At 36.4% G+C, this 277123-nt stretch overlaps 39 protein-coding genes and 1 long non-coding RNA gene across 67 annotated transcripts in view; 20 read left to right on the top strand and 20 right to left on the bottom strand.

The window, feature by feature from the left end:
• LOC122313245 (homeobox protein HAT3.1) overlaps window positions 1–1197 on the bottom strand; it is a 10949-nt gene extending 9752 nt beyond the window's left edge. Inside the window, exon 1 of the mRNA XM_043128073.1 lies at window positions 1–1197. This exon is cut by the window's left edge and continues 923 nt beyond it. Coding sequence (XP_042984007.1) covers window positions 1–852 — 852 coding nt within the window. The 5' untranslated portion in view covers window positions 853–1197.
• A 13194-nt stretch (window positions 1198–14391) lies between these two features.
• On the top strand, window positions 14392–19421 carry LOC122312399. Its single transcript, XM_043126986.1, has 6 exons — window positions 14392–14721; window positions 15221–15426; window positions 15680–15971; window positions 17118–17225; window positions 18579–18823; window positions 19044–19421. Exons 1-6 carry the CDS (start codon window positions 14497–14499, stop codon window positions 19174–19176), a joined length of 1209 nt encoding a protein of 402 aa, XP_042982920.1. The 5' UTR covers window positions 14392–14496; the 3' UTR covers window positions 19177–19421.
• Window positions 19422–19618: 197 nt separating this feature from the next.
• On the top strand, window positions 19619–22232 carry LOC122312398 (putative pentatricopeptide repeat-containing protein At3g08820). Its single transcript, XM_043126985.1, has one exon. The coding sequence runs from the start codon at window positions 19867–19869 to the stop codon at window positions 21748–21750; it is 1884 nt and encodes a 627-aa protein (XP_042982919.1). The 5' UTR covers window positions 19619–19866; the 3' UTR covers window positions 21751–22232.
• A 1487-nt stretch (window positions 22233–23719) lies between these two features.
• Window positions 23720–28319, top strand: LOC122312397 (putative pumilio homolog 8, chloroplastic). The gene is made up of 5 exons (XM_043126984.1): window positions 23720–25177; window positions 25352–25514; window positions 26292–26455; window positions 26919–27186; window positions 27613–28319. Exons 1-5 carry the CDS (start codon window positions 24078–24080, stop codon window positions 27724–27726), a joined length of 1809 nt encoding a protein of 602 aa, XP_042982918.1. The 5' UTR covers window positions 23720–24077; the 3' UTR covers window positions 27727–28319.
• A 5613-nt stretch (window positions 28320–33932) lies between these two features.
• On the top strand, window positions 33933–37094 carry LOC122312396. The gene is made up of 3 exons (XM_043126983.1): window positions 33933–34662; window positions 35374–35721; window positions 35803–37094. The coding sequence occupies exons 1-3, from the start codon at window positions 34198–34200 to the stop codon at window positions 36424–36426; spliced, it is 1437 nt and encodes a 478-aa protein (XP_042982917.1). The 5' UTR covers window positions 33933–34197; the 3' UTR covers window positions 36427–37094.
• Window positions 37095–41359: 4265 nt separating this feature from the next.
• Window positions 41360–42988, bottom strand: LOC122312395 (classical arabinogalactan protein 9-like). The gene is made up of 2 exons (XM_043126982.1): window positions 42282–42988; window positions 41360–41726 (listed from the first exon to the last, which is right to left on the bottom strand). Exons 1-2 carry the CDS (start codon window positions 42846–42848, stop codon window positions 41643–41645), a joined length of 651 nt encoding a protein of 216 aa, XP_042982916.1. The 5' UTR covers window positions 42849–42988; the 3' UTR covers window positions 41360–41642.
• Window positions 42989–46856: 3868 nt separating this feature from the next.
• Window positions 46857–48979, top strand: LOC122312394 (zinc finger CCCH domain-containing protein 44). The gene is made up of 2 exons (XM_043126981.1): window positions 46857–47258; window positions 48583–48979. Exons 1-2 carry the CDS (start codon window positions 46944–46946, stop codon window positions 48700–48702), a joined length of 435 nt encoding a protein of 144 aa, XP_042982915.1. The 5' UTR covers window positions 46857–46943; the 3' UTR covers window positions 48703–48979.
• A 1082-nt stretch (window positions 48980–50061) lies between these two features.
• Window positions 50062–53016, bottom strand: LOC122312393 (probable protein phosphatase 2C 63). The gene is made up of 4 exons (XM_043126979.1): window positions 52482–53016; window positions 51510–51883; window positions 50546–50782; window positions 50062–50356 (listed from the first exon to the last, which is right to left on the bottom strand). Exons 1-4 carry the CDS (start codon window positions 52762–52764, stop codon window positions 50087–50089), a joined length of 1164 nt encoding a protein of 387 aa, XP_042982913.1. The 5' UTR covers window positions 52765–53016; the 3' UTR covers window positions 50062–50086.
• A 6863-nt stretch (window positions 53017–59879) lies between these two features.
• On the top strand, window positions 59880–62420 carry LOC122312392 (leucine-rich repeat protein 2-like). The gene is made up of 7 exons (XM_043126978.1): window positions 59880–60154; window positions 60502–60637; window positions 60777–60848; window positions 61137–61280; window positions 61383–61454; window positions 61554–61625; window positions 62158–62420. Exons 1-7 carry the CDS (start codon window positions 59968–59970, stop codon window positions 62222–62224), a joined length of 750 nt encoding a protein of 249 aa, XP_042982912.1. The 5' UTR covers window positions 59880–59967; the 3' UTR covers window positions 62225–62420.
• A 612-nt stretch (window positions 62421–63032) lies between these two features.
• LOC122312391 (PXMP2/4 family protein 4) lies at window positions 63033–67134 on the top strand. Of its 2 annotated transcripts, none has more exons than XM_043126976.1 (4): window positions 63033–63704; window positions 65469–65697; window positions 66405–66529; window positions 66674–67134. In XM_043126976.1, exons 1-4 carry the CDS (start codon window positions 63360–63362, stop codon window positions 66773–66775), a joined length of 801 nt encoding a protein of 266 aa, XP_042982910.1. In that variant the 5' UTR covers window positions 63033–63359; the 3' UTR covers window positions 66776–67134. The 2 variants fall into 2 exon arrangements, with proteins under 2 accessions (XP_042982910.1, XP_042982911.1); XM_043126977.1 differs by having other exon boundaries at window positions 63075–63695.
• A 1111-nt stretch (window positions 67135–68245) lies between these two features.
• LOC122312390 lies at window positions 68246–70247 on the bottom strand. Of its 2 annotated transcripts, none has more exons than XM_043126974.1 (2): window positions 70088–70247; window positions 68246–69758 (listed from the first exon to the last, which is right to left on the bottom strand). In XM_043126974.1, the coding sequence occupies exon 2, from the start codon at window positions 69622–69624 to the stop codon at window positions 68641–68643; it is 984 nt and encodes a 327-aa protein (XP_042982908.1). In that variant the 5' UTR covers window positions 69625–69758; window positions 70088–70247; the 3' UTR covers window positions 68246–68640. The 2 variants fall into 2 exon arrangements, with proteins under 2 accessions (XP_042982908.1, XP_042982909.1); XM_043126975.1 differs by lacking the exon at window positions 70088–70247 and adding an exon at window positions 69947–70087.
• Window positions 70248–70594: 347 nt separating this feature from the next.
• LOC122312940 (FAD-linked sulfhydryl oxidase ERV1) lies at window positions 70595–73875 on the top strand. Of its 2 annotated transcripts, none has more exons than XM_043127615.1 (6): window positions 70595–70973; window positions 71661–71738; window positions 72205–72252; window positions 72580–72644; window positions 72946–73023; window positions 73532–73875. In XM_043127615.1, exons 1-6 carry the CDS (start codon window positions 70707–70709, stop codon window positions 73659–73661), a joined length of 666 nt encoding a protein of 221 aa, XP_042983549.1. In that variant the 5' UTR covers window positions 70595–70706; the 3' UTR covers window positions 73662–73875. The 2 variants fall into 2 exon arrangements, with proteins under 2 accessions (XP_042983549.1, XP_042983550.1); XM_043127616.1 differs by having other exon boundaries at window positions 70602–70916.
• A 1963-nt stretch (window positions 73876–75838) lies between these two features.
• On the top strand, window positions 75839–78710 carry LOC122314047 (protein TRIGALACTOSYLDIACYLGLYCEROL 2, chloroplastic-like). Of its 2 annotated transcripts, none has more exons than XM_043129427.1 (7): window positions 75839–75956; window positions 76051–76139; window positions 76420–77045; window positions 77176–77505; window positions 77697–77812; window positions 77953–78043; window positions 78161–78710. In XM_043129427.1, exons 3-7 carry the CDS (start codon window positions 76527–76529, stop codon window positions 78251–78253), a joined length of 1149 nt encoding a protein of 382 aa, XP_042985361.1. In that variant the 5' UTR covers window positions 75839–75956; window positions 76051–76139; window positions 76420–76526; the 3' UTR covers window positions 78254–78710. The 2 variants fall into 2 exon arrangements, with proteins under 2 accessions (XP_042985361.1, XP_042985362.1); XM_043129428.1 differs by having other exon boundaries at window positions 75840–75956; window positions 76056–76139.
• LOC122314048 (histone deacetylase 6) lies at window positions 77962–80479 on the bottom strand. Of its 2 annotated transcripts, XR_006243584.1 has the most exons (5): window positions 80287–80479; window positions 80016–80170; window positions 79714–79839; window positions 79351–79618; window positions 77962–78200 (listed from the first exon to the last, which is right to left on the bottom strand). XR_006243584.1 is itself a non-coding variant. In XM_043129429.1 (4 exons), the coding sequence occupies exons 1-4, from the start codon at window positions 80329–80331 to the stop codon at window positions 79489–79491; spliced, it is 456 nt and encodes a 151-aa protein (XP_042985363.1). In that variant the 5' UTR covers window positions 80332–80479; the 3' UTR covers window positions 79255–79488. The 2 variants fall into 2 exon arrangements, 1 of the variants encoding a protein (XP_042985363.1); XM_043129429.1 differs by lacking the exon at window positions 77962–78200 and having other exon boundaries at window positions 79255–79618.
• Window positions 80480–80571: 92 nt separating this feature from the next.
• On the top strand, window positions 80572–81959 carry LOC122314049 (40S ribosomal protein S29). Its single transcript, XM_043129430.1, has 3 exons — window positions 80572–80758; window positions 81564–81663; window positions 81775–81959. The coding sequence occupies exons 1-3, from the start codon at window positions 80697–80699 to the stop codon at window positions 81781–81783; spliced, it is 171 nt and encodes a 56-aa protein (XP_042985364.1). The 5' UTR covers window positions 80572–80696; the 3' UTR covers window positions 81784–81959.
• Window positions 81960–86684: 4725 nt separating this feature from the next.
• LOC122313815 (QWRF motif-containing protein 2-like) lies at window positions 86685–93269 on the top strand. Its single transcript, XM_043129066.1, has 6 exons — window positions 86685–88497; window positions 89519–89638; window positions 90454–90570; window positions 90712–90801; window positions 92708–92815; window positions 92908–93269. The coding sequence occupies exons 1-6, from the start codon at window positions 87001–87003 to the stop codon at window positions 92986–92988; spliced, it is 2013 nt and encodes a 670-aa protein (XP_042985000.1). The 5' UTR covers window positions 86685–87000; the 3' UTR covers window positions 92989–93269.
• A 2671-nt stretch (window positions 93270–95940) lies between these two features.
• Window positions 95941–103761, bottom strand: LOC122313787 (BTB/POZ domain-containing protein NPY2). Of its 10 annotated transcripts, none has more exons than XM_043129022.1 (5): window positions 103623–103761; window positions 101705–102478; window positions 99420–99489; window positions 97319–98497; window positions 95941–96665 (listed from the first exon to the last, which is right to left on the bottom strand). In XM_043129022.1, the coding sequence occupies exons 2-5, from the start codon at window positions 101764–101766 to the stop codon at window positions 96099–96101; spliced, it is 1878 nt and encodes a 625-aa protein (XP_042984956.1). In that variant the 5' UTR covers window positions 101767–102478; window positions 103623–103761; the 3' UTR covers window positions 95941–96098. The 10 variants fall into 10 exon arrangements, with proteins under 10 accessions (XP_042984956.1, XP_042984948.1, XP_042984949.1 ...); XM_043129014.1 differs by lacking the exon at window positions 103623–103761 and adding an exon at window positions 103138–103614; XM_043129015.1 differs by lacking the exon at window positions 103623–103761 and adding an exon at window positions 103175–103614.
• Window positions 103762–111933: 8172 nt separating this feature from the next.
• LOC122312356 (zinc finger protein ZAT10-like) lies at window positions 111934–113134 on the bottom strand. The gene has a single exon (XM_043126932.1). It carries the CDS (start codon window positions 112919–112921, stop codon window positions 112166–112168), a length of 756 nt encoding a protein of 251 aa, XP_042982866.1. The 5' UTR covers window positions 112922–113134; the 3' UTR covers window positions 111934–112165.
• A 2984-nt stretch (window positions 113135–116118) lies between these two features.
• LOC122313411 (ATP-dependent Clp protease proteolytic subunit-related protein 1, chloroplastic) lies at window positions 116119–120204 on the top strand. Its single transcript, XM_043128390.1, has 9 exons — window positions 116119–116471; window positions 117169–117284; window positions 117457–117660; window positions 117749–117853; window positions 118010–118072; window positions 118261–118372; window positions 119447–119508; window positions 119585–119767; window positions 119859–120204. Exons 1-9 carry the CDS (start codon window positions 116219–116221, stop codon window positions 119940–119942), a joined length of 1182 nt encoding a protein of 393 aa, XP_042984324.1. The 5' UTR covers window positions 116119–116218; the 3' UTR covers window positions 119943–120204.
• A 541-nt stretch (window positions 120205–120745) lies between these two features.
• Window positions 120746–125459, bottom strand: LOC122313412 (mitotic checkpoint protein BUB3.1). Its single transcript, XM_043128391.1, has 9 exons — window positions 125180–125459; window positions 124950–125080; window positions 124508–124590; window positions 123314–123580; window positions 122513–122588; window positions 121950–122030; window positions 121251–121329; window positions 121064–121164; window positions 120746–120959 (listed from the first exon to the last, which is right to left on the bottom strand). Exons 1-9 carry the CDS (start codon window positions 125297–125299, stop codon window positions 120872–120874), a joined length of 1026 nt encoding a protein of 341 aa, XP_042984325.1. The 5' UTR covers window positions 125300–125459; the 3' UTR covers window positions 120746–120871.
• A 1494-nt stretch (window positions 125460–126953) lies between these two features.
• On the top strand, window positions 126954–133543 carry LOC122313932. Of its 2 annotated transcripts, none has more exons than XM_043129262.1 (9): window positions 126954–127228; window positions 127570–127650; window positions 128584–128704; window positions 128824–128918; window positions 129301–129372; window positions 131251–131496; window positions 131970–132078; window positions 132219–132405; window positions 133002–133543. In XM_043129262.1, the coding sequence occupies exons 1-9, from the start codon at window positions 127205–127207 to the stop codon at window positions 133087–133089; spliced, it is 1023 nt and encodes a 340-aa protein (XP_042985196.1). In that variant the 5' UTR covers window positions 126954–127204; the 3' UTR covers window positions 133090–133543. The 2 variants fall into 2 exon arrangements, with proteins under 2 accessions (XP_042985196.1, XP_042985195.1); XM_043129261.1 differs by having other exon boundaries at window positions 126959–127228; window positions 131251–131514.
• A 2259-nt stretch (window positions 133544–135802) lies between these two features.
• Window positions 135803–137014, top strand: LOC122314385. The gene has a single exon (XM_043129924.1). The coding sequence runs from the start codon at window positions 136262–136264 to the stop codon at window positions 136898–136900; it is 639 nt and encodes a 212-aa protein (XP_042985858.1). The 5' UTR covers window positions 135803–136261; the 3' UTR covers window positions 136901–137014.
• A 3-nt stretch (window positions 137015–137017) lies between these two features.
• Window positions 137018–137999, top strand: LOC122312827 (transcription factor bHLH84-like). The gene is made up of 4 exons (XM_043127472.1): window positions 137018–137254; window positions 137569–137634; window positions 137724–137762; window positions 137907–137999. The coding sequence occupies exons 1-4, from the start codon at window positions 137018–137020 to the stop codon at window positions 137997–137999; spliced, it is 435 nt and encodes a 144-aa protein (XP_042983406.1).
• A 1840-nt stretch (window positions 138000–139839) lies between these two features.
• Window positions 139840–141841, top strand: LOC122312826 (glutathione S-transferase T3-like). The gene is made up of 2 exons (XM_043127471.1): window positions 139840–141352; window positions 141440–141841. Exons 1-2 carry the CDS (start codon window positions 141008–141010, stop codon window positions 141839–141841), a joined length of 747 nt encoding a protein of 248 aa, XP_042983405.1. The 5' UTR covers window positions 139840–141007.
• A 2337-nt stretch (window positions 141842–144178) lies between these two features.
• Window positions 144179–166309, bottom strand: LOC122312973 (vacuolar-sorting receptor 3-like). 2 transcript variants are annotated; one of them, XM_043127664.1, is made up of 12 exons: window positions 165637–166308; window positions 162957–163649; window positions 162778–162866; window positions 162550–162619; window positions 162396–162479; window positions 162209–162285; window positions 161934–162015; window positions 146623–146705; window positions 146434–146500; window positions 145334–145462; window positions 145121–145230; window positions 144179–144490 (listed from the first exon to the last, which is right to left on the bottom strand). In XM_043127664.1, the coding sequence occupies exons 1-12, from the start codon at window positions 165941–165943 to the stop codon at window positions 144392–144394; spliced, it is 1890 nt and encodes a 629-aa protein (XP_042983598.1). In that variant the 5' UTR covers window positions 165944–166308; the 3' UTR covers window positions 144179–144391. The 2 variants fall into 2 exon arrangements, with proteins under 2 accessions (XP_042983598.1, XP_042983597.1); XM_043127663.1 differs by having other exon boundaries at window positions 162778–163649; window positions 165637–166309.
• A 2703-nt stretch (window positions 166310–169012) lies between these two features.
• Window positions 169013–171152, bottom strand: LOC122314321. 3 transcript variants are annotated; one of them, XR_006243683.1, is made up of 2 exons: window positions 169948–171152; window positions 169013–169827 (listed from the first exon to the last, which is right to left on the bottom strand). XR_006243683.1 is itself a non-coding variant. In XM_043129820.1 (2 exons), the coding sequence occupies exons 1-2, from the start codon at window positions 170742–170744 to the stop codon at window positions 170090–170092; spliced, it is 564 nt and encodes a 187-aa protein (XP_042985754.1). In that variant the 5' UTR covers window positions 170745–170964; the 3' UTR covers window positions 169013–170089. The 3 variants fall into 3 exon arrangements, 2 of the variants coding, with proteins under 2 accessions (XP_042985754.1, XP_042985753.1); XM_043129820.1 differs by having other exon boundaries at window positions 169013–170116; window positions 170208–170964; XM_043129819.1 differs by having other exon boundaries at window positions 170208–170962.
• A 1542-nt stretch (window positions 171153–172694) lies between these two features.
• Window positions 172695–180388, top strand: LOC122314322 (ADP-ribosylation factor-like protein 8a). Of its 6 annotated transcripts, XM_043129824.1 has the most exons (8): window positions 172848–172964; window positions 173075–173120; window positions 173350–173491; window positions 178787–178868; window positions 178979–179011; window positions 179156–179277; window positions 179444–179605; window positions 179963–180388. In XM_043129824.1, exons 3-8 carry the CDS (start codon window positions 173457–173459, stop codon window positions 180078–180080), a joined length of 552 nt encoding a protein of 183 aa, XP_042985758.1. In that variant the 5' UTR covers window positions 172848–172964; window positions 173075–173120; window positions 173350–173456; the 3' UTR covers window positions 180081–180388. The 6 variants fall into 6 exon arrangements, with proteins under 6 accessions (XP_042985756.1, XP_042985758.1, XP_042985757.1 ...); XM_043129822.1 differs by lacking the exon at window positions 173075–173120 and having other exon boundaries at window positions 172695–172964; XM_043129825.1 differs by lacking the exons at window positions 172848–172964; window positions 173075–173120; window positions 173350–173491 and adding exons at window positions 175772–175935; window positions 177148–177574.
• Window positions 174134–174565, bottom strand: LOC122314323. Its single transcript, XR_006243684.1, has 2 exons — window positions 174467–174565; window positions 174134–174389 (listed from the first exon to the last, which is right to left on the bottom strand). It is a non-coding gene; the product is annotated as an uncharacterized LOC122314323 (long non-coding RNA).
• A 1410-nt stretch (window positions 180389–181798) lies between the features above and the next one.
• Window positions 181799–187286, bottom strand: LOC122314137 (telomere repeat-binding factor 1-like). Of its 4 annotated transcripts, XR_006243611.1 has the most exons (8): window positions 187022–187285; window positions 185530–185718; window positions 185127–185344; window positions 184811–184895; window positions 183889–183972; window positions 183116–183463; window positions 182205–182306; window positions 181799–182130 (listed from the first exon to the last, which is right to left on the bottom strand). XR_006243611.1 is itself a non-coding variant. In XM_043129548.1 (7 exons), the coding sequence occupies exons 2-7, from the start codon at window positions 185677–185679 to the stop codon at window positions 182292–182294; spliced, it is 900 nt and encodes a 299-aa protein (XP_042985482.1). In that variant the 5' UTR covers window positions 185680–185718; window positions 187022–187285; the 3' UTR covers window positions 181799–182291. The 4 variants fall into 4 exon arrangements, 3 of the variants coding, with proteins under 3 accessions (XP_042985482.1, XP_042985481.1, XP_042985480.1); XM_043129548.1 differs by having other exon boundaries at window positions 181799–182306; XM_043129547.1 differs by lacking the exons at window positions 181799–182130; window positions 182205–182306 and having other exon boundaries at window positions 182918–183463; window positions 185530–185713; window positions 187022–187286.
• A 2606-nt stretch (window positions 187287–189892) lies between these two features.
• On the bottom strand, window positions 189893–191228 carry LOC122312547 (cysteine-rich and transmembrane domain-containing protein WIH2-like). Its single transcript, XM_043127191.1, has 3 exons — window positions 191020–191228; window positions 190720–190894; window positions 189893–190141 (listed from the first exon to the last, which is right to left on the bottom strand). The coding sequence occupies exons 1-3, from the start codon at window positions 191069–191071 to the stop codon at window positions 190096–190098; spliced, it is 273 nt and encodes a 90-aa protein (XP_042983125.1). The 5' UTR covers window positions 191072–191228; the 3' UTR covers window positions 189893–190095.
• Window positions 191229–196308: 5080 nt separating this feature from the next.
• On the top strand, window positions 196309–202493 carry LOC122314209 (nucleobase-ascorbate transporter 4-like). Its single transcript, XM_043129633.1, has 14 exons — window positions 196309–196698; window positions 197112–197209; window positions 197345–197521; window positions 197643–197743; window positions 197868–197943; window positions 199110–199169; window positions 199581–199765; window positions 200119–200215; window positions 200518–200604; window positions 200710–200768; window positions 201262–201353; window positions 201485–201562; window positions 201727–201887; window positions 201998–202493. The coding sequence occupies exons 1-14, from the start codon at window positions 196590–196592 to the stop codon at window positions 202214–202216; spliced, it is 1599 nt and encodes a 532-aa protein (XP_042985567.1). The 5' UTR covers window positions 196309–196589; the 3' UTR covers window positions 202217–202493.
• Window positions 202494–203595: 1102 nt separating this feature from the next.
• Window positions 203596–205560, top strand: LOC122314210 (cyclin-D1-1-like). Its single transcript, XM_043129635.1, has 5 exons — window positions 203596–204099; window positions 204238–204324; window positions 204410–204722; window positions 204819–204949; window positions 205120–205560. The coding sequence occupies exons 1-5, from the start codon at window positions 203809–203811 to the stop codon at window positions 205381–205383; spliced, it is 1086 nt and encodes a 361-aa protein (XP_042985569.1). The 5' UTR covers window positions 203596–203808; the 3' UTR covers window positions 205384–205560.
• Window positions 205561–218130: 12570 nt separating this feature from the next.
• Window positions 218131–219762, top strand: LOC122313513 (protein SOB FIVE-LIKE 5-like). The gene is made up of 4 exons (XM_043128594.1): window positions 218131–218956; window positions 219084–219167; window positions 219275–219348; window positions 219497–219762. Exons 1-4 carry the CDS (start codon window positions 218531–218533, stop codon window positions 219528–219530), a joined length of 618 nt encoding a protein of 205 aa, XP_042984528.1. The 5' UTR covers window positions 218131–218530; the 3' UTR covers window positions 219531–219762.
• Window positions 219763–223372: 3610 nt separating this feature from the next.
• Window positions 223373–226966, bottom strand: LOC122313512 (magnesium transporter MRS2-3). Its single transcript, XM_043128592.1, has 6 exons — window positions 226399–226966; window positions 225889–226128; window positions 225652–225780; window positions 225295–225458; window positions 224946–225192; window positions 223373–223882 (listed from the first exon to the last, which is right to left on the bottom strand). The coding sequence occupies exons 1-6, from the start codon at window positions 226837–226839 to the stop codon at window positions 223595–223597; spliced, it is 1509 nt and encodes a 502-aa protein (XP_042984526.1). The 5' UTR covers window positions 226840–226966; the 3' UTR covers window positions 223373–223594.
• Window positions 226967–228598: 1632 nt separating this feature from the next.
• On the bottom strand, window positions 228599–232648 carry LOC122314459 (serine carboxypeptidase-like 18). The gene is made up of 14 exons (XM_043130075.1): window positions 232269–232648; window positions 231924–232069; window positions 231653–231729; window positions 231422–231544; window positions 231187–231289; window positions 231034–231071; window positions 230802–230903; window positions 230325–230411; window positions 229989–230144; window positions 229808–229879; window positions 229486–229604; window positions 229183–229296; window positions 229025–229082; window positions 228599–228937 (listed from the first exon to the last, which is right to left on the bottom strand). The coding sequence occupies exons 1-14, from the start codon at window positions 232466–232468 to the stop codon at window positions 228854–228856; spliced, it is 1479 nt and encodes a 492-aa protein (XP_042986009.1). The 5' UTR covers window positions 232469–232648; the 3' UTR covers window positions 228599–228853.
• Window positions 232649–233420: 772 nt separating this feature from the next.
• Window positions 233421–246112, bottom strand: LOC122314458 (CLP protease regulatory subunit CLPX1, mitochondrial-like). Of its 2 annotated transcripts, XM_043130073.1 has the most exons (15): window positions 245424–246112; window positions 244872–244933; window positions 238718–238818; window positions 238520–238599; window positions 237806–237856; window positions 237025–237099; window positions 236862–236939; window positions 236189–236245; window positions 235798–235868; window positions 235617–235716; window positions 235378–235482; window positions 235076–235138; window positions 234814–234936; window positions 234176–234334; window positions 233421–233668 (listed from the first exon to the last, which is right to left on the bottom strand). In XM_043130073.1, the coding sequence occupies exons 1-15, from the start codon at window positions 245994–245996 to the stop codon at window positions 233594–233596; spliced, it is 1773 nt and encodes a 590-aa protein (XP_042986007.1). In that variant the 5' UTR covers window positions 245997–246112; the 3' UTR covers window positions 233421–233593. The 2 variants fall into 2 exon arrangements, with proteins under 2 accessions (XP_042986007.1, XP_042986008.1); XM_043130074.1 differs by lacking the exon at window positions 244872–244933 and having other exon boundaries at window positions 245424–245656.
• Window positions 246113–254325: 8213 nt separating this feature from the next.
• On the bottom strand, window positions 254326–258453 carry LOC122314461 (serine carboxypeptidase-like 17). Its single transcript, XM_043130078.1, has 14 exons — window positions 258127–258453; window positions 257855–257991; window positions 257160–257236; window positions 256949–257071; window positions 256623–256725; window positions 256493–256530; window positions 256286–256387; window positions 255891–255977; window positions 255653–255808; window positions 255490–255561; window positions 255289–255413; window positions 254851–254964; window positions 254674–254728; window positions 254326–254563 (listed from the first exon to the last, which is right to left on the bottom strand). Exons 1-14 carry the CDS (start codon window positions 258273–258275, stop codon window positions 254480–254482), a joined length of 1422 nt encoding a protein of 473 aa, XP_042986012.1. The 5' UTR covers window positions 258276–258453; the 3' UTR covers window positions 254326–254479.
• Window positions 258454–263287: 4834 nt separating this feature from the next.
• LOC122314460 (serine carboxypeptidase-like 17) lies at window positions 263288–267738 on the bottom strand. The gene is made up of 14 exons (XM_043130077.1): window positions 267522–267738; window positions 267248–267384; window positions 266238–266314; window positions 266024–266146; window positions 265660–265762; window positions 265530–265567; window positions 265323–265424; window positions 264896–264982; window positions 264657–264812; window positions 264492–264563; window positions 264292–264416; window positions 263856–263969; window positions 263680–263734; window positions 263288–263553 (listed from the first exon to the last, which is right to left on the bottom strand). The coding sequence occupies exons 1-14, from the start codon at window positions 267668–267670 to the stop codon at window positions 263470–263472; spliced, it is 1422 nt and encodes a 473-aa protein (XP_042986011.1). The 5' UTR covers window positions 267671–267738; the 3' UTR covers window positions 263288–263469.
• A 2695-nt stretch (window positions 267739–270433) lies between these two features.
• On the bottom strand, window positions 270434–271242 carry LOC122312825 (E3 ubiquitin-protein ligase RDUF1-like; the record flags this gene model as incomplete). Its single annotated transcript, XM_043127470.1, has 1 exon — window positions 270434–271242. A coding segment is annotated over one exon (786 nt), but the record flags the coding sequence as incomplete, so codon positions are not given.
• A 518-nt stretch (window positions 271243–271760) lies between these two features.
• On the bottom strand, window positions 271761–275239 carry LOC122314462 (serine carboxypeptidase-like 17). Its single transcript, XM_043130079.1, has 14 exons — window positions 274941–275239; window positions 274704–274840; window positions 274501–274577; window positions 274057–274179; window positions 273686–273788; window positions 273549–273586; window positions 273330–273431; window positions 273128–273208; window positions 272894–273040; window positions 272699–272770; window positions 272492–272610; window positions 272273–272386; window positions 272108–272162; window positions 271761–272007 (listed from the first exon to the last, which is right to left on the bottom strand). The coding sequence occupies exons 1-14, from the start codon at window positions 275066–275068 to the stop codon at window positions 271924–271926; spliced, it is 1380 nt and encodes a 459-aa protein (XP_042986013.1). The 5' UTR covers window positions 275069–275239; the 3' UTR covers window positions 271761–271923.
• Window positions 275240–277123: the final 1884 nt, after the last annotated feature.

Raw genomic sequence — 277123 nt, 5'->3', positions numbered from 1 at the left:
TTGAACTGTCCTCGTGTGTACAAGTTCAGACTCTGGCTTATCCATTTCTTTCAGCGGTTTGCCACATAGCCCTCCAGAATTAGATTCATTTTCCAAGGTATCGTGTACAGATTCACTAGAATGCAACTGTTCATTAGCAACATAGCTGGATACTGTAGGGCTTGTATTTTCTGTCCTAGTGTGTACAAGTTCAGATTCTGGCATATCTTTTTCTTTTGGTTCAGACTCTGGCATATCTTTTTCTTTTGGTTCAGACTCTGGCATATCTTTTTCTTTCAGTGGTTCACCACATAGCCCTCCAGCATCAGATTCATTTTGTAAGGTAGTCTGATGAGGGCATAAACTTCTTTCAATCTCACTACTCTCAGCCACAACTTCAGAATGCAGTTGCAATGGTACAGTAAGGGAACCACTGGTGGCATTTTCAGAAGATGATGGAAAAATTTTATTATCAGCACCAGTGGGTAATGCAGAGCTGGTTTCTACTGGTTCACTCTGTAGAAGTTCAGATGCAACACGATTTTCTTGATCTGATGGTTCACTACATAGACTTCCAGGTTTGGATTCACATACACTATCCATGTTTTTTTGGAAGTATGAGCTTTTTCCAGCCTGAAAACTATTGCTCACATCTTCAGGAGATGGTCCTAGTTGTTCAGTAAGAGAACTCTTGGCTACGTTTTCAGGAAAGCTGATCTCTGCTTGTTCATTTTGTGAAATCTCAGAGCCAAGCTGAAGTCTTCTTTCTGATGGTCCACTAAATAGATTTCCATCCATCTGCCCTGATTCATTCTGTTCAGGGCAAGTTGATTTTCCGGTCTGACTACTCACTGGCGCTGAAGAAGCATCCATTTGCCCAACTTCAGCTACACTACTGATATTATAATAATAATAAATATCACCAGTCCTGTCTATTTTGTCCTTGCCTCAACAAATTGGAGAAATTCTATTTAAAAAATTCAATTCTTATAGAAAAGGATGGTATTTTTGTTCTGTTCACAAGTGTGGCTAGCAACAGAAAATATTTAACTCCAATATCCTCTGTGTCATATTTACAACCAAAATCTCAAAACTGCTCAAAAATCCAAACAACTTCAACAGTTTTCATTTTTCACCTCAAAATTGACAATGTGAAGAATAAAGTCTCGTCCAATATAAGTAGTTCTCATTATGTAGCTTCATATGCAATGCATGAACCTGTAGTAGCCACAAATGGATTAGGCAAGTGGTAACTTAACCAACAAAACCAACAATGTAAGTTATCCAGACTAATTGACTCAAAACGATATTTCCAATCAATTAAGATATAGATGCTAAAATAAAATTAAAGTTCAACCACTTCTCTTTTATGGCAAGTTATCCAGGATCATTACTTGTTCTGTCGTGCGGCATGTGATTTCAGCGTAGGGCGTGTGAGCGGGAAAGGTCCAAACGCGTGGATCGAAACTTGGGGGAAAGAAAACAAAGGTTTATATGGACAGTGGGGGGATGAACGTAAGGACACGGGATCTGCTCCACCCCACCCTCCGGTAGAGAGAAAAAAGGAGGAAAGAGCATGTTTTTGAGAGAGAGAGAAAAAAATTGTTACCCTAGAGAGAAAAGGAGAGAGAGTTTGTCTTAAGAGTCGCATGGCTCTAAAGTATATGCCACTAAAATCTTGCTAAGGACATTAAGAAATATAATAATTATAATCCACATTACACAAGCTTTAACCTCCTTTTGGTTGCAGAGAAAATGTAGGCAATGAAACAATAGAAACAGCTGCAAACTATAATGGCTGAATTAAGCTGACCTTATTTCTTTGCAACTCGGTTTTTCTACTTCTATCAGGAACCATAAAAACAAAGATCGAAGAGCAAGTCGGTGGTTGATTTTAAAGATTTTGGAAACCTAATAGCATCAAAGTATGAGATTCACCACTCTTTCTCAGCGGTTTCTCAGGAAACACACAAATGCTTTGGAAAAACCAAAACGAAAAACAACTAATAATTATTTAAAGGACTTGCCTCTTCTCCGCGATGAATATAGTATTATCCGCAACTGTTCGAAACAGACGGAGACAGTGAGAGAAGGAGAGGCTTCGATCTTGTTTTAATGGTTGTATGTGTGTTCCTGATAGTTCTCGGGCGAGAGAGAGAGAGGTGTTTTCTCAACATCCTCCAAATCTGGGCCACCTCACTTTGCGTCTTTCGCATATAGGGCTTTCGAGTTCGCGGCCACGCCGTGCTGCGGTTGCCGCGTGTAGATCTATCGTGGCACGCAGAATTATCTGGGCAGTTGCTCGAGCTAGCCCACAGAAGTATGGGCCTCTATTCGGATCATCTGATTCTAACCCAACACAAAAGCGCCCCAAAAATTAAGAGAAGTCATAAGCGAGTCAGCGACTGAAACTATTCATTATTTATTACTTATCATGTCATTATTATATTATAAATATTACATAAAAGAACAGCGATGGAATGATAATTATTAATTAAGAAGGAAAATATTCTAGCTATAAAAAATTATATAATTATAATTTTACAAACTGATATAACTTAATGTGGATATAACGATTATAAAGTTATTTTTATTATAAAATAAATCTAACAGATAAGATGAAATCACACCAGTTTGTGAGATTATTTTGTATAATTTATTTGTGAATATAGTAGTACTCTATTCTAAAACCCAATGCACCTTCTTTGTTTTCTCTCTTCTTTTATTATTTTTATCTTTGTTTTCTCTATTTTCTCAAAGACAGTAGAATCAATGATGTCTCCTCGCCACTGATGACTCTCTCTCTCTCTGTGTTTGGTTTTCAATAAACTATTGGAAAATCCATCTCCATGTATATTTGCTCTGACATGGAAATTGCTTATTTTGAATGAGTCATAGTTCCTCGGTGGCTTCAACATATTAACTCTAACTTTTGCAACTTCGATTGGAGTCGAATTGGAATCCACTTTGATTTGAAGTCGGAATCAGAATTCAACTTAATAGGGCTGAGCAAAAATTCAAAAATCCGACTCCGACTCCGGCTCCGCTCCGGCTCCGACAAGGAGCCGAAGTCGGAGGATTTTTCCGGTGGGAAGTCGGAGTCGGAGTCGGAGTCCAGGCGGACCCGACTCCGACTCCGCTCCGATCCGACTCCGATACTCCGACTCCGCCTCCGATTCCGACTCCGACTTCCCACCGACTCTGACTCCACTAATGTATATATTTTATAAATAATATATGTGTTTTTCTATATATTAATCATATAAATATAAATATAATAACAAGTAATATTAATGTATAAATACTAAAATGCTTAATAACATGTAACATTATAATACTAATGTATAATATAACATATAACACTAATATATAAGTAATAAATTTATAATAACATTTAATACTAATGTATAAAAATTAAAATTGATTATATAGATTTTATATAACTATATCTTATATATTAACATCATTAGTTAAATTCAATAATATACTAGTAATTCACACTAGTTATGTAACAGTCCGTTAGAAATTCAATTGTGAAATTTCTATTAACTTTAGGAATCTCGTGAAAACCCCATAAGTTTTTACGAATCCATTAATCGTATAAGTTTTTGTCTAACTACATAGTTAGTGTTATTATTTACTATGGTATCAGAAGTGTGTTTTTGATTATTGGAGATAGTTAAAAGTGTCAAAATGTATTATGGTTTGTGCCATTAGACTCGAAGGGTTATTTAAAGTCTTATGACGCAATAACATTTTTTCATATTTTTGGACAAAACGTCTGTTCAAAACTGTAGATATTATTGGATAAAAAGAAATATCTTGAGGTAATTTTCATGAATATTATTGGGTAAAAATATTTTGAGTTGATTTTTATAGATATTATTAGATAAAAATATCTTAAGTTGATTTTTTGTAGATACTATTGGATAGAATATTATGAGATAATCTTTTATAGATATTTTGGGTAGGAGAAAACTACACTCAACTCTCAACTCCAGCCTCATCTCTTCCATATCTCATCCATAAGTATCTACAGCCACCTCTCTCCACGAAATTATCTTTATTTACACTTTTCATTAAAAGAATATCAAACACTCTCTCTCAGACAGCTTTTAGGAGGTCTTTTGCACACCCATTTTGAAGCTTTTGTAAGTATTTTATCATAAAATCTCCTTCATATAAGTTGTTCCTTTTTTAGTCTAGTTTACGTGAATATCTTATTTGTCCCATTTGAAGATCATTTGATCAGTCAAATATTGTATAAACTATAAAAAGGTCATTCTGAGAGATAAACTAGAGAATATGTTATAGTTTGGAGTTTTTGACCAAGCTAATGAATAGATATTGGTCCGAAATTTTTATGGAGTATTGTTAACATGTGTATATGATTATTGGTTGAGGATTTTTGCATGATTAAAGGTTTTGATAAAAGATTTTCTTAGATTTAGAAACTTAGAAACTGGAATGAGAAAAACAGTTTTTGTTTTGAGAAAGTTTAACTCTTTGGTGGTCTAAACCTATTCTAATGACTTTAATAATTTTATTAGAGGATCCTAAGTATCTTATATACATGTTATATTATTATTTTGAAAATATTTTATGTTAGTTTCAAAGATATGAAATTTTATGCAAAGAGATATTCAAATAAGCCAAAGTGTAGATATTCTTGACTAAATTTATGTTTTGGTTAATTTCTAACCATGTCATCTTGAATTAGAAGTTTATATATGTTTTAAGACATCTTTTTAAACCATGTGATGGTTAAGTTTGAAGATCATATATTTATAAGTCATAAATCAAGAGATTTATCAAAACTAGTTGAGGAAAAAGTTTCTGTTTTTTGACTGAGTGTAAAACCAAAAACTCCAAATGTTATTTTGTGATTTTGGTGACTTTGGTTTGATGATTTAAAGTATGGTTGATGTTAGGATGATATTATGAATATGTTAGAAGTAAGATTTGATTTTTGAAATTCTTGGAGATGTTTTGATTTAAGGTCAAAACTTGTGATTCAAGTGCTTGGATCTTTTTACAAAAAAGTTTGGTGTTGATTATTAGCTTTTTCTAAATGGATGTTTTAAGTATGGTTTTGAACTTAGGATTGGAAGATGTTTGTTGCAAAATTTTGGTTTAAGCATGAGTTTTGAAGTTGAAAGGAATTGCAACAAAAAATCAAGGGAAATGACCTATGGATATTTCGGCCATAGTGTGTTTTCTATAGTTGTGTTTTGTTTTAAATTTTTCTGAGTTGATATTTAAGTTTAGGACAAAATTTACATGAGAAATGTAAATTTTGGAAACTTTTGGAATTAGTATGTAAAATCCTTAAGTTATGGGTAAAAGGGTCATTTTTCCACATGTAGAGAGTAAAATGAAAATTTTACTTTTTAAGTTAGTATTTTCCATATTTCAAATTATTAATGATTTAGTTCTAACTTTTAGAATCACTAATTACAGTTCCTCGTGATCGCACTTGAAGTTTTATAAGAAATGCGGAAATCGAGGTAAGTTAGCTTTTAACTTACTAGCAGTCTATTGTGTATGTGTGCTAAGTAAAGGAACTATAGTGTATATATGTGTGTTATCATATATGTTATGCCATACCAAGTTATCACGTAATTGTCTATTATACATAATTTATTCTGTTATCAATTTTTATCTGTTACATAATATATTCTATCATGTATTACTGTACCTTACAAGTACGTTATGCTAAGTATGCCATCTATTACATGTGTGTCAATTCATGTAATATTCATTGTTGCAAGTATGTCATGTTAAATATGTTGTCTATTATATGTTATGTCATGTTACGAAATATTTCTATCTCAAGTTGGTTATGTATTTCAAGTTATGTTCAAGTCACGTTATGTTACGTCAGAGCTTCAGTCCTTTCGTATTCCAGTCATATTTCATCTGGATTACTTATGTATGGGGTCACAGCAATTGTGATGCATACACTACGTGAGACACAGCAATTGTGACACGTAGAATACATGGGGCCACAACAACTGTGGAGTGTGTATTTAAGCAGTTAAAGAATAAGTTCCGTAAAATACATGGGGCCACAACAGCTGTGGAGTATGTATTTACACGTAAAATACATGGGGCCACAACAACTGTGGAGTATGTATTTTTCATGTCAAGTCAAGTTTGTGTAGAATACATGGGGCCACAACAACTGTGGAGTATGTATTTACACGTATAATACATAGGGCCACAACAACTGTGGAGTATATATTTTTCATGTTAAGTCAAGTTTCAGAACAAGTTCATGATAAATCAAGTTTCATATCACGTTCATGTTAAGTCAAGTTTCAGAATAAGTTCATGATAAGTTAAGTTTCATATCATGTTCATGTTAATTCAAGTTTCAGAGCAAGTTCATGCTAAGTCAAGTTTCAGATCAAGTTCATGTCAAATCAAGTTCAGTTCATGTTTCAACTTAAGTTATGTCAATTATGTTATGTTATACGCCAAGTTATGCTTTAATTACTTATGAATTTGAATATGCATTTATGTTTTTACTGTCATCCATGCATCATTAGCTTGTGTGGAAGTTTTTTTGTTAACTTACTGAGATTTGTAATCAAATCTCACTTTGATAGTCCCAACTACCATTCTCCCCGAATGGTAGATCTTGTTACAGGACATGAAGGAGAATCAGGAACTGATCAACTAGACACAGTTGACTAAGCGACGGTGCGACATCAATGTTAATATAGTAATTAACGTAAATTACTACTTGTACGATTGAGTTGCATCTCTAATACTTTTTGGATCATAACCATTTTGAACTAGTGTTGTGATCTTAGTTGTTCAATGGGTTTTTATGTATGAAGTATGTTTTAAGTATTTGAGATATTTCCAATTTGGTGCATAGTATTGCTAAAGAAAAAATTTATCCGCTACGAATATTGCATATTGTTAGATGCATGTTAGGAACATTGCATCTTATATGTCATGAACGGGGGCAGGTAACCTTGTGTTGCATATCTCGACGCTTCAAATGTCCGTCCGATCCCAAACGGAATTTGGGGGCGTCACAAATTATTAGTTATAAACTTATAGTAAATAAGTTAATAAATATTAATAATTTACTATATACTAATAGACTAATAGTATTAGACTATTAGTATATAGTAAATTACTAATATATATAATAGTATTCTATTAGTTATATATATTAAATTAATATCTTTAAGTTATTATCTATTAGTAGTAGACTACTAGTGTAACTAGTGTTATCACATATTATTAGTTACTAGTTACTAAACTATAGTAAATAAATTAATAATTATTACTAATTTACTATATATTAATAGACTAATAGTATTAGTATTAGTATTAGTGTATTACTAATATATATTATATATATATAATAGTATAGTATTAGTTAATATAATAAATTATAATAGTATACTATTAGTTAATATATATTAAATTAATATCATTAAATTATTATCTATTAGTACTAGTGTAACTAGTGTTATTACATATTATTAGTTACTAGTTAGTAGTTATTACATATAGGCTATCTAGTTATTAGACTATAGTAAATAAGTTAATAAATATTACTAATTTACTAATTTAATAGTATTAGCATTAGTGTATTACTAATATATAATATATATAAAAATTATAATAGTATAGTATTAGTTAATATATATTAAATTAATATCTTTAAGTTATTATCTATTAGAACTAGTGTAACTAGTGTTATTACATATTATTAGTTACTAGTTATTACATCTAGTTATTTGTTATAGACTATAGTAAATAAGTTAATAAATATTACTATATATTAATAGACTAATAGTATTAGTATTAGTATATTACTAATAATATATATATATAATAGTATACTATTAGTTAATATATATTAAATTAATATCACAATATAATTACATAATTATTAAATATATTCCCTTGGATATAAAAACAATAAAAAAAATTTGTCAAATTTCTAATATATAACTAACTCTCTAAGTTAGTAATAATTAATAAAGTAATAATTAACTAGTGATTTTTTTAGTGAGTTAATTAAATAATACACATTAAATTGTTACTCAATTTTATTTTCTAATGTATTAATTTTGGTTAGATAAATTAGAAATCTCAAATTATATTTAAAAAAAAAATTGATATGGAAGCCCAAATCTGATTAGAGTTGCAAATTGTAAAATTGAAATGTTAATTGGGTAAAAAAAAAAAAGTCTAAAAAAAAGCCCAATAAAAAAGCCCAACAAAAAGCCCAACTCCGACTTCGCTCCGACAAGTCGGAGTCGGAGTCGGAGTCGGAGCGGAGTGGGGTCTAAGCGGAGTCGGAGTCGGAGGTCGGATTCGGCCTCCGACAAAGTCGGAGTCAGAGTCGGAGGAGGCCAAATCCGACTACGACTTTGTCGATGCTCAGCCCTACAACTTAACCTTCAACTTTAGTCAAAATCGGAGGTTAGAGTTGGGCATTTCGACTTCGTTGAAGTCAGAGCCCACCCCTAACCATGACGGTATGATGTCATTTGCTAGGCTTTTAGTCTTGTGATGTAAAGCCCATACCACATCCAAAATCTACGAGCCACACCCAGCCATTCTTGGTCTATAAGTTGCGGGTCAATGAGATAAAGATGCAAAATTTTTTATTATTCATAACAAATAAAATGTTTTGATTACTATAAGATTTATAAAAGTAAATTTCTAAATTGATGAACTTGACGTGATACTGTTTTAGATTATAAAATTATTTTTATTATAAAATATATATAACTTATCATATAAAATCATATCAATTTGTAAATTTATATTTGTGAGATATCTTTAAAATTGTAGCACTTCCCTTCATGAAATGAACCGGAAAACGCAACTTTGTTTGATAGTAACTTTTGATTAATGTATTCATTAAGCAAACTTAATAAATCGAGAATCTATTCCAATTACATGAGTTTACTTATATGTTTCTCCAACACAACATCTATTATTTTCTCGTCATTTCAATTTAAGTCTTAAAATGCATGTTTTTTCTTAAATGCCGTTATTATGATATTGGTCGAACTCTTGTTTCAAAATTTATTAAATTATCTAATTGATGTTAAAAAAATTCACATTTTTATTTAACTAATGCATTTTTTTCCCTTTTTGTAGCAATGAGTTTATAACGATTATTAGGTTTTAGAAGGTTGGAGGTTATAACTTATAATTCTTGATGGGTGAGAGTATTTTGAAAAGTTAAAAAATTTTTGGTTTCTCCTATTTGGGATGTGTTTCGTACATACCGTAATGTCTCATTGGACAACTTGGAGGTGGACTGCTAACCTGCACCAACGCAAATTCAAAGGAAGGCTCGGTGGTGGTCAGAGGACCCTTTAATGCCTAAGACAGTTTTCTTGATTAGAGTCCTTATAGAAAATTATTGCATGAGTTAGTATGTTCCTAGTGGTTGTTTTTATAATGGTCATGGGGGAACATCTCACACCCATCGTCAGTGTGTAGCCTTATCATCCTCATGCTCTGGCTACCTAAGACATTTAATGCGGCGTAGCATATTAGAGAAGGGTAACTAATGCGGCGAGAGTCTCTGACAAACTCATCAGTGACCTTTTAGCCTGTGTCGGCGATGTGTTTCTTTTTCATTCTTTGGGTGCATGTGATGGTTACTTCTCTCACATGTCCTTTAGTTGCAACTCATGAATTAATGAGGTGTGCCTAAGGTACCCACTGTGATGTTGCTTATCAGAGGAAGTTTGCTATTGCGACGAGGCCTCTAATAGTTTTCACGGCGACCTATCACCCTATGTGCCATGTGGTCAACTATTTGTTGGAGCTTCATCATTTTCCTTAGTCTCCATTTTTATTATTTCAATGGTCTCTTGGTCGAGCTGGCCTAATCCTTGGACTGTGGGATTGTGACGCCCCCAAATTCCGTTTGGGATCGGACGGACATTTGAAGCGTCGAGACATGCAACACAAGGTTACCTGCCCCCGTTCATGACATATAAGATGCAATAATCCTAACATGCATCTAACATTATGCAATATTCGCAGCGGATAATTTTTTTTTTCTTTAGCAATACTATGCACCAAACTGAAAATATCTCAATACTTAAAACATACTTCATACATAAAGATCCATTGAATAACTAAAATCACAGCACTATTCCAAAATAGTTATGATCCAAAAGTACTGGAGATGCAACTCCATCGTACAAGTAGTAATTTAACTACTATATTAACATTAACGACGCACCTTCGTTCAGTCGACTGTATCTAGTTGGTCAGCTCCTGATCCTCCTTCAGGTCCTGTAACAAGATCTATCATTCGGGAGGAATGGTAGTTGGGACTACCACAGTGAGATTTGATTACAAATTTTAGCAAGTTAACAAAAAACTTCCATACAGACTAATGATGCATGTATGATAATAAAAGCATAAATGCATAATCAAATTTATAAGTAATTAAAGCATAACTTAGCGTACAACATAACATAATTGACATAGCTTAAATTGAATCATGAACTGAACTTGACTTGATATGAACTTGATCTGAAACTTGACTTAGCATGAACTTGCTCTGAAACTTGAATTAACATGAAAAATACATACTCCACAGTTGTTGTGGCCCCATGTATTCTACGTGTAAATACATACTCCACAGTTGTTGTGGCCCTATGTATTCTACACAAACTTGACTTAACATTAAAAATACATACTCCACAGTTGTTGTGGCCCCATGTATTCTATACATCACTATGCAGTTAAATACATACTCCACAGTTGTTGTGGCCCCATGTATTCTACATAAACTGAATATACTCAAGATGAAACGTGACTGGAATATGAAAGGACTGAAGCCCTGACGTAACATAACGTGACTTGAACATAATTTGAAATACATAACCAACTTGAGATAATAACATTTCGTAACATGGCATAACATATAACAGACAACATATTTAGCATGACATATTTGTAATGTATAGTAATACATGACAGAATATATTGTGTAACAGATAAAAATTGATGACAGAATAAATTCTGTATAATAGACAATTACATGATAACTTGGCATGGCATGACATATATGATAACATACATACATACACTGTAATTCTTTTACTTAGCACACATACACAGTAGACTGCTAGTAAGTTAAAAGCTAACTTACCTCGATCTCCGCGTTTCTTATAAAACTTCAAGTGCGATCACGAGGAACTGTAATTAGTGATTCTAAAAGTTAGAACTAAATCACTAATAATTTGAAATATGAAAAATACTAACTTAGAGAGTAAAATTTTCATTTTACTCTCTACATGTGGGAAAATGACCGTTTTACCCGTAACTTAAGGATTTTGCATACTAACTCCAAAAGTTTCCAAAATTTACATTCCTCATGTAAATCTTGTCCTAAACTTAAATATCAACTCAGAAAAATTTAAAACAAAACACAACTATGAAGAACACACTATGGTCGAAACATCCATAGGCCATTTCCCTTTATTTTTGTTGCAATTCCTTCCAACTTCAAAACTCATGCTTAAACCAAAATTTTGCAACAAACATCTTCCAATCCTAAGTTCAAAACCATACTTAAAACATCCATTTAGAAAAAACTAATAATCAACACCAAACTTTTTTGTAAAAAGATCCAAGCACTTGAATCACAAGTTTTGACCTTAAATCAAAACATCTCCAAGAATTTCAAAAAATCAAATCTTACTTCTAACATATTCATAATATCATCCTAACATCAACCATGCTTTAAATCATCAAACTAAAGTCACCAAAATCACAAAATAACATTTGGAGTTTTTGGTTTTACACTTAGTCCAAAAACATAAACTTTTCCTTCAACTAGTTTTGATAAATCTCTTGATCTATGACTTATAAATATATGATCTTCAAACCAAACCATCACATGGTTTAAAAAGATGTCCTAAAACATATATAAGCTTCTAATTCAAGATCATATGGTTAAAAATTAACCAAAACATAAATTTAGCCAAGAATATCCACACTTTGACTTATTTGAATATCTCTTTGCATAAAATTTCATATCTTTGAAACTAACATCAAATATCTTCAAAATAATAATATAACATGTATATAAGATTTTTAGGATCTTCCAATAAAATTATCAAAGTCATTAGAATAGGTTTAGACCACCAAAGAGTTAAACTTTCTCAAAACAGAAACTGTTTTTCTTCTTCCAGTTTCTAAGTTTCTAAATCTAAGAACATCTTTCATCAAAACCTTTAATCATGCAAAAATCCTCAACCAATAGTCACATATACATGTTAACAATACTCCATAAAAATTTCGGACCAATATCTATCCATTAGCTTGGTCAAAAACTCCAAACTATAACATATTCTCCAGTTTATCTCCCAGAATGACATTTCTATAGTTTACACAATATTTGACTGACCAAATGATCTTCAAATGGGGAAAATAAGATATCCATGTAAACTAGACTAAAAAAGGAACAACTTATATGAATGAGACTTTATGATAAAACACTTACAACAGCTTCGAAATGGGCATGCAAAAGATCTCCTAAAATCTGTCCGAGAGAGAGTGTTTGATAATCTTTTATTAGAAGGAGTAATTGAAGATAAGTTCATGGGTGCTGGCTGGACACATTTATGGACGAGATAAGGGAGGTGATAAGGCTGGAGTTGAGAGTTAAGTGTGGTTTTCTCCTACCTAAAATATCTATAAAAGATTATCTCATAATATTCTATCCAATAATATCTACAAAAATCAACTTAAGATATTTTTATCTAATAATATCTATAAAAATCAACTCAAAATATTTTTACCCAATAATATTCACGAAAATTACCTCAAAATATTTCTTTTTATCCAATAATATCTACAGTTTTGAACAGACGTTTTGTCCGAAAATATGAAAAAATGTTATTGCGCCATAAGACTTTAAATAACCCTCCGAGTCTAATGGCGCAAACCATAATACATTTTGACACTTCTAACTATCTCCAATAATCAAAAATACACTTCTGATACCATAGTAAATAATAACACTAACTATGTAGTTAGACAAAAACCTATACGATTAATGGATTTGTGAAAACTTATGGGTTTTTCACGAGATTCCTAAAGTTAATAGAAATTTCACAATTGAATTTCTAGCGGGCTATTACAGGGATGATCTTCTTGTTTTTCTTGGGGCATTGGGCCTAGGGACAAGCTTCTTATTTCCTGTTGGGTTCAACCCATTGGGGTGAAGGGGTTTCCATCCCCTCCATCTTCATTCTGAGTAAAGTTTGTAATTTTTCTATTAAAACAAACAAATATTAGGAATGATGGTAGCAAGAGAAAATTGAAATTACCTCAAGACTCATTTCTTTTGTATCTTAACGTGCATTATGCAGATTGTCATCCTAGAATGGCTAGAGCCCTGTTGGATACTTATAAGACTATTCATCTAGGTTTTGACTCGAGAACCTGAGTATACCTAGACTGGAATCCGGATTGGTTTAACTCTAGCAGAATCTAGATTTCAATTTATGCCCAATTTTAAAAATCAAATCCTACATGTTATAAATATTTTTTTTATCGATACAATATTGCACATCTCTTATTTGATTAATGCCTAGTAGCACTACTAGTAATTTGAATTGTACGTAATAATTGTGTCTATATACATATACATATAGTTGGAAGAATGAGAGCTTGTAGTTGGGGATTTACCGGATCTCTAAGATAGAGTCTATCCGACGTATCACCCGTAATTGGGAGTTCAAATGAGGCCTTAACGTAAATGTTGGATGGGAACTTTTATTTTATTCTTGTTTACCTGACTTATTTATATTTGTATTTGTATCCCTAACTAATAACCAAAGTAATTCCACAAGAACATGAATTAGTTTTTATGTTGTATGACTGGATGTGCATTTACCTACCCACTCCATCAAGAGTTATTTTCAAATTTTAAGTATGAATTATGCTAGTCATAATCTCTTATATTATATATTATATTTATTTTAATTTTATTATTTTCAAATTAATCGAATTTTTTTATTTATTATTTATATATTACATATTTGATAAGAAAATATATATATATATATAATATGTGATATGAAGATGATGTGAATGTGATTGAATTGATATGGAATATTACATCCAATGAGGTTTGTGGCCGGGCTGATTTATAAATTCTATGTGCAGAAGGGGCGGTGGGTGTGTTTTGTTTAGCCAGCGATTGAATTGATAACTTTACCCCAAAAAAAAATTAAAACCAGAAACAAAAATCGGGTTTTGTGTTTATCCGAATTTTTCTATGCTGATACCGACCTGGATTTAAATATGTAACCGATATTCGGAAAACCGGATTCCGGATCGGGTCAGACAAAATCTGGATAGCCTATACACTTACGACCCATACGTTTCCTGGACGTCTGGCTGCACGTTTCAGTTAAGAGCCTTTGGGGGGGGAGAGAGAGAGAGAGAGAGAGAGAGAGAGAGAGGCGGTGGTTGTGGTTGTTGTCGTCGTCGTCAATGGCAACCTCTTCGTCGTCTTTCCTCTCCAATTCTCTCCATCTTCCTCCGCTCCGCTTGTCCCCACACTCTCAGCCTCTGTCTCTCTCTTTATCTCTCCGTTCCTTCGCAAAGCCTAGGAAGCTACGGGTCCTAATAGTGGCCTCTTCTTCTTCCTCCTCCTCAGCCGCTTTCTTCGACGATCTTAGCTCCAAACTCCCCTCGCGCCCTACCAATTCCACCAAGGTCAGCTTCTTTTTTTTCTGTTTGGTTCGCTTTAGTTCATAGAATTCGATCGATTAGTGTGTTCTTCGAATTAGATCATTTTTGTTACGTATTCCTCATTATATTCGATTGATTTCGTAGGCTAGTTGTGCCGTGTGGGGCGTGCGTGCGCTTAATTGCTCTGAAAACAGGTGTCGTAGTCGGATCGATTTCTCATATGCTGCTGTGACAGCATAGGAAAATTATGAATTGTTAGCTAAGCTTTCTTTCCTTTTCCACATTTTTGTGTGCCGGGAAGCGGTTCTGAACTGATTCTGGAATTAATTCAAAGTAAAATTAATGGAAATTTATGGTACCAGTGAAAACTAATCGTTTTTACAGAAGATGTTGGATGTAGAGTTGGTAGAATGGCATTATGGTATTTGGGATTATTTAATTTATTTTTTGGCAAGTACCTCGGTTTAATAATGATTATGTTTTTAATGCGGCCCATATCTCATGTTAATGTTCAATTTTTCAGAAATCGGTTCTCTCAAACTTGATACAAGAGATAGAGCCATTAGACGTGAGCCTTATTCAGAAAGAAGTTCCACCGACGACAGTAGATGCCATGAAACGGACTATATCTGGCATGTTGGGCTTACTTCCATCTGACCAGTTTCAAGTTCTTATTGAGGCCTTGTGGGAACCCCTCTCTAAGTTATTGGTTTCCTCAATGATGACTGGGTATGTTCATTTTCAACATCATGTGCATTACTTGATCCATATTTTTATTCTCCGATTGATTGACGGGAAAGATTAATTGAACTCTTTTGTTATATTGACCGTTTGGGTGGTTGTTGGAATCCTTGTTTTCTTTCTTCTTCAAATTATGTTATGTTAGACCTTTATATAGTTTCTCCCCCTTTCTCATCCTCTACCAACTGATGTCTACTCAAAATGGTAGAGATTTGTAATGGTATTTCTTCTTCAATTGCAGATATACATTGAGGAATGCTGAATATAGACTTTGCCTCGAAAGAAACCTTGATATGCACGAAGGAAGTATTGACAAACAAACACCAGAAAATTCTAAACTTGATTTACAAGGCTTGTTGCTTGACAGTGCGAGTATAATAAAATTGTCTGGAGACCATGAATTGTCATCCAAGTTTGAAAATTTTACTGATGAATCATCAGAGAATGTTGATATTCAAGGCCTTGGTGAAATCTCCCCTGAAGCTCAGCAATATATTCTTCATTTGCAGTCTTCTATATCTTCAGCCAAAAGGGTATGTTGTAGCACTAAGGAATTTTTGTTTCAGTGGCTTAAAAGAATCAGAGAATGGTATCGTGCATTAAAAAAAAATCAGAGAATGGTATCCCAAGTCTAGAATTGTTGATATTTGGAAATAGTGTGGTTGGCATTAGATGAACCGCAAAGCCAGACAGAATGCAGTAGTTTTGATTAACAGAGAAAATGATCATTGTTAGACTTCATTAGGGGAAATGGATCTTTAGATACTCCACAAGTAGTTGGGATTTGGCGATTTAGAACTTTGTTTTGAATGTGGGATATCATGCATTAGTCTAGTGCAAATTAGATGGGACTGCATTCATTTAATTCGGTACTGAGTTATGCATAGTTCATGGATTATTTTGAGCCACGGGATGTTTGAAATAATTATGTGAACACTAAAGGTGGATGATTCTTTGCAGTATCTTTCTATATCATATCCAATGATTTCAAGTAAATATGCAAGAGTTTTTGGATGATATACTATACAGAGTGTTTTTTGGAAAGTGGATTTAAACTTCCACAATATGAATCCTACTGCTATAGCTGTCATAATACTTGTATCCATTTCGAGATCCTAACTAGGTGCATTCTCTTGTATACTTCTTGTATACTAGGACTATACCTATTTCAGTATTAATAAAAAATATTTTTTTTTTTACTTATCAAAAAATTATTTCAATAGCTAATCCAAAATAGCAGGAGTGCCATTAACATGTATATATAAACTGCTCATAAAAAAAAAACATGTATATATAAACTTGGATTATACTTTTTAATGCCTTGACCACAACTACAAGCACACTTGGGTATATATCATACGTAGGTTCTTTTGTGCAATACCATGTCCTGTCCTTGGAAAATACTATTTTCTAATTAAATATAAATCATTCAAAAATCATTTACTCATATCAAGTAGTGTGTCTTTCAATTTAAGATATATAGTTTGTTGACTGGAGTTTCATCTCAGTTTGATTGATAGCACGGTATATAAGTTTCAAGTCTCAAGTTCTGTGTTTTTTCAACCATCTTCCAAGTCTAAAAGTCCCATGGGTTCTTTGCAATTTTCTCTATTTCTTATTTGCATTACGCCTATCATTGTGGTTGAAATATGCAGCCATAATCCTATATTTTATCATAGGAAATTAATGAAGTCAAGAGGAAAAGTGCTGCACTGCACATGCAACAGTTTGTTGGGGAGGAAAAGAATGATTTGCTGGACTACTTGAGATCTCTACAACCGGAAGAGGTACTACTCTATGAAAAGTTAATTTGGGAATGTAAACTTCCTTTGGATTTTAGGTTTTTCCATACTTGTCCAACTGCTGAAAATTTTATGTTTAATAATATATTAGCATCAGATGCTGTTGTTGCAGGCCTTGGTTTGTGGTAGTACTGGCACGCCAATACCATCTGCAACATCTTTATGTTAGTTTTTGGGAGCTATTTTGAACTTATCATTTGCTAGGGGATGATTTGATAAACATATCTGAGAATGAGATCATAATTTGAGCCTTTTGAGATAACAAACAACCCTGATGCTACCTACCCCGTCTCCATGAGAAAACATTGAAAAGAAAAGAGAATGTCGGTGTTTATGATAATGAGTTTTAAACACGTTCAGTTTCTTTTTGCTACAGAACCAAAGTGAGATTAATGCTTTTTGGTTTGTATCTATGAACACTACTTTTTAGATGAAAATATTGTCTCTGAGGGTTTTGCTTGCAGTAAAACTGGTTTCTTGTATTACATAGAATCCATGTTCTGTTCTTTTTTACCTCAAAAAAGGGAAAAATGCACAAGTATGGAAGCAGCCTATTGGGTTCAACATTTAACTTCACATGTTCACTACTGTAGCTGTTTTCATATTATCTGAGATCATTGCTATCACCTCATCCCTGTAATGGAGGACAAGTCTTAAAATCATGCATTTAGCCCCTCTTGCCGATTCCTTGATAGTTTTTATAATTTTTTTAATTAGTAGTATTCCTTGTTATTTTGAGTCTGAACCTATTGCTCCGGCTCCACCATCCCTTGAGTGTTACTAATTTGCATGTTCATACTACTAATTTTCAGTCTAATTTGTGCCTCATATTTGTATAGGGATGAAGTGTGGCTTTTGGTTTAATTGTTGGCTCCAGCTCCACCATCCTTTAGTGTTACTAATTTGCATGTTCATACTACTAATTTTCAGTCTAATTTATGCCCCATGGATGTATAGGGATGAGGTGTGGCTTTTGGTTTAACTTGGATCGCATAGTGCAAGGTATCATGTTATAGCAATATGCTTCTACACTAATCTTTTAATAGTTTCCTGCTCTTTTAAGATGCTCTTTTATGAAATGCTCTTTTAAGATATAATATATTATGAAATGGTACAATTATTTTTCCTGCATTCAATTTTGGGAACTGGATGCATTATTTCCTCACCAGTTTACCCATTCTGACACTCATCTTGCATGCAACCCTTTTTGAGATATGACCTCCAGGTATTGATATTGAATTTACACCCATCATGCAGCTAACTCTGAGTTGACTTCTTTCATTATCGCTTTTTCATGCAAGTTCGTCTTGTGGCTGATATGGTTAGTTCTATTTACAGGTAGCTGAGTTATCAGAACCCACGTCTTCTGAATTGAAAGAAATAATAAACTCTGTTGTACATGGCCTTCTTGCTACCCTATCTCCCAAGATGCATTCTATGGCTCCTCCTCTATCAGAGAATTCCCCAACTGGAACGGTGAACCTAGGGAATGAAGATTGTGCTGAATTTATCGAAAATACATCGCTTCAATTTCAGCCCCTCATTTCTGTAACACGGGACTACTTGGCACGTCTCCTCTTCTGGTTAGTCCAGCTCTTTCTTTCTCCCTTGAGTTTTTCTGGTTAAAACAGTTGATCCATGCATGTACTGAGCTTGTTTTAAATCACAGCCATCTGTGATTTCCTTGAAATTTTTTCGGTATGAGCCACCTGAAAGTGAAGTAAATGATCGAATTCCATTTGCTTTTCTAATTCTGAAGTGTTTGTTGTTCTTTCTTTTGTATCTTTCTTCCCCACACAAAAGGTGCATGCTGTTGGGACACTACCTCAGAGGACTGGAGTATCGAATGGAGCTGATGGAACTCCTATCCTTAACAAGCAATGCTGAAAACGATGCCTCTAGTGACGAGCAAGTTGGTGGAAAGTTCTTCAATTAAACTGCTCCCATCTGTATAGACACGACTTTCACCAGCTTATTTGAAATGGAGAGAGTTCAGTTATGTATAAAACGGATACGTGTTGGGTTTTTTGTTGAAAGTGTCTTTCAGATTTCGTTGACGTTGTCTTTGTTGGTCACGAATGCAGTGCATGACTTCACCTTTTGGCTTTTTGTTATTGACACTGAATGTATGGAACGCAGATAATAAGTAAAGAAATCATACGAAAAAAGATTGCAAGGGAGTAAGTAGCCTTGCCTCAAGAACCGAAGCAGGATCTGTGGCGTTTAATAAATAAATTCCACACGCCTATGGTTTTTTTTTTTTTTTTTTTTCCAATATCTTAGAATTAATAAATGAAGTCGTCCGGATCATCTGGCATCAGGGCATAATCAACGATATTAACACTTTTTTTCTTTTTTTTGGAAGTTCCAATTTTATGGAAAATTTCGATCGTGCGGGCGATACAAAAGGGTCATGGAGGTCACTGGCATATATAAAGGAGAGTCCATTCACTGTTACTTGGGGTTCCCACTTCACAGTTTCCTTCGATTCTGACGGTCTCCAAAGCCTGATTCTGTTCCCGTTTTAGAAATGGGTTCTGCACCGTAACTTTTATCTTATCTTCCATCCGATTTTCACGAGGATGAGGTACGAGGCCGAGGGGTCGCTTCAACTAAGTCTGCAACGATGCTTCCCACCCTCCGAAAGTTCAAAAGCCGCTCATCAGCTCGCTTTGCCTTTGCTCTTCACCTTCTACGCCCTTTTGCTTCATTCCCAGCCTCCCCTAGCTTCACCAATCTTTCCGCCCTTCTGCAGGGCCACATCTTACACTTTCACCTCCTTCAAATCCATGCCCAAGTCTTTCGAGTCGGTGCCCATCAGGACAATCTGATTGCCACTCGTCTCATTGGTCAATATCCATCACATATCGCACTCCGAATCTTTCATCAACTCCGTGATTCAAATATCTTCCCCTTCAATGCCATTATACGAGTCTTGGCTGAAGAGGGTCTCTTCTCCAGTGCCATCTCCATCTTCAAAACCCTGGTACAGCGTTCCCTTTCGCCTAACGACTTCACCTTTTGTTTCCTACTCAAGGCGTGCTTTTGGTCCCGTAATGCCCTTTATGTCAAACAAATTCATGCTCATGTTGTGAAGTTGGGGTTTCTTGGGGATTCCTTTGTGTGCAATGGCCTTCTTGCAGTTTATGCGAAAGGTATTAAAGATTTGGGGGCAGCTCGTAAGGTGTTTGATGAAATGCCGGATAAGAGTGTAGTTTGTTGCTGGACTTCGTTGTTAGCTGGGTATGCTCAGTCAGGCCAGACTGATGAGGTTCTACGGTTTTACCTTATGATGGTTCAGCTGAACTTGCAGCCAGAAAAAGATACTTTGGTGAGTATTTTATCCGCATGTTCAAACCTTGAGATTGTAGATATTGAGAAATGGGTGTTATCTCTAACAGAAACTGACAAAAGGGCCGATTCCAAGAATTCCGCTCGCGAGGCTGTCAATACTGTTCTCATGTATTTGTTTGGGAAATGGGGGAAGCTTGAAAAGAGTAGGGAAATATTTGATAAAATTGTTGATACTGCTAAGAGAAGTGTGCTTCCCTGGAATGCCATGATTGGTGCATATGTACAGAACGGTTGCCCTATGGAGGCACTGAGTATTTTCCGCAAGATGGTTGAGGATTCCAGTTGTAAACCGAACCATGTTACAATGGTTAGCGTGCTTTCAGCTTGTGCTCAAATTGGTGATTTAGATCTTGGTAAGTGGGTGCATGAGTATATGAAATCCGAAGGAACTAAAGGTATCATTGGGTCAAACAAAATACTAGCTACAGCATTCATAGACATGTATTCTAAATGTGGGAGCTTAGAGAGGGCAAAAGAGGTTTTTGACCAGATGTCCTCCCAAGATGTTGTCTCCTTCAACGCTATGATTATGGGCCTTGCAGTAAATGGTGAGGGGGAGGAGGCATTGAGGCTTTTCTTCAGGATGCAAGAGTTTGGTGTACAACCCAATGCCGTAACTTTCCTTGGTGTTTTATATGCATGCTGTCACTCGGGTTTATTAGAGAAAGGACGCCAAATATTCCTAGACATGACCTCAAACTTTTCTATTTCCCCGCAATTAGAACACTATGCTTGCTATATTGATCTCCTTGCACGAGTCGGCTATGTTGAAGAAGCTCTAAAGGTTGTTTTTTCCATGCCTTTTGAGCCAAATAAGTTTGTCTGGTGTGCTTTGCTTGGGGGTTGCCTGCTCCACTTCAAAGTTGATCTGGCCCGATATGTTTCCAGAAGGCTTGTTGAAGTGGACCCTGGTAATTCAGCAGGTTATGTGATGTTGGCTAACGCGTTTGCAGTTGATCGCCGCTGGGGTGATGTCTCAGCTCTGAGGTTGGTTATGAGGGAAAAGGGGGTGAAAAAGCAGCCAGGGCGAAGTTGGATCAGCATCAATGGCGTCGTGCATGAATTTCTTGTGGGGTCGCCATCACATCCTCATATCAATAGCATATATCATACGCTGAATGGATTGATGAAGCAAATGAAGGTTGCAAGTGCGTAAGAGATCAGTTTCCCGGCCCTCATGCATTAATTGGGATATCTATCGCTTTCAAAGTGGTATGGTTTTCTGTTTGGCGAGAACTGAAAGGCTGGGAGTATCTATAGGAACTGGGGATCCTTCGGCTCCATGCATTGTGAGGGCAGTCTTTGCTTCAAAACTTCCCAATATTTAACCTGTGGCCGTCTGCTACTTACTGTTTGTCTCATTGCCATTCTTTTGTACATTTCGTGGATTGATTTTTTTTTTTTTTTTCAAATTGTAAATTAAATTTTGGCCAAATATGTTAACTGAACGATCTTATTTTTGGAGAGAAATTAAACTCTAAAATTTTCATTTATATGAGTACTACTCCAAGTAGTGGATCTTAACGTGAAACACAATAGGAATGGATCCTAGTTAATCATGTTTTTCTTGGCGTATGATTGGTACCGATATTGTCACGATGATTTTTGGTGGACTGACGGACACATGATCTATTTTTGTGTATTTCTCGGGCTGCCTAGTAAAATAAATTGTTTGCCCAATTTTATTTTTTATAAGAGAAGGGGGGGGGGCGGCGGTTTTGAACTCGGATTTTCCATTGGATGAAGTGGGTTATATGTACCATCAAGTTCTTGACAATTATTTGCCCAATTAAAACAAGAGAAAGTGCGTGTACTAGCATATGCACTCCTTTAAATTCTTTGACCCAAAAGGCAGAGATCGCGAGAAAAAAGCAAGTGTTTGTTTCCTTATCAAGTAATGCCGCTCGAACAGAAAGGCTAGCTGGCAATGCAACTGGATATTAACTGATATCTGAGTGCAATCCCAAAATCATGAGAAGCAAATTAAGATCTCTCTCTCTCTCTATTTTTTTTTTGATGGGATCTCTCTCTCTCTATTGAAACTTATCTAATCCCTCTCTATTGAAACTTATCTTAACCTCACTCTGTACAAAATTCCTGTATGAACCGTTACTTTATGACCTACCTAATATGTCTATATTACAGATAATTAAAAAATTAAAACTTTCATTCTACATTTTCTCGATCTTAAGAATTAAATACGAATATGTGAAAGATAGATCTAGAAAATTGGCCTTACAATATTTATAATTGGTTTCCCCGTATATTTGTGGTATATTATTAATTAATTTTTTAATAAATTTTGAGATCTATTTTCATGCATTTCTAAGTATCTCTCTCATTCTAATGCAAATTACACAGATAACAATAGAAAAGGAGAAAAAAAGAGAGGATAAATACTATATAATATCTTGTTTTCTATAATACTGTCGTTCTTCACCATTCTTCTTATAATTATTAACTAGTGGGACTTCTACTAGTGGGACAAGAAGTTGTTGAAATGAGCTGAATGATTAAGGAATGTTTTCACAAGCGAAAAATCTAGTTGTAAATATAATTGTGTATTAATATGTGCATTAATCTAATATGATTGGTCAAAAAATAAATTTTATTGAAAACAGTACTAATTTAAATTTTAAATATAAATGAATCAGTATTGATACGCAGATTAATACTTAATTTTATTTATATATAACAAAACTCTTTTATAAGAATACACCTAATGAAAATGGATCATAATTTATAACGTATTTAACGCGTCAATTCAACTTAGAGAAGCGGATTAAAAATAAAATAAAAAACGAGAGAGGATTTGAAATTTCAATATTTCCTCAAAAAGTACAGAAAACTCTGAAAAGTATGTTCTATGGATTTATCCACTCATTTTAACTGTATAAATATTTAATTTTTTTATTTAATGATTAAATAAGTGACTTTTAATATATTAATATATATTTTTATTTTTTAAAAATATTTAAAAATATTAAAAAATAAAAAATAAATAAAATAAAATTTATACTGATAATTACGCATAACGGTCAAAATTGAGCACCAAACATAAACACGCTTAAATTTTCATGAACGAAGCCGGAGAAGATATACCTTCAGATAGACCATAAGAGAAGAAAGAGGTAAGACATGAGAAAACTTCGCCGAAATTCCCGCTACTCTTCCCTCCTCCCCTACTCTATCTGACAACAATCTTTTTAGGAGTTCTACTCTGTCATAGCTACCGAACTTACTCTCAAAATCCCAAGTATCTTCATCCACAAGCCATTCAAACATTTGCTTCCAACCTTCCCCTTTTCGTTTTTAATTTAATTACCAACACGTCCCTAAACCCATTATTTATAACTCTACAAACGCATTAATGCTCTACGGCCTTAACATTAACCATTCTCTCTTCCATGATCTCTCTCCCTAATTAAGTTTTTTTATTTTCCTTCTCTTTCTCTCTACTCTCTCTCAAGTCTCAACTCTCCGATGCGTTACACTACAGAGCGGGAGGAGAAAGAAGAGGACCTCCGATGGCGATTGTTCTTTCTTCAGGACTTTGTTTTCCCCTCTTCTACTTCACGGGAAAGCCCCGCCCACTCTGACCCTTCTCTTCCTGGAAATAACTTTTACGAGAACCAAAACCCTAGAGTTCAAACCCGCCCCACCTCCCAAAATCAAAATTATCCCACTCAAAACTTTTCTTGTGGAAGCCCGGCCACCACGGGCGCTGGGAACGTTTATTTCCAAGACTCTATTTCTGATTATCGTTTCGATATGCTTTTCCCTCAACGAGATACTCTTTCTTGTGATATGAGTCCGGCTCATGCAAGTTTTGGATCATCGGAGACTGGGACGGAACTAAACCCTGGTCTTGACCAGACCACTCATGAACAAGGCCTTGAAACTTTACTGAGTCGGCTCAATCTATCAAATCTACCTCCTCCGTCTCAATTTCTGTCTCCACCAGCTTGTCTAGAAGATGCCTGGTCCGGTGTTGATTCTATGCGAGGGAATATTAATTCTTATGACTCTATAAACAGTGGGCTTGCTCCTCCAACGTATGCGCAAGAACGTAACTGGCTGAATATGGGACCAACGGGTTATTGTACAAGGTCCCGTGGAGTACCATTATCGAGCTATAACATTAGCAACGAGTTCGATTGGCAATGCGGAAGGCAATCATCTTTAGGGACAATGAATTATGATTATCCTTTTAGGTCTTCTTCTAGTCCTAATGGGATTCGATTAGATTCCAAATTCCAAACTCGGGAAACGTTCGGTAATGGTCTGAGCTCCGACGATTGGATTTCATTTCAGCCGTCGCAACGGCCTCCAACTTCCCACTTACTGAAAGAATTGAACCGCCAACAACTGATTTTGGAGTCCGAACGTCGACGGGGTCACCCTTTGTCGCAGAGGTTTGAGGAGTGGAAGGATCATTTGCACACGTTAATGGTTCACCCAGATTACCACTATGAAGTTCAGAAGCGTTTCGAACAAAGCAATGAACAACAACTGACTGAAATTCTTATATCTTTGATCAAGGATTCACAAAAGCTAGCGCGCACTTGCAATGACAACAATGGGTATGACTGTATTTCTAGTTAATTTTTGGCGGAATTATTATATAAAAATTATGCGTTTATTTTTTTATTTTTGGGTAAAAGTATGATGGCATATAGGTAGTTTCAATATAATATAATTAGCCAACTACAAGGAATTTCTTCTCGGGATTTATATTTTCTTATTCATTTGTGCAGAAGTCGGTCAGTGCAGAAGTTGCTGAGCCATCTCAAAACTCCGGTGCAAATATTCTTTGCAATATCAGCTCTAAGGGAAATTACACTTACCTTGGCCAAGAGCCCGAGCGGTCAGTTTGTAATTAAGAAGTGCTTGCAACTTTTCTCCGCCAAAGCTAATGAGGTAATTAAATAAATGCGTGCGTATTATATATATATATATATATGCCTTTATAAGGAACATCATCTAATTGCCTTTACCCAATGCTGCGGTTTTGCTAGCTGAAGTTATCTAAGTGACTACTAAAAACATTTAATGAAGTATATTAATTATTGTTTAGGCCCTTGCATGGATTTCTTTCAAGAGCTGAATTAATGGCTATCATGTAATAATTCAGCAGCTAGCTCTTGAGTCTTTTCTCCTTTGAGATAATAATTTACTGGGTATTATGCCACAAGGGGGATGCATGCACGCATGTATCTTATCCTGCAAAAAGAAACTGTTGCTAGTTCATTTACTTAATAATTAATATATATCACTAGTACTCTTCTCTTCCTATTAATGGAAGTATGATTTCAATATCTCGTGCGCGCTAATAAATGCATACGCGCCCACGCACATACTTAAACACACCATTTTAATGGAAACTCTTTAACAATATTAATGTGAAAGAGCCAATACTTTGCACTGAAATTGAGATATAATGGAAGTGGTAGCTAGAACGTATATAGGATTTCTAATATGAGTGAACATTTTAGTGCGTGGCCTTTCTCACACATAAGAAGCAGCTTTTTCATGACTAGTTAATACCAATTTTTAGCTTCGATCAATGCTTTTAGAATAAGCTTTTTTCTGTTTATATATCATCTATGTATGCATGTATTCTCCCTTAAAATATTTTGTTTTCTGGGTACCATGACTTGGGCTTCCAGTGTAAATCCTTTTTCCTTCTGTTTGCAGGATATTCTGAATGAGATCGCAGAGAACTGTATTGAGATTGCGACAGACAAAGTTGGGTGTTGTATAATGCAAGATTGTATCGGTACTGCTGATGAAGAAACTGGGGAACGTCTTGTGAATACAATCGTAGCATATGCACCATTCCTTTCACAGCATTCTTATGGGTTAGTCGATCCCGATCTCCACACATTTCTTTGTGTTCACCTCTTGAATATTAATAAGAACCTGATGGGCCCACTTAGTCCGCCTTGGGGCCATCAGAACCATATTGCATGCTTCCTTTATACTAAACTGCCTGGCAATATTACGTACAATCAGTACCTTAGGTGAAATTTGACCATGTTTTGGGAGTCTTTTTGCGAGAAGAAGTGCGCTAGCTAGCTGGAGAAAATCAATAGAACATGCGAAATTCCGTTAACTCGTTTTTTCATCGAGGTCGTTTTATACAGCTCTAACGCGGCCATCATATTATAACTGCATGCCGGCTTTCAAACTTTCAAGAGGGTTTTATTAGTCTTTAAAGTCAGATGCTCGTTTGTTCTTCAGTACCTCGTACCTATTCGTACGTGCCTACTCGATCAAAAACGTTCTAGTACTAACGTTACTAATCAGTTCTTTTCATTTCAGGAACTTTGTTGTGCAGTACATATTATCTCGGGGGAGGCCGGAAGTTGCAGAAGAATTACTGGCAAAGCTTAAAGGAAGGTTTCTTATGCTCTCGCTGGACAAGCATGGCAGCCATGTGGTGGAAAATTTCTTGCGAACATATGATGAAGAAAAATTTTCTTCTAGGATTATTGAGGAGCTTATTTCTGGTGATCCAGAACGTTCCTTGATTCTTTTTCAGGATCAGTGGGGTAATTATGTTGCTCAGACCGCCAAGAAGGTAGCTAAGGTTAGCCGATCCATCCCATATATTCACTTTTCTGTTTTTTCTCCCCTCAAATTCTAATTAGCTGGCACTCGTTAACAGCACAATTGTGTCGTGATCATGACGCAGTCGTACATCCGATCAGCGTAGTTACGTGAAGGTTTAGCCAGTTCAATGCCAACATTAAATAAAAATTATAAATATGTAAACTGATTCTTAGATGATCTACTTAATAAGTCATGTTTAATAAGGAACCATGAACTGAAATTAACCTTAGTTTTTCGTAGAAACCTACCCAGCCAATGGATGTCATGTACTGCATGCTGTTGACTGCCTATTTTACACCTTCTTGAGTGCCGTAGTCTTTGCCTGGTATTTTTGCATCCCTATGGATCGAGCTCTGACTTTTTATTTTCCTGATCTTCTGTTCTTCGTATTCAATGAGTGCAGGGACACACCCGCGAAGTTCTTATGTCACTCATTAATTCTTACAAGCCATTTTTGGAAAACCATCCTCATGGTAAATGTGTGCTGGGCCCAGCCAGTGGCCGCAAGAAGAAGTAGTACCGTAGGGTACAATCATCATCCACGCTGTGAAGCTGGCATCATTTGTTGTCGAATTTTGCATTTTCCCCTCCATCTTAGGACTTAATTATTTGTTGTTTTTGGCCTGGCCGGGTATATATGGCTCTGGCTGTGTTTTTTTGTTGTCAGTTCTCAATTAGGTTGTCGGTTTGTTTTGATCTTTGGGTCAAATTTTGAGGCCGCAGGAGATCTAATCTGATCATCTGAGGGCGTGCTTTTTTGTTGTCATGTGTTGCATTTCTCTCGATCTAGTGTTATTTGTTGTTGTCGGGTATGTTGGGGTGGCTGAGTTCATCGTGTCTGTTCTAATTAGGATTTCGGTTTGTTTGGAGCTCTGCTTTATGTTGGAAGTTTGAGTCGCCGGAGAAAATGCATGAATATACATGCTCTGATGATGAACTACTGATCATCATGGCGTGTTTGAAGGTATTATTCTTTCTCTGCACAAGCCATAATTGAGTTGGATTGCAAAGAAAATAATGTCCTTTGAGTTATCATGTATTCTCCGGGACCGGGCTTCTAGCTAGCAAGCTACTTGTTGCTTATTGTTATTAATATATTTATTTGTTTAAGAGGCTTCAGTTGTACTTAGAAATCATGGTTTATCGATCTCGATGCATGGTACGACGTCGTGTATATATTTTACTACGTACATTCCTATGCATATATATCACGTACGTAATTCGTTGTCCATGTTTTCCTTCCAAATTAGCTTGCAAGCTTCATTCAAGACGATTTAATAATACTAAATACAGTTATAAATTGTCTAAGCATTACACATTATTTTTTAAAAATAACACTATAAATATTATTTCTCTTTATTATAACACTTAATTTTTTTGAAAAAAAAAATAAAAAGTAAAAATATATAAATTTATATATATATATGTATATGTATATGACAGTTCTATATTAATTTCGTAATCAATGTCTCAATCTTTTTTTCCTTACCGTAATCTACACATTTATCTGGATTTGGGGGAGAGGCATTTATTTTATATTTTATTTTGTTTTTGGGGGTTTAAAACCTTTTCTATCTGCTGGTCTTAAGATAGAATGGACTTCAAGCCCAGAATAGGGGCCCGGACAAGTCCACTGAACTGTTGAGCCATACTGTATCCAAACCTTAAAGCCCATTTTTTATTGAATGCACAGATTTTATAATCTTAATCATAGCTTTAATAAGCTTATCGATCTTTCTAAATATTTTTCTAGTTTCTTGTAGATTTCTTGAACGTCGATCTTATTTTCTTTTGTTACCCTTTAATATCAAAATTGATTTTTAGGTTAAATTTTATAAGAGAATATCTATCTAGAAACCTTATTTTTTACATATCTAACACACTGTTGACGTTAAAAAAACTAATTTTATGTGCAACAAAACTAATTTTATGATATAATTAGTTAAAAAAACTCAAATCATTTCTAATCACCAATTAATGAAAACTAAAACCTTTGGGATGGTGGATTAAACATATGTAATATAGAAACAATGGTCTCGAGTTTGGAGTCTGCTCGATTCATGTTACATACATGAGTTGTAACCTGGCCTGGAGCAGGGAAAAGAGTTAAAAGGTTATACCATTGATCTCTATATATAATTAATGTCTGATTGACGACTTTAGAAACTAATGACATGGCTGGGTAATGCTTCTTTAGTATCTTGTCGTCCCCAGATTTAAAGCTGAGAGACCCCCGCCCAGCCCCAACGTGAAAAAAGCTGATCAGCATATATCTCCCACTACTGATATCTTTCTCTGTCTAAAAACAAACGGACTGATCTTCATCTGTTCTGTTCAACAAAAAAGTAGCAATATTGCTGGGCTCACGACTACTGCTCATGCACCGTCAAAGATGGGTTCATGATGGCCAAGCTTTTCCACCGAGCAGCTCTCTATCTCTCTGAATCGTTCATTACAAAAGTCTTGTATATTTTGCTAGATGATCAGTGGTAGTACTACTGCACGTGCTTTGGAACGTAAAGAGGAAGCTTGTTGGTCATGAGACAAAAGAGGCCATTATGGTCTGGGTAGGACCCAAATGCATGGAAGGGTCCAATGTTAGCTACCCACCTACCTTTATATTGCTTACTTATTATGCTTAATTACCCAAATCTGAAACGCATCAGAACTCGAATGTGTTCCCTCGGCCTGTTCCGGTCAGAAAAAGAAATAAAAGTATGCAACAAACTGAAAGCATGCAACATTATTTTATTTATGTTGACAGTTGAATAACATAGTGTCAAGAAATCACACCAAGTTTGAAAATCGTGGCTGCGGATGTCTTACTTTAGTTAGCAATACCCAATAGGAGATAAAAAAAAAAAAACACGTTGGCATGATACTTTTAGTCTTTACCCACGTCCGTTCGTTCTGATTATTAATTATATATAGGAGTTTTAGGTTATCCGTATTAATTGACAGGCCGTATGGATAGTTGAAGATCATATTATATAAATATAAACCGCATGTTACAATATATTAATTAAAGGGTAGAAATTAAGTCATGTATTTATGCTGAAACATAAATTCTTTTAAGTTCAGTTATCTTCAACCCAAAGTTCTATACCTAAAAGAAAATTAGAAATCTTTTTTTTTTTCAACAGAAAATAATTTATCACTTTATATTATGAAGCCATCCACATCACTTGTAAAAGAATAATACTATATATCATATTTTCATCTCACTATATAAAATATGATATATTTATCACTACTAGATGATCTTTTATTACATCTAACATAATAGAATAAAAATGAGATGATAGTGTAATGTTCATTATTTTTCTTTATAAAATAATAAAATTTGATTTGTAAAATTTATATTTTAAATCAAATTATGTCACGTATAGTTGAAGACTAGTAGATTAATTAATGAATCAGAAGCAATAGACGTTAGTACAAACCAAACATACACGAATCTTTCGCCAAATATTAATACACTAGGTAGGTAGCTAGCTAGTTTAATTACTACATGATGGCTAGATGTGTATGCATGTATGCAGTATTTAATAATCATATTTGGCACCTGTTCTTATTAAATCCTGCAAGTTACAGCTCAGGAAAAAAGAAAGATATTGCATGTCAGGTTACAGCTTGTTCTAATTAATACAGATAAATAACATCCTTAATTCAGCCTTTTTTAAGGTAAACGTGTAAGGTTGGACCAAGATTGGCAAGGAATTGATCATCATGTGTACTATGCCTTTGTCTCTACGGAACAATAATTTTGCCCACTATAATTAAATTATTAAGTCCATTTTGAACGTACGTGAATTTATTTATTTATTTATTTATTTATTTATTTTTATTTTATTGGTTTGATGATCAAATCGAAAAATATGTCATGATAATATTGACCGTGAGATCATGATGATATGCAGATTATCTAGCTATATATATAATTCGGCCTATCAAGTGTGGCCATTGGATCAGTTATGATTTAGTACATGTAATTCCATTAAGGGCCTTCTCTTAGATATTGTCTTTGATTATATATATATATATATATATAATGTGGAATATTAGTGGAAAGCATATGGTGGTTGGATGGAAGATGATCATGCAGGATGTTGACCATTTTGAAGTTTTAAGATATGTTTGCTTGGATGATGGGACTCTTAAGGGACAGAATTATAAATTTGAAAACTAAACGTACCTACATCGTAGCTACTAGCAATCGCAGACTAGCTACTTCATCGATGTCAATCACATGCACATAGACTCCAATAGATACAATATATATATATATATATATATAGCTAAAGTTAACTTGTTATATATCGTGAAGATTTGGTGATATAATTAAGATGCATCATTTTGATTTATTTAAATAATTTTTTTAAAAGAAAAATTGTCACTATTCATTCATAAAAAAAATGTATATATATAATTAGATAAATTCCAAAATATCTTCGTATTCAACATGATATTATAAATTAAAATCATATATTTAAAATTTTACCAATACATTATTTCTTGAATCACATGAGTCTATACGTGGATTAATTGTCCATGACTTTAATTAAAGACTTGAGAATGGTCAGATAGATATTAATTCTTAAAGGGATTTATATCCACCTGAACAAAAAGCCTCCAATGAAAGCATGGATGCATGGTCAAAGCTACAGAATGGGCATGAATTAGCTGGGCATCATGATCTCAATTTGATCTAGGATATATAATATAACAGTAATACTATATATAATTTTAGAATATCTAAATCATGCATATTTGTTTAAATAAAAGTGAGGTTTATAATTAAAAAATAATTTTTTTATATTAATATTAAATTTATCTATTTTTTAAAATAAATATATAATATTTACGCATCTTAAAACTATAAATTTCATTTATCATAATATAAAGCAAGACAAAGACCATATCCTTTATTAACAAACAACCCCAATTTAGCTCATGATTCATATCTTAGGTTGAATCCACCTTCTAAGTTTCTAACTTGATAATTCCTATCTCCTAAACTTAAACCGCAAATACATACTGGATTTATGAAATTTGGTATATTCTTATGACGATCCGACTTAATAATAATTCGTTTTAATTTTTTGTGAAGTTTCAGCGAGGCTTGGCCATGTTCGTGCCAACTTGGGTCGATGGAAATTTTTTTAACCATATTTGTGACTTGAGAAACATCATACAGAAAATTTAAATATATATATATATATATGTGGGAGATAAGAAATTTATTTGAAGAGATAGACGGGGTGAGAAGTGTGGGCCGGAGTTTAAACTAGTTGATTGAAAGTTTATCAAATCCAGGCTAGCTGTAAGCACAATAGAAACAAAAAGTTGTGAAAACGCGTTTGTGTTAGCCCCAAAACGCGTATAATTTTTTAAAGGTCTTTTCTACGATTGTATGTGTACGTAGTTAATTCATTACCTTAAAAAGCCAGCCTATGACGAGAGCGATGACACTTTTGTTAGTCTTATCGCTTTCGAGGAAAATTAAAAATACATACAAACAAACGGAGAATCAATCAAATTAATGCATCCAAGATCGTCACCTTTTTTTCTTATGAGGACCCCTCCCACTTTCTATTCCCATTTAACACCCACAGCTCACGCCATCCAATTTGTCCGTCCTTTTCGTCGCCTTCTTTCGAACTATATAATATATTAATAACAATTCAATGTGCACCAAATCTTATTTGTCAAGATACTTCAACGTATAAACTACTATTTGATAATAAATAAATAAAACCATTTTTTTATTAATTAAATAATAAAAAAATCACTTAAATTTCATTAATTTATTTATTTTTAAATAATTATTAAAAATCTTAATGGGGTGGCAAACCTCCTTAGAGTGGTGGTCCGGCCAAGCCAAGAGGTGGAGATGCTCCTCCTAATGAGCGGTTGGATAATTTCTAATTTTAATAAAAGTTTTCTGGAAATTAGAACTAATAATATCTCATCCTTTTATTATTATTATTATTTTTTTTATAAAGGCAGAAAGCTATTAATGTGATCATAGGTAAAACTTATTGTGCCTGGCAGTTAGGAGTTTGTTTTACTATCTCCGACGTTTAGATTCAGAGATTCCTGAAGGACGAAAAAGCTTTTTTTGAAAATGTCGTTATCATATATACATTACACATTAATATATAATTTATTTATTTTATTTAAATATACATATTTACATTAATATACATCCAATGACTGCAAAACGTCGTTTTCCTCCGATCACAAAAATCTCGAGGGTTTTCGATGAGTCCCTTGCTTTTCTTTTCTTTTTTACTTCAATTTTTTTTTTTTTAACTTTTCCCACGATATCAATAAAATATCTACAGTAATTTATGTATAAAAATAAAATATTTATTTTTGTAATTTGTTTTATTGATTTGATGAATATATATATGTTATAAGTTTTATTACGTATAAATAAAATTATGTATTAATTTACATATTAATATTAATTATTTTATATTTAAAATTTAAATTAATTTTATTTTTAATAAAATTTATTTTTTAATTAATCACGTTAAATTAATATACATATTAATATATAATTATATTTACAATTATATTTTTCATGGGTCATTCCTTCCCTCTGCCTCTCCCACGTAGCGAAGTCACCAGGCGCGCTCTCTCTCTCTCTCTCTCTACAAACCACTTTGTTTATAACTTTATATCCCTAGAATCATATATATCGTAGGCGGACCACGTCCCACACAGTACAACCTTTTTGTAAAACTCACAGTCACTGTCTTCGAGCTTTTCTCTCACTAACCAGCTTCCCAGCACACTCTCCTGCTCACTGAACTCTCTCTCTCTCTCTCTCTCTCTCTCTCTCTCTCTCTATGAAGGTCTCGCCTACGCTGCTTTCGCTCACAAGCCCGCCTTACTCTATCCTCTAGCCAGCCAAACAACTGGCTTTTAGTTTTCACTATTTCTTTTCGTAAGGGGGAGGGTTGGGGGAGTACATTCTAGAATGGAAAGAAAGCAGGGGTTCTTCTCCGCCCTCAAAGAAGAGATTGTGCGGGGCCTCTCGCCTTCTCGTTCTCGGGCGAACAGCCCTGCCCGAACCAGGTCGCCCATTATTTCGGGTCTTCTCCGGAGAAAGAAGGGCAGCCAGCACCAATACCACTTGGCGCATCCGGAGCAGTTGATCGCGAGATCCGGCAGTCTGAGACCTCTCGGAGAGGCATTGGCGCCTCTCATGGAGGGTCCGGACCCTGACGGAGGGGAAATCGGTGATTCGAAAAGGAGCGGGTCGAGTCTCGGCCAGTGGATGAAAGGACAGCTAACGAGGACTCCTTCGGTGACGTCTTCCATGGCCGCTTACAAGAGTTCTGATCTGAGGTTGTTGCTTGGTGTGATGGGTGCTCCTCTCGCCCCCTTGCACGTTAGCACCACTGACCCTCTGCCTCACCTTAGCATCAAGGACACCCCCATTGTAACTCTCTCTCTCTCTCTCTCGCCCGCACAGACATATACACGCTCATTTGATAGATTCTTATGAAAAAAAAAAAAGTCGGTTATTTTTGGCCTTTCAGAAATAGCTCCTTATCAACGCAAAAAGTGAAGCATATAGTGCATTTCAGAGACGGTTTTTTTTTTTTTTTTGTTATTATTTATATTTTGATCGCTCGTGGCGGTAAGTTCGCATCAGAGTTGGGGTGGTTCCGCTCGGGGAAATGGGATATGAGTGATTCTTAGTCAATATTTTTGGATTTTTTTTTCCGAAGTTGAGATTTTGTTTTAGCCTCTTCGGTGGAAAAAGAAAAAACGCATAATTATTTACTTTCGTTTTCGTTTTAAGCTCCCGATTGTTTTATCAGAATTCAGAAGACAGTAAAACACAATGACTTACAAAAAATCTTAATTTAGAATTATTCTAGAATGAAATTGGCACGATTCTTTCTGCTTCTTTATTAAAGTAGAATAAAAATTTAAAACACACTATAGTTTGCATTTTAGACTTTTTGGTGTTTATATTATTTTCCACAGCAGTGGTCTCTGAACATCTCTTCAAGTATGGAGGGTTGATGTGATTAATTTGATCACTTTTGTCTTTCCTCTCTGTTTGTTTACTAAAAATTACTGTAAATTTAGTGAAGAAAAGCACTCTTAAGATTTTCGTGTTCTATGACTGGTGTTATTGTAGGAGACTTCGTCTGCCCAGTACATATTGCAGCAATACACAGCGGCTTCTGGTGGGCAGAAGCTGCAGAACTCTATTAAAAATGCGTATGCAATGGGAAAGGTCCGGATGGTAGCTGCGGAGTTTGAAACTGCCACTAAGGTCATGAAGAACCGGAATGCCTCAAGATGTGCTGAGTCGGGTGGGTTTGTGCTTTGGCAGATGAATCCAGATATGTGGTACGTGGAGCTCGCAGTTGGGGGCAGCAAGGTTCATGCTGGCTGCAATGGCAAGCTTGTTTGGAGGCATACCCCCTGGCTTGGTGCCCACACTGCCAAAGGGCCTGTGAGGCCTCTGCGACGTGCACTTCAGGTAAAAATTATGAGGCTTTTTGTACAAGTTTATTATAGGGTCAGGGCCATTTTTACATGTGGTTTCCTTTTAATATTTCAGGGACTCGATCCCAGAAGTACTGCTAGTATGTTTGCAGATGCAAGATGCATAGGGGAGAAGAAGATTAACGGTGAGGATTGCTTCATCCTCAAGCATTGTGCCAACCCTCAGACACTGAAGGCCAGGAGCGAAGGCCCAGCTGAGATAATTAGGCATGTCTTGTTTGGCTACTTCAGCCAGAAGACTGGGCTTCTTGTTCACTTGGAGGATTCACATCTGACCCGCATCCAATCTATTGGCGGCGATGCAGTTTACTGGGAAACCACAATCAATTCTTTCCTTGACGATTACAGGCCTGTTGAGGGGATCATGATTGCCCACTCTGGGCATTCTGTGGTGACCCTCTTTAGGTTTGGTGAGATAGCAATGAGCCATACCAAAACAAGGATGGAAGAAGCTTGGACAATTGAAGAGGTTGCATTTAATGTTCCAGGCCTGTCAGTGGACTGCTTCATTCCCCCTGCAGACTTGAGGTCGGGATCCATCAGTGAGACGTGTGAACTGCCACAGGATGAAAGGGGAAAAGGAGCAATTGCACTAGCAGTGCATCGAGCCAAAGTTGCAGCATTAGAGAAAGAACATGAGAGCTCAGGTGAGAACATGAGTTGGAAGATGGAAGCCTAACTAATGGTAGGATCAAATTAGGGCAATTGTTTATACTAGCAGCGGGCTTTAATTGACTAACGCTTTTAAAGTTACAAAGTAGGGGTTCAGTTAGGTTTTTTGGAAGTTGGTTCATGCCTCTATGAATCTGTAAATAGAGCATAATCATTCACAGGTTTCACTGGGGCCTGTTTGGATCTTTATACTCAGTGCAGAATCCAACTATGGAGTTGGAGCTCGTTTTTCCATATAGGGATAGAGCAAGTGGAGGTTACTTTTTAATTTGCCTTCAGTGCATGAAGATGGTGAAGCTCTAGCATGTTACAGCCACTAGCCTCTTATAATTCTACTAATTTTTTGAATCTAATGAATTCGGTGGTGGCAGTAGTAAGGAAACTGCTACCAACCAACATGGGTTTGCTGATGCCTAGTTTGTTAATTCTACCATTTATATGTGTGCTAATCTTTATGTGGTTGTTTGATGGATACAAAGTTGTATCTTGGTTTGGGAAGGAGGATTTGGTAAAAGGAATGAAACTCAATTTCCTTTTTTAGCTGCTGTAAACCAACATGTATCGGATATGGATTTCTGGTTGTATCATGCCATTTTGTCTCTTCATAAGGAAAATGTAAACGAAAACATCCTGCCCCGCAGTTATTGAATACTCATGAATATGTATTGATCATCATTGTTCCTTCACCTATTTATCTTGAAGAAGTACATTTAACCTTCTCTAATGCTTGAACATCTTCTGTTGTATCGCACTGTGAAGGCCTACAATATTGGCTTGCCAGAAAAAGAACCTCAAATGTTGAATCTTTCATTTTCACTTTTTATTTTTAACGTTTTTTTTCGCTTTTTTGACTTTTGTTCAACTTTTTCCTAATATCCATCTGTGGAGTCTCCTTGAATTACGATATCGTGAAAGATGAGGTTATTCTGTAGTGCTCCATTTCCTTGAATTACGATATCGTGAAAGATGAGGTTATTCTGTAGTGCTCCATTTCTGAGATGTATACATATATTCTCTATCTCCATGTTTAGAAGTTGGGTAGCTGTCTTTGGACCTTTCCGGCTTTCCCTTCATCTCTCTCCCAGGTGGGGTGAGAACTGAGAAATTGAGAAGGCATCTTGGTGGGGTCTCTACTACTTTTTAGTATAATTACTTTTTGAACTCCTCTGATCACTGGACCCAATGCCATCCGTATAAACTAATGCGGGGGGTTAGGTTGGAAATGGATTTTGAATATTGAGGCCAAGGCCAAGGGTTTGCATGTGATATATGATTACAGCTAGGCACGGGGTTAAAATTTTAAAAAGCCCCTCGACGTCAAGATTCAATCCCCCATGTGATTTCCTCGGCTTCTTTTCCCTCCCGTCTCTTAGCTGCTTTATTTTTCTCTTGAGATCTAGTTGCCTTTACAAGGCATTAACTTTCGATTCTTTATCCCACTTCGGCCTGGTAATTTACTTTTTTATTCGTTGAAGTTTCGCTTTTGGGGGAATGTTACGCACCATGATGATGTTCCCGAGTGGTCAATATCACAGACTGCTGAGGGCCCTTAACTTTATTTTTTGGTGGGTGGAGCTGAGAGGCCTTAAGGGAATTGTTTTATTTATTTATTTATTTATTTTTGTAATATTGTTTGAAAAACTTAAAACTCTATTAAACTCATCTTATATAAAAGAAATTCGCATTGATGAATAGAGGTAAAAGGAGAAAAAATATTATTTTTAAAATGATATTGTCATAATTTTAAAATTTTTTTAAACAAAATTATATGGGATTGAATGAGCCGTCTCTATTTAAGAACTGTAAGTAGATTGATTGTCTTACATAATTAACACACTCTTTTGAAAGGAAGCTCGAATGATCACTGTATGATCCTTTTAATTGTCTTCCATGATCGCATCCGCCAAAATATTAGCATAAAATCTTTCATCTCTCAACTATTACAAGTCATTATTAAGAAGTCCTTAGCTAACTCATTGATGCCACACCTATCCAACAAACTTTTTATTGCAACACACAATAATTCATAAGTCCGTTGCTGTGATTAGCTGGGAGGATCTAAACCTGAAGATTAGGCTTAGAGAATTATTGTTTTCGTGGACAAGATTTGTATTTCAGCCAGTGTCCTAAAACTATGTTCAGATTAGACAATTGAACCATCAAAACTTGAACCTCCTTGACCACCTGGCTGAAGTTGTCGAACCCCAAAATGACTTCAAACCATGTCCTGGCTAACCTCTGTCCAGCTTCCAGTCCTTTTAAAAAATAAAATTGCAGTGAACTCCACTTGTGGGCAACTTAGCAGAGTCAAAAAGAAAACCCACTAACTGAATTTCGAAAATTTGAGTTGTAGAATGGTGTTTGACTGCCTTGGAAGTTGGGCTCTATTGGGTTGGATGGAAATTAGGAGGAAACAAACACCTTTGTGCATCCGTATATTTAAAAACGTATTGTTCAGTTCATGATAAGCTCATCGTCTAAGAAAGCAAGCCATGAAGTTTGTGCGTGCTTGCAGTAAATGATCTCTCTTAAACACTAATGATCTTGTTTTTCCAACAGTTTAGACCCTTCGTGAGCAAATAATTGAAGATGATATCCATTCGAGAGTAACAATTGTTTTTTTTGAGAAATTTCTCAAAGAATCCGAAACTTGACAAAGAAGTGCACGTGGTGAAGGGCCTACTTTCCTTCTCCTTTCCTGGGTTGACAACCTTTCAGAAAACTACGTGCCCACAAATTTATTGGAAAGAGATATCTCATTTTCCTTCTCTCCTTCCATTTAGGGTTTCGATTTCCTCTGCTTTACCTGTTTTCCTCATTTCTGAACATTCACACAAGGGTCCGCGAGCTGCGGATAAGGAAGTCAGGATTTAATTCTCATCCTGCTCGGGACTCGGATGTACTGACCCACTTAAATTAACTTCAGTTCATGGACAAAGATAAGTAGCCTTAATCGTGTAAATATAAAATCACCCATAATTTTACATAAAATGAATTTTTTTCATATATTTTATTCTGCAAATTCAGCAGGGTTTTAGGAGGTGTTGGTCATTTGGTTGACATGTTGAGCATTTCAAAAAGAAGTATATTTAAGGTAAGCAACAAAGTTGGAACTCATAACTAAGAAAATATGCTCATACTAAAAAATAAAAAATAAAAAGAAAAAATATTAGAGCATTGTCGACAAAGGGTGATTTTCAGAAATGTAATTTATTGCAGTGAGTAGCTAGCTAAAGCATGGACATTGGATGCACATTTATGGCAGTTTGCCTCTGCCATAGAACTGAAATAAGAATTTATGATACTTTACTAGGACCATACCCTGCGAGGGAGAGTATCCCAGTCCAATTAACTCTGTTTGTATGGGTGTGCGCATGCGATCTTTTGCATATTTGTTTGTGCGACCCATGACCGACCAATTCTGATAATTAAATCCCATATCTATACATCAAATACATATTTTCATGCTAACTTATGTGCTTCTACGCGATTATCATCGTACTCTTATGTCACACTTGGCAAATAAACAATCGTGATTGATGGATGTTGAAGGATTGGAACAATGGCGGGCGGCTGGGTACAAGAGCTTACGGGACAATGAGATGAAATGAGATAATTTATGAATAGTAGTGAAGTAGTTTGTAAATAGTAAAGAAATTATTTGAATTGAGATTTTTTATAGGATTTTAGAAAATGAGAAAGAGAAGTTGAATAAAATTATCATAAAATTAAAATAGTGTTATACTACAATTTTTGTTTTGGAATTTAAAAAATTTGAATTGATTTTTTTATTTTATATGGAAGTTTAAAAAAATTATAATGATCAGATGAAAAAGCTGAATATTTGAAATTAAAAAGTATGTGTATGTAGTGTTTTGATATTGAGATAGTATGAGATGAGATAAGATGATATTAGAGACTTTTGCTATCCAAACCGGACCTAAATATTAAGAACAATGCTACATACAGTTGTGGAATTACAAACACCGCGCAATCACTTTGAAAAAGAATGGGGTCTACGATTAAAAAGTTAATTTTTTTTTTATGTGGGTCCTATATTAATTTATTTTTTTTAAAGTGACTGCACGCCACTTACACAATCATAACTGTAAATATCATTTCTCAAATATTAATTGGTGCCATTTTGAATTAGATTGAGAATGGATTGCAAGTACCACGTAGCCAATAACAAAGATATAAAAATTCTAGGTTGCCCAATGTGAGTCTTATGGGCCTAGCAAAGGGCCTTCGAGGGGTCCAGTGAACAACTGGCCCCAAATATACTGGGCTGTGCAAAACGAGAATGCATGGGTTTAAAAGGCCCACATTCACAATACTCATAATTCATTTGAATTTATAAAGAAGATGTAATGTTACGGGCCAGAAAATAGATACTTTTGACTTTGGAGAGAGTAGCAAAAGCATGCCCCGGAACATGGTCGATCCATTGATCACAAAGGCAAGCAGGAGCTACCTTTTGCACTCCAACAAACACACGGCGCAATATTTTGCTGATATTTGTTACTAGCAACTGATGGGCGGGTGCTACCAGCTGTTACTGCTACAAAAATCGCTTTGCCGAAGCAACAGACCAAAAATGATTCCCTATTCAAGACTGATTTCCTAAGATTTTAAAGTGGATAGCTCTAACATCCGCCAAGCTTAAGATGTATGTATATATAGCCATTAATGTCGGAACAGTGAGATCGAATGGAGGTTTAACTAATGGGCAATTTTGAGTTGAGGGCCTTGAGGATGCCTATTGTGCCGATACGTGACCCTTAAATCACAATTCGTTCCACTAATTATACCATATTTTGCTTTGCGACGGACTGGCTAGCGTATTTCCCAGCCATTCCATGCATGTGTTTAATTTCTATGGACAACAAAGAGACCGGGGTCTGAAAGAGATGGGCCAGGGAGAAAATGCTTACCAAGAATAAAGAGACAATACTAATGTATTCAAAGTGAACAGGCAAATACAAAAAAATAAAAATAAGTAGTACTCCCTCAATAACCAATACAGAAAACTCCCCTCAATAATCTCCCAAAAGAATTCAATCAAATGTAACGTATATAGTCCCAAATACAAGTACCAAGTTCCATAATCTGGTGAGGCTACAATGATATATGGCCGGTAAATATATAAATATATATATAGAGAGAGGCGAAAGTGATCGATAATGCGGATATGAGGAAGAGAAGCCTGAGAGGTGGGTCGATCTAAAGCACCGACCAGAGGAGAGCCCACCCAAAGATCAAACTTCCTACCACCTTCTGAACGGATGATATCTTCTCAACTCCACTCTGCAATGCACCAAATTAAGCTTTTTAATCGATAGGATATATAGAATATCACTAACAGAAGAATGAAAACATTTCAGCACATGAGAGGCTGGCCAGCCCTGACTCCGTGCTGTTTGAAATTTTTTTTATTTACTGATTTATTTATTGATACACAAAATATTATTTACACTGAAAACTTATCACTTTAATCAGAATTAAAAGATTATATATTTATATTCTGAAAAATTATTTAGAGCAAGAATGAACAATGAAATCATAATTCTTTTTTACTCTGTCCTTTAGGTTAAGGTCTTATAGACAGTGAAATCGATACACTTCATGCTTCTTCCGTAAGTATATAAACATGTTATGTTTTGTTACTCGATACAAGTGTGCAACCCAAAATGGGTGCCCACAAAAAGCTGGTTTTGATTGATTGGATTTTCTGATATATATGTCGTTTACTAGAACACTCATAACTGCTACTTTTGGAGGCCACTGACCAGTATACTATCACCGAGGTGCATTTCATCAGAGTGCAAACTGAGAAAAATAGTGAAAGAAACGGAAACTTACGCCGTTGATCTGGGCTGGTGCGGGAGAGCTAGCTGCCTTGCTGGGCCCTGGAGCTGCCGTCGGCGTAACGGACAGACTCGGCGCCAAGGGAGAAAGAGCAGGAGCTTTCACCTTGTCCTTGCTCGGTGCGAGAGCCGGAGCCGTGGTGGGAACCATAGGGGGAGCTGCGAATGGAGCTGGTGGAGGAGTGGCAGGGGGTGGAGTGGCTGGAGGAGGGATTGCCGGTGGAGGAGATGCTGGAGGTGGACTGGCCGGTGGAGGAGATGCTGGAGGTGGACTGGCCGGGGGAGGAGATGCTGGAGGTGGACTGGCTGGGGGAGGAGTCACCGGAGGAGGAGAGCTTACCAGGGGAGTTGACGCTGGAGGGGGAGTGCTGACCGGAGGTGGACTTGACGGCGGAGGCGTGGTGACGGCCGGAGGTGGTGTGGTTGTGGTGGGTGGTGGAGTAACTGCAGGAGGACTCGTCTGCGTCGGTGGGGCGGGAGTCGTAGCCGGAGATTGACCCCTAACGCCGGCGATCACAATGCAGGCAAAACCAAAGAAGAGAATTGCCTTCCGACTCATCATTTCTCTGATTATGCGTACCACTCCCTGCTTAACTGCGTGCAGATGCAGTACCGGCAGTAGTACTGCAGTGTAACTGTAAGAGCAAGTGAAAAGTTTTACAAAGGTGTGCAGGGAACGTTGTGTGTGAATATGAGATTGAGAGGGAAACTGGTAGGGGATTAAATAGGCGCCATGCAAAGGCAAAGGTTAGGGGCTTAGAGCCACTCGGATCTCTACACGTAAGAAGGGAAGGTCGGGACTCGTCCGTCCACGTAGGCTGATCGTCCCTACCAAACGTATCCGATTGTGGCCCCCATATAATGCATCTGATGGGAGATTGCGGGTCGAGGTGCCACGTTGCATCGTCTTTTTTATGGTATCCATATTTTATGGGACTTTTTAACCTTGTCAGTTACGGGTGAAAAAACACGACAGGTTATTTAACACAAAAAGAGGGGAAGTAAGAGGAGAAAGAATAAACAAACATGACAGGTGATGCCGTGGGACCATTCATGTGTTGTTGGAAGGTTGAAATCAAATCATACTAGGTTCAACTCATTATTTACATCACCATGCTGCCTTTGGCACGAATTGTTCCTCGTTTTATTTTCTGTGTGCTTTTTCTTAAAAATAAAAAATAAAATATATATAATCATTTTTTCATTTCACATACTGAAATTGGAATGCTTTATTTTATTGAGATAATGAGTTTAATTTTTTTAAGTTAAGATGTATTTAGTTTTTTAGGTTAAAATATATTAAGTTGAAATGAGTTTATTTATTTATTTTTTATGAGAAGTTAAAAAAGTAGTTAATTTTATCAATAATTGATTTGAAATGAATTTAATTTAATTCAACAACCAAATATAACACGGTAGGTTGCTGGATGGAAGTAGCCATTTCGGATTTAATGTAGATAAATTATGGTTACGTTTTGTGGTTGAGGTATACTAAATGTCTCCTTGTTTTGGTGACCTTGGCATTAAGTGTGAGTTGAGGAGCATTAGGAACTTTGCAACACTTCGGATTAAGGTTGTCACCGAAGAAGCTGGTCCGTCCGTTTTGATTGTTATGACAATTATAGGGTTGGTGGGCAAAACAATCTTGATAGGGCTCACAAATATGACCTTAATTTTTGGAATAGGGTGAAACTCAATTCTTAGTTTCTGCATGCTTCCATCGTGATTATGCATTTTTATTATTTGCCCTTAGATAATACCACGCTCAATGATATATTATTATAGAGTAATATTACATATAGTTTTAAGATATGTAAGTCCTACGTATTATTATTTTTTTCTAAAAAAAATAGGGTCCACTATTTACAAAATAATTTTTTCAAGTAAGTCTCATATTTATTTATTTTTTTCAAAAAAAGTAACGCGAGATTTACACATTTTAAAATTATAAATATCATTTCTCTTTACTATAACAAAGTCTTCACATTTAAATCAACAGCCTCTTGTTTTATTTTGGTGGGAAGTTGTTGTTAGTTTGTTAGGCTTCACCTTGAGCCTGTGTTTGGTTGGTTGAATTATCTCAATCAATTTCAAATCAATTATTAATAAGGTTTATTAATTTTCCAACTTTACATGAAAAAATATATTTAAACTCATTTAAACCTATTTTATATATTTATACACATATTTTAACATATTTATATTTAAACACATCTTAATAAAATCTATAAAATACTATTATTTACTGATCAATTATATCACCTCTAACATCAAATGCTACCTTAATTTTAAGGTACTTATGCTTAACAGAAGTTTCAAGACAATTTTTAGGATAATACCCATATAAAAATAGCCGTTGTATTTCCGTAGTTATTGTTTAATAATACTCAATTGGGAACAATGATCAAGCATTTCCACATATCATATATCATATTTATTTTAATTTTTTTTATTTATAATAAATATGTAATGTATAAATAATAAATAGAACAATTTAATTAGTTTAATATGAGTAAAATAAAATAAAAATTAATTTTAAAATATATAAAATATAATGTATGAAGATTTGCATGGTATGCAACTAGAGTTTTGCGAAGTATAAATAAAGTCGCATACTAATATGTATATTAATATTAATTTTTTTATATTTAAAATTTAAATTAATATTATTTTTTAATTAATTATAATTATTATATTATATTAATGCCCAATTATATTTCTAATTAGATTTTTCCAAGTAAGCAATAGCAGCTGTGATCTGTACACCAAGCATCGGATTAACGCAGCCGTCAAACTGAGATAGGATGATGCAGCACGGCCAAAAATTAAAAAAATTGAAAAACAAAAACAAAAAGGTGTGGGCCTTATGAGCTGTCACGCACGCCGTAATAAGTGCCTTTAATGGAATTATTGGAACATTAAAGTTATCTATAAATAAATAAATAAAAATAAAATAAAATAAAACTCAACTGAAAAGTCTGAAACGAAAATTCTATCTCTATTTTTACAAGAGATGATATGATTACTTTTGAAACACAAAAATTAATTTTATTAAAAACAATTAACATTTTAAAAAAATTTTAGAGACCAGAAAGCATATAATTTTATATTAATTTAAAAAAAAAAATATTGTGATGGATGATCTCCACGGTGCATGCAGCTCCCCAAGAGTGAACTAAAAAATCTGAAGTAAAGCTGTGTGTCGTACCATAATGTTATTGAGAACAGATAAATTTTAGGTGGGTCCCGGAGCCCAAATCAACGTAGAGAAGAAGCAATGAATAGGGACCCATTTTGGGTTAACGGTCCTGTCGATAATATGCATGATGTTTACTGGTTAGCCTCTTCGTGTTGGCCCATTGATTTCGAATGCTCACAATGACCTCCAGTACGTTACCCCTACCTCTCCCCCCACTAATTGAGCTGACTTTACCTCGTTTCAAATTTTCAATTCACAACGCACAAAAAGCGTTTTACAGAATTTTATCGAATCGAATACAATAGCCGTGTTAAAGCAGATCCTTAACGGGTCAGGGTCAATCACCAGGCCAACTACTCTAACATGATGGCTTATCATTATATCAGTAACGCATTTCTTCTTCTGGTATGTTCCACTCGTTAATTTGAGATAGATGAAAACAAAACAATTTGCATTTGAGACCCTTAAATTTAAATAGATTATATAAAAATAAATTTACAAATTGACGTAATTTTATATAATACGTTAGATCTACTTTATAATAAAATTAATTTTATAATCTAACGTATCACGTCAAACCACATTAATTTATAGATTCTTCAACAAATATATCAAACAGTGAATATTGTGAGATCTATTTCATATATTCATTATGCTCCCCCATTTGAGGCTCTAAGCAAATGTCACACTTTCTATCTATCACTTAAAATCATTTTTATTTTAAAAAATAAGAATTTAAATATTGGCTAGTAATTCATCTTATCATAGTCGGATAAATATATAGGAATTTTTAATATTAAACCGACTCTTTTTCAGTTCATCCAATCTAATTGGGAGTGGCTGAAAAGTTATATAAAAGCTGAAACAAGTAGTTGCACGGATTCGTTAATTAATACAACTCCCAAGGAAACATGGCCAGCCTCCATTATAGGGAAAGGAAGAGTACATATTGATATAGTTCCTACTTCCTTCCACTCACTTTTCCTTGAAGATTGGATTGACCTCTCTAATATGGGCCACCCTAGTTCCTTATTTAAAATTTATTACACCATGCTAGAAAAGTGAAGGGGAATGAAATCTTGGCCCAAAACGTTTGGAAGAATTACGGTCCATTTAACCTGGATCTGGGCCTCACACTGGATCTTTAGAACTGAGTTGCTCTCTTTTACGTTCTTTTCTTCTTTTCACCTATAACAAGGAATTCCCAATAAACAAACATCGGCCCACAATAGAAGGGGCATGACTCCCAGCATAAATTGCAATTGCTAAATTATTGGGCGACAGCCCAAAGAAAAGAATAATCTGACCCAAAAGATTGGTTATTTTCGTAATTATGTTGATCAGGAAAAGCTAAGAGTGAGAAGTGTCGGGCGGGCTCAGAATCGTCTCGTCACGTTTGTCTCACTCTCGCTCGCTCACTTCCAGACTTCCAGTCTATCTCTTCACGGAGCAAACGGCATGGCGACCTCTCTTGGCCTTGGGCTCTTCTCTACATCTCTCTCCAGCAAGACGGCGTCTCTGACTGCCAAATCCTCGTGGTCATCCTCCTCTCCAATCCTCCATCCTCACCAGGTTCCTGCTAACCTGCGCATGGTGCGCACGGTGACCTCCGCCACCGTTTCCAACGAAGCGCCCGGAAAGCGTGCACCCAGAGGCATCATGAAGCCACGACGTGTCTCGCCCGAGATGCAAGACCTCGTTGGGGTCCCCGAGATTTCTCGCACCCAGGCTCTCAAGCGGATTTGGGCCCATATTAAGGAACACAATCTTCAGGTTTAATCAGAAATTTTATATTTTTCCCTTTTAATTCCTCCATCATTGGAAGCAGTTGTTACTTTTGGACCCCTTCTTGCCGGTTTGAAATGGCTTTCGTTTGTTGCGGTTTTAGATGGGGTTTACATTTGGATAAGGCTTTCCTGGTGCGAATGAAATGTGTGTTAAGTTGTTCCCTTTGTGCCTCATGTTGGTTGCTGTTTTCTTAAAAAGCTTTTTGCATTTAAAATGTTCGGACTTAATGCGGTTTTACATGGGATTTTATCTTTGGATAAGGTTCTGCCATGAGAAGAAGTCTGGATAGTGGTCGGTGGTGGTGGTGCTGAAGTAATCTGATCTGTACATATCTAGATTTCTTCTTTTGGGGTTTTAGATGGGTCTATGCATTTGGATAAGGCTTTGCTGACGCGAGTGAAACATGTGTGCCATGTTTGTGGTTGTGCCTCAAGTTGGTTAGCATGCTTTTTCTGAATCCGTTATGTGCGTTTGATTTGTGTTTTGGTTTTCCTTCTATTTTGTTTTCTTTGTTCTTTCGATGGGTCTCCTTTCTTGGATTGCTTCTCTTGGCGTAAATTAAATTAGGCTTTGATGCTGCTCTGACTTGGGTTTTTGTTGGGGCTATTCATGGTTGTATAAGTTATATATTGGAGATGGAAGGTGGGGTAAGTTTTTAATCTGGTGCTTTTTTCCTTCTTTTAAACTAACGCTTGAGTTTTGAAACCATTTTATGTGTTTGGTTTGGGTTCGGGATTTGAGTTTCAGACTGGTTTCAAGTATCTGTGTAAGGCCGTAATAGTACATAAAAGATATGGATGTAAGTGAATCTCTGTTGCTACTATTTTAGTTTGGTTCTCCCAATCTTTTATATGGGTGTAACAGCTTGTTTGAGGCTGGTTTTGGTATTAGATGTGCATTTTTTAGCATCTCACTTATAGCGAGTACTTCTGTAGTTGTGTGGCAAAGGTCTGAACCCTCTCCCTGATAGGCTGTTTGAGGCTGGTTTAAAATGTTTTGTAATCCTTGCCATCAGTCTACAAGGATGTACATTAGCTTATACATACAAATAATTTTCATGGCTTTGAAGGCTTGTTCTTCACATCTGAGCTGTCAGTAATGACTTCGGCAAAATAAATTAGTTGAAGACGTACTGCTGTCAATGTTCCAACAGATTCCTCTCTGGTGATGAGTTCACTAATACCGTGTTTAAAATTTCTCTGTTTTTTTAATCACTGTGGATTGCTAACATGAAATGTCATCTGTGCTATGTCTATGTTACGTCACTGTAATTCGTTGCTGACTTGGTCATTTATTTTTATTCTTTTAGGATCCCGAAAACAAGAGGATCATAATTTGCGATGAGAAGCTGAAGAAGATATTTGGAGGGAAAGAGCGGATTGGGTTTCTCGAGATTGCAGGGTTGATTAGTCCTCACTTTCTCAAGTGAAACCAAGCATTCAAGAGGAACAAAGTTGGTCTTTAGTGAAAGTGTTATGATATGAAGCTTATCGTTTGCGCTTGATGGATGTGTTTAGGTCGATGATACGCCACTCTTTGCAACTTCGGTAGTGTTTTCAGTCTTGAGAGTATTTCAGGAGCTTTTAGTTCCAAGCTCTAGATACGTAGGCTTGTACTGCAATGTGGACTGTGAGGCAAGTTTTCGTTTTGTTCCACATCTTTAATCTTTGGTGGAATTATATATAAATGAAATGGATTTTGGTAAATGTTCCCGTGTTATATGCCTTTGTGTTTGTGTGCGCCTTATGTAAAACTTGTTGCGCCTGCTGATTCTATTCTGGCCCTCCTGGAATTCTTGAGACTTCCCCCAACGCCCAAACACATTTGCTTCTTACTCCTGGAATTTGGAACTGTAACATTGAGCAATATGTAGGATCTCTCTCTCTCCTTTTTTAACAGCGCACCGATTCCCCATTGACGCCCCACCAAGAAATTAGAAATCCTTGCAACACACCACCAGTTTCAGAGCATCTACGATGAGTCGTTAGGGTAAGAACAATGAAATGCAGACAACTTGGAAGTAGTAAATTAGGTCCTTTACCAGCACTGGTCCAAGATTTATCAGTAACCGAACGGAAATCTCGCCAGTCTTGAGAAAAATTCGTCGGATGGAAAGAAAACGAAAATTATGCGGAAGTGAATTTAGGGATGAGGGTAGCCAACCTTAATTTGCTTACTCAACGGTGGAGAAGTTTGTATTTCACTTGAAATCTGTTTAAAAAAAGAAAAATTACAAAAATTGGCGTATAGTAATTCAGTTATGGCAGCTCAACGGTCTCCTTTTTCTTGGATTTACAATCATCAACTCAAACAGTGCAAATCAATAACGAAGTTGAGAATGTGCAGCTCAAGGAATTCAGTTATGGCAGCTTGATCCCATCATTCATCAAACTCTATTACTTGTAACGAAGTTGAGAAGTGTTGAGAAGAGTTGTGAATAGTAATAAAAAGTAAATGAAAAGTAATAATAAAATAATGAATAGTAATGTTGAGAGTACCTGAGGTACATTACTATTCATTACTTAATTATTACTTTTCACTTACTTTTATTACTATTTATTACTTTTCACATATTTTTTATTATAATTCATTACTTTATTATTACTTTTCACATATTTTTTTATTATTATTCACAACTATTCTTAACACTTCTCAATACTCAAATCCGTAAGTAATCCTCTTCAACAGGTGAGGGAAAGAGGAGGGAAAGAGAAACAAAATAACACCTATTCTACTACAATTATGTTATTAAAAAAAGAAAGAAAAAACCCTTTACCAGAAAAATCAGTTGTCAGTCAACCTGTTTTGTTTCTCTAGAAATCTGGGGTAATCAGATCATTTCCTGCCTCATTTGCATTCAGGGAGAAGATGTCAACAGGTGCAGTGGTGCAGCAAACCGTATTGTGCTTAAACCTATCGTTTGAAGAACCTCTTTGGCGGTCAAGATAAATTACGATAACAGTAATATCATCATGAAAATGACGCCTTATTCCCTTTTCAATTTTCTTCAAGTCACCATATCTCATCTCTTTTTTCTTTGCAGCCTCCTGAATGGCAGCTCTGATCAATCTCTTAGCTATGCCCTGCATATAATAAATCAAATGAATGGACCGTGTCTGAATCTGACGTAGTCAAACCCCAAGAGTAGCTGTTGATTACAGTTGGGGAAAAAAGAACTATATGTTGAAAAAAAGTAGGGGGGAGAGAGACAGAGAGACAGAGATGGAGACAGAGCCAGAGCCAGAGCCAGAGAGAGAGATATGGGAACTCACAGCTCTTGGGTTTCTGAAAACAATGTCTACTGCTGCTTCATCACTCAACTGTTCCCAGAGGCCATCTGATGCAAATATCAGGAATAAATCCTGTGACTTGAGCTTTCTATAAAGGATTGAGGGCTCTGCTGTCATTACTGGTCGCTTCAAAGGAACGGGGTTTCCAAATTGCTGGAAAATTGGGTCTCGGTTAAACTCAGGTCTTTTCAGATAAGCATCACCGATAGATCTTGACACCTGAAAGACAAAAAGTAGAAACAAAAATAAATTATAACAGCTTAACAGCTTCCTTCATCAAATTATCATCTAATATTTGAAGGTAAAAACTGCCAGCAAGAATACACACTTCACGAAATATTAAGTTCCACATGACCGACAAAGTTGAACAATAAGAAACCAAGATAAACTCCCTTAGATCTAACCATGCTCCATGAGATCATCATGTACATCTCATGCATGGAAGACAAAAGTACTTTAACTTCAGAATCAGCAGCGAAAAATGCAACAGATATAGCATGATATGGATATAACTGATAAAAATAGTTATGCAAGAACAGGGTTGGGGCAATTGTTCATGCATATAATGCTTTTGGCTAAAGACTACAGACGTGCAGCCAACGATTACCCACCGCATCAGCTTCTAACCACTTCAACATATAGCAGAAATTGAAGCAAAACTAGACTGTTACACCGTAGTCTGCCTCTGCCAACACCTAAACGGAACTCTGTCTCTGTCTCTCTCTCTCTCTCTCTCTCTCTGCATGTATGAAGAAAATTCAAAGAAAGTACTGATAACAGTATCATTTTATCTGGCCTCAGAAAAATTCAAGTTTTACTCTATGCTGCAACACAATTGCTTAAATAAATAAAAAAAAGACTATTACTAATAAGAACTCAAATACAAAAAAACTACTTGATACTATCAGGAAACAGAACAACTGTATCAAAAGTACCCCCACCATACCTGAATTATTCCCTTAATCCTCCAAACTCCACGGCAATGCACAACGATATGTGAATCATCAGGATGAAGTGCTTCCAGCTCCTTCCTCACCTCCTCGACTGCAACGTTATGATCATTCGACAACCGTTCCGCCACAACCGAATTCTTGGCACTCTCCGTACCTCTCCGGCCAAGAACTGCTCTAGAGTCCCCAAGATTTGCAACATACAATTCATCGTTTGTAATTGCACCAACAAGACAGCATGACCCTACCGAAGCAATTTGTGGCCGTGCTGGCAATGCTCGCTTTACCAAATGCAAAAAATCCTCCTCGGTGGCGTGGAATGCCTTCTTTATTACATCCACCGATAATCCACCTTGTTCAGTAGCAAATTCTACAATCACAACAACAAACTGAGAAAGAGACAAATGAAGGTGTCCTAATGCAACCAGGCAAGTTCCAAACGTCCCTTTGGTTGCCATGAAAGCAAAGGAAAAGAACGGGAAAGCAAACCCAATTCGAGTTAACATAAATCCTTCAAATACATGCACAAAAAATCAGTAGAATCCATTTTGTTAACAGTGTTAAAACTCAAAAATTCATTAAATTTTTTTTTTAATATAATACTTGTTGTTGGTCGTAAATTCTCTCACAAGTCACACACAAAACAGAGCCTATGTTCCCAGGGTAAAGACTTCCCATAGTCCTATGAATCAATCATAAAAGTGCCAACTCAACCGATCAAAAATATATTCAATACATTCAAACAAGTATGTCAAGTTCTCTACTTTGCTCGGATCCTCAACAACCAAAAATTTCACACAAGGACAGAAACAAAAAACATCTATCCAAGTCCTTTCATTTCCCTCCTGCACCAACCAAACGAGACCTTATAAAACCAAGCGATCCACAAACACCTTTTTTTAAAAAAAAAAAAAACTTTTTCTGATAAATTCAACAAAGATATATTGGGACTTTGGTGGAGAATATACTGTGCAAATAAGGAAAGAGGCGCTTGTTGACGAATATGGAAGCCTCAGGGCCACCGTGGCCGTCGTAGACGCCGACGTAGGTAGCGGAGGGCGAGCTGAAGACCTGGCTCTGGTCTTCAAGACTTGAATTGGCCTGTATTACCGCGATGGAGTAGTCCCCATAAGCATGGGGCTTGAGGTCCGTGTGCCAGAGGAGCCCATCGCCGCCCCCACCACCTGGGCCACAGCCCCGCAAACCAAGAAAGCAGCGTTCCAGCGGTCTGCAACATGAGCGAAAAATCATACTCGTCCCCTCTGTATGCCTCTGTTTCTTTGCCTTGCCCCAGAAGAAAAGGCTTCCGACTTCTGTGTCTGTGTTGTTTGCGTTTGTGAGATTGGGATGGAAAAACTAAGAGGCAGAGAGAGAGAGAGAGAGAGAGAGAGAAATAGAGAGAAGAGAAAGAGAGCGAGTAGAGAGTGGGATAAGGAGAAAGCAAAGTCGTGGGAGGGGAGGTAATACCGCGTCAAGAGGAAGAAAGGAAGCAGACCGATGAATGAATGGCCGCTTGACGCTTTTATACTCTACGCGTTATTTAGAAGTGCGTTTTTCGCTTTCCCATATCTTGCCGCACGAAGACACGTTAATCATACGAGGTGGAAGAGTATATTAGTGTTTTATTTATTTATTTATTGCGAGAGAAATGATCGACAAACATTCCATAAAACTAAATCAAAAAAATTAACATAATATATTAAATTATCAAATTATTTTTATTATAAAATAAATCAAACATATAATGTAAAATCAAACATATAATAAATTTTATAATTAATAATATATTTTTTAATTTATAAATTGAGAAATTGTTTTTACATTTATAAATTACAAGATTCTTTTACTAAAATTAATTTTTCAGAAAATTCTTTTTAAACAGCTACTATTAAAAATGATTTTTAAAAGAGAAATGGAATAATAGATATTGATGGGATTATTTTCATCTTCATTTAAAATTAATATTATATTTGAGAAGTGTAAAGACTGATAAAGAAATTTTATAAAAGAGAACGCTAGTTCAACCGAGCATTTGCACCGATGGTGCATTTTTTTTTATATATTTTTTATTTAACGGTTGATAAATGTATTAATTTATTTTTTAAAATATTAAAAATTATTTTTTTAATGAGTTTTGTTATATATAAATAAAATTGTGTACTTATTTACAATACACTTATTTTTATCTTTAATCAATAATTATTTATGGAATAAGAAAAAAAAAAAAAATTTACAAGATTGAGAAAAAGAGAGAAGGAAAAGAGTTTGATGGAGCACAAAGCTGAATGACGTATTGAAAGAATGATAGAATCTGAATGGAAAGTATGAAGAGCGGTGACAGGAGCTGGGAATGACAGTATTCAGCGGATGCAATATTCAAAGTCATATTCATAGTCGTAGTCATAGTCCATTTTTCATTTCTCTTTCTTCTTTTAAGTTTTTGAGCCAACCATGTCACCAATTGGCAATTGCTCTCCTCGTCTTCTTTGAGGACCCTTACCAGACAACCTCAAATATATATATATATTTTTTAATTTTGAGATTTCTTTCATCGAGAAGATTATATTTTTCTTATAAGACTATGATTAATCAAACACCTTTCACATTCATGTTTAGCCTACTATATATTTAAGAAGATGACAATATTTTAATTTTATTGATAATTTTGATTTGATGTTGTCTATTAATCAAATAATAATACTATATATAGTCGTGTATTATGCAATTGTCGTATAATTATTTTTAAAAAAATATAGTCTATTATTAAAAAATTAATTTTTTTTTTTATATTTATTTATATTTTTCTTAAAATTATATAAAACTTATATAAATATCATTTCTCTTATCCATATGACACAATATTTAAAGCGATTGTTGCACACACATTTTGACCGTAAGAATAAAGATTATTAACATATTATTAATAAAGACGGTACGTGAGAATCTTTGGTATCAAGTAATATAAAGATATGGGTGAATTGGCTAGGGTATCTTTTCACTTAATTTATTATTATTTTATTATGTAAATATTGTTATGAAATTAATAAAAAAAAGAGAGCGAAAGATAGAGAGAGATCTTGAACGTGAGAGAGATGCATTTCTTATTTTATATAAAAAATTTTGAATGATACCCATATATATAGGAGTATAAAAACGGTTTTGGCCGTCATAATTAACGATTAAGGATGGTCAATTATGACGATTATTATGACAGTTAAATGTAGTTATATAAGTCAGTTGATAACACTCTCCATTTGAATGGCCACATATAAAGAATATACCTCGTTAAAATATAGTCAAGGAAAAATCATGTGGGAAAAAAATCAATGGCAAATGAAAAAAAGTACAGTATTCAAGTGTACTGCCAAGCGCTTTAGGATTGTCTCATTAAAACTTTGCAAAAGAAAACCCAATGGGAAAAAACCTTAGCGAAAGAAAAAGAGTACAATCAGCACAAGTCTTCAATACATTACTCCCCCTGAAAAGTGCATGATAATAGGTCTTCAAGTTTCCGCATTCTAATATTCTGCACAATCTTCTTAAATATTGCAGTTAGTAATGCTTTATTGAATAAATTTGTCAGATTATCACTTGACCGTATCTTCTTGACATCAATTTCACATTTTCTTCTCATGAATTGCAATGATCTCTCTGTATGGATCTGAAAGATAACTTGTATCTGTATATCCAACTAATTGTAGACTTGATCCATGTTAATAAAATAATACCATATCAATCGTACCTTGAAGGTAACGAATGACATGTTTAATACCATTTTAATGTCTTCGAGTTGGTGCGGAACTATATCTTGCAAGTAAATTAATTGAAAATGCAATATCAGACCGAGTGCAACTTGCAAGATACACTAGGGCTCCAATTGCACTAAGATAAGGTACTTCAGGATCAAGAATTTCTTCATCATTTTCACAGGGACGAAATGGGTCTTTCTGCACATCAAGTAATCGAACAACTATTGGAATACTTAGGGGATAAGTTTTGTCCATATAAAGGTTTTTCAAGACTTTATAGTGAAATGTTTTTGGTTGATGCATCTTAATATTGTATACCAATTCTTTAAATGATACAGTTGGTAATGTTTTGGTAAACAAATTCACCATATTGATTCAAGATCGTTTTAACATTAAATTCACTACTCTTCTGGAGTTGTGCTATTATGGAGTTCTTGTAAATAAGATAATTAGTGTAGAAGTCATCAAAATTAAGCCGCCAACCTTTATATTCAATAAAAATGGTGGCCAACTTTTTAGACCAGATAAGCACTACAGGATTTTACACATCTTCTATAGCTGTCAGGCACCGCAAGGCTATAATATTACATCTCTTGTCTCTTGTAGATAGATGCTTCACGAAAGACGCTGTGAAGTAATAAAGATGCTTTGTACTTCATTTTACTCACTTGAGGATATTGCTCTTATGATATGAGCATAGATTCATTTTTTCTGGAAGGATTTATTCTAATGTCGTTTCAGAATCAAGATTTCTTAGTGTTCAATATTTTGCCTCTGTTATGACCATGTTTCGGAGTTTATTAGCTAAAATGAAAGGAGTCAACCAACTCAATAATCAAATATCTTAATTGTGTTAGAAGCTCTCTGCGAAGAGTCGTAAGAACAAGAAATTGAATGAGGAGAATAAGGCGCTAAAACAGTATGCCCGTGATCTTCAGGATCAGTAGCAACAGATATTTGGAGAAGTTCAAATACTTAGAGAATAAGGACAAGCTGCATTTAAACTCACCGTGGATATCTAAAAAAGTCCAACTTCAAAGAGAGTAAGGGCAAACTGCTTTTAATTTCACGGCCTAGTAAATAACTATAGGATATCTATGTTTAGCGTATCCTCTATCAATATATATAATTTTGTCTTACTTTCATAAATTTCTCTATAAAAAAAATATTCAACTCATTTTTATTTGCATCTCATCTATAATTAGTATGCATTCTTATTCTGCAATGACCTTACAATATTCTCGTGACTAATATATGAAGTATTCTACACCTCGTTCACCAGTTGTTTCTACTTCTACCTTAGGAGGTATAATGCAATACAATAATGATCTGACTAATAAGTCAAATAATTATGCTATCTACGAGCTTGTAAGTCTCGGTACTCGATACTCATAAACCATTGTGGCATTTTCTCTGTAACTATAATCCAAAACTTATGAGGTTGACAAATTCAACGAGAAAATTTATATCCTTCAGCGATTTCTTTTGGAGTCCAACATGAAGATATGAGCAATAAAGTAAGAGAATATGAATTTAAAATCATTGTTTAACTCTTCTTTTCGATTGCCTACTCCAATTCTATTGATAATTTTGATTTGATGTTGTCTATTAATCAAATAATAATACTACATATAATTGTGTATTATTCAATCGTCGCACAATTATTTTGAAAAAAGTATAGTCTATGATTAAAAAATTAATTTTTTTTCTAGTGTTTACTTATTTTTTTTTTCAAAAATTATATGACACTTGTATAAATATAATTTCTCTTAACCATATGACACAACATTTAAAGCGACTGTTGCACACACATTTTGACCGAAAGAATCAAGATTATTAACATATTATTAAGAAAGACGGTAAGTGAGAATCTTTGGTATCAAGTAATATAAAGATATGGGTGAATTCTCATCCTATTCTCCATCCTTATCCTTATAATTTAACTTAAAATCATATTTTTTCAATTTTTTTTTAAATTTTATTCATCTTCTAAAAACCTCTCACATCACATTTCTCATCCCTATTTCTATTCTATTAAATAATATTTATCTATTTTTTTATTACTTTTTTTTCTCTCTTCCATTTACAATCTTAACTACTAACTCTTTTGTCTTATTATCTTTTTTTTCAAATATCAATTTTTATTAATTTTTTTTTACGGTTTTGACTATCAAATACAATATTTTTTAACCGAAATTCGTATTATAAAAATAGTAATTTTTTTATTTAATTAGTCCATTTTCTAACGTGATGACCATATTTTATTATTTAGTATTCTTTATCCATTTTTTTAATGATAATACATAGTCACGTATTGAATATAAAATTTTCACTCATTTTTTTAACGGTAACAGTGGCCTCATATTTCTTTGATATAATAGTGGATTAAATTTGAAGTAATTTATAATTGCAAATGACCCAACAGCACAGAATAAATTACCCTCTCGAAAGACCCAAACAATGCTGTTACCTATGGTAAAATTAGCAAATGATCTACATGTATAGCATATCAAGTCATGTAGAACCAATTAAATGCAAGGAGCCTAAAAAAATATGTAACTAAAATTATATCATGAATAAAATGGTATGAAAAAAATACTAATAGGCTACATAAATATAGTCAATGAATTATGAGGCAAAGACAACACGAAAGTAAGAACCCAAATAGATTGTTATAGCTGTAAAAGAAATGCCCACAACAATCCAACATATATATTATAGATATATATATATATATATATATATATATATAATATCATCTGAATTAGCATCGGATTCAATGGCAATTCTTTTAAGGATGTAAAGAAGGAAATGTGATAATGCATGTTTGGTGTAGTAAGCATGTGTGTATATACATAACCCAAATGCCTTTCGGTTTATTAATACAAAACTCAATATATATAAACATTGAAAAGTAAAGTCCCGGATTCTTTATATTTACATGGACTAGAGTTGAGATAAAAAAAAGATACTAGAGTTAACACATGATAGATCTAGAGAAAATACCAGAGAAACAAAACTGGAAGTCGAAAAGGCATAAAAGGAATTAATCAATGAGTCTAAAATACTCAGATTACCTTGGTAAGAAAAAAAAAAGTTCAATGAACTCTATCAAGTAATGAAAGAATAAAGTATCTATAGCACATACCAAAGCATAGATGCCTAAAAAAAAGAGGTAAAGATTGAGATAGCACAACAGATGTCATGAGGCAAAGAAAAATCATCATGGAAATGCCTTAAATTGGACTGCAATTTAGAGATCTGGATGGAGAAGGGTTTTATGTAAAAATTCTAAAAATTACCTCAAAATATAGAGATGCGGGACTGATGCGGGGCCGGATGGAAATGCTCTAAGGGTATCTTTACATTTTATTTATTATTATTTTATTCTGTAGATATATATTTTTCCTTACCTTTTGAATTTGAAAATTTAGAACAGGACATTTTTACATAATTTAAAACAAAATAAATTTAATCAATTAATGTGATTGTGTAATTTAATTTAATAATTTTATAAAAATTGACATGAATTTATTTTAAATTAAATTACACTTAAAGTTGGTTAATTGAATCTATTTTTTTCTAAATTATATAAGAATGTCATTTCTAAAATTTTTAATCCAGATTCAAATAGTAAAAAAAAAAATTAGGTAGGAAAATAGTAATAAAGAAAGTGTAGATATTAATATATTAATTTTTAAACAATAATTATGGAGAATTATGCAATGAATAACATCTTTACGCACCGTATATTTTTGTATTATTTGATGTAAAATAAAACATTTTAATCATTTGAGAGTGAAAGGATAAACTTCTTAAGAAGAGAATAGACCTACTAAAGACGACTTTTTTGGGTTCGGATACTGACATCCAAATATGTCATCGTGAGATTGGGACACGTTATTTGCGGGTTAATCTCATAATCTTTTATTTCATTTTACGCGCCTCTAAGTGGGCCTTACTTGGCCCAATTATGTAACCAACACTTTAAGAAAGATTGGGCCATCCGAGGTAACTGTGTTTCATGACTTTATCCATTTGTTTTTTACTCCACAAGTCATTGGTCTGAATATGAAAAATTCACTCAAAGGAAATGCATAGAAAAAGAAAAGAAAACTCGAGAGAATATTGTGGACACGAGTTTGAACAATTCAGTGCGAAATTATCAAACAAAGAAAATGATGACACTTTGTATGGCTTTTTCTACACACTTTCGTCTTCTGAATTTGTTGATATTTGTTTCTCAATTAATAATGAGAAATATTTTAAATATAAAAAAATTATATAAAAATAAATTTATAAATTAATATAATTTGATATAATATGTAATATTATAAAATTATTTTTATTAAAAAATACATCTAACAAAATTCATAACACTATCAATATATGTATTTATTTTTATATAATTAATTTGAGGAAATCATCGATCAAGTATTACTGTATTAACAATGATTTCCAAAACCAGGACTTCCAAGTTTAACACCGCAACGAACTTCAAGTTCCCAAGTTTCCCATCTGTGGGCCCCCTCCAACACGGCAAGCGTGTCACTCACTCTCACTCACGAGTCACGAGTACGACCAATGCATGACTTTTCGCCTCCCCCTTCCAATTGGCGTGCATTCTCCCAAACAGTAAGCTTCTGAAGCATCAATGTTCATTTGACTTGACTCCCTGACTCCCCTCTTTCTTCACGCTTTACTCATGGAAATCCGAAATACGCATTTCATTTCTTTGTTAGATTGTCTTTTTCTCTGCTCGTTTATCTTCAAGTTCCACCATTTCTATTTTCTCGTCCTTTTTCATTTCGAAATGGCTCCTCTTTCCCTTTTCTCTATCCTTGTTCCGTTTCTTCTCTGTATCACTCCCACCTTATCAACCAACTCGGAAGGTACTACTCTCGACCCCTTAACTTTTTTCTCTTTTGGTTTTCAACTTTCCTTCTTTTTATCCATATCGTTCATTTTTTGGTTGCTGAGAAACCGAAGAGAAAGGAATGGAAAGGGAGAAGAAAAACCTTTGAAATCTTGAATTTTATGTCATGACTCGAGAAGGAAACGGCTCGTTCAGTTTTGTACCGTTCGTTTCCTACTTTATTATGGGTTTTATGTTCATGGAATAAAGGCTTTGCTGAGCCTCAAATTTCAATTTCGCTTCTTTCTTTTTTTCCTTGGATATGAAACACTGTTTGATTTTATTAATTTTCTTTTTTCTTTTATAACATGGTTCTGCTTCCAGGAAATGCTTTGCATGCTTTGAGAAGCAGGCTCATTGATCCCACCAATGTGTTGCAGAGCTGGGATCCCAGTCTGGTCAATCCTTGCACCTGGTTCCATGTCACATGTGATGACTCCAACAATCATGTGATTCGCTTGTAAGATTCCCCCTTTCATGCTAATGTCAATTCCTACAAGATTTTTACATTTTTTTAGTATTTTTTGCATTCTCGTGAATTCCCCGTGTGTTGTTTGCGGTTTATTCATACACTTGAAATTATTTGCTTTGAATTTCAGGGATTTGGGCAATTCTAATATCTCTGGCACTTTAGGTCCAGAGCTTGGAGAGCTCAAGCATCTGCAGTACTTGTATTGCTCTTTTTCTTTCGGCATTTACACAAATTAGTTGTAATAATGTCTCTATCTCTCTCTCACACACGCGCGCGCGCACACATTAATGCATTATATGTCATATTGTTTTGCTTTTTAAGGGCGTTAGCTCAGGTTACTTTTTAAAGATTATTGGAAAATTAATCTCAGTCCCACTTTAATAAAAAAGAAGAAGAAGGTGTTTTAGATTTAGATATCAAATTCCCAATGGCTGATAATAAGTGTAAAATGAAGTAATTGGATGTGAAATTCTTTAATGGGCTGCAGGGAGCTTTATAGGAATGAGATAGGAGGTAAAATCCCAAAAGAGTTGGGTAATTTGAAAAACCTTGTCAGCATGGATTTGTATGAAAACAGATTAGAAGGAGAAATCCCAGAGTCTTTAGCCAAGTTGAAGTCTCTCAGATTCTTGTAAGTATCAGTATCTTTCCATTGATTAGCTAGATCTGAACTTCCAAAAATTACATTTTGGCTTCAAACTTGCATTTGATATGGTTTGAAACGATGTTACAGACGGCTAAACAACAACAAGCTAACAGGATCAATACCAAGGCAGCTCACTGGCCTCTCTAATCTCAAAGTCTTGTAAGTTTGATTTTAAATATAGTAAAAAGAATATACTCCATTTTGATTCCCTCGTTTCTGATTGTATTATAAGCTATGCTTGAATGGTTGATGATGCAGTGATGTTTCTGACAACAATCTTTGTGGAACAATTCCGGTCGATGGCCCTTTTGCCACATTCCCAATGAAGAGGTACTCGGTGCATTCACTTCCTTGACCATGCCAGTTATATTTACCAGGCTACAACTTTTCATAGATAACTTGGAGATGATAGTGATTTCCTAATTGCATTTATTTTTTTCTTCGCCATGCATGTAACAAATGATTGCCTGGGAAAGCATGAAAATTTCTCTTATAATGGAGTTTACGAATGAGTGCATATGAAATGCTAGGTTTAGCCATTTACATAAATGTATCTAGAAAGCCAAGACCTGCAGGGTTTTGGACCATTTTCCATCTCTACTTTCCTTTGGCACCAAATTTTGCAGCCCATTACAACCATTGGGAAAGATATTTGGTAATATTTATGTGACGCTATGATCTCTACTTTCTGCATCATCTCAAAATGGTCCCAATTTTGGTCATTATAAGAAATTTGTTTTGCAAAAGCTTGCCATGCATGGTCCAGAATCTCTGGACACAGTTTCTCAACTCTAAAGTTGGATACACATTAATCTAACATGAACGATGCTTTAACTGTTTGATCCTCCTGGTTTTGTTTTAGTTTTGAGAACAACAGACTCAATGGCCCCGAGCTGAAAGGACTGGTGCCATACGACTTTGGATGCTGAAGCAAGCTGCTACTACTCTCTGTTCCTCTGAATATTGGGATTGTAGAACTTATGGTATGATAAAAGTAGCATACTTTTTATAATGGCACTCTGTCAATGTGTTGGCAGAATAGTAATGATATCAACAAGCAAATAAGATGATTATACACTTGGAATCCTCATTTTATATATGAATGAACTTTTGTCGTTTTAACTTCATCCATGTACGAGGTAAGGTTCTGAATCCACTGAAGGTCGTAGATAAAAGTCGGAATTAAGCAATATCTGCAGATCCCTGTGCCCTGTAGTCTAGTTTTTATGGTCGGAGTGAGCAGGTCCTTGCGCATGGCATCAAGATTCAGATCCTTGCGCATGGCATCAAGATTCAGATCCTTGTGCATGGCATCAAGATTCATAGACTGCATGTTTCTTATATATATATATATATATAAAATCATAAGAAAATTGGGAGAAGAGAAAAGTATGGAAACCATGGTTTTTTAGTTGATTTATTAATAAAGATACCCGTGTCAGAAAAGAGCTGTATATTCAAACAAAATAGGTGTCAGGAAATCGACAGTGAAGCTGAAGTCCTGGGAGATCTTTTGATTTCATTGGGAGAAAATGGCTTCTTGAAGAGGACACGGCATCCATCAGAGACTCGCTGCATTGCCTACATTTGACAGTCGCTGGGGCTGTCAATGGAAGGTCCCGTATTTTATTTGACTGGATCAAAGTTTTGTGCTATTACAACAAATGATACCAGACCAGAATATAAGTAAAAAAATAATATATAATTTTTGCGTACATATTTTATAAAAAAGTAAATTTGACTATAGAAAAGAAATTTTTGTAAGGTCTAAAACCCCTATAAATGTATAAATAATACTTTTATTTTTGTTTTAGAAAGCCACCATATTTTGATGGGGTGGAGAAGCGAGTACGTATGCAATTGATACTCGAGCAAAGTCACGTTACAAGAACCCAAATTTCCCACCAACCCGTACATGCATACATAATGCATGTATGTATACAGCTCACACTCCCCTCCCCATGAGGCATAAACCCAAAGCCCTTTCTAGTCTCTCCAAAAACCTTCGGTGCCGGCTTCCTATATATTTCACAGCTCCCCCATTTCGAGAGATACCCGACCAAAATGATCGCCGGTCTCCGGAGAAACGCCGGCATTTCCCGCCTGTTACAAAGCCACCCTATCACCCACCTTGTTCGCCCCGCCCGAGCTCCCGTTACGACGACCTCTGCGTTGCGGTCCAGAGCTTATTTCCGATTTCCCGATTTCCTCAGGAAAACCCGAGAATATGACTTATTCCCGTCTTCCTTCTCGTATCCTTTCTCTTCTACTTCTTCGTCGTCGTCGGTTTCGAAGACTGGATTCGTGAGTTGGTACTTGGGGATGGTGAAATCCAGGCCGGTCTTAACGAAGAGTATCACCTCAGCGCTCATTTACACCGCAGCTGACCTGACCTCTCAGGTAATCAAGGAAAGACCCTAGGTTCCTCTATATTTACTTTTCTTTTTTCTTTCGTGGAACCTTGCTTTCTGTATAGTCTATGTTTGGTCGTCGAGAAAATGGAAGGAGATCGAAAGAAAGTACTGGAAAATTTTCTTTCTTAAAAAATATTAAAAGAAATGAAATTGACGCGGACAACTGATTGGTCAATATTAAAAAAGGCCGAAAATTTTCCCTTTTTTCGGTTCTTTCGATATTGTATCCTTCTCTGAAATGGCCAGATAATTGCCAGGTTCTGTTCTTTGTTTTTTGTATCCTTCATACAAGATTTCCTTCAGTTGTATGCTCCCCATCCGCCTCCTTATAATTGATCCTTAGCCAAATTTTAGTGAAAAAACATGAAAAGTGAGCTACATCCGGCTCCCAAAATTAACTTTTGATTTTAGGATTGCTACAGGTATTCCTATTGCTACGGTATCCAAATTTGGGGAGCAACTGTAGCAAGCCTAAATCATTCTATCCAATTTTTTTTTTTTATTCCGAATTTATATAGATATTTTTTATTCCTACCCTTTCTTCCAAACTAGAAACAATATCTTAAAAATAAAATTTTCTTATTTTTGTTGATGTGAGGTAGTTAATATTTTTATATCTTTGAATAAAATTAAATAAAGTAATTTTTTCTAGACAGTTAACTAATTTTTATTAACAAGCACACATTTTTATAGTGCTATTTACGATTTCAATTGCCTAATAATTATATATTTCTAGATTTTTTATTCCGAATTTAATTATTATCTCAATTCCCAACTAATTTTTAAAATATAACCACTGCAAAATATTGCCGTTGGAACAGGCAATTTTTGACAAAAAATTATATTAGTAATAAAAACATAGAATTTTGAAAATATATTCGTAACTGCAAAAAAATAATTTAATTTTTTAAAAAAATATTCGCTTGAGAGTAATAGTTCAAAACATAAGAAAAAAATAAAATAATGAGTAGTTAAGATTGTAAAGGAAAGTGAGAGAAAAAAAATAATAAAGAAAGAATAGAGAAAGAATAGGGAGTGAGATGTAGGAGATTTTGGAAATATGAGTAAAATTTAGCTAAAATTTTACTCATCCCGATGTGGATGCTCAAGTTAGGTTTTAGGTTTTGTTCCCTTCCATCTCTCTCTCTCTCTCTCTCTCTCTCTCTCTCTCTCTCTCTCCCGTGCGCGCACAATCAAAATTTCAGCCATGGCAAATTGTTGTCTTGAGGGACCTCTTGGTCATTAGCGATGAGCTTAAAGCGCCTCTTTTGAGCAGGTCTAATGATAACTTAGTTTTCCTTGTTGATTGTTTGTGTTCTCTCTTCTTTTGGAATTGGGGCCTTGTTGAGATGATTTTATCTTTCGATTTAGTTAACCTATGTATACCAAACAATCCACTTTTGTAATTCTAATTCTTGGCATTCTTGTCTTAAAAAAAATCAAAAATAAAAAAATAAAAAAAATCTTGGCATTCTTTCTTCTGTTGCACTTAACTAACAATACCATGCTTCAAATAAAAAAAAACCTGACTCTATTGGTTGCATTCTATGGAAATTAGATATTGAAGGTTGACTATTAACTATACTTTGTTCGCGAAATAATCTGCTTTTTGTCTGAATTCGTGAGTACCTTGTATGTATTTGTGGCAGGCCTATTATATGTGTGGGTGTGTGTGTCTATTACGTGAAGTTAAGTGCTTTTGAGGAGTTAGTTAACCGTCGTATGCTTATGTGTTGTTTTCTGTAAACTATTTCTTCAGACTATTGCACTGCCATCTACAGAAACTTTTGACTTCTTAAGGACATTACGCATGGCTGGATATGGGATGCTAATTTTAGGACCATCACTGCACTTTTGGTTCAACTTCATGGCAAAGCTCTTTCCAAAGCAGGATCTATTCTCTACATTGAAGAAAATGGCCATGGGGCAGGCACTGTATGGACCTGCAATGACTGTTGTTTTCTTCTCTGTGAATGCATGTTTACAAGGTATGCATGATAAATCCATTTTTATGGTGACTATTGGTTTTAAGATTTATTTCTGCACTTTCTCATGAATTCTGTGGTAGTTATTTGAGTTTGGATAATGGATGTGAGAGGTTGATCTTTTGTCTAAGGACTAGAAACATTGGATGATACAATGTAATTTTGTAATATACATATTCAAATTATGATATATGTTCTGAAGCTATAAGATGGGAACAGGCAACTAGACAAACCAAGGAATTGAATGTAAATTATTTTCTTTGAAGTGCTGATGTGAAATGATGATTGGGGATTGTATACTCTATTATGGTCCATATGGTTTATTTGAACATAAACATTGAGAAATATGAAATGGATTAGTGACATCCTTTTAAAGGAATCTTGAACGCATAAACTTTTCTAATTTTGAGTTATTCGACTAGTCTATCCCTAATATAAATAGTTAACCTAATTTTGATGTAGTTTTAGCATAGGTGAGACTTGATTAGAGGAAGTTATTGTGGGTTTTGATGTTTGGGCTTAACTACTGTTTTGTTTGAGCTGTTTGGGTTAAGCTTTTGGGAGTGGAATGTCTCTTGTTTGTTCTGAAACATCTGCGTATAAGTTTTGGTCCATAAAGAGAATTATTCTCAACCGATAAAGATAAAAGATCCAACCCTTTTTGGAATAAGAGATGATATTGCGCTCACATAATCATGATGGCCAAACAGGTGAAAACATTACAGAGATTGTTGCCCGATTAAAGCGAGACTTGCTCCCTACAATGCTCAATGGTGTCATGTATTGGCCCGCATGTGACTTTATCACATTCAGATTCACGCCTGTCCATTTACAAGTACGTGCTCTTTTTCCCCTCCCTTTAGTTTGTAGGTCTATATGTCAGGAGAAAGTTCAGGATTTTCAGACCACACACCTCACATACTGAGACATCTGGTTATTAACTTGTGAATGTGGTACTTTGGGGTTTTAATTTTGACAGCCATTGGTGAGCAATTCGTTTTCATATTTGTGGACCATTTACATGACCTACATGGCAAGCCTAGAGAAAGCAAGCACAACTACTGGCAGACTTACTCAATAGTGTCGATTCTGTTCCGAAGAAAGACACATTTCTTTTGACTGCACAGCCTGTAACTGGAAGTTGCGTGATATCGTACAAACCAAAGCATCAGGTGCCTTTGCGGGATTCAAATGTGATGTCCACAGCCGAACCATGGTTGAAGCATATGAACCCGCTCCACTTATATTTTAAATTGAGTGTAAACCATGCTTGGTTCACGCTTTTGTGGGAGATTTATTATCCCTTTCTAGAGGGCTCGTGTGGTTTATATTCTTTAACTGGCTCGAAAGGCTCGCGTAAAGCTGTGTTAATGTTGTTGGACAAATTATTTGGATCTTCCTCGATTACAGTTGAAATAGATGGTGATATTATAACTGAAATTGTTGACTTATTGAATTCTCGCCATTGAAAGTGACTTTCTTGTTCGTTTTCTTAAAAATCCTAACGGCTATGGGTGTTGGCCATTCAGTATCACCAATATATACTGGCTCCTGTCAGGCTCAACCATGACCAGAGAAAGAAGTAGAAATTATGAGATGGACCTCGAACCTCATTACTCCATAAATTAAAAAACAGGCCGCCTGTATTTCTTTTCTCGGTGCTGTATGTGCACACGTGTTGGAAGCTAGGATGCACCGAGGAGCGGAAACAATTTTACAGAGAAATAGCCTCTGGATGCTGGCATTATACCATCTGTAAATTGAAAGGCTCGGAGAAGTTGTCAACTTGCCTGTGTAGATTTTGCCTGCCTCGGGCCCACCAGTCACATTAAGAGTTGGATTGTTTAATTATTAAATATTATAACACACACACGTGGTGCATGAGCACTAGAAAGTGTAAGAAGGAAGGAGAAATGCTAAGCTGCTGTGTTAAGTCAATGCAATGAAGCTGCACAGGCATCATGCTATTCCACAAACACTACTCTGTCGTGAAATATGCAGACACATGCAGAGACGGCTGCTCAATTATTTGCCAGACACGGAGGAATGAGAATGAGAGCGCGAATATGGTTCATACAAAATGTTGAGTTACAATTACAAGAATGCACCGAACGTTGCAGACTTTGGCACAGAGAGGGAAGTAAGCACATGAATATCCTCTGAATTTATAGTTTCTTCAGGTTTTTCTTTCTGGTTTCCGAAAAGACAGAAAAAAACAGAGAAATATAGTTTAAGAGTCCGTGACAAAAGCCCATGCCACAGTCGGTTAAATATTCAGTCACACCTACTGCAAGTCTTAAATATATCTTGATTAAGTACATTAGATAAGTGATCGACCTTCCTGGAACTGTTATGGAGACTTATACTAAGCTGCATTACCAAATGGGCAACTACAACCTTTAGAAATGTAACTCACCAGGGTCACAAAGAGAAGACGCATCTGCATAAGGGACGATTGATAATATCCTGATCAAAGAATGTCAATAAAGAGCAGATTCCCGATCAAGTGAGGTAAAATTGTAACAGGCAATTGAAATAACAATGATCATTCTGAACAAAATAATGCTTTATTAAATGCCTAACTGAGTACATCGAAGAAGAGAAACGAGAGGAGATATCTATTGGAAAATGGGGTTACACTCTTCAACCGCCGAGGTTCTTAATTGTATCTAGAAGTCTACATTTCACTGTATAAACAATTCCCTCTCCCCAACAATCATCAATGCCTATATCTAAATGGTAACTAATCAAGTTGATCCAAAACTTCAAAAAATCTTCTTATTCCCTCTGGAAGTGCTTGTGGAATTCCATAACAGGTGAGACCAAAATCATATCAGATTATAATCAATTTCAAAATACTGAAATTTTCGAAAAAGTGTGGACATGAGCTCATGTCTATTTTCCCATCCACAGCCGAATCTCTAATACATAGACTAAAAGCTCTGTTCATTCTTCAGAAGCACGCAAGCAAATCTTCTCAAGCTGTATTACCCAATCTTCTCCAAGTATTAAAGGATTCAATTCCATAGCAATGCGAAAGTCAGTCATGGAAATGCAACTAGCTCTTGACCTGGATAAACCCAGGCATGGCTGAATCAATCTCTTTAAATACACATCCAATGCACTATTCAAAACGTTAGCACAGTCCACCGAGGCACTCATATGCTCCATTTCCAACTTCCGCTCCAAATGACTTCTTAAAGATCTTGTATCGGGTAGCTCACTACTGCTCAGGCTGGTCCCTCGATGATAATCATTGGATACAGATACACGAGAAAGAGATTTACGAGTTCCAGCCAAATTCATCAATATACCAAATGGAGCTGTCACGGGGCTTCTACTTTGAATAACACCCGGGCTTCCTGCCACTTGTTCAACCTCTTCCCCATCTTCAACAGATACAACTTCAGCTGGGGGTCTGCCATCAAGAGAAACCAATTCGGTCGCACTTTGCTGCTCTTGCACCTTACAAACCAATTCATTGCACGGAACACTTTGGGGTTTCCCGTGTGGGCCCAGAGGGCTTGGGCGATCCCTAAACTTGCGATCTCTATTAACCGGAGACCTGCTCTTGCGAGGGGAAGGGGGAAAGGCATCCCCATAAATTGATTGGAGGCAATTTCTCTGATACCCGTTTGGAATTTTAACATTAAGGGTACTTCCAACTTTCCTAACACCTTTTGAAGGTGGAAATTTGGCGAGGCAAGCATTCTTGATGATAGATTTTATAAGACGGTTGTGAAGAGGGACATTTTCCCTCCCAATGGTCTGAAAGCAGAACTTATCAAACTGACGTTTGCTAACCTTGAAACTAAATAATCTTCTAAGCTGATCAAAGTATCTCTCAGCCCTCTCACGCCCAATTTTTCTCAAAATCAGTGCTTTGAGCTCTAAAGTGTCAACTCGAGAATAGCTTTGATTAGGCGACATCCTTCACATCCAAATTCCTCGGTCCTAAAACAGAAGTTCTCATAAAAATCTTAAACTCTCCAGCAAACCCCCATGACAAACACACAATCTTTAATTCCAAACCTAAAACCCTAATTCCCCAACCATGTTTCCATCTGCGTATTAAAAAAAAAAAAGCATCAGAAAACGATTAAAACATATAACTATTTCTTAAAAAATCTAAAAAAAAAAAAAAAAAAAACCCAATTCGAAACATTTTGCGGATTGAACTAAGCTTATATTTACATACTAAGCGTTGATTAAAAAAGTACCCCGACAATCAATTATAACGTAATTCAAGTACCTGAGAAACAAAGTGAATCGAACAAATTTGGCATATGTTCGCAGCAATTTTCAGAACTAAAAGAAACCCATTTAGAAATTCGAAGCGAATACAAACCCGAAAAGCGAATTCAGAATCGAACTACGATAGATTGATTCGAACCTGAATTGGGACGAGACCGAGTTTGAATTGGCTGTGGACTTGATTTAGTCTCTCTCTTCTGTTTTTATTTTTATTTTTCCTGTTCCAATGGGTAATAGTTTCTTTCCCGCGGTGATCGATGTTTTGTCTGTATATTTTTTATGCTTGGGAATGTAAGTACGGAGAGGCCGAATACGGGTAAAAAAAAAAAAAAAGAGGAACCAACGACAAGTCCAAACACGTGCACTTTCTTGAGCTTAGGTGTATTACGATTGTGTTTTTTAACCATCGTGTTACTTCTTGAGATTATTACCTGCATCTCGAATCTGAATTTTTAAAATTTTTTTAATTAAAATTTATTATAGGTTTTGTGAAATACAATCATTTATATATATTTTATTAATATATTTATTTTATATTAAAAATAAGTGATAATGTATAAAAAATATGTAAAAATTTTAATATTTTGTAAATATTAAAACTGTTACCTGCCTAATTGAAATTGGTGGGCGTAAAGGTAAACTCTTTTTTTATTTTTATTTTTACTCCATCCTCTTCAGTGAGTTCCTCATAATAATATCATGCGAATGTTTCCAAACCTTCCATCTTCTGCTCTGTTTCCCGCTCTCTGTCCTCAAGAATGTCTGAAAATCCATTGCAGGTTCTCATCCAAACCTTTGAGAAAGTCTCCAACTCCGTTCAAACCCATCTCACCAATCTGATTGGCCAGCCTCACAACCCATCATCCACAAGTAATAAGCCCCTCTTGTCTTTCTCTTCCTCATCCAAAGTAAACCCATCAAGCATCGACTTGGCTCCCCTTCTCCAGCCCGAAGACATTATCAAGAAGGTCTCCGTTTGTACTTCTCATCCACTACGCCGACTCAATCACTTTGTTTCTCAAATTGTATTCGGAACTATTTCTCCCTTCTTACTTAGTTATTTGCTGCACACGTCATGGAGCTGAAGCTCAGTACCTGTTTGACAAAAGTTTCGAGAGGATAATTCGCTTTAATATTTATATGTTATTTCATGCGGGTGGGAAGAAAGGAATAAAACAGATATTTTTGTGTGGTTAAAGGTTTTGGAAGGAAACAAAGTTACCATAGCGATGATTATGTGGTGATATACATAATATTCTATTTTTAGCAGATTGTGTGTAACGGCTACTTGATGATCTCTTTGCCGATTTTCTTTTTCTGGTTTGGAGACAGCGGCTACTTGACAGCTGCTCGTGAGATTTCCTTTTGTGTTCCAATTATATAAAGCCATATAAATGGTTTCTGTGCTAATGCCAGTCTGGTGTCAAGTGTTGAATTGTCACATTTAATTCGCATAGAAGAGCATTTGTTTTGTCAGCTGCTTTTTTTATTTCATCAATCTAAGTTCTAACGGAGCATAGTTAAATGGCGATAAAAGAGGGGTTGCATTTGAGGGTTTTAACTGTGAGTTTCAGTCACCACTAGGGTGTGAGTTTCTTATTCTATCCAAAAATTTTACTAAAAGAGTTATGGGTTTCTCATTCATATGTTATGTTGTCACTACACATTTCTTGGGATTTTTTTAAACTCATTCAATCATAACAAATCTTCAGGGAAATTCTGCTGCACCTGTGACTAAAGAAGAGCTTGGAATGGCCACTTGGACTTTTCTTCACACCCTTGCTGCTCAGGTGCTCTCATATCCCTTTCTTTGATGATTTTTCATTTCCCTTCCCCTCCCGCCCTCCCAGATGGTTATATGCTTGTACTTTCTGAATTATCAGATGAGACATGTTTTTCAATTTCGTTACTTTATGTTTCTTAAATGTCCTCTATTTTTATTATTGCATGGGTCATATAGCACAGTTGTTGTCTAGCCGTTTATCTGTCTCTATCAATAACAGTTTTAGAGTGACTCTCTGTATAGATTTTTTTTTTTTTTAAAAAAAATAAATAAATAAAAATTCTCCCAATAGGCTTTTAAAAGCATCCTCAATGCAATCCCACGTTCATTCTGGGCAATGGTTTCTGCATTTTTTTCTCTATTGATGAGAGGTTCATCAAAAGAAACCTTTTATCATCTTTCTGTCATTAAAGTAAGTAGCTCTTTATCATTGAAAGTATGCTACGTTATTAAAGACCCTTTGATCTTCTCAGTATCCAGACAATCCGACAAGACAACAGAAGAAGGATGTTAAAGAATTGGTAAGTTACTCTGAGTTCGTACTTATAACAAATCTATACTCTTTTAATTTATTTATTAAAATTTATTCTTCAAGAAGCTATTACAATCATGCCAGTGGTTCTCCGTTTCTTCTACTTCAATTTTTGTATTGCACGTTTGTGTATATGACCAACTATTAGGAGATGCAAATACAAGGAGTACATTAATCAGTATGATTGATGGAGTAGTACTTGAAAGTTTGAAACCTTTATACACAACATGGAATGAGAACAGCTGGATGTTACTAAACTAGCAGCTGTCATCACTGACCATTACAAGCTACTAACATGATTGCATTCGTCATGCAGATGGCGATATTATCTCGAATGTACCCTTGCAAGGAATGCGCAGATCACTTTAAAGAAATTTTGAGGTATAATATTGTCTTCTTCATGCCCTACATGCTGCTCAAATAGGAAAAAAACTTTCATAATACCTGGAAGGAGTCAATCCTTGGCAATTATAGCATTACAGCTGGAATTTTATGAAGAGATGTTGTCTTATATTTGGTATCCTTTGTTACACAGTGAGACACACAAACACAAACCTTCCCCTCAATGGGAATGCTATGTTCATATAATCAATAACACAAACACCAAACATCCTCCAATATGGGGACGAAACTTTTGTATAATTCCTAACTTGTGGGTAAATCTTTGGTACATGTTTGACAGAACAAATCCTGTACAGGCTGGATCTCATGCTGAGTTCTCTCAATGGCTATGTCATGCACATAATGTTGTTAACAGAAGGTAACTTTTAATTGTTTGTCAAACGCAGCTGAGACTTAAGAGTCTTTCTCTGATGCTTATTTTACTCCATATAGAACACATTGATTGGTGGCAGTGTAAAATTTAGGGCAAATTTGTTTATTCTTGGAATTCATATGTCTCATTTGAACGAATTCATCCTAAAAGGTTGAAAGCCATCAAAATACATGGAAGAGTCACTACGATGCCCCGAGTGTGTGCACCTATGTATGTGTGTATCTGTCTACAAACTGGTATGCTGCTTAAATTGGGTGACCCAACTAGTACCTGAAAGATCGCTGTGGATCTTGCTGACCAGTTGACCAGTTCACCTGCTCTGGTCATCGGAAATTCTAGATGTTGTCTGACCTTAGTACCTAAGCCTTTGAAAACCAGAAAATTGAACCACATTGATTTTCTTCCCTTTTTATTTTTAATTTTTTTGTTTTTTTTAATGAAAGATTTTCTTCCTAATCATGTTAATGCTAATATGAGAGTGATTGGCTCACAGCCTCGGCAAACTGGCATTCCAGTGTGAGCGAGTTGATGCAAGGTGGGGCAAGCTGGAGTGCGAGCAGCGGGCATGTGATCTACTAGGGGATACAACAGAATTTGGGGAAGGAACATATAAAAAGTTGTAGGTATTGAATGCATTAGAAAGCAAATATTTTTTCAAATGGAAGTTTACAAGTGGTGATCGTTTTTGTTATTGTTGGTGATATAGTCCATCTTGGCTAGGGAGAAAAAAGAGAGATACAATTGACATGTAATTATTGTGTTGCAAATCCATATATTTGGGTGCTACCTTTTGTTTACCATCATTTTGCTATGTTAGCGTGCCGAACATTTGTAATATGTGGGTAACTCAGGAGTTCACTCAGGAACTATATACCATATATATATATATATACACACACAAACACACGCATGCATATATATCATTTTTCTTTAATTAAAAAGGGTAGGAGGGGGCAACTGGAGGTGCCTTCCCTACCCTACCTAATAGTTCCTATTCACTGAGAATCGGATATGAGAGGTCTACGTGGGGAGCTGTAAGCACTCCCTGAGGTCCACACACACGTATATCATTATGCTCTATTGTGCTACTTTTCTTTAGTTCTACATTTTGTTCTAGTATTTTCACCCGTTCTTTTGAGTTATGACAAGTTTTTACTCCTTTTGCGTAATTTCTTGACAAGAAACATGCATCTTAGGTGATTTATCAATTCACTTTTGTATTTGTGAAAGGGAGGAAAGTTTTTCCACATGACTGTCTCAAATTGACTTCCCTGTAAAATCCATAGGGGCTGGCTCAAATGGTAAAGGCCTTATGAAATTTTTCTCTTAAATTACTTGATGTTGACTTGTTGGAAATTCCTTGCTAGTGTCTCTGCACTTTGTGCACTATCGGAATTAGTCGGGATGCTATTCCTGGACATGCGGTGCCAATAAAAAAATATTTAGTTCAATAAAGCATAAGGTCTGAGCAAGCTTGGGTTGAGTAAAGTTAGATTTCCCATCTTTTTTTTTTCTTTTTGGCAAAGTAGATTTCCCATATCTCAGCAAATATTCCTTTTAAGTAGGCAAATATGCAGTCTCGTCTTTTCTATGTCGTGGCTTTAATGTCTACAACTATTAATAGATCAACGAAGTCGTAAAATTAGGATAAAATGCATTGAACTGATTACAAAAACCAGTAATTCAATAAATATCTCTCTCTCTCTCTATTTCTGAATTTGCATTTAAAGTTCCCAACTGATGAGTTCCACAAATATATTTGAAACTATCACAATCGTAATAGAACCTTCATTAATCTAAAAAAAATGCTCAATCCTTGCAAGAATTAATGAAAATACAAGGTGATGGAAAATTGAAAAATTAATGATGGATTCTTTATAAAAGAAAAAATGGGCCTTTTAAAATTTCCATAGCACTGATCTTGGTAGGGATGGTAAGATTCCAAATTTTGAACTTCTGAAATCTCTGATGGATCGGATAAAATCTGGAGACAATCGGAATTGAACTTATAATCTACTACAGATGGGCCCAAGCCTGAATAAGAACCATTAGGCTGGCAGATGCGGGTCACGTGTCTCACAACCGTAATGAAGTTGCGAATATGCCGCTCAGAGTATTATTAATAATCATATATTTTTTATGAATGTAAAATAAATTTAAATTTTAACTATTCTATTCACATTCGTTTTTATATTAAAATTTTTATTATATAACAATAAAATAATATGAGATAAATTTGATTTTGAGTATTTACATCAAATTTTTGTATTAAATTATTCATTTATTCATTATATAGTAATGAGTAATTAATAATTAAAAAATATTTAATTTTTTTAATTATTAATTTATTTTATTTTATCATATTTTACTATTCTACTTATAATTTTTATGTTAATTAGTAATCATATTCGAATTAAATTATGGGTTAAAAAATTATATTTTTTCAATTGTCATTTAATGCTAATAACCATAAATGTCTAATTAAAACTATCTATTCTATATAAATGTCTTAATTACAAATCAAATTTTTATATTTCTCATCCAACTGTATTTAGCATGATCCGAAAATAGAAATGAGTTCAAAAAAATTAATAAAATAAGAATTTACTTTTTGTTTCGTAGATATTAAATTTAATATTTTCTTTATAAATAATGTAATTAAAAAGCTATAAAATTTAGTAATGGCTAATCCGTTACAAATGAATTTTCTGTCTAATAATAAAAAAGTACACTATATTTTAGATACAGGGAATCCGTTAAGAATGCTCTAAAGCTACAAATACGACCAACTAGACGAAGGGGTACAAGTACAACTAGTTTAATATTCTCGTTGAGTCGAAACCTCGTCGCGCGCCGCTAAAACAATACGTCAGGGACTCGCGTGAGACAGTTCTCAGATTCCTCGAGTGCTAGTGAAGGTAAGTATCAGATATCCTAGTTTTTTGGCTTTTCGTTGGAGGGGTACTAAATTATGTATGCATTTTTCGACTTCACTATGTTCTGTTTGGTTAGAGAAGATGTGGAGAAGGAAAAGAACAGAAAGTAAATGAACTTGATCCTCATCAACTCTGTTAAAATACAAGTGATGACGTTCAGTTGAGGTGAGCCTTTCATATATCCTTCTTTTTCATTTTTTTTTGAAGAAAATCAAATTGACAGGAAGTTATTTCATTTATTGGTTATTGATGAACACAATTCATACGACTAAATCATCCATAAGATAAAAAGAATTTGCACTGATTCTAAAATTTCACTTTGATTTTATTTCGGTTTTGATAATAACTAAAGAAAGTTTAAACCCATCATCGTGGACCATTGGGAGTGAAGTTACAGCAGATGTAGTCTGTAGATTCATAAACCCGCTGTTCTATTCATCTGTAGTTCTTCGTAGCCCATCAGTGACCTTTCCAAACGTTGGAGCTCTTGCCATCGTTGATAAATCTACTGGTGCAAAGATTTCACATTTGGTGTCGACTGGTGAGTAAAAGATGATTGGAAATCCTATGCCCCGAGTTTCAACATGCCCGATAGTATTATCCCCATCACTTGTTACTTTCCCAAGCAATTATTCAAGTTGCTTGCCTCATTTTCCATTGAGATCACGAAGGAAACTTGCCCAGATAAGAGCTGCATCCACTGATACAGGACATAGCCACCTGCCCTCTGATGCAGAAACAAAGAACCCATTTGCCATGGTTTTGGATGTTCCTCGAATTATTTTGAGGCAAACATTGCGGCCATTGAGTGATTTTGGGTTTGGACGGAGGAGCATTTGGGAAGGCGGGGTTGGGTTGTTTCTAGTGTCGGGTGCAGTTCTTTTAGCTCTCAGTTTGTCTTGGGTGAGAGGGTTCCAAATCGGGTCTAAATTCAGGAAGTACTTGGCTGTTTTGGAGTTTGCTCAGGCTAGTGGTATGTGCAAGGGAACACCAGTGAGGATTAGAGGGGTGACTGTTGGCAATGTTATCCACATCAATCTGTCGTTGAAAAGTATCGAGGCAGTTGTTGAGGTGAGTTTGATGCCATAATCTTGTTGTGGATCCTAAATTTTGTCCATGTTTTCATCTCATTAACAAAACTCTGCAATGTGATCAAGATATTGTTATGTATAAACTTTAATGTGTCATCTTCTCTTTGTAGGTTGAAGATGAAAAAATAATCATACCTAAAAATTCCATTATTGAGGTGAACCGGTCAGGTCTTCTCATGGAAACTATAATTGACATTACACCTCTAGATCCGATACCAACACCTTCAGTAGGACCTCTTGACCCAAAATGTGTTGAAGAAGGTCTAATTATATGCAATTACCAAAGGATAAAGGGCGATCAAGGGATAAGTTTGGATGCACTGGTAGGGATATTCACTCATCTGGGACGTGGAATGGAGAACATTGGTATTGCCAATAGCTATTCACTGGCTGAACAAGCTATCTCTCTTCTTGAAGAGGCAAAGCCATTGCTTACCAAGGTAGTATGTGCTCTCCTTACTGGTTTTGTTGCAAGACGGCTATTGCAATAATATTTAGAAAAGCCACCATGCTGGGGCAGGCTAACATTCAATTGGCATTTGTGTGTCTGCGTCGTGTGCATGTATGAGCATGCTTCTACGTGACTGAAAAATGCACATTTATAATCAGCATTTTTGCGGTGACATTTCAGTTGAAATCCCTAGCTGAAGAAGTTCAACCTCTGCTGGCTGAAGTTTGTGATAGTGGTCTGCCACAGGAAGTTGAGAAATTGACCAGAAGCCTTGCGGAAGCCTCTGAGGAATTGAGGTGAATTATCCAAAATTTTCTTTCTTGTGTGCATGTAAATATTCGTCGAGAGGTGTTACATGACATGGTTAAAGTTTTAGTAGATTCCAACTAACTTCGAAATATTCATTCATATACATGCTTCTTTATTTATCGTGCAGAAGAGTGCATTCATCCATCATGACCCCTGAAAACACTGAACTGATTCAAAAGTCAATTCACACACTGGTTTTTGCCTTGAAGAACATTGAGGTGAGATCCTTATTAGCAAGCTGCCTTGAATCTTCTCTGATTACAAGGCATTAGTGGCCATTTTGATAATTTTTTTCTCTCTATTTGTTTCCTCTTTATGTCCTCCCACCATTGCAGAAAAAAAGCTCTGATATTCTGAGACTCATGGGCGATGATGCTACAAAACAGAATTTGAAATCACTTATCAAGTCTCTCAGCAGGATGTTGTGAAGACAAATGAAAGGGAACGGAACAGGATGCTAAAGTTATAACTACTTTAGATTGTTGAAAAGCCTAGTTCTGTATCATTCTGAGGAGAAACTGAAGCTTGGCCTTTTTGGAAATTCTTTTGGTAGCACTCGCATACAAAGTCTTTGACAGGAGAGGTACTCGTTGCATTATTTTCTTGGTGGATATGTGAATTCCCTGCCCTTAACCGAGTGAAGTTGCGAATGCTTTTCAATTTAGAATGCCTTTGATTCCAACTGAATTTGCATTCTCAGCATTTAGCTTAAAGGCTCCATTTGTTATAATCGGTTTTCTTGCAGCATCGAATTTATTTCATTGTTTTCTTCTTTATTTATTTACTATGTTTTGAATTCCAAGTGTGCAGCAACAGCTCGGAAAACATATGCAAGTGTAACATTTGAAATTTATGATTGATTCTTTACACGCGGATTGAATGGAATTCCATTTTCCTTGTATTAATTTCTTTTGTTTTTTTAAAACAAACATTTTCTTTAAATTTCTTCTTCAAACTAGGTTGGAAGAAACTCCTCTATTCTAATCAATCACATTTCCTGTATTTGTTGAACGCACAAGAAGTACATGTTTTTTTTTTTTTTTTAAGTAGTAAAGTATGTATTTCCGACATCGGCAATTTCCTGAACTGGAGAGGAGATTTGCTCAAGTCAGTTTAAACGAAAACTCTACCATTGTTTTACCTCATCAATAAATGAAATTTAAAGATGACAGTTATTGCTTTTCACTCTTGGATAATTTTGAATATAGTTTGAGCTACAGCAAATTTGAGACTTCGATTTCCACTGATCGATTCGTCCAAAGACACATTTGTGTTTGGTATTCTCGAAGGAGAACCCATCTCTACCACAAGGCCATGCAGCATTTATGCTGCCTTGGCCTAGTGAATTGCATGGAATGCCATTTTTGTGGTACACAGTAGGAATTGCAAGTTTAGAGCACCCAAGAATGGTAGTGGTGCACAAGAAACAGAGACTAGAAAGATGAGCATTCCAAGCTTTATATAATAAATTGATTTAATAGCTAATACAACTCGCAGTTTGATTCGAGTTTGAATGACTGGTAACCTGATTATATATAGTCAGTTCAAACTTCAAACACCATCCCATTCTGTGCACAAAGTCTACAAGGCTACAACGAGAAACTTGCCACTGCCTGATGTTGAACCTTCAAGCCTCAGATTGATAATGACTTAAGGTCAACCATTAAACCGCCCGAAACGGCGGAGCCTCGCCGAATTTCAGTATGTATGCTATCTCATGAACAGACCGCAGTTGTTGAATCATCTGAGCATCCAAATATGCGTCACAAGAGAAACACCAAATGGAAAGATCACTGTTTCAGAAAGAAAACAGCGCATGAGCAAGACAGCGTTGTAATAGATTGTCGAGAAAATTAAACAAGAAAACCAAATTGGAAATGACTATCACCTGTAGCTGAGTGCCAGACAATGATTTGTCTGCTGGTAATGCTGGAGCATGTGCTTGTTCACGAAACGGCTGCAGAGCACTTCCTTACAGCATAAACATAACCAGTTCTCACTCGGGTGTTGACACCTATTTGATGGCAACGATTTCCACAGATCATTATAGAATGCAATAAACCATTCAACGGGTAGGCTCTATTTAAGGTAAATGACAAACCTATCACCAGCATAGAACAGAGAGCGCTAACAAAAAAAGGCGAAAACTTTGGTGATATTTGTAGGTGGAGTCTAGATCTGCGAACAAACCTGTAGCAAGGAGTATCGGGGGTAGGAATGTGAGCGAGATCGGAAGATAGGGCATCCAAATGATCGCAATGAGTCCGAGCTTCAACCCACCCTGACTCTGCTCCGTACAGTGTTAATAAGTCTTCCTCTCCTGCTTGACCTTCAAGTCGGTGTTCCTGAGTCGATCATTCATAAAATCTTATCAGAACCTAAACTAATAAACCAACAGTCTAGGGATAAAAAAAAAGAGATTCTGAAAAGAATAAGAAGAAGAACCCTCAGTTTGATGTACCTGTGGACCAGGGGAGGATGATGAAGAAGTAGCTTGATTCGCCATGGAAACTGGAAAGAGGGACCGACTGCCTCAGAGAGAGAGAGAGAGGGGACTCTGCAGAATCTTTTGCGTATAGACGACGTCGCTCCGTTCTATTTAATACATTAAGCGAAACAATTCTGTGGGCCGGCTACCTGGGCTTGATTTGGGTCTTTCTAACTCTGCCCATAATCGTATAAAGTCCGAGCTGAGTAGGGTTTGGACTCGCCGATTCGACTCTTAACACTTATATATACCAATTTTCCCTTGATTATCCTGGCCTTGTATTCTGCTGCGTTTTCTAGGGTTTTATCAACGCCTCTTGCTTGCAGGCTTGCACTTGCGCAGCTCTTTGCAGATCCCACTTTCACTGAGACGCCAAAAAAATCATGGGACACTCCAACGTATGGAATTCTCACCCCAAGAACTACGGCCCTGGCTCCCGCGCCTGGTACGAATATGGATTTCCTCCAACCTGTTTGGTCCCCGAGAGAATTTTTATCGAACGAAAAGGAAAAAAACTAATTTATTGCATTCCTTGCGAGGCTTTTCCTTACTACGGAGAGTCACTGATGTTTTCAATTCTCTATTTAGCCTTCTTCAGTCCTTTGGTTGTCGCTTTATTGACTCTGTTTGCTATTTGTGTTTATTGCTACAATGATTGTTAGTTTTTTCAACTCAATTTTTTTTTTGGCGGCGTTGATTTTTTTTGGATAATTGCGCGAAAAAAGTCATTATTTCGTTAATTATGCTTGAAAACGATGATCCTTTTCTCTGGAACAATGACGATGCATTCTAGCCTCTAGTCAGGAGGATAATTCTAGTGGAAAATAACTGGGTAATTTACAACGGTTTCTTGTGATTAATTTAGTAGTGCATGCGGAAGCTATCTATTTAGGAATTACTGAATAGTAGTGATTGGAACAAATTAATGGTGTTAAAAATACTTGGTGAAAGAATAACACATGCTTAAGTTGAGGGGAAATGTCCTGCGGAATGATCTGATAGTGGTAGTGATAATATGGCCTTTTTTCTCGATGTTAGCCGTGGTGTGTTGAGTTGCTTCGTTATTTGTGCTTGTTGAAGTGCAATGATTTAAAAAACATTTCAGGCAGGGTGGTTTTGGATTGCGTGTTTGGAGTGCATCACTTTCTAGTATTGATTTTATACCTGGTTTTGGATTAGCTGGTTTCATGTTACCAATACCCATTTTGATTTTGATATTGTGGTGTTTCCTTTTCCCCTTTGTTTGGTAGTCGTGTGTGCGGGAATCCCCATGGGTTAATCCGGAAGTATGGGCTCATGTGTTGCAGACAGTGCTTCCGCAGCAACGCCAAGGAAATTGGCTTCATTAAGGTAATGATCTCTTTTTCAGCTGGTCAAGTATGCTTTACAGAATATTAGGTTCTGATGATTTTCTAATCGGATCTCTCAATTGGATAAACCATATGCTTTTGTGCCTTGCAGTACCGCTGAAGGGTTTTTTCAATTCTCTGTCCCACAAGAACAGATGCTTTGCCTGAACCACGTTCTGATCTATTCGTTCTAAGGAAATTTTGATTTTCTGTTTAGTTGATCTTTTATGGAACTTTATTTGAATGCCAGAATTGGAATATTTTTGCCTTAAGTATTTGAAGTTCAATTATAATTTATTATCCTGTTCACTGTCGTTATTTTTTTTAATTATTATCTGTTTATTTTCTCTTGAGTATAATGTAATATTAGTAGTTGGTTTTAAGAGAATAAGCTGGAAGAAAAAAGGCGTGAAGTCTTTTAGGCTTTACAGTCAACCGTAGATGCTCTTACGTGATTACAAACATTTGCGATCAATGCTTGGTGGAGAATGTGCAACTAAGATCAAGGATCAATACTTTAATTACTTCTTTATTCGAAATTTTTAAAAATTGGCTCGGAACTATAGATACCAAAGTAGTTGTTATATCACGAATTCGAGTCGTTTCGTCCAGACTAAAACATCCAAGTATTATGTATCAAAGCTAACAGTCAGATGTTTGGATCAATGATGACAGATCATCTGTGTTAACATGATCACTGTTTCAGACGTTGTAGTTGTCTCGTTCCCCATTTCTCTGTGGTGCCTCTGCCTTGTATCATTACTCTTGTGGTTCTGTCCAAGAGTTGTGACGCAATTTCTCGGGAAAAATCATTATTTTTAACCAAGAATGATGTAGCTCGTACAAGACATAAATGCATGGTAGACAAGATGTGTCTGGGGAAGTTACGTGTGGTCATGTGGGTATGGCTTTTGAATAATGTATGCTTCTATATTTCATGATTCATTAGGCCCATAAGAAAGAGATTCATTAGACCAACGGATAGAAAATAAGCCTCTTTTTAAGCCCTTGAATTCACGCTCTCCATCCAAATCTATCGAGTAACATACCGAGAAAATGCATACATGTTTTTAGGCCGAAACTATACCAGTAGCTGAAACATACCTCAAGAGGAGGCTTTAATTTAGCCAGAATGGGGCAGATCTCGTTGTTGGGGGTGGGGGCCTTTTCTACTCGTACTTTTGTGCCTACTTATACGGAATAAATTTAGTAGGGCATAGTAACGTACCCACCAGCATTCATGACTTGATATTTGTTCTCCATGCTCTTTGATTTGCTTACTTGAAAGTGTTCACAAAAGGAGTATGTTGCTCACGAGATAAGAGTGTGAACTGTGAATATATTATTTATTCCTAGACTGATTATATCTATAAAAGAGAATAGTCAAAATATAGATATTTTCTTGTACAATACCAACGAAGCAAGGCCTCATTATGATTTTGAATGATGTGTTTGCTAATATTCCTTTTAAAAAAAAAAAAATCCCACTTTTTCTGCCAAAGTCGTGATTGAATAGTAACGTGTAAGTGCAAACGTAAGTAGAAGTTGTGGACTGTTCCAAGCAAAAAAGGAAGAAAGAGTGTAAAGGGAGGGGGTCCAATAATTGTTGGGTTCCAATGTTTAATCCGCAAGCAAAGTGATGGAGATATGACTGTAGGAGCTTCCACTACTGCAGAGAGAAGTAATGTTGTTGTAACTTAAGGAATAAATGATGTAACATGTACTCTTAACACACTTGACTACGAAAAAAATTGCTCCGTTGACTTATTTGAATTTCACTTGGGGTTGTCTTTCTGAAACCTAATGAAAATTAGGTGGCCTCACTCTTTGGTTACGGCAGCAAATGTAATGACATATTAACAACTTCTTAAAAAGCAAAGGCAGAAGACCGCAGCCTTTTAGCTTTTGTTTGCGGTAAGTTGGTGCTGCTTGGCTCTAGCATTTGTGCATGTAAGTCTGCACAACAGGTGGTTAATTTCCTTCTGTGTTCTACGCCTCGACCAGATGTGTAATAATCAGAGTATCAGTACCATTGCCGACTGCATCTGCATTAAACTCTAACCAATCAAACTACTGATGTAAGCCTAGAATTGTCTTTTGCCACCTTGAAGGTGGGCAGCTTGAAGATTAGAAAGATGAAGACTGGCATATTCCAACAATTGTTAAGTTGCCCATCACAACTTATCATATTCGAAGGGGGGGGGGGGGCTCCTCTGTTCCCCGAATTATTAACTTCTTTCAAAATATCTGTTTAAACTCCCATTGAATCTTTGGTTCTAAGAAACTGTGAAAATTCTAAATCCAACCTCAGCACCACCTCGAGTCCAAAGATTGTCATTTCTTGGCAAACAAAAATACTGTTCTTTCTCTTTTATGTGGGGATGAAGTGGAAAGGAGAAGCAATGTATGAGAAAGCTACAGGGGTGGAGACAGAATCATTCCCCTGAGTTAGTAATTATGTACAAAGCAAACTGAATAGTATTGCCTCTTAAACAAACATCACTTAGTGGGTGTGTTACTTTTGAATTAATTATTCTATGGGGTGTAGCTTAAGCCACATGGCTTCCAAAACTCCAAAGCTAACATCATTTCATGATATAGTCCTAGCTTTATTAGACCTCATTCTTTTTTCCTCTCTCCTCGTGTTTGTAAATGATGGGTGAAATTAATATCAAGGTGACTCAACTTGGATGGGGTTTGGTTTCTAACTGCAGGTTCGTGATTGTCGTTTAGTGATATAATCATTAATTTTGATCGGCTAAACTTTGTTAATTAATTACAGTAATAGCTATTAGGTTCATACTTTAATCGAATAGCTTTTGACAATACCTTGTTCTTGGTCAGTGCTTTTGTCGTTATATTCTTTGAACAAAAATTATAATGCACTTCACTAATATAATTAATTATATTATTTTTTTAATATAAAATAATTTATTTGATTAATTATATCAATAAAATATATAAAAAATATGTAAAAATGACTATATATAACAGAAATTTTTCTTAAAAGTCCAAAAAAAGAGATTAAATTTTACATTTCAGGAAAAAAATTTTTTTTGTTAATTTCATGTATCGATATGTCCAAGATTTTATTTCTATCTCATCATTAGTTTTTCCCCCTTGTGAGCTGGATCATTGGTTTTCTCCAAACGACATTGAGAAGTATTAAGGTAAATTTGAGTGATGAAATGGGTTAATGTCGTTTTAACATAAGGTAGAGAATAATCTATGTCTTTATTCCCTTTTTCTTTTGCCTTTCAATTTGTAGTATTTGTTCAAAGCAGTCTATTTGCAGCCAAGACCTCTCCCTCACCTGTCATAGTAGACAATCACAGTTTCCAATTTCTGCACAAAGACACAACCAGTCAACTATATTGGACATGGACACATTGATTTCCATATTAATAAAAGAAAGACTTATTGGTATATGAATAATTGCCCAACAATATTAAATGCAATATGGCACATAAATATTTTGCTGAAAATTTATGGGAAGTCCAGCTAAAAACTTGCTTGAGGTTTGTCAACTACTTAAAACCAAGTGGACCATGCAAGATGTACAAGCTAGAGGAGACTGAAAATACAAGATGTTGATGACTCTAAGAAGGTTGAGACGGAAGGGGGAAAAGTTAGAGCAGTGTTTTCAAGAGGTAGAACTGCGTTGAAAGCAAGGGATGCATACCTTTATACAAAGATTATATATATTTAGATAGAGATTGAAAGAAATGTGGCATCTTTATATGAGTTTTGTTAATTTAATAATGGATCTTATAGCTTGGCTTGCAAAAATCACAACAGTGATGATGCAGTGTTGTCATTTAAAAAAAAATTATTAAAATCTGATTTGGTTAAGGTTGTCGCAATTGTATTAATCCTCATCAACCACTATTTTGTTTGAGAGCCATTTTCAAGGAGGTTAGCTGATTCATGTCTTCTTATTGAGGTAATCTCTCCCTTTCTCTCTAACATCCCTAGTAACTGTATCTTCAGTCTAATCAGTAACTTCGCTAATTAAAACAAATCAAAAAAGAAAGACTTTTACCCACCAAATATGCAGAAGAACAGCAAAGAAGATAAACAGACCTCATGTGTTCTGTTTTGCATAATTTCAATCGAGTAGTGCTCTTAAGTTAATTCCAGAATAGGAAAATTCAAGATAAAAGGTGAATCTGTGTTCAGAAAGAAACTTTAGGAGAGATCAAAATGACTGTCAACCATCTCATTTTTTACTTCACATTAATCGACAGACAGATTCCAAGTTAAAAGAGAGAAGTGGCACATGGTATCAATATTAGTGTAGCTGGGAAAGGCAAAGACCAAGTAAATTAGATCAAAACCTCGAATGGCTAAATGGGTAAATCGTGTGTAATCTATATATTTAAGATGTTTGAATTTAAAGTACTCAGAAAATTATTATGAGTGGGGATTTTTACGGATACAAGCTTTGCAATTTGCATATATCATCTATAAAAAAGTTAATGCCATTATTTTTATATAATATTTAATACTTTTTTATTATTATAAATAGCCTATTTTTTTACAAAACAATAGAAAAAAAATCTGCTGTATATAGCATTATTTAATTATATTCTATCTTTATTTCTTTCATCCTTGTCTTCTCAAAGATGGCATCACGAGCTCCATAGCTCACACGCAGACTTTGTTGGCTCTATTTGAATAGTCTGTTTAAATAGTAAAAATATTTTATTTTATCTTATTATAATAATATTTTAAAATTTTTATATAAAATATAATAAACAGTTTAATTTTTTTTTATAAATTTTGCAAAATCAATCAGTTTCAGATCGAAGGAATGATTCCCTTATGTTATGGAAAATACAGTTGAATAAGTGAAAGTAAGAAGTAAGAAATAACAGTTTATGTGAATTCCTTGAAAAATAAAAAAAGAATAAAAATTGAGGAGGGAACCATTAAATACTGTGTTTAATTAGTTTTAATTTAATATAATTTGATTAGAATAATGTAACGTCCATCCAAAGATTCACTAAAACCCAAACGCAAAACCAAAAACACACCGGCGAGCCCTCCCAGCTATCACCCTCACGGCCTCACCTACTCTCTCTCTCTCTCTCTCTCTCTCTCTCTCTCTCAACCCAGAAGATACTACACTTCTTCTTCCTCCGCTGGACCCCGAATAATGCCGAACCCTCCACAAGCCCCTTGTTTCCCTTTCATTTATTGCTAAGATCCTTGATCTCTCGTTTGCGGGTTATCTTGGCCATGAGAAACAGTGGGTTTTGGGAGGATTGAAATAGAAGCACTTTGTTACAGAGACAATGTGAGAGAGAGAGAGAGAGAGTTCCAAAAAAGTCCTATAATGGTGGCAGCCGTTTCTGAGGCAGCTGCTTCCACAAACCCCAAAACCATTTCCCGACAAGAAGAAGGCCAACAAGCCCACACCCCACTGCTACCTCCGGAGAAAGACAATGGCCTTGGAAATCGTCCTAGAAGACCCAGAGGCAGACAGGTCTCTTCCAGGTATATGTCTCCCTCTCCTTCCATATCTACTTCCACTTCCACTTCCACAATTACAACAACCACGACCACTTCTTCTTCTTCGACTTCTAGAAGATTTCTATCTCCTTTGCTCTCTCGCTCGTCCAACTCCACCCCTTTATCGACCTCATTACCCTCGTCTACTGCTACGAAACGGTCCCAATCGGTGGACCGGAGGAGACCCATTACGTCTCGGCCCATGACGCCAATCCCCGACTCGAAATACGGCAATGCCGCTGAGGTATCAGCGGCTACCAAGCTTTTGGTCACTTCTACTCGGAGTTTATCGGTGTCGTTTCAGGGTGAGGCGTTTTCACTTCCAATTAGCAAGACGAAGGCACAAACGCCGAGCTTGGGCAATGCAAGGAAGGGTACTCCGGAGAGGCGAAGAGGGACCCCTGTTAGAGGAGGAGATCAGGTGGAGAACTCGAAGCCATTGGAGCAGCATCGTTGGCCGGGAAGGACCCGACAAGCGAACTCGACAACTTCGGGTCTAAATAATCCGATATTGTCGAGGAGTTTGGATTTTCGAAATGGTGTTGCTGATAAGAAGATAGTTGGAGTGGGATCTGGGAAGGTTGTTCGGGCAGTGCAGAATTCAATGGTGATTGATGAGAGTCGGAGGGCCTCGTTTGATGGGAGATTGAGCTTGGATTTGGGCAACGCTGCTGAGTTATTGAAAGGTGTTCGGAAAAACCCGGATGCCAATTCAGTAAATGAATCTTCTGTGCCTTCTGATCTCACTGCATCTGATACAGATAGTGTGTCCTCTGGTAGCACTTCCGGAGTGCAAGATTGTGGTGGCGTTGTTTCCAAGGGAAGAGGTGGGGGGCCTCGAGGGATTTTTGTGTCGGCAAGGTTTTGGCAGGAGACAAATAGTCGTTTGAGGCGCCTGCAGGATCCGGGCTCCCCAATATCGACGAGCCCTGGGTCGAGAATGGCTGTTCCAGCAAAGTCTGTTCAGTCGAAAAAGTTTGCTAGTGATGGTCCATTGTTGTCTCCAAGGACAATGGATTCACCTATTAGAGGAGCCACACGGCCTGCATCACCAAGTAGGCTTTGGACATCTACAGCTTCGTCCCCGTCAAGGGGGATGCCCAGTCCTTCTCGGGTCAGGAATACTGGCTCATTGAGTAGTAATCCAAACGGTACACCTTCGATTCTCAGTTTCTCTGTGGATATACGGAGAGGGAAGATGGGGGAAGATCGTATTGTTGATGCACACTTGTTGAGGCTTCTACATAACCGTTACTTGCAATGGCGATTTGCAAATGCGAGGGCAGATGCTATCTTCATGATGCAGAAACTGAATGCCGAGGTACGGTTATTGTGCTTTACATTGCATCATTTCGAATATACGGATTTCCTCCGATTCAATCATTATTTTTGTGGACATAATTTCCGTCTGACATGCCATATTCCAACTATGAAGACGTATTGTTTGCAAATTATAACGTGTTCTTTAGTCTCTGTGCCCGACCATTCTAAACTCATGGAACTCGTGTTAGCTAAGCCTAGAAAAGCTAATGCCTAGCTTTTCTTCATAGGTATATTGAATTTACCGTTAAGTTAGTCGTAGTAATTTTAGTATGTAAATAAAACTTTTAGAAGAAAAGACCATAAGATGATTTGTGGCGCCAATTATTTAACGGCGACCAGGTGTTGAGGGCTTGAATAAGAAGTCGTTGAGGTTTCTATGGTAACTAATTAATGGGACACGGTTTGAGCTCAAAATTGTATCTTGCTAAAGATGTAAGTGGTAAACAGCATATCTCATTTGCATCGCATGAATTATTTTCTCCTTAAGAGCATATTTTGATTTCACTAATAAAATTTGTTCTTTTAGTAGTACATTCTAGTTTTAGTCAAGCTCCACTAATGAATGGGTTTGTAGACGTATTCTGGTTTGAATGAATCTGTGATCCTATGACAGCTAGGTTTAACTTTATCTGTCAGTTCTCAGTCAAGCTCATCTTTATTAGCTTAGTTGTGCGATTGTTTGAGCTCTTTTTCTTTCTGTCCTTTTTCCTAAGTAAGTAGTTTGAGCTCTATTACGCCCACTGAATGAATCTGGACTGGATTTCCTAGTTGTTGCATTGATTTCATCAAAGACATTTATAATTTCTGTTTTGTATTTCTTGTCAATGTTGGATTTGTTTTTAACCACACTAGGGCATTGTTTTTCGTCTTAGAGCTTGCTGTCACCTCCCAAGAATTTTTCATGGTGGAGTCTGTGGCTGCATAAGATGTAATGTAAACAGTTAGCTGCTATATTTTGCAGGATGGCCAATGCAATATTTAGTCCACTGGTCTTATTTTAACTTTATTCTTTGTATCAGAAAAATCTGTGGAATGCATGGGTAACTATCTCAGAACTACGACACACTGTCACACTTAAAAGAATCAAGTTGCTATTGCTGAGGCAAAAACTGAAGTTAGCTTCCATCCTCAGGGGACAAGTAAGATTCTGAACTTTTACTTTTTTTATAATTGAAAAAAAAAAAAAATATGTATATGGTAAGAAAGCCAGCTTCCATCCTCAGGGGACAAGTAAGTTTGAGAACTTTACAATAATGCAATCTGTTTTATGCTTGTTGCCCTTGGCTCTTAGATACCCGGCCAGTTCTTCAAATGTGGGACAGGCTTGGTCATCCACATCCATTTAATGTAGAAATGTTTGGTGCTCTTCTGATGAGCCTAGCAATACACCATAAAACACAAACGCTGTATGCAATGTAGATATTGTGTATTAATGTCTTCCTTCTAAATCAAGCTTCAATCTAGTTGTGCATCTCCTCTCGCTTCTGAATATATATATATATATATAGATAGATATATATACACATAGTAGAGCATGGTAGGACCTTGTTTGTTTATTTGTTAGTAATTATTAATCTTTGATAAGGTTCCTTGCTCCATTAAAAATCTGACTTCATTTGTAAAAGAGTTATCCCCATGGGTCCGTAGGTAAGCACCAACTCCAACTACCATGCATTTCTTTTGTAGGTTTGGTTCCTTTACTTTTTGTAATTATAAGGTCATGATATGCGGCTATGCTCTCTCTCTCTGATTCTGTAGTCCTGTCAAAGGAGAGCTGCTCCTGCTATATAATTCCTGTTTTTACAATGAATTTTGTTCTTTTTCCAAACAAATAAACCCTGCAAAGAGTCTAAATTAGTGTGCTTGTAAATTGGTTGGTAACCTTCTTTGACTTTGTACTTTGTTATATTATTTCTTCATTAGGATTGAAGTTTGTTATGCTTGGTGAATGTAGATGAATCATTTGGAAGAGTGGTCCCTTTTAGATAGAGATCACTCTAATTCTTTGCAAGGAGCAACTGAAGCTTTGAGGGCCAGTACTTTCCGTCTTCCAATTGTTGGAAAAGCCGTAGTATGTACCTTTCTCCATTTTCTTGGATTTGTAGATTCTCCTGGTACTCAGCCCAGAGCCTTGAGATAATTATTTGCTTTTCAAAGGCTCAAACGTTGGTTTTGTTGAAGTTGTGAATCAATCCGGTTTTATTTTTATCAGGCTGATATTCAAAACTTAAAGGATGCTTTGGGCTCGGCAGTTGATGTGATGCAGGCAATGGCATCCTCCATGTACTCTCTTTTGTCAAAGGTAATCCCATTCTTGGTCTAGCAAATTATTTTTCTATTTACAAAGCTGTATGCAGTTAATGACATTGTAAATTGTATCTAAAACATTCTGAAATAAAGTACTGCTATTACAAGAAATTCTTTAATTTTATCCTTGATGTTATAAGGCTTGGAGCATTCTTTTGCTCTGCTGATCCATAGCACAGAGAATGAAGGCCCATTGGCATAGGTGATAGCCAGCATAAACCTTAGTCATAATATAGGAGTAAAAATATGTGCGCAAAATTGGAAGGTAGAATCACCTTACCTGAACATGTTCCTGGCGGCTAGCATGTGATCATAGTTTATACAGGAATTCCTTTGCATTCAGGTGAAACCACAATACTTTGGAGGAGTTTTTTTTTTTTTTTAATTTTATTTCAGAGCCATTCAACTCGACCCATATATATTACATCATTTTCTTTGCTTCATTATTTATTAATGATAATTGACTGACTGAGACATTTCAGATTTTTCCACATCTGACCTTGTGATTTATGGTTATAGTAGTGAAGGAAGATAGTAATCAAGTGCTCATGCAACTTAAGCATATTTGATATATATAGGGTAGGAATTATTTAGATGGGAATTGAAGAATTATGGACAAGATTGATTTTTGCGAAATTAGAGACGTGACCTACAATTATTGACTTCGACTGAGTTAATGAACAAATTAGTCCATATCTGCTTTAAAAGAGCTCTTTTGTTTTTTAATAAGACTTCATTAAAATATGTAGTGGCTTTAAAGGAGCTACTTAGAAAGTTTGATTCCTCATAAATCTTTCAGTTTGGTATTCTAAATGAATGTCAGACTTGCATTTTGAATCACCGAGGCATGCATTATGAGACCTGCAAGTGCTAAACTTTCTGGCACCTCATATCATCTTAACGAGTCTTAAAAGGAACTTGTTAAACAAGAACCACTTAGTTTGCTTTTTATATATTTATTCCAATATGGTGTAATATGTAGTTTCAGAATTTATCCTATATGATGTAAAATGTAGTTCTAGAATTTATTTAAGACTGCTGTCATTAAAGTTTTAACTCTTCATGCATGCTATAATGGTGGTTCTAACCTCTTTTTTTTTTTTTATTATTATTATTTTTTTAAAAACAGCTTATGATATGGCCTGTAAAACCTAAACCTATCAGTCCATAGTGCAAGCAAGTTTCTGAATTTTGACTTTGTTTAATTCCTATATGAACAGATTGATTGAGACCAGGATCATGGCTGGACAAGGAGTTCTATTCTTTTGTTCGTTTAGTCCTTTTTAAACATGTCATGGTGCATGGATACAATGAGTCATAACTGAAAGAGGGTATAAATGACATCGAAAGGCATCATTGCTCCCTCAGTTGAACTCCTTGTGAGGGTGACAATCGCCTCTAGACTGTGAATCTGATATTTTTCTAATAAACTCGCTTAAATATGGAGTGCTGCAATATGTTGTCTCTTAATGAGACAGATTGCTTGTCAAAACACCCAATACAAGAGTCTCCAGAAGTTGCCTCATGCTTCAATTTAGTCCCAACCTGTTGCTTACATTTCATCCCTCGTTGGTCTTTGTTGTGCAAAAATGTTTCAGCTGAGTTTTCAAAGGGTCATTTTTTCAAAGTTTGGGGAAGAATGGTACCCATTTGGATGTGCAGAATCCTGCGAACCTGACTCTGAAAGCACCGACAGCAAAATGTTTTCTTGCTTGTTTTCTAATACTCTGCATCGGTACTCCACCCTAATGGTGGAAAATAAACTGTTTCAAATTTTGTTGCAGCCTTGGCATGATACTGAAAAAATGGATACAGAAATGCTTATATCGAATAGGTTGATTGAAAGCCATTGCATGTGCTTCGCATCAACTCGTATATCTGAAACCATTTGTCACTCACAGGTGGAGGATATGAACTCCTTGGCGACCGAACTGGTTAAGGTGACTGCAAAAGAACAGGTTTTGCTTGAACAATCCAAAGATTTTTTGTCTGCTTTGGCAGCCATGCAGGTAAGCTTAACTTTTTTATTGTTATTATTATTTTGTCACATACAACTTTTCATTTTGTGATCTTATCCATCACTTTCTTAAATTCCCAACAGGTCAAGGACTGTAGCTTGAGAACACATATGATACAACTTAACCGTGTACCGACTACCAGCAGCCTGACTACACGTGTGTAGAACTGATCTTTTTTGACCATTCACTCTTAATGCTAACATTACAAGCAACCTTACCCTTTTCCACGGCGGCATTGGCTTCTCGTTCGGCGTTTCTGGAACCTGTTTTGTTCTCTTCTTTGCCATGTAACTTAGTATCTGAAGATTACAGAAAATCACTCTTCTTCTGACTAATTAGCTGTACACAAGTACTCATCCCCCATCAGGAAAAAACAAAAATTGTATTTGTATATATATGATGTTCTTCGGATCACTGTTAAATAGTTCATCACTATATTCTTTTATTCTGAAGTGCTCTTCGTTTCGTCAAAAGTGATTGTTTTGATGACATGTCGTGAAAGGCCCGAGTTAAGCAAAGACTGACGGCTACCTATCAAGATCTCTCTAGCTGTAACAGATACGATTATCTTTAACACCCATTAATGAAGTAGAGGAATTTGACTACTTTGGTCAGAACGGCTCACGTTAAATTTCCGGCACATGCGGAAGTAAGGAACAAAGGAAACCCAACACTAACGTGCTCTCCCAGGGACACCGAACCGTCCGTCCTCTCGTGTCTTTTTCCGTGTAAGCGCCCGTACACAACATGTCGGCTGTATCTTTGCTTGTTTGTATTCATTGCACTGAAGGCTATATGGAGGTCAAACATCTCCGGCCTCGGTGCTCCAAGCTTTGTTTTCTTGTTACTAACGAGCCATCTCTCACATATGAATATTCCTCCGTCTTAGCATCGACACGAAGTCAAACCTATTCAAGATAGGACCTATGGCTAAGCACATGGTTTTTAGTAGATTATATCAGAGGCTTGAGCAAGAAATGTGTGGTCTTTGTGTTATTTATTTATTTTTAAATTTACGTAAATGGACACATGATAAGCTGTGTGTTTTTGCGCTACATGTAAAAACTCTTGACCTCACAAAAAATTTTATAAAAATAAATTTATAAATTGACATAATTTTATATGATACGTTAAATCTACTTTATAATAAAAAGAACTTTATAATCTAACATATCACATTAAGTTAAGCTGTCAGTTTACTAATTTATTTTAGTAAAATTTCTTTGTGATGATGACATTTCTCATTTGGAAATGATTTTACAACATATAATTTTGACTCAAAATCTTTAAAATAAGTCTATATCTTAACTAACATCTTTTGGATCCGGTAAAAGATTATTGGTAAAAGGAAAGAAAAAACATATTTTGCATCTCAAAAGTATCAGGATTTCTTCACTTTGGACTCAGACTGTCAAAACGAACATATGTTGATTACTCTCATCCAGTATTAATCATTAATGAATAAAAAATAGGTAAGGTGACACACTTTCAAATAACTTAAGGGCGCATTGGAGCATTAGAGCTGGGCCGAAGACTTTGGGTAGAAATTGGGCTCACGGTTTTGTAGCTTGGGCTTAAACACAGTTATTGCCCCAAATTGGGGCAAGAATTGCACGTTTTGGACTATATTTTCATGCGAGCCCCTTCGGACCGGGCGGGCTGTTTTTCTCGTAATAACAGCCCCCACACATGGAATGACACGTAGGCAAGCTCACAATAAACTGTCTGAAGAAGATTCCAGCCGATTGATTTCAGAAACAACCCACTACGTATTACGAAAGGAAATACCAGGAGCTTTCTCTTCCAAACAACCAGCTCGACTTCATCGCACCATACCAGCACTGTTGCCGCCAACAAGTTTCATCGCCCCCCACTGGGGTATTTTCCTCCGTCGCCTCCCAATGAGGTCATTTCCTCCATCGCCCCCCACCCCCCCAAAAAAAATTCCTCATTGCTCAGTCGCCCACCACTGAAAAGCTTTTCCTCCGTCGCCCCACCAAGTCGTCGCCCCCCATTGATTTGTGTTGTGCTCTGTATCACAGACAAAAAGGCCCAGATAAAGAAAGTGAATCGATTGTTTCTTTCTGCAATTTGTGTATGGTTAATTGGGAAGAGAAAACTCTGTCGTCTTCTATTTGATCTCAATGATTCTTTTACATGATCGAATACTAAAGGAACCAAAATCCAAAATCCAAAACCCAAAAAGAAAAAAAAAAATTGAAACAAACAGAGGAAAACAGTCATCAAAATCCCTCTATGGAGGCCAAAAAGAAACCAAGCTTGCGCCACCACGCTCGGGTTCGAGTTCATGCCGCACCGTGAGGTAAAGCTCCGTCGCGGCTCGAGGTCGAGCTCTGTCGCGGCTTTGGGTCGAGCTCCTTCGCACCATGCGAAACGGGGTCCGTCGCATTGGTTCTGGTCGAAACCAAGCTTGTGCCACCACGCTCGGGTTCGAGTTCGTGCCGCACCGTGAGGTCAAGCTCCGTCGCGGCTCGAGGTCGAGCTCTGTCGCGGCTTTGGGTCAAGCTCCTTCGCACCATGAGAAACGGGGTCCATAGCATTGGTTCTGGTCTGGTTTGGGATGGGGGCTTTGGCGGAAAAGGGAGAGTTCCGTGAGATTGATGGGTCTGGTTTGGGATGAGATGGGGTCTGGTTTGTGTATTCAATTTCTTATCAGCTGTAGTCAGGCGCATAAAGAGTTGAAATGGAGGAGTTACGTGGCAATAGTTTATTGGTGGGCTGTTATTTGGGTATTAACAGATTGACCGGTGGGAATGTTTTCTCTATTTTCATTGATGATCATTCTAGCTTGTGTCATATGATATGTTAATCATAATTAGATTAGCTTTATTTTTCTTTTGATACCAACTTTTAAGATGAACCTGCAACTCCAAAAGATTGAAATAACCCTACCCCGAGTGGGGAATGGATAAATCTTTTTGGTACAATGGGGGATTCTTTTTCATGAGTCCACAGCTTTTGTATTGTAGTTGCAAGCCTTCTTCAAAACACCCCTTTAAATGGAAACAACTCTACCTCTTTGGGCATTTGTCTTATCTACCGGTTACCCTTTTTTGTTATTCCCTGAAGTGAGAAATTTCTTGACTAACAATAAATTTCTCAGCAAAACCAACTTTGAACTCCTGGTCTAAAATCTATATGCACTTCATTTTTGCTACATTAGACGATAAGCACTAGTGTTGAAGTTTTCTAATGTCATTAAGAAAGCAAAAGGCCCAATAGAACCCACCAACACTATTTTTGTCAATTGTATCTAAGATACTGAATGCCTCCTATTTCGGGAAGGTGTTGATTTAACTTCCTCTGGGTTGGCAGAACCAAGACTGTCTGATGAATCTGACCCACTATTGTCACCTTGTCCTCCTTTGCCAGACCACAGTTTGGCAAAGATTTTCTTTGACTTGAGCAGCCCTTTCATTTTGTTAATGGCAGCTTTGTCAACGTTACCTTTACCATCGTCATTCCTCTCACTGCCTCCAACTCCATTGGCCAACCTTAAAGCAGCTAGCTCCCCCTTTAGTGCCTTGAGCTCCTCAGTTGTCGCCACCGCATCCCAGTCTTCCTCTGTGTTAGTTGTTGCTGATCTCGAGCTCCCATGAGAGCCGCTATTTAGATCCTTGATGCCTTTTGGTAGGTCAGGAGTGCTGTTGCCTGATGATGCAGCAGCCCTAACCTGCTCAAAAAAGAGCACCTGCACAACTACACGCAATGGCAGTCTCTCATTTTGAACAGCATGCATGCATGCGTCAACTGAAAGCTTCTTGCAGTCCATCAATTTGCATATCCTCTTCCTCTCGCTCTTGCTGATCCCTGGGTGCTCCTGCATCAAGGAACAGTGAATAAATGCAACTCTATGTAGAAGTTTCCTAGCAATAACAGTCGAACTAATATTGAATTCAACGGCAGTGCTTAATACATAACTAAACTTCTAGTGTGAAAAAAGGGCGACCCAATACAAATTGAGGCTTAAAAGTAAAATTTTGGTTAGTCATTCATAATTATAATACAATAAAATTTAAATTATTATATAGAATATTTTCAAAATTTTCACTAAAATGAGATTTTATTTAAAATCATTACATAAAGTTTTTTTGAATTTATATTAAATATTATAACTTAAAATGAGGACTCAATGTAAATTTTGTACCTCAATTTAGCAAAATATTAAAAAATTATTTAAAATATGAATAATTCATTGTATTTAATATTAAATTTAGTATTATGGGGACTTGCACACATTGAAAAATATAAAATTTATTTAAAATTTTATTTAATGAAATGGATTTTCTTCCAATTTTTTTTTTTTTAAAAACACCTCATTTTTTATTTTGAGGGTCTTATAGGGTAGCCTAAATGGCCTTACCATTGAGCCGGCCGTGGTGTGAAACCTACTACAACAAAATGCAAACCATGTTATGCTCCATCAAATTTGAAACTTAAATATTCATCATAAAATCCCTGAGAAACTCCTACCTTTAGATACATGTCAATGGCACGATAAATCCCATCGTGAGCAGGCCGACAGATACCAGACACCATATTGGCAAGATCAACAAACATCGACAAGGGTAGGTTGGGATCCTTAGAGATTTCAGCAAGGTATCCATCTATCAATTTTGCTACCATAAGCTTGGAAGCATCCGATAAAATCGCTGGTCTTCTTGTCTTACGAAGCTCATTGCTTTCTTCGAGTGATTCAATCTCAGCATTCTGATCTTGCATTAGGAACTCTTGTACTATTTTCTGTACTGTACTAACATCAAACATAGTAGTTTCCTCTTCTGATGCTCGGATCAAAAGATCATTTACAGAAGCCTCCTCCAGTTGCTGTCCTATTCTCCCTATCAGCTCAACCTTGGCCGTCTCTCTTGAGTCCACGAAAATGGAGGCTTTCAACAGCTGGAGCAAGAAACTACAAGTGACACTGCCTTTCTCTGCAGGCAATAGCCACACTATTGTGTCCAATATTGACCGATGCTTTACCATATCTCCTGACTGAATCAAACCCTTGCTGAAACCGGGTAACCTTCTATAGGCATAGGCTTTCAAGGCCTCCCCAATCACATCATTTGAAGCTATCCCTTTAGTTTTAATATTCATTAGAGCACGCTTATATAGATCAATTTCAAGCTCGCACAAATCCTCAACCCACCAGTCTTTTGGCACTGGACGGTTTCTGACTCCATTCCAGATCGAATCATTCCCATTTTCCTCCGGGAGCTTCTTCCGATTATAGGTATAAGACCAGTTAACCTTCGCAACATCAACACAGGCCTTGGTAGCTATAGATTCAATACAGTTGCTGACCACCTTCAACTCCTCAGATAAGGGTGACAGAAACTTTGTAGTCTGCAAAACAATGATCGAATCTTTCCAGCTGCGGAAAATACTAGAGCTAAGAAAGACATCAATCTTATAAATGAGGTTCCCTCTCTCCATGGTCTCATTCATTTCTAGGTACTCGGCTGCACATCGAGCTGCAACAACATTGTAAGCATTGAGGGTGACAGTCATGCCATAACAAAACTTGGCACATATCTCAAAGGCAGATGGACCACCAGGTATGTTAGACATGTGAATTTCATCTGTGTTCTCTTCATTAGTGGTTGCGACCAACTTCTGCAAGCGGGCACTCTTAGACAGTAGGGGAAACTGCACACAAGATATTTTAGATATGGTATCAGAGAAAATAAACTGAAGTGTTGTTTTGAATGCAAATGAACCGGGTTGAGCCAAGTTTTCCCAAATCTGCTCGATTTCATCATCAAAGTGTAAATTAGAGCCCATGGTGGCATGGTTCTACTACAGATGGTTATAAGTTAAGGCTAGTGCTGACCAGTGCCGATCAATGCCTCTTAATGCTATTTATTTTCACATCTTAATAACTATCGTTTTTTTTTTCTTTTTTTCTTTTTTTGTTGGGCATGGTGTATTTTGGGTAGTTTTTCACAGCCTTTTTGAGTCATTAAGAGCTCTCTAGTATGGCCTAGGTGTTTTCTTATATATGTCCAGTGTACTTGATTACTCCTATTGATATATATATAATATTTGTACTTATAAAAAAAACTATAAATTCTTTTTTTGGTCCCTTTTCTTTACTTTTCTAATCAATTCAGCGATTATCTAATTATAGACTAAAAGTAGTTTCTATTACCATTTTATTTATTTTTACTCGGTATAAATTATATGTATAGTACTTTCACAACCAAATGAGCTGAGTACATAGCCAGGATTTAAAGGCCTGCTTTATAAGCGTGTAAGAACTCACAGTTTGCAAGTGACCTAGCTCAACTCGTTGTGACACTGTATGCTGGCATTAGTTGCCTATCATTTACATATGTAATAATAGATTTTTTTTTTTTTTTTAAAGCTGTTATGTTGTATAAGGATCTATGAAGATAAATATTTCATAGATTAAACATGCTGGGTAAGTAGGCTACCTTCCATGCATCATGATATCCTACAACGTGGGGGCAGTAATACAGTTGGAGCTTGAGAAATAAAAAGTTAAAAGGGGCTATAAAACGATTATCTTGATTTCATACTAACAGAAATCAGTGAAATAATATTGTACCTTATGAAGATAGAATTTTACATCCCCAACAATAAGAACAATGTCTGTTGCCAGCTCACTTGCAGCGTACCTGCATATTGATACTCTCTTGTAAAGTTGCTGAGAAAAATTAAATACAAGCAAGTTGCTGTAAATCAAATGAGAACTACTACATCTATAAAGAGATTATACAAAAGTAAATCCACAAACTAATATAGTTTCATAGAATTCATTAGATCTATTTTACAATAAAAATAACTTTATAATAAAAATAATTTTACAATTTGACGTACCACATCAAGCCACACTAGTTTGTAGGTTTATTTTTATTTAATCTTTTTGTATCTAAAGTATTTTCCAAATCAAACACCCTGCTTCAATTTCAATTGAAGACATGAGTCTCTCTTAAATGGAAGGCAACTGGCAAGCACTAAAATAATAGACATGGAATCTAATTTAGGGCTGTACACCGATGGGTTCGGCGTCAGTTTCGGCACCAAACCGAGATACTATCAACATCTGCTATGAGCCAACACCACCGACCGACACCATGGGTTTGGAGAGAGAAAATCGATCATATCGGTCTCAACGTGCATTGGTGAAGGAGGAGGAACTAAGGAAGAAGGCATCCGCATCGTCCCGTCGTCTACCATGGAAGAAGAAGAAAGTTGCAGAGAGCAACTGAGCAAGAAAACGACGCGGGGAAGAAGAAGAGGGGTGGGGGGGGGGGGGTTATTAATTCATTTTAAAACAGCACCTGCCGTTCTATTATATATATTTTTTTTAACTTTCTTGCACTAAAACAATGTCGTTTCACTCGAAATGGCATCGTTTCTATATATGTATAAAAAGAATATATATATATATGAACCGGTTGGTCGGTTTAGCGGTTTTTCGCATAGAAGAACCGAAACTGAACCGGTTGGTTGGTTCAGCGGTTTTTCACACAGAAGAACCGAAACTGAACCGGCTGACATCAGTTCCTATGTGGATATTGGTTTGCCAGTTTTCTATACACCCCTAATCTTATTCACCAGAGCAGGCTAAAACCACGATTGCTTGCCAAAAAGTGATATTCCTAGATCAGTCAAGTTTCAAATACACCAAGCTTCAAGTTATCTCTATTGTAGTTATATAAGTATCCCTAGTTTAGTATTATAGTTGCCACATATGGTCTGGATGAGGGTTTACAATCAAAAGGATCCCATTTTCTCCCATACCATTCCTGAAGGCAAAGAATTCAATTTTCAATGCGTTTAATGCCTCTATACCTAGGATCAGAGATTCAGATATAACTGCTCAGCTTTTTGGTTAACCGATGCATCCAAAGTTTGGAACAAATGTAAATCATTAATATTCAATGAAAATGGTAATTAATGATTTTTTACTCACTCGATAAAATAACCATAATTTTTTTTTTTTTTAAATCTCAATACATCCAGTTGCTAAATATTGCCAACTGAGGAACTACTAGAAAAACAATACTATAATACCAGAGCCCATCTGTCAAAAAAGCTTAACATTTGTAAGCATACGTAGAAAATTTAATGAAAACTAAAAAAGATCAATCTACAAATTTAATAATTCTCTCATTTCAGACGTATTTTGAACATATTATAAAACAAAGCACTTCCTTTGGGCATCTGCTATTGTACTTGATGGGGCCTGTTTTCATGATTTTATTGTTGATTTTTCTAGTTCCTACCTTGTAATCAGGTGTTCTGTCTTGTATACTCTCTGTATAATAAGGCTATCCCTAGTAACTTGGTTTTATAAATTTCTTTTTACCTATCAAAAAAGAAAAAACTGCCTATCAAACCTCAAATGCCAAGGGAGAAAAATCATCCAAGGTCAATCGACATACATCAAAAGAGTACAGATTTAAGGCCACAAAATGGGCAAGCTCAAAAAGTAAGCTGATAAACAAATAGAACTTTCAAACCCAGCAAAAGCTACATTAAAATAGGCCCCTATTTAAAATTTACCCCAAACAACTCTTTATAGTGGCAGCGAGTATAAAGACATGATATTTGAAAAATATCATTACCCATTTGAAAAATATCAGTCTAAATTTAAAATGCCCTCAACAAAATTGCTACAGTAAGCATCAATCTAAGCGGTAAACCCAGCGCGAAAGAGGTGGCAAAGAGGTTTTTAGCGAACAGAGAAACAGTTGAAAGAGCCAAGTTATCGGTAACAGCCTTATGGACCGAATGCATCAAACATAAAAGCAGCACAAGTAAAGCCAAAGCAAATTTACAAAGAAAATTCATAGAACACAGTTTTTAAAATCTCAAAGATCCTACCTGAATTCGTTCCCATCAGTCTGAAAGGAATCCGGCTTCGATCCAAGTTTCATAAACTTCATCTTTGAGAGCAAGAGATCCGCTTCACCCTTTATACCTTCAAACCAGCCTTCTCCAAAACTCAACTGAGTAGTGCTAGTCACCCCGACACATCCCCATAAATCAACTTTTCAATCGAGGGAAAATACCCAGAAATAGAAAGAAGAGTCCTAGGTGTGGGGACCAGATTTCTCAATGCAACCAAGCTCCTGGTCTCCAAGAGAGAAAAGAAGGATCTCAAAGGGGGGAAGGATATATGCTTGTGGTGGTATGAGAGCGAATCTTTTTTTACAGCAAACCGAGGCAAAGAGTCTGAGTAAGAGAGAGAAAGAGATAAAGGGAACACAAGATGGAGTTGTGCAATTTTTTAAGAAAAGGCTCTCTTGAATGCCAAGAGAGGCAAAGAAGAGGCTGTTTCCTTGGTCGGCGGCAAAGCCCACGGAGTCCGGGTGCACCTAGTCAGCCCAGGAGACATCGCCAACAGACTCCTAACATTAAAATAATGCTCAGACTTGCGACACCCACAAGCACAAATCTGACTCCACCTCACTTCCCCCACTATTTCTTTTCTCTCTTCGTGATCACTCTGTTTCTTTGTTTTCCATTATTTTTTAAGCATTCATACCATCAGGCCCTCTTATGGCCTTTAAAGCTCCAAGTCGCAAATCCAACTTCTACAAATTAAATAAAGCACATTTGTGTATGATTTCTTCCACCGTTGAAGTTTGAAAAAACCTGAAACGGAAAACATCTTCTCGGCATCAGTCGAAGAAACCACCAAAACGGTAGACAACAAGCATCTCTCTTTATTTTTGCGGAAATAAATGGGAGAGAGATCACAAAAAACAGAAGTTAATTATAGTAATGAACAACCAAACATCAACTACCAATAACAAGGTCACAACAAAATTATAACTGAAATCTAAAGGAATCTATCAGAGTATATCACAGAAATCTAGTAAAATATTTAAGCTGAAGATCAAGTCTTTGTTGTATAATGTTAAGGACCTAAAACCCCACATGAAGAAATGTGCTCCATATCAAGTTAGAAACATAAACACAGAACCCCAAAAGCCACTCTCCGTGTAAACTCCAACAAAACCCAAGACCCACATGTCAAATCTACAAAGCTGGTTAGTGTAATAAAAAGTTACATGTAATGAGGTGAAATTAAGCATTCCAAGCTTGAGGTGGTATCAGCAAAAACGAAACCAAAAAATCTAAAACCGTATCAAGGAACAAGCAATTGCAAACACCAATGGGACTGGCATATTACACCGGCATTCCATCCGAACTATTACACTAGCATTCCAATCGTTTTGCGTCAAGATCGGAAATTCAGTGGAACAGCGAACTGCCAATGGTAAATTTTAATTCCGGATAACCTAACTCACCATCACCAAAATAAAAACCAAAAGCTAAAGAAACAACCCAAAATCACCCGTCAGAAAATGATCTGGTTCTCACGGTTTCTGCAATCAAACACACGAAGTGAAAACCACAGAGGCCCCCCAGCCGCAGTGAAGATTACCGTAAAAGCCAAGCTATTACCGTGTTACGAAATCTTTCATCAGCCTCGTTAGTACCAACATTACCACTTTCTCCAAACACAATATTTTCCCTTTATTTACCTACTTTCTTTTGATTCGATTTTTGGAGGTATTAACATTCACCATTACACTTGCTCAGTCATGCACGCCACACGTACTGACACTCCCAGCTTTCCTGTTGTTGCCCCCATAACGCGTACTCCTTCATTAAATGACCATTCACTTCCTTCCTAAATAACCTCATTACCCATCATCTCTCTCTCCTTCATCCTGTACCAGCACTACTGCTATCTTATTATTCTACGTCAAGGTAGTGGCAGAAAACTTACAAAGTGTGGTTGATCGAATAGTACCAAAATATATACGAGTGGGCTTCAAAGTAAATGTCGAAGTTCAACTGGCTAGAACTCTAAAATGTATAATTTTTTTTTTTTTTGGATTTTCCCTGTGAATCAATGTTCTGAAACTCATACAGTAATTATTAGCCAATACCATGCTATCGTTTGGGAAAAGCTACTCCGAGCACTCCTATCATATCATGAGGCCCATGTGAATTATTTTGCAGATCTTTTAGGTTGTTTATACATTTAATTCGACTGATAAAACCTTCAAAGCCATCGATATGTGGTTTCCATGTCAATTAATGGTTGTACAGTAATGTTTGTATGTGGCCACGTAGTTGGGATCGATTATAATGAGGTTTTATTTGAATATTTCATCCCCTACTTGATTTCATTTAAATTTTTAATGCAGCTTAGATTATAAAAATACATATCTCACCATCCTGTGGTCATATCCTAGTCGTGGAAAAACAGCTTCCCTACATCCACTTTGACCTTTTTTCTTATGGGGAGTCGGGGACTATACATATACTTTGACCACCTCATGCTTTTGCTACAATGTTAGGTACGCCTCCTCACATTTGCCAAATGCTTTATTTTTATTTTATTTTTTAAAAAATCATTAATTTCGAGGAAAACCATCTTCATCCCTTGCTTAAGTTTCAGATTCTTTTCATTTTCTAAAGAAAATCCTAGGGTAAAATTCTTCATCAAATTGTTAAAAAGTCAACAATCTTATGAATTACATAGCAGTTGTCGGAAATTTTCTTCTTCTTCTTTTTTTTTTTTAAGAGAACGATAGGTCAAATATTGTTTGGCAGGAATTGTTAATACCTTTTTTTTTAGATAATTAATGTAGCAATCACATTTAAAAACTATATAATTTTTTGAGAATATAATAGTAACTATTTTTGATTGATTGTCTTGCACAGTGCACATGGCCACCGCTGCCTGCCGTACTCTTAAATCACTTAAAACCAAAATGGCATTGCTTAATATTAATTAGCCACCCCTAGAATCATGGCAACCATGGGTGTTGATAAGGTCTGGATTACATGCACCAATGAACACCAGAGGGAAAGGCATGCGTCAAAGTAGAAGATGGTCGATGCATCTTTTTATGGGAAAAAAAAATTATTAATAATAATAATAATAATGGAACATGGGGGTGGTCAGGACCACTGGTATTGCCGTATTGGTATTAGGTTAAGCATCTTTCTCCCCCCATGTTTCCTGATTTCTCTGCCAATAAGAAATGCAGAATGGATAGAGAGAAGATGCATTTTAAACTCGGAAGGGAGTACAAAATACAGAGACTGTACAGACTGTGGTCCTCCAGAGAGTTATATAATAATCAAACAGTGCAGTAGAACTTGTAGGGTTGAGTGGAAATTTATCGAAGAATAAAAATAATACCAAGACTTCTGCTCTTAAAAGTTTAAAACTTACGAATACAAATGCCCATGCAGAGTAATCCCAACTTCATTTCTTTAAGGTTCTGGGAGTTGGGAAACTCTGATTTTATTTTCAGTGATCTCAAACACTCTATTCACCATTTTCTTGGCAGCACACCCAAATTTTGACTAAAGAAATGGAAAAACTTTGTACAAAAATCACATACTTTTGTTGCCTTTTTTTTCTTTTTCTTTTTTTCAATGCAGCCCTACAGTAGTGAATTTGACACAATCACGCCTAAATCTATATAGTGTGTGGCCCAGAGGCAGAGGCGGAGGCTTAGGGTGTGGCTTTTAGCTTTTGTCAGAGTGCATACGTACCTATAATTGGAAAGGATGATTAAAGGCTTCCAGCACTGCCATGCAAAAGCCTAACAATTGGTGCGGCCCATTATAGTGATGTTTGATACTTTAATGCCACAAAAGTTTGTGGCCCAATTGCTTTTTAAGGTTAGGCATCGTTTCTCTCTCTCTCTCTTTCTTTGTAGCTTCTCATCGAGTAACTGTACACTGTAGGGTTATGATGATTAGCCTTTCTAGCTTATAAATAAAGAAAAGTACTACTCTCGCTCTCTCACACTCACAAACACAGAGATACAGAGACATGTCATTGTAGTGATGCTATTGGACAAACATTGCCAACAAAAACATGATGACGAGAGGACGTGACACTAAAAAAAGATGCATATTTTTTATCTCAAAGCAAGGGACAATTACAAGATCACTTCACTTGCTTGCCATTTGCTAATATCTTCTGAGATGGCGGAGTTGATCATTAGTAATGAAATGATGATGAGAAGAATATTCATTTGGAGTTTTTAATGTTTATTTTTAAATTGGAGATACGTCCAGAATCTTCAGAATGGCCCAACCCCAAATAAAGTTTAAGAATGGTTAAGCATATATAGGTCTAAATCAAAAGCAATATGCCAATATTAAAATGAGGACAAGGTGGATAAGTACGTAGGAGTTTGCAGCCGATCCCTTGATTTTCCGCCCAAATGAAAGGCCAATGAGATCATCAATTACCCAAAGAGCTAGCTATTCAAGCATCGTTAATTTTTATCAACATTAGTACTAATATTCAAATGGCCCAAGTAGTGAACAAATCGAATAGATTGAACTGGTCATTGGGCTCAACTAGTCCCGCAAAGTTTGATTGACTTGGTATAATAGATGCGTTTTTTTTTATCAACCACGGCATTTACTTCCGAGAACATTAGGTAGGGTCTTGGATCGATCAACACATGGATTGTGGATTCATATATTTGACTGCATGCTAACTGTTCCTTTTTCCCATAAATAAAGTAAACCATCCCTTTGATATACATATATACACATATATGTTAAGTCGTGTTTTGTAACCTCTAACTACGACGGCATTTCGAGAATTTGCAAAGGAGAAAGAGGTGGTAGTCAGGTGTGTCTATGACACATCCGAAACCAAAATTAGAATATATTTTCTATAAGAAACCTAATGATGAAAGATTAGAAATTTTAAAAAATGACCAACTCATTTTTCTTGCCGGCCTTTTCTTATTTATACTAAATCCCTTGAGGGATTTCAAAACCCATTGTCATTGTAATGATCACCCTTTGTACTGGAGAGCATGGTGTCACATTTAATACAGTCGTTCCTATCAGCAACTAGGACTTGACTTTGATACCGACTATTTGATGATGCATTTAATGTAGTTGATCTTGCAGGGTGTTACCTAGATGACTAACACGAGAGGGTGTTGAATTGAGTTATATTTAAAAACTATAAATTATAAATCAAATACACAATATAAAATATAAACAAAATACTAAGCAGAAGTAAATATAAAGAGTAAGGGTAAAAGAAAAGTTGCCATTTGAAAATTCTCAAATTCACTATTCAACCTTATTAAGGTATAGATAGAAACCTATAATACTTGTGAGCAGTACCGCCACAAACAATCCGTATAGAATACCCTCTACGCGTACAATCAACTTACACGTAGTGATTTAACTATTTTCTCATTAATGCAGAGACGAGATCCTGATCAGTCTTTCACTCATTAATGCACTGGGCTCGAAGGAGGGTTGTCTATCTCTTTCCCATGGGCTAGCTTGGTCTTCTCCCAACTCCACATGCACACATATGGTCATATATTGCATATATATATATATATATTATATATAGTGGGGAAAGTTAAGAGCTCCACATGCACACATATGGTCATATATTGCATATATATATATATATATTATATAGTGGGGAAAGTTAAGAGGATTAGTCTTGTTTGTGACAAAATATATTAGACCCAGTCTACCGCGTAAAACTATCGATCAATAGTTTGAGGAGAGAAAAGAAGAGGAGGACAAAATAAGGCGCTAAGGGAAGAAGTCAAGTCAAGCGCGTGAAAGGAAAATGCAAAAGTGACACAAAAGAGACATCTCTCACCAACGACTACCAATGCCTTAATAATGGAGGCTTTCCTACCCAAGATAAGGGGACTTCATCAGGATGACTTCAAAAGGAGACTTCTTCTGGACAACCTTTTATGGACTTCTCGGAATTTTTCTTCTATCTCAACCCAAGAGACTAAAGAAGCATTATCTTTTTCGACAAAAAGGATCATGCATTGACCTCCAATTATCTTTTCAAATTATTTTTTGAGATACGAGAGATATGAGATACTATACAAATCACTCATTATAGTAAATTCGTCTTCTAAATACTCGTGAATATATGTTTTATGTCGAATCACATAAATTTATATATCTCTATTATTTACATTTCATTTATTATTATGAACATGAGAACATTGTACTGATGCATGAGCCACCATCACAGGACCGTCGTGGGCCAAGGATGACTCATTCCTCCTTTCTAGCAACTAGTGGCAGATTTTGGCACTTATAACAAGTCCGACCCATGGGGGTGGCCACCTTCCCCTCTCGAGTCCTTAAATCTATCAAACGACTGGGTCACCCAGCAGTGGATCGAACCACATTAATTTCCATCCTGTTCAAGACTCGGAACTGCAATATAAATATGCTAAGCTTGCAGTACCGGTACAAATCAGTAGGCTATCTTCCAAAGAGACCCAATTAAGAACCAAATGCAGCACTTTCGACTCCATTCCCAGCTCCCAGATCACTGTAATTAAGTTCTGTGAAATTGCGGTCAAGATGACAGTACTACTATATATATGAATCTCTGCATTATATATGATAACATCATGGACATGGTCACAATTAAAACTTGTACGTTCATCTTCTAAGCTCATGACCAAATGCATGGTTTTATTTGCCACTTGCAAATAAAGTATTCCCAAATAATTGCGAGCAGTAGTCCCGACAGGACACTTCAAATCCACACCAACTAGCTAGCTAGCATGCAGCCACCAAAAGGCCCCGCGCGCGCGCTTCTAATTAACTCCGATTCTTGGCCATTTGCATGCCTAGAATCAAAAATACAACTCGAATTCTCATAAATATAATAGTATCGCCAACCAAACAAGAATTAATGCCGCGCCATGCATATGGCTAAAAGTATCCAATTACTGATCATGAGGGCTGCTTTTAGCTAATTATTAATTATAATTAATAGAACTATAGACGTTGAACTTGAACGGATCGAGATCGATGGCTTTTGAAATAAAAATCAGCCGTCCTCCTTGCAATTCTTTGTTATAAGTTGCCCAACTAGACCACGCCGGGATTCCTGCTGAGTGCTGACCAAAAAGGACAACTACCATTACTCGTCTACTTACTCTCGTCAATTCCATTAATTATATATGCATGATTGACGATCATCTTTTTTCTTGTTTCGGGTGCTACGTACGTACATAACTGACAACATGACATTGTTGAAAATTACTTAACATATTGCAACGATAATTCCTACGATATTTCAAGCCTATAGAAAAATATATAGTGGATTTAATTTTTATTCGATATTTTACATCAATATTAACAAGTTGGTCTTTGATCAAACAAAGGTAAAGAATTTTTTTTCAGAAAAAATGATGTTTCGATAATTATAAATTAAATATAATTAATTTGAAAATGCCATTTTCTCATATTTTGGTTAGAAAAGTGATACAACCATAAAGAAAATTCATAAAAGTCAACTAATTATGATGTGATTTTATGTGATATCTACGATTTAACGTACCACATTAAAATATATTTGATTGTGAGTTTATTTTTATGAAATTCTAATTATATATTGTATGGCTAAATCAATTTTATCTTTTGGTCAACAACGGATCGGAGTTATAATCATCCATGATATACATGTTTCGGACAAATGCATCATGGGTACGTAGAAAGTTTAATTTGTAAGCCAAGGATATAATTAGTAGGCATAGTTGGCAGATATATAGGCCGGGACGTACGTTAATCATCATTCAATTGTTTCGCTGATGAATGAATTATTTGCAAAACTCTTCCTTTTGTTTGAAGTTACGTACAAAGAAGATGGGCATCTGTTAAAATTGGGAGATGGATCACATTCAGTGTACTACAGCCATGCACTGGAGTGATCTGGAGAAGTACATGATCATGATGATGAGATCGAACCCTAGCTTGCGTGCGTGACGGATAAACCATCCCCTTTAACTCGATATATATATGCACATATATATATCCCATCATGCCCATTAATAAGACATTAATAAGATCATATAATATAGGTCACTTAGCCCTAATCTATATTTTTCATTATATATGACAGTTTGGCCCAACTTTGGATTAATTAACAAACATTGTTTTCAGCTAGCTAGCTTCAATATTTGATCACGCAATATCGACCCACGTTTACCTCCCACACCACACGCAAAGAACACCGAAACTTAAGGTTGCTTTGGCTTTCTCTTCCTCGTTACTTTACACTTCTAATGCGTGCAGCATCTCTGCAACGTTGAACTTAACTCATGTCCAACCCAGAAAATGTTAACACGCTTTGTCATTATGAGGAGCATCCTCCCATGCAGTACTAAAGAATATTAGGATCGATAGTGCACCACAGCATCTCTGCAACTGTTGAACTTAACTCATGTCCAACCCAGAAAATCTTAACACGCTTTTTCATTATTTATGAGGAGCATCCTCCCATGCAGTACTAAAGAATATTAGGATCGATACAGTGTACCACAACTTATTGGATTCTAGGATCTTATTTTATAACCTAATTAAAGAAAAAGTGTCCTAAAATTCAGCAATATTTTACCACTGAATTCAGAAGTGCTCCATTAATGATCTTAGGTTATGTAACAGCTAGCTGTAAACTCCAATATAATTAAAGTATTCTTGACAGATTAGCAGTCCAGAAAGAACATTCCCACACTCTTGTTTCACCAGTGAATTAGGGAAGAAGATCAACAGATGGTTTTCAAGGCCGCGTTTTAGAGAATGGATATGCGTTAACAACACGGCAAGCATCGCGTTCACATGACATTCACATAATACACATGCATGCACTTGTTCGACCCGGGTTACTCTTTAAAATTAAGGTTAAAAAAGAAAAGTAAAAGTGCCTTTGCTAATTTTGCAGTTTGCTTATGTTCTGGCTGGAGTGCGTCAACACGAGTGTGAACGTGTGTTCGGTCGTTTACGTGGGAAAATGGACCGCTCTAATAACGTACCTTGAATGTTTAGATATTGTCGGCTACTATTTTTTCCCTGCTTAATTGCTTAATCTGTTTGAACTTTGACACCGTGCTAGAGGATTAGTATTAATATTTCAGAAAAATTTTTTTTTGGGACATATTAATCCGTTCAATTTTTAAAGGGGAGATAAGAGATTAATTCTGCTCTCGAAACTTCGAAGAAACATAAGCCAAACTGAATGCATGTTTCAACACACATGTTGAGTTTTTTTGTCTGAAAAATCGTTGAAGTATTCTTTAAGTATTATTTAAGTATTCTATTAATGTGATTAATTGTATTATTTTTTAATATAAATAATTATTTTAATCACCAATCACATCAATAAAATATATAAAAAATATTAAAAAATAATTATATGTAGCAGATCGAACTTTTATTTTTTCCTCACTTAGAAGTATATTAATTTGAACACAATTTTTTTTTTCCATAATACACTAGCTATATAGGACTTGTATATGTATACGATCCAGTAGTTTCTAATTATTTAAATACCATTAAATCATTAATTATATATGAATCTAAATAATTACATTAAAATATTCGATTCATGTTCTAATTAACTTGCTTAAAAAATCATACTGATTATAATTGAGGGGTTGCATTAATGAAAGTACTATACAATCATTGCCAAGATGCGCCTTAAAGGGGCGAACCACATGGCTGGTTAGTGGCTTGAGTTGAAACAGACCATCACTGTATTAGCTAGCATGCGCTGGTTCATGCTTGTTGAGACCGAAAAGACAACCATAATTCCAAATTTTATCACCACCGCCACCAGAACGAGACTGCCTCGCTGTACCTGCGCTTGTCACGCGGCAGCACCTCCAAATTCAATAGAATATTCAGTTTCCGGGAAAGAACAGCCCAAACGACCTTGACTTTATCCAACTACGCACAGTACTCAAATCAATCAGTCGGTCGGTCAGTACCTCTCTCAATGCCACGTAAACACGGTCAATTTAATTCCACAAAATGGACTTGGAATAAAATTTAATGTAGTTTTTGTAAATAATTATAATTATTTACGAACTCTTTTAGCCGTGGAAGTTAATCCATCTTCGATCCTTCTTCCTAATTGCGTTTGAGTGATAGTCTAGCTAGCCTCGATCGATAGCGTGGTCAGATGTTCAACCATTTCGATTTTCAAGCTGAGAAATAAACTGAATAAAATTGAAGACAGAAATATTCATCCACCCAAAAAATTTGTAAAGCTTACAATTATTGTATATATGTAAATGAATGACCGAAAGAGTAATGATAAAATACTGAAGGACCAATGATAGCTGTCGGGGAGAGTTTAAGAAACAATAAACAAATTCACTGTACAGAAACAATTCCTCGAGACAAAGCCTAAAAGAATAAACTGTTTCAAAGGTAACTAAAAAAAGGAAGAAAAGATCACGAAAGTAATGCGATTCACGTAATATCTAGAAATCAATCTTGGGAGGAAACCACGTCGTCCGGACTCATCAAGAACAAACGCGGCTTCTTTGTTGGCAGAGGAGATTCCACCTCTTGCTCCGCCAAAAGCTGACTACTTTTCCGATCGAGCCAGAAGTCGGGCAAGGCCGGCAGGTTCAAGTCGAAGCAACGGTGGTGGCTCTGGCAGAGACTGGAGCCGCCGCCTTCAGAGGAGGTCACGCCGCTGTTGGCGTTGGTGTTGACGTTTATGTTGCTATGGCTATTGCCACCGTCATAGTGGCAGCGCTTGTGGCCTCCCAAGGCCTGGCCCGTGGGGAAGGTCTTGTGGCAGATGGAGCACTCGTGGGTCTTGCCGCTCGTGACGGCAGCGGTTCCGGAGGAGGAGGAAGTTGACGGGTGATTGTTGTCGTTGGCGGTAATCTTGGCCGTGGCGGCTTCGGCGGACTTGCGGTGGCTGGCCTTATGGCCGCCGAGGGCTTGGTAGGAAGAGAAGGCTTTATTGCAGACGGTGCACTTGTAAGAAAGCTTCAAGGCCGGCGGCTGCGGCGGCGATTGGTTTTGTTGCGTTTGAGAGGTTATCTCGCCGGTGTTGCCGCCCCGGGCGAGCATGATGAGGCAGAGGGCGAGGTACTCTTCCTCGGTCTCGACGCGTCCGGGTCGTTTGGAGCGTTTCCTCTTCGTCCATGGCTCCGCATATTGACGCTCGACGTCGTCTTCGTAGTTGAAAGGAGTAACAGTGGTGGGAGAATTCAGAGCTTCCAAGGCCATATTGAGGGAGAGAGATCGATCGGTTATCTCGGATAGAAAGAAAGAAAGCAATTAGGAATAACCGTATATATTAGAAAGAGTGAAAGATATGTATTGTGTGTTTGGAGTGTCTGTGTGTAGAAGAGAGATGGCTGTGGTTTAAATAAGGTTGGACGTGGTGTGGGGGTTATTGGTTTTGGGGGGTTAGGAGAGAAGGAAGTGAAGTGGGTCAACTATACAGCTAAAAAAGAAAGAGAGTGGGAGTGGTGGTGGGGTGGCGACTGTAGCTTGAGCTACGGAAGGACTTATTCCAAGTCAAAAGTACTATATAATATCTATATATGCCACGCCTGCACCTTTTCCAATTTTACTCTAGTAAATACTCGGAGATATATGGATATAATCTAGTAAATAAATAAAAATGAAACTGGAAGGCGTAGACCGGCCGGACCGACTTTGGTGGGTCTTAGGTACGTATTAAGCACGCTAATTACGGTCGTTTTAAGCCTGTTCACGTCTCCTCCCGGCATTCACAAACTAAACTGGATAGGAAGACTATAGAATCATTTTTATATATTCTTTATATATTTTATTAAATAAATAAATTAAAATAATTATTTTATATTAAAAAATAACGTAATAGAGTGTATAAAAAATTTAGAAAAATTATTGTACATAAAAAATTTTTCTTATTTTATAATTATTTATTTTAGTCATAGCCAGCTTTGAAATTGTGAGCTTCTGTTTTGGTAGTTCCTTGTTGGTGTGCTATGTCAATGTGGCAAGACAGCTAAACTTACTTAAGAAACATCCTTTTATTAGCCACGTGTTATTACTAGTCCCATGATTATCCTCTTTATATTCTATAGAAAAACAAAAAGATAAAGTAGCCCCTCTTTACGGCACCTATAAATATCTTTGCTTGCCAGGTAGAACGAACTTGTGAGCTTGGAACTACTTCAACCGGCCACGGTGCCCACTCCTACAGCACAGCATATATGCATTAAGATTAATGACATCTATCCTGCCGTCTATTGTTGTGTGTCTTTAGTGTATTTATATTTTTCTTTTCTTTTAAATATTTTTAAAAAATACACAAAATTATTAATAATCTCAAATCCAGAGACAGAATAAAAGTAGCATTTTCCGTGTGTTTTAGGTAACAATACCCTCTATTCGCATAGAAAAAAAGATGTAGAGAGTCACGTATGGCGGCGGGAAAGAGTGTACTAGTACACTACCGAAAGTAGCTAGCTTTCTCTAAGCGTCTTAGGTGCATCATGGCCACGCCACAGACACGTAGCACTTCAGAGACTTCTTTCTCGTGTTTGCCATAACGGACAAGCAATTGAAAGATGTTCACATCACGCCGTCCATTTTTTGTTGGAGACCATCTTTGGCTGCCATCTGGCTATTTTTGATGCTGTACTTTGCCACGTATCACTTCTCCCACAGTTTTGAGTATCACACAGTCATGCTAAATGTTTACGAAAATAGCACATAGACATTAAGGTACGAAAATGTCGCATCTTTTTTTATTTTTTATTTAAATAAAAATCACTTGGGAGGAAAATCGTGGTTTCGATGTCCCGTTTCAATGCTCTTACGTGGCATTGTGCATGCCAATATGATAAAGAAACTGTTTTCTCATATACGACAACGTACATGGCCATTGGTCATAATCTTTATGCTTGTGGTGGAACGACGTAGCGGAGAGATCGGAGAGCTATAGCAATGCTTTCTGAGATAAAAGATTGGCTTTGCTTTGGGTCTAAAACAAAAGGTTACTGTGATTCATACGACTATCTATGCTCTAATCCAATAGCAAATTGACATGTCATCAGACTTGCCGGTTTTACCAATGAGATCCCTACAAAAAGTAGCATAAAGAACATGAAAGACGTAGCTTTGTGGTTCAAGTTAAAAAGACTTTAGTGTGGCGTCAAAGTTTGGCACTCTTTTAAGTAAGGTGGCAATTGGCAAACACTAACTTCCAAGTTTTGTTGGGATCTATCAGTTTGATTCTTTCATATTCCCGCTTGTAAATTTTAGTGTAAAGAAAAGATATGGTGCAGAGTAATGGAAGGTCGAGCTGCATGCACGCTTGCATAGGTCATGTCTCACTCACTACACATTCACCATGCACTTCATTCTGTTGTTTTGCATTGAAATAGCGGTCAAATATCCATCCCATTGCCCCTCAATTCATTTTGTTCCATAGGAAATGATTTGGGAACTTGGGGGATAAGATTCTTGATGTTGATCTCATTCTTTTCTAAGCAATCCGTGTAAAGAAGCTGCTAGCTATTGAGGCTGATCATTATATCATGCCTTAACGTTATCACTGCCATTTACTTTGTATTAATGATGTGAAAAATAATGTTTTACATTTTCGATCTTGTTATCTTGAGTCACGCATGACTCGTTTTAGATGATTTTATATATCAACCATTTCATGAAAAATCACTTAAAATATATGATTGAAAAATCATTAAACTTAGGATAAAGAATAGTATTGCTCGAGAACATAACTAGTATAGCTAATTTTTATTTTTTAAGGGAAAAAAAAAGTGAATAATGGCATGCCTCACATAAATAGTGAGTGATATATTCATCCTAAATCTTGGTATTCCCAATAATGATGTGACTTATTCATTACCAAATGACTAGGAATGACAATAATCAATTGGAAGGCAATGTTTCCTCTTAGGATGATTGAAAGCCTTAATGAACTTCATCAGTCGAGAAACCACCTTCATGGCAATCTACCTGCATCAATATTCCCAAATCAAAGCCAGATTTCCTGGTTCGATATTTCGGATAATCAATTGGAAGGCAATATTCCCTCTTATCAGGGATATTTCACTGGTTTGATATTTGGAATGATAGCTTTAAGAAAAAGAGACAGAATTCCTACTCCGACAAATTTTAATTTACTTTTCTTATTGGATTTTTTTTTTTTTTTTTCAGGGCACGTCTTACATATTGGACTGTCGACCCATATGAGCGATAATAGAGCTCCCGAGTTAACGTGGGCTCAATTTGGGCTGGGCAACCACCCTGCTATGAAACGGATCTTAATTGTGGGCTTCGTTAATTACAAGTGTAACATCGTCGAGAAAGCTCCATGGAAATAAAGAGCTAAAAATATCTTTATAATCGCTTTAATTTAAATCTGTAAAATAGTTTTGTAATTTCCCTGCTGCTATGCCTATGCGTCGTGGACTCTAGTACGTGCCACATAGCGGCTGGGAAACAAAGCCACATACTTTTTACATTGCAAAGCGCCGAAGGCAGTGAAATCTGTCTTCTCTCTCTATGGCAACCTCGCTGCTCTGCCCGCTCTCGGCTCTACCATCGTCCACCATCGAGGATCCTCGAGCATCTGGGCAAGTGGGTCCCTCTCTTGGGCTCCAGAAGTCCACCTTCCTTCCCGGCACCAAGCTCTTCTCTGCTTCTCTTGTTCACCCAACAAGGAAGAGCATAGCTCGAAGATGCTTCTGCTCCCCACTTGCCAAATCCTTGGACCACATTCCCAAGCACTTAAGGGAAGAGAATCTTAAAGATGGATGTGAGACTCTCTCGCCCTCGTTTCCAATTTTCAAAGACACCAACTTTCTCTATATTATTTACCCATGCTCAATTCAATTATTTTTTGTTCCTTACGTTTAATTAAAGCCATCTTGCTGGAATAAATTTAGTGGTTACATAGATTTTTTATTGCTTGAGATGTATAATGTTTTCCTTTTCATTGTTTCTGGTATATGCAAAGAAATTGCTCGTTATATTTTGATACGAGTAGTTGGATAACAATGATTTCGTGTTTTTAATAGTTAAATAAATCAAAGTTGGAAAGCTGATAATTGAAATTAGAAGGTTTTGAAAACAGTAGATTATGAGATATTTTGATTTACATTTTGGTAATAAGTTACCCCGCCGCACCATTAGATTAAAACTTACGTGGTCCTAATCTAATATCACATCTATTTCATGTTCCTGATATTGGTGTCACTCCCCCTCTAACCGTAGATGGTGATGACTATGGCTTGATCTTATTATATGGTGCAAAGGATGCCTTAGTGAAAATAAAACCAAACTGGTACCAGATAAAGTGCAAAACCCAATTATAGAGTGTCCTTGTCAGTATGAGAGGAGGCTGCACTTGCTGAAAAGCTGCTTTAAATTTTAGTCTCAGCCAAAACACAAAAGGAAAAAAAAAAAAAAAATCAAATTGCTACTAAACTTCACCTCCGTTTTTGCTCTGATAGTGATGGAAAATTACAAGAATGCACCCCAATATCTTTACGGCCTTACTGCTTCACAAATGGACATGTTCATGACAGAAGATAATCCCATCCGACGGCAGTCAGAAAGAGTTACAGAGGTTACTCTCACTTCTTACGTACTCCTTGATTTCATCTGAATGGCTTATGATGTCATATGAAGAAAATCCATGATATATCATGCTTGTTGGAAGTTGGTTCCCTATATAACATAAATTTCGGGGCAGCAAATTCAGTTATCTGTTGGGTTTTCTTTTTGACAATTATTGACAGGAAAGCATCTCATCTGCCACGAACTATTTGGACCATGGAGGGATGTGGAGTCTATCAGGCAGTGGTGAAAAGGGTCCTTCAAAGTACAGTATGAGTGTAAGCATGTATCGTGGAGGAGCCAGAGGATATGGAAGACCCAGAACTGCTCCTCCTGATTTGCCTTCTTTACTCTTAGATGCTCGGATATGCTATCTTGGCATGCCAGTAAGCCACTATACTCTGTCTATCACAATGGCATGTTCTATCTATTTGATCTGAACCATCTTGATATTTTCTTGTCTGCTTGATTTAGATCGTGCCAGCAGTAACTGAGCTCCTTGTTGCTCAATTTATGTGGTTGGACTATGATAACCCTTCAAAGCCTATATATTTATACATAAATTCATCTGGAACACAGGTTAGCATAAAAATGTGTTGTTTTCAGTATTTAGGCTTACCTCCATATAGAAAAATATGATTGGTAAAATAGTATTTACTATGTCCGAAACTCTGAGTCACATTTATGATTAAATGTGTGCACATATTTAATTTTATCTCTCTCATGACATTTTAGAATGAGAAGATGGAGACTGTTGGATCAGAAACTGAGGCATATGCCATAGCTGACATGATGGCTGTAAGTGCTATTACCAACTATATGTGGTATTTTTTTGCATCTATAATGATTGCGAAATAAATCATTCTGGTGCTCAAAACGGATCCATTGAAATTTTTTCTTATGTTTTATTGTTAGGTCATCGTTTTAAATTTTTGTGCTTAATCTACTTTCTTTAACCTGTGAATGTCTTTCATTATCCCTTGAAGTATGTCAAATCAGATGTCTATACTGTGAATTGTGGCATGGCATATGGTCAAGCAGCATTGCTCCTGTCACTTGGGGCAAAGGGTTATCGTGCTGTACAGCCAAACTGCTCCAGTATGATTCACTTCTCTCTAAAGCTCACAAGATCATAATGACTACTTGCTGCATAGTTGTTCTGCTCCTTTAAGCTAAAAGTAGAGTGCTGTACTTGTATCGCTTTACTGCATTCATGGTCAACAAACATGTAAATTATTAATCGACTTTAACTGAAGCATTGGGCAAAAGTCAACAATTTCACAATTTTGAAATTCTATCGTTTAGAATTTATAAATGGCTTCGGAAAAACCTATTTTCCATCCTTCGTTGGATTTATGTTTTGCTATTATCATTGTTGGTCTTCAATTGCTTTCTGGTAGCTGAAACTAATGATTCAAAGCCCAAGATATGGCAACTTACTGGTAGGACTTCTGTTTTCAAAGATAAAAGAGCCACCTTCTAATGCCCGAGTTATATCTTCTCGTGCTATCTTTATTCATGTTCAAAGTATGGGGCATACTGATCTTTGCAGTGTTCATATCCTTTCCTCTGCAGACTCTGTTGATCTTTTAAATTTTAGCTTGTGATTCTTTAAGAGAGGTTCTATGTCTGAATCTTGTTTGTATAGAGTTCCTCCTCCTGTAATATGTTTCTATTTCGTATAGAAAGAAACTGATCCGTTTATTCTTTTATTGTTATCAATTCTCACTTATCACTTATAAAAAAAATATATATATTGTTATCAATTCTCCTATTAATTGTTATCATCGTCTTCATCGAATAAAACCAAAATTTACTAATGACATCTCTACATTAGTAGTCATGTATTTAGTCACTTCACATCCACATCCATTCTTTAAAACATATCACTTTTCTCCAGATTCACCTCCCATGTGTTTTGAGGCCTTTTCACCTTCTTTCCCTCCATTAGCATGTCTCTTACCATTTTTCAACTTTTTCAGAACCCAATAAGAGATGGGAAATAATCACGTTAGCAACTATGGTTCAATTGGTTTTTCACTTCACCTTTGCAACCTGCCGATTGGCAAATATACTCTAAACGAGTGGATCTTATGTTTGGCAGATTTGTCTGCCGTATAAGCATTTGAACCTTCATATTTTTCCTTTGATTGTCTCTCTTTTTAATTGCAGCAAAGTTATATCTTCCGAAAGTCAACAGATCAAGTGGGGCGGCCATAGATATGTGGATCAAGGTACTGGCTCTGTCACTATCACTGTCTGTAGGTGTCTTTTTTGTATGTGCCAGCTTCTTTGACAAGCTTCTTTCAGGCCAAAGAGCTGGATGCAAATACTGAGTACTACATTGAGCTATTAGCAAAAGGAATTGGAAAACCTAAGGAAGATATCTCTAAAGACATCCAGCGACCTAAATATTTCAGAGCACAGGAAGCCATAGATTATGGCATTGCAGACAAGATAATCAACTCAAGGGATGCTGCATTTGAGAAGAGGGTAATTTTTCTTCCTTTTGTTTTCTTTGTTTATTCTTTCTTGTTAACACTTATGCCTTCATTCCGGTTATAATTATAATTTCTCCAATCAGAACTATGATGAGATGCTCGCCCAATCAAGAGCAATGAGAAGAGGAGGAGCCAGTCCACAAGCTGCACCCTCTGGATTTAGGTAATTAAAGAGCAGCAGCATAGCTTAAAGGCTGGCATAAAAGCGCCTTGGGAGGATTTGGTCACGCAAGGAGCTTCTGTTGAACTTCTAGTTATAGTGCAAGAATGATAATGTACCGTTTTGTGACCCCAGCACACTTCAGTACTGTTTTTTTAAATGCTTATACGTAGTATCTTGGAGATTTCACAATATTTAATTGCTTGCGTAACCTAAAGACAACAATTTTGGGCTCTTTATTTTGTATAAATGTAACCTATTTTTGTTTACTTTTGCATTATTTACCGCACCTTTTTAGCATCATTCTTAACATCAAGTTGTTTTTCTTTTTGGTTTTATGTTTCTTTAAAAAAATGCTTTTTTCTGGATGCAAAACAAACAAGGAACTGAAGACGTCCGCGATTGGCCAGAAAAGTCCGGCCCTCGGCTCTCTATCCATGTGGATTCGGAGCTTTTTATTATGTCAGGACTTGAGATGGGAGTCCAATCTTCGCAATCTACCGATGCTTCAACGAAATTGACCCAAGTTTCATTCAGGGTGTAGAGTGTAGACTTCGACTTAGGTTATTAGAAACCACGCTGAATGACATCACCGTCCATGATCAACTAATTAATCTCTTGAACACAATCTTCAGATCTTGTACATGATTATCTCTTCCCGAGAATACTTCAAAACTCCACACTCCCTGTTCTAACATCTATGAATTAATTCGTTTTTCGCCAATCGTGGTTGTATACTCCAGTGAGATTGTCATTGACGTAAATAGAACTTGGAAAAATTGGACACAATCCATATGGGATTTCGCAGCATTTTAACACCCAACTCATGCGGACCATTTGCTAACTCTTGTGGATATTACAAAAGTTCGTCCACAGAACATAAAAAATTATACATCCAGACCATTATGGAACAGCCAGGAGATTATACATTTTCTGTTATGCGGGAGGATTTGGGTAGACTTTCGGCTTTGGCTTGACTTCTATTTCATTTACGCTGCGAACATAGATAGCATCTGGTTCGTGACTGCAAGATGAAAAGAGTCCAAAGACAACACATAAGAGTCAGCATGTAAGGCTTTGGAAAGGTTTGTTTTTTTGGGGGTTGGGGGAGAAGGGAGTTGATCTTACGCTTTGTCCCCCTCTTCATATGTATAACTTGATGCCACCGCCAAAAGGCGGCCATCTCTGCTAAATGAAAGTGCTGCAATGCTTGTCGGATATTTTGAGTACTGGAAAAGAGAGAACAGAAATTCAAAGAAATTAAGCTTTCAACAATTTTACCCAAGATGTCAGCATTACATAAGCAAACTTTTACCTGATACAGCCTCTTCTTGTTATTCCCATCCCACACATTCACAAAGCCATCACAACCTCCAGTCGCAAATGTACCGTAGCTGCAGGTTGAATTTGAAAGATATAGTAACTGTGTGAACAGTATGGAAAGAAGCTGGCTATAGTTAACAGGATGTGGACTTAATTGTCAACCCCAGCTCAAAGCTAATTTATCAACCTCCAGATCCGACTCAAAAGGGGCAATTGTGCTTCTCAGTTCAGTTACACACTCATTGTTTGTCCACATCAGCCAATTGTGTGCAAGCACATATGAAATCCTGTTAACACGTTTTATTTACAGATTTGCTTTTGATTTATTTTATTTTACACGTTTCTAAGTTGGCTTTACTCATTTTTCTTTCAGGTCAACAAAATTAGTTATTCCTACACTAATATGAGAACAGATTCTTGACTTTATTAGCAACAATCTGGACCATTCTCCTTGTTATAAACTGCCCAATTTGTAAAGGTCATACCTAGAAAACTAAATTCACAAGAATGATCTTTGCCATAAGCAAGTATTTTAGATATAAAAAGATTACACATTTGACAAGCCTGTTCAGTTCTATCAATTAAAAGATTCAACATTCAGCAAAATATATATAAATATATAATTAAAAGATTCAACGCACACAGAATATCAAAATCAATAATTCAATGCACAAAGAATTCAAAAACTTACACAGGGTGGAATGCAATGGCATTTACTGGGTAGACAATGTCCCTTCCAGCCTCTGATTTTCTATGGCACTTAAACGCATACCTGAACATCACTTAAAATTTTCAGCAAGTAATATGATCACCGAAAGGCATACAGCAGGAGAAAAAAAACAAACAGGCCTACTAGCATTTTCATGCTATATTAGCAGTGAAAGATCAGCAAACTCCTAACCAGCCACAAATGATGGCACAAAACATGACAAGGCTATAATTTAACCAAGAATGTATAACATGCAACATGCTATACACCCCAACAATTTCTGAACTAACAAAAGCACACTTCACAATGTCACAAACGCTGTTTGTAACAACTCAAGGAAACTCTAAAGAACTAATCAAAGTTACAATTGGAGCCCTTGAAGTCATATGAATGACAAGAACTTCTCAATTTCAGGCATTGAGGGATCCCCTTCTTCATATTTTACAAAAACACGGTGGGAAAAACTGCAAAAAGTGATTAAAACAGGGAACATTATTCAAGTAATACTGTGCTTCATAATGGTCCATGCAAAGATCAACACATACTTTTTGGCTTGACTAGCCTCTGAGAGATCAAAAAATTCCATTGCGACTCTTCCTTCAACAGAGCTCAGGGCATATCCTGCTAACAGTAGTCAAATATGTTACTATGAAATCCTAGAAAATAGAGAGGAAGCGTGCTTCAAATGGACAAAATAAGTGGACTATTTTCAGCAAAACACTATAACCCCTTCTCATGGATATACAGCCAAGTGGCCAAACACAAGCTTCTAGCTTGCTTCCTGTCTCTCTTTTCCCCCACATGTTATGCTATCTCATTCAGAGGAGGATTTATCAGTACCTACCAAATAGATATACTAAAAACTTCTAGGCAAGTTTACTTATTGTAGTCGATTAAAATATTTCAAATGATACAGCATAAGAAAAGGGCAACCGACTATGGTATAGCTGCAAATTCAAGAAAGCAACTCAAGTGCAAACCTTTATATCAATAGGACCAGAAACTGTCTTTAAAGTGAGGAGGGAATGAGAGAAAGAATGGGCAGCATTTAACCGCCAAAACATATTATTTTACCAGTGGCTTTGAAAATTTTATGTCACCCACTTAACCCCGAGGGGTAGCTCAATTGGTCAGGCCTTGGGTTTGCTCCCCAATGGTCACTAGTTCGAGTCCCCTCAGGGCTACTGGAGGATTTACCTGGTCGTTAACTTCAAGGCCCCTTGGGATTAATCGAGGTGCGCGTAAGCTGGCCCGGACACCCAAGGTTATCAAAAAAAAAAAAAAAAAAATTATGTCACCCACTTCAAGAAGGAAACAATTGCCACTTCACAAGGTCAGAAAATTACCTGTTCCATTGGGATAGCAGCGCACACATCTAGTTTGATATTTCAATGAAGATTCCCTTCGCTGTTCAGGTTGAGACATATTTCTCAGATCATAGACATTTACATGTCTTCCTGCAGTTGCTACAACTAATCGATTTCCAACAAGAGAAAGTGAGTAAACACGCTCAGGTTGTGGGTATGTCCCAACAAGAGTGCGATCCTGCCCACTTGCACCCCTAGGATCCCAGCACTTCAAGGTTTTGTCCCAACTACCCGTGATTAATTGCCCTGGAATAATTTACAGGTAAGAGAGAATAATTACACATGAATTACCAAACAAACAAAACAAGAATGGTTCCATTGGAAATATTTTTTACATTTCATTAATATAGCATAAACATTCTAAGGACAAAAGGGGCATAAAAGCCCTATGTTTTTAATTATTCCAAGGACATGAGAACATACTTAGTGTAGTAATGCAACCAGTCCGACAAAAGATCCTTCCTTTAATTTAAAACTCTGTAAAGGGTCTCAGAACACTGGTTGAAAGAAAATATTCCTCATAAATTAGTAATGCCTAAGTTGTCCCTTCTAGTCATCATTGCAGCAGATACTACCAAAAAATGCCAGGTCAGACCATACCTTGGTTATCACGCATAGGTGATACAGAGTAAAAAGAGGAATTGTCACTTGTAACCAATTATTTAAAATCATTATCTCATACTGTAATTACGAGTTGCCAACCAATTACAAGTAACAATCATTTCTTCACATTTTTTTTTATCAGTAAATATGAATTTTATTGAAATAGGCAAAGCCAAGTACACTTGATGTATACAGAGTCATTTCTTCACATTGATTTCATACCAAGTACAAAACTTGGCCATGGAAAACTGCTTGACTATCCAGCCCTATAAGTGCCCAAGACAGATACAAACATAGGCCGTGGAGAAATTATCGTTGCTTTAATATCCAGACATGTCTGATCACTTCTTCATTTTCAGTCTCAATTGATTTCTGTTCATCTTAAGATTAGCATGATACAACCTTTTTCACTGATAAAAAAAGGATTAGCATGACACAACCTTGTTAGTTTTTCTTTTTGGTTATTTTTATCGTTATCATTATTCAATAGCTGCTCAAAATCGTGACATTCCAGCAAAACACCAAAAAATTTAAATGAGCAAAGGAGAACGTAAGTACTGCAAAACAAACCTGCTGCATAAGAATATTCAACACAACGCACAGGCGCATCATGCCTTCCCAAAATATCCTCCTTATTGTAGCTGAAGACAAGCCTGAAACAGAGATGCCATAACACCAACATAACATCTCCAAAATTATAATCAACATTGAAAACTGGGCAACAAAAACCAGATAAAAGCAATAATCTAAAAATATAAAGATCTCAAAGTTAGAGATGCTAAGCCTCGGCTATATTCAGAAGGATAAGGAAGTCATAGATTGACTATAATCTTATGGTTTGACTTCATTACATTTATTGAAGAATGAAAGACTCAACGAACATCGTATTAATTGAACTAGGCTCAGCTAATGACACTGTAACATTTAAATATAACATCACACCTAAGCTTCAGTGGGGTGAATGTTTTCATGTTTTGAGATCTGTAAAACGGAAGAAGAAAAAAGCACTGACCGTCGAACTGTATGATCGGCACTGGCACTGAAACCCGATGAATCATCGTGGAAGCAACAGTCGAGAACGGGACCGCCGTGCAAGAACTCGCCTCGCAGCGCATTGGCGCTGGCATCGTACAATCGTACGCTCTAAAAAATCAGAACAGAGACTGAGGCTTAGTTTTGAATTTAGTGAGCTAGGAACAGGATGAGAGAGAAGAGATGGAGAAAGAAGAGGTGAAAGCGTACCTTGTCCCAGGAGGAGACGAGCAGGTGATCGCTGTGGTTGGAGAACCGGAGGTTGGAGATGCCGTCGGAGGGAGGGTTAGATAGCTCGCGGCCCGGGGCCGGCGGTTGGACAGATGTCATGCCGCAACTGACCTGCTTAGTCTAAGAGAGTGGAAGAGGTAGCGAGGGAACAGAGGTAGTGAGTGTGTGCTAGGGATTTTGAATTTGAACTGTTTTGATTTTGAGTTCAGATTCAGGAAGAAGCGCTTTTTTCTTCCTTTTTTTTTTTTTTTTTTAATAATTAATGAGCGGTGGGGAATTTAAATTCAAACGAGAGACGGGCAGCTCGATTGTGGCGGTCGGTCGTTTGACAAGTTCGGAAGTTCCTCTGCAAAACGAAAATTATATATATTATATATTATCGTCTTATTTTTACCTTATTAAATAAAATATAACATATTTATTATTATTAAATAATTTATTTATTACATATTTTTTAATTATTTAATAATAATAAATATGATATTATTTAATATTATAAAAATAAAATAAAAATATAATATATAACATTACTGATATTTTTAATGTATATCCTTAATATGATAACTTGCAAGGAAAAAGATTCTCAAGTTCGTAAAAGAACGTGAGGGATTAAAGCGGATAAAATAAATAAAAATCAAGCTATGTAATATATATTAATATATATATTTGGTAGTATTAATTTATTAAGAAAAAAGCATGGGACGGATGGGTGTGAAAAATATTTTTTCACTGGCTAATAACAAAATGCAACGTAGGCATTTCAAGATGAGTAGCTCTGCACCCACATGCACTCGATGCCCTCTCCTTCTCTCTCCCTCTCCCTTTCCCATCTGTGTTCGTCATTTTGAAACTCTCCTCCCCCGAATTTATTCTTTCCCTCTGCAAATCTAAAACTCCCAAATGTTGTAGGCAACCTGTTATGGTTCTCGATGTAAAGGAAATTAGGAATGAAAAAGTATTATGGTAAATTGGGATGAAATGAATGTAACTGCTATGGAATGGTTGTATTCAAGAAGTGAATTCAAGTAAAAATGGTGTTCTGCATGTAAGAACCAATATGCATATATGGTGTTTGACAAAATGTGGAAGATAACCTCATAATATCATAAGACAACCACTGTGTGTGTGCGCGCTAAATTCAAAGAACGACCTAATTGCAATACCACCAAATACAACAAAAAGGCAATTTGCACAATGAAAGTTCTCCAATGCGGAAGAAAAAGAAATCTCAATTTCTAACCAACCAAAAAAAAAAAAGAAAATAGAACCCAAATAAATCAGAACATCTGATCTCTCCATCATGCCCCCATAAGATAACTCAAATGGGGTTTGTTGAAGTCCCCTATCCATTATTCATTCATTTCTATATCCTTAAATTATAAAAAAATATAATTACAAGTATAATTATATACTAATTTGTACACTAATATAATGTGATTGGTCAAAAAGTAGATTTTATTAAAAATAATATTAATTTAAATTTTAAGTATAAATGAATCAGTATTAATATACAAATTAATATGCAACTGTATTTATATATAACAAAACTCTCATTATAATATATCAAACTTGTTTTTTAAAAAAAAAAGTCAAAAATAAATTTACAAATAAGTTTTTAAATTCAATACAAAATATCGTTGGACACAAATTTTAAGGTGTGGTGTAAATTTGACAACGCTGAGTGGCCCAAAACATAATTGTAGCCCAAGTCCACAGGCCAGCTCGTTGCACTGTAACATGCGTTGTCAAAAATTCCACAATTTTACAGTTCCAACAAATTATAGGAAAAAAAGAAAAAAGAAAACAAAATCAAGAAGAAAACTGAATCGGATCTCTATGGCGAGCACTGCAACTCAAGACGATGACAACAAAAAAATCACATTAATTCGGTGAAGCCCCATCGTTCCCTCTCTACCTTAATTGGTCTTAAACCCTAATAGTCTCCACCATTTCGTTAATACCTTATTGATCGGTTTGGTTTAAGATTGTCCACGGTTCAATGCAATGGTGGTCTGTAAATGCAGAAAGGTGAGTGCTATTATTACTCGGTGTTTTCTTTCTTCGTTTCTGATAATTTTTGTGCTGGTTCATTTGCTTGAGGTTTGGATCGGATCAAGCTCGTATTCCGATATCCAAGGAGATCCTCTCCCGGCTTTACGGATTATTGTTTTAATTTTCATTTCCATGTCTGAATTTGGTGGTTCAATTCAACGAAAAAAGGACAATGTTTTTTTTTTTCCACAAAAAATAAAGGGATGGTTTCGTTTAGCGTTTGACATATGATTTATCGGTGAAGTTATCCTCCGTTTTATATCACTAGCTGCACTCTGGATCTTGTGAGCTTATTATGCCAATTTCGGGTGTTTCAGGCCACTAAACTATATTGTTTCGTGCACAAAGTCCCTGTTTGTGGAGAGTGCATCTGTTTTCCGGAGCACCAAATATGCGTGGTAAATTTATCTTCATTATCGCATATTATTACTTTGACCTTAGTTTGTTATTTGTCTTATTATAATCTTTCGGATGGATTTGTTGTACATCCTCATGTTTGACTTATTTTTATTTATTTTATTATCAAAGCTCAATCTTGATTGTATCAGCAATAAAAGTCTCATTATGGCATCATGCGATTTGGATAAAAGTTTGTTGGGAGTGTAGAAAAAGGAGCTTCTAATGGTTTGAAATTGGAAGTAGGACTTGATAATATGTTTAAGGTGAGGTGTAATAAATGTAGGGAGGGCGCATACCCAAATTATTGAATAGGTTCATCTGTATAACTGCACAACTCATTGTGTGTGTCTCTTAATTTTGAAGGTGAAGTTCAGTTTGGTAAACCTGGATAGACATGTTCCCACGTTGCATTTGTTTTGAAAAATTTCTGTGGTATTGTTTGCATGATTCTCCAGAAGAAGAATACGAACAAGCTTTTACATTACAGAAAATATTCTACATTTCAAACAAAATATTTTCCTTTTGCAATGATTTGGACTTACATTTGTTACTTTTGCTCTCTGGTTTTAGGTGTTTTGATGTTACTTTTTGTCTCGTTGGATTATTTTCTACTATTTGCATGTTAAAAACTTATAGAAGGGATGCTGATTCGACTCCATCGTAATTTATTTGTGGCCATTTATTGATAGAGATCAATATGAAAGCTGTATCTATGAGATGCATTAGTATGCATCTGTCCATTTATTTATTTGTGCGTGTGATGTGAATGCATTACTTGGCTTTGGGGTTTAACTTGATAAAAGACACGTTGCATTTGCATGATCTCTGGTGTTCCTCATTATCAAAAAACAATCTGTGCACAAAATTTCTCTATGACAGTATCATAAGTTTGTCCAGGATCCAAGCTGCATTAATCTTGTTTTCCTTTCTAGGTCCGTACATACTCAGAATGGGTAATAGATGGCGAGTATGATTGGCCTCCTAAATGCTCCCAGTGTCAAGCTGAGCTTGGAGAGGGGACTGGTTCACAAACCACTCGTTTGGGTTGCTTGCGTACGTGATTTTGCAGATATAGTTACTGCATCTGACTTGCATATTATCTGTCAAAGAATGCTTGTTGAACTTTTACTTGATAACATGATTTACATCTATTTATTTCTTTATTACTTCAGATGTTCTACACACAAATTGCTTGATTTCACATATCAAGAGCTTTCCTTTGCATACGGCACCAGCTGGATACGTGTGTCCTGCGTGTTCCACTTCAGTAAGTAACTTCTAGCGGTTATCTAGAAATTAATCTTAGAATGCTAATTTCACTTATTTCCTGTTTTAGTGCCTTATAGTACATGTTTATGAAAACTTAAAATGACTGAAGTTCATTACTGTGATGATTCTTTCAAGATATTGCCATGTGATTTATAATCAAGCACAACTTAAAAGATTTTTACCAAGATAATCCATAATTTACTTATTAAAAAGAGAAGATAATCTAAATTAGCATGCTTAGGCATTGCTCTTGTATATGTCCCGTATACTTGGGCATTTGCCTCCTTCTGATCAATATAATTTCTTTTACTGATCAAAAAAAAAAAAAAAAAAGAGAAAAAATAATCCATAATTCATTTTCTGGTATTTTGTTATTGTAGATATGGCCTCCCAAGAGTGTGAAAGATTCGGGATCCCGTCTTCATTCATTGCTCAAGGACACTATTATGATGGTAAGGTCAATGCCTGTCTCTTGCATAGTGCAAAGAGAAGCACTCAAGCAACAGCCTTGCAAACTAATTACTAATGCTTTTATCAGTAAAGTGTTGTTCCAGTAATTGCAAAACTTCCTTGTCTATTGTGGTCCTGATTTGCACGTTCCTAGTTGGATGGTTGCCATTGGTGTTAGCTTCTCCAGTTGTGGTCTCATTATCTTTTGATTTTCACCCTGGATTGATATGGTTGATTATATTTGCCTGTTGGTTGTGATAAATGAGTGCTTAGAATGATTTTTCTATTCTATACCTTTCCTTTGTTTTGATTTTCCCCTCGTGACTAAGTAGACAAGGGATCCTGGGTTTATCTGAATGCCTTTGTCACTGGTGGAGTTACTTCTCTGCTAACTTTCTGATTCATAAATAGGAGAGATCCAAATAGAAGGAATGATCATCTAGTGTTAGTGTGCTTAAGGGGTTGGCCCAAGTGGTGAAGGCCTTAGTCTTGGGGCATCACTCCCTTCAAGGTCTAAGGTTCAACACCTCATAAGTGCAAACAATCCTTTGGGATCACACCCCTTGGTGAAAAGCTAGCGATTTAACCAGTTCCGTATAGGGAAACTTCGGAGGGTGTAGTGCACGGGACCAGAGTTTATTCTGCAGGGGTGGGTTTGAAGGGCCCTGCCTTGGAAAGGTTCCCTGACATTAAAAAAAAAAAAAAAAAAAAAAAAAAAAAAAAAAAAAAAAACCTGGTAAGATATTAGGATTGCCTTTTAGGCATATAACTTTGCAGTGTAGTCTGATCCAGAGCAGTTACAAATATAAGGAATTCTCATCTACGCCTGTCGGTTAAGAACCATCCTGAGATGCTGCAAAGTGATTTTTAGTTCTACACTTGCTGAAGTCACCAAATCATTAAATGATTTTTAGTTTGACAGTTTTACTGCAAAGGTGGGTTTTCTCCTTATTTTGGTGCATCTTCCTTCTGTTGTTGGTCCCATGCTTGGTTTCTTGATCTAGCTGCTTAGGCTTTAAAATTAGGCCAACGTTTAGGTGGTGTCAGGCAAAGGTCTGCACATTCTTCCTTAATTCGAGCTGAGACCAGGCACAGTCCAGTCCAGCCAACCCAATCAGCAGGTGTTGTCTATGCTACCATGTCCAGGCTTTGGTTACTGAAAGGCTTGTTCTATGTCATTATACAATAAGAGTTGACATTAGTTTGTGGAATCAGTTGAAGATTCAATTCATTAAGGTGGAATCTTTCATTTACTAATGAATATTTGAGGTTTCTGCAGACACTGCTGTGAGTCTGGAAAATTAAGGTGAACAACAACTCAGTTTGTGTCTATAACCAGCATGCTATTTATTTTTAGTTTGGAAATTGCATTTAAGACACATCTAATTTTGAACTAATATGCAGTCAATTTTGTGAAATAATCTGCTGATGTGGGCACCCATACGATACAGCATTGTGCTCTCATTGTTTATAATTTGCAGCAAGAGACGTCCGTTGGAAAATGAGGGTGTCCCATGACAATGAGAGCAAAGAAGTACCCATAAACTGTCAACTTTGTGAGCCATATGTGTAATCACATTCCTTTTTGACATGCTAATGAAGACCTGATTTATGTGGCTTCTAGGTGAAACACAATATGTATTAGTCCCTTAAAATGAGGGCGTCCTCTCATTTTAAGGGACTCTATGTGACAGGATAAACGGATGTCCCGCATGCATCATTTGTGAAACTGTTTCCTTTGGTGGTTATCTTTTAAAGGAGTGCTCTGATATCTATATTTGTAGTGATTTATCCTCCACATCAGTGCTGGATTCGTTTACCTCTCTCGCATCCTTTTTATTTTCATTATGTATTGTTAATTTCTGTCAGCTGCTATGCAGACTGGTCTGGAGAAGAATTTGTTCGGAAATCATCCAGTTTCATTGGCAGCAACAGAGTCCCGTGGGCCTCCTCCTGCATTTGCCTCAGATCCTCTAGTTACATCATCTACTGGAGGCATGGAAAACAGTGCGGGTTTGTTGCCCTTGGTAGTACAAAATGAAATAACTGTTGCAGAAGGAGGGTCTTCCAAACTTTCAGTGACAGATCCTTTGGAGATAGATGGTCCGAGTACAGCTGGGAATTTTGTGAGAAGCTCGAGCCCTGTAGGTGTTTGAAGATTTCGGTGTCAACGTTTGCATCTGAATTTTTGATTTTAGGTTCTGCTTGGTTCAAGTTCTTGCTTTTTGATTTTCAAAAGACGACATTCTTAGATTTTGACCTTTAGCCACAAAGTAGTGAAAGCATAAGTACATTTGATTATGCTTGCAAATATCACTAGAAACTGTCTCAAAGATCATATGCAAAATGTTCAAGATAGGCTAATACAATATTGTCTTAGCTAAGACTAAAAGCAGAAAAATATTCTATAGGTTCCAACCAAAGGCAGCCTTTGTGAACTTGTTCTCTTTTTCAATTTGCAATTTAGTGTGGCTTTGTGTGATAAATTTTACACGTATGTTGGATGTTCAGGTGTATTCTTATGGTAGGATAAATATCTCATACCATGCATTCTTACCCAAACAAAAGGGTCTATAATTTTGTTTTAATTGCATTCCAGCCTGGTGCTACAACACGAAAGGGTGCCTTCCATGTTGAACAACAAAATTCTGAAATTTCATATTATGCAGATGATGAAGATGTGAATCGTAAGAAGTATACTAAAAGGGGTAAGTAGATTGTTCTCTGATTGAAGTTGCTTTTTTCTTCATAATGATTTTGTTTGTAGAAAATGTTGCAAGCAAAGGTATCCAGCACTAGGACTGCTTGGAATTGCTTCATTATCTTCCTGTGGGGTTCCCATTTGTAGGTCCATTCCGGCATAAATTTCTTAGAGCTTTGCTTCCTTTCTGGTCAAGTACATTACCAACTTTACCAGTGACAGCACCCCAGCGAAAAGATGTGTCAAGTGCCAATGATGGGCCCGAAGGTCGTGTGCGGCATCAAAGATCATCAAGGATGGATCCGAGAAAAGTCCTGCTTTTTATTGCACTCATGTAATTCTTAATTTCTTTTTAGTTTAAATTCTTTGAAGAAAAATAAAACTTGTAAAAATGAAAATAGTTTAGTAGAAAGAGGTAAAACAACGAGAAGGAAATGGGAAGGATTGAGAAAATGGACGTATTGTGGCTGCGTTTGGATGCTGATATGATCTCAGATGATTGGAGTTGATCTATGAATAGTAGTATTTTGTGAGTCCCATTGAGATACGGTTGAATGTAAATAGGTTGAGATATGTGTTTAGATGTATGAAGTAAGTTAAGACGAGTTTAACTTTTTTATGGAAAGTTGAAAAAATATTGGATCTTATCAATATGATTAGTTTGAGATGAGTTGATGTGAGTTCGTATTCCAAAAGTAGCGAGTGGTCTGAGTTCTAATAGCCTTGGAATTTGGTTTAGGGTGGATAATGAAGGTGGGGGGTGTATTGCCGACTATCATATAATTTGGTAATATTCCTTCTGATGACTTTTATGATAGTATTTTGTTCTAACTGTTAATAAACTTATCCAAGAATTGAAATACGAGACATGAAAAGAAACAATCTCTTCTTTCACTAATGTATTTGTTTCTTTCTCCCGATCTTGTGCAGGGCATGCATGGCAACTATGGGTATTTTGTATTACAGACTAGTGCAGCGGGGTCTTGGTGTGGGGCTGCCTGAAGACGAACAGCAGTGAATATGAGTAGAATTGTGATGCATATAAAAATAGAGAAATGATATTTGCAGTCGTGGTTGTGCAAGCGACGTGCAGTCGTTTTGAAAAAAATGAATTAATAAGAGATCTACATGAAAAAAAAAATTAATTTTTTAATCGTGGACCTCACTCTTTTTCAAAACAATTACGCGACGTTTGCAATTCCACGACTGTATGTAGCATTGCTCATCAGAATATTGAGACCTACTGGTTGCTGGTGTTTCTGCTGTTGTGTTTATGTTTTCGTCCTCTCTGTGGACATGTTGCAAGAGATGCAAGTGGATTGTGGGGAAATTTCATTTCAGTGATGACGATGGTGATAAGTTACACATATTTGCTTTATAATTTTTTTTTTTCCCCTTAAAAGCCTTTACCCTTGTTTTCTGGGTTTGTTTTGAATCGAGTTGGAAGTTAAAAGGAAAGTGATTTGTTCAAACTTGGTTGGTTTGTAATTATCTATTTGTTCAATGAATTCACACTCCAAGGTCATACCCAAACACATTAATCAAATAAAAAAGGGCGCAAACATAGAAACGGCGGGATTTACTCCGTTGCGTTCATAGCGTCTCTATGAGTTTTGTTATATACAATCATTTTTACTTATTTTTTATACACTTCACTAATGAAATTGGTCAAAACAACTATTTTATATTAAAAAGAAGTGATGGAGTTAATCATATTTGTGGAGTGTGCAAGGAGTACACAAAAGTGTTGGATATAAATTTTTTGATAAAGAAATTTCTTGAGCTTTCTCTTTCTTTTCATCCATTCTGGATAGCTTATAGGTTTATTTGAAAAGATATTGGAACGAAACGTTATTTGCAAATATATTGGAATGAAACGTAATTAGTGTCGAATATAAACAAACCAGTACTTTACTAAAGAAAAAATAAACAATATATTTAAATCTGAAACTTTGAGAAATACAAGTACAAAATCAACCCAAATATTCTAAGGTGCCTATATCCAATTATATTAAGCAATAATCAGAACAAAACAGTTAATAAGATCTAATTTATCTAAGAATTCTAAGAGAGACAAGTAAAAGAAACTATTAATTAATAAAATATATACATCAGTTTGACTATTTTTTGTGCATATTAATCATGTATTAATGAATTTTTAAGCCTAAATTTTATTCCAAACCTAGTTGTTTCGAATTACTCGAAGGATGGATAAAGGAAAATGCTAGTTGTTCTTGGTTGGGGCATATTATCTCGCCTCCATCGTGGGCAAGAACAACTTCTTGAACTGCCTTTTGTATAACTCCTTTGTTCTTGGGCCCTTGATTCCGCTGGATCTCTACTGCCCACTCATCCTACAAACTTTGTTTACCTTAACAAATAAATTTCTAACAAAATTCGAGCATCTAGGGCTGGCCTCTTGGCAACATGAGGAACGTGGGCGTGGCCATAAAAATGAAAAATGATAGGCTACCAACTACTTGACAATTTATTTATAATTTTAGATTAAAATAATATATTTCTTAAATTTTAATTTGAATTTTGTTTTGATTTGATGGATTTAAATATTAAAAAAATATTATATTATTAATAGTGATAAATAAATGGTAAATGAGTTGTAAGTGTATCACTTCTCCGTAAAAATTGCCCTCCACGGCTTTACCAAGGTCCAAGAGGCACCTTAAGCCCCCCGAAAAAAAAAGCCTCCCGAAGTTGCTCCGGCCAGTAAGGAAGCAAAGGACAAAAAAAAAAAAAAAAATGGGGATACATATCCGCGTGCAAAGAACAAAATCAGATGTCGGTAGGTGTGCTCCATCATCTTTGTAGTGCTAAGATTTTATTCCTTCCTCAACGTCAATAGTTTTTAGTCTTAAATGGGACATGTCCAGCCATAGATCGTGCCATGGCCGGCGTCCAAGTACCAATAATGCGGATTATATATTAAATATACATCTCAATTAATGTTACGAACAAAAACCAAAAAAAAATAAAAAAAGGAAAGAAAAATGAAAAGAAGAAGAAAAGGAAGCTTCTCTTGATCTTTGTTTGGAATGAGATAGCTAGGCAGATAGCTCAGTTGTACGCGTGAAAACAGCGGGGACAATAGGTGGGAAATGGGCATGCATGAGGACCAGGCCTTCTTTCTTAATCTTTTATTTCAGGTAACTCATGTACTTCATAAAATGAATTCGAGGCTAGGTTTTTAACCCTTCACCCACGACAGATTAGTGTGACATTATCGTAGGAGCTATTGACCCACTTGGTTTTTCGTGCCAAAAAAATCCAAATTCCTGCGTTTTCTTTTCTTATATATAATCTTCTTGCTTATCATAAACATTTCTACATGTGGATGATATATACAATGATTTCTTTAACCAATTCGCCTTGATCATCAACTTCCAACTCACGGATGTACGTGTGCTAGCTGCTATATTCACTCATATGATCTGGAAGTGTACGTATACGTGCAAGTAACATATTATAGTAGTTAACATATATAGGAATCCGCAAAGCAATTACAGTTATAATCATGGCGCCTAGGAGGGTGGGGCCTAAATGAAACTGTTCCTGGCCAAACCAGCTATATACAATGTTAGTCAATGAAAAGATGACATCTCAACATCTCTAGCTACCTCTCATGAAGAGAATGATGATGATAATGAGGGGTCCATATCAGTAAGTTTCTAAGACTCGAGGAACAGCTGGCTGGGTTCATTTGGAGGGTGCACATATCCAGTAAAGAGATTTTATTGTCTTGGTTCCATATTGTATTGGGAATGTCGATCAAAGATCCATTGGAGTTTTATCATATTCAAGGGTGACTCCCCACGTTCTCCCGCTGGCCGACTTGGCCAACCTATCTATCTATTTCTTCACCAGACTTTACTCAGATTCGGCCTTTTTTAATGACAAACTTGGATACTAACTAAGCTCAGTTAGTCCCTTTCAATAATATTTCTGTGACTAGCAAATCCGATCTTTCCATGTCTAGTTTTTTTGAGTTGGTAGGTACTCACTGAGTTGTCTTGGCCCCACTCATGTAGACTGGCAATGATGAGTTAGATCTTCCTATGGGGAAGAGGTCAACCGCTAGAAAGTACTTGCTTGGGTATAAATATGTCTTCATCTCCTTCCCCACCAAGTAAACTCAGCTTCTCTTAACGCCTGATTCTTGCAAAAAGAAGAGCCTCATGGAGCCTATGGGAGCCATCTCTGAGAGAGAATGGGGCTCTCTTGGTGGCATGTATATTGCTGAGGAGTCTGATTTTATGGCTCAGCTGCTTCATAACAATGCTTCTTTACCCAATGACTTGATTGGGGATTTAAGCTTGAGAGCCCCTTCTGATTTTTGGCCTGGCTATGAGTCAAATATGAATGGTGAAGGGCTTAGTGATAGTTCATACTTTTCTTTGTATATGTCTAGCTCAAACTTTCACAGTTTTTCACAAGAAAGTAATTACAATGGTGGTAGCTCAAGCCAACAATGCTACGGCTCGAGTGATTCTCATCCAGTTTTGGCATCCAATGACAGCTCCATTTCCATGGATTTTTGCATGATGAACGTGAAAAAACCTGGCTCCTTTCTCGTAGAAGGGTATGACTGCTTGAACCAAGAAAAAAGTGACGGCAATGCAGAAGAGTCTGCTGGAAATGTGCCTGCAGCAGCTGTTCTTCATCCCGAGAAGGATTCACAGCACAGAAAAGAATCCGAGATGCCACCACCAGAATCAATCCCGGAAGAAAAGTGTAGCAACCCACCCGAGAATTCGAAGAAAAGGTCTCGGAGTTCTCGAGATGTGAGTATAATAATAAGCTTCTCACCCTCTTAATATTGCATTAGGTTTTTGCCGAGTGATCGATCGGTGTTTCATATCTGTATGGAAGGAATTTGATTCATAGATTTTACTCATCTCCATTAAATAATGTAGATAAGGAAGAAAAAGAGGATGGCGCAATCGGAAAAGAATAAGAAAATAGGCAACAATGAAGAAGATAGTAATCCTGGCATTGGTGAGCAGAGCTCCGGCAGCTTCTCCTCGGAGGATGACTGCACTGCTTCTCAAGAGGTGAATGGAGGGGCGAGTTCAGATTTGAGCAGGAAAGGTCCTGCTTCTCCTGACTTGAATGGCAAAACAAGAGCGAGTAGGGGATCAGCCACCGATCCCCAGAGCCTATATGCAAGGGTAAGTCCCTGTAAATGCAAGCACATCGACTTGGACCTTTTCGCATGTTTGCTGCCTGGGTACATGAATAATGTAGAAACAAGTCCTAAAAAATCCACGAAAATCGTTGATTAGATAAAAATAATGCAAGCTAAACATGGGTGACTATGCCAAAAAAAAAAACTTCAAAAAGGACTAGTCTTCAAAACTTGAATGAGCACATAGGAGAGAAGATGAGAGTGGTTGCGTGCAGGATGAATAACAACAAAGCTTATTCAAGACAATTTCTTCCAATAATAGAGTATAAAAGAAGATATTTCTTTCGTATCTTGCAGAAAAGAAGAGAGAGAATAAATGAGAGGCTGAGAATTCTACAGAACCTAGTCCCAAATGGAACAAAGGTAGGCCGAGTTCTCCATGAACTTCAAATATTGTTGTGTGAGTCCAAGGTGGACGCAGAATTCTCACGATTCATTCTTTGGTACTGAAGGTTGATATTAGCAAAATGCTTGAGGAAGCTGTACGTCCGGTATGTGAAATTTTACAGCTCCAAATCAAGGCACGTAACATATATATATAGCAAAACTGAATCCTTGATAATCAAGCTGCAATGCATGCTTCTGGATTCCTTTTTATTGAACTAATATTTTGTTTTCTTGTTGGGACTTTGAAGCTTTTGAGCTCTGACGATCTATGGATGTATGCTCCAATCGCTTACAATGGAATGGACATTGGTCTTGATCTGAAGATCAACCCACCGGGATAATACTATAACAGTCGGAATATGAACGAAGAGCGTGGCAACCACCATTGCTAATACCTTATAATGGCTTACATGGGCCTATCAAGCCCATTTTGAGGGGAATTTTTCAACGAAGATTCTATTAAATTTGCTCATTTCCATGAATTGCTCAGAATCTCTTTTTATGACCAATTACTGTAACCTCCTGCATGAATAAAATTTATATGTCCCATACATAAGATAATTAACTCAATTTTATCCCAACTTTGCTGTGGATATTCTCCTTAGAATAGTTTGAAGAGTGGAGAGGATGTTTGGAAATTATTTTATTGAAACTCACCGGAGTGAATTCCTGAATCCATATATAAGATAATTTCAACTAATTAATACCATGAGCGTAATATCTTGAATTGAATATTGGAAGGTGGTGAACATAATCCTAAATTAATTCGGAGGGAGATATTATTACATTTTTATAATGATTTCATGGTACTCCAATTATAACATTACCTCGTTTGTTCTTGACTTGTTGGCCCAAAAAGGTTTCAATATATCAAACCCTAAACTTCTTCTTAAAGATGTGTGCTCTTCCATGGGTTGGAATATTGAAAAGCTTCTAGCCCTTACTGACCATGCTTATGAAGGAAATTTTAGTTCCAAATCTGCTTGGAACCTTTTTAGGGATCATTACCCCTCATTCCCATTTGCTCTTTGCATATGGAATAATGTTCTACCTATCAAGGTTTTTGTCTTTGTTTGGAAATTGTGGCATAATGGCATTCCTCTAGATGATCGGATCCAATATTGTGGTATCCTTTTGGCTTCCAAATATTCTTGTTGCTCTGAGGGATTTTTAGAGATCGCCAACCATATGTCTTTGCAGACTGCATCTTCTCCAAACGGATCTTAGACCATTTTCCTCTATTTTTTGTTTCAATTTCACCACCCTTGATAATTGGAGGAATCAAGTCGCTGAGTGGTGGCTTGCCTCTAGAGGTTTAGACCAATTTTATTTTCTTGCCTTTGTCGCCTCTCATTCTTTGGGAGATTTGGATTGCAAGGAACAAAGTTAGATTCAAGCACATTTTCACTAACTCTGATACCATCATTTATAAGATCGTCAATTGGCTTAGGAATCTCAACATTCTTCTTAAGCCTGGTTCTCTTCTCCTCAACTCAAATGCTTCTATCTTTAAGTCTTTTCACATTTCTCAAATCACCATCTATGTTAAGAGACCAATCTTGGTGAAATGGAATCCTCCTCTTTTTGGGATCCTCAAATTAAATATTGATTGCACTTTCAAAGTCAACCCTGGTCCTTTTGGCTGGGTGGTATCCTTAAGTCCTCTAAGAGCATCAGCAACGGATTATTCATCTTTATCTTCATCTTTGAATTTGAAGATTATGCTCTTAAAATGTCCTGCATTGGTATATGCATATCTATAATTTTGAATAAATTGCTACAATGTTTATTTAAATATGAATAACCACTTTTCATCTTCAAATATTATTTTTATTATTCTTTCTCCCTCCCAACTCCCGACCGGCTCTCTTTTTCTCTCTTTTTCTTTCTTTTCTTTTTTCTCTTCTCTCTCTCTTTTCTCTTCTCTTCTTTCTCCATCCCCGAACGCATATACTTCTCTCTTTTCTCTCTTCTCTCCATCACCGAACGGCCTCCATCCCCGAGCGGATCTATCTTATTCTCTTCTTCTCTCTCTACCGAACAACTCTCTCTTCTTCTCTTCAATACCCATTTCACCCCTCTCTCTCGTTGCTCTGTTTTCTCTCTTGGACGCCCAAAATTTTATGTGCTTTCTTCATCAACGGAGGCCTCTTCTCTCGTCCAAAAGGTGATTTCCCCGAACCCATTTGTGGATTTTGGTTGGAGAATATTTTTCTGTATTATTTAGCCTGATTAGAAATTTTTAGGATTTTTTTTTTTAATGTGATTGCTCTGAATATTGAATTGAGAATAGAGATAGATAGAACAAACTGAGTTGGTTCTGAGGTTTGTGGTGATTTCCCCTGATTTGTATTTTAATTTGATTCTCCGAACCTTGTACATGGCATTTCGGCTGAGTTTGTTCTGAGGTTTGTGGTGATTTTCCCTAATTTGTATTTTAATTTGATTCCCCGAACCTTGTACATGGCATTTCGGTTGAGTTGGTTCTGATGTTTGTTTTGATTTCCCCTGATTTGTACATGCATTTGATTCTTGTCATCTTGTACATAGCATTTCGGTTGAGTTGGTTCTGAGGTTTGTTTTGATTTCCCCTGATTTGTACATGCATTTGATTCCCCTGATCTTGTACATGGCATTTCAGTGGGACAGCAATGGCATTTCAGCTTTGTAAATTTTTTGGGGCTTATTTGCATTCTTTAGTACTCTAGAAAGAGATTGCTTAACATTAGTATTCGGAGCTAATCATCTTAATTACGCCAGTGATGTTGAATTTGTATAAAAACCAGTTGGCCTGAAAAGTTACCCTTTGAAATAAGATGATATGATAGTTGAGCTGAGTTATTAAAATCAACTGCCTCTTTCAAAGGCTTGTGCCAACTGGGGAAGGGAATCAACAAAGCCAACACACTTGCCAACTAAACATATTCTTATGGTGTGCTGACATTCAATGTTGTTTTGTTTTGTTTTTTCAGGCTTATTTGTTTTTGGGGCTTTTTTGTTTTGTTTCTGTACTGCCTTGTTTTTTGGACATTTAATATGTTAAGTATTGAATTGCTATGCCATGTTTTTGTATGTCATTTGAGCAAAGATGCACAACATGGAAATGCATGCCTTTAGACTAGATGCACATCACTTGCATTCAGCATGTAGTAGCCATATATTTTACCTTATAATCTCCCATATGCATTGCATACATTCTTTTTCCCATGTGCTGTTTTAGTAACACTTTATCCTTCAATATTTTGTTGAAGGATGAACTGTTTAATTGATGATGATCCATTCTTCACCACACTGTTGGAAAGTGATGAAATTGATATAAACAACCCCCCTATGGGCAGTGCAAGTGTTGATGTCCAAGCGACACAACCCCAAAGGGGAAAAAGGAAACAAAAATCCCAGCGGGGTGTGTCATTTACTGCAGAGGAAGATACCATCCTCGTTTCAGCTTGGCTTAACATTAGTATGGATCCCATACGGGGAACTGACCAATCATCTACACAAATGTGGAGTAGAATTTATGAGGAGTAGAATTTATGAGTACTACTCCACATATAAAAAACTTAATTGTCAAGAACGATCTATAGCTTCTTTGACCAATCGGTGGTCAATCATTCAAAAATGCCTCAATAAATTTTGTGGTAGCTTAGCCCAAGTTGAAGGAATGCATCCAAGCGGTGCAACTGAGCAGGACAAGGTATAATACTTTTTACTGCTGTTTTGTGGTTGTAATTATTAAGTATTTGCAATGACATTAGTATTAATTGTGAAAACTATTTTGTAGATTGATAAGGCAAAAATCTTGTACCGAGAGAACCTCAAACATAACTTTACCATGGATAATTGTTGGAATCTATTGAGGCACCAACCAAAATGGCAAGCACACATGGACCTCATAAAAAAGAAAAATGGGTCAAGTTCAGGTATTACTCCAAACTCAATACCTTTAGGAGAAGAAATGGAAAATGTGCCCGTCGATTGTGAGAGACCTCCTGGAAAGAAAGCTGAAAAAGTAAGAGAGAAAGAAAGAAAATGTAACGAAAGACAAAATCTAGTAATTAAGGAGGCCTTAAGCCAAATGACAGATGATAGGAGGACTTGTATGATGGAGAGAAGAGAATCACAATTGAAGTATGAGAATGAAAGATCTGAGTTACTATTTCTTAAGAAGATAAAACTTGATTAGGAAATTAAGGTTGAAGAAGATAGATCTAACTTAGTAACTCTTAAAAAGAGAAAGGTTGATATTGAAATTATGTCCAAAGATATTGATTCGCTGAATGGTGTGCAGCAAGAGTATTTCCATAATCTTCAAATGGAGATCATTGAGGAACAAAGAAATAGGGTCATATCTCGTACATAGTTTTGACTATGGTTACTTATTTTGGGTATTTGGAAATTGTAAATATTTGCAATGACATTATTTTGGGTCTGTTTGTACTGCTGGTTGCACCAAATTCGAACATTTTTTTGTAATACTGGTTGCACCAAATTCGAACATTTTTTTGTACTACTGGTTGCTATCAATTTGCTTTGGAAACTGTTGAGAGCTGCTATGGAGCTAGTGGTTGTTGCTGTGGAGCTGCTGTGGAGTTGAATTGTGCTGCCGTGGAGCTACTGTGGAGCTAAATTGTGCTGCCGTGGAGCTGCTGTGGAGCTGAATTGTGCTGCTATGGAGCTGCCGTGGAGCTGTCGTGGAGCTGCTGCGGAGCTGCCAAGTTGTATTAAAATCAACTTTGTAGATTTTCTACTAAGTTGATTTTGATACATGGGATTTAGTAGAATTTGTATGGAGGTTCTTTTGGTTGGAAGTTGAATTTGTATGGTATATATTTTACAAACACTGAATTTATGAGTTGAATTGTCCAAGTTGTGAATTTATATGAAATTAGAAGTCACATAGAGTATGTGTGGAATATATATGGTAGATTGAATTTATTGGACTTGGATGTAGAATTTGTATGGCATATATTTTGGGAACATTGAATTTGTATGGAATAGAATTGTCTAAGTCGTGAAAAGGAATGAAATTAAACCACACATAGAGTATGTGTGGATTTTTTTGTGTTGCTGTATATATAAACATCTGTGGAATTTATTGGACTTGCTGTTTGGAATTTTTATTGAATTTATTGGAGGTGTATAGACATTAAACAGGCAAGGTCATCTACACAAATGTTGGGGACAAGAGCTTGTGGAAGTTAAAACTCACATATAGGCATAAATAACACAAAAAAAAAATAGAAACATGGGATTTCTAATCCATTTCCTGAACAGATTAGGAATTTTAGGGAAAAAAAAATTAATATTTTATTATTATTTGGTCAAAAAATGCATAATCCAATGTAGGAAATTTTGTTCATATTCAAAATCAATCTTCAAAACATGAAAATTTGCATATGAAGATGAATAATCCATTGCTAATGCTCTAATTGCTCAATTATTGCTAGTTTTTCTTGTTTTTTGGGCTTTGGTATTACTACTCTTGCAGAATTGTTAGCTCTAAAATTTGATATTAATATGTGCTATCAGTTGAGTACCCATTGTTGAATCGAACTCTCTCCTTGTTGTAAACTGGTTTAATACTGAATCCCAACCCCTGGGCAATATTTGATAATTGAGATGATATTTTATAGTTCAAGCATAATTTTCTTTTTAGTCTCAAACATGTTTACAGATAGGGTAATGCTTTAGTGGATAACCTTGTCTCATTTGGAGCCTTGGGCATGATAATTTTCTCCTCTAGTTCAAATATGTTTGGTTTGAATGCTTTGGATTGTGCATGTGCTACCATCTTTCGGCATTGACTAGTTCTTATTCCTTTACCGACCCTCTGTAATCTTCTATTATTAATTTTCTCATTTCATTTTCTTAAGGAGCTTGGTTTTGAAATTTTAATTGTAACCCTATGCTTCTTTTGTATAAGGCATTTCTCTGTCATAAATGTGAGTTATCAATAAAATTAGAGTACCGTCATCTTTCTTATTAAAAAAAATAAAGAAAAAGATTTCCACGCCATAAATAAGATCTATTGGAGTGGTGAAGGTAATCTGCATGGCAGCAGGTGTCATCTTAATGAGGGCAAAAAAAACATTTAGCGACGCTGAGCAGGGTGTTTCCATGGCCACCATATACTCTTCGTATATCAAAATTTATTTGTAGCCTTGGCATGTAAACCATGTGCGAAGCCAAGACTATTTTTTCTGCCCACGAACATCCCCTGATTATATAAATTCACATTCAGGTTTTGACATTAAGTGGTGATTGAAGTGCTGCCTTTTTAGTTCCATAATTTAATGGCACACATCATTCTGCACTCTGTCTTCTTTTCGGCAAGGGTTGGAGGATTTGAATCTTGGATTTCTTTTGTTAAGAATGTGCAGAAGAATCAAAACACAATGGTCTAATTGTGTCATTCGGGCAAGCTACTCACAGATTAGTCGTGATTCTTGTCCTGGCTATTGAAGTCAGCCCGTCTTAAAAGCTAAGTTGCAGAAGTAATTAAGTGGGAAGACTTCCTACAGGCTTTGCAATCTGCTTATCTTAATAATGTTCAGCATGTTGTACAACTAACAAATAAAATGAAAGATTATCCTCCCTAGTATTGTTTTGTCCTGTATAATACACAAGAACATAAGATCGATCCACTCTCAAAATTCACGACTGGATAAAGATGGGTGTACCAAGGCAGCTTTACCTGAATCCTCAAGAAAAATGGAGGACGGATTTTTCAATTTCATGGATGTTCCCCATTGACATGACTTGGTACTTCAGCTTGACTGTCTAGAGGCATATACTGTGCCATGATAGCTCTGATTTCTGAATCCATGTATGACTGCAGAAAAAACAATCATGAAAACATCAACCTCCTGAATATTTTACCCAACAGAAATCAAAGCTTTATATCCTTTTTTTTTTTTTGGAAGCCACCTTAAGATAGTAAGTTCAGAATATTATGCAAGGGCGCATTGAAGTAAACAAAACTAAACAAACAAAATTATTATAGCTTCATTAAAGTCCACAATAATGACTGAAGAGTAATCATCATACCTAAAATGTCCAAGAATAGACTAGAATATAAGGATGGCTGTTTCCAACTAGAGAGTATTCAGTTTCTTTTTTCCCTTTCTAAGTATTAATACAAGTAACATTTATAAAGAGACCGATTGAACAGAACCCACTTTTGTATAAAATTTCTACCAAACAGGACCCAGTATAGTACTAAGTATTTTAGAGATCTCATATGACTGTCAAGATAGGTATAAACCAATGCTGAAACCAAAAGTAAAGGGAACAGAACCCACTTTTGTATAAAATTTATACCAAACAGGACCCACTAAGCATTTTATAGATCTTATTTGACTGTCAAGATAGGTATAAACCAATGCTGAAACCAAAAGTAAAGGCTCCCTATCAACATGAATATATGGAGTCAAGAAACATAAAAATAATGCAACAAGCTTACCCGTAATCTATATTTGTACACAAGATATGCCCCACCAGCAGCCATAGCCAAGCCTATCAATATGACCCAAACTGCAGCCCAAGCAGATTTTGTCTCCCTGGATCTCTTACCTGCAGAACAACCAGAGAGAGGTATTCATACAAGCAAAATAGTACGCACCACACTTCAGACGTAAAGACTAAAGAATCATGGTGGATGGGTTGCTAAACTCACTAATGCAGGTATCATGGTCCCTGATATATAAGAGATCTCCAGTGCAAGTGCAGTCAAAGCTCCCCCAGGTATCCTTGCAGATACAATCAGGGCACTGACAGGCTTTTTTCTCTTTACATTCATCTATATCTGTATGGGAAGAAAGAATGTTAAAGTAAATAAAATTTATTAAACCCGTCCAGACAACATGCTTCAACTAGAAACACCCTTATCTGAATCAGCTGCACTCTCTTGATTGTATCAAGAAGTTAGGCTACAGTCTAGGGCTGCAAATAACGCGGGGTTGGCTTTTAAAGCAACTAAATGAGATGTATACTTCCTTTGTTACTTGGATTGCGCCTCCAATAAAATTTTCCATCACTTGTGTGTATATATATATTTATATATATAAGAAAAAAAAAAAACTAAATGAGACATTCAAAATACCTGCCAAGTTTGACCATGCTTCCTCTTTTTGTACAGAAAGCATACATAATGTATGAGATTACAAGAAACCCCACATTACAACAAAATGCTCCTTATTCCATGTTTTCAGATCTTTTTTTTTTTTTTTATAAGTAATAAAAATGGGGGGTGCAACACGAGGACGTCCCATGTTTTCAGATCTTTCATTAAAGCTTTTGACTTCTGTATAATATGTCAATGGATAGACTATGAAAACCATAACCTTTCCACCATTCTTGTACTCTTTCCAGAAACCCCTCTGCTTCTAGCCACATTTTCAACCTTCAAAGGGGTACTTTGAGTCTATAGTTTGCAGCTTATAAGTTCATTGGTTCCGATTGTTAGTGCACATGTACTGTATATAAGAGTCAATTATATCTTTAAATGTATGACCCTATAAACCATGATAAAAATATATTACCAAGTATACATACTAAATAAATGCATGCACACACCATATGTCAATCCAGATAATTTACAGCCCCTCATGCCAAAAAAGTGGTACCAAAAAAGTGGTACCAATGATTCTAGTTATCAATTATGCTGTAACCACTCTGTTATGGACCAGATGTGTGTTACGTTCCCATCATGCTTTAGCTTGTATGAGATGAAAAAACTACAAATACCCAAACATCAACAATGTGTCTGTTTCTCACCTTCACAACTTTTGATACCATCACCTTTAAATCCTGGAGGACACTGGCATTTTACCTCCCCATTATCCTGTTTGTGCAAACGGTGAGAATGTGAACCACAAGCTTTACTTATATAAAAAAAAAAATGTGAACCACAAGCCTGCAGGCACAACCCCTAGGTGAAGAGAGAGAAAGCTTCACGTGACTTACCGAACATGCAGAAAATGTGTGTCCATCTCGAGATTCATGCCAGCAACCTCCATTATTTACATTGCACCTGCCAGGCCCACTTGCTGAAAGCAAAAAATAAGATACTTTAGAAAAGAAAAATGAGTCACAAGATATTTAAAAACTAAAAGAACCTCCAGGAGTTTTTTTTTTTTTTTTTTTTTTTTTTTTTTTTTTTTTTTTTTTTTTTTTTTTATGAGTAAACAATATTATTAATAAGGATAGGCATAGCCCAAGTACACAAGATGGTATACAAGAGATAATACCCATCTAGGTCGCAATAGTAGAAACAAGAAAATCATTTAAATTTAGGCCATTAAAATCTATAGCTATGGCCCAAAGAAATAAAGTAAGGAAAAATAAAGATCAAAGCTCCTCTAGAGTCTGCTCCTTATCCTCAAATGTCTGCTCATTATGCTCTCGCCATATGCACCACATAATGCAGATAGGGACCATCTGCCACACGGCTTTGATTTGTGAAGCACCACCCAAAATTGTCCAGCCGGCCAATAACTCAACCACAGTAGCAAGCATCACCCAGTTTAACTCTACTCGACTAAAAACTTTGCTCCACAAGGCTCTAGCTGTCTCACAATGTATCAAGAAATGATCCACTGTCTCGCTAGCTTTCTCCCACATACAACACCAATCTGAAATAATTACCTAGCACTTTCTCAGATTATCGGTTGTCACAATCTTACCTAGGGCAGCTATGTAGGTGAAGAATAGTGCTTTGGGGGGCACCTTATTCCTCCAAAGTCTTCTCCATGAGAAATGAGTATTTGGTAGAAGTGTAAGGGACTTATAGAAAGACCAAACATAGAATGTACCCTTACCTGCAGGTGTCCACCACAGCTTATTGGCTCGTAGCCCATTCCGCTTCACGGAGTACACAAGGCTGAAAAATGCCTCAAAGCTGTCTACTTCCCAATCTTGGACCGCTCTACTAAAGGTGACATTCCATTGGACTAGGTCTCCTGAATGAACCATGAGATCTGCCACTGAAGCTTCTTGATCACATGTCACCCAGAAAACGGATGAAAAAGAGTCCTATTAGAGCCTCCTACCTACATCAAATGTCACTGCAAAATTTTATACAAGTACTTGCACCCACCACAAATTTAGTATTGCCAGTAAACACCCCCCACCCTCATCTTATATGCTTCCAAACCCCCACACCATAGGTCCCATTCCCCTCTCTAGGACATCAACCCCCCCATAAGCTGCCGTGTTTACAATCGACCACCAATTTCCAAAGGGCTTCTGGTTCCATATTATATCTCCAAAGCCATTTCCCAAGTAAGGCCCAATTGGAAGTTCTCAAATTCTTTATCCCCAATCCACATGAAGGAATTGGCCAGCACACCTTGTCCCAACTGATTAGATGAAACTTGAGTTCATCCCCCATCCCACTCCATAAGAAATCACGATGGAATTTTTCAATCCGTGCCGCCACGCAAGCTGGAATAGGAAATAGAGACAAAAAATAAGTTAGTAAGTTAGAGAGAGTACTCTTAATTAAAGTCACCCGGCCTCCTTTCAACAACTACAATCTCTTCCACCCTACCAGTCTTCATTCTATCTTCTCAATAATTGTATCCCAAATAGATAAGGCCTGTTAAGGCAGCCCCCAACGGCAATCATAAATATGTCATAGGAAGAGAAGCGACCTTACACCCAAGTGTGCTGGCCAATTGCCGAGTGTTACTGATGTTCCCAACTGGCACTAACTCTGATTTATCAAGGTTCACTCTTAAGCCTGACGCTGCTTTGAAGCATAGTAGAAGTGCCTTCAGTGCCCTAAGCTGGTCTTGCTCTGCCTCGCAGAAAATTAATGTGTCATCTACAAATAATAAATGAGAAATCATGATAAGGCCACTACTAGAATCACCTATTGAAAATCCATCCATACAACTGTTTCTAATCATGGCCGATAGCATCCTACTCAAGGCCTCCATTATGACAACAAAGAGAAATTGAGTGGATCGCCTGTCTTAGGCCACAAGAACTCTTGAAGAAAGTGGTTGAGTTGCCATTAATCAAAATTGAGAACCTCGCCGTTGAGATGCATCATCTGATCCATGAATACCATCTCTCCCCAAAACCACATATCTCCAACAAATAAAGAAGGAAGTCCCAATTTACATGATCATATGCATTTTTCAATATCTAGCTTACAGATAATCCTTGCAATACCAAACTTTAATCTACTATCTAGGCATTCATTGGCTATAATGACTGAATCCAAGATTTGACGACTCCTTAAAAAAGCATTTTGTGGCTTCGAAATTATCTTACCTATGGCCTCCCCTCGTCTGTTTGCAAGCACCTTAGAGATGATTTTGTACACCTCATTTATTAGGCTGATGGGCCTAAAGTCTTTCACCTTCGATGCTATGATCTTCTTCGGGATTAAAGCAATAAAAATAGCATTCTGGCCTTTCTCGAACTTTCTAGCCAAGAACAATTCTTGGAACATGTTCATAATGTCATCTTTCACTACCTCCTAACATGTTTGGAAAAACCCCATCAAAAAGCTGTTTGGACCTGGTGCTTTGTCTTTAACCATTCTTCTTACTACATCATATACCTCCTCTTTCTTAAAAGATCTTTCCAACCAAGACGTTGTTTGTGGCTCAATAGAGTCGAAACTAAGTCCATATAGTTTTGGCCTCCACCCCTTTCTTTTTTTTTTGATAAGTGGCCTCCACCCCTCTTTCTGTAAATAGATGTTCCAAGAAATTCACCACGTGGTCCCAAATCATAGAAGCCTCCATGCAGTCTATACCATTGATGTTCAGCATCTCAATGGCATTATTTCTCCTATGAGAATTAGCCACTATGTGGAAGAATTTTGAACTTCGATCCCTTTCTTTCAACCATAGTGCTCTTAACTTTTGCCGCCAAGAGATCTCCTCTAAAGAAATTACTCTTTCCAACTCTGACGTCAACTCTGCCTTTCACAATATTTCATCTGGGGAGAGGACTCCATCCTCAAGCATCCTCTCGAGATCTTGTAATTCCTCCACCATGGTTTTCTTTCACTCCCTTATGTCTCCAAAAGTTTAAGAGTTCCAGAGTTTTAAATCATTCTTTAAATCTTTTAGTTTGCCTGCAAGAATGTTGGAGGGGGTACCAAGGAACTGATAAAATGACCACCAATGCTTACCCTGTCCACAAAGTTTTTGCTTTTAAGGTACATGTTTTTTAACTTAAAATATCGACGCCTGCCTTGGATACTGCCGCCATCCAACAAGATGGGAAAATGATCCAAGTAGAGGCGAGGCAACCTCTTCTGACATACCTCCGAGTAATGTATTTCCCACTCCAGCGATATTAGGAATCCGAGACCACGTCTGATTATTAGACCAAGTAAGGGACCCCCTATGAGCAAGAGATCCACCAGATTCAAGTCAAAAATACAATTTGAAAAATTTGTCATGGCTAGGTGCAAACGACTGTCTTCAGATCTTTCGCTAGAAAACCTTATGACATTAAAATCTCCACATATGCACCATGGAAGGTCCCACCAGCTATGTATTCCAACAAGTTCTTCCCTTAATAGTCTTCTAATATTGTCAACATTCGGCCCATATACTTGCAAAAGCTCACAAGAAATTATCTTCCACAATTTTAAAGGAACAGGTCACTATATACTCCCCTACAAAACCCTCCATCTTCTCCACCACCCTACTATCCCACGTTAGAAGAATTCCACCCAACGCCCCATTTGAAGCCAGATAGACCCAATTTGCATAAGGGCAACTCCACACACTTCTCACTAGTTTTTTGGAATTTCAACTTGGTTTCTTGTAAACAAACAATGTCCGCCCTCCATTCTCGAAGCAAGTTTTTTATGCACAGACGCTTCTTTGCCTCATTCAACCAACGGACGTTCCAAAGAGATGATTTTCGGCTTCATAAAGGAGACACAATCCCCTTCCCTTTGGACCTATCACGGCTTGAGCTGCCCTCATAGTTCAATGACCATTTAAGTCTCTTAAGCTCCCGCTTTTTCTTGGTTCCAGCTTTCTTAGACTGAGTGACCCACCTCAATGGCAGTGAGAAGAGCCATAAACTGCTCCTCAAAACCCACACACTCCATTCCGACAGCAACTCGAGATGCTTGATGGATTGGTGTATCGCCTCTGCCTGAGGAGGTGGTGCTGCCATGGTGTTTTCCTGAATATGGCCTCCGACAGATTGGTCCTCCAGGAATTTTCTTGAATAGAAACCAATTTTAATAACAGTTACTTACAAAAAAAAATCTTAATGACAATGAAAAAAAAAAAAACTGGAATGGAAGCACACTAACTGCCTGTACGTAACGACGGGGTACAAATATCATTTGCATCTGAGACTTTAGCTTGAATCATGCATAGTCAAGGACCATACCTTTCACTAGCCACAATTGAATAATTGATTTTTTAAATGCATGCTAGTTTCTTGGAGTTGAGGGGTACAATTTATAGTGAAGAAAAGGAGTTGAAGGCAAGGTGTTGGCGGATATTGATAAATTTATGCTTATGGAAGAAATTTCTTGGAGGCAAAAATCAGAATTTTATGGCTTAAGGAATGAGACAAATGTACGAAATTCTTTCATAAAATTTGTTTATTTATCAAAAAAAAAAAAAAATTCTTTCATAAAATGGAAAATTCTCATCGTAGAAATAATGCCATTGAAGTCCTCCATGTAGGTGATAATGTGATTTGTGATAAGGAGGAGATTGAAGATCATATTGTGAATTTTTATGAGAAACTTTTTTGGAAAAAATTTTCTTGGAGGCCCAAGTTAGAGGAGCTGGTTTTTGACTCCATTGATAATCACACTGCAATTTGGTTGGAGAGGCCTTTTGAGGAAGATGAAGTTCTTGATGTTGTTTTTTTTTTTTTAATAAGTAAAAATATTTTATATATCAAAAGGAATAACCAAGTACACTGAACGTATACAATAAAACACCCAGCCCATAATAAAGCACCCCTAATAACCCAAAAAAGCCCGAGAAAAACAACCCAAAATACACTAATCCCAAAACTACCCAAAATACCCAAAAATAACACTGAATCTCAACCCCTTGTTTCCCGTATAACTAATACCCAAGCCAAACCCCAACCCCTTGTTGTTCCCGTCTTCACATTGCCCTCCCTTTAGACTTCCCTCTAACTGAGCTACCTCCCTTAGTGTCGTAGTTAATTGCTCAAGAAAGACACTGTAACTCCCTGTTTTTCTTGAAACTTTTGGTTTCAAGCGTGTGGCTTTCCTCGATCGCAGTGATTAGTTCATTGAACTGGTCTTTGCATCCTCCATGTGAAATCCCCACGAAAGGCAAAATCTCGTTAACTTTAGGCAGAATCCAATCCGCTATCAAAGGAAAAGAGACCAAGGAAGCAACATTATCCTCAAACACATTAACCAATTGCATTCCCAATTCTGGACTTTCTTCCACGCAAGGCATCAATGATAAGTCCCGTACCTCCTCATCAACTCCATTGTTTCTTTCCATCCCCATTAGAGCTTCTGGGGTGACAGCAAGTCCCTTCACCTCAGGCGACCCTAAACGTGCAACTTCAGCGGATCCTATATCTCCTTTACCGTTTTCAGGCAAGGGTGTAATACCGCCTAACGGTTTATCCTATGTTACCTGAGGCGAATGACATTCCATTACTGCATTCTCTAAACCAACATTAGAGGGGCATATCTAAGGATAAAGCTCCGAGTCCCGATGGTTTTTCCATGACATTTTTTCAAGCTTGTTGGGAGATTGTGAAGGATGACATTATGAAAGTTTTTGATGAATTTTACTCCTTCGGAAAATTTGAAAAGAGTTTTAATACTACTTTCTTAGCTCTTATCCCTAAGAAGGCGGGTGCTGTTGAATTGAGAGATTTTTGCCCAATTAGCTTGGTTAATGGGGTTTATAAGATCATTTCTAAGGTGCTAGCCAACCGCCTCAGCGTGGTTATGGATAAAATTATTACAAAGTCTCAAAATGCTTTTGTGAAGGGAAGACAAATTCTTGATTCGGTACTTATTGCTTATGAGTGTTTGGAAAGCAGAATAAGGATGGGTCAATCTGGAATTTTAGTTAAATTCGACATGGAAAAGGCTTTTGACCATGTAAATTGGGATTTTCTTCTTTACTTGCTCAAGAGATTTGGTTTTGGGGAGAAATGGTGTTCGTGGATAAGACATTTGATTTCGATGACCAACTTTTCTACTTTAGTGAATGGTTCTCCGGCTGGTTTTTTTCAGTAGTTCTCGTGGTTTAAGGCAAGGAGATCCCTTATCTCCTTTTCTCTGTCTTAGTCATGGATGCCTTGAGTCATATGATTGAAGTGGCAATTGATGGAGGTTTTGTGTTGGGCTTCAAGGTGGGAGATGTTTCTAGGGGCTGCATCACTGTTTCTCATCTTCTCTTCACAGATGACATTTTACTTTTCAATGATGCTAATTAGGATCATCTTCGACCTTAAGAGCTTTATTGTTATGCTTTGAAGCTGTTTCCGGGCTTAGAATAAATTTAAAGAAGTCCGAAATCGTCCCTGTGGGTTCAGTCAGCAATATTTATGATTTGGCCAATGTTATGGGCTGTAAAGTATCTTCTTTACCTTTGAAATACCTTGGATTACCTTTGGGGGCTCCCCACAAATCTTGTGTCTATTGGGATGGGGTATTGGGATGGGGTGATTGAGAAGATCGAGAGGAGATTAGCTGGTTGGAAAAAGATCTATTTGTCCAAAGGGGGTAGAGTTACATAATTAAAAGCACCTTGTCTAATTTACCTACTTATTTCCTCTCTCTTGTCCCTATTCCAGCAGGGGTGGTAAAAAAAATTGAGAGGATTTTTAGAAATTTCTTATGGGATGGTATTGGGGAGGAAAGAAAATATCACTTGGTGAATTGGAATAAGGTTTGCACTCCGGTGACTTGTGGAGGTTTGGGTGTGCGGAATTTGAAGCTTTTTAATAAAGCTCTTCTCGGGAAGTGGCTTTGGAGGTATAACAATGAGAATAATGCATTGTGGAAACAGATTGTTGATGCTAAATATGGCAGGATGTGGGGGAATTGGTGTACTAATGAAATAAAAGGGGTGTTTGGGGTGGGTCTATGGACGTCCATTCGATTGTGATGGGGGGACTATATAAAAAACACTAATTTCAAAGTGGGGACTGGGTCCAATATTTTTTTTTTTTTTGGCATGATGTTTGGTGTGGTGATTTAGCTCTTAAATTAGCATTTCCTAGCCTTTTCAGGATTGTTAAATGTAAAGGGGCTGCTGTGGTGGATTTTTACTTGTTTTCTAACAACATGTTAAATTGGAATGTGGAATTCACTAGAGATTTACAGGACTGGGAAGTGAGTGAAGCTGCTGATTTCTATGCAAAACTTTATGATTCTAAGATTGATCAGACTAGGGATGGTATGATGCAGTGGATACATGATACCAAGAGCAGATTTTCTGTGAAATCCTATTACAAGGTGTTAATTAGTCATGATAATATAACATTTCCCTGGAAATGTATATGGAAAGCTAGAGTGCCCAGTAAAGTTGCATCTTTTTGCTGGTTGGTGTCGCTTGAGAAATTTTTAACTACCAATACTTTGAGGAAAAGGGGTTTTTATGTGATGGACTGATGCACCATGTGTAAAAATGATGGTAAATTTGTTAACCATTTATTTCTTCACTGCGAAATGGCGACGGCTTTGTGGAATGAGTTATTTGCAAAGGTAGGCATCAATTGGGTGATGCCTTTTCATGTGGTGGAATTTTTGGCTTGCTGGCAAGGTGTAGCAGGAAGTGGAGGAAGTTCAGCTGAGTGGAGAATGATTCCCCTATGCTTATTCTGGTGTTTATGGCTTGAGAGAAATGGGAGGTGTTTCGAAGATCTTGAACGCACAATGATGGACTTTAGGGACTTTTTCTTTAACACTTTAAATTTTTGGGTGAACAATCTTGTGAGGTATATCAACATTTGTAATGCTTTTTCTTAGTACTGTTTTTGCTTTAGATTGTACCTGGGTGTATTCTCTTGTATACTTCTTGTGTACTTGGGCTATGCCTATTTACTTTGAATAAAATCTCTTTTATCTATCAAAAAAAAACAAAATGCATGCTAGTTCAATATTATTCTTTTGATAATTAAGAATTCTTTATGAATAAGCACAAGCAAGTGGAAGTATACAAAAGAGACGCCTATTAGAAGAAGATAGAGATACAATAAAAACATGTAGATTTAGCACATTAAAGTTATGGAGACATTTCAAGTTAAAGAAGCTGATAAAAATATGTTTTGAGCTCCTCTAAATCAGTGATGGTCAAAGATTCTGTCATTCTTTTCCCTCCAAATGCACCAAATGAAACAAGTAGGAATTATCTTCCACACAACTGCAATTTCCGGGCTGCCAACTAATCATATCTAGGAAGAAAATAGATCTACTTTTTTCTCTCCGTACACATGTAACTCCCCACGGTGGTGAGGGTGTCACGGTGGTGTAGGGATAGTTTTCCAGGGTAGTTTTTAGTTCTTTCTTGGTGGTATTATGGCATTATCACGTGAAGTAGTTGTAGAAGCTAAGTTGTTTATTCTTTCAAAGGAAGGAAACAATATACGTTTTTCTGAACTTGGTTGGAGGGAGAGGTTTGAACTTGTGGTGGGCCGAAACACATCTCTGTGGATTGTTAAAGTGTTGGAGGAATGCTTGAAGGGGGGGAAGAAGGAGGTGGTTTCGGTAATCAAAGAAGGATATCGAAGTTTTGTTGCTCAACGATGCTCGAATAGGTGAGGGCGTTATTTGTCGATTGCTGAATATGGCAAGGAAGGAAGAACTCGTATGCTCTGTTTTCTAGAAGGTGAAGATGGATGGGGTTGGAGGAAAGTGATGAATACGGCCATAGAAATGGTTCAGACCAGTGGAAAATGGCACGGAACAGGTGGTGGAGGGCAGAGTAATAGAGTGGAAAGGGTTTCAAACACTGATGCCAGAACTTTCAAGGAGGTTCTAACGAAGGGACCGACGGATGCGCAGAGGAGGACCGTCGGAGGTGCAGGTCACGTCGAAGGGGGGGAATTTCGAGCCCCACGCCACACTCGGAAAGTAGACTCTGGCAGGCTAGTTGGGCAGGAAACGTGGGTGTCTAGTAAACGTCTACTGGAGCTACAGGGGCAGTTGAGGAAGTTGCAGAAGGAGATGGAGGAAGTCAGGTGTATGTCGGGTTGGTTAAGGAAAAAGGAGGGAGATGGGGGGATGATAGGGAGAGGGTTGATACGGTGGCGTTTCAAGATGGGGGATTTAATGAGCCAAACATGGCTGGGCCCTTTGCAGGGCTGGAGATGGGCTTGGGATCCGGAAACTTCATACGGCCTCAACCCCTTGTGGGAGAGGCTCAAATGGCCTCTACGAGTGAAGAGCCCAAAGCTGGGCCTGGGCCTCCTCAGTCCAGGCTACTGGAACCCGTCCCCATGAATTACAGGTCCTGAGTCAGGCCTAGGCTTCCACAGCCCAGGATGTTTTCTGAAGACCCGCCTCTCTTTACGGGTTCCATCAACCCTGCTTTCTTCAACCCGGGACCCAGCAAAGCAGCAGAGGCCGTTGAGCCACCATCACGTCAGCTGTCGGTGGAGAAGGTGTCGGCGACGACACAGAACTCGCCGACGATGAGCCTGGAGTCTGTCGACGTGAGCCCAGAGACCGCGAGAGAGAATACAAAGTTGCGTAGCACAGCACCGAGCCTAAGTCCAAATCGGGACGGGTCTTTTCCGGCGCAGGAAGGACAGAGGTCACCGATAGGCTCCGAAACACTGAACCTGGGCTCGTTGGTGGCTTCTATCACACCTTTGGTGGGTGTAGACAAAGAGGGGGAGGGATCTGAAGACTTGATGCTCTCGGTTGAAGATGATATTGAAGAACTCTCTTTCCCTTATGTGTGTGGACAGCTAGGGCTGGATGATCTACCAGTAGAAGAAGACCCTCGGGGTTTTCAGATCAGTAGGGTGGAGGAACCGATGCCTTTGAACTTTTGCTTACCGGAGCAACCAAATATTTCAGATTGGGTCTTCCACAAGGTGAGGGAGATCCGAAATTTGGTGGGCATCGATTGTGAGGGATACGAGGAACAATTCATGGCCTTATTTACAGCAATCGAAGCGGGACACAAACAAAAAACGAAAGGCGAATTGAAGAAGCATAGGGAGCTTAAGAGATTGAACTGGTCGATGAACACGGAAAGCAGCGCGAGTAGGGGAAGGTTGAAAGGGAAGGGGCTGTCGGTTCCTCAATGAAGCCGAAAATTGTGTCGTGGAATGTCCGTGGGCTTAATGAGGTAAATAAGCGGCTACGGGTGAGGAACATGCTTAGAGAATGGAAGGCGGATATAGTGTGCTTACAAGAGACGAAGTTGAAGATGATTGATAGGAAAATGGTGAGGAGCCTATGGAGTGGTAGTCACGTGGATTGGTCATTCTTGGCATCAAACGGGGCGTCAGGGGGGGTTGTGGTAATGTGGGATAGACGGGTGGTCGAGAAAGTGGAGGATTGCATTGGGCAATTCTCGGTTGCATGCTCGTTCAAGTGTGTCTCCGATAATTTTTTATGGGCTTTTGCAGGTGTTTACGGACCCAACCAAGATCCGGTAAGAAAACTCTTGTGGGAAGAATTAGCAGGGATTCACTCCTGGTGGGGACTCCCATGGTGTATTGGGGGAGATTTCAATGTGGTAAGATTCCCGAGTGAAGTTTCGGGTTCTAGAAGATTGAGACCAGCCATGGAGGAATTTTCGGAGTTTATCTTTGATCTGAACTTGGTGGATTTGCCACTTGCTGGCGGCATCGCGACCTGGTCTAACAATCAATCCTGGTCTAGATTGGATCGTTTTCTAATTTCTCCTGAATGGGAAAGTCACTTCCCGGAAGTTTGGCAAAAACGTATGCCTCGTATTGGTTCCGATCATTTGCCTATTTTGATGGATTGCGGGGGAGTTCATAATGGTCGTCGGCCTTTTAAATTTGAGAACATGTGGCTAAAATTGGAAGGGTTTGTGGAGAGGGTGAAGCGGTGGTGGTCTTCTTATCAATTTCAAGGTACTCCTGGTTTCATTTTTGCAGGCAAATTGAAAGCCCTAAAAAGAGACTTAAAGGCGTGGAATGTGGAGTCTTTTGGCAACGTAGGAGCAAACCGGAAAGCTAAGATGCTGGAACTCAGGAGATTGAGAGACTGCAGGAGGTACAACCACTCTCTCAGGAAGAACAAGTTAGGAGATCAGAGCTGGTCACAGAAATTGAGAGATTGATCCTACTAGAAGAGATGTCTTGGCGACAAAAGTCTAGGGCACTGTGGTTGCGGGAAGGAGATCGAAGCACAAGTTTCTTCCACATAATTGCAAATTCTCATAGGAGAAATAATAACATTGAGAAGCTGTTAGTGGACGGTGTGGAGTGGGGCGATGAGCAGGTACTTCATAACCATGTAGTTGATTTCTATGAGAATCTACTGACAGAGCAAGAGAGTTGGCGGCCTCCCTTAAATGGGATGGAATTTGATACTATTGGGGCACTTGATGTTTCTCGGTTGGAAAGGGAGTTCGAGGAGTTAGAGGTTTTCGAGGTAGTGAGGATGGCCAGGGATAAAGCTCCAGGACTGGATGGCTTCTCTATGGGCTTTTTCCAACATTGTTGGGAAGTTTTAAAGGAGGATCTTATGAAGGTATTCCATGAGTTTTTCATGGCTGGAAAATTTGAGAAAAGCCTAAACACCACTTTTCTTGCTTTAATACCTAAAAAGGTGGGGGCTATAGATTTAAAGGAGTTTCGGCCTATCAGTCTAGTGAATGGGTTGTATAAGATAATCTCGAAAGTTCTTGCAATCAGACTGAGTGAGGTTATGGGGAAGCTAACTACGAAACCTCAAAATGCTTTCGTAAAAGGCAGACAGATCCTGGATGCGGTGTTAATTGCCAACGAATGCATTGATAGTCGGTTGAAGGACGGAAAATCAGGGATCTTGTGTAAACTAGACATGGAAAAGGCCTATGATCATGTTAACTGGGATTTCCTTCTACATTTGTTAAGGAGATGTGGCTTTGGGGTTCGGTGGAGGGCGTGGATACATTGGTGTATATCTACGGTAAAGTACTCGGTGCTGATAAATGGTGTTTCAGTTGGTTTTTTTCAGAGTTCTCGTGGATTGAGACAAGGGGACCCTTTGTTACCACTACTGTTCGTATTAGTTATGGAGGCCCTAAGTAGGATGCTCTCGGTTTTGGTTGAAAACGGACTCCTAAAAGGGTTCTCAATGGGCAACCCAGACAGGGATACGGTTATCATTTCTCATCTCTTGTTTGCAGACGATACACTGATTTTGTGCGAAGCCGAGCAGAATCAGATGCAAGTGCTAAAGACCTTACTCTTCTGCTTTGAGGCTGTCTCAGGGCTAAAGGTGAATTTGGAAAAATCAGAGTTGGTGCCAATTGGGGAAGTTTCTAATATTCGCCATCTTGCGAGAACGATGGGGTGTAAGATTTCCTCTTTCCCTATGACTTATCTGGGACTTCCTTTAGGGAGTGCCCCAGGGGCGCCCGTGATTTGGGAATCAGTAATCGAAAAAATAGAGCGGAGGCTGGCGGGGTGGAAGAGGTTGTACTTGTCAAAAGGTGGTAGGATTACTTTAATAAAGAGTACACTTTCTAATCTACCTACTTATTTCTTATCTCTGTTCCCAATACCAGCAAGTGTGGCGGTTCGCATTGAGAAGCTCCAAAGGGATTTCTTATTGGGGGGGGTTTGGGGGAGGAGTTCAAGTTCCACTTGGTTAAGTGGGAACATGTGTGCCGCCCTATATCTGGGGGAGGCTTGGGGATTAGAAACCTAAAGAACTTTAATTGTGCGCTGTTAGGTAAATGGTTGTGGAGATTCGCCCAGGAACACGACTCTCTATGGAAACAGGTGGTGGTGAAGAAGTATGGTGGTTTATGGGGGGAGTGGTGTACCTAGAGAAGTAAGGGGAGCTTATGGAGTGGGGTTATGGAAACACATCAGAAGAGGATGGGGGGTTTTTAATCGTCATGTAAAGCTTTGTGTGGGTACGGGTTCAAGGATCAAATTTTGGAGAGATGTTTGGTGTGCCAATAGGGCTTTAAAAGACTTGTATCCTTCTCTGTTCCAGTTGGCTAGAGATAAGGACGGTTCAGTGGAAGAAGTTATGGAGTTAGAGGGGGGCCAGTTTCTTTGGAACATTAATAGTAGGGCTGCACAAGATTGCGAATTAAGTACGTTCGCAGAATTCTACAGCCTCATATACTCCATAAGGCCAAATAGCCAGCAAGAGGATGTTTTGTGGTGGTCACTATCAGGCAAAGGTAACTTTTCAGTAAGATCTTTCTATAAGGCACTCACCCATGTGCCCCCTTCTACGTGTCCCTGGAGAAAAATCTGGAGAAATAAGGTTCCACCTAAGGTATCTTTCTTTGTTTGGACTGCATCCCAGGGGAAGATTCTCACCACAGATAATTTGAGGAAAATGAGGATTATCATCGCAGACTGGTGTTGTATGTGCAAAAGTGGGGGAGAGTCGGTAGACCACCTCCTGTTACACTGTGATATGGTAAGGGCCCTCTGGAACGAGGTATTCTTGAGACTAGATATAGCTTGGGTGATGCCCAAAACTGTGGAGATGGCGCTGGCCAGCTGGTCTAACATAAGGGGTAGTAAACCAATTAAAGCTATTTGGAAGATGATCCCTCTATGCATCATGTGGGTTGTATGGTAGGAGCAAAATGAGAGGACCTTTGAGGACCAGGCAAGATCAGTGGAGGAGCTTAAACTATTATTTTTTAGAACCCTTTGTAACTGGGCCATTGCTGTGGATTTTAATGGCATGGCCATGCATGATTTTCTTATCTCTAACGTGCCTACCTAGTTAGGGCGTTAGTATTGTAATTCTGGCTTTGCCATTGATCAATATATTTGTTTATTTATCAAAAAAAAAAGAAAATAGATCTACTACTTGCCTGGGCATGACCCAGGTGAAACCAATCCAACTGAAAAAAATACTTGACACTGCACTTGCAGTCTCACAATAAAATAGCAAGGTGATCAATGGACTCCCCAAATCTTCATCCATACAACACCAATCAATCGTGTGATGTGTCCCTTAAATTTCCATGGTAGGAATCTTCTCTAAAGAGGCCGTGCAAGCCAAAAACACAGCTCTCAAGGATACATTTGTCCTCCAAATATTCTTCCATGTAAAATGGGTTAATTTCATGAACAATAAGGGTACTATAGCAGGAACAAACACTGAGCATTCCTCTTATAGATGGCCCAGAGAATGTTGTCCTTACCTTCTCTTCTCAATCTAGTGGAAGATTTAAAATTCACTAAACGCATCCACCTCCCAATCTTGAGCCGCTCTGATGAAGCTTATGGTCCATTGAAGGGAAAAATCGGGAATCTTTAGGTTGTCTACTATTGAAACATCCTTTTTACGACCAACACAATAAACCTCGAGGAAAACTTCCTTGAGGGCCCTATCACCACACTACAAATCGCGTCAAAATTTGATCCTGGATCATATGATGTCTCTAAAAAATTATCCCCCCAATTTTTCCTTATATTCTTCTATAGTCCCACCCCGTTATGCCCTTCTTGGATTATATCTCCAACTTCATCCACCCACCCCCAACCTTTTGATGAGTTCTTTTGCCCTCTATATATGGTTCTTCAATCCCAGTCTTTCCACCAACACCACCCTCAAATTTACAATAAGCCTCATTTGACAAGTGCCCACGCCAACCCTAAACCCTCCCCTGTATTGTCTATATAATACAATACAGGGGAACTTCTACAGCCCCTGTATTGTCTCTATATAAAGATTGTAAACCTCACATGCGATAATTTTTTTAAAAACTAATTTTGTGGATGCAAGTCAATATCCAATAAGAACTTAATGATGCTTTATAGAACAGAAATTTTCTTTTGGATCGGTAAACAAGATTTATTGATCATAACAATAGTGAAGAGCCCAAGTACATGAGGCACACCAGAAAGTTATAGCAATTATTTATAGGAAAACAGAAAGATCATTCATTTACTGATATACTGCACAATATACACAACTAAAAGAGTTGCATTAAACTATTATTATGTTTATTTTGTCCACAGTCCACATGTTTGGTTTGACGAGTCACCAGATAACCCCCTTCTCCCGTCCCATCATTTCACAAATATCATTCATTAGACGTTACCACATTTCACCCCGGTCAAGCTTGATGCAAACAAAGCTACCGCACATAATTTACCTTCACAAGTGGTATAACCATCTCCTTTGAACTGCACACCATCCATCAAGGGGCATTCGCATACCCTCCCACGAAATGTATCCTGAGCAAATAAACACTATTGTCAATTGGAAGATAAACTGCAACCAAGACAACAAAATTTGGAGTTCAAGTTCCCACCAGAATAGGGGTTAAAGAAAAGGACAGAGCCAAAAGAGAACAGTAGGTGGGTGTTTTGAGTCTTTTATATAAATAACAAGTAGACAACTGATTAGCCAGTGGGTTTTGATTCCTACCTTACAGGCTGTGAGATTGGCAGCTTTGTCTTGCCAGCAACCACCATTATTTTCCAAGCACTCATTTGTCTCCACATCTGGCAGCTCGATTATAAACATCAGATCCAGATTAAATAAGTCCAGTTACCCAAGCGATCTACTTGTTCTTAACTATGCACCAAACTTACGGCCTACAGGAAAGACTTACCACTACTCAAACAAACAGCTGGTTCGGTAGTTTCCTCAAAACCAGAACAGATGGCCTTTAAGACTGCACCTTTTGCCAACTTCCCTGCAAGAACATATTTTAGAAAGGAAAACATCCAGGTTGCTAACTAAGAAATAGACACACACAGACAAACCTCGATACTGTCGGTTATTGACAACAAGGGTAGGCAATATGGTTACATCACCTCTCGATCCTTTCCCAACCTACCAAAAATATTCTTGTCAAACAGATGAACAAACTGAACTAATATCACCAATTTCAAAAGATTGCCTAAGTCGCTGCAACTGCCCACAAACAATTTGAATATCTCATTGGAAAGCCTAAAGCTGTTAAACAAAAATGTATAGAGAGGAAACAATACTTGCGCATCTTGCTCTTCTTTTAGAACTGGATTTTCAGAATCATCATTTGAGTCCCCCATGCACTTCTCAATCTTTTTTATATCGAGACCTGAGCAGGCATCACATGGACCACTTAAAAACCATTCATCATTAAGTATTGGTATTATTTTTATAAGGTGATATGATAAAATTACTTTACCAAGTGATTTAATGACAGAGTCTGCACAATCCTTGTTGTATTTTTTTTCTTTCATAGGACATCTGATTTGAAAATCAGTTACGTAGTCCCACCACACCCAAGGCTTTTTGGTCTCAGTTGCCACTCTAAAAACACATAGCTGCCTTAGGTTCTCAAGAACCACATCTTTCCCTTCATAACCCGTGCTGAAGTCTTGTTCAGGATCAGGAGCACAATATCTTCCATGATTGATACACTGGGACTTGCACTGTTTGCTTAAGGTGAATGCCTGGGGACAGTACCAAGTTATATAATGGGGCGTGAATTGAGTGTAACCACCTTTCTCAAGTATTTGTGCTGCACCCTTGAAATCCTTCACAAATTCCATCAACATGTCACATTTAACCCCGCATTCATCGTTGCTGTTGGTCCATAGTTCATATTCCACACGATCATCAGGATGTGGAACAGCTTCTCTCCAGTCAAGATTCACATTGACCATTTCCCCAGCTTTGTATTCTTTCTTTAATTTTTCACCAAAACTTTTTTCAATGAGCGCAGATGGTATCGTTATGTTTTCAATGTATTTTGCAGTGGCAGCATCCTCTTGAGGAGTGTCCATGGTTATCAATGCTTCCTCAATGTCATCTGCGACAAGAACTGCAGAAGCCCCAGCTTTCTGGGCATTCCAGACCTTTAAAGAGAAAAAGCAATCTGAAAAATAACATAAAAAAGTAACAAAGGTTTTAAGAGGAGGTTGTTGGCCAATGCACAATGCTAAAACTCAAGGTTTAGAATATCAACAAAACAAGAGCATCAAGCAAGCAAATCATTTAATGAACAAGAGCCTTTATATCATATGTGTGATATTAGTTTAATACACCCATCTTTCTGAGCTTCATGTACTTTCTACCAAGAGACATGTTAGATCTGGGGCATACCATTCAATTGAATGGGATGGCAGTTTCTTATTCTGAAACACATGATTCTTTTTAAGGTCTCAGTGGCAGTGGTCATGGTGGTAGTAGGGGATCAAATCCTATGGAACATCAATTTTAGTAGGGCGGCACAAGATTGGGAGTTGGACAGTTTTGAAGCCTTCCTAAGTTTGTTGTACTCAATCAGACCAAGCAACCAGCCCTCGGACTTATTGTGGTGGAAATCATCAGGCAAAGGTCGTACGAGCGTTCTACAAGTCCCTAACACAAACGCATCATACTCAGTTTCAATGGAAAAGATTGTGGAAACACAAGGCGCCCCTTAAAGCCGCCTTCTTTGTGTGGTCAGCTGCTCTGGGAAAGATCCTTACAACGGACAATCTGAGAAAACGAAGGGTGATCATTGTAGATTGGTGTTGTATGTGCAGAAACGGGGGAGAATCTGTGGATCATCTTCTACTACATTGCGAAGTAGCTAGAGGGTTGTGGAACGAGGTTTTTAGTAGACTAGACTTGGGATGGGTTATGCCAGAGACCGTAGTGGCAACACTAGCTAGCTGGACTGACCTAAGGGGTAATAACCAGATTAAGGCTTTATGGAAGATGGTTCCGATTTGCATCCTATGGTGCGTTTGGCAGGAGCGCAACGCACGGACATTCAAGGACAAAGAGAGATCGATGGAGGAGCTGAAAACTTTCTTTTTTAGAACTCTTTGTACTTGGGCCATCGCTGTTAATTTTAATGGCCAAGATCTTCATGATTTCCTTTTTTCCTTCGTCCCTACATAGCTAGGACATTCTTTGTACTGAACGTGGCTTTTGCCGATTCTTTTATAATATACTTCTTACTTTTCTCAAAAAAAAAAAAAAATGATTCTTTTTATAAGTTTCTTATATATATAAAACTTAATTAAAAGAAACCCATTCATGAATTTATTGTACCACTAGAACATCACTCCTAGGTATAGCTCTTGTATATGACCCGTGTACTTGGGTTTTTGCCTATTCCTACTATCAATAAAATCTTATTTAACAATAAAAAAAATTAATTAAAAGAAAAGGGAGTTACTCAAATACACATGAAGTATAAAAGAGATAGAAAAGGAAAGACAGTTGTGAACAGCCATGCAATGGAATAGGTTGTTTAGGAGGAGTGCGATGAGATGCCTGACATCGAAATCAACCGAAGCACCTTTAAAGTGGAGCAAAAGGAAATCTAACCAATATAAGGTTCCCTAAACCGCCAAAATAAACCATTTCAACTTCAGAACTCACAAAAACAAGCAATGCGAATAAAGGCTCCCATCCGAATACACCAAAATATAGCTCCTAGAAGCAAATTGAACCAAATTACCAATAGGCTACTCCCTAAATTAAGCCACAACAAAGAAAATGATTGAACCTCACTATAACAAGCAAGTTCGTCAAAACTGCCAAAAAGTTGCCTCTCCAATCAACCAAGAAAAGCTTTAAAAAATATTAAAAAAAGAAGAAAGAGAAGAAGCACATGTATCCAAATGACAGGCACGGTACATCATCGATTAACAAAATAGTGATCAAATTAAGTCAATGACTTCAGAGTAATAAGCAAATTAACCAAAAATGTCCAAAGGGTCTCTAGACTCTCTACCAAAAATAGTTTTAAGAAAAGGCACAATTTGATCCAAATGACCAAAAGGGGACCACCTCAATCAACCAAAACAAAGAAATTGAACCTCAAAAATCACAATAGTAACCAAATTGATCAAACCGCAAAAGGGTACCTCCACGATCGACCAAAACGAAGGTCGGTAGAGCACCGGCCTTCGACTTGAACGAAATCCCGAACTCATCGAAATCTCTGCAACCCTTTTGGTTCTCCTTTGGGTACACCACAACTCCAGCCATGCTGCCCCCATACTGAGGTATTCCAAAGTTCCCAATGGCACTGTCATGCGTGCCTTTGATGCTCTCCGGCGACGTTACCCTCAAGCTGTTCTTCTCCACCACAAATCTCGCCAGGGTTGAAGGTATCAGAGACACCACCAGAAACCCTAAGAAGATTCTCAGTGCTGATCTCTGAAACTCCATTTTCAGGTCTACAAGGGACAACGAAAAATAGGTTTTGGTATTTCAGTTGATGGAAAACAGAGAGGAACAATTGTGTCTTTGAAATATGCAATTCGGGGGTTGGGGAAGTTATGTTTTGAGAAAACGAAACGTTGGGAGGTTAATTTGATCTGTCAATGATATTGTTACAGCCTTCCAACAACAAACAGATTGATTGCTTTCGTTCTCTTCGTCGCCGTTGATTATGCCGTTGGATTTGTGTGCGGTTGTGTAGGAAAGAGCTGGAAAAACCCCAAGAAATGTCTAGTCTTGGATGGAAACGCTATTAAGCATCAGCCCTTTTTTTAAGAATGCCAACAATTGGGTAGGATAGCAACAAGCAAATCAATTCACATTTATTTCTCAACAATAAGAAATATATATATATATATATATATTTAAATAAATCCAACAGACTAAACCGGTTTCATATTTCCTCACTCGACATTAAAATTATTAATGTATGGGTGATTTTTTAGTCATTCATTGGCAAACAGAATCTGAGATTCTTGACCACAATCACATTCTAATAAGAAAAGTGATTGTCGTTTAACTATGTTCCCTCATTTTTATTATCGAAAGTGGAAAGTTTGTCCTGAAAAGGACATCCATGGTGGGATGTAGTGATGTACATGGTCTCTATTTCGAGGTTCGATTGATGATGATCCAAAATGAAAAATATGAATCCGAAATTCTTTTGGTAAGGTGAGTGTGATCATAATAATGATAGATTTATAGGCTTTAAGCCGCCACTTCCCTAAAAACAACATTGTACCAACAAAAAAAGGAAATAAGAAACAAGTGAGTGATTGTCAGATTCATCCTCCCAATAATCAAATTGAGAGAGAGGTGGAAAGAAAGATTTGTGCTTAGAAGTGAGACAAAAGAGGGTGATATGGGTGAAAGAGAGGTTCAACCAAGCATCAGCATTTTTAATTCAAACTCATATGCTGCAATGTTATAGTGTATACCTTACCTTTCTTTCTATCTTGAATGCAAATATGAGTATGGGTGACCCAAAACATAAAAATAATGGACTCATGGAAAACTAGAGCCTAAGGCCCTAAGGAACCATTGTGATGTTGTAGTAGCTTCCAAGATGAATAAATGGCAATACAAAAAGTTATAACTTTCTACTTAGAAGAGCGTCTCATTAGATTATGTAAATGTAAATTCAATAAAAATTTTAACTAATAAAACTTAAAAATGCTCTACATTATATTATCTAACTTCAAAAATTTTGATTTTTAGTTATAATAAATTAAGGTTTTCAATCAAATTCGGTTATTACTGTATCACAATCATATGAATAAAAAATAATATCTTTGTACACTCTCTCTCCCTCTATTCTTTTTCTCCATTCTCATTTTTCCTCCCGCATTATTTCTCCATATTATTTAATAAAAATTAATAATATATTTCCATATAAACTCTAAATTTAGAAAAAATTAATAGAAAAAAATTGAAAAAAAAATATTTTATTAAATTTATAATATTTTATTATTATTTTGACTAATAGATAAATAATTCAATATAAAAATAAGTTTTAAATGAAATAATCAAATATAAAATCATATCATATTATATAAATTTTACATTTACAACTGAGTAATCTAATAAGAATGCTTTTTAGTCAACACTTTTGATTACAGCACACTCTCTCACTATCTCTCTCTCTTCATAAGTTAAAATGAAAATGCTAAACACACAGGCAGCTCCCAACGGGCCCCAATTTTTTTTTTTTGTAATTAAAGAAGTAATTTTTAATGATATTTTAATTTTTTTTTAAATATATATATTAAAAATATACATATAAAAAAAAGAGCAGTGCTACTTTACCACTTAGAGTGCACTACTCATTTTGACAGTATGCACACTTTTTTTTTAATAATTTTTTAATCTATTTAAATATTTTTTAAAAATAAAAAAATATTAATATATTTAAAATTATTTCTTTAATTATTAAGTAAAAAAAATTTAAAAAAAAATTGTGGCCAACAATTACTTTAAGAAATATGAGAAGAGGGCACATAAGCATTTTAAAAAAATAAAAAACGCACACACACTTTTATAAGGGAAATGCTTTGCCACCGCTTGTGTCCCTATATATTTTACCTAACGGTGACTCCAGCGGTAGCCACCAACGGTGCTGTAGCACCGTCCAACCACTGGTTACCTCGAAAGTGAACCGAGGATAGTTTGGTTGCTTCGGACATTTATTACGTGGACAGCCCCGACAGCAAAGAGATAAACATGAAATAGTCGCAAAACGCAGCGCAAGATCGCACCACCCGATGTTTGCCACGACGCCCCCATTGATTACCTAATATAACTACTCCTCATTCCCAAGCCGCCGAAGTTATTTGATTCACACGTCTTTGACCATTTCATTGCCACTACCATTCAACCAATCTTCCTCGTTTAGTCGTTTATATAGGTACACCTTCCTCTCGCGGGTTTCTGTTCGAAGTACATATCCACGCATCCTTTCCAGCAAAAGATTTCATACTCAGCTACTTAGTAGAAATTAACAAGAGGAAGCGATGGAAGGTGTAATTCCTTATCTTGTCCATGCCATCAAGAAACAGAAGCAGAAGCCTCACAACAGCTACATTTGCCTCTCCAAGGGCTCCACCCGTAGCTCCCATTTGTTGTTGAATGGAACGGACTCGCCCGAGGGCTCGTCTCACCGGCGAACCTGGTCGGACCAGTTTCAGTGGCCGACCATGGAGTCCTTAGAGCAACGATCTGGTCTTGAATATGCCCGTTCCTGCAGCGTCAACAACAATTCTACGACATTTACTTCGATGGGTTATGCTCCAAAGATCGGTTCCAATTTCTCTCATGTTCGTAGCCGATGAAGAGCGTTTTCTTTTCTTTTTAATGGAATTGTTATTTGGGTGAAAAGGGTGGAGCTTCATCAAAATGATGCGTCGCCATTCATTGTGTTTTCATCATCGTTATTCGCAGATTTTAGTTGAAATTGTATATCCAGCTTTGAATTTTGATCTCTTTGGAATCCCTTTGCAGAAGAATTTGTGCCGTTCTAAATCCGTTCAATGGCTACTGATAGTCAATTTTCTTGAATATAATCTACTTAAGCATAAAGTAACAAAATTTAGCATATTGTTCGTGGTGATCCGCACCAGCTAAGCATCTCAAAAATATAAACAATAAGAAAAGGCTTTAAAAATACTTGCAGAGCTTGGACAAATATAGGTTACTACCATCAAATAAGTCTAGATACTCTAGGACTTGGTATGGAGCTCATGTTCTTATGGCTCAGATGCCTTTGAATCCTTCTCTTCAACATGACACAAATTGCAAAAGAAATGTACGGATGAGCATCACCCCCATTAAGAGAGAACTGTACAAAGCCGAATCTCTTTGTTCCTCGCAGCCTGGTTCGTGTCAGCCAGCTGTATAAAGTACTGTTCCCTCAGCTCAACCCCGGAGTTTTCGTTGCATACTTGATAGCTGGAGTAAAACTCATTCAGAAAGTTCAACTACAAGCTGATTGGCCGGGGCGATGCTTCGGACCAGTGCTACCAACCATTCACAGAATAATTTTCTACAGTTGGATAAGCATAATTTCCAAAAGCTCTCTAGCCTATGCTTCATAGAATTTATAAGAAAAAGTAATATTCAATCAATGGTCTTGATGAAAATCTTCTCAACCATGGATCAGAGTGAAATCACTTCCGAGATTTGAACCTGGTGCACCATCTTATTAGAAGCGCTTCAACATTGGCATCCATTCGGGTACCAATGCCTCCCCAAACCAACATGTGGGCATAATCTCCAAATGCTGTACCCGTCACTTCATGTACAGCCTTGAACCCAATTCTGGTGTAGAACCTAACAAGCTGGGATATGTAAAAGATTAGTTTCGAAATATATGGAAGGAATCTTTTATTTTCAAGTCAATTTAAATAATTGAAAGAAAATGTGGCCATGCCGGTAGAAACCATTTCAACTGGCAGTACCTTGCGCTTGACTTATGCCAACTTCGAACTAATACTAAAGTTAAAGTCTGTGATGAAACCAAGTTTGATTTTCTGCTTTCCTTTAACAACATCTTCCTAACCATTTTACCGTTTCCTTTCCAAACGGGCTGAGCAAAAGAGACTACTTAAACGGCGAAATATCAACTGGCTGACAAGTGAAGATATACTTAGTTACCATCACTTTTGAATTAAATACAACAATAGCACATAACGTAAACGATTGCAGGGAGGACAAAAACCTTCGAGTGGTAAAGATCAGAGTCATTGATTGCCAGTAACTCAGCTGTCTTGCAACCACAATCATATCCATACCTTACAGCAACAGCTCCAATGAACAAACCAATACCAAAGATTGATTTCTCCATTCCCAGTGTCTCTCTCCTCAATCTAATGGAATCCAAGTGAAGAATTCTCCCTCTCAGCCAGACCCTTATCAGGCCCTCAGCCTTCCCAAGCTCTTTTTGGGTTTCCAAGCTCTTGGCTGTGATCCTGAAAAAGGGTCCGAGAGTTTGGAGCTGGAGGTCGAGGTTCTGGGCCTTCGAGGACTGCAATATCTCTGACATGGTTGGTAAAGTGGCGTCAATCTTGTACTTTCTGTTTTCAGAAAGGGTGGTGCTTTTCTGGAGGGAATTCAAAGGGGCTTTTGATGTAGCTTGGGATGGTGAGATTTGGGATATAGGGATAAACGAAGGGGATGTGACTTGGGGTGTAGTTCGGATTCTAAGATGATTTGGTGAAGGAAACTTGAAACTTGGTATTTTGAGAGCAATTGCCATTTCTGGTTATCTGTGGAGGTGTTTGTGCCTTGTGGTGCGCGGATAACGCAAGGGAAAGGAGTCGTCAGATGGACTGGCATAGGATCACCATTAAGGAACAGAGAATTTTTAGCCCCACTTAATGTCTTATCTCTCTGTTTCTGAGACTCGAGCCGTGAAGTAGAAGGATTGAATTTTATGTTGAACTTGTGACGAGGCTCTAGTCGCGTCATGAACGCTGCGGTAGCGTTTCAGTAACAGCCGCTGCTAATATTGCGTACTATGGTGATGGTTATACTTGTAAAGACGGACTTTATCGTCTCTATAAGTCCATTATATAAACCAACCCTTCCTAAGCTAAAACGTGGCAAGCGTAAGCATTTGGTTTTCCGTGAGATGGATTTTGTCTTTTTGGGATCCTGTATCTAATAGACCTTAAACATATTAACATAAAATTTCTATTTAATATCAACATTAATATTCTAAATATTACAGTTATACTTGCATTTTTTTTCATATTATTTATTTGATATTATTTGGATATGAAGATGAAATAGTTTTAAATCAAAGTTAAAAGTTAAATAAAATATTATTAGAATATTATTTTTTGATATTATTATTATTTTAGAATTTAAAAAAAAAATTAAATTGTTTATTATATTTTATGTGAGAATTTAAAAAAATTATAATAATGAGATAAGATAAGATAAAATACTTTCACTATTCAAACGGTGTTTATAATCGCATAGATAACACGAGTTGGCAAAAAACTGTCAAAAGAAAATTGATTTTGAATTATTTAACGGAACTTGAGTTTATGAAAAAACTAAACAAAAATAAATTGTATTCCTATAAAGACTAATAGAGATGAAAATTTTAGAGTACCAAATGAATGCTATAACCATCGTCCTCCATGGCTTATGAGAACAAGAAAATGAGTCTTACTTGAAGTGTTTACAATACATTTATCAAAATTTTATTTACGATCTATCTATTGATACACCAAAAATAGCATTAACATAAAAATTTATAGCATCAATTAATATAATTTTTTTTTAATTTATAAAAATGGTTAGTTGCCTATTGCTATTCTCAACCCAACTAGAGAAGATGATATTCTTAAATACAATCATAACAGTATCAAAGATTACTGATGAAGGAAAATTATTAGATACTCTCGAAATATGGATGACACATTATTTTCATAACATGTCATATAATTAAAATTGTTTATATATAAATATAAATTATAATTGATACGATATCTTACAATAGAATAAGAGTTTAGGCCATGTTTGGTTGTCCAAGTAATCTCGATCAATCTTAAGTCAATTATTAATAGGATTTACTATTTTTTCGATTTCTCATAAAAAAGGTTAAAGTCATATTAACCTATTTTATATATTCAAACGCATATCTCAACATATTTACATTTAAATATATCTCAATAAAATTTATAAAATATTATTATTTACATATCAACTCAAATTATCTGAGATTATCTCATCATCTAAACATAGTCTCATATCCTTATATTGAGAATATTTAATAATTAATCGTAAATTTAAATTCCATTAATATACGTTAATTTTGAAATCCAACTATTATATTTATCAAGTCAGATCCCTAATTAACTACCAACCTAAACACCCTCTCCACCGTTAAAAAATCCCGATCTCAACTGAAAAAGAAAACCACCAATTCATGCATGTATATTTTACAGAAATACTTTCAAAAAGTGTCCTAAAAGTTTTTTTTTTTTTTTTAAATATAGTGATTAAAGAAATATTTTTTAATAATGTTATATAATTTTTTAAAAATATTTTAGAATATTAAAAAAAAAATACCTTCTTTGGTGGCAATTCGAGGGATGTAGGAGGATTCTTTTATTTTATAAAAAAAAGAATTACACATATTATTTTTATTTGCAATACTTTTAAAGTATTATTTAAATAATTAATTAGATTGTACGTTGATTGTATGCGAGAGACATGATCGTTGTTGGAGGGCAAGTTGGGAAACTATCGGCAGGGCCAATAGCGTCTACGGGCCTCGAATCCTCGTCCTCGCCGAAGCTACGATTCGTCTTCGCGACCGTACCCAATGGCGGTTCCACAGTTGGTTCGCAATCGAGGGGCTCTTTGCGAGTCAAGGCAGTGGAGGGGTCGATGACGGTAAGTGGGAGCGGGAAGGTGGATGATCTGTACGACGAGTCGAGAAATGGGCACGCTGCTAATTCGGGTATCTTCTTATTTCTAAGTTTGGTTTTATGTAATTTTGTTTTTTTGCGATCCGTTGTTTGGTTTCCTAGAGCGTGAAAATATTTTGATAAAAATCTCCTCTTTTTTCAGTTGGACCCCCTAGTTTTGTTTATTCGGACTTTCGGATAGGGGAACGGTATGGGGCAATTTCTTCTTGAACACACACTTTGGTTCTTTTTTTGGGTCGATTTTAGTTTTTCAATGCGGCTGATTTTATGGCCTGCTTGGTTGTTGAGAAAGTAAACGAATCAAAGAAAGGAAAAGATTGATTTTTCTCACTATAAATTTAACTGTAAAGTGCCCATGTATATGTAGCGGGAGTTTTGGATTGTATTGTCCAGGTTTCTGATATGTTTTCTTACCAGGGGAAATTCTCAGCCAGTTATCTACCATTGCGAGTTCGAGAAACATTAAGTGGCATGAATGTGCATTTGGAAAAGTTGCTAGTCAGAACTTACTCAAATCAGAAAGGATGCGTTGTGTGGATTACGGGTCTGAGCGGTTCAGGTTTGATGTTATCACTGTCATTTAATGACTCATGAATAGATGTAAATATGCACTCATGCACTTTAAGGCATATATGACAGTGTACTCTCTTCTGAATTTTGAAGCAGCTTAGAGGAAGAAGATTTATACTACGCTGCTAGATTCTAGAATTGCTTGCGTTAAGAAATACTTAATTTTCTAAAATGGTTGAATTAATGAAACCAGTTACACTATCGAGACCTTTCAGAACTAGCCATTTGAAGTGGCTCCCAATCACTCTTATCTAAGTTGGATTTGCATGATTTTGCCTTTAGGAATTTACAGCAAGCGAAACAAAATCCATGCTGGGATACTTTAAGTTTGCAGGCACCAATGCTTGTTCAACTGTAATGCTAAAAGGATATAATTAAAAGCTCTATCATTGGACTAACCAAATGCTATCTCATTCTTTTACTCCTTTGTTGACTGTACCTGGACGTTTGTTCTTTTTCTTTTTGTGAGTGATATGGTGTAATTGTTTGGCCATGCATGCCCAAACCAAAAGGATGTATACTGCCCCCAACCCCTTTCTCTCCCCCCCGCCCAAATCCCCCCCCCCCCCCCCCCCCCCCCCCCCCCCCCCACAAGATAATGCATTATGTGGCACACAGAGCGAAAATATAATGGAAGTTGAAAATCAAAGGTGTCATCAGTTAATGAACATAAACTTGTAATTACCAATTCATAGTCTCCTCGTAGCAATGAAACATGATACAGCCGCCATGATAACGGCCATGGCCACAGAACTTACATCGTCAAAAATAGCAGAAAATCTCATTTCTTGCAAATCCCAAAGAGTCGAAACGCAAATGCTCAGCCCACCAACGATATCTAGCAACATACCCATCCCCTTGCTGACCAAAATGCACCTACACTCTAGCTATCAACATACATCATGTTAAAAATAGCAACATATAGAACTGAAAGAATAAAGAAAATTGAAGAGAACATACTTACTCTGAAGGTTTAGGTACAATGTAGGAACTAGGAGGAAGATAAGATTTTCCCCCCCGTTTCCTCAACAACTCAAAAATATTGTAGGAGTGAAGAAGTGGGGGAAAGCCAAAGGGTAATAATTAATAATTGAATGAGATTGGAGTTTTGCTCATTACAAAAACTTTGTGCTGTTTCCAGGATGCTTCCTGCTAGTCCATTTTGTTTAGTGATTTCATGGCGATAAAACAGTGGTGGGTCCCTTGATTTCAAAACTTTGTCAGTACTACTTGTAGCCTCATCTCATGGAGTTTTCCTTACAGTCGGGATGGTCGAATATACTTCTCGTTTTCGCCGCGAGCAAAGGATGCTAAAGATGGTCGAAACGATAAAAACATCTATATTCTATATTAGATTAAATGAATAAATGTTCTTGTTTTAGTTTAAATAAATAATTTTATTGTATTACGCGTACAATTATTTTTGTTTTTTTGTTTTTCTTTATGAAATGTAATTATGGACGGTCTGCGATTACGTCAGTTTTTAACGTCAACATTAGTCTTAATCCGACAAATTGTTAATAATTTCAATCGATTTAGAGTTAAATAAAAGAGAAGAATTAAGTCGATATTACATATATATATATATATATATATATATTAAAAAGGATTACATGAAAAATCTATAAAGCCCTCATGTTTTTGTAAAGAATAGCATGGTACCCGTAGCTGTAATTTTATTTACAATTTTACGTATAAGATTATTATTTTTAAATTTTATAATATTTAACGTATTAATAATTGATATATAGAAAATTAATTTTTTTATAAAATTTTCTTACATACAATTAATATTTATCTTTTATCAAAATCGGAGTGAGATTTCTAACAATTTTTTATCCTAAAAACGTCTGCAATTTTGTATTTTCTTTAGAGAAAAACAATGATTCTATTTGTAGAAAGTCGGGAGCCACATTTTCTTAAGGGCCGGACCACCTCGTACCGAATGGGAGAGACCGGTTCGGCGGTTCGGCGACACTTTCTTTCCTTAACGAGTCCAAAATAACGTCGTTTAACGACCTTTTTTTTTTTTTTTTTTACTTCCTAATCAAGCATGCAAACGTCGTTTAACGGCTTGGCAGCCCGTTCAGTCATCGAACGTGGCGTGTGGGTTGCAGTTGAGTTTACATTACTCGTTTTGGCGGCTGTTTATAATTATCTTTTTCAGTCATTTCGTTTAATTTACTATTTTCATATTCTGGTTTAAATTTTAATTTAAATACATAGAAAGTATTATGTTATCAAATAAATAAATACTGCAGGAAATTTCATCTGCAGCACTTGGGAATACAGAAGGCCGAACAATTTCTTTGTCCATCCTCTATCCCATCCAATTTTCAAATCAAAATCTCTTTAACTTTTATTTTCTTTGGATTTGCCGAATTTCTCTTTCGCCATGGGGGTATGGGATGCTTTTCTCGATTGGCTACGGAGGTAAATTCTCTCTCCTATTGGATGCTGAGTAGAGAATCGAGCTCTGAGTTTTTTATTCTGTGGGAGCTGCGAAGTGCAAAGATTTTAGTTTCGTACCTACTGGCCCTAATACTAAACTGTGATTAATTATCTCCTTTTCATTTTCTTCTTAGTTTTTTCAAGAACCACATATATTTAAATATGGTTTTCCCCCTTTGGATTCACTTCGTTGCTGAGAAAACTTATAAAAAGAGAATAACTCCTCAGAACTTCCCGTGTTCAGTTTTAGATTATGTACGTGATAATTATTGGAATAGAAACCATTTCCATCTAGGTGGTAGTCCAGTTGATATGAGTTGGGTATTCATGGCTAGGGTCAGGAGTTTGAGTCAAGACGTAAGTTGAAACTACTTGTGGTATAGTAAAGCCTGATTTTTGGGCCATGTAGATGGGTTTTGGACCAATTGGATATTTTGGTGGTGCTGTGGTGACGGGCTCGCTCTTGGCAGTAGCTATAGCTCAAACCGAACATTTTATAGTGGGGAAGGGCTCCTATGGTCATGTCCAGAGAGAGTTGTTAAGGTGGTTGCCCCCGCCTCCCCTTTTGCTTAGAAAAAAAAAAACCAAATGTGACTACTTGACCCCTGGACTTGGTTGGTTTCTGTTTTCTTTTTTAACTAAAATAAATATTGAACTGAAGAAAAATGCTAACTATACTTAAAGAAAAACTTACAAAAAAAAACTTACTTCTTGTGAAGTTCAAAATTTGAATTTCAAAAGAAAGCTGACAAAATGAGTCTTGTACGTAAAATTGTAAGTACTATTATAAGTACATATAGCACTACTCGTAACTAAATTAAGTTTCAAATTCTGTTTCAGCGTTTACAGTTGAATATCACAGTATATTATTTGTACATACGTAGTTATATATTTTAAAGGAAATGAAGCTTATTCGGGTGGTGCTTGGTATCGGGAAGAAGTTTCTTGAGTTCAGGAATGGTAATGAACAATTTTGGAACGATGGATGTGTTTTCCCATTATTTCAGATTTTTTGGTTTATGCGGCTTGCTTGTCATGGCTGTTTGAATAATGTCCTAGGTGGGAATTGGTAACCAGGTGTGATGTGTTAAGCTTTGAACTGCATGGTTACACAAATCCCATAGCACTCTATGAAACGCTTGTTTTTTGAGATCTTTAACTGATTCTACTAACTATAGGTTTTTCGTAAACCAGTATGTGAGGCTCATATGGAGCATGTGTGATTATGCTCACCATTGGAGAAGTGGTATTGTGGAGGAAGGCTAAAGCTGTGTGGAAGTGGTGCTTTGATGGATGTTGTGGCAAAAAGGGAGGGAGGGATGTGGTGGTGGTGATTGCCTAATGATAATGGTGGTGGTGGTGTGAATAATGATAATTTTGAATATAGCTCAAAGAAGCCTTGAGGAATTCATATGTCAGACCTACATGTACTTTCATTGGACGTGGATTACAATGACTGGAGTATTAGATTTCTGTTTGCACCTGAAGAGGACACAAGAAGTGGATTGAGGATACAAGAGTCAGTGATGATGATTTGAGTGCAGTGACTGGTGTTTGCACTTGAAGAGGAGGCATTGTTGCAGAGTCATTGGATTTTCTATTTGCAGTGCCCTGCTAATTGGTAAATTTACAACTCAGATCATTCACTTTGGCTTTGAGAATACTCTTTCTCAGGCACTGGTCGAACACTTGCATCGACCATACTAGTGAAACTCTTTTAAGCTCAATTTTCCATACAGAGTTTTGTGCTAGAAGAGGAGCTTTGAAATTATCGGATAACTTGGGCAAAGGAGAAGTGCAATGTTTGAGTGCACTTTCTGTTGTTCAATATCTTCTCATTTCCTTCATATTTATCTGCGCTTAAGTTATCTAGCATCAAAAGAAAATTAGTTTTAGGTTATAATGTAAGAAAAGTTTCAGAAAATTTACCCAATTCTTTCATACTGGGATGATAAAGGTGTAATTTTTATGGTTCTTTCTTAGGATTTGAGATAATTGAATAAATGCTAGCGCCAAAGTAGTATTTACCCATGTGCCCACTTTTGATAAGGATCATATTTCCCGCTGGTGATTCTTTTAACATCTGCTGAAACTTCTAAGACTTGTTATTCTTGCTAGAGTTTTCACCCTTTTCCGCAATGAATTTTGGATCATCTATGGATGCCTGGTATTTAACACGTGGGAAGCCCTACAAATCAAGTTTAACTCTCATGTTTGAGGTGGACTTTGTGGAATATTCTGCTTCTATTGCCAGTCTTTACCGGTTGCATTCCATATAGCTGGAGTGATGGAAACAGAACTAGAAAGTCTATTACGAAGTGGAGAAGCCATAGTGGAGTAGAACACGAAGTGGGTTGAAGTTGTGTTTAGTCTAGGAAGAGTTATTATTAAATTAAAGTAGCAAGAGTTATTATTGCTGTCAGTAGTTTTATTGCTTTAAACTAGTACATGTCAATTAGGATTGTTATTTTATTTGGGTTATAAGGAAGGGGTGCAGAGATTGTATAGGAATAGGTTTACGTACATAGTTAGGAGTGCATGGCTATAAGTACAAGGGTCTGTAGTTTACTCTGATCCATCAGAAAGAATAAAAAACTTGTGGTTTGTTCCAGCCATAAGTGGATCACTATTTATCACTTTTCAAGATCTTGGTTCCATCATGGAGTGATTGACTTGTTATGATTAAACTCGTAATCCTCTAGATTTTCCAGCCTAACTCTAGGCATTGAACTACTTGTTTTAGTGTAATGTTTTGTATCTTAGTGGTAAAATTTGAACATTCTTTTGAGGTACATTAATTATTTATGCAATCCTTTTCTTTTTCTTATTTTAGTCTTTTCATCAAGCAAGAAATGGATCTATCTTTAATAGGCCTTGAGAATGCTGGAAAAACATCACTTGTAAATGTTATTGCAGTAAGTAAACTATTCACGAGGTGTAAATTTTTTATGTTTTTTTATGTTCCTTTCTACTGTTTCAATTTGATTCTGATGGCAAAATTTCTTTTTCTGGAACTTACTTCAAGACTGGTGGATATAGCGAAGACATGATTCCAACGGTGCGTCATTTTTGTTTATGAATTATTAACATCCTTTTATTTTCTTTCACCATTCTGTCAGAGAACTTGTCATTTCATTGCAACAGGTCCCACTTAGTTGTCTACACGTACATCTCACTCAAAAGAATTTCATTTTATCTGCAGGTAGGGTTTAATTTGAGGAATGTAACTAAAGGGAATGTGGCAATAAAGCTATGGGATCTTGGAGGTCAACCGAGATTTCGCAGTATGTGGGAAAGATACTGCCGTGCAGTTTCAGCCATTGTGTATGCCCTGTTGTTTGCTCAGCACTTATAGCTTGCCAGTTCAGCACTTATAGCTTGCCAGTTCAGCTTGTATTTATAAACAAGAAGTTTAGGTTATAGCTTGCCAGTTTAGTGTACTAGCTTATTATGACCTACAATTTAGAACCACAATTTTTGCATGTTGCAGGTATGTGGTGGATGCCGCTGATTCTGAGAACTTGCCTGTCTCAAGAAGTGAACTTGATGACCTGTTGAGTAATCCGTCACTTAGTAGCATTCCCTTGCTGGTACTGGGTAACAAGATTGACAAAGGAGGAGCTTTGTCTAAAGAGGATCTGACAGAGCATTTGTAAGTAGAGAGTCTAGAAATCTTTAAATGGTTTTTTGGTGGCCCGCCAACATGTTTATTTTGTGCTGAAGTTCACTCCATGCAGCATTCAACCCTCCTCCCTCCCCCCACAAAGAAATATATAAATGGCCGGTCACAAGGTCATGTTTGAAATTTCCCTCACAATGATTTCTTGAATCCTAACCACCTGAGAGAGATTTCCCTTCCCAATATTTAACCAGCTACAAAATTTAATTATTTTTTGTGTATCAAAGTAGCATGCAGAGTAGAGGGCATTAAGCAGTGATAACAATTTTTCTTTTTTCCTTTTCTTTGTTAATCATCTGTAGTTTGAAATTGGTGTTCCACCCTTTGCAGGGGGCTCAAGTCCATTACTGATAGAGAAGTCTGTTGCTTCATGATTTCTTGCAAGGACTCCACCAACATTGATACAGTTATTGATTGGCTTATGAAGCATTCTAAATCAAAGAATTGAATCTCAGTTTTCTGTACTTTTTTCATTCATTCATCCATCACAGTTATTGGAGGGTGGATTTGAAGCAGGTAAAAGTGACTTGTGCCGTGTTGAATAACTGGGTTTATCGATCAGTCTGATTACTATTTGCTGTGTGGCTCAACATCTGGGTCTGGTGCTTGCTTCTTCTTCTTTATGTTGCAACACGCAATGATATGGGTTTCTACTTTCTTGTACATATTTTGATTGTTGTGTCATGTGTTTAAAACTTCAAACATGCTTCAGGTCTTCTGGATTTGAATAGAATAATAGCCTTTATAATTTATATATTTCGGTGGCGCACGAGTTTAGTTCAGGACTGCAGGTTTTGTTGGGGGATTAAAACCGAAAAACATAACTGATTAATGGGGGCATTCCGAGAATCGTACTCGAGACCTCTCGCACCCGAAGCGAGAATCATACCACTAGACCAAATGACCTCCCGCTACTATATAGAAATATAACATATTAAAATTGAAATAATCTCAACAAGGTTCGATTTGGTAAACAAAACTTTTAATCTCAAATTCAAAATTCTTATTTCATCATTACAACTTTTTCAAATCTCCATACAAAATATAATAAATAATTTAACTTTTTCAAATCTCAAAACAATAATAATATTAAAATATAATATTTTAATATTTTATCTTAAATTCAAAATTTTCATCACTTACCAAGTAGAACCTAATTTTCTCAAAAGTAAAGATTTTCTCCCCAAATCACTAGCAAAGAAATTGAACCAATGAAGATTCACCGTTTTATTATATCGAGGCAACCCGAGCATGAAGATTAAAGACTCGTTTGGATGTCAAATTCAGTTTAGTGCACTTCATTTTTAAAGTGCTTTGGACATCTAACACACAAATAAGTGTAGTTCAACTTGAACTAATTGACTCGGCTCCATGTAAATAGTTTCGGCAACTACCAAAAGGATTTTATGGTTTCCTATACATGAGCTTACAATTGATACTGGTTGAACAATATATTTCAAGTATATTATTCATTAATATGTTTGGTTGGGCCTCACAACTCAAACCCACAGTACGATATTTGTTCCTTACTTCTTGCGCAAGAATGAAGCCTAGAAAACTTTCCTTTTTTTTTAAGTTCAGCACATTGTGGGAAGATAATAATGTCAATAAATAGTAGATATTTATGGTGGGTTCTAATAATTTTTCAACTTTTCATAAATATATCTAAACTCATCTTAACATCTAAACACATTTTAAACTCATCTCAAGTGAGTCCTACAAAACTTACTCAACTATCTTAACTCATTACTATTCATAAAAAACTCATATCAACTCAGGCGCTCAACATCCAAACACAACCTAAAATAGAGAAATGAATGGCCCACCGAACTTCACAGACGGAATATTGCACTTCGTGTCCCTTTTAGTTGTAAAAATCACCACTGCAGAGATCGAGCCAAGAGAACAGGCTAATTTTGTAGGGAGTCATTGACATATTGTATTCTCTTTTCAGTCTCTAATTTTCAATTGAGATCCCACAACTTTCGCTATTCTTAGTATATCATTGTTTTCATGTTTTGTATAACGATACTTTTTTTGTCCCCTTTTTTCTCGGAAGCAGAGACGAATCAAAGTATAAAGCATCATGTGGCAATGGAACAAGCGCCCTCGCTTGCATCTGAAAGGAAAATATATGTAGATAGAGCTTTTCTCTTCTTAACAGGATTTTCCTGAATCAATTTCATAACTTCATTAAGATGAATTTGTTATCCACAACGTTTTCCTAAGAAAACTCCTAGCAACCTTTCTTTCGTTTTTTTCAATACAATCTTTCCAATTCTATGTGACACCTAATGGAGCACAATGCGGTGGGCAAAGGAAATGACAATGAATCCAGAAGACTAAACTATAAAAACGGATACCCCAAAACAGACATCTCAATCAGAAGAAATACCATATCTTTCTATTTTGGTGCATTTTCTTTCACCATAGGGGGCGAGCGTTGGCTACGAGCCAGTATGTTTAGAAAACATAAAGTTATCTCTCCAAACTCGGAACTGCAAAAGAATAGGAACTGTTCACAGAATCAGCTTAATGAACACGATTTGTTGCCGATGTAAACAGCCCTGACCTTTTTTTTTTGGGTGGGGTGGGTTGGCAGAAAGAGGCTTTGGTTGAGTACTCCTTGCTAGCCATTTTGTGAAGTTATAATTTTATGTCAAGCTCGGATCATCTGCATATAATTTCACAAGATGCACGTAAGTCAAAAGCTTAAGAAAACAAAACCAAAAATAAAAGAAAATAAGAATATTAAGATGCAAAAACTTGCCTAGGAATGTTGGTATTCAATAGCCAACCTTCTTTAAAAAAGAATAAAGTGCAGGAGTTGGGGAAACAGGAATCGAGAAAATAATGAGACGAGTGATAGGTCTGTCTCTACCCATTCCATATACACAATGACTCGAGCATATTGCCACATTATACCGGTGATTGTCTAAATTGGAAGCTGTGACCAAAGTTTAACTTGTATATTTTCTCAATTCTACACCATTTTCTTCATAGGCAAGTATACACCATTTAGATAATTGGCTTCTAAAATCCACATGAAAGACTAACATAGTAGAATGAGGATTAATCCAATCTTTAATTTTATTAGTATTTTCATTTGACGTGAGTAATATAGCAAGTACGGCACAAAATACTTCCCACAAAAGAAATCACCAAAACATGTATGTAAAAGCGTATCTGTGAAAGGTTTAGATTGGACCGCTGAATAAAAAATGACATTCAAATAGTTTTTTCTTTTTGGGTAAGTGAAATGAAATCAGTGAGAAAAGAAGAAAAGAGAGGATCTACATTCTCTTTGAACATTGATTAATGGGGAACATCTTTCCTTCTTTTACATTTGTCTCCCTTTTTTGTTTTAAACCTTGATTATAGTCTCGGGAGAGTTCCTAGGAGAGCTTCACCAGAATCTCCACTCATGCAAAAAATTAATGGGCGCCCACACACACACACCAAAAATCAACAGAGGAATTTCACCATTTTTGGGTTGTTTCTTCCTTTCAAAGTTTTCACTGCTGCTGCTGAAAAAGCTTGTGCCGCTTCTGCATCAGCTTCTGCTGCCTCTGCCTCTCTTGCTGCCTCTTCAGCTTCTGCTATGGCAGCTTCTGCCTCAGCAACCGCTTGAGCAGCTGCCACAGCAGCCTCTTGTGGAGTCATATACCTCATCCTTTCTAACTCTAAATCAATCTGGGATTTTGTACATATATGGGCATCATCCTTCTCAACTTTTTGAAAAATCCTCTGCCTTCCATCCAAGAGTAACATGGAAGAATTTCTTCTGTCAGAAAATGCTGGAGTAGGAGCAATCCTATACTTGCGTTTAACCTGAACAATTACAGTAAAGTACCAATTACGACCCATCATAAATCATTCAGATTTTAACCAGTCAGCAAAAGAACCAGTTTCCTTGAAACCACAGGCAAAATTTCCGGCGATTTTGTAGTTTTCCATGGTCAAAATGACACTTGCTTTTAATGATCAAAATGAGGCTACTCTGAAGTTTCCTTAATGGCCTTGAATATTAAGTACTAAACCAGATAATTGAGCAGACAATGTAAACGAGTTTCAATTAATGATTCTCACACTTTCTTTATTTTCCATTTTCCAACTAATAAATGTTCACATCTTTAAGCATTAAAAATTGAAAATGCTTTGGCATGCAATTAGGCTCACAGAAGTTAATCAAGGAGAGACAGCAAGTGCAAATTGGCATAAGAAAATTAAGTCAAAGATTTGCTGAGTGTACTTACCTTAATCAGCTTCCGGTTTGCTGTCAAATACTTTAATTTGGCTGATAACAACCTCTTAAAGTCTGTAGGCGTCCAATATTGTTCCTATAAAATGAGAAACTCAGCTGGTTACTGAAGATCGTGAAGATAATATACTGATGGATAGAAGAAACCATCATTCCAACTTTTGCACAATCAAGTTCAATTATGACTTAGCATTATTCTCTTTTACCTATCAAAAAATAAAATAAAAATTATGACTCAGCATTAAGTACACAGGTTCAATGGCCACTAATGACTTAGATGCGTATAGTCATAAATGAACCGGAGGAAACTTGTCATGGCATTTGAAGCTCAGTTGAGCAAACCTTACTTATTGGGATTCTGGTCAGGGGCTTGCAAGGAATTTGAATTCGGGGTGGAAATGTGATGTCATGTTAGATTTGAAACTCAGATGTAACGTTTTACAGCAATGCACACTAGCAAGCATCGGATGTGACAACGAATACCATGTGTGCGCTGAAAGTCTATAAGGTGAATGGTGTGATGTGAGCTAAGACGTTGGAACTACTGCTTTGGGATTGCATAGGACTAAATAAGGAGGGGGTGGGGTTGGATGTGCCATTAGGATTTGAGAAGGTCGTTTTCATGACATGCGCCGGTAAATATCAAATGTCACACTAGCTACATAACAGCTCAAACTCAGTGTCTAAAATCATTAAATCCGAAACCAAAAAGTAGAAGTTAACAATAAGTTCTCACATATGCAACCATGTTTTATATTTATAATTTCAGCACTCCACTAAACTCAACATAAGATCATAGATCCATGACACTAGCATAAAAAAAATCAATAGTCACGACACTAAAAACCTCAAAGAACAACTACCCAATATCAATGTACATCGAATTCCATGAGTTTGCTTTGAAAATGGAAGATTACCTCTATGTAAGTAGCAATAGTTGTCTTGTTAGAACCATTTAACTCCTTCAAACTAGTTATAGCCTCAAATATAAGATTGTCCAGCCTATAAAAAAGACAGCAAAAGAAAAAAAAGAAAGCAAATAAAACAAATAATGTGCATGCAAAATGCCTATCACTTCTAAGTCATATTTTGGTCCATCAATACTGGAATATTGTATTGAATCTAGACCAATAAGTGCATGAGACACTGGCAGAGTTCCAGTGATACTACTTAGCATATGCTAAAGTTATGGAACTAAGACACTACAAAATCAAACCAATAAAAATGTCTAACCTTACAATAGATCTCTTTGCAGCAGGAACCTGCAGTGTATCATTAGAAACTCCAAGAGGCTTAGCATCAACGAAATCTTCATCACTTTGAACCACAGTACTGAGACCCATGGAATTCTCCTCCTGTTTAGGGACCTGTGGCACCCTTTTAACAGCTAACCTGGCCTTCTCTCTGGAGCCCCATCCATTTGCCATTACACTCATATTTCTCCACTTGTCCTACCCAGCATAAAAAGCATATTAATTAATGTTTTATGCTAAGATAATATACAGTTTAGCATAAGCCTTTTGTTTCATTTATTTATGATTAAACGATATTACACAAAAGATGCATAAGTCTTGATATATATATATATTTTTCCAGAAATAAACTCTATGCAGTAAATGAAGTCAAAGAAGAACACCTTGAGATCTACATTTGAACGCAGATACAAGACACGACTAAACTCCGGATCTTTAAGTATCGTGCGCCATTTTCCAGCCCCATGCTTAATAACCCCGGCTTTAAGTGCTGCTTCCTCTTGTTGGGTCCATTTCTGCTTAGGAGCACCCATCAAGGGCAGCACAAAGATACACTCCGAAAAAAATCTGATCTGCAGAACAGTCAGGATATAGTCAAGGACTAAGGAAATCTATTCCGCACTGACAAGGAGTTAATTATCCAATTATACTACACCACGCATCAATTATCTTATTTTTGTTATAAAAAACGTAAAAAGAGCCTTCCATCTAATCTCATTACAGATTTTTTTTTTTTTTTTTTTTATGAACTAATCTCATTAAAGAATGCAGTCGGGGGATCATATCTGCTCCACCAAATAAAAACTTCTATAAAAATTGGTTAGCCTGATTGATACGAAAAAGCCATTTCCCCCACTCACAACTCTCTGTTCCTACAACCCATTCAGCGTACTCTATGATTTCAAAAGTAAAATACTACAAATGAGAAGAAAAATAGACGCATGATAACTAAATTTACAGTGTTTGCACTTCGATAGGACACGTTTTTATATAAACACATCCACCTAGACCAGTTTTTTCAGATATAACTAGAAAATTCACAACCTAATCAAAATTTTCCTTCAGTAATATCACAATTTCTACAAGCATGTACAAAATTCTGTCACTGAACTGAACAGTTGTGGACCGAATCCATAGTGAGATTAGGTTGGGTAATAAGAATTTAGTAGTTTGGGCTCAGCCCGTGGGTTAAGTGTTGGCCTGTGGCCATCACTTTTAATTCCATGTTCTTGTTGATTCAGGCCATGGCCCATTTATTGTTGTTAGGATTGTATTAGCTGCTTCTTCTTTTTTTACTGTTTGGTTAAGTTGGCATCTGGCCCAGGAACTAGATAGAGGAGGTCAGTATATGTAGTGGAAGAATGCATTTGGATCGGTATGCAGAAACTTAATCAAATCTTTAATTCCTTTCTTGTCCTCGTCTTCTTCTTCATCTTCCCTCTGGAGGTGCTAACCTCGAAGTGAACGATTTTCAGTGTATTTTCTTCAAGTAATTTGGGGTTTGTTACGAACTCACCTATTACTTTGTTAAGAGACACGATGAGACCCGATTTGGACACAAACAAATTCCTCCACAAATTATTGCTGAGAGCCAGATCAAATCTGGCCTCAATTACGGAAATATAGTAACATATATTAAAAATATATATGTTTGCAGTCAAAATACCCTAATAACATCTACTGATAAATTTGATAACGAGAATCCGCTACCAATCGATAACGAACAAGACGCAAAACAGAACGATTTAAAAATTCAATCGATAGAGCTCCGGATTCCGAAACAGAAAATCTAAGACAAATCGAAAGCATCAAGGAAAATCGCGAGGAAATACAAAAAAAAAAAAAAAAAAATCGAAGCTGGAGAAGAAAAATTACCAGAAGATGTACGACCAGGCACTGAAAGTAACGACAACGATTTTTCCTCTTTCTGGTTTTTTCTTTTTCTTTTTTAGGGTTATGGTGCTAAATGTTGTGTTGGGCTCACTTTTTGGTTCTGGGATTTGAAATTCAGTTACAAATGGGGACTTTCCGAGAGATAATTAGGCCATGCCTTTTTCCCTCCCTCTTCAACGTGACGGTAATTTTAGTACACGGAGGCCGGGGACTTTTATTTTTGTTTTCTTCCTCCCAAATGTTTTTTTTTTTTAATAAACTATATATTGCGTTTCTCTTTTAGATTAGGATAAGAGTTCTTTTTTTTTTTTTTTTTTTTTCTCAAATTAGATTGGACCGGATTTTTTGTAACTCATCTACAAATATAATTAATGAGTGTTTTATGAAGGGTATTGTTGGTGGCATGTTTCATATGCTTTTGGATCGGCCCTCAGCAACTCCAGTCTTCAACCTATTCCTATAAAAATAAGATAACTCTTGAGCCCAGCAGTTGGAGGTGGCAGCTATATGGCGTCTCTGATATCTAAGTCAGCAAGTGTGTGAGGGAAATAGCTCGAGATTTCTGTAAATAGAGTTGGGAGGGAAAGAGGAGCCAGCCTCCCATTTCGATACCTAAGGGCTGCTTTTATACTTGCATTCTGGGTCAAAGACTCATGACCTGCTATTGAGCAAATGAGTATCTCCTGGTAGATCTCATTTAATGCAGCACGATTATTTGGTGAAATAATTAATGCGGCATGATCTCTTAGTGCTGCCTTGGGGTCTCGTCCCTTTCCTCTAAAGTATTTCCTTCATTTCCATTGCTTTGGCCTCCTGCACTCCTTGTGCAACATCTCATCTAATTGTTAACGGTGTGCCCGACTTACATGGGTCCCATGCGGATCACTGAGAAACTCTATGGGTTTGGGCTCAGTTTCTTGAGCCCTCTAGAGTTTGTGGGACTCTCCTAATATTTGATTTGGGCTAATCCTCGTGGGCGTAAGGCCTTGGAAAAATCCCCCTAGCAGGTATGTTCGGAGTTGCGAAATAGGTTTAAAAAAGTGATTAAATAGTCTTGAAAACTCTTTGATAAAAAAAATTAAATTATTTGGATGTTACATATTAAAATACTTTTTAATCTCAAAAAAACTAAAAAGCACCTTAAACATGTTTTTCTAAATAATAAGAAATGTAATTTGAATTTTTAAAAAACTACCAATGGATAAAAGTAATTATACAACTTTTAAATAATTATAACTTTCAAACTTACGAGGATATGGTAATAATTTTTAAAAAATACAATAATCGTCATTTCTCTACCTCAAAAAACATATTTTTAAAATTGTTTTCAAACAAATATAATATATTTAAAAGTGTTTTAAATATATGATTACCGAATAAAAAATAAATTTTTATTAGTATAACTTATTACTTAAACTATAAGCTCTAAAACTATACACTATATTTTTCTACCGCAATTCCAAACATGCATTAAATATGCGAAAAACACTTATTTTTAGGAGTTTAATTTAAAATTTGATAAATATCCTTTTATTAAATATATATATTACATCTAAAAGACATATATCAATTTTTTACGGGTAATGCTAGATATATGACAAAGATATATGACAAATTTAGAGTGTGCAAGCTCTGTATGCTCAATTTAAAAAAAAAGTAAGATTTACCATTAAAAAAATTTATATGTAAGTCTCATATTTATCTATTTTTTTCAAAAGAAGCATGTGAGATTAACACACATTAGAAATGTATATATCATTTTTCATTTTTTAATGGCATGGAGGAAATTTTCTCTACTCCAATTTGGGAAAAAACTCTTATCCTTCAAATCATAACTTAATATATAAAATTCTATGGATGTCAAATTAGGGCACTCTTTGATGAATATTTTATAAATATTTATGCTGCCACTAATATTGTTAAGAGTAATTATAGTCGTGGAATGTGTAAATGTCGTGCAATCGTTTTGAAAAAGAGTGAGATCCATAATAAAAAGTTAATTTTTTTCATGTAGATTCAGTATTAATTCATTTTTTTCAAAAAAATTACGCAATATTTGCACAACTAAGACTGCAAAAATCATTTCTTTATTGTTAATGTCATATTCAGCACACTCATTTGATGTCCCAAAAGAAACGGAGGTTATAGAAATTCGCATGATAATAATAATAAAATACGTAATTCAACATTAAAATTAGTAAGGAAAATGAATACATCATTTTCACAATTCTTTACACAGACGTATTTTAAAAGATGGATATTTTCTATAAAACTCGTTTTATAGAAAAATTTTCAATTTAAAACATTAAAATGTTAAAAAAATATATATTTATCGTTACTCAATTAGCAAATATAGAGTTATCTTTTTCAATTTCGAAGTTTCGCCCTTTCACTTGCTACAATAATCTCTCATTCGGATGTGTACCATTTCATATCCAATTCAGGAATAAGCCCAAACCATGAATTAATGTGGTAGACTCCAAGTATAGCTGTTTGTAAGGTTACCATGATTTCCCTAATGCGTTAATATATTTTAAGATGTCAATATATCAAACATGATATCATAAATTAAAATAATATATTTAAAACTCTACCAGTTCATTATTTTTATTTGTGATTGGTTTGATTTTCACTACTGTTGATACTTTACAGATAAACTTTCAAAAAACAACACTAATCTAAGCATATTTTCATTTCGGATAGAAGGCAGCTTTTAGTTTTAAAAAATTCGAGAAGAAAAGACCTTTAATTTCATTACATTTTAAAATCTTGACAATCAAGATTAAAAAGAAGCAACCAATCAATGTTAATAAAAACAGACAAGGAGACGGGAACTCAAATGAAAAACTCATATAAAGAAAGAAAGAAATGGGTGATGACACGTTCACTTGCACACAAGAGTACAATATTATTAATATTTTATAAGGAACAATAGTCAAGAGAAGGGGGAGGGGGAGGGGGAGGGGGGAGGGTTATAGAAGAAGAAAAACTAGACAATTTAAATAGATGGGAAATGTGAATTCTCCCATTTTTTGCTGCTGCAGAGTTTCTCATGATCAGAAGCAGGCATCCAAGAGGCAACAACAGCATAGAGCAGCCAAACTGCAAATATAATTAAATCCAATCAGGAAAACAACCAACCAATCATAATTATAGCACTAGAGAGCGCCTCATTAATGCAGAGTTACCAATAACAACACTTAACTATTTTACGGAATTAATAGGTTGCGAAATGTGACCCAACAGTCCACAAATATCCTGAACAATATTTTTTTTTTTTTTTCATAGGGCACTCTGGCAAGCGGCGATAAACAAATTTTCTATATCAATTGACAATTATCTAAAAAGAAAAAGAAAACAAAAGGAATAACTAGAATGACTAAAACACCCTCCTTCTATTTCAGGTAAAGGGTACGTTGGGCAATCCCGAAAAAAGAATCCCAACTGCCTAACAATTCATGCGAACGAACCCCTTCTTCTTTCTTCGACTATCGGGTTTTGCGGACAACGGGGGCAAACACCCCCGTGCACGCCTTGTGAGCCCGCAGATCAGTTGTCTCATCCTATTCCCGGAAAATAACCCAGATCGGCCAGGCTCGGATACAAAGGACTCGGTCAAAGTCAACGGAGAGAGAGAGAGAGAGAGAGAGAGAGAGAGAGAGAGAGAGAGGAGGACGTACCAGCCTTCCAAGAAGCCGCCGCTGCCCTGTTGGCGTTGCTGAGGGGGAGGCTGACCGTACTGAGGGGCGTAGGCCGGGGGATATCCCTGCTGAGGATATCCCTGTGGCGGATATCCCTGTGCTGGATAGGCCGGAGGCGGATATGCATCCTTGGGATATCCTTCCGGCGGATAGCCTATTAGTCACCAATTCCACAAGAAGCATCAAATTAACATCCAAAGAAACCAGAACAAAAACACAGATCCAACACAAGAAATATCCTCTCAACACCGAAATAGATTCAAGATTATAGGGTCTGACCTTGTGGAGGAGGGACACCAACAGGATGTTGATGCTGATTGTAATAACTCATACTTTAAGTTTGCTTGATGGGTTAGCCGTGCCGCTGATATCTCCTTTATATCGAATCTTTCCTTCCCCAAAATGAGTTCTTGAGGAGGTGGGTGTCACAGAGAGGGAAGTGAGGGGCTATTTTATAGTATATACGTGTTTTCAATGCTACCTCTCTCTCAATTGAAAAAAAAAGAGGAAAAAAACAAAAACGCGGACTTTGAATTGAGAGAAGAAGTTGGATGGAGCCGTCAACCGAGGGAGGTTTCGTTCTGGTTTCTTGTTTGTTTAGTCTTAAATCACTCAATATATTTTGCAGCAAATACGATTTTGACACGTAATAATAGCCATGAGGAAAAATTGGTAGTCTATAATGAGGTGGCAAGATCAAGGGTTGTGATCGATTCTTTCAAGGTTATCTATTTAGGTGGCCATTGTGTTGCCTTAGTGGCGGAGAAAGATATTCCCAATAAAAACCGCGTCCAAGGCGCGTAGTATAAAATATTAAGGTTCTGTTTGGTAGATAGAAAGTTTTATCTGAAACTCAAAATTCTTATTTTATCATTACAATTTTTTCAAATCTCCATACAAAATATAATAAATAATTTAACTTTTTCTTAACTTTTTCAAATCTCAAAACAATAATAATATTAAAATATAATATTTTAATATTTTATCTTAAATTCAAAATTTTCATCTCACTTACCAAGCAGAACCTAGATACAAGTTGTTCTGAGACTGAAAACTCTCAGATCAAAAAATAGAACAATGTTACATGTACATTCTTTTTTAATATTTTACATAATTAGATTTTAAATTGATGATATTTTTAGAAAATAATACTATTTTATAAGAAATATTCTTAATTAAAAATAAAATTGTATAAAGAATTATATAAAAGACGCTACTATCTAATAATGTAATTAGTCAAAATAATTATTTAATATTAAAAAAAATGATACAACTAATTATAATAATAAAATTTATAAAATATACCTAAAAATGGTTTTATATATATATATATATATTTTTTTTAAATGTACAAAGTTTTCCGAAATCACCTTAATTCTTCCAGTAAAAAACGCGTTGACATTGGTTTTCTTAATTAGTCAGAATTTACAAATACGCGTAAATTCGAGAGGGCAACTCACGGGCTCCACCTTAATAACACGACAAGATTAGGATCGGTAGGAGTCCAGACTCTACTGATATATGGACCACATTCTAATTCATTGAAGGCTTTTAGAACTCATGTCACTTGGACACAAACAGAAGTCTTAATTACAAAATAGAAATGCATTAAACTAAGGACGTAGACAGCACGAAATACTTTTTTCCTTTTTCATTTTCTTATAACAAATTATATATATTTATTTATTTTATCAATTTTATTATAAAAAATAAATATTTATAACAAATTATTTATGATAAAAATAACTATATATAACAAAAAAAATATTTATTTTTTAGACAATAGTCATTTTTCATAAAAAATAAATGACAATAAATAAATAAATTTCTTGTAATACAATAATTTAGGAAGGTTAGTGGTGAAAATGTGCTGCATGTGGTCTAAAGTGGAGGTTAATTAATTAATTAATTAATTAGGTTGAATGCTTCTAACTAATTAATTAATTAACGTTGCCATCCCATGCTTTTTTAACCCCAAAAAAAAGCAAGTTAGCTGGCCAGGTGGACGGCACGGCAGCCAACTAATTCATTGGCCATTTCGTCAATTTTAGACAATCCACCTAAATACATTCATAAATAATGCTGAAAATTCACAAACATCCTTTTCAATAGATTAAGGTGAGAAGGTATTTATAGTAGTGAATTATATAACTGCAATGTAATTATTTTAAAAAAATAAATAAAATATAAAATTTATATTAAAAAATTAAATATTTAATAATAAATCTTATTTTTTTTTAAAACGATTATTTAATATTTAAATATTTTACGATTATATGTAGAATTACTCTATAATCTATTAATAGAACACGCAAATATTATATATCTTTTATGGAAAATGTTAGAGATCAAGCCTATCAAACTAACCGTTCACGTATTTTGATTTTTTAATTTTTTTTATTTATGATTAAGAAAATAATTATTTTTCTAAATAATTAAGAATATTAAAAAAATATTTTAAAAAAATAATCTTCATATTTATGTACCGCTAGAACCTTCCATCTTTTACTGGAGAACGTTTTCCTGTCTTATTCGACAAAATAACCAAATTATTCAATGTTGATGCAACGTCATGCATGCATCCAGTCTGACGTTTTGTAGAATAATACAAGCAATATGTAGGACCCCGAATGAGCCATGCGGGACTAACGAAAATGAATACGTCACCAAAATTTATCATATTGGAGTAAACGGTACGCCTTTAATTTTTATATTTTTATTTATTTTAGTATTTCAGTTGGATGAGACTGTTTGGAATTTACTTCTTAATAATACAAAACATTGGGAAAAAAACAAAAACAATGCATTTGCTGCAAAGAATAAGATTTCTCTATCGGGTATACCACTATCCATTTACTATATTTATAAAGTATTATGATTTTTTTTTTATCATTTTTAAGTATTTTTTTAACATCTTTAATCATTAAAAAAATTAAAAAATATATAATTTTATTAATAATCATTTCCTTAACTATTAAATAAAAAAATTAATTACAAAAAAGTAATAAATAGATAGTAAAAGAATATTAACCCTATCATTTTCCTTCTCTATAATATTTGTTAGATCATGTTGTCCTTAGTTATTTATATGTAGAAATGCTAAAGTCACATATAGGAATCCTGACAGTTAAAAAAAAATTATTTTATTTTATTTTATTTACTTTATAATTAAAAAATAATTTTTAACGATGTTATAAATTTTTAAAAAATATTAAAAAAAATACATATGTGTAAAGATAACATGGATTGGTAATATGGTATCTTCTCTTGTCCTAAACGAGACAAAAGAAAGAGGTTGACGTTGTAAAAGCATTCACATTAGTTTCATCAAAATTATCTTTAAAATTTGATGAAAAGTATAAATTTTTCATAAATCTAAAACCTTCATATTCATAATCTCACATTGGATTAGCTATTGAATTCATCAAAATAATAATATAATATTATTTTTTTAATAATAATATAATTTTTTTTTCATTTTTAGCAATTAAACTAACTATAGGTACATTAATAATTTAATTTTATACTTGGGGCTGACCATAAATCTAAAACTGAAATGAAACTAAGGTTGCATGGGAAAAAAAATGAGAGAGGAAAAATAAAGTATAATAGTTGGGAATTAAAATGTAGTAAAATAATTGGTTGATGAGTGTATAGTAACCCTTCAAATTTGAAAGAAACTATAGATTTACTGTAGCTCAAAACTCCTAATTTCTCATTTGATGAATCCAATGCAGCTATGATTTATATATATTAATCATTTTATACATTTGACTTGATTTTTGATGAAGCCAATACCAATACTCTAAGCATAGTTGACATGGCTTGCAATCATAGGTCATGTCAAGTTTAATGATATATTGCTGTCTGACGGAGGGTGTATGCACGGTTTGATACAACGGGATTTTTTTTTTTTGTTTTTTGTCGGTGCAGTCTGAAACAAATAACAACCACCAAACACACGTTTTTATTCAAGATGGACTAAAAAATAATACGAAAAAAGGAAAAATTATTATTTGTTTGAAACTCGAGTAGTAATTAAAAATATTATTTAAATGATAGTATACATGAGATAGAATAGTATTTTATTAGCTTAAAATACATTTGTGTGTTGAATTTTTTTGTAATTATAATACGTTTACAAGTTGGTTCATAAATTATAAAACATTTTCTTATTAGTCCTTTAATTAAATTGAAAAAGGGAAAAAAAATTGGGGAGGGATTTTCGGCCCAAAAGAAAGGTGGAGAATTTTCGAAGCCAAAGCCCATTAAACGTGCTCATAAGCAAAGTGCGCGATCCGGGCCGGGCTTGAGAAACGCCCATAGAATTGAAGTTTGAGTGAAAATGGAAAGGCCCAGCTCTTTAGGATCTAAAGCAGTTGGCAGCAGGCCAATGCCGTAGGGAGATTATTGTTCACCAATACAATCCAACCGATGCCGGAAAGCATGGTTGGTGCACCTTCCTTTTTGACTCACTACATCTTCCAAATAATAACTAAAAGAATATTTGAATTACTCAAGGCTCAAGAGTCAAAGAGGGAATCGCCTGAGATTTTCATTTCAGTACATTTGCAAAGAGATGCGTTGGGAGTGGGAGAGGAATCCCTCCTCGACCCCCCGACACAGTACGGATAAATCTGACCAAATATTCCACTGACAATTACCCATTTATGTTCTTAAAAAAAAAAAAAGGTCTCGAAATTAATTAACATCTTTTTACAGAAAAGACAGCTATTTAATTTGTTTTCTCGATTTCTTCTGTAATTTCATTTTGCTACGTGGGTTTTGTCTTTAGGTAATTATTTAGTTGATAAATACAAGAGGAATGATAATATGCATGTAATGCGTAATTATTTAAAAATATATATATATAAAATATACAAGAAAATAAAATTAATTTATTAATAATAAACTCTAATTTTTTTTATACCCAGGATTAATCTAATATAAAAGCCGAAGGGGCGTGGTGCTAATTTGCAAGATTGGTTTGAATTCCAAGTTGTTCCATATCTGTTACACTGTGACCTAAAGGTGCAGGCCGCAGCTACTACTATTTCCTTCCTTTATTTGGGTGCATGCAGGCTGTTGTTTCCCAAATCAGGCTCACTAAAAATAACATAGGCTTTGGAAACAGCCTTGGTTGAAGGCAATTAAAACAAGGATGGAAAGCAAAGTAGTTCAATGAATGGAAAAACGAAAACGACTCTGAAATGCAAATTCCATGTCTGGTGTCCAAATACTTGACGCGGATGCGCAACCAAAAACCAAAGCCCCACGCATCCAAACAAACAAATTACAAACCCATGTACTGCGTGCAGTACTACTCTGAACAGAGAGGCATATAGAGAGATCAGTGTGTTGTTTACAAAAAGAGAACGTCAATGTAGAAGGAGAGTGGGTCGAAGTTGGTAACTTTCCAAGGAAAAAACATAATAAATTAACACAATGAGTATGGAAATCTCTCTCTCTCTCTCCGAGTCTCACTTTCTTTGTAAGTTGTAGTTACAGCTAGCTCTATCCTAAATAAACAAGAAAAGAAAAAGTGGCAAAAAGGTATATATGTTATGCATGCATATATAATCAATCACTACTATTGCTGCAACCAAATTCACAACGACGCCGCCTAACTCCATCTCTGAGATTCCTCTATATCATCATCATTAATTATCATGCCTCTCTATCTCTCTCTCTTTATATTAGTCCACCATCGTGCCAGTTTGAATAGGCAGAAGAAATTCTTTGATACACACAGAGGCTGAGCTTTCTTATAAAACGCCTACACTAGGCACACGCAAACATAGAATCTCATATACTCAGAGAGAGAAAGAGTGTGTGTGTGTGTGTGAGAAATGGCTGTGGGTGGAGGAGGAGGAGGTGGTGGTAGTGAGTTTCAACCACATCCGGTCAAAGAACAGCTTCCCGGTGTCGACTTCTGTGTCTCTAGCTCTCCCGCTTGGCGTAACTCTCTCTGTCTCTCTGTCGTATATTTTTCCGTTTCTAATTATTTCTTTCTTTCTCTCATTCTTTGAATTAATTGGTCACCAAGTTTTATGTTTCATTTTTGCTTTTTATCAACCTTAGTCTTGCAAAAGGTTGTCGTTCTCTCGCATTTGGATTTGATCTTTCCTCGACTATTAAAATGATAAACATTCTCCTGCAGTTTCCAAACAACCAAACATAACTTGTATATATTCTGATTTTCATTTGGCTTCCCTGCTTTTATTACATTATGCATATATCTACGCGTTTTTAATATTTCCTAGAAATTAACGCTTCCAGTACTATAAATAGTCCTTTTAAGTTAAATATCCACGGATGTCTCAATTTCGTATGTGCAAAACGATTGCTAAACTGGACTTAATTGGTTGCAGCTGAAGCCATTCTTCTCGGATTCCAGCACTACCTGGTGATGCTTGGAACCATTGTTATCATCTCAACAATTCTTGTCCCTCTAATGGGTGGTGGCAATGTAAGAATTGATCTCAAATTATCGCTCACACGCACGCACGAGCACCCAATATACGTACATATAATCCCATTACTCAGTTATTTTTCTATATTCTATTGACCAAATGACAGTGTGTTATTGTCACTGTTATTATAGGTGGAGAAGGCTCAGGTGATAGATACTTTCCTATTTGTTGCGGGTATAAACACTCTCTTGCAGACTTTGTTCGGGACTCGGCTGCCAGTTGTGATGGGGGCTTCATACGCTTTCGTTCTCCCTATTACTACACTTACCTTGTCGAGTAGGTTCGGTGCAGTCACAGATCCCCGTCAGGTATTATTTAACGTTTGTTGTTGTCCTTCTTAGGACTCTGTTTGGTTCTAGGACAGAATGACCAGGCGGTGGTCAAAGAGAACGCTTACAATATGTCTCATATGTTCGTGATATTTTACAGAGGTTTAAACAGACTATGAGAGCAGTGCAAGGAGCACTCATTATTTCATCTCTCCTCCAAATGATTATTGGATTTTTTGGTTTCTGGAGAATCCTTGGGAGGTAGGAGACTGGAAAATAGTTTTATTGGATTTGAGGATATATTTATTTTATTTGTTTTTTGGGAATTTATTCATTATTCAGTTGTTCGATCGAGGAACTAATGAATAAATTTCGAGGTATGCAGGTTTATTAGCCCTCTTGCTGCAGTTCCTCTTGTTACTCTTACTGGACTTGGTCTGTTTGCGCTTGGTTTCCCACAAGTAAGATTACTGAACCCTTCATTTTGTTATTTTTCATTACTCGATAGTTTTTATGCAGGGCACAGTTTCCGGTTCTATATTTCAATCACCCTCATTCGTACTCGGAAGAATGTGTTCAGACTCTACACTGTTTGGAAAATCTCATCTGTGGTTCTGTCCGATCTCTAAGGGACTGGAATATTAGTTTGCTATCATTGATTATTCATTGCTGATTAGAAAAAAGGAAAAATTGGGAACATATTATTTTGTTAAGATATAAAATAAATAATAAAATCTATCACTTTCCATCAACTTAACCTCTTGGGATATATGGTAATTTCACATGATAGTAAAGCAGAGATCATAAGTTTGAATCCTAACTCTAAACTCTATCCATTTTATTAAATATTTTACGGCAAATGAAATTAGACTATTTTGGATCTCATATTTTATCGAGTTGTGATCAAGAAAGAGGCCACCCTTGAAGGCGTTTTCATTATCGGAAGCATAACCAAACAACTTTAACATGTACACCAACTTTTTGTGTTGAGGATGTTGATGGCGATCTCCTCTCTCACATCTGTGACAAGGAAGTATAGTTCAATGTATCGGCAAAAGGGGAATCTAGTCTTATGCAAAATTGTGTGATAGGTGAGTTCTAAGGTGCAGGAGGTATGTACAAGCCACTAGAACTTGCGGCGAGGGTTGGCTACATGCTTGGATAGGAATGGATCTGCATGCGAGAATGCATGTAAGAGTCGAGGGAGCGGATCTGATAGGCCCTAGCTAGTTGAAGATATATCTCGATCAATTGACTTGTTTTCTTTATCTACTTGGGAGTTTTTGCCGGCCGAAAAGTAGTGAAACTCTCTGGCAGGTCTTAACTTGTCCAGGATTGATCTAGATCAGCTTATTGTTTTGTTTGTTCAACTAATTCTTTAAATAGCCTCAACTAATTCAAAATTTATTTGGGAACTGCACATGGAGTTCCTACATATTCATATATTCTACAGGAGTGTTTATATTAATTAGGTGGCTTCACTTACACGTAAAGCTTTTAAGTAAATGATCTTTTTTTTCCATTACCTGGACTAATGCACTGAAGTTGGACTTCCAGATTGATTATTCATTTAATGTATATTAATTGTCTCATGAAAATGACCTTTATTTTTCATTGACCCTTGTAGCTGGCAAAATGCATTGAGGTTGGACTGCCAGAATTGATTATAGTGATTATTTTATCTCAGGTAAGCAATGTCCTTGAGCATCTGCTGCTTTGTCATCTAAAATTTTCCTCAATATTTTGAAATAAGAAAGGCATGCTTGATATTCTTGTTTGCATTGCTCCAACTAATCTGCTTCGGCTTGGCATATTCTGATTTGGTTGATATCATATCATATAAATCTAGAGAGGAACCATGCAGTTGTCCCTATGACAACTCTTAGGCAGGATGTAGGGTAATAGGCTAGATATCACTTCCCAACCTTGCGTTCTTACTTTGCGCCAATAGAAGGAAGAGATCTCATGATCTCTCAACTTTCTCGAACCTGCAAAGTGAAAAGAGATATTAACTGCATACAAATTAGGAAACTCTACTCTTCACCTTTCATTGCTTAATATCTTTCACAAGACTTATTTGACTTTTTTTGTCTTGCAGTATATACCCTCTATGTTAAAATCAAACAGGGCCATATTTGATCGATTTGCTGTCCTACTCTCGGTTGCAATTGTATGGGTCTATGCAGAAATTTTGACTGTAGCTGGAGCATATGATAATCGACCTTTAAAAACCCAACTAAGTTGCCGTACCGATCGTGCTGGGCTCATAAGTGCCGCCCCTTGGTGAGCTCATATATAAAACCTCAGCTGTAATCCATTTAATTTGCATCACTCATTTTCATGAACACTTGTATTCACATCTTCAAGTGATTACTCATACTTCAGAGCTTTAGATTAAACTTACACCTTACTCTTTCTTTCTGGTATTGGTGTTATTATAACTTTCAAAGTTTGCCCCTGGTCGATTTTATTATGTGTTTACTAGAAACATGATCATTGAGACATACGAGTTTGCCGGTTGCTACCTTAATCATGTTGGATTTCAAACAATATTTTCTTGGCCATTGTAAATTATTGATCAAATTTATGCTTCACTTTATGTGGGAACTGAAATCATTCTACATTGCCATATGTAGGATTAGGGTTCCATATCCGTTTCAGTGGGGGAGTCCGACATTTAATGCAGGAGATGCTCTTGCAATTATGGCTGCTTCTTTCGTTGCTATCATAGAGGTTTGATTTATTAAAGCATTAATTAACCTTCTTTATAACTCTAGCTGGTGATATGGTAATCTGCCTATGCTTGTTGATGATATGAGAATGCAACAGAGGTCAAATTATGCATATGTAAGTTTAGATTACGGAGGTCAAACATGCATGGAGATGGTTATCTACAGATTCTTGTGTTGTAAAGCTTGGGAATCCTGTGAAGATCCCTAGACAATCCATGCTCTGCCCTTGTTCCTTCTTTAAAACTTGTACTGTTATCCACATGATGAGTACTTGTCTATTTTAGTAATAATTTCTCTTTGCAGTCCACAGGTACATATATTGCAGCGTCGAGATATGGGAGTGCGACACATATACCTCCTTCTGTACTCAGCCGTGGTGTTGGCTGGCAGGTTGCTATTGATACTCTGATGCCTCGTTCTTTGTTACTGTATTCAGTACATTTTCTACATTGATCGTCCTCTCTCCTTCGGCTGTTTAATGCTAATAAATTTCAGGGAATAGGCACTCTGTTGGATGGCTTTTTTGGCACTGGAAGTGGCTCCACTGCATCAGTGTAAGCATTAACCATGCTTCTAATACTTATTCACTTTTCATGGAGAAATTCCTTAGATCAGGACTCATGCTTTTTTGTTAGGGATATAAACATTTCCATAGTCTCCAAATGAGGCTTTAATCGACATGTTAAGACACCTGCATCTTAATCCAAAAGCCAGCCCTCTTATATAATAGATGTTGCATTCCACTCCCTCACGCATGTATACTCCAACGAGTTCAACTTTTGCATTACATGATTGTGAAACTTTCATATAGCCTTTAATGCTGCAATATCTAAGTCTTCTATAGACTGGTTTTGAAGAACATTGGATTGATTTATGAAAATCCTGTAGTCTACAAGACTTTTCAATAAAAAAAAAAAATATACTAGATTTCTCTCTCTCTCTCTCTCTCTCTCTCTCTCTCTCTCTCTCTCTATATATATATATATATATATATACACACACACAAAGATATGTAATCTAACTATGTAGTATTTATTCCGTTCAAAGTGAAAATGCAGGTCTTTTGGGATTAACCCGAGTTGGAAGTAGAAGAGTCGTTCAAATAGCAGCTGGATTCATGCTTTTCTTCTCTGTTTTAGGTGTGGTATTTCATACATTAATAGCTTAATTAGCCATTCTTACACGGTATCTTTATCTAGCTTTGATATTGTTGTTAAGATTATTACATTTAACCTAATGAACGATCTTGTGTCCCTAATTCTTGTCCCAGGAAAATTCGGGGCTGTCCTTGCTTCTATTCCATTACCGATTGTGGCGGCATTGTACTGCGTTCTCTTTGCCTACGTGGGTATGTATCGCTTTACTATGGTCATTCTAGATGGTAGGACCCAATGGCTCTAGAAGACTAGAGACAACACAGTACACATTTTTAAAATGTTCTAAACATGAATTATGCTTCTAACGTTTGATTTCTTGAACTTTTTATTTATTTATTTTGTTGTGGTTGAGCAGTTTCAGCTGGCCTTGCTTATCTTCAATTCACCAATCTAAACAGCTTCAGATCAAAATTTATTCTCGGCTTTGCTCTCTTCATGGGTCTTAGTGTGCCTCAATATTTCAATGAGTACCTGTTGATATCCGGGCGGGGTCCTGTCCACACAGGCGCTATATGGGTGTGTATAATTCATAATTTACCTTTCCTATAGGCTTAACATTGGTTACTTTTCTTATGGTGAACTGAACTGAACTGTAAGTTAATTAATTTGGTTTTCATTACTCGCAGTTCAACACCATGATACAAGTCCTTTTTTCATCTCCGGCAACGGTGGCAGCTATAGTTGCTTTCATTTTGGACTCTACATTAGGCCGTGGCCACAGCTCAACCCGTCGAGACAGCGGGAGGCACTGGTGGGAGAAGTTCAGGTTCTATAACCAGGATACTAGGAGCGACGAGTTCTATGGTCTGCCTTATAACCTTAACAGGTTCTTCCCCTCATTCTGATTGTTGAGTTATAGCTTCCCATTGTGGACTAGAAATGGAAAACTATTCCTGGAAACATTTTAAATTTGTTGAGCGTATGGCATCCTTTTGTACTTCAGCCATTGCCTTTCTTAAGTGCAAAAATACGAGAGGGTGAGAAAATATAGTAATATAGTTGAGCATGACACTGGCAATACCGGTATTGCATACTTAATCTTGTATTTTAGCTTCTTATAGATGAAAATATGTGATAATACAGATTTCAGCAGTAAAAGTTACAATTTATCTTTCGTTATAAGTTTGACTGCTTAACAAAGATGGAAAATAAGTGACTATGCATGAAAAAAGGAAGGAAAAATGCAAATGGGTGATAACTTGAGGGCTGAAATGATAATTTTGATAGTTTGGTAGTCATGTTTCAAAAGAAATGATTATTTCTTAGTATAAAGTGTAATTCATGGAATTTTTGAATGGATCAACCATGTCATGAAATGAAATATCAATGATCCCTCTAGTCCCAATTAATTGTATAATCTAAATTAATATATAAATATAAGGTAACCGTGGACGCATGTGATTGTGAAAATGACTCCAGCTGTTCCGCCGGCCCTACACCTCCCACCCAAAGGCCCACCAGTATTTACACCCTTTACAAGACTGACCCCAGTCGACATCCTGGCCATCGTCTTCGGCCCTTTTTTCGCACCGAAAATCTACAACCCAAACTAAAACCCAATCTCAACAGTCCAACAGCAGTATAGCCATAGGACGTGTATCACAGTATCACCACACACGGGTATATCATCCCGTGGGCTGATTGGCACCAAAGGTGTACCATGTCTTTTGGTTCCAACAGCCGGAGGCGACTTTTGTTGGGACGAAGCCTTGACGAGGTACGTGCATGGTGATGATGGACCTCTTCTAGTTCTAGTTGAGGAAGTTCGAATTTTATGTGCCATTTGGGTAGCAGCTCATGCTACGTCAACTTCAAATCAACTTCTCCTTCTTGGTTTATGCTTCACAACAGCTACAGATCGAGTTATGACCTGTATTTAAAAAAATTCCTCTTCAAATACGAAATGCGCAGCTTCCATAAGGAAAATCAACGATTTTATGGGCTAATTATGGATTCTTTTTCCCGGTAAATGGGCAGAGAAATACTCCTCTTAAAAATATACTCAAATAAAATTGATTTGAAGACGTAGTGGGGCTATATGATATAGTACATAGCGACATCTAAACGACCAGCCGGGACATTAAAAGCTCACAGCTGCAATAAAATGTCTGTTATATGACAAAGAAAGCGAAATAACCCAAATACCAAAACTAAAATAAATACGAATAATAGTAATTAAATTTAATAAAAAAAACTAGTATTTTTTTTCAAGGGAGGAGAGAGATTGATGAGAGACAGAAAGAGAGACAATAAAGAGTATGCTATATACCCAAACCCATAAAGCCAAAGCTAGCCATGACCAGAGCAAACATTTCCCACTCCATCTCCACCACTACCACCACAAGCACCAATCCCAGCCGTCTCCGTCTCGCCGCCGCTACCAATGCAGTCGCCTTAGTTAACTTTCTCTTCTTAGTCTACCACTCTCTCTGCCTCCATGTCTCACTCGACCGGCCACTCCTCCCTCGCTGCTGCTGCTACTACTACTAGCTTGTACTGCGGTGAGGACACCGGCGACATCGTCTCCTGTTGCTCAGACACGTTGATCCCCGATCAGCCCCCATCTACGTCTCTCTTCGCTCATTCTTCGCCGTCCGATGAGTACACCATTTCCGCGCTCATCGACTCGGAGACCCACCACGTTCCCCACCCGGACTATCTTAGACGCTGTCGTGACCGCTCGATCGACGTTACCGCTCGCCAAGACTCCATCAACTGGATCTTGAAGGTAAACACTTAAGACGCGCTTACCGAAGTATACGTATACGTATACGTACGTAATTGGCATAGCCTACATTAATTAACGATATCTGGACGTGGGAATTTTGGATTGCTTTTTAGGTGTGCTAATTTTTGTGTGGCACAGGTGCATGCGTATTATCACTTCAGACCGGTTACGGCTTTCCTCTCCATCAACTACTTCGATCGTTTCCTCTCCTACCAATCTCTACCGGTAAGTGTATTTTCCAAGGGAAAGTTCATATTTTCCGGGAGGAAGTCTGACAATGACAGCTTTGCTCGTTTTGTTTTCACCTCAGCAACCAAATGGGTGGCCTTTTCAGCTGCTATCAGTGGCGTGTTTGTCTTTAGCGGCGAAAATGGAGGAGCCCCAGGTCCCACTCCTGTTCGACCTTCAAGTATTTGAGCCCAAGTTCGTCTTCGAATCGAAAACGGTTCAGCGAATGGAGCTATGGGTCATGGCCATTCTCGACTGGAGATTGCGCGCTGTCACGCCCTTCGATTTCCTTGACTATTTCATCTCCAAACTCGCATCTTCTTCGACTCCTAAACCCGAGCTCTTCAACCGCGTCTTCTCCGCTTGTTCGGATCTCATTCTGAGCACCACCCGCGGTAAATCCAAACCCAGAGCCAATCCCTCGCGGATTCTCTTTTATATATATACTTGATTATTACCGGTCTATAGCGTAATATTTTATTATATTTCAGCGATCGATTTCTTGGGTTTTTCGCCGTCGACAATAGCTGCAGCTGCCGTGCTTTGTGCCACTGCTGGAGGTTCTGATTCACTGGCGATAGATGGCAAATTGCCTGTGGTTTTTCACGAGAGTGTAAACAAAGTATTACTCTGGGGCCTGACTATAATTTTACTTTTTTGTTTGGGTTTGATTCGTGAATAAGAATTCTCTCTTTTTTTCGCGAGAAACTCGAAGCGAAGTTGTATACAGAAGGGCATAGAAAGCAGTGTAACATATTTTTGGATCTTTTTCCTTTGGTTTTTTGGGAACAGGAATCGGTGATAAGCTGTCACCAACTAATGGAGGAGTACCTGATCGACACGTGTCCGGCGGCCGACCTTAAAGACCGCAGATCGGAGGCGGCGGCGCCACCAAGCCCCATCGGTGTCCTTGATGCTGCTGCCTGTGGAAGCTGCGACACGCGGTCGGAGAACCCCGGCTCAATTGAGTTGGCCGAAGCTGAAGCCGAGCCGCCAACGAAGAGGATACGAATGCCATCCTCTGCGCCAGATACTACAGAAGCGGTACTAAGATAAGGCACCAACCATGTCCTATTTTTCTCTCTTTTCACATCTTTTGTCAGAGAAAGAGAGGTCTCCTTTTTTTTTTCTTTTTTTTTATTTATTTAAATTTTGTTCTTTTTTAGAATCGTCGTTAAAGTCTTCTTTTTGGACCTCTGGATTATGAAATGGACGGCCAGGATTGGAACCAAAGGTAAATTAATTAGGAAGAGGGAATTTTATTGTTTTAATAATAATATTTATAAAGTTTATATAAATATGATATAAGACACTTTTTGTGGTCTAAAGCCCCCGGGGCTGGTCCAGCTACTAATTGTGGGCATTTTGGTAAATGGCAATGACCCCTAGGGGTACGTACATCTTTCTCCCTCAATAGTAATAATAATAATAATAAAACATTGTCTCATGATGTTTCAATAATTCAGAGAGGCCCTTTTATTAATTAATTCAATCATATTTGTGCTCTGCAATTGCCATGGAGAAACCGAGGCCGTACTCACCGTGTATGCACGTGTTTTTATTTTTGAGTTGTCCGAAATACCCCCCAATTAACTACAGGTATTTCAGTAGCAATGATACTTTATTTTCTTGATCGAGGGTGGTTGTAATGTTTGGGCCAGTGGACCCGAGCCACGTGCACGACAGGAAGTACGGCCAAGTGGGGTTTGTGCAGTACACTGTACGCGGCGTATGTCTCCCATCCGTAGATGTTTTGAGCCTGCGATCTAATGCCAAACCTATTCAACATCTAAGGCCTTGTTTGTTTAGCCAAAATTAAAAATTTCATCTCATCTCATTTCAACTCATCATTACATCTTTTTCAAATTCCAATATACAATATAATAAACAATCTAACTTTTTCAAATCTCAATACAAAATTAATATTAAAAAATTATATTATAACAATATTTTATTTATTACTATTTAAAACATCTCATCTCATCTCATCTGTGTAATCAAGCGGAGCCTAATTTTTGCTACTCAGCTACCATGGCTATGGGCCTATGAGTATGCTCCTCACATTTATTATCAGTATATATTATTATTATTTCTAAAAAATAATTTTTAAAAATCTTTAAATATTAAAAAAAAAAATACACCACTTTGTACAAAGATCTCATAGGGTAAGTATATTTTTTCTTATTTGAAAGTTGAAGGATGGGAGGCATGACGTCGGCATGACGGGGTATAAGACACGTAAGAGGTGGTGACATGGCTGGAGAGAAGGGATTTGGAGGGAAAGGATCCGAGCGGAGGGGGTGATGGGAGACAGAGGGGTGGAATCTATGGATGCCGTCCAGGTGTAAAAAGATCAACAGTAGAAGTTTTAGTACAACTGAGGCAAAGATTTGATTTGATGGGGGCAGGGAAGGGGGAAGGGAGAGCCCACTGCACGTCACATCTCATCGGAGGTTGTACGGGAACAGCAAGCCCAAAAAGTTCCTTACCCTATTATTATTATTTATTTATTTATTATTATTATTATCAAGAGAGAGAGGGCTTATTTCGTACTCAGCGATGGTGTAAAGGTCAATTTTGGGCCGTTGGATCGGATTAATTATGGTGTTCCTTTTTAAGTTGACTCCTCCTCGAGCTTTATGGTAGAAAAATATGATGAAAATAATGAAATCAAGCAGTCAGAAAATAAAATATGGACTGCTCGATCGCAAGAGCAATGGCCCAATAGCGTGCCTTTTGCACGATCTGATTAAGTTTCTCTCGTTCGCTTTTACCGAACCTGAATTTGACGAACTCTACCAACAAAATGAAACGAAACGCGTTTCGCTTTCGCCCCCTTTTTTAAATTAAAAAAAATGATAAGTTAGGTATAATAGTTAATTATATATATATTTTTTAAAATACGATTGTATTTAATATTATTTAAAAAACAAAAAACAGAGAGGACAAGAATAGATAGCAGAGCCAAAACTCTAGCCACATCATGAGGTTAATAATAAGTCTTCACCTTATCATTGGTGCAGTTGAAGTTATTGTCACTATTTCTTAGTGGGAGAGCTAGCACTTGTGGAAATACTTTATGGTGTGTTGTCACTGTAATTTTTATTTTTTATTTTTTTAATCCGTAAAAGTACTTTAAAGGAAGATATAATATAATAAAATCTCACATGGACATAGGTTGTAAAATCTCAAATAAATAAAAATCTCATACTTACAATCCTGGTCATAAGAAGACAGTTCCTTAATCTTTGCAATAGAAAAATGGTTTAAATAATGTTAAGCTCACCCCTTTTGGTCAACGTCACTAATGTTCATTTGCTGTAACTGTTGTAGAATGTGGCGAGCAACAGAATCACTGCTCTTGCAGAAATGGGGTGCCGAAATAGGGAGAGAATGCGGGAGAGAAGAGCCAATGCGGGAAGTGATGAAATACTCAAATACATTTAGATTTGAAAAGTAGAATAAATTTACTGTAGCTCATATTTTGAACGAAAACAGTTTGGCTGATTCAATGTAGAGCAAATGTGGATGATACTTGTTAAATTTAAAAATGAAAAGACATTTAGCTAATCCAATGACTATGCTTTAACAACTATCGTAGTTGCTTTAGCTTTCCTTGTGTCCAGTCATGGAATTAGATTATGAGTTATGTTATATATAGTCGTGAAATGTGTAAATACTGTGAAATTATTTTGAAAAAGAATGAGATTCACGATTAAAAAAGTTATTTTTTTTTGTATGTGAATATTAATTTACTTTTTTCAAAAAGACTGTGTGGCGCTTGTATAACCATGACTATAAATATAATTTCTTTTAGACTATTTTTGTCTATATAACATGATCATTTTTTTTTCACCATATCTATTGTTTTCACAATGTTCTTGCACATCTATGACTATGAGGTTGAACTAAGTACCATATATATATATATAGATATATATGTATGTGGAAGGCTTTGGATAAAGCCCCAAATATCTGATGACTTTATGACTTTGTTGTGAGTTTTTTGGGTGCACAGAAGGGAATGAAATGATGAACACATACTGATTTGATGGTGCTTTAAAGGAGGCTCTTGTTTTACGCCCAAAATTTCTTTTTGGCTAATGGGCGTCTCTTTCATTGAGCCATTAACAATTCATCACTCAACAGGGTGCTATCTCCCAGGCAACTTTTCTTCTCATGTATGGTTACAATCAAGAGTTTCTCTTTTTCACAATTTCACCTTTTGATTAGTTTTCCTTACAAAATAAATCATATGAATCATGATAATGGTTAATTCCCCAATTTCGTTTGCACAATGCAGCCAAGTCTTATATTAATTTCACTTTGCCCCCTCAATCAATGCATATATATATTCTTCATTCATCCACGCCCCTGCATGCCTACAACTTTCTGATTTTTTTCTCTTTATGGCTTGGAAAGGTGGCTAAAATGGGACCCATTCCAGGCTGTATGAAAAGATTAAGAAGAGAACGTAGGAAACAAGTGTTTTTTTGTTTTTGTTGGGAGACATACCATTATACGGTACGGATCGGAATTCCGTTAACGTTTTCCTCTTTCTTTCTTTTTTTCCCTTTTTTTCTTTCTTTTGGCTCTCTCTCGTATATATATAGGAATGGAATTCAAGATTAATTGTAGCATCATGTACACATGTGAAGCCTGGGTGTGAGACAGGGAATGGACCCCTCCATGCCCACAAGGCAACAGATTGACAAACAGCTAGCCTTTCGTTGATGGTACCGAAAACTTCCCCCACAGGCTTTTAGAGGACGAGAAAGAGAAAGGTCTGACCATCTAGGACCGAGTCCATGGAAAGGAGCCAATGCATGAGACAAACCAGCATTAACAATCTTTACATTCACCACCAACCCACTACCAAAGATAGATCAGCTTCATCTATTTTGTTCATGCACATTTTTTTAGAAAAAAAAGGAAGAGATCACCACAACATGCAACATCTTTTCCTTTGTTTTTATCGCGATTTCGAAGATCATGGCAGCTCAAGAACCATAGCTAGGGTTTTTGTTATGGGCTTGAGTTAAATCTAAGTTTCTTCCTGTTCAATAATCCACTACTAATTATTAAGTGACACATGCATGCAAATGCATGAAACTCAACTGAATTCTTGTCGAAATAATTTTTTGTTTATAGTTGTTGACGGTCAAATGTACTTATATTTTGTTTGAAATCTTGACCGTGCATGTGAGGTTCTATATATCATCAATATTTTTGCAATGTTGTTGGTCGTTCGAACTTCGAAATACCTTCGAATTGATCATAATAATGGCAAACCGTTGCTTCGGTCATTTAAAAATCCATGAGTATTAAACCCCATGCATGCAGTCCACAGAAGGTAATAATTATTAGATAAATTATAGGGCAAAGCAGACATTTTTTTTATGAGCATGGTGAAACAGTCTTCGGCTTGGTTCATGGACCGGAATAGAAATCTAGCTAGGTGGCTACGGCCAACAGAAGAATGAATGCACGGGAGTGAAGTTTAGGTACTAGTCTACTAGATCAGCATTTTAACCTAGAGAGAGAGAGAGAGAGAGAGTTCCCAATCAGGAAAAACTCCAAGCAGAGTAGGAACCAAAGTAGAAAATAAATTGGACAATGAATCGAAATTAGGGGACTCAAAACCTGTAGTGGATCCCACAAAGATTAGCAATTATCTACAAACCCTAGCAAATTTTACATTTTCTATGATCACACAACTTAAAAGTAGAAAATCCAATAGTTTAAGCGTATATATCAATCTTTCTTCATTATTTGGCATTTGATGTCAGCTAGCTCTAAATCCTCTCTCTCCCTGTATACAGTACCATTAAATATTATTACAGCTTCTAGTGTTCTACAGCATGCATGATTGATTGAGACAACTTATTAAAACCCACAAACTTGAAATTCCTAGCTGTTTTAGCTCTCACGAGACCTAATATGCCTATACGAATCACAGTAAAATTAAGTTCCGCGAAATTATAGGCAACACTATACATGGAGGACAAAACATTAGTACCACTGTCTGATAAAACTGATACTAGACAAGACTTTTTGGCAGCTTATAAAGAGTCATTTCCTGCCCAATTATGAAAACCAAAACCTCATTGATCCTTCCTTGATCTTCTCTTGACTTTCTTGAATTGTGATATTGCCAACACATACTCAAATAAAACTACTAAAAAAGGCTTTGATCAGGAATTAATTAAGTGGATACCAACAGACAAGTTTTGCTTCCTTTTGCTTTGCTTTCGGGGGTCATGGCCACTCCAAGAAGGTGAAGATTAATAGGCCGTACGAACCATGCATGCATGTTTCACTCTTCCCCCTTGATTTTTACTGTCCAGAAAAACCTACATACTGAACAGTACGTACAACAAATTAACGGAAAGAGGAAAGGCAATAGCACTATATGTACGAATTAGGTAGTGAGAAGTATGACAGATTTCCCATATTCATAAATTAAAGTGCAGGTCGATCGAATTTAATTGCCTTCAATTTTCACATATTTTGAAATTGACATTTTCCTATTTTTGTGGTCACATTTTAAGGACACCTCCTCCTTCTGTTCCCTCTTCCAAAGAAAAAGAAAGAGGGACCGCGTCCTATATATGTACATATTAATGTTGGTTACCTAGCCATCATCAACGACGTCCTTAGAAATTAGCAGATGGAGACTTGCATGGATCGAGTGAAAGGCCGCGTCAATTCAACTATTTGACTCAACATTATGATTTCTCTTTGCATGAGCATGCATGCAGTTGGGACAGTGAGCAGTTGATTTATAACATTTGTATTATTTCTCAAAAATTATTTGCAATATTAATCATAGCAGTCCTTTCACAGTTGTCAAACAGGTACGAACGTGCATGTCATGTGTGTGTATGTATATATATATTATTTTATTTTTCTCATAATTTCAAGCAGTAAAATGTATTAATTTTTAAGAAATGAACTTATAAGTAGATTCGTTTTTTATTCTTCTTGGACCTAATGGGCTTTGGTCCACCAACAGTGATGAAGTGTCCATCATGCTTAGGTGTTCGGTAAAGCCCACTAATCAATCACTAGTGCCAGAGGGAGAGAAAGGGTACTGATTCTGCACGCTTCAATTCTTTAAACATTTCCCCTCTAAACAGAAAGGCCCACTCGTTACTATCACGTCCAAGACTTCAAATACACGTACTAGAGACCATAGACAATGTCCTCCGAGAATTTTTTGTGGAAAATAAAAAAATGGGCAGCAGTCCATACTCCATATACCAAGTAATTATATAACCAGTGCTGCATAAATTTATGAAATCTTGCGAAATTTTCATTTTTTGTTTTAATTCTTAAAAATCTCATTGTGTAAGTATGTTTTTTTTTTCCTCAGAAAGTAGGACATTTATAGATAAATTATCGGATACAATATACAAGTTTGATGGGGTGGCGGTCCCCAACAGTCTTTCCAAATCCAACACACATTACAACACAAAAAGAAAAAATAAAGAAGGTGATCGAAACCAAACAAATGGCTCACACCCAATTCCCACAACGAGAAGACCGCTTGGTGACGATTTTAACATAGTCTGATAAACAAACTATACAACTGTAGCTCAAAGCTGCAGTACAGAGAGGTTTGTTGCAACGTGTTGGTTTGGATTGGTTGAAAGGAACTATCACATCCACTTTCACTTGATCTTGGATTAAGGAAACCTGAAACATAGCGTAGCAACCAATCACAGTGTTGAATCGCCAGGGAAGGGCCAAAACTGGCAGTGGCGGCGCGTGCAGGCCATGCGCCACATCTGGAGAGTGAAAAATAGTTGAATATGGAAGATCCGATAGCGCTGATCCAGATACTGCCCCACGTGGCGGCAGAAGACTCCCTGAAACACGGAGGCGCGTGAATCTCACTCGAGGCATAGGCCACGCGTGAGGCTTACACGCCGCACAAAAAAGCTGATTTCTGTCGCTCACAGGACAATCGACACTTGGGGAATCTGTTGGAGGGGCGCGTGTTAGCCTTTGATCACCGAAAGACAGTAGATCGACAAGTGATGGTGTTACCAGAAAAAGAGATAACTAAATAGAAATAAACAGAGCCTTGACCGGCGAGGAGGGGAGGCGGGTGGAGCCGAAGCACCAACCCTCCTCCCCCGACGAACACTAAGAAATATTGGGAGGGGCTGTAATAGCCGCTAGAAATTCAATTGTGAAATTTCTATTAACTTTAGGAATCTCGTGAAAAACCCATAAGTTTTCACAAATCCATTAATCGTATAGGTTTTTGTCTAACTACATAGTTAGTGTTATTATTTACTATGGTATCAGAAGTGTATTTTTGATTATTGGAGATAGTTAGAAGTGTCAAAATGTATTATGGTTTGTGCCATTAGACTCGGAGGGTTATTTAAAGTCTTATGGCGCAATAACATTTTTTCATATTTTCGGACAAAACGTCTGTTCAAAACTGTAGATATTATTGGATAAAAAGAAATATTTTGAGGTAATTTTCGTGAATATTATTGGGTAAAAATATTTTGAGTTGATTTTTATAGATATTATTAGATAAAAATATCTTAAGTTGATTTTTGTAGATATTATTGGATAGAATATTATGAGATAATCTTTTATAGATATTTTAGGTAGGAGAAAACCACACTTAACTCTCAACTCCAGCCTTATCACCTCCCTTATCTCGTCCATAAATGTGTCCAGCCAGCACCCATGAACTTATCTTCAATTATTCCTTCTAATAAAAGATTATCAAACACTCTCTCTCGGACAGATTTTAGGAGATCTTTTGCATGCCCATTTCGAAGCTGTTGTAAGTATTTTATCATAAAGTCTCCTTCATATAAGTTGTTTCTTTTTGAGTCTAGTTTACATGGATATCTTATTTGCCCCATTTGAAGATCATTTGGTTAGTCAAATATTGTATAAACTATAGAAAGGTCATTCTGGGAGGTAAACTGGAGAATATGTTATAGTTTGGAGTTTTTGACCAAGCTAATGGATAGATATTGGTCCGAAATTTTTATGGAGTATTGTTAACATGTATATGTGACTATTGGTTGAGAATTTTTGCATGATTAAAGGTTTTGATAAAAGATGTTCTTAGATTTAGAAACTTAGAAACTGGAAGAGGAAAAACAGTTTCTGTTTTGAGAAAGTTTAACTCTTTGGTGGTCTAAACCTATTCTAATGACTTTGATAATTTTATTGGAGGATCCTAAACATCTTATATACATGTTATATTATTATTTTGAAGATATTTGATGTTAGTTTCAAAGATATGAAATTTTATGCAAAGAGATATTCAAATAAGTCAAAGTGTGGATATTCTTGGCTAAATTTATGTTTTGGTTAATTTCTAACCATATGATCTTGAATTAGAAGCTTATATATGTTTTAGGACATCTTTTTAAACCATGTGATGGTTTGGTTTGAAGATCATATATTTATAAGTCATAGATCAAGAGATTTATCAAAACTAGTTGAGGGAAAAGTTTATGTTTTTGGACTAAGTGTAAAACCAAAAACTTCAAATGTTATTTTGTGATTTTGGTGACTTTAGTTTGATGATTTAAAGCATGGTTGATGTTAGGATGATATTATGAATATGTTAGAAGTAAGATTTGATTTTTTGAAATTCTTGGAGATGTTTTGATTTAAGGTCAAAACTTGTGATTCAAGTGCTTGGATCTTTTTACAAAAAAGTTTGGTGTTGATTATTAGCTTTTTCTAAATGGATGTTTTAAGTATGGTTTTGAACTTAGGATTGGAAGATGTTTGTTGCAAAATTTTGGTTTAAGTATGAGTTTTGAAGTTGGAAGGAATTGCAACAAAAATAAAGGGAAATGGCCTATGGATGTTTCAACCATAGTGTGTTCTTCATAGTTGTGTTTTGTTTTAAATTTTTCTGAGTTGATATTTAAGTTTAGGATAAAATTTACATGAGGAATGTAAATTTTAGAAACTTTTAGAGTTAGTATGCAAAATCCTTAAGTTATGGGTAAAACGGTCATTTTCCCACATGTAGAGAGTAAAATGAAAATTTTACTCTTTAAGTTAGTATTTTCCATATTTCAAATTATTAGTGATTTAGTTCTAACTTTTAGAATTACTAATTACAGTTCATCGTGATCGCACTTGAAGTTTTATAAGAAATGCGGAGATCGAGGTAAGTTAGCTTTTAACTTACTAGCAGTCTACTGTGTATGTGTGCTAAGTAAAAGAATTACAGTGTATGTATGTATGTTATCATATATGTCATGCCATGCCAAGTTATCATGTAATTGTCTATTATACAGAATTTATTCTGTCATCAATTTTTATCTGTTACACAATATATTCTGTTATGTATTACTATACATTACAAATATGTCATGCTAAATATGTTGTCTGTTATATGTTATGCCATGTTACGAAATGTTACTATCTCAAGTTGGTTATGTATTTCAAATTATGTTCAAGTCATGTTATGTTACGTCAGGGTTTCAGTCCTTTCATATTCCAGTCACGTTTCATCTCGAGTATATTCAGTTTATGTAGAATACATGGGGCCACAACAACTGTGGAGTATGTATTTAACTGCATAGTGATGTATAGAATACATGGGGCCACAACAACTGTGGAGTATGTATTTACACATAGAATACATGGGGCCACAACAACTGTGGAGTATGTATTTTTAATGTTAAGTCAAGTTTGTGTAGAATACATGGGGCCACAACAACTGTGGAGTATGTATTTACACGTAGAATACATGGGGCCACAACAACTGTGGAGTATGTATTTTTCATGTTAATTCAAGTTTCAGAGCAAGTTCATGCTAAGTCAAGTTTCAGATCAAGTTCATGTCAAGTCAAGTTCAGTTCATGATTCAATTTAAGCTATGTCAATTATGCTATGTTGTACGCTAAGTTATGCTTTAATTACTTATAAATTTGATTATGCATTTATGCTTTTACTGTCATACATGCATCATTAGTCTGTATGGAAGTTTTTTGTTAACTTGCTGAGATTTGTAATCAAATCTCACTGTGGTAGTCCCAACTACCATTCCCCCCGAATGGTAGATCTTGTTACAGGACCTGAAGGAGGATCAGGAGCTGACCAACTAGATACAGTCGACTGAACGACGGTGCGTCGTTAATGTTAATATAGTAGTTAAATTACTACTTGTACGATGGAGTTGCATCTCCAGTACTTTTGGATCATAACTATTTTGGAATAGTGCTATGATTTTAGTTATTCAATGGATATTTATGTATGAAGTATGTTTTAAGTATTGGGATATTTTCAGTTTGGTGCATAGTATTGCTAAAGAAAAAAATTATCCGCTGCGAATATTGCATAATGTTAGATGCATGTTAGGATTATTGCATCTTATATGTTATGAACGGGGGCAGGTAACCTTGTGTTGTATGTCTCGACGTTTCAAATGTCCGTCCGATCCCAAACGGAATTTGGGGGCGTCACAGGGGCAATTTGCTGGAGTTTGAGAGAGAGAGAGAGAGAGAGAGAGCTTCTTCTAAGAAATATTGTGTAAGTATGTTGATAGAGAGAGAAAAAAAAACCCAATAAATATCTTAGGTAGAAAAATAATATTTATAATTTTAAGATTTGTAAATCTCGCACATTCATTTTTAAAAAAGTGGGTAAACTTGAGTTCTATATGAAAAAAAAATATTTTTGTTAAAGATAGAACCTAATTGTTTTAAAAAAAATACGTAAAATTTGTATACAGTAAAATTATATATAACATTCATCATGCACAAATAGTTGTAAAGTATATTATCATATTTTGATAGTGAGATCACTTTACAGTTATTTAATATTTTATATTTTACCTTTTTACTACTTTTTAAGACTATTTAATCATTAATTTTTTATTACCATTTACCGCTCATCTGAAGTCGCTCAAAATATCCCTACGTACTCTTAATATAACGACATTCCAAAATTTTATGTCCTCTGCAGGACATTGAATGCAACTTGGGGGTAGAAGCAAGTCTGACTCATTCTCCGCAGTGAAGCCCAAAAGAAGTACTTGGAAAATTAGGGTCGAGATGAGCTGGAATATAGGACATCAGTTCCACCTTTAATGCTCAATCAATATGGAGAGAGAGAGAGAGAGGCAGGCAATTAATTCGATGGTAACACTCTTTGCTTTACTTTAGTCTTTACACAAATGGACAGTGATTGTTTGAATGAGCATTAATAATATTGAGTGATCCAAGGGAGAATTTCACATGGATGTTAAAAACATATATAATAATATATATACATTTTTAGTATATAACACATGTTAATGATTTAAGGATAATCTTTCAATATTCGTGTAGTACTTTTGCCTTTTCTTTGACAATTTCACCCTTTAATAACCAAGTTTTTGATCTTTTTGCCGAGTGCGCACTCAGTATTTCATTTTCTTTTCCCACACTTGACCACGTTAAGATTTAAATTAAAAATTCTGTTGTTTTTAAATCTATATAAGAAAGGGACACCTATAGTGGACACTCCTTTCCTTCTTTTGAAGTCATGAAGCGGGTCCTATGAGTCTTGATGACTTGTCCTAGCCGAGAGGTATGCTTAGAGGCATAACCCGTCCCTCGTTTGGATGATAAATGTGTGTATGGAACAAAAAGAGAAAATGATTTATCTCACAAGAATTCTCCCGAGTCTTGCATCTAAGCTGTAGAATTTGTGAATATTGTTATGGTATTACCACGTAATATACTCTACCGTCAATATGAGAGGATTTCGGATGAATAACTACTATGGTGGAGAATTAGTGTAACAACCGCACTAGAATTACAATTAGCTAATGAGGTAATGTCGCTTCTGATACATACTTTGATCTAGTATTTTTAACGGTCTTCATTTTAAGTTGTAAATCATATCAATATGTATAATTGAAGATATAAAATTTAAAGTGGCTGAAAATGGTATAAATAATCACATAAAATATTCGTGACAAACATTCAAACAATGTGTGCCTGGGGAGAGGCCATTTGGGCAGTAGTTCATTTTAATATGGAAAGAGAGTTAAAAAATAAAATGGAAAACAAAGCACGAGTTTTACGTTGGTAGCCGTACCCAAAGTATCACCAAGTGTGAACTTTTTATTTGTAAATTTTAGTAAGAGAGACTGAGACACATGCAATTTGGGTGGAAGTGCGTGTGCACGTGCATACACGTGTGTGGTGAATATGGGGAAGGTGGCATACAAATAAAAGCACACGTGCCCACGTGCGTGTGTGAGTTCTTAGAGGCCGAGTAATTTTGGCAGAGAGAAGTCTCTGTGAGGGCCTGAGGCTACGAGAATGTGATGGCACGTGAATGAATTTACAAAAACCCAGTCAACCGCACTACTCCACCACTTACACTCCTCGTCCCAAGAAATTTCTACAGACTTCAGCACTCATGCTGCTGTCTTGCCCAAAACTTTCTGTTTTCAAGAAACCTTAATATTGTTGAAAGTGAAGTAAATTTATAAATTATTATGATTTTATATAATTTTACAATAATTTAATATTTTATGTCAAGTTATTTATTTATGAGAACTAAAACATCTGTCTTTCTCTCTCTTGTTGATAAAGAACATGACACGCTTGCATTTGTATAAATGGGTGCATACGACATTTTAGATACGGATACAAGAAGCCAACAGGAAACAACCCTAATAATCAAATCTGGCATTGCCACTCACCCTAGGAGAAGATAAGAGACTTTCATTTGTGTGTGGGGGCGAAGATAGGGAGGTGCATTACTGCTGAAGGGATAGGTGTCCATATTATACGGTGGAAAGGAGAAATGGACATTGTACCCGGTTTTTGTTAGAGAGAGTTCAAAGTGCCTCGCTGTCTAGCATGTGATGAAGTTTGTGGCTTTCCCTTCTCTCTCTTACATGCACCCACCCAACTGGCTGCTTTGATACATTCACAGTGACCTGAACAGGGGAAGAGTCAGGACAAAACTAGTCTAGGATTTCCCTCTGATTCGCTTTGGTTTTTTCCACCCTATTTCCGCTCTTCGTTTCCTTCTCACTTTACTTGGTGAAGACCAAGAACAGAGAGATACATATACCATGCATTCCCTCAAGGTCCTCATAGAGTGAGAGGAAGCGTGAGGGGATTCTCATCTAGTCATCTCTCTTTCTACTTACAGAAGAAAACCCTTCTGCGATTTCCTTTGAGCGAACTAGTGGAAAATGAATGCTCTAGATTCTGAATGCAGAAGTGGGTGTGACTCTGGTTGGACGTTGTACTTTGAACATTCTTTTTTTACTCCAAATGTTTCACGTAGAGATGCTGCGCTCCTTAATGGAAACAGTGGTTCCTGTGATGAATATAAAGATCATAAAAGAGCTAAAGAAGAGTCTGACGAAGAAGAGCAGGAAGAAGAGGACTTGTCTATGGTTTCTGATGCATCTTCTGGGCCTCCACATCTCCCTCATGAAGACGAAGGTTACTTCAATGATGATAACGGATGCTCTTACCCTGCGTCCACGGCCGCCACATTGGCGAAGAACGGCAGAAAAAGACAGAAAATAAAACAGCACCGAGACCGTGAGGATCAAGAACCAACAGATTTTCTCGATGACACTGCTAGCTCTCCTGTTATGAATTTCTCTTGGGTAAGTTCACATTCATAACACCCTTGAGTAAAGTTCTATAAATATAGAGCATGATCCAACTGGCTTAGCTGTTAGCAATTAATCACGAGATTAAATCTTCTCTGATGGTTTCTTGAATGTTTGGCAGAACAATTTCACTCTTACCAATAATCAACCTTCAATGGAGAGCGTCTTGGATTTTTCACAAGGTCTCTCAGAAACTTATTTCGAGGTACTTGCCCCAACTCTTTCTGGGTTTGGTTAAAATTTACAAATTTTAGTTCTCTTTGTAACTATTTATACAAATCATATTTAAAACTGATGCATGCATTCTCACAGCGTACATCAACATTCCAAGACCACTTTGGTTTCTCAGAGTCCTCTCTATCTGCAAACCAACTTCAGAACAACCAGTTGAGTGATGGTTTCTAATCTACTTCTTAATGTTAAATTCATAAGGCATTAGTCTTGAAAGCTTTAATGCTCAAGATTAATTGCTTAAGCCATTAGCACGTGAATGATTCTTGGTGATTATTAACTAACAAGTTTCCTTCTCTACAGGTGGTTTGAAGGGAAGAGGTTAGGGTTGAGCTGAGGTGATTTCCCTGCTTCTGCCGCTGTAGAAGTTGCTCTGAATGAAATGATGGGATGGTTCTCAAAGTAAAAGTAACTAGAGCTAAAGAAGGATCTTGTTCTTTGCCTTCTATTTTCTGTTTCGCTGCTTTTACCTGTCAATACAGTGGAAACGACTTGAGAGGACTGGGGGAAATAAATTTCTTGTTTACTAAATATTAACTTCCTTGTCAATGAATAGCGGGTACAGATCAGCTTCGTCTTTTAGGCAGTCTTCATTCTACCACGCCTGCTCTTGTTTTTAATGGAGTCCCATGCACTCTTTATATTAATAAAAAACTACTTGCATCTTTAGTTTGTATTAGCTAACTTCACCTCAAATAACATTGACAGCAGAAGTTGGAGATCATTACCTCTCATTGTAGTTGCAATGCAGAAGAGAAAATTTTAATTTGTACTTCCAAAACAGACACTAAAAGCTGTCTAAAAATGAAATGAAAAATGCATTTGAAATGGATATTCGGTGGAAACTCGGGTTGCCTTATTCTTCCCGTCTTATCCTTCACACCCTTTTTTGGCCATCCTTCTATGTTGTGTCCTAGAACCAAAATAAGGCTTGTCATGGTTATTGATTCTTGCAGATTGCAATTCCTGGTTCCCATCTTATCCTTCATACTCTGCTTTCCACAATAAATCCTTAATAAATCTTATGATGGATATCAATCTTCTAGCAAATCAGTCCAAAGAACAAGCAAAGGAACCTTGCATATTACAGCAAATAAAGTATACACACACACACACACACAGAGCCAACAAAAACTACCATGTACTCCTACTAATGCGTTAGATTCTTGGGATAATTCTTTCTTTAAACCATCTGGAGGCCCACTTGAACCAAAAAGGCCCATTCTATTGTCAAAGCCCAAAGAGGTAAAAGCCCAAAGGAAAAGTCCAGGCCGATTTGAGTAAATGAAGGAGTCAAGAGTGGATCAAGGTTAAACATGCACCACGATGTCTCCTGCTAGAGGATAAGGACCTTATGCAATTATATGATTATTTAAAATACTGAATAATGATCTGCACTGATAAATTCTGAATAAGATAAGTACTATAAATATACTTATATATATCAGGTAATCCTTAATAGTAAGGGAATTCTCTTTTTCCATTCTGAATTTTTGTGACTATAATTTACTGACTTAAGTATCAGAGTATTCTCACGCCAGACCTTTTTGGGTATTACACAGGTGAACGGTAGCAGTGAGGAAGTGGGACAAGTCCTTAACACCATCCATGACTTTTCAACTAAGGACGAGATGAAGTACCGGTTACCTAACTCCTAGAGGCTACTAAGCATATGTACAAAACATCATACTCGGATTAGGTGGGATTCCTCCAAATCCTTGTTGAAAAATTTAGAATCTGTAGGGGTGTAACCAAATCTTAGAGAAGGCTTGTCTGCTCCGGCCCTAATAAGGACAAGAAACTTGTCTCTCTGAGAGTCCCGTGGTTCCTTCCATCCTGATATTCCTTTTTTCTCATAATGACAAGAAATTTGTGTTGAACAAAAAAAAAAAAAAATGCACAGGAAGGTGAAAAGTATAATGGGTGATGGGCATTGAGTGCAGAGTACACTGATGAGGCAGAAATGCCAAACTTAATGTGGGAATATTTCATATGCATTTCCACGAGGCTTTTGAAAGTCCAGGAGATCCTGCCTGAGATCTTCCTGACCGAATGGAACATGCACCTTTTGATTAGATATCTCATCTTTTATCTCATTTGGAAGAATCTTGTTTTTTAAAATATATCATATGAAATTTGTATACCTAACTTTTCTCCTTCCAAATATGTCTGCTTTGAGGCTGTCAATGGAGTTGATGTCATTCACAATTATGTGTCTTCCCTTGATTTCTTATTCCTCTATCTATTCCTAGTCAGTTCCGACTCATTCAAATTAAAAATTTGGATTTCTGCTTAAAAAGAAGAGGAAAAGTTAGCACTTGGGAATTTAGGATGTCAAAATCCTAAGCTTTGCCCACATGTTCCTTCTTTCATATTTAATTCTCAGATTCAGTAATGGAGTCTTCCGTGTCAACAAATCTTAAAAGAAAAACAATACTAGAGAAAAATAAACAGATAAATGAAAGGAGAAGGTTAGTGTTTACCTCGCTACATTCCATCAAGATATTGGATAAGAATCAAAGAGGTATGGGGGAAACTTTCTTCTGCCCTTCCAACCACCGCCAAAACAAAAAAATTCAATCTACTGTAACATAGAGAGGGGGAAGGGAGGGGCATTTGTTGTTTCTTACAAGTGCCTGATATATAGTTGTGTCTTCAATGCCGTTTTAACTTCGAGTGTTCCCGTTTCTTCAGACAGAACTCTCCACAAACATCATTATCTCTGCAATGGACAATAATATGTTATAAAATAGGAAGAATGGACACTACTCTAGTTGCTAGTTTTGGCCAGTTGTTATAACCAAAACTACAATGTGGCTGGTGACAGGACTAGAAAAAACTGTTTTGGAAGAAGGGAATGCCATTTCAAAGCTTTTAGAGGAACATAAAGCACGATAAATATCCTTCGAAGATGGGAATTTGCTGTCCTCTTTGCCCTGTATACTGTCAAGAATTTGCTGTAACAGTTTGCAAGTCCTGTGACTCCTTGCCCTTAAAATCAATATGTTCGGCTTTAAAGAGTCTTCTTTATCTATGCCTATTTTGAATTTGGCAACGGTAATTGCAAAAGTTTCCTTATGTTGCAACATGGTCAAGCACAAGTTCGATCTTCCCTACTAAACCCTCACGCAAGTCTGGATCAGAGTACAAGTAACAGAAGGAGAAATAATTTCCAGCAGCCTGGGGAAAAATAAAAACAACAGCACTGAGAAGAGTGCTCACGATCAAAAGGCTACGACCACAAAAAAAGGCCCAAACCAGGCATATCCTCTGGTGATATTCCAATCGATTGTTAGATTAGTGGGCCCAAGTTTTGCACCGAGCTGTGTTTGATTTAAGGGATGAGTCAAAAGTCTATGAATATAGTATTCTCACTCCTTTCACGTGATTATTATATTATTAAATGGTTTATATAATCACTAATTTTAATGATATTCCTAAAATATGAGACCTGAAAGGTGCATTAAAATAAATAGGAGCAATAGAAATTAGAAACTACTCCCTCAACGTGGACCTATTTTCAGAAAGAAAGCTTGCTGCTGAGGGGGAAAAAAAGAGAGATATACTTGTAGTCGTAAATATATAAATATTACGTAATTATTTAAAAAAAATAAACAAATACTAGATTTACATTAAAAGAAAATTAATTTTTTTAATAATAATTTTTTTTTAAATAAATATATGACGCTTACATACTTATTACTCAAAAAATAATATAGCTCATACTTATTACTCAAAAAATAATATAGCTCATGCTCGTTAAGGGCGAACGAGAAGAAAACAACTAGCCAGGGGTGTGCCAGGCAGAGGGCTCGACCAAATTTCAGGCCCATGAATGCTTCTGGTTTCAATTCCAATTTCAAAATTGAAGCCCAGTTCATTCATTGTCCTGTTATCGTCGGAAAGCCGAACCTGCCCTAGAAATAGAAGACGAAAAGATATCGAACCGTGGATTTGGGTGTTGATAAGTGTTGAAGAAAGTTGTAAATAGTAATAAAAAATAGATGAAAAGTAATAATAAAGTAATGAATAGTAATAAAAAGTAGGTAAAAAGTAAGGAATAGTAATAAAAGTAAGTGAAAAATAATAATAAAATAATAAATAGTAGTGAGAAATGTTGAGAGTACCTGAGTACCCAAATGAATAGTAATGGTCGTTCCCCTCACTACTGAATGGTCGTTAACAAAAGCAGACACTATCAAATTGAAGGGGAAGACAGCCCAAATCATTTACATTCAAATGTATGAAGCCTGCAAATATAGCACAAATGCTATTTAACAGCAAAGAGCTCTTAGAGCTCTTATGTTAGAATTGCAGTATTTAACAGCAGTCAAAGCATAGATGCAGTACAGATGCACAACACAGACTATCGATAACAGTCCCCTCCATATTGGTCCTTCCCTACTCGAGTAAGCGCTTGTGCTTACACCACGCAATAGCAATCACATATAAGAATAGACTGCCAGTGGCACTACCCCCAACAGTCCACAGGAACTGTGGCATCCCTGCTTTCGTTTCATCGAACAGCTCGATATGGATATTCATGCCAAAAAGACCGGCGACCACAATAAAGGCATTCAAAACCAAGGTTGCTGTTGTCAGCATGACCCCCATTTGTAGTAGATGATTCTGCTTGTCATCCAGCATTATGTTGATGTAGTCCTCTGTGTCATCGACATACTCTCTCAGCTTCATATCAACAGCCACCAACAATGTTTAAAAAAATTGGAAATTAGAAAATTCAATAACATCCTAGAGCCGTAACAAACTTATGAGATGAATATTCATACTACTTATGGGGGGTAGAAAAACATATGAACATATTAAAATGCACAAAGAACCAATTTTCTGATTTTATAACTTCCTAAAATATTAAATGCTATGTGAGTTCATTTCCAACCAAAACACAAGTGAAATAAGCAGCAAAATGTGCAAATTATCTCTGCCTTCAACCGTCAACACTTTGAAAAGGGAGCACAAATTGATGAAGCATCTAAATCCCTGAACCTTCAACCACATGCTAAAAAGAACTTCAATTAATGCTCTACATCAAATTTAGGAAGCTTATGTGCGACTAGCTCTTCCTTCATTTGAGCAAACAAGAACCAAAAGAAATCTTATTCTGAATTATCTAACAGTTTAGAAGTTAGCTCTTTCACATCAAAAAAATTCTTTTAGGACAAGTAATAAAAATTTCATTTTAAAAGCACATAAAGCACAATCCAAGTACAAAAAAGATGCCTGAAAGAAAGTCATCTAGCTAGAAACAGAGATGTCAATAAATTACAAAAGGAAACTCCCGAGAGGCTTTTAGAGTCAGAGGATTGTCTTCTGTTCACAAAGGGAGACCAAAGGTTAGGTGGACAAGGTCTTTGATCTTGGAGCTAAAAGCAGGGAGCAGCACTTTTATGTAAGAGTATGACTGAATGCTTTGGTCATATCATCACCAACATTATTAGTAGACAAACTCATTAATTGTTGAATTATGATGTTAAATGAAACTGATATATTTGACGATGTGAACTTCAACTAGGAGGACATCGTCAGTTCCCACATAAGTACATCAAGTTTCCCTACGGAATGATTTATTTATTTATTTTTTAAATATGTTCCATCTATGCTGATACTAGGATATTGGTTTCATGAGTTACAATTCGAAAAGCAGCAATCTGTTAAGTGTCATCCTAGGTGCAGCAAGGTGAAGGTCCAGGCAACAGCGAGAAAAACAGAGTTTGTAGAAGTAGATACATACCGTGGATAGTTTGTTTAGTGTACCATCAATTTGCACGAAGTACGCCTCCAATAGCATTTCAAGCTCCTCCACATCTAGGCTCTTGCCTGTAGCACTGTGAGTAGTACTAGAATGAGTCCCGCGGCTACCTCTACTGAGTACTTTAGGTGCATCAAATGCTTGCTCCTGGGAGTTTTCCATGTTTCGAAGTTCACCTTGGAAACTAGCAGAAACACCACCAGCTTCCGATGAGATTTCAGCAGGTAACCTAATAACATGAACATAGGGCATCTTCAGCACGTCAGATACCAAAGAAGCACTTGAAAATAGGTATGCCTATACTAAGAAAGATACTAAGATTATTACGTGCCTATCATCCTTGTCCGGTTGAAGAACGTCATCATCCATTTCATCATTCTCGCTCAGAGAGGAAGCAGTAGAATTTTCAAGGTGTTGTTGAACCAACTTGTCAGTAAGATACATCTCGGCCATATCTTCATCATCATCTAGTAAGTGTTCTAGTTCATCCCTAACCTGGAAATCGGCATGTGTGCACCATATATTGTAAGAGCGTAAAGGTAACTAACTCAAATATGGAACATGCTTTTTGCCTAAATGGCAATGATTCAATTGAAATGACGTATCCCAACTATGGATTTGCAAATATACAGGGCCATATAGTGACAATATATATGTCTAGTGGTTAACAATCTTAAGACCGCTCAACCTTTTGAACACGTCCAGTTATGGCAACCAAACGGCTTTTAATTTGACGGACACGCTCCAAATTGAGAGTACTAATCTTTGAAGTCAGCTTGTCTAAGGCTGGATGAGCCTCCTGCTCCAATGTTTTTGCCTGATCTCAAAACAAGTGCGACAAATAAATAAGAAATACTAAACTCTGACCAAAGCAACGATCAACAAAGAAAGAAAAACCATCAAACCACGAAGAACAAATGTTTACTTCGTTCTCTAGGCAACTGCATGCAGCCTCAAGGCATGTTTCCAATGCAACAAACTCAAATGGAAGAACCTTTGATCCGTCTTGATTCTCGAGGCCTTGTTTCCCCTCTGCCTTGCCTTCCTCATCCAAGTCCTGAAATTGCGAAAACTGTCCAGTGAAGTCTTGAGGACTACCAGTCCGTGATCGTGGCTCTCCCAAATCATACAAATTTGACCAGTTCGGATCATCACCACTCTCGACCTATATAGAACATGCAACAGAAAACCGGAAACATACATAGAAAAAGCAAATTAATCAATAAAAGGAGAAGAAAAATATATATCTACGCTATAGATTCCCAACCTATAATTACGCCTTTGATTCCTTATAATCACCGTCTCTCTAATCATCGCAGTATAACCACCCGCCATCGAAACAAACACACGCATGATTACGCAAAAAGAGAAAGAAACACATGCATAAAATGAACACAGGAGAGTGAAAAAGAAGGAATAGAAGGTGGGGTCGAACCTGGGCAGTGGTGGCGTGGTAGTGACGCGTAAGGCGCCTCCGGAGCTCCTCAACAAATGGGATCACAGACGGATCCCGAGAGTTGAGCAAGAGGACCTCCTGGGCAGTGATGATTGCCTTGATATGCTCGAGGTTGATGACGATGGCCCGCTCTCGTCCAAGCACGGTGGACGGGTACGAGAGGAGCGGGTCAAGGATCCGAAGGTCGCGGGGGGGCAGGCCGGTGCGCCGCATGATGGCGTGCTTCCCGGCCTCGATCACCTGAGTGTCCCCCGTAGAGTCCACGAGAAGCCACGCCCGGACCCCCGTTGCCTTCTTCCGGTGGCCACCACCGGCGCCGACAGTGAGGGAAAGGCCGATAGAGGCAGCCCGGGAGGGGTCAGGCTCATCTTCGGGCTGGTGGAAACCCGACTTGAAATGCCCACCCGGTCCAACCATCATGGCTGTATGTCTAACGTATTGTTCCTCACTCCGGCCTTGTTACTTCCCCTTCCGATGGATGAGACGGGAGAGTTCACAAAATAAAGAATATTGCCCCCATCTTAAAAAGCAACAAAATATATAATACTCCATTATTTTTTTTTCACGTAGCAGATCAAGTGGAACTGCCCCATCATCCACCTTGTCCCTAGTGTTATAATGACACGTTTCAATCACTCACCTATTTATATTTTAATGTGATTTCATTTATTAATACATGCGTATATATCTTCAAATTCTAGCTTAGCATTAAGATGTGACATTTTTTTGCCTTTAAAATCATTTTTTATTTATTAAAATAAAAATTCAAGATTTCATTTGATCACACAGTTAATATGAGATGTTTTTGTTGAAAGTTAAATAAAATATTATTATAATATAACTTTTTAATATTAGTTTTATTTTAGAATTTGAAAAAATTAAATTTTTTATTATATTTTGTATGAGAATTTTTAAAAATTGTAATGATTATATAAAATGAGATAGTTTAATTTTATATAACCAAACCAGGACAATGGAACAAAGAAACAGTTCCTAGAATTTCTCGAGTTCTAAACTAAAAAACAATTTTAAAAATACTTTAGACATATATTTACTTATCAATAAACAACATTTCAAAAGGTAAAATTTTCTCAAAGTTTTATAACTAAAAGTTGTATAGAAACAAAGGGTAATTTTGATAGTTCTAACTAGCCACCATAATAATGATTTTAGATAAGTTTGAATATATATAATATAAATACACAAATCCTTATCAAATTATCACTCGATTTACGTACACCCAAATTACAAATAATTGTAATGTACTCCATTCTTCTCATATATATATAACTATTGGTAAAAAATTACAAAAGAGGAAAAAAAATCCTAATAAGATTAAAAGGAAACCTTCGTTTTTAATTTTTTTTTTAAATTTTAAATTAATTAATTAATTTTTTTTTTTCAAAAAAATATTTTCAATCTTTATAATGATTCATCTTTTAAATCCTTTCATTGTTTTAATTTATTGGTTTGTTCTATTGATATATTCTAATTTATTGGAATTTTTATCAAGGTGTATATGTCAATTATTTTTATTTTATAGAGGAGTATATTGCAATTCTTGATAGTTTGAAGATGTAGCTTTGCCTCTTAACTTTAGTTTGAAGGGCTATTTTTTTTTACGGATAAAAAGGTTATATTATTCTTTTTTAGATGGTTTAAGGAAAAATTTAGAGATCCAAGGATGAAAATTAAATACAAGTCTCCATTTCAAAGTGATAGGAGTCATACATATCATATAATAGGATGATAATGTAATATTTTCAATACTAGTACGGAGATTTTTTTAATTCTTTTTTTTTTTCAAAGAAAAGCCAAACATGAATCGACTATCAAGAACAGAAGAAATATAATTACGTATTTCTTATAACAGAAATGATTTATGCAGTCGGGAAATGCAGTCGGCGTGCAGTCGGCTGTAAAAAAAAAATTAATACAGGACCTACATGAAAAAAAAAAATTATTTTTATAGCTTTTTATAATTCATGCAGGTACCCCTGAATATAAAATAATTTTTTTATAATTTTTTTTTATTCATTCCGTACAGCCGACTGCACGCCGACTGCGTTTCCCGACTGCGTGTAGCAAAGCCCTTCTTATAATTTGGCGTTTTATCGTAGTTCAACGAGATTTGGAAGCCCATGAATTTCCATGGATCAGAAATTGAAGGCCCATTTAGTTCCTCGAAAAAGTGCAATTTGTGTGAGAGCTAATCTCGCCATTCAGATCGGGAGGGAACTACAATTGCTCAAACTTAGTGGTACTGTTCTGATTTCTTAAAAAAGGAAAAGCTACGGGAAATTTTATTTTTGAATACGTGAGCAGAAATAATGGGGGCTTCTGATCTTTGACAAGCTTCCTTCCTTGCAGTTGCAGAGCAGATGACAAACCTCCAACCACCAACAAATAGATAGACTCGAATAATTCAATTGGATTAGAGAATGAAGTAAGACAGCCACCTATCAGCCATTTCAAGACATTGTTCAGGTTTGTATTCTGGAGCTGTGTGGCCTCCTCCCTGCACAAAGTATAAAAATGGGTTATTTACTTCTTACTTCTTATACATTCTGCTTTGTACAAGCATTATTTGCAAAATGCATCTCACCTTCACTGTTGCAAAGGTCAAGCCATCTCCAGTATATTTTGTGAACTTCTCAGTGAATCTGTCGAGAAAAGTGAGCAAATGAGTAATCTTCTTTTGTTCGTATATAAATTTTTTGTAATGCAAATAAATAAAGAAAAATAAGATTATCAGAAACCAACCCTGCAATCTGTCCATCCACAAACCATGGCCTCCATCCATCAACCAGAGTCATATTTAAAAACTCTATCCATGCATATGTACCCACATATGGAATCATCATATCATGATCACCGCTGAAACACCAAAAATTATAGGATAATTAATTATTGAATTCGTGGATGATGACTCATTTCAAGGCATTTTATTTTGTTGTTGTTGCAAGCTTTACATTTTTTCTGCTTTAGCTGATCAATTTTGAGTTGTTCATTTGCTTGTAATTAAAAAATACAGCTCGAGCATAATAATAATGACAAATTAATCACCTGTAAATCAGAGTGCGATAACCTCTCTTAAGAAGTTCTTCATGATAATGGACCACAGTGACGAGGTTGCTATCATAAGCCAAGCTTTTATTGCATCTCTTCCAATCTGTTATTGTCCCCTAATTTTCATACCAAAAACCCTTAATTGAAATTAAAGTTCACTTGGGTACCATTCATATCGAACTCTGGGTCTAGACTTGAGAGAGATATATACAGTGTGTAGATCCTACAATATTTATCTTGCAGAAGACTAAATGTCAGGATCACACACCATGTCTATCCCTCTCGAACTCTATGGGATATTCTATGAAATCTCACTTACATTTCGAATGCCAAGAGCTTTCTGGACAGTTTGATCGTTGGCCCAGACATAGGAGAGCACATAGTTGTTATTCTGCAATGAAGTGTAATGGTCGATTTGTTAAGCTTTTGTAGATTTTAAGAGACTCTAGATTTGCTCAAACAAGCCCAGATTCAAATATATGGGGATGGAGCTAGCTTACCCTACACCAATGCTCTTGTCGTTTGGTTGGTGATTGGATGATCTCTTCAGGAATGTCTTCAAAGAACTTTCTTCCCCATTTCATGCTGTTTGGTCTTGGGGATGCAAAGCTACACTTGGGTTCCAAAATATGTGCATCGTTTACAGTTACTGTACACTACAAGTTCAATCACACGTGCATTTAATTATAGAAATAGAAACAAATAGAGCATACATGAAAAATAGAGGAAAAATGAAATTTGGTCAAGAATTCTCATTATTAGCAAAAAACAAATATTGTAGAATGCTAGAAATTGGTGTTGCAAAAACCAGCAGATGGGTAAGTCCTCAATCTAACCTGTGCCATAAGTCCAATATCATCAATGCATGTCGAATTGGTTGGATCTGGATCAACATATTCCTCATTGCAATTTGTTTTAGCTGACTGGAAAAGCATATATCCAACATTTTCAAATTGGATGGTATGAATAAATAGTGACGAGAAATCATAAATTGTACACTTATTGTATGCCCTAAGCTCTTTCTTGTAAAGAGTATTCATCCATTATAAAAGAGGGCATATTAATAAAATTGAAGTACAATCATTTTCTTAAAAAAAAAAAAACTGAATGTTTTCAAGGGACTACGAGCATAATCTTCTTCTTCTTCTTCTTTTTTTTTTTTTTTTTTTATCCATGGTTGTCCGGGCCTGGGAGCATGATCTTACAGCCAACTACATGAAAACATAAATAAAGCTGGCGCAGAATGTTTGGAAAATGAACTCAATGTAGCTTATTTTGATACGATGAACTGGAGGATTGGGATTAATAATTACTTGGTAAAGTTCATCCGATATGAGTGTCAGACGGTGGAAATATTTGATTCTTGAATTCTCATCACCGTGAAGATCTGTTACTGGGTTGCCAAGCATGTAACCCTGATTCAAGTTTGAAGAAAATAACATCAAACCAGATCTATAAAGTTCATTAATGGCAGCACAGATGAGTGAACCAGAATAACCAATGACAAGGAAATGTAATTGAAGCAGGATATAATTAGGCACATACTAGGAGATTCATGGTTGGTTCCAATCCAGCCATATTACCTGCAACATCAAGCATGTTTGAATTTAAAAAAAGGATCAAGCTAGGACTTGGTAACGAGGAAAATGATTAGATTAAATGCGAGTATTAGTTTTACATAAATAAATAAATGTATACCGTTTGATACAAGAAGAGTGACCTGGGGAACGATCACGCCTGAATAGGAATCACCAGCAATGTATAATGGATTTTTTAGGAATTTGGGGTGATTTAACAGCCACTGCATCACAATATGCAGAGCGATCAGTATACTCTCAAAAATGGTTTTCTATATTTGTCTACGGAGATTCTTAAAATCTGCAAAAAAATACATGCTTGAAGCATTTGACATGTTCATACAGTTTTTGCCCACCTTCCTAAGAAAAATATATGTGTCATAAGGTGATTTAGTGTCCGAGCTATAGTAACCTTCAAGGCTTTCAGAGTACGAGAATCCAGTGCCAACAGGTGCATCTAAAAATATTATGTTTGCAACCTGAAAAGTTGTCCATAATATTGTGTCAATAAAACGAAAAAGGCTGAAAAAATCTTTACACTTTCAGCGTTCGCATGACGATGAAGATGTTGGAGAGAAATTTTGCACCTCAGTCCATGCATACGGGTTCGTCACCAATGTTGGCAAGCTACCATTGAAAGTGGCGTAGTCGAAAGTGAGTGGTCCTAAAAAATTGTAAAAGTCAATAGGTAAAAAGTAAAAACCCCAGTGCACGATTTGGATGGATTAATTTCTAAATTTTCTTTGCATATTATTGTTAATATCCCTTATTTTTGCAAAATACGAGACTGACGTGTTTTGGAAATTTTGAGGAGCAGATAATCGCAAATTTTCTATCTTTTAGGTTGAGGGACATTACCGATTTCATAGATGAGACCGGAGAGACCAGAACAACCAGGACCTCCGGTGAGCCAAAGCAGTAGAGGGTCCTTCCCCGGGTTTCTTTGTGACTCAATAAAATAATAGAATAGTTGTAACTCGTCCGTCTCCCCCACTGCAATATATCTATAAATGAATCCAATCGCACATTGTTACCATTTCATTTTTGAAACTTGAAAACTGAAAACTGAGAGCTAGTTTACTCTTTACTGACACTTCGCTGGGTCGGTGAGTCGGGGTTTAGGAGTTTTTGGCTCCAGTCGCCGTAGATGAGATTCTCTAGCACGAAAATTACAAATCACCCAGAGAAAGAGTACAAACTCACCCAGTTTCAAGTTTGAATGGAAGTTTGCCAGGATAGCCGGGCAGGGTGTCCAAGATTGTTTGCGACATTGCGAGGCTGGAGATGAGAAGAGATATAAGAAACAAATGCATCCATATCCACCCAACATAACTCCCATTGATTGATGAGCTTCTTAGCCATCTTGGCTCGCTTGCAACTCCCGGCGATTTTACCGGTGCCATATACGCTGAGTTCTCGGAGACGGAGGAAAGCAAATAGGAACGTGCTATGAATGGATATTCTGAAGATCGTTCATAACATATGCTGCTAGCATAATCCAGGTACTCACCTCACCAGAACGACTGTCTGAAACTTTATAAGGGCTTTGATTTGCTAATGTTATTTCATGATTGTTGGGAGAAACGTTGATTACATTTGACCCCCAAACCGCAGGTCCAAGTTCTGAAAGTTTGGTCTGTATACATACTGCAAAGAACAGTCCCGACTCCCATTCAAGTTGGGAGTCAATCAAAGAACAAGTAGAAATAGTTCCTTACCTGTAAAATTGCAGCTAACTTTCAACTGGGTAGTTCTAGATTCATGCAACACTCAGTTTAATATGTATAGCCTTGGTACTTTTGAAATTTAGATGGATGAGGAAAGGAAAGATCTTGCAAGTACAACTAACTTTCAAAAACTGCCGATGAACGGGAAGAGACCTAACTTGATTTATGCCACTTGGTTCAAAGTTTGCTTCTTGCTTCTTACATCTTTCAAGATTTATTTTAGCATATCTCGTGTTGATTAGTCTATTAATTTAAGTTGATTTTAAGGCAGAAGTATAAGGTCTGTTTGCTTATGAAAAAGTTCAGATTTTTTTTTTTTTAATATATATCTTTTATGATGGAGTTTGCGGAAATGAATAGGTTAGAGTTTGCTAATTTATTTGAATATAATTTTTTGAAATTATTATTATTATTTTTTATTTTGGAATTATTAATAAAAGTTATATTGATTTTCTTAACTTACCAATATTATTTTTAATAACAAAGATCAATGTTGATTAATATTATCGGCCCACATCAACTCTTCGACAATTAGAATTATTTTATTATCAAAGAGGATTTAAATTTTAAAATTTATTCTTTAAATCAAATTATTTCATTTAAGCAATTTAGCTCTAGGATAATATAATTTTCCCAAAGATTAGCGCTTGATTGGGCTGCCAGAAAGCTCACGAAAGGAAAAACAACTTCGAAATACTTTTACCCCTTCTGCCCCACACATAAAAATAAAAATAAAAATAAAAATTTTCCAATTTTCTTCTATTACTGTGCAGTCCGTCCACGAGCAAAATTACATAAAATCTACAATCGAATGGCTCTGGACTGAACCTGCAATTTGTCTTCAAAAAACTCACCGCCAGTGACCCCTCCTGCTGCCTGCAAAATCCCAAATTGATTGCAATCGGTCAAGAACCTTTTAAAGGGTTTTCTGTGCTTCTCTAAGGGTTGTTACATACATCGTCTTTAATAATTTAAAAGATCCCTACATGAAACCATGCGCTTTCTGAACATTTTGAGCTATTAGATTCCCAAGTTAGGTGGTAACCATAGAACCCATGAAGGATGGATGTTCTTAAAAACGGATCAAAAAAATGGAAAATATCTCAAATTCGACCCACACCAATGGTTCTCCAACCTCCACTCATCTCCAACCTACTCATTTTTGGTAAGTAACCTCCAACCCACCCTATTCTTTGTTTCTTACAAGAAGAGGAAATACGTTTTGAGTTAGAACTCATTGACTGCGTTTAATTATCATTATCTTCATCATTTAATTAATAACTGAACAAAACAAAACAAAAAGAAAGAAAAACTTGAGAAGAAAAGAGAAAAAAAAAAAGGATTTTTAAGGGTTATTCAAAGGATGCATTCGGAAAAACATACCATCGGATCCGTGCACTTCGTGTCATGAAACAATTGCTCACGTTCACCATTAGCATGAAGTATTTTTGCTCCACATCCAGGAGCATCCACTGGCCCAACGGCCTCTTCGTCAACCAAAACTTTACTCATAGTCTCAATTTCTGCCTTGATGTCTGGAGCCTGTACATAATATGACCAAAAAACAAAAAAAAAATGCTTCCATTATGGACAGCTACAAGCCATAATGGACCTGACACTGAAATCTACCATTCATTGCAATCTCCATATGCCATAATGGTCATATGGAGCAACGGGGAAAGAATCAATATCAGAATACATATGCTTTTTCCCTGACAGGCCCGACTGATTTCATTGAATTAATCAGCATTGAATCCTCACCTTATTGCAATTACCCGCTTTCTAACAACTCTAATAGCAAGCCACACTAGCAACACTATTGATATCACGAAAGCAAGGAATAAAGGCCATTATAATAACGATATACGGCAAGCCTAGTAAATTCGCATGTCTGCTTAAGCTAAATATATATATGTATGAATAAATGTATATATGAGGATATACATACATATGTATATATGTATGTGTATATAGTAGCATGACATAAAAGGACCATGATAGAAACTAGGACTCATATCTACCTCATACATTGCTTCTACTAGAATATTTTCCAATAGGGCTCTTAAACCCCGGGCACCAGTGTTCTTTGCCATTGCTTTCTTTGCAATTAATCTCAAAGCATTCTCAGTAAAATGTAACTTGACCTGAAATGAGATGGACAGATAAGCAGTTCCATAAATACTGCATGTAGGGTTCCATAAACTTAATAGAATATCAAATGCTTGAGACCACAAACCAGAGAGAAAAACTTTGGACAGCATATGCAATTGTTCAAAATCTTACATTGTTCATGCTGAACATCTTTTTGTACTGTTTAACAAGAGCATTTTTCGGTTCAGTGAGGACCTGCAATGCATAAATATAACATGGAAAGGTCAAGTACTTCTTTATCCATGAAAAAAGGAGAAAACCAACAAGTTTTAAAAATTCAAAACAAAAGATTTAAGGCACTTTGGAGCTTGAGCCAATTAGGCAAAAGATAAAACTGCAAAACTGCAAATAAAAAACCCCATCCATTCCTCTCAATGGATAAGAATTGACACATAAGAATTGAATAAATTAAACATTGACATATGAAAACATACTTGAACAAGTTGGTCTTCATTTAGAGCTGACAGACTCACTAAAATTGGAAATCGTCCAATAAATTCAGGTATGAGGCCATATGCAATAAGATCACCACTTTCTACCTGCATGTTCATTTGAAACCCATAAGGCTAGCTAATGAAAGGAATTGGGATGTAAATTAAGCACAAAATACAATAGCAGAATAAAAACAATGAGAAGGTCAATAAATTAATGTAACCCTATTTGGGATTCTCACAGATTCCAGCATTGAGGATGTTACTACGGCATTAGTCAATCCACCAGTTCTCATGTTCGCCCGAACTGGTGCTCCAAATCCAATGGAAGAATCTTGACGTCTAGAAAAAATAATATAGCCATTGGAGATCCGATAAAAGTAAAATATTTCTGTCAACATACAGCCTTAGGAAATGTACTACCTTTCTGAAATGGTCTTCTCCAAATCAACAAATGCTCCACCACAAATGAAAAGGATATTTTTCGTATCTATCTGCAAATGAACATGAGTTAAAAGATGCCCCAGTAACAACTACAATGACAAATAATTCTGAAACTAAGAGACTGTAAAAAGTAGATATTATCAGTGTTTTCTACAATAGCAATCAGCCTGCAGCGTATTTGATGGATATTCATTTTCCACTGTTTTCGCTAAAATCTCAATTCGTTTAGCAAGTTCCTGGCATGTGTTCCTAAGGCATGATAGGTTCCAATGTGAATTCAGAGCTCCTGTTGTTTATGAATCATGGATATAATTACATGAACTAGAAACACTTGTAAAGCAAGAAAAGCAGAGATTTTTATCCAGCATACCTGAATGTGATCACCACGAGGATTCTTCCGAGCTCCTTTATCAGGAACACTCACTATCTGACAAAGGAAGAACGTCGTCAATATATAACCTAATATATTATTATACCTGGCATAATCATACAAGGATGGCACTTAAAGCTTAAGAAATGATATTTTTTAACTATGTTGAAAAAGTACGTGCCCATCTTAATGGCATTTTTAGAGTGTGCAAAGGCAGCATGTAGATGTTACAATGTTATTTTTCTCCGATTTTAACAAACATGGTAAGACAACTCTTCTTAAAGTTTGCATTTGTCTCAACAACTAAAATCCTTAAGCCTTTTGTGGATTTGACCCTTCAAATTATTTGTTGATTCAAGTCAGGTGTACAACCCTTGCGTAGTTTTTAATGAAGTCAAGTGGGGTGCTCTTCATGTATTTATAGTTATAAATAAAAAGAATAGGAAAGTGAAAAAGAGCAGATCCGGTTGCAACATATACATAGCACATACAGTCCCATTGCTTAGGTTATAGACATCTAAGCTTAGTAATAAGGCTATGAGTCTACTAAGCTACAGTTGGGTAAGTTGAAGCGGAAACCATACATTTGGAGTACTGCACACAGCATATATCAGAAATTATGAACCTTAACTAGAAGCTAACTCCAAAGCTAATTTAAGCCTGATCTACACACCATTCCTTCCAGCATTTTTAGCAATGCCTGCTGGACACCCTCTCCAGACACATCCCTGCCAATGTTTAAGCTTTCAGCCTGCACAAAGATTCAACAGGATTATCCAAAAATAAGGCATAGAAAGAATTGTGTGCACATTCCATAAATTGAAATTTCAGTAGACCTTCTTAGTGATCTTATCAACTTCATCAATGTAGACAATGCCTTGCTGAGCTGCTTCAACATTGAACTCAGCTTCCTAAACACCAATCAGATTAACCAATTATGTGAGCTAGGGATATAGGAGAAAACCACACAAAAAACAAATTAAGTTATAACCAAACAATCACTCTATATTCATCTTGTGCACTAATTAGTATATGCATACAATTACAATAAGCTTATGTTGGTGCATGACACACACGACCAACAGGCTCTAAGCTCCACAATCAACAACTATCAAGGATGAAGTCTATAATTAAATGACAGTTATTTAGATTTACAACAAATTGATAATCAACCCACATCAGTAACTAACTCCCAAGAAGCTCACATTCTAAAACCACCATGTTAGTAGTGCAACAAAAGAAATACAACAGCGTTCAACTCTATGGCCATACTATATATCTAATGAAAATTTGGAACAAGGGACTTTGTAGCCCAACTTAACAAGGATTGGTGATAGATGTAAGAAAACCAAAACCATGTGTAATAAGAAATGACATAAAAAGAATTAGATAAAAGACTGGGGGGAATTAAAAACTATCAGGCTACCCAAAAGCACATGTTGTTTTCTTACGAGTTAAGATTGTATAAGAATAACAAATATGCTCAGTATCCAAAATTTTGAGAAATTATTATTCATACATAACCATTTCTAAAACAAAGGACACTTTTTTTCAGCAATATTGATTGAGTCATAACATCCATATATAACAAGCACGTTAAGTAACATGTGATCATACCATAAGCAGCTTATACAATATTGACTCCACATCTTCTCCAACATAACCTGCCTGGAGAAGGGGGGGGGCGACGGAGCGTTAGTAGATTATCTCAGATAAATTTAGCAAAGCTGTAAAATGAAAATTTATTGATTACAACAATGAGCATTAAAAACAATTATTTTCCACCAACATGCAACAATCTAGCAAATTCAAAAAGTTCAATTCATTCAAGGGGGAAAAAACAACACGAACAGCAAATGCAGTATTTGCACTTTGTATGCATCAAAACCAGTACTCATAACAAAGTCCTAAAAGCCCCTACTTATAACTCTCATGTTCTTACATTCTACAAATTAAGAAGATAGAGGAAAAAATTCAGATTGAAAATAAATAATTTGATGATCATGACCCTTGGTTTAATCTTCAAGAAGTCGAAATCTATCTTATAATGGGATATAACTTCACTCTGTTCTCAGCAAGCAACTTCATAGAATGAAAAACTTCCCAGATGTATAATATATTACGTATAAGGATAGAATGAAATTTCCTATAAGTTTTATAAATAACAATGTGATAACTTGTACTTATAAAAAAAATATGTGCTAACTCGTCTTTGATAAATGTCTATGCTTCTGCCACATCGCTTCCCATACGTTGAGATACGAACAAATAGTTACTAATGTTAGTATCAAGCTGGACAAGCAGAGAACTATTATAAAGCAACGAACCTACCTGTGTTAATGTTGTTGCATCAGCAACAGCAAATGGCACATTCACGACACGAGCAAGTGTTTTTGCAAGTAATGTCTTTCCTATCCTTACAGCAAAGGTAAGGATACATAAATAAAAATTGCAGCCCTTGAAATCTGATGGTTCCAACACTAATACCCCTAGGAACAAAAAGCTCCACATCAACTTCTTATTTCATACCTGAGCCAGTGGGACCCATCAATAGTACATTGCTCTTTTCCAGCTCAACAGAATCACTGCCCTCATTTTCATCTCCATTATTTCCAAAGTCTACACCTGCCCTGGTATTGAGATGCAAAAATTCAGTAAATAAAGTCACATCATTGAATGAATAAGCAACTGATACCACCCATCATCAAAACATATTGTTGGGAATGGACCGAACAAACAAATGCTAAGTTGAAGTAAATAATAGCGGAAGCAACAAAATAAACAACAATCACACAAAGAACACCAAGATTTAAGTGGTTCAGCTCAATGTGAGCCTACGTCCACTGTCGGGGTCGGTTTCAATGATTTCACTATGAACAAAAGATGGGAGTACAAGAGTATTGATCACAAAATCCTCAATCCTAAAGCCCCAATACACTCAATAGACTCTTAGGATTGTATACAAAAGGATTCTCAAAACTCTCTCTTTCTTGGCTGCTGAACACACCTCAAAATGAAGAGAAAATGATGTATTTATAGGACAAGGCACTAATCCAGAACATTCGCTCAAGTGGATGTCGAGCGAAGTGTCGAGCGCACGTTAGGGTTACATTCTCGCTCGAGCGGACAGTCGAGCGGAGGTCGAGTGGAACTCTCTGGATGAGTTCGCTCGAGCGGACTGTCGAGCGGAGGTCGAGCGGAACTCTCTGGAAGATTTCGCTCGAACGGACAGTCGAGCGGAGGTCGAGCGGAACTCTCTGGATGAGTTCGCTCGAGCGGACCGTCGAGCGGAGGTCGAGCGGAACCTTAGCTCGAGCCACGGTCGAGCCAAGCCCCAAAAAACACATTTTCAGCAGGAAATCAAGCCAAACTCAACAAATCTCCACCTTGGCTTGAATTCCGTCAAGCCTAAACAGAAAACCATTAACCAAGAAACCGAACCCCTCCACCAAATCCCCTAAGGGAATCACATACCCCGAACACCAATCAAGTTTAAGCAAAGTTTGAACTTGTATACTGGAACTGGCTTTGTCATCATATCTGCTGGATTCTCAGTAGTAGCAATATTCTGAATTTCTAACACGCCCTCTGTAACAACTTCCCGAAGGAAATGATACCTGACATCAATATGCTTTGTCCTCTCATGATACATTTGATTTTTGGTCAAATGTATTGCACTCTGGCTGTCACAAAACACTGAAATTGCATCCTGCTGTAATCCCAAATCACTGATCAAGCCTTTCAACCAAATGGCCTCCTTAACAGCCTCAGCTGCTGCCATATACTCTGCTTCTGTAGTTGATAAAGCAACAGTAGATTGTAGTGTTGCTTTCCAACTAATAGCAGAGCCACACAAAGTGAAAACATACCCTGTTAGTGATCTTCTCTTATCCAAGTCCCCAGCATAATCAGAATCAACATAACCAACCACCCTTGAATTGTAGTCAGTTTCTCTATCAAATATTAAACCAAGGTTCGAAGTATCTTTCAGATACCTGAGTATCCATTTCACAGCCTGCCAATGAGCTCTACCCGGGTTAGCCATGTACCTGCTAACAACACTCACTGCCTGTGAAATATCTGGACGAGTACAAACCATTGCATACATAATACTGCCAACTGCACTGGAATAAGGAACACTAGCCATGAAGCGTTCCTCCTCATCTGTCTGAGGAGATAGGGATGCTGAAAGTTTAAAATGTGTAGCAAGTGGTGTACTTACTGGTTTGGAATCAGACATTCCAAACCTCTGAAGAACTTTCTCAATGTACTTTCCTTGGGACAAATACAACTTTCCAGCTTTCCTATCTCTGTGGATCTCCATCCCCAAAATCTTCTTTGTAGCACCTAAGTCTTTCATTTCAAACTCATTTCTAAGTTGGGTTTTCAGCAAACTAATGTCAGATATGCTTTTAGCAGCAATAAGCATATCATCAACATAAAGTAGCAAATAGATGAAAGACCCATTAGATAATTGCCTATAATAAATGCAACAATCATGGCTACTCCTCACATAACCATGATCTATCATAAAAGAGTCAAAGCGTTTATACCATTGCCTTGGAGACTGTTTTAAACCATACAATGACTTCTTCAATCTGCATACATGATCTTCTTTGCCTTGAACAATGAACCCCTCCGGCTGATGCATGTAAATGGTCTCCTCCAGGTCACCATGCAGGAACGTTGTTTTAACATCAAGTTGCTGAAGCTCTAAGTCATGTGCTGACACTATGGCAAGCAACACCCTGATCGAATTGTGTTTCACAACTGGAGAGAAAACTTCGTTGAAGTCGATGCCTTCTCTCTGACTATAGCCTTTTGCAACCAAGCGTGCCTTGTACCTTGCATCTGCAACATCTTGGATTCCCTCTTTTCTTTTGAAAACCCATTTGCAACCAACAGTCTTCGTCTTCTTAGGCAACTTAACCAAATCCCAAGTTTGGTTCTTGTGAAGAGACTCAATCTCCTTAGTCATTGCTGCGCACCATTGTGCACACTCCTTACTTTTGACAGCTTCTGAATAACTGGAAGGCTCTTGACCATCTATGTTCTCTGCTGTAGTAAGTGCATACATCACCATATCTGCATGAGCATATCTTTGAGGTGGCCTGATCTGCCTCCTTTGTCTACCAGTAGCAATACTGTAATCTTGCTCACCCTGTGCGCCATCATCAAAATCAGGATCATGCTCATCTGAAGTGACATGATCTTGGTTGTCGTCTGGCATCCCTTTTGAAGCCTTAACTTGTGACTCCACCTTCTTGCCATTACTCTGCTCTTCACCTGTAGACACAGTAAACTCCTTCCTCGGATTAAGCATGAATTGTTCATCAAATACTACATCCCTACTAATTACAAACTTAGGTGATTTGAGATCAGTACACCATAACCTGAATCCTTTCACCCCACTAGCATATCCAATGAATATGCCCTTCTTTGCCCTTGGCTCAAGTTTTCCATCATTAACATGGAAGTATGCAGGACAGCCAAAAACTTTCAAATTTGAATAATCAGAGGGAGTACCTGACCATACCTCATTTGGAGTTTTTAAACCAATAGCTATGGCTGGAGAGTGATTAACCAGATAGCAAGTTGTGTTGACTGCTTCAGCCGAAAAATCTTTAGACAAGCCGGCATTTGAAAGCATACTACGGGCTCTCTCCAAGAGAGTCCTATTCATCCGCTCAGCTACTCCATTTTGTTGTGGAGTATGTCTCACTGTGCGGGGCCTCACTATACCTTCATTTTTGCAGAATTCATCAAAATCACTTCCGCAAATTTCCATACCATTGTCGTTTCGGAGTCGCTTAACCTTCTTGTCTGTCTGATTTTCAATCAAAACCTTCCATTGTTTAAAGTTAGCAAATACATCGCTCTTATGTTTCAGAAAATAAGTCCAAACCTTCTGTGAGTAATCATCAATAAAGGTAAGCAAATACTGGGCTCCACCTTTCAATGGAACTGAAGATGAACCCCAAAGATCAGAATGAATATAGTCCACAGTACTTTTAGTTCTGTGAACTCCTGTAGTAAACTGAACCCTGCACTGTTTTCCAAACACACAATGTTCACAGAATTCAAGTTTTCCTATCTTCTGATTGCACAACAAATCCTGCTTACTCAAGATAGACATCCCCTTTTCACTCATGTGACCCAAACGCATGTGCCATAGACGGGTGTTGTCTGAGTCTGGATTATCTGAAACAGACACTGCAGCTGTACCTGTCAATGTACTGCCCTGAAGGAAATAAAGACCATCTGTCATATCTCCTCTCATTACAATCATGGAGCCCTTACTGACTTTAATAGCTCCACCTTCACCGGTGTACCGGAAACCTAAAGAATCAAGAGTGCCCAAGGAAATAAGATTTTTCTTCAAATCTGGGATGTGTCGAACATTAGACAATGTCCTGACAATCCCATCAAACATCTTAATCCTAACTGAACCAATCCCAACAGTACTTTTAGTTCTGTGAACTCCTGTAGTAAACTGAACCCTGCACTGTTTTCCAAACACACAATGTTCACAGAATTCAAATTTTCCTATCTTCTGATTGCACAACAAATCCTGCTTACTCAGGATAGACATCCCCTTTTCACTCATGTGACCCAAACGCATGTGCCATAGACGGGTGTTGTCTGAGTCTGGATTATCTGAAACAGACACTGCAGCTGTACCTGTCAATGTACTGCCCTGAAGGAAATAAAGACCATCTGTCATATCTCCTCTCATTACAATCATGGAGCCCTTACTGACTTTAATAGCTCCACCTTCATCGGTGTACCGGAAACCTAAAGAATCAAGAGTGCCTAAGGAAATAAGATTTTTCTTCAAATCTGGGATGTGTCGAACATTAGACAATGTCTTGACAATCCCATCAAACATCTTAATCCTAACTGAACCAATCCAAACAATTTTACACGCCATATCATTTCCCATCAAAACGGAGCCACCGTTGACTGACTCATAGGTAGTGAACCAGTCCCTCTTGGGACACATATGAAAGGTACAAGCTGAGTCCATGACCCACTTGTCACCATAGCGACTATTTGAGCCACTAATTGCTAGAACAATATCTATGCCGTTAGACTTTTCATCAGCAACGCTAACAGCATTAGAGGAACTAGTGCCTTCCTCTCTATTTTTAAATTTAGAACACTCATTTTTGTAATGACCAAATTTATGGCAGTAATGACATTTAACATTTTTCTTGTTAAATTTCGACTGTGAACTGCCCCTGGATTTACTCCTGTTCTTCTCTGAACTTCTCTCATGTGATCTACCCCTGCTAGATGAACCCTTAACAAACAAACCACTGGCTTGACTATCCGTGCCTTGTACACCCAATTTTGTTCTCAACTCCTTAGAGTTCAAAGCAGATCTTACATCTACCAAAGAGATGGTGTCTCTACCATACAACATCGAGTTTACAAAATTTTCAAATGATACCGGCAACGAACACAACACAATTAATGCTTGATCCTCATCATCAAGCTTAATATCAATATTCCTCAAATCCATGATAATCTTATTAAATTCATCTAAGTGTTCAGAGATAGGAGTACCTTCCTTCATTTTGAGCGTGTATAACCGTTGCTTCAAATACAAACGGTTGGTGAGCGACTTTTTCATATACAAGCTCTCAAGCTTGGACCAAAGACCGAAAGCGGTCTCCTCATCGGCAACCTCCCTCAAAACTCCATCTAATAGTGACAACAAAATGACACTATGTGCCTTCTCATCTTCTTCTCTTGACGATGCAGGAGAATCCTCAGATACCTTCCCTTCCAAAACTTTCGACAAGCCTTGTTGTCGTAACAAAGCCTTCATCTTGATGCACCATAAGCTAAAGCTGTTTTGACCGTCGAATTTCTCCACTTCAAGCTTTGCCATAGCCATTCCTCAAGATTTTGCAAAGAGCTTGACGCTCTGATACCAGTTTTTTGGGAATGGACCGAACAAACAAATGCTAAGTTGAAGTAAATAATAGTGGAAGCAACAAAATAAACAACAATCACACAAAGAACACCAAGATTTAAGTGGTTCAGCTCAATGTGAGCCTACGTCCACTGTCGGGGTCGGTTTCAATGATTTCACTATGAACAAAAGATGGGAGTACAAGAGTATTGATCACAAAATCCTCAATCCTAAAGCCCCAATACACTCAATAGACTCTTAGGATTGTATACAAAAGGATTCTCAAAACTCTCTCTTTCTTGACTGCTGAACACACCTCAAAATGAAGAGAAAATGATGTATTTATAGGACAAGGCACTAATCCAGAACATTCGCTCGAGCGGACGTCGAGCGAAGTGTCGAGCGCACGTTAGGGTTACATTCTCGCTCGAGCGGACAGTCGAGCGGAACTCTCTGGATGAGTTCGCTCAAGCGGACTGTCGAGCGGAACTCTCTGGAAGATTTCGCTCGAAGGGAGGTCGAGCGGAACTCTCTGGATGAGTTCGCTCGAGCGGACTATCGAGCGAAGGTCGAGCGGAACCTTAGCTCAAGCCACGGTCGAGCCAAGCCCCAAAAAACACATTTTCAGCAGGAAATCAAGCCAAACTCAACACATATGAACACCTTCAACCCTGGAATACCCAAAATAAACTGCATGAAATTTTAGTCATAGACTGTAACGAACATGAGCTGACACAAGCTGAAAGACAACAATGAACTAACTTTTGATTGAACGAGGCATCGTATATCCTTTTGTAATGGTTGTAAACAGCCACAGAAAGTACCTGTCAGCGAGCATAAATTTCAAGAAAAACACCAGCAATTATGCATTTATATATACAATGAAATCAATAATAATATACATGACTTCAACATTCATAAAAATCATAGAACTGCATTATTCAACAAACAATTATCAATATTCATAAACTCCGTAGAACATTACAATCACACGGTAATTCTATTCCTCTCATAAATTCACACCCATCCATGTGTGTCAGCATTTAAAAATTCTACACGGAACGCTACAAGTACAAGAATCCCACAATTCACAATTGACCACACAAAAAACAATCTCTGTCTCCCAAACTAAAACCAAACTGAATCCTACAAAAATTTTTGCTACATATTTATAATCACACATTAACTAAAAAATTCCAAACGAATTACAGTTAAATTTAAATAATTCTCCATATTGATCGCGCGAAATGAAATAACTCAAAGTTGGTAATCTAGAATACTTGCAAGCAGTAAAAAAGATAAGCAAAATTAAACCTTTTTCGCCCGTTCTTGGCCGACAACGAACTCGTCGAGCACCTTAACAATTTCCTTGGGCGTCGGCAACTCCCTCCCCAAAGACGATGACGCCGCATCGTTCTCCTCCGGATTTCCACAAGCTTGCGCTTTCCCAAACTGACCGGGATCTTTCTCACTAACCCCCTCCGTGTCCTTGACCCTTCCAACCTCGATGAAGCTACCTTGCAAGGGTTCCAACTTGAAGGGCTTGAAATAGAAGGCTGTTTTGCAATTGGGGCATAGATTGAGAGCCTGGTAAAGCCCCGGCTCACGGCCCGTAATGGATAAGGGGCGATTGGAGAAGAGGACGGGCATTTGGCGGGAGCAACGGGGGCAGTTAACGTCGGCACGAATGTGGTCGTAGGTAGACAAGAGGCGCGTTTGTTGGGCAAAATGAGACCCTAGTGTTGTTCTGAGACCAAGAGACTTCCAGGGAGTGGTCGCGATTTCGTTCAGAACTGGCAACATGGCTTCGGTTCTGTTTGTGTTGCCTCCGAGAATCCAAAACATGTTCCTGATTTTGCTTCTGTAGCTTCGTAGGATTGTAGACATTTTTTGTTCTGATCACTTGGTTGGCCGTTGCGGTTGGTTGGTTTGGGTTTTGGGGCAGAGGAAACATGGAAGTGAAGAAACCGACGTTCCATTCTTTTTCGTCGTGGCTCAACCTTTATTTTATTTTATTTATTTATTTTCTTCGCTCGATGTCCGCTGGATCGGATAATGGATGGAGTTTTGTTACCTGTACTTATTTTTTTGTGTATGTTTTACCAATCATGGTGATGTGATAAAAATAATTATTTTATATTAAAATACAGTCACACATATACTCACTTTTGAATATTTGCAATTTAAATGATAAACATATGAAGTGAGTTGGTTTTGAATAGATTTGATCCAACTTGATTTTGACTGCCTTGTTTATCATAAATATAAAACTATGTTTATTATAAAACGTTACAATTCCGAACTATTTAATTCATATGAATATAATCACTGTATATGAACTATATATTAATATTTAAAGTTAATTTTTCAAAATTTATAGATAAATTTACAATATTATATAAATAATTTATTTGATTAACTTAAGTACTTAATGTGTGAGCAAATTCTAACTATTTAAAAAATAAATAAGAAATTCATTAACAAAATACGTGATCAAGAAAACAATTAGAGTCTCATTAAAATTCATTATAAAGAGTAATAATTTTTCATACTCAAGCACTATAAGATTTCATATGGCACGTACTCTTATTACTTTTTTTGGAAAAGTGAAATATTGTTTCCTTCATTTAATAAACGGACAATTATAATTTTTGATTTGAAAATACAAGCTAAATTTTAACATTTTCTCGTTCTTCAACCCACAAATTTCTTTGCAGCTGATAGGGTCTTGTCCACTGCTTCCAGACTAATCGTCTGAGAGACAGACCTCCAGACTAACCGTCTAAGAGACAACTCTATCTTAAACTACTGTCTAAGATAGACTACACAACTCTCCCTCCAAAGAGTAGAGTACAAACTCCACGGACCCTAAGTCCTAGAGGCAATGTTTCCTAATATTCCCTGAAACAAATTAAATAAAAGAAAATACATAAAAAAATTCCAAAAAACACGATACAAAAAAAATAAAGACAGCTGGACTGAAGAAAACACTTGGGCCCAGCCCAAACAAAAACGTCCATTGCGTCTCCTCCGCAATTTGCCACCCAACTTCGGGTTGCGCTCGGGAGCATTTTCTTTTTTGTTGCAGATGTTCCTCACCTCGAGACGGTGCCGTAGCTAGAGAGTAAGAACTAATCCACCATAACCGCAAGCATCGACTGAAAATAACCCAAAAAAAAAAAAACCTGACAAAAAATAGAAGAAATGGGAAAACATGAAACTAGAGGAGGGAGGTCCTCTAGGAAGGTTTTCTGCTTGGCTGTGTAGAGAGAAGGGAGAGTTTTCTGCTTCAAGAGAGAGTTGAAGTATCTTACTCTTATTACTTATTAATCAGTAAGGAATACCACAGTATATCTCATGTTATGATAAAAATTAAATCAAGAGAGCATGACCATCTATTAATTACTCAAGCTCGACTGACTTGCACTATTTTAATTTTTAAAACATAAGTAGATAGATTAGACCTAATACTTCTTAGGCAGATAGATCGAGTACACAATTTTCATTGTTCTATAATAGCTACATGAGTAGAATTCTTGAAGATTTTACTCAAAATAACTTTTCAGACTGGAATAGGAATTTCCCAAAGTGATGTTTCCTTTTACTTGTATTATGAGAGTTTGGTTTTGGGATTTCGATTGTAATTTCATGAAGTAGAGTCACTTTTATCAATTAGAAAATGTTTTTGGGATAAACTCTTATTTTACAAAAAGAAATTCTATCTATAGACATGTTAATTCAAAAATCATTGTATCACTTAAACAGCCGAATACCACCATTCAAATTTTTAAACAAGGGGGGGAAAATATAACCCTAAAGAGTATATATTTTGATAGGGAAGTACAACAATTACAAAGAAATTTTATAAAAATAAATTTATAAATTGACGTGACTTTGTAATTAACGTACCATATTAATCAACATCAAATCTTTTTTTTTTTTTTTTCTTTTGGCTGTGTTGAACTCAAGGTTTCAAGTTTCATGTGATTATAAATCTACACATGGATTTTGATGATAACAAATGAATTCAAAGAATAAAGAAGTCTCAAGCTCAAGTTGTCTACACAATGGAGTCAAGCACATCAAGGAAACAAGCATGAGCAAGAAGGGAACAAGTTCACATTAAAATTATAGAGTAATGTTGTAAATCTCTTCAAAATTCGAAATTAGGATTAATGCTCAAAATTAATATTTTATCATAAAGCATTAAAATACATTTTCCACATGTGCATGAATTTTTTGAAAATTAAATTTGAAAATTTTGAAAGATGATTGATTGTCATCTTTTGCATGTGCATGCCTTGATTAAAGGGTTGAACTTTGAAAATATTAAAGATGATTGATTGTCATCTTTCACATGTGCATGTTTTATTTGAATATTTTCAAAAGTGATTGATGCTTTTTTAGACTTATACAAAAAGTAAAAGATTAGGTTTGAATTTTTTGAAAATGAAAGTGTGCTCATTTTGTCATATGCCAAAAGTAAAAGATTAGGTTTGATTTTTTTGAAAAAGTGAATGATGTTGTCTTTGACAATTGAGAAAGAAGAACCTTTTATTTGAATTCTTTGAAAAAGTGAATGATGTTGTCTTTGACAATTGAAAAAGAAGAACCTTTTATTTGAATTTTTTGAAAAAGTGAATGATGTTGTCTTTGACATGTGAATCTTTTTAAATTTGAATATGAAGTCTCATATGCCTATAAATAGATCATTTGAGAGCTTCACATTCACAACACCAAGAGCATACAACATTCATTCAAAGCTTTCATTCTCTCTTCTCTAAACATTGAGCCTTAATCCTTGTTCATTTTGAGAGATATAGCTTGCGCTGTATTGTTCTTATTTCACTCGTTGAGGAGTGTTTTCTGATAACCTACCCACTATCAGCTTTTGTATCAGAAAAAGGGTGTGTATAACCCTTGTGTGTGTAGAAAGTATTCTACACGGGAAATAGTTGAATCACCACGTGTAAGGTGATTGCAAGTGTAGAGGGTGTTCTACACGGATCCTTTGTAGCGGTGTTGTTCAAAGGTGTAATAGGTTTCTATCTCCACCTGAAGGAGGTTGAATAGTGAATTTGGGAATCCTCAAGGGGTAGCTTGAGGCGAGGACGTAGGCAGTGGGGCCGAACCTCGTTAACATACTGAGTTTGCTTCTCTCTTACCCTTACTTTTTATATTTATTGTTATTTCATATTTTGTTTATATTTTATATTATATATTTGATTTATAATTGTTATTTTTTTTAATACAACTCAATTCACCCCCCCTCTTGTGTTAGTCATCTGGGCAACAATTGGTATCAGAGCTAAGAGCTCTATTATAAGATTAACTATCTTTTGAGTTAAGATCTTATGGCTAACATTGCAGCTTCATTTGGTGAAGGTCAATCTAGTAGTCGGCCTCCACTCTTTTGTGGAGATAATTACTCATTCTGGAAAGTTAGAATGAGAATATTTCTTCAAGCCCAAGGTAGAGAAATATGGAAATGTATTGTAAATGGACCTTATATTCCAACAAAAGTGGTTGGTGGAGTAAATGTCAAAAAGGAAGAAGAAGAGTTTGATCGTGAAGACGATAGACTTTATACTTTAAATTTAACTGCTATGAATTTATTATATAATGCTCTTAATGGAAATGACTTTAATAGAATAATGAATTGCACTACGGCAAAGGAAATTTGGGATAACTTGGAAGTAACTTATGAAGGAACTTCGCAAGTCAAGGAATCAAAAATTTATATTCTTACTCATGAATATGAAATGTTTAAGATGAATGATGATGAATCTATTTCTAGTATGCACACTCGTTTTACTAACATCATAAACAGCTTGACAGCTCTTGGCAAAGTTTATTCCAGGGTGGAGATAGTAAGAAAAATTCTCAACTCTTTACCAAAACGTTGGGAATCAAAAGTTACAGCGATTCTTGAAGCTAGAGACCTCAAGAAGCTCGAAGTCAATGAACTCATTGGGTCACTTATCACCCATGAGTACACATTGAAAAGAGGAGAAGAAGAAGGAAAGCCAAAGAAGAGCTTAGCACTTAAAGCTGTTCCTCATGAAAGTGAAAGTGATGAAAATGAGGAAAATGACGATAAAGATGAAGAAGTTGCGATGATAACAAGAAGAATTCAGAGGTTCTTGAAGAAAAATAGAACTCCTCCGAGGAAATCTTTCAAAAAGTTTTCCAAGAAAGATTCAGGTAAAAACGACACTTTAATTTGTTATAAATGCAATAAACCTGGTCATATCAAGCCAGATTGTCCTCTGCTAAAGAAAGATCGAAACAAGGGCAAGAAAGCAATGAAAGCTACATGGGATGATGATTCAAGTAGCTCAGATAGTGAAGCAAGCAATGAAGAATCAGCAAATCTTTGTCTTATGGCTAAAGATGACATTGAGGTAACAAATCTTGATAATATTGAAAATCCTTCATATGAAGAATTGCAAAATGTTTTAGAAGAGATTTATGAGGAATTTGAAAAATTGGGTATCAAGCATATTCCTTAATAAAGATGAATCCGGTAAGCCAGTTGACTCGAAGATATATCGAGGTATGATTGGTAGCTTATTATATTTAACAGCCAGTAGACCAGATATTATGTTTAGTGTGTGCTTATGTGCACGTTTTCAATCATCTCCAAAAGAATCACATTTAATTGCAGTTAAGCGCATTCTTAGATATCTTAGTGGTACAATTAACCTAGGGTTATGGTACCCTAAGCACACATCTTTCGATCTAATCAGCTACACAGATGCAGATTATGCTGGCTGTAAAATAGATCGAAAAAGCACTAGTGGAGCATGCCATTTCTTAGGTCATGCATTAGTTTCCTGGTTTAGTAAAAAACAAAATTTTGTTGCACTATCTACTGCTGAGGCAGAATATGTTGCTGCGGGTAGTTGTTGTGCTCAAGTTCTCTACATGAAGCAACAACTTGAAGATTTTAAACTCATGTATAATCACATTCCAATCAAATGTGATAATACAAGTGCTATAAATCTTTCAAAGAACCCAATACAACATTCTAGAACTAAGCATATTGAAATAAGGTATCATTTTCTTCGAGATCATGTGCAAAAAGGTGATATAATGTTAGAGTTCACAAACACACACGATCAGTTAGCAGATATTTTCACAAAACCTTTACCAGAAGATAGATTATGTATGATCAGAAGAGAAATAGGTATGATGCATGCTATGAATATCTCTTAAAAGATAGACCAGAGTCAATAAAAATAGAGATAGATTTTTTTTAATACTTTTACATAAATTTGAGATTCTTAGCCTCATGTTTGAGGCGTTCATTCTCTTCATACAATATCATGTCATTCTTATTCATGGGAACCGGCAAGCGGAATGAAGAATCTAATAAAGATTTCAACTGTTTATTCTTCTGCCGAATGATTCCTTCCCTTGTGTGAGACTCTTGAACAATTTGTTGAAGTACAACAATTTGTTCTTTGAGCTTTTCAACTTCGTGATTTTTGGCTTGTAGCCGCTGAGAAAAAGCCACAATAGAGGAAGAGTAGCGAGTCCCAAGACTCACCAAGTCATAAATAGCATCAGAATCTGACTTATTAGTCAGATTATTATTTTCTTGCTGCAACATGGCACCAATGGTAGCTGCAGAAAGAACAGGAGGTTGAGATGCAGAATGCCTCATAGATGGATCTAGAGAAATGTTAGAAGAATGAGCCATTGAGAAAAGAATAGAAGGCTTAAAACGAGAATGCTGAAGGAATGCAGATGAGTTATAGAGATGAGATGAAAACTTGATGCGGATTAGATGAACTTCAGGACTGATTTTATAGAGATAGCATAAAGAATAAGACAAACTATTTTCTCTTCAAATCTTATTTAGTCAAAAGAAATACAAGATATGCTGGACACACATTGTCAAAAGTTTTCTTACTAAGCCAGCGAGATTAACAGTAGATTGTCCCTATTTTTCTAGTAAACGATGAACCTCTGCTGTTATCTGCCGATGTTGACCTTGTATCTGAACCCTTTCTCGTTCCAGCTCTTCTATTCGTGGTTGCAGATCATGAGCATACCAATCTGCAAATTTTTTCAACTCTTGGTTTTCTTGCTTTAGCCTTTTATTCTCACTATCCTTATTAGCAAGCTTCTGTCGTAACTCAAATATTTGCATGTTAAGATGATCAATCTCACTCACCCTCGCCATTAACCTTCAAGACATGATCGTAACAGAGGCAGCATATTGATTACTGAGCATTCTTGATTCTGCAATAATCTCAGAATCAGCCTTACTAGAAAAACGGTTCACTGCTCCTATCATGGTATTGACGGCCTCAGGAGAGAAGATTGATGATTGATGCGTCAAGGGTTCCTGATTCAAGTCTGGAACATTAGTGGAAGATAATTGCTTAGCCATTCTATCGTTGTGGAAAAACAGAACTCAGGTCAAGAAGTGATTATTTTTTTGGCATCCGATAGATGAAAATGATCATTTTTTTATAGAAACTCGGAGCCTTCAATCCCGTTTGTCAACAACATCAGGCGATTGTTTAAATCTTCAGCCGTATTAAATTCATAGAGTTAGGCCTCGAGGCTTTGCAGCACTTGTCGGGTCACGGACGGCTCCATTTTTCAACTATCTACAGTGACTATTAAACGCATCGTTTTCTTCAGTCCATTTACTTGTTGCGGATCCTTTTTAATGATGCCAAAAGGGGGAGAAGTGTTAGACTAGAACATTAACATTGTTTAAATTGCTAAACTTGTTATATATGCTTGGAATTATATTTATACTTTTGCTTGAAAAACTAACGCATATTTTCAGGGGGAGCTTAAGTATTAATATAGGTTTCAAGTTCTATCAAATATTTGTCATCATCAAAAAGGGGGAGATTGTTGAACTCAAGGTTTCAAGTTTCATGTGATTATAAATCTACACATGGATTTTGATGATAACAAATGAATTCAAAGAATAAAGAAGTCTCAAGCTCAAGTTGTCTACACAATGGAGTCAAGCACATCAAGGAAACAAGCATGAGCAAGAAGGGAACAAGTTCACATTAAAATTATAGAGTAATGTTGTAAATCTCTTCAAAATTCGAAATTAGGATTAATGCTCAAAATTAATATTTTATCATAAAGCATTAAAATACATTTTCCACATGTGCATGAATTTTTTGAAAATTAAATTTGAAAATTTTGAAAGATGATTGATTGTCATCTTTTGCATGTGCATGCCTTGATTAAAGGGTTGAACTTTGAAAATATTAAAGATGATTGATTGTCATCTTTCACATGTGCATGTTTTATTTGAATATTTTCAAAAGTGATTGATGCTTTTTTAGACTTATACAAAAAGTAAAAGATTAGGTTTGAATTTTTTGAAAATGAAAGTGTGCTCATTTTGTCATATGCCAAAAGTAAAAGATTAGGTTTGATTTTTTTGAAAAAGTGAATGATGTTGTCTTTGACAATTGAGAAAGAAGAACCTTTTATTTGAATTCTTTGAAAAAGTGAATGATGTTGTCTTTGACAATTGAAAAAGAAGAACCTTTTATTTGAATTTTTTGAAAAAGTGAATGATGTTGTCTTTGACATGTGAATCTTTTTAAATTTGAATATGAAGTCTCATATGCCTATAAATAGATCATTTGAGAGCTTCACATTCACAACACCAAGAGCATACAACATTCATTCAAAGCTTTCATTCTCTCTTCTCTAAACATTGAGCCTTAATCCTTGTTCATTTTGAGAGATATAGCTTGCGCTGTATTGTTCTTATTTCACTCGTTGAGGAGTGTTTTCTGATAACCTACCCACTATCAGCTTTTGTATCAGAAAAAGGGTGTGTATAACCCTTGTGTGTGTAGAAAGTATTCTACACGGGAAATAGTTGAATCACCACGTGTAAGGTGATTGCAAGTGTAGAGGGTGTTCTACACGGATCCTTTGTAGCGGTGTTGTTCAAAGGTGTAATAGGTTTCTATCTCCACCTGAAGGAGGTTGAATAGTGAATTTGGGAATCCTCAAGGGGTAGCTTGAGGCGAGGACGTAGGCAGTGGGGCCGAACCTCGTTAACATACTGAGTTTGCTTCTCTCTTACCCTTACTCTTTATATTTATTGTTATTTCATATTTTGTTTATATTTTATATTATATATTTGATTTATAATTGTTATTTTTTTAATACAACTCAATTCACCCCCCCTCTTGTGTTAGTCATCTGGGCAACAGGCTGGAACGTCTCAAGCTCAGCCTCCATTATAAGATTAAGGTATCATACACGGTACATGGCTCTAACCTTTATTGCCAGATTTAACATCAATAGATTACAAATAATTCAGCAGCTTGCAGGCCATTGATCTCGAAGCCAATCGCCGGAGTGGTTCAGAGTGGAAAATAATGGATAAACCTGTCGAACATGTGAAAACATTCTCTACGCTTGTACTCTTGAGGTGAGTGACCCGCTCCCTTCTCAAACAACAACATTATCATTTGTCAAACACACACACACATATATATAGTCAACAAAACGATAACAATTAACGTAAACCAGTTTTTGTTCTGTTTTTTAAACTAACCTTCACGGTGGCATAGGTCAAGCGGTACCCATTACTCGAATACTTAATTGTGTACCTACACAAAACAAAACGATTATAATTACTCATTTGTGAGGAATTTTATATTATTTAAAAGAAAAACTAGTTCATGAATTAATCAGGATGGATGGTCACAATGTTAACTACAGATGTACTGACCCTGCAACTTGACCATCCACTAACCACGAATGCCAACCATTAACGATGGTTAAATTGAGCACCTTAATCCACTCTTGTGTACCAATGTTTGGGATTGACAGGTCATGATCACCACTGTGTGAAAAATGAAACAGATCTCATGGTTTAGAAAAATCAGGAAAATTTCACTTAAAACACATGAAGATATATTGTTAGAGAATATGTATATGTAAGAAAAATGATCGAGTTCATCGATTCTCATCGGGAATCAAAGTTTTCGGGAAAATTAGTGATTTAACAAAATCTAAGTAGGTTGATAGCAAATCCTACAAAATAAGAACACCTCAAAGAAGAAGAATATGATCATTATGATGCCTATCTAGTTTGTTGAAAAGAGAGAAATAGAATCCAAAAGAAGAGCTAGTTGTTAGGAATTATAGTCAGTTCTGAGCAACATACTTGTATATTAGAACTTGCAGACCCTTTGTGCTGAGATTTTTATGATACTCAAGCACGCTGGAGAGGTCATATGTGTAAGATGAGGTTAAGGTCACGTTGCATCTCTTCCAGTCTTGTACCGATCCCTGATTGCAGCAATTGCACTGTCATATATTAGTTATATTCCCCCTCTGACTTAATTTGGGAGTCAATACATTATACCTCTAGGATATTAAGAGCCTTCCTAACACTTCGATCGTTGGCCCAAACATAAGACAGTGCATAACCAAAGGTCTGCAAAAGTTTGGATCAGTTCTGCATATAACTTCTGTACACTGAAAATTGTAAATTTATAGAGAGAGGCTGGGCAGAGAGAGCTATTTACATGGCAAAAATACTCCTGATCAGTATCTGAGGATGACAGGACCAAGCCGTCTGACTCTTCTTCAAGAGCTCTTCGGACCGATTCTCCATAGGGTTTTGGGGATGCCCAGGTGCACTTAGGCTCCAGAATATGGTTTTTATTTATGTCTTTGATGCACTAAAAGTTCAAGGAATCACCTTATACTGTTAGTGTCAGATTCCAAAGTTCCATACATAAAGAACAGAATCGAGTCTCTTACATGATGGATTAATTCAAGATCCTCGTAGCATTGTGCTTGTGATGTAGTAATATCAACATAAGTCCCGTTACAACTTTCTTTTGCTGCCTGCGAAGACCCATGCATATACCATTTTCCAATTTTAACCATATACGGGAAGAGTACTGTTATTTTAAGACACTAACACCACACACTGCTTATGTGGCATAATTTGATTTGAAACATAAATTTTAAAATTTGAATCTTACAAATCAAATCTTAGCATTTAAGTTATGTAGATGGCGTGTTCTACACATCGGATTGAGAATATAATCACTCACATAGGAAGAGTACTGCTATTCTAAGGCCTCTATACCAGAATATTAACCGACAGAAATCAGACCAGTCAAGAGAAGAAAATTAAGCAAGAATATTACCTCATAGAGTTCATCTGATACAAGTCCCATCCGATGAGAATATATTGGCCTTGAATTCTCGTTAATAGTTGAATCAGTTTTGGGGCACCCAAGAATATACCCCTGAAACCATTTCAAGCAATTAAGCATGCAGTTTATTGAAGTATCTTAATTTATGAGCTACTTAATTAAGGTACTGGTTCAAGATTCTGTAATTTGAAGATGTACCTTGAGATTCAGGCGTGGCACGAGCCCAGCATCATTACCTGATTTATATTTAGCCAAACAGGTTCAAAGTTAATGAGTCAATTCTCTTTGATTAATATCATTTCTGAGAGCAAGATCATGATAAAGTTACCATCAATGATATGTTTAACAACGACCGGGCCGGATATGCCTGAATAAGAATCAGCACCGATAAATAACTGATTCAGCAAGTATTGTGGGTGCTCACTCAACCACTGCATATGATTTAGTGGAAAGACAAAACACTTATAAACTTCCAAAACATATGACTTCTTGTCGATGGGTCAGGAAAACAAATATGCAAGCATCTTGTAAGCATTACTTTTTGATATACAATACAATAATTTTTTTTTTTTTTGGGTTAAGTCCCCATTTAATGGAGGGCGATATGAGAGCAGCTAGCTAGTTAATCAGCTGTAAATGCTGGGATAAATTCACCTTCTTTAGGAACTCATAAACTTGTGCTGCTGTTTTTGTGTCCGAGACATCGTATGCATCCGCACTTGTAGCATAGGAGAAACCAGTGCCGACGGGTGCATCTACAAATAAAATGCTGGCAGTCTGGGAAATTTCCAACATCATTCAGTGACACGATCAAAATTCATTTGATGGAACTCATGGGAAATAAAAAGAAGAAGAGGGAACTAACCCTTGTCCATGAGTATGGGTAATAGTATGTTTTTGGTATACCCCCTTCATAGTCTGTCAGGTTGAAGGCTAGTGGACCTACAAGTATGGTTAATACACACTTAAAAGAATTTAACTTTTTTAAATTTTAAAAAGATAATATTTCAATAATATTTTATTCGATTTTTAATTTTTATTTAAAATTATCTTATCTTATCTTACTATCTAAACTTCTTAAAGGACTTCAATTTTTTTTGTTATTGTTAAAGTATTTCTTTTGAACTACTTGAAATTTAAGATGATCATCTTGATGTGACACCACTGCATAATATCACATGGTTTATTAAAAGAAAACAGAAAAATGACTAGTCCAGATGACTTAATTTTCAATCTATTTATAAACATAGATAATAGTCATCTCAATTGCAAATAAAATGAATAATATCTATTTATTATAAATTTTAATATCTATTTAGATTTATAAAAAGATCTTATAAAAATATATTCATAAGTTAAAATGATTTGATGTGATACTTTATATATATTTTATAATAAAAATAACTTTACAATACGACATATTATATTATATCGAATTGTAAATTTATTTTTATAAAAACTTATTATGAACTATGTATTTATAGTCTGACTTGTAACCTTTCAAGTTTCAGACAAGGGATGCGTGGAGAATGAGTATAGCATGAGGAAAGGAAACGGTACCAATTTGATAAATGAGACCATTGAAAGCAGAGCAACCAGGGCCGCCACTATACCAGAGCAAAAGGGGATCCGATTTGGGTTTTCCCTCGGACTCGATAAAATAGTAGAACATATCTGCTTCACCGACGGTCACATAACTGAAAAACAAACCAACAACAATACATAAAATTATATTTGAGAAAACGCAACACAAAACTTCATTAACTTTCTTTCAATTTTTCTTTTTTTTTTTAGGAACAACAACACAGCAAACTCATCTTAAAGGTACGTACCCAGTATAGAGTTTAAAAGGGAGGTCACCGTCGAAGCCTGGTATAGAGGTGACGAGTGTGCCGGAGAAAGCCGCTTTTACAAAGAAAAGCAGTAGAATGAACACATGCAAACACACTCTGTTAGCAGAATTGCCAGAGACGAGTGCCATTGTTAAAGGCTGCCCCTATGTAGCTAGCGAGGTCTGCCCTGAGTCTACAATTAATCTTCGAGTTGTATAGCTAGTACCAATTCAGGTCCAAATTAGCATTGCACCTAATTCCTTTTTTCTTTTTCTTTTTTCCGTTTTTCTTTAGCCTCTCTTTTGTATCAACCAACCGACTAATATGGTATGTTTCTGAAACATCGTCAATATATGTAGGAGAACGAGGAGAAATGTTGTTAGAAAGGATATACGAGGTTTTGAAATACAGTTACAGACCAAAAACATGACTTGGCTGTGCAAAACAGGTCCTGTTTGGAGGGATTTTCTTTAAAAGCTAAACCTAGTTTTGAAAGTTAGGAAGATCGATGCATGCATCCATAGAGGGATATAGCTAATAATACATATGTTAGATTTTTCTTTTTTCTTATTTTGGGAAAAAGATTCAATGCTTCTTGTTTCATTTTTGAGAAAAAAAGCATTAAAGTTGCAACGAGATTTTATAAAATAAACTCATAAATTAATACGATATATTAAACTTATTTTATAATAAAAATAATTTAAATAATGAGAATAGCTATGTAATATTTGGATATAAGTTAACCTTTTCTTTTTTAAAGAAGAGACTGTTCACATGTCCGGAGTTAAGTTAACTTGTTTGCTTAATTTCTTTTATAAAAGGGAAAAGAAAAAAAAGGAGAGAGAGAGAGAGAGAGAGAGAGAGAGAGAGAGAGGAAAGAAAAAGATTTTAAGCTGTTCTTGACTTCTTGGTACTACAGTTTTTCCAATTTTGCATTTCAAACCACGTGCGTTATAGATATACCTTGAAGCCCTGCTCTTGCGAGAAACCTCCAAAATTTATGGTGCAACGAACTTACCTGTGTTAATGTTGTTGCATCAGCAACAGCAGATGGCACATTCACGACAGGAGCAAGTGTTTTTGCAAGTAATGTCTTTCCTATCCTTACAGCAAAGGTAAGGATACGTAAATAAAAATCGCAGCCCTCGAAATCAGCTGGTTCCAACACTAATAGCCCTAGGAACAAAAATCAATAGTACATTGCTCTTTTCCAGCTCAACAGAATCACTGCTTCATCTCCATTATTTCCAAATTCTACACCTGACCTGGTATTGAGATGCAGTAAATGAAATCGCATCATTGAATGAATAAGCAACCAACACTAGCCATCATCAAAAAAACTGAGCTGACAAAACAAACCGTATGAAACTTTAGTCATAGACTGTAACGACCATGAGCTGACAAAAACTGAAAGACAACAATGAACTAACTTTTGATTGAACGAGGCATCATGTATCCTTTTATAGTGGTTGTAAACAGCTGCGGAAAGTACCTGTCAGCGAGCATAAATTTCAAGAAAAACACCAGCAATTATGCATTTATATATACAATGAAGTCAATAATGCTATGTATGACTTCAACATTCATAAAAATCATAAACTCTGTACAACTTCATTACCCATCCATGTGTGTCAGCATTTAAAATCAGTTCTGCTACAGGTACCTGCCGTTGGATACCTTTTGTGGAATTGGCTACCGATATTATTAAAAACAATAAAACTAAAAAAGAGGCGGAAACATGAAATGAGAGAGGGAAACTAAAATCAAAAAGTATGCTTCTGAGATAGAACTTCCCCCTGTTAAAACAAACTATACGAGGAAGACGTTGGCACGGAGCAAAAGACCAAAGTTCCATGCGGCTAGACACTCACTCACAGAAGACTTTGGCACAGAGCAGATCGGAGGCAACTAGCGACGAGCTGGGTTGCTCACGACGTAGACCACTCGGCGTAGCTGGACTGTTGAAAATAGAGAGAGAGAGAGAGAGAGAGAGAGAGAGAGAGAGAGAGAGAGAGAGAGAGAGAGAGAGAGAGAGAGAGAGAGAGAGAGAGAGAGAGAGCGACTGAAGCTTACGGAGCTGCGTATGGTTGAGGGTGGGGAGACTTTAGGTAGTGGGGTCGTGACGTGGAGGTTGCCCTCGGTGGCTTGCACAGCTCCTCCTTGCTCTGTTTTCACTTTCTAAAACAGAGGACATGATGGAGTTGTCTCTGCTGGACCTGTGCTGAAAGTGGCGATGATGATGCACTGATTTTGTCCATGGTGATGAGCTGAAAGTGATCTTCCTGCGAAGCCGGTACCATGAATGGAGAGGGTGGCTAAACTACGACTTGGTTGCGGCGTGTAGTTGAGTGGTTTCCTGAGTGGTGACAATGCCGTTGTGCGTGGGTGGTTGCTTCCTTTGGCCTTGTTAACGTGAGGAGTTTTGATGGGGGTTGGGTAATAACATACAAGGAGTCGACGTGAACGTTGGCAGTGAGAGGGTCACGGTGTGGAGATGGTTTGTTTTGGTTATGAGAGAAATGGTGATGGTTGATCTTTCGGTATTGGTTGAACATAGATGGGTTGGACGGCGAAGGTGGTGGTCTGGGTTGGCATGGAGGAGATCAACGTGTGGCAAGGCTTTGGGTTAGAGAGCACACATGCTCTGTTTCCTTGCTTGAACACAGAGAAGACGATATGAAGGAGATGCAAAGAAGAAGATGAGCTAAACGCGTTTCATTATTACAAGTAGATGGACGTGTACGTGAGAGGTCCCCAACCCCGTGTGCAAATAGACTTTTTCTTTAAAAATTCTACAAGGAATGCTACAACTTCATTACCCATCCGCGGTATAACTTTTTCTATCATGTTGTTATTCTTTCTGTCTTTTACTTGTATTTGTTCGCCTTAAATTTTGGTTATTTTCTACAAGGCGTGGACAGTCTGGTGACTTGAACTACTAACGACCACGCTGATCTATAGTTTGACGTTCGTGAGAGACGAAAATTCACCTTCTATGCCAAACAAGAGAATTCTCACTTGTTAGCTGAGAAGACTGAGCTGGAGTCTTACCTAGAGCAAGTTGATGGGCACATTCGCTTTCTAGAAGGTGAACTCGATATTCTCCGTAAGGAGGCATATAAGCTTCGAGGTGAGTTACTTTATGTTGGGTCTCTAAATGCCAAGCAAGGCTTTGCCCTAAGACTGACAGAGTCTGAGCGTGACTTAGCTTATGCCCAACTGCTCAATGCCAAGAATGAGTTAGAATCCTCCCAGCAGCAATTGGTCGCAGTTGAGCAATGTTGTTTTGAACATGCTCAAGCACTGGCTACCTCTAAGGAGGGTCGTAAGCAGCTCTCCCTTGATCTCTTGCAGGCTAGGGTATCACATGATGCATCTCAGAGGGAACTTAATGTCCAACTTTTTGAGAGTAAGGGATCTTATGAAGATATGCACAAAAGGTTTGATACTTACAAGAAAAATTGGGAGACTTTTAACGCCAAGAACGATAAGCAGAACCAGGCTTTGATCAATCTAGATAAAAATGTGATGAAGCATAAGGCGCGGCTACAATAGTTTGAGGCCAAACTGACTGTTTCAAGGAGCAAGGTGGTCCACTTGCAGCCACAGTTGGTCTTTGCCATTGGTGTAAGGGACCGAGCTTTTGCGTATGGGTACGGGGCTGGCGTGGCTCACTTGCGAGCTTATATGTTGGCTCACCCTCGTGCTGACTTGAAGCGCTTAAAACCTGATGATTTCAAGCCTAACAACATCGTGGTCCAATTTGTTGATTCCTTGGGGCGCAAGATCATGCCTGACACTTTCATGAACTTACTGCTGCTCTCGACATCTTCAAAGCCTCCACCAACTCCTCCTTCCTAGACATCTTAACTCTTGTGTGTGTTTTTTTTTTAATAGTGCTTTTGATTGTATTAACTTTTGTAACCAAGGCTTATATAATCTTTTGGACAAATTGGCATTGACACTATGACATATTGCTAACAGCGCCTTATTTTCATTGTATAATCTTCTTGTTTGACCGAATCTTTTCTCTGTATGTGTGCCGCCTCATAATTAGGTATGGAGGTCATTGAGTCTTTAGACCTCCATGCCTATTTGGTTGCACTGTGAGTATTGGACTCGATTTTGATAGCTAAATATAGGGGTAATGGGGTGTTTTGATATCCACGTCTATTTGGTTGCATCGTGAGTTCTAAACTCTTCTTTGGTGGCTAAGTATATGGGTTGTAAAGTTTTTTGATCTTTACGTTCATTTGGTTGAACAGCGAGTTTTTGACTCGTCTTTGGTGGCTATGTATAGGGGTCGTGGGGTCTTTTAACCTCCACGTCCATTTAGTTGCACTGTGAGTCCTGAACTCAACTTTGGTGACTAAGTATAAAGGTTGTGGGGTAATTTGACCTTCACGCCCATTTGGAGTCATTGACTTGACTTTGATGGCTAAGTATAAGGATCGTGGGGTCTTTTGACTTCCACGCTCATTTGGTTGCACTGCGAGTTCTGGACCCGACTTTGGTGGTTAAGTATAGAGATTGTGGGGTCTTTTGATCTCCACTCTCATTTAGTTGCACCACGAGTATACAATTTTTATTATTCTCTAATAGCCACATGAGTCGAATTCTAGAAGATTTTATTCAAAATAACTCTTTCAGACTAGAATAGGAATTTCCCGAAGTGATGTTTCCTTTTACTTGTATTCTCGAGTTTGTTTTAGAATTTTGGTTGTAATTCCATGCTTCCAGATATTCCTGATATTCCTTGTGAGAGTTTAATAATAAAATCGAGATATCACCCTTTAAAAATATCTCACTTCTTAAAATGACTTGGATGGGTTTGAAGTAGAGTCGCTTTTATCAATTAGAAAATGTTTTTGGGATAAACCCTTATTTTATAAAAATAAATTCTATGTATAAACATGTTAATTCAAAAATCATTGTATCACCTAAAGAGTATTATGAAAGAGAAATATAACAGTTATCAATAAATTTTATAAAAATAAACTTATAAATTAACGTGATTTTGTAATCAACGTATCATATTAATTCAAATCAATTTATATATTTATTTTTATAAAGATTTACCTAAAACATTTCTCTTTTTTAAATCGGAAAGCACGTGAAAGTGTATGTGAATGGAGAATTAAGGCATGTAAAGCTAACAAGGTGCAATGGAACTCCTTTTTGTATCTTTTGGCTGAGACGTCTCAAGCTCAGCCTCCATTATAAGATTAAGGTATCATACACGATACATGGCTCTAACCTTTATTGCCAGATTTAACATCAATAGATTACAAATAATTCAGCAGTTTGCAGGCCATTGATCTTGAAGCCGATCGCCGGAGTGATTCAGAGTGGAAAATAATGGATAAACCTGTCGAACATGTGAAAACTTTCTCTACGCTTGTACTCTTGAGGTGAGTGACCCGCCCCCTTCTCAAACAACAACATTATTATTTGTCAAACATACACACACACATATATATATAGTCAACAAAAACGATTACAATTAACGTAAATAATTCCGAAACCAGTTGTTGTTCTGTTTTTTAAACTAACCTTTATGGTGGCATAGGTCAAGCGGTACCCATTACTCGAATACTTAATTGTGTACCTACACAAACAAAACGATTACAATTATTCATTTTTGATTAATTTTATTTTTTATTTTAAAAAAACTAGTTCATGAATTAATCAGGATGGATGATCACAATGTTAACTGGATATGTACTGACCCTGCAACTTGACCATCCACTAACCACGAATGCCAATCATTAACGATGGTTAAATTGAGCACCTTAATCCACTCTTGTGTACCAATGTTTGGGATTACCAGGTCATGATCACCACTGTGTGAAAAATGAAACAGATCTCATGGTTTAGAAAATCAGGAAAATTTCTCTTAAAACACATGAAGATATATTGTTAAAAAATATGTATATATAAGAAAAATGATCGAGTTCGATTCTCATCGGGAATATAAATTTTCGGGAAAATTAGTGATTTAACGAAAACTAAGTAGGTTGATAGCAAATCCTACAAAATAAGATCACCTCAAAGAAGAAGAATATGATCATTATGATGCCTATCTAGTTTGTTGAAAAGAGAGAAATAGAATCCAAAAGAAGAGCTAGCATTGATAGGAATTATGGTCAGTTCTGAGCAACATACTTGTATATTAGAACTTGAAGACCCTTTGTGCTGAGATTTTTATGATACTCAAGCACGCTGGTGAGGTCATATGTGTAAGATGAGCTTAAGGTCTTGTTGCATCTCTTCCAGTCTTGTACTGATCCCTGATTGCAGCAATTGCACTTTCATATTTTAGTTATATTTCCCTCAATAAATTAACTTAATTTGGGAGTCAATACCTCTAGGATATTAAGAGCCTTCCTAACACTTCGATCGTTGGCCCAAATATAAGACAGCGCATAGCCGAAGGTCTGCAAAAGTGTGGATCGGTTCTGCATATAACTTCTGTACGCTAAAAATTGTAAATTTATAGAGAGAAAGGCTGGGCAGAGAGATGTATTTACATGGCAATAAAACTCCTGATCAGTATCTGAGGATGACAGGATCAAGCCGTCTGAGTCTTCTTCAAGAGCTCTTCGGACCGATCCTCCATAGTGTTTTGGGGATGCCCAGGTGCACTTAGGCTCCAGAATATGGTTTTTATTTATGTCTTTGATGCACTAAAAGTTCAAGGAATCACCTTATACTGTTAGTGTCAGATTCCGAAGTTCCATACAAAAAAGGACAGAATCGAGTCTCTTACATGCTGGATTAATTTAAGATCCTCATAGCATTGTGCTTGTGATTTAGTAATATCATCATAATTCCCGTTACAACTTTCTTTTGCTGCCTGCAAAGATCCATGCATATACCATTTTCCAATTTCAACCATATATAGGAAGAATACTCTATTTTAAGACGTTTACATCGCACACTACTTACGTGGTATAATTTGATTTGAAAGATAAATTTTAAAATTTGAGTCTTACAAATCAAATCTTACCATTTAAGTGATGTGGATGGTTTGCTTTAGACATCGGCTTAAGAATAGAATAACTCATATAGGAACAGTATAGAATAACTCGTATAGGAAGAGTTATGCTACTCTAAGGCCTCTATACCAGAATATTAATCAACGGAAATCAGGCCAGTCAAGAGAAGAAATGAAGAATGTTAAGGAAGAATATTACCTCATAGAGTTCATCTGATACCAGTCCCATCCGATGAGAATATATTATCTTTGAATTATCGTTAATAGTTGCATCAGTTTTGGGGCACCCAAGAATATACCCCTGAAACCATTTCAAGCAATTAAGCATGCAGTTTATTGAAGTAACTTAATTTATGAGCTACTTGATTAAGGTACTGGTTCAAGTTTCTGCAAATTGAAGATGCACCTTGAGATTCAGGCGTGGCACGAGCCCAGCTTCATTACCTGATTTATATTTAGCCAAACAGGTTCAAAGTTAATGAGTCGATTCTCTTTGATTAATATCACTTCCAAGAGCAAGATCATGATAAAGTTACCATCAATGATATGTTTAACAACGACTGGGCCGGATACGCCTGAATAAGAATCAGCACCGACAAATAATTGATTCAGCAGGTATTGTGGGTGTTCACTCAACCACTGCATACATGTAAAAGTACTCAAGAAACATATGATTCAGTGGAAAGACAAAACACTTAAAATCTTCCAACACATATGACTCCTTGTCGATGGGTCAGGAAAACAAATATGCAAGCATCTTGTAAGCATTACTTTTTGATATACCATAGCAAGAATTTTTTCTTTTTCTTTTTTGGTTGAGTCCCCATTTAATGGAGGGCGATATGAGACCAGCTAGCTAGCTAGCTAGTTAATCAGCTGTTAATGTTGGGATAAATTCACCTTCTTTAGGAATTCATAAACTTGTGCTGCTGTTTTTGTGTCCGAGACATCGTATGCATCCGCACTTGTAGCATAGGAGAAACCAGTGCCAACGGGTGCATCTACAAATAAAATGCTGGCAGTCTGGGAAATTTCCAACATCATTCAGTGATACGATCAAATTCATTTGATGGAACTCATGGGAAATTAAAAAAAAGAAGAAGAGGGAACTAACCCTTGTCCATGAGTATGGGTAATAGTATGTATTTGGTATACCCCCTTCGTAGTCTGTCAGGTTGAAAGCTAGTGGACCTACAAGTATAGTTAAAACACATAACATTTCTAAGGAGAAGTTTATAAGAAAGTCAACCACCTCCGAGCTACATAGATTTAGGAATTGTGTAATTAATTTGTTATTATTATTATTTTTTTATCCATCAACGTTTATCGAAAATACATGTAAGTAGTACGTATTGGCATGACTGACGTGTCAAACTTATTTTACAAAAATAACAAATAAATCTTTTATAAGAAAAAAAAAATTATATATAAAAATGATGGAAGAATCATCCCGATTTGGCCATTTATATGTTTTACAATTCCGATATATTTAGATTAGGAGCCCGTTTGAATTGAAAAATCTTTTATTTCATCTTATTATTATAAAATTTTTAAATTCTCATATAAAATATAATTAATAATTTAATTTTTTTAAATCTTAAAATAATAATAATATTTTATTCAATTTTTAACTTTTATCTAAAATTATCTTATCTCATCTTACTGTCCAAACAACCTCTTAAAGTACTTTTATTTTTTTCCTTGTTAAAGCACTTCTTTTAGATTATCTGAAATTTAAAACGATCTTCTTGACATGGCATCACTATTAGTGTCACGTGGCCTATTAAATAAAAACGGAAAAATGACTAGTCAAAATGACTTAATTTTCAATCTATTTATAAAAATAGGTAATAGTCATCTCAATTGCAAATAAAATGAATAATATCTATTTAGATTTATAAAAATATCTTATAAAAATATGCTCACAAGTTAAAGTGATTTTTATATCTATTTTATAATAAAATTAACTTTATAATATAACATATTACATTACATCGATTTATAAATTTATTTTTATAAAAACTTATTATGAACTATGTATTTATAGTCTTACTTGTAACCTTTCTAAGTTTCAGACAAGGGATGCGTGGAGAATGAGCATAGGATGAGGAAAGGAAACGGTACCAATTTGATAAATAAGACCATTGAAAGCAGAGCAACCAGGGCCGCCACTGTACCAGAGCAAAAGGGGATCCGATTTGGGTTTTCCCTCGGACTCGATAAAATAGTAAAACATATCTGCTTCACCGACGGTCACATAACTGAAAAACAAACCAACAACAATACATAAAATTATATTTGAGAAAAAGCAACACAAAACTACATTAACTTTCTTTCAAATTTTCATTTTTTTTTTTAAGGAACAACAACACAACAAACTCATCTTAAAGGTACGTACCCAGTATAGAGTTTAAAAGGGAGGTCACCGTCGAAGCCTGGTATAGAGGTGACGAGTGTGCCGGAGAAAGCCGCTTTTACAAAGAAAAGCAGTAGAATGAACACATGCAAACACACTCTGTTAGCAGAATTGCCAGAGACGAGTGCCATTGTTAAAGGCTGCCCCTATGTTGCCGGCGAGGTCTGCCCTGAGTCTACGATTAATCTTCGCGTTATATAGCTAGTACCAATTCAGGTAGAAGTTAGCGTTGCACCTAATTTTTCTTTTTCTTTTTCTTTTTTTCCATTTTTCTTTTGCCTCTCTTTTCAACCGAGTAAATATGACATAGATGTTTCTGAAACATCGTCAATGTATGTAGGAGAACCCGGAGAAATGTTGTTAGAAAGGATATATGAGGTTTTGAAATACAGTTGCAGACCAAAAACATGACTTGGTTGTACATAATATGGTCCTGTTTGGAGGGATTTTCGTTAAAGGCTAAACCTAGTTTTGAATGTTAGGAAGATCGATGCATGCATCATCCAGAGGGGGATATAGCTAAATAATACATATGTTAGATTTTTCTTTTTCTCTTTTTAGGAAAAAAAAACAAATCAATACTTATTGTTTCATTTTTGAGAAAAGAAGTATTATAGTTACGATAAGATCTTATAAAGTAAACTCATAAATTGATATGAAAACATTATATCTACTTTACAATAAAAGTCTATTTTATATACTTACATATTATATCAAATCACATCAATTTGTTAATTTAATTTATGAAATTTTTTTATGTCCAAAACATTTATCTTATAAAAATAAAAATAAATACTTAAATAACGAGAATAGTTACGTAATAATTGGAGATAAGTTAACTTGTTTGCTCAATTTCTTTAAAAGAAAAAAAAGGTTAGAAAAAGGTGTTAAGCTGTTCTTGACTTCTTGGTACTAACAATTTTTCCAATTTTGCATCTAAAACCACGTGCGTTATCAAGCTTTTATTTATTTATTTATTTATTCATTTATTATCAATCTTCTTCTTGGCATTATCAAGGCGTTTGAATTACAAGAAACAAAATAGATATACCTTAAAGCCCTGGTCTTGCGAAAAACCTCCAAAATTGGTACAGCGACATTTTTGTTGGGTCCCTTTCCGTTGCTCTTGTTGCGGCGAAACGTGAAGAAAAAGCTGTTGTTTGACTTCTTGGTGGTTGAAAACAACGCTGACTGATATCGATCGTTTGACCGGTCGACTTACCACATTTTCTCGCAGAACATTGTTGATTACTTTTTATATGTACAGGATCTGCAGATCGTGAATGCGGATGCATAGAGTTACAGAAAGTCTTTAATGTATTGTACCTGTAAATTATTATGTGGTTCTTGACCTGAAAGAGAAAAACCGATACGTTTGCACGTGAAATACCAAGAAATCAACAGCCTTGATGTTTGAGAGCTTTTGCCTTTGGTAGGTAACCTTCCCGCATCCACAGGTCCTAAAAACATGCCTTGGGGCTCCAATTTGATATTGTCTGTCTTCCAAACCTGATATTGTCGGACCTCTTTCAATTTTGTCTCAGTTTAGATTTGATTGAGAGAGTTAATTAAAATAAGATAAGTTGAAATAAAAATTAAAAATTAAATAAAATATTATTTTTATTAATATTATTATTTTAAAATTTAAAAAATTAAATTATTTATTATATTTTATATAAAAATTATAATAAAAAATAAAATAAGATGAGATAAATTGAGAGTCCATCACAATCCAAACCGAGCCTAAACTCCTATAAAAAAATGTACTTGAGCCATAAACTATTTATATAAAATTAAACATATAAATTGGTATATTACGTTAAATTATAAAATCAATTTTATTATAAAATTAATTTAAATTATAAAGCAATTGGATACATGAGCATTGGAAACCGTCTCTATCTCACAAATAGACATGTCTATACATAGACGTAACTCGCAAGAGAAATTGTCGACAAGGCTCTTTCAAACACCTTTCGACATTTTGTTAAATGTACTTCGCAGCACTTTTATTTAATGGATAACGCTATCTGTCGTCCAGCGTGCCTCATAGGTCAATTTTTAATTTCTCTTTTTTTTTTTCCATATTTAAATATTTTTAAAAGATTCAAAACAATTACATCAATATATTAATATTTACTTTCTTAACATCTAAGCAGAATATATACATTTGAATGTTCAAAATGAGAAGAAATTCATGGGACACTCTAATATTTTTCCTGTTTAATAATCTGATAGATAGATAGCTCTGATATCATATGAAATTATCACTTGTCACAAAAGTTTAAACAAAGAGAAAGAGATAGATTTTATTATTTATTTTATATTTAACAGTTAACTTGTTGAAAAAAATTAAAAAATATGAACGGTCCAAAATGAGAGGAAATTCATGGGACACTCTAGCATTTTTCTTATTTAATAATATGATAGATGGATGGCTATAATATTATAGAAAATCATTACTTATCCTAAAAATTTAAACAAAGAGAAAGAGATAGGTTTTATTATTTATTTTATATTTTACAGGTGACCCGTTGAAAATTTGGACACAACAGTATTTTGCCCAACTTTTATTTTTATTTTATTATTATTATTATTATTTATATTGAAAGATTTGGAAATGGGATCGAACCGAAAAGCTCTCTTATAGAGACTAGGTCTCATGCCATCTAAGTTACAGGTTTTTGACTTTGCACAGCTTTTATTGATTGTCACGTACATATATATGCCAATACAAGGTTCTCAAGAGCTAAGAGCATTCCCATCCAATTTTACATCCTCATCCCTATAATTTAACTCAAATACTCATTTTCTCAAATTATTTCCTAAAATTTGTTTATCTTCTAAAAACCTCCTACATCTCATTCCCCATCCTTATCTCTATTCTTTTAAATAATATTTCTATATTATTTTTTTATTAATTTTTTTTCTCTATTCTATTTACAATCTTAACTATTAACTCTTTTGTTTTATTATTATTATTATTTTTTTTTTTCAAATACCTACTTAACACCGAACCCGAATGACTATGGCTTCTGCTCATAGACCGAGATTCAGACCCAGAGTTCGAAGATGAAGAATTAGGCCTAAACCTCAGGAAGGAGAAGAAATTGCAGAAAGCCTTGCGAAATCCACCACTCTCTCTTCCTCTACTCCGTCTCGAAACCCACGAAACCCTTCTCAGAGCCCCACTTGCCCCGAAGCCACCATCCATTTCAGTGTACACAACCGGTAGTTCTCTCTCCGCGGCTGCTCTTCTTCCCCCAGAAAACCTCCCCACCGCAAACCCACCTCTCGGTAGCCTCCATATGGTTAACCTCACCGTCTCCTCCTCTGAGTTATCACCCTCGTTACGCTCGCTCGGCAACTCGTGCCAGCAAACCGGGCACGTGTTTCTTAGAGAAAGCCAGGGAAGGATACAGTCCAAGTGGTATATGTGCTTGCACGGCATCTCGCGGGCCTCCACGCCAAGATCGATCGTGGGTAAAGACTCTATCGTTGCCTTCGATGCAGGCGGATTCTCGGAACGCCCGAATCTGATTACTTCGATCTGGGTAAGCTGCTCCAGCAAACGATCGAAGCCTGAGCCCATCAAGAACTCCGACATGGTCGCCGACAGTGGACGAAGCCCAGACCCAACACCAAAGATCCATATGCAGAAAGAAAATAATGTCGAAATTTTCCTCAACAGTTCACCTTCAATTTAGGCGAAAAAAGGTGCAGGTTCTGCGTTGCGGGGAGGGGAGGGAGAAGATATCGCGGGTGGAGCAACAAAATCGTTGGGGCGATTTTGGGATGGAGATGTACAGTGGATCCCCATATATGGGTATCTACTGTAGCGTCGGAAAAATTACACCGCAATTTAGAGATCCGGATGGAGGTCACTTTTTACATAAAAACCTTAAAATTTTTTCCAAAATTTAAAGATAAGGATGAGATAGGAAACCAGATAGGGATGCTCGAAGACGCTACCTCTAGATTGATCAAATGTGCCTTTTTATTTTTTATTTTTAAAATAAAATAAAATATCGATTTGAAACTCTTATAATTATTTATAAAATTCATTATTATCATGAAATTAATTAAGTCAATGTGGTTGGAAGTCACCGTCTAGTTCCATTCAAGTGTACGTGCCCATTTTCCCACCTGTCTAAACATTAAACAAGCTGCTACTATTCATCAATTCCAATAAGTGATGATTTCAAAGAAGAGCCCTTGGGAAACAAGTGAAAAATACTAGAACATTCACGTTCTCTTTCATTATGGTTCTTTTTCTGGTCTTTAGATATTGAAAAACAAGAGAGCATGGAGGACTACTTTAATACTAAACAAGGATTACAATAAACTCTTGTCCAACATTGACAAGTGAAAAGGAAAGCAGAAACTAGATAGGATAGTAATGGATCCATCTATGGAACATTTCATAGCATTCCTTGCGTTTGTACTCTGGTGGCGAGTGTCCAGATCCCTGCAACAAATTAACCAAATATGTATAAATTTTCCCTTTCCTTTTTTTAAGTAATTGTTTAGATGAGGAATCAAGTGAAAAATGAAAAGCTTCTTCTTGCCTTTAGAGTTGCATATGTCAAGCGGTATCCATCGTTTGTATATTTCCTCGTGTACCTAAATTAGGAGCAGTGCATGCAGATTGTTAGCCATATTAAAAAGCAACTGAAACTTAAAATTAGAAAAACAAAGGCTGAAGTTGTGTGTGTTGATATCAACAATCTAACCCTGCAACTTGACCACCGACAAACCAGGGTCGCCAATCAGTATCAATTGTCAGGTCTAGAGAATTTATCCATTGCTCGATGCCGATATGTGGAATAACCATGTCGTGATCGCCACTGCAGTGGAGATTGCAATTTGAATATAGTTGTCAGTAAAACTTTTGTAATTCTCAGGCACATTCATTTGTGCGCAAGTATTGCAGAGAATTGGGATGTGGGAACCTGAAAACCAGCACTTGCAAGCCTGTATCGGTAAGGTTTTTGTGATAGGGGACAACGTCATTGGTGTCAACTGTATACTCCATGGTAATGTTGCACCTAAAGAATTCTTTGACTGTTCCCTGTAATTAAAATGCAGATACATCGATGCATGAGCTTTTACTAAACCGACTTCAAATTTCATTGTAATTCATCTCCAAAAGTACTTACTGGGCGAACATGGAGAGCATCTTGGACACTTTTATAATTTGTCCATATATCAGACATCAAATAATCAAAATTCTGCAGAGTGAAAAGAGAAAAATTAGAGACATAAGTATGCTTGTTAGACATGCCGACTTAGAAATTAGAATACAAGCAGGAAGAATGCTAAAAATCCAGAGAGAGAGAGAGAGGAAGATTTACTTTGCACCAAAAGTCACCAGATTTTTTAGGCGATGGAAGAATGTAGTTTTCTGTGAGAGATCTTTGAGCATTATCTTCTTCTGCTTTCGGTGATAAGAAAGCACAAGTTGGTTCCAATATGTTTTGCGGACTTATTAACTCTATGCACTGAATATTCACAATGTTGAAGATCGAGTGATATTAGAAAACTATGAATATATGATGTTACAGAAAACAAAACTGAATCCATCAAACCTGGCTTATTGCTGAAAGTGCTTCAGTGCAGGCTGCACCTACTGGATCGGCGTAATTCTCATTGCAACTTGTTCTGGCAGACTGAATTACAACATAATAAAAAAAGAACAACTATGAATATATATGTGAAATAAGAGTTAAAAATCCAAGTCATTAAGAACTAAGGCTTGGTTTTTTAAGTTATTTGTGGTATTGTATCTACCTCATACATTGAATCCGATATTAAAGCCAGCCTGTGTGCAAAGGCTATCTTTGTATTCGTTTCAAGATCCGTATGTGTATGTGGGCATCCGATCGAGAATCCCTGATATTGTTTGAAAGAACATGGCATCTTAATTTCATGCTACACAAATAGCAGAAGCAAAGGGGAAAAGAAAAGTAAAGAAAAAAGGCGTTGAAGTCTTAGGTGTAAATCATGTACTTTGAGATTCACACGAGGCTCAACTCCTGCTTCATTGCCTGCAACATGTCAATAACAGAGAACCGGGTTTGAGTATGTGGGGCTGGATTTAAATGACGCGAGATGTATGAGATGCCGGTGTTCGATGTGAATTTTACCATTTATAATATCTTGAGCAAGAATTGGAGTATAAATTCCTGCATATGAATCGCTACCAAGATAGACTGGATTGGACATGAAATCCGGGTGTTCGCCCAACCACTGCATTACAGACCAATAAGATATAAAAATTAGACATGAGAAATAATAAGACCCATAAATGACAGGTCTTTTGTGGTATTGCTTCTGTTGTTCATGTTTTCACGAGATCAGTGTTCAATTATCTTGACAGAAAATAGTAACATGTTGTTTTTTGTTGAGTCATTATCAATATCATATTTTCTCGCTGTCAATTTAAGATGTAAAGTGTAAAAACATTATTATTATTATAATTTTTTTGTGTCTTCTGTCATGAACGGCGCGCACTCACATTTCTTAGGAACTGATCTGCTTGTTTCGCCATCTTTGTGTCCGTTGTGTTCCAAGCCTCTGTAGTTGTTGCATATGAAAAGCCAGCACCAACAGGCGCATCTAAAAATATTATGCTTGCCGTCTGGAAAAGAGTTCAAGTCAGTCAACTTTAACAAGGAAAAACTGGAATTACTTTAACTTTGTCTACTGATGCAGGACAAGGATTAGAGAAAGAGGGGGGGACAGGAAGAAATTAAGGGAGGGAGGAGAGGCTGAATAACAGCATCCTGAAGAAGAAGAAGAAGAGAACAGAGGTGAAGACAAGTCCCCAGGGGAAAGGAGGATCATTTTCTCAAATTTCTGAGTCCGTATTTTTAGCGGTAGTGGTCAAACAAAGCAACAATTATTAAAAATAAAGCAAGATATTAACAACTTAAATATATTATAAAAATCAAAGTTGTACCTTTGTCCATGTGCTTGATTCGTACAGCAATGTTGGTAAGCCCCCGGTATAATCGGTGGTATTGAATCTTAGCGGGCCTGTAGGCAAACATGATGAGATATGTCATGCCTATATAGAGATAAACATAGCAGCAAATCAAGGCCATTTTGCTCAAAACCGGTCATCAATTTTTTCTTAAGTTGTTATCCGAATTAGAATCATACCAATCTGATAGAAAAACCCGTTCAAACCAGAGCAACCAGGGCCACCATTTATGTAGAGTAGAAGAGGGTCAGCTCCGGGGTTCCCTTCCGACACCGCGAAATAGTAGAAGAATTCCACATTGCCAACGCTTATGTATCTGTATCCAATCGAAGCCCCATAAGTATCGCCAATGCTAATCAATCTACTGCACAAAAGAGCAATATTGAAAGAGAAAAGGGCATGCATTAATTGCGTACCCAGTTTCAAGTTTAAATGGCAATTCGCCGGGGAAGCCAGGAAGAGTCTTGACAATCTGTTGAGAGAGTGCAGTGCCTGAGACGAGAAGTAGCAGCAGCAAATGCAAGCATGCTACTTTAGAACCCATTGCTAAGACGTTGTTCTTGCAGGCTATAATGTTATACGATAAATATAGCTTCAAACTTGCAGCTTCATAGTTTTAGCTGAATAGATGCTGATTAACTACTGTTGGAGATTGTCTGATACAAATTTTCTTTTAGGTATAGAAGGTTAGGAGAATCTACGAGAAATCAGCCTATGAAAGTTAGACGCAACGTCACTTACTTAAATTCAACACACTCCCAAAAAAAAAAGGAAAAAAATTGTAGATTTGTGTACACGAGAGACATGTGCCTAAATCTATCTATATTTCAATGATATTTTTAAATTGAGAAATTTCATGAAATGGGGTGATTTGAAGTCAGTCCGACAATGGTGATTTGTGGGGGTTGGATCCCTTTACCATGGACTATGTGCTGAAAGGTTAGAAGTATTGGTCCACCTAAAACTTGGGCAACAATCAAATGGGGGGCTTTTGTTGACCCAAAATCTATTAATATGGTCTACCGGCCGGTCTGACTCCCACCAGATTATAATTGAAGAAGTCATAACTTTCTACTTTTTGTGCCAAAGAAACAGAGGCAATAGGGCAATAGTTATGTAGATGCATATAAGGACACCGAGTCATAACTGTCTTATTACTTGGCTTGATTATTTAATTCAGGTTATGTAGATGGATTGATGGATTTAAAAGGGGGATGAGATAAAAAGATTCGAAAACTAGGGAAGTGTACTTTTAGAGGTTGTTTTTATAACGGTCTCTCTGTTTTAAATCAGATAACTCTGGTCCGCATGATTTTTATAAGTCTTCTATAGTTGTCAGGCACCGCATAGCTATGACACTACTTTACTCTTCTTTAGTTATCAGGCGCCGCAGCTATGATACTACATTGCTCTTCTGTAGTTGTGCAGTTGTGAGTGCACAAGCGTCGTGCAAGAAAAAAATAAATAAATACGGAACTCATATGGAAAGAAATTCATTTTTTAATATTATATCATACTCTTTTTCAAAGCAACTGTATAACTTTTATGCACTTCACAACTGTATATAGTATTACTCTTTAAATATAGTTATATAAAATATTGTGAAAATAATTGAGCATTAATTATCTTTTTCTTAGTGGAGTTATCTTATATCAAGGTTACATTTCAAAGGTAAAAATGACACGAAGTAATAAGCTCAAGAAAAATCTTTTATATGTACGAGAAGTGTTACTGAAAATTTCTTACTCAAATTACCTGGCAACTCGTGTGTTTGGCATAAGTTTTACAAGGGGAAAATCGAATCCTTCATTCTCTTCCATATATAGGTCAAGGTAGAATTTCTTTTTTAGTCAGTTATCTTGATCTATGTATTGTTTAAATAAGCAATTTAGAGTGCCTATTCCTCACGGTCTCATTACTATAAAACAAGCTACATTTGAAATTATATAGTTCTGTCTGAATTCTAGAATTCAAAATGAGAGAAAGATAGACTCATTAAGAAAATCAATCCCACAACATTTATGACCATTTGACTGAATCTTTCGAATAACATTAAATGTTTGATAAATATTACAAGACTTACTTATGAATCTATTTCTCTTAGCTTAGAATTCAGACAAAATTTATAATGATTCTGAATCCAATCAAGAGAAAGATAGTCACAAATGGTACACAACATAGTATTAAATTAATGCTTTTGACAATGTAGAAATCAATGCTTTCTCTAAGTTTTAACAGTGCGTCTATGAAGTTTAAACCACTGTCATGAATTTGGAAAAATAATCACCAATTTAAATCGTTTCCTTGCTAGCCCCCAACTTCCACAGACAGGAATAAATTGGTAGGATTATGACATTGAGCATGGAAAACAAATACCGATCAAACTAAATGAAGAGTTTTGTTACATACAGATAAAGTTACATATTAATCTGCATATCAATATTGATTCCTTCATATTCAAAATTTAAATTATCATTATTTTTAATAAAATCTATTTTTTTGATCAATCACATTAGATTGATATACATATTAATGCGTAGTTATATTTACAACTATATTTTTTTCTAAATAAAAGAGATTTGTAATTTAGAGAGAAAAA

This window comes from Carya illinoinensis, chromosome 6, assembly GCF_018687715.1.
Source record: "Carya illinoinensis cultivar Pawnee chromosome 6, C.illinoinensisPawnee_v1, whole genome shotgun sequence".
Taxonomy (NCBI): domain Eukaryota; kingdom Viridiplantae; phylum Streptophyta; class Magnoliopsida; order Fagales; family Juglandaceae; genus Carya; species Carya illinoinensis.
Note: the sequence above shows the minus strand (reverse complement) of the source record. Positions and strands in the feature narration are given on the sequence as shown.

Bases quoted from the DNA above. Each gene is read 5' to 3' on its own strand.
- LOC122312399 (XM_043126986.1), top strand. From the start codon at position 14,497: ATGGCAACCTCTTCGTCGTCTTTCCTCTCCAATTCTCTCCATCTTCCT. The intron at 17,226-18,578 runs GTACTACTCTAT...TTCTATTTACAG, and splicing joins GATCTCTACAACCGGAAGAG to GTAGCTGAGTTATCAGAACC. The intron at 18,824-19,043 runs GTTAGTCCAGCT...CCCACACAAAAG, and splicing joins TTGGCACGTCTCCTCTTCTG to GTGCATGCTGTTGGGACACT.
- LOC122312398 (XM_043126985.1), top strand. From the start codon at position 19,867: ATGCTTCCCACCCTCCGAAAGTTCAAAAGCCGCTCATCAGCTCGCTTT.
- LOC122312397 (XM_043126984.1), top strand. From the start codon at position 24,078: ATGCGTTACACTACAGAGCGGGAGGAGAAAGAAGAGGACCTCCGATGG. The intron at 25,515-26,291 runs GTAATTAAATAA...TTCTGTTTGCAG, and splicing joins TCTCCGCCAAAGCTAATGAG to GATATTCTGAATGAGATCGC. The intron at 27,187-27,612 runs GTTAGCCGATCC...CAATGAGTGCAG, and splicing joins CCGCCAAGAAGGTAGCTAAG to GGACACACCCGCGAAGTTCT.
- LOC122312396 (XM_043126983.1), top strand. From the start codon at position 34,198: ATGGAAAGAAAGCAGGGGTTCTTCTCCGCCCTCAAAGAAGAGATTGTG. The intron at 34,663-35,373 runs GTAACTCTCTCT...GTGTTATTGTAG, and splicing joins GCATCAAGGACACCCCCATT to GAGACTTCGTCTGCCCAGTA. The intron at 35,722-35,802 runs GTAAAAATTATG...TTAATATTTCAG, and splicing joins CTCTGCGACGTGCACTTCAG to GGACTCGATCCCAGAAGTAC.
- LOC122312395 (XM_043126982.1), bottom strand. From the start codon at position 42,848: ATGATGAGTCGGAAGGCAATTCTCTTCTTTGGTTTTGCCTGCATTGTG. The intron at 41,727-42,281 runs GTAAGTTTCCGT...GGTGCATTGCAG, and splicing joins CACCAGCCCAGATCAACGGC to AGTGGAGTTGAGAAGATATC.
- LOC122312394 (XM_043126981.1), top strand. From the start codon at position 46,944: ATGGCGACCTCTCTTGGCCTTGGGCTCTTCTCTACATCTCTCTCCAGC. The intron at 47,259-48,582 runs GTTTAATCAGAA...TTATTCTTTTAG, and splicing joins TTAAGGAACACAATCTTCAG to GATCCCGAAAACAAGAGGAT.
- LOC122312393 (XM_043126979.1), bottom strand. From the start codon at position 52,764: ATGATTTTTCGCTCATGTTGCAGACCGCTGGAACGCTGCTTTCTTGGT. The intron at 51,884-52,481 runs GTATATTCTCCA...TTGTGATTGTAG, and splicing joins CCTCTTTCCTTATTTGCACA to AATTTGCTACTGAACAAGGT. The intron at 50,357-50,545 runs GTGAGTTCCCAT...TATTATATGCAG, and splicing joins TTTTCAGAAACCCAAGAGCT to GGCATAGCTAAGAGATTGAT.
- LOC122312392 (XM_043126978.1), top strand. From the start codon at position 59,968: ATGGAAATCCGAAATACGCATTTCATTTCTTTGTTAGATTGTCTTTTT. The intron at 60,155-60,501 runs GTACTACTCTCG...TTCTGCTTCCAG, and splicing joins CTTATCAACCAACTCGGAAG to GAAATGCTTTGCATGCTTTG. The intron at 61,281-61,382 runs GTAAGTATCAGT...ACGATGTTACAG, and splicing joins TTGAAGTCTCTCAGATTCTT to ACGGCTAAACAACAACAAGC.
- LOC122312391 (XM_043126976.1), top strand. From the start codon at position 63,360: ATGATCGCCGGTCTCCGGAGAAACGCCGGCATTTCCCGCCTGTTACAA. The intron at 65,698-66,404 runs GTATGCATGATA...ATGGCCAAACAG, and splicing joins TGTGAATGCATGTTTACAAG to GTGAAAACATTACAGAGATT. The intron at 66,530-66,673 runs GTACGTGCTCTT...TAATTTTGACAG, and splicing joins TCACGCCTGTCCATTTACAA to CCATTGGTGAGCAATTCGTT.
- LOC122312390 (XM_043126974.1), bottom strand. From the start codon at position 69,624: ATGTCGCCTAATCAAAGCTATTCTCGAGTTGACACTTTAGAGCTCAAA.
- LOC122312940 (XM_043127615.1), top strand. From the start codon at position 70,707: ATGTCTGAAAATCCATTGCAGGTTCTCATCCAAACCTTTGAGAAAGTC. The intron at 72,253-72,579 runs GTAAGTTACTCT...TTCGTCATGCAG, and splicing joins AGAAGGATGTTAAAGAATTG to ATGGCGATATTATCTCGAAT. The intron at 72,645-72,945 runs GTATAATATTGT...CATGTTTGACAG, and splicing joins CACTTTAAAGAAATTTTGAG to AACAAATCCTGTACAGGCTG.
- LOC122314047 (XM_043129427.1), top strand. From the start codon at position 76,527: ATGATTGGAAATCCTATGCCCCGAGTTTCAACATGCCCGATAGTATTA. The intron at 77,046-77,175 runs GTGAGTTTGATG...TTCTCTTTGTAG, and splicing joins GTATCGAGGCAGTTGTTGAG to GTTGAAGATGAAAAAATAAT. The intron at 77,506-77,696 runs GTAGTATGTGCT...GTGACATTTCAG, and splicing joins CAAAGCCATTGCTTACCAAG to TTGAAATCCCTAGCTGAAGA.
- LOC122314048 (XM_043129429.1), bottom strand. From the start codon at position 80,331: ATGGCGAATCAAGCTACTTCTTCATCATCCTCCCCTGGTCCACAG. The intron at 79,840-80,015 runs GTTTGTTCGCAG...GCCATCAAATAG, and splicing joins CCCGATACTCCTTGCTACAG to GTGTCAACACCCGAGTGAGA. The intron at 79,619-79,713 runs GTGATAGTCATT...TTTCTGAAACAG, and splicing joins TGTCTGGCACTCAGCTACAG to TGATCTTTCCATTTGGTGTT.
- LOC122314049 (XM_043129430.1), top strand. From the start codon at position 80,697: ATGGGACACTCCAACGTATGGAATTCTCACCCCAAGAACTACGGCCCT. The intron at 80,759-81,563 runs GTACGAATATGG...TTTGTTTGGTAG, and splicing joins GGCCCTGGCTCCCGCGCCTG to TCGTGTGTGCGGGAATCCCC.
- LOC122313815 (XM_043129066.1), top strand. From the start codon at position 87,001: ATGGTGGCAGCCGTTTCTGAGGCAGCTGCTTCCACAAACCCCAAAACC. The intron at 88,498-89,518 runs GTACGGTTATTG...TCTTTGTATCAG, and splicing joins TGCAGAAACTGAATGCCGAG to AAAAATCTGTGGAATGCATG. The intron at 89,639-90,453 runs GTAAGATTCTGA...TGGTGAATGTAG, and splicing joins CTTCCATCCTCAGGGGACAA to ATGAATCATTTGGAAGAGTG.
- LOC122313787 (XM_043129022.1), bottom strand. From the start codon at position 101,766: ATGAAGTTTATGAAACTTGGATCGAAGCCGGATTCCTTTCAGACTGAT. The intron at 99,490-101,704 runs GTAGGATCTTTG...ATCAATATGCAG, and splicing joins ACTGATGGGAACGAATTCAG to GTACGCTGCAAGTGAGCTGG. The intron at 96,666-97,318 runs GTAGGAGTTTCT...TCCTTGATGCAG, and splicing joins CCATTGACATGTATCTAAAG to GAGCACCCAGGGATCAGCAA.
- LOC122312356 (XM_043126932.1), bottom strand. From the start codon at position 112,921: ATGGCCTTGGAAGCTCTGAATTCTCCCACCACTGTTACTCCTTTCAAC.
- LOC122313411 (XM_043128390.1), top strand. From the start codon at position 116,219: ATGGCAACCTCGCTGCTCTGCCCGCTCTCGGCTCTACCATCGTCCACC. The intron at 118,073-118,260 runs GTAAGTGCTATT...TATCCCTTGAAG, and splicing joins CCATAGCTGACATGATGGCT to TATGTCAAATCAGATGTCTA. The intron at 119,768-119,858 runs GTAATTTTTCTT...TTCTCCAATCAG, and splicing joins ATGCTGCATTTGAGAAGAGG to AACTATGATGAGATGCTCGC.
- LOC122313412 (XM_043128391.1), bottom strand. From the start codon at position 125,299: ATGACATCTGTCCAACCGCCGGCCCCGGGCCGCGAGCTATCTAACCCT. The intron at 123,581-124,507 runs GTTTGTTTTGCA...AAATTATTCCAG, and splicing joins TGAATATTCTTATGCAGCAG to GGCAATTAATCACGGGTAGT. The intron at 120,960-121,063 runs GTAAGATCAACT...TTCATCTTGCAG, and splicing joins TATGAAGAGGGGGACAAAGC to TCACGAACCAGATGCTATCT.
- LOC122313932 (XM_043129261.1), top strand. From the start codon at position 127,205: ATGGTGGTCTGTAAATGCAGAAAG. The intron at 128,919-129,300 runs GTAAGTAACTTC...TTGTTATTGTAG, and splicing joins GTCCTGCGTGTTCCACTTCA to ATATGGCCTCCCAAGAGTGT. The intron at 132,406-133,001 runs GTAATTCTTAAT...GATCTTGTGCAG, and splicing joins CTGCTTTTTATTGCACTCAT to GGCATGCATGGCAACTATGG.
- LOC122314385 (XM_043129924.1), top strand. From the start codon at position 136,262: ATGGAGCCTATGGGAGCCATCTCTGAGAGAGAATGGGGCTCTCTTGGT.
- LOC122312827 (XM_043127472.1), top strand. From the start codon at position 137,018: ATGGCGCAATCGGAAAAGAATAAGAAAATAGGCAACAATGAAGAAGAT. The intron at 137,255-137,568 runs GTAAGTCCCTGT...CGTATCTTGCAG, and splicing joins CCCAGAGCCTATATGCAAGG to AAAAGAAGAGAGAGAATAAA. The intron at 137,763-137,906 runs GTATGTGAAATT...GGGACTTTGAAG, and splicing joins TTGAGGAAGCTGTACGTCCG to CTTTTGAGCTCTGACGATCT.
- LOC122312826 (XM_043127471.1), top strand. From the start codon at position 141,008: ATGTCCAAGCGACACAACCCCAAAGGGGAAAAAGGAAACAAAAATCCC. The intron at 141,353-141,439 runs GTATAATACTTT...ACTATTTTGTAG, and splicing joins GTGCAACTGAGCAGGACAAG to ATTGATAAGGCAAAAATCTT.
- LOC122312973 (XM_043127663.1), bottom strand. From the start codon at position 165,943: ATGGAGTTTCAGAGATCAGCACTGAGAATCTTCTTAGGGTTTCTGGTG. The intron at 162,480-162,549 runs GTTTGTCTGTGT...ATGTTCTTGCAG, and splicing joins CAATAACCGACAGTATCGAG to GGAAGTTGGCAAAAGGTGCA. The intron at 162,016-162,208 runs GTAGGAATCAAA...TTATTTGCTCAG, and splicing joins CCAATCTCACAGCCTGTAAG to GATACATTTCGTGGGAGGGT.
- LOC122314321 (XM_043129819.1), bottom strand. From the start codon at position 170,744: ATGGCAATTGCTCTCAAAATACCAAGTTTCAAGTTTCCTTCACCAAAT. The intron at 169,828-170,207 runs GTTTTTGTCCTC...TACATATCCCAG, and splicing joins CTGATCTTTACCACTCGAAG to CTTGTTAGGTTCTACACCAG.
- LOC122314322 (XM_043129822.1), top strand. From the start codon at position 172,715: ATGATCGTTGTTGGAGGGCAAGTTGGGAAACTATCGGCAGGGCCAATA. The intron at 179,012-179,155 runs GTGCGTCATTTT...TTTTATCTGCAG, and splicing joins GCGAAGACATGATTCCAACG to GTAGGGTTTAATTTGAGGAA. The intron at 179,278-179,443 runs GTATGCCCTGTT...TGCATGTTGCAG, and splicing joins CGTGCAGTTTCAGCCATTGT to GTATGTGGTGGATGCCGCTG.
- LOC122314137 (XM_043129547.1), bottom strand. From the start codon at position 185,679: ATGGGTGCTCCTAAGCAGAAATGGACCCAACAAGAGGAAGCAGCACTT. The intron at 185,345-185,529 runs GTGTTCTTCTTT...TATGCTGGGTAG, and splicing joins GTTCAAATGTAGATCTCAAG to GACAAGTGGAGAAATATGAG. The intron at 183,973-184,810 runs GTAATCTTCCAT...CTCATTTTATAG, and splicing joins CTATTGCTACTTACATAGAG to GAACAATATTGGACGCCTAC.
- LOC122312547 (XM_043127191.1), bottom strand. From the start codon at position 191,071: ATGAGTTATTACAATCAGCATCAACATCCTGTTGGTGTCCCTCCTCCA. The intron at 190,895-191,019 runs GTCAGACCCTAT...GGTGACTAATAG, and splicing joins TGGTGTCCCTCCTCCACAAG to GCTATCCGCCGGAAGGATAT. The intron at 190,142-190,719 runs GTACGTCCTCCT...TTATATTTGCAG, and splicing joins GGCGGCTTCTTGGAAGGCTG to TTTGGCTGCTCTATGCTGTT.
- LOC122314209 (XM_043129633.1), top strand. From the start codon at position 196,590: ATGGCTGTGGGTGGAGGAGGAGGAGGTGGTGGTAGTGAGTTTCAACCA. The intron at 197,210-197,344 runs GTAAGAATTGAT...CTGTTATTATAG, and splicing joins CTCTAATGGGTGGTGGCAAT to GTGGAGAAGGCTCAGGTGAT. The intron at 200,769-201,261 runs GTAAGCATTAAC...TTCCGTTCAAAG, and splicing joins AGTGGCTCCACTGCATCAGT to TGAAAATGCAGGTCTTTTGG.
- LOC122314210 (XM_043129635.1), top strand. From the start codon at position 203,809: ATGTCTCACTCGACCGGCCACTCCTCCCTCGCTGCTGCTGCTACTACT. The intron at 204,723-204,818 runs GTAAATCCAAAC...ATTATATTTCAG, and splicing joins CATTCTGAGCACCACCCGCG to CGATCGATTTCTTGGGTTTT. The intron at 204,950-205,119 runs GTATTACTCTGG...TTTTGGGAACAG, and splicing joins TTCACGAGAGTGTAAACAAA to GAATCGGTGATAAGCTGTCA.
- LOC122313513 (XM_043128594.1), top strand. From the start codon at position 218,531: ATGAATGCTCTAGATTCTGAATGCAGAAGTGGGTGTGACTCTGGTTGG. The intron at 219,168-219,274 runs GTACTTGCCCCA...GCATTCTCACAG, and splicing joins TCTCAGAAACTTATTTCGAG to CGTACATCAACATTCCAAGA. The intron at 219,349-219,496 runs GTTGAGTGATGG...CCTTCTCTACAG, and splicing joins AACCAACTTCAGAACAACCA to GTGGTTTGAAGGGAAGAGGT.
- LOC122313512 (XM_043128592.1), bottom strand. From the start codon at position 226,839: ATGATGGTTGGACCGGGTGGGCATTTCAAGTCGGGTTTCCACCAGCCC. The intron at 225,193-225,294 runs GCACGTAATAAT...TCATGTTATTAG, and splicing joins CAACCGGACAAGGATGATAG to GTTACCTGCTGAAATCTCAT. The intron at 223,883-224,945 runs GTATGTATCTAC...GTTGATATGAAG, and splicing joins CACTAAACAAACTATCCACG to CTGAGAGAGTATGTCGATGA.
- LOC122314459 (XM_043130075.1), bottom strand. From the start codon at position 232,468: ATGGCACCGGTAAAATCGCCGGGAGTTGCAAGCGAGCCAAGATGGCTA. The intron at 230,145-230,324 runs GTTAGATTGAGG...TTGAACTTGTAG, and splicing joins ATATTGGACTTATGGCACAG to TGTACAGTAACTGTAAACGA. The intron at 228,938-229,024 runs GTGAGATGCATT...TACTTTGTGCAG, and splicing joins TGACCTTTGCAACAGTGAAG to GGAGGAGGCCACACAGCTCC.
- LOC122314458 (XM_043130073.1), bottom strand. From the start codon at position 245,996: ATGTCTACAATCCTACGAAGCTACAGAAGCAAAATCAGGAACATGTTT. The intron at 236,940-237,024 runs GTCTACTGAAAT...ATCTTTGTGCAG, and splicing joins TTGATAAGATCACTAAGAAG to GCTGAAAGCTTAAACATTGG. The intron at 234,335-234,813 runs GTAGATATGAGT...TATTATGTACAG, and splicing joins TAGTAGAAGCAATGTATGAG to GCTCCAGACATCAAGGCAGA.
- LOC122314461 (XM_043130078.1), bottom strand. From the start codon at position 258,275: ATGGCACTCGTCTCTGGCAATTCTGCTAACAGAGTGTGTTTGCATGTG. The intron at 257,992-258,126 runs GTACGTACCTTT...TTTGTTTTTCAG, and splicing joins CCTTTTAAACTCTATACTGG to TTATGTGACCGTCGGTGAAG. The intron at 257,072-257,159 runs GTTAGTTCCCTC...GAAATTTCCCAG, and splicing joins ACCCATACTCATGGACAAGG to ACTGCCAGCATTTTATTTGT.
- LOC122314460 (XM_043130077.1), bottom strand. From the start codon at position 267,670: ATGGCACTCGTCTCTGGCAATTCTGCTAACAGAGTGTGTTTGCATGTG. The intron at 265,763-266,023 runs GTGAATTTATCC...ACATGTATGCAG, and splicing joins TTTATGAATTCCTAAAGAAG to TGGTTGAGTGAACACCCACA. The intron at 265,425-265,529 runs GTGCATCTTCAA...AAATGGTTTCAG, and splicing joins TGCCACGCCTGAATCTCAAG to GGGTATATTCTTGGGTGCCC.
- LOC122314462 (XM_043130079.1), bottom strand. From the start codon at position 275,068: ATGGGTTCTAAAGTAGCATGCTTGCATTTGCTGCTGCTACTTCTCGTC. The intron at 274,841-274,940 runs GTACGCAATTAA...GATTGGATACAG, and splicing joins CCATTTAAACTTGAAACTGG to ATACATAAGCGTTGGCAATG. The intron at 272,163-272,272 runs GTTAGATTGTTG...CTCCTAATTTAG, and splicing joins GTCGGTGGTCAAGTTGCAGG to GTACACGAGGAAATATACAA.